The sequence below is a fragment of the Oncorhynchus nerka genome, linkage group LG27 (genome assembly GCF_034236695.1).
Source record: "Oncorhynchus nerka isolate Pitt River linkage group LG27, Oner_Uvic_2.0, whole genome shotgun sequence".
NCBI lineage: Eukaryota > Metazoa > Chordata > Actinopteri > Salmoniformes > Salmonidae > Oncorhynchus > Oncorhynchus nerka.
This window is the reverse complement of record NC_088422.1, coordinates 31,863,796-32,137,675: the sequence shown is the minus strand read 5'-3', so window position 1 is coordinate 32,137,675 and position 273,880 is coordinate 31,863,796. Positions and strand designations below refer to the sequence as shown.

At 42.4% G+C, this 273,880-nt stretch overlaps 9 protein-coding genes, 1 long non-coding RNA gene and 1 pseudogene across 28 annotated transcripts; 8 read left to right on the top strand and 3 right to left on the bottom strand.

Annotated features, from left to right (window-relative positions):
* Window positions 1–6,830: 6,830 nt before the first annotated feature.
* Window positions 6,831–57,673, bottom strand: LOC115111609 (transcription factor 7-like 1-B). 2 transcript variants are annotated; one of them, XM_029637844.2, is made up of 12 exons: window positions 56,753–57,673; window positions 56,501–56,573; window positions 56,257–56,384; window positions 28,614–28,697; window positions 13,490–13,625; window positions 13,189–13,291; window positions 11,177–11,260; window positions 9,381–9,527; window positions 8,967–9,129; window positions 8,735–8,842; window positions 8,452–8,503; window positions 6,831–7,756 (listed from the first exon to the last, which is right to left on the bottom strand). In XM_029637844.2, exons 1-12 carry the CDS (start codon window positions 56,936–56,938, stop codon window positions 7,269–7,271), a joined length of 1,752 nt encoding a protein of 583 aa, XP_029493704.1. In that variant the 5' UTR covers window positions 56,939–57,673; the 3' UTR covers window positions 6,831–7,268. The 2 variants fall into 2 exon arrangements, with proteins under 2 accessions (XP_029493704.1, XP_029493705.1); XM_029637845.2 differs by having other exon boundaries at window positions 8,967–9,126.
* A 21,336-nt stretch (window positions 57,674–79,009) lies between these two features.
* On the top strand, window positions 79,010–90,679 carry ube2d4 (ubiquitin-conjugating enzyme E2D 4 (putative)). 2 transcript variants are annotated; one of them, XM_029637842.2, is made up of 7 exons: window positions 79,010–79,087; window positions 85,630–85,693; window positions 85,918–85,949; window positions 86,060–86,137; window positions 86,236–86,341; window positions 87,500–87,593; window positions 87,821–90,679. In XM_029637842.2, the coding sequence occupies exons 1-7, from the start codon at window positions 79,025–79,027 to the stop codon at window positions 87,864–87,866; spliced, it is 483 nt and encodes a 160-aa protein (XP_029493702.1). In that variant the 5' UTR covers window positions 79,010–79,024; the 3' UTR covers window positions 87,867–90,679. The 2 variants fall into 2 exon arrangements, with proteins under 2 accessions (XP_029493702.1, XP_029493703.1); XM_029637843.2 differs by lacking the exon at window positions 79,010–79,087 and adding an exon at window positions 79,094–79,308.
* A 7,391-nt stretch (window positions 90,680–98,070) lies between these two features.
* LOC115111607 (drebrin-like protein B) lies at window positions 98,071–113,874 on the top strand. Of its 3 annotated transcripts, none has more exons than XM_029637838.2 (14): window positions 98,072–98,273; window positions 99,183–99,238; window positions 99,663–99,775; window positions 99,854–99,928; window positions 100,607–100,753; window positions 104,316–104,393; window positions 104,556–104,707; window positions 104,816–104,870; window positions 105,130–105,204; window positions 107,458–107,572; window positions 109,444–109,557; window positions 109,749–109,828; window positions 110,037–110,121; window positions 110,358–113,874. In XM_029637838.2, exons 1-14 carry the CDS (start codon window positions 98,191–98,193, stop codon window positions 110,492–110,494), a joined length of 1,365 nt encoding a protein of 454 aa, XP_029493698.1. In that variant the 5' UTR covers window positions 98,072–98,190; the 3' UTR covers window positions 110,495–113,874. The 3 variants fall into 3 exon arrangements, with proteins under 3 accessions (XP_029493701.1, XP_029493698.1, XP_029493697.1); XM_029637837.2 differs by having other exon boundaries at window positions 110,016–110,121; XM_029637841.2 differs by lacking the exons at window positions 109,749–109,828; window positions 110,037–110,121; window positions 110,358–113,874 and having other exon boundaries at window positions 98,071–98,273; window positions 107,930–109,533.
* Window positions 113,875–121,589: 7,715 nt separating this feature from the next.
* LOC115111605 (AT-rich interactive domain-containing protein 5A-like) lies at window positions 121,590–132,345 on the top strand. 5 transcript variants are annotated; one of them, XM_065011555.1, is made up of 8 exons: window positions 121,595–121,694; window positions 125,068–125,195; window positions 125,276–125,358; window positions 128,393–128,558; window positions 128,771–128,856; window positions 129,731–129,828; window positions 129,913–130,066; window positions 130,771–132,345. In XM_065011555.1, exons 2-8 carry the CDS (start codon window positions 125,168–125,170, stop codon window positions 131,986–131,988), a joined length of 1,833 nt encoding a protein of 610 aa, XP_064867627.1. In that variant the 5' UTR covers window positions 121,595–121,694; window positions 125,068–125,167; the 3' UTR covers window positions 131,989–132,345. The 5 variants fall into 5 exon arrangements, with proteins under 5 accessions (XP_064867628.1, XP_064867627.1, XP_064867629.1 ...); XM_065011557.1 differs by having other exon boundaries at window positions 121,596–121,694; window positions 125,068–125,116; XM_065011556.1 differs by lacking the exon at window positions 125,068–125,195 and having other exon boundaries at window positions 121,590–121,694.
* Window positions 132,346–132,646: 301 nt separating this feature from the next.
* Window positions 132,647–143,057, top strand: LOC115111042 (DNA replication complex GINS protein SLD5-like). Of its 2 annotated transcripts, none has more exons than XM_065011553.1 (8): window positions 132,647–132,897; window positions 133,059–133,145; window positions 133,257–133,370; window positions 133,479–133,576; window positions 133,729–133,817; window positions 133,965–134,055; window positions 134,385–134,489; window positions 142,314–143,057. In XM_065011553.1, the coding sequence occupies exons 1-7, from the start codon at window positions 132,805–132,807 to the stop codon at window positions 134,479–134,481; spliced, it is 669 nt and encodes a 222-aa protein (XP_064867625.1). In that variant the 5' UTR covers window positions 132,647–132,804; the 3' UTR covers window positions 134,482–134,489; window positions 142,314–143,057. The 2 variants fall into 2 exon arrangements, with proteins under 2 accessions (XP_064867625.1, XP_029492786.1); XM_029636926.2 differs by lacking the exon at window positions 142,314–143,057 and adding an exon at window positions 134,853–135,372 and having other exon boundaries at window positions 132,648–132,897.
* Window positions 143,058–143,161: 104 nt separating this feature from the next.
* LOC115111041 (protein phosphatase 1 regulatory subunit 3C-B-like) lies at window positions 143,162–144,371 on the top strand (annotated as a pseudogene).
* A 1,469-nt stretch (window positions 144,372–145,840) lies between these two features.
* Window positions 145,841–155,588, bottom strand: LOC115111604 (phytanoyl-CoA hydroxylase-interacting protein-like). The gene is given in 6 exon segments (XM_029637831.2): window positions 145,841–146,495; window positions 146,498–146,844; window positions 146,935–147,052; window positions 147,205–147,379; window positions 149,049–149,228; window positions 155,334–155,588. Coding segments are annotated over 5 exon segments (1,002 nt in total). The 5' UTR covers window positions 149,217–149,228; window positions 155,334–155,588; the 3' UTR covers window positions 145,841–146,301.
* Window positions 155,589–171,600: 16,012 nt separating this feature from the next.
* On the bottom strand, window positions 171,601–178,039 carry LOC135565296 (uncharacterized). The gene is made up of 2 exons (XR_010461500.1): window positions 177,455–178,039; window positions 171,601–177,361 (listed from the first exon to the last, which is right to left on the bottom strand). It is a non-coding gene; the product is annotated as an uncharacterized LOC135565296 (long non-coding RNA).
* An 802-nt stretch (window positions 178,040–178,841) lies between these two features.
* On the top strand, window positions 178,842–189,330 carry LOC115111603 (DNA-directed RNA polymerase III subunit RPC4-like). 2 transcript variants are annotated; one of them, XM_029637827.2, is made up of 9 exons: window positions 178,842–179,022; window positions 183,929–184,097; window positions 184,196–184,239; window positions 187,099–187,256; window positions 187,385–187,509; window positions 187,608–187,776; window positions 187,866–188,116; window positions 188,197–188,349; window positions 188,679–189,330. In XM_029637827.2, exons 2-9 carry the CDS (start codon window positions 183,930–183,932, stop codon window positions 188,796–188,798), a joined length of 1,188 nt encoding a protein of 395 aa, XP_029493687.1. In that variant the 5' UTR covers window positions 178,842–179,022; window position 183,929; the 3' UTR covers window positions 188,799–189,330. The 2 variants fall into 2 exon arrangements, with proteins under 2 accessions (XP_029493687.1, XP_029493688.1); XM_029637828.2 differs by having other exon boundaries at window positions 178,852–178,930.
* Window positions 189,331–192,588: 3,258 nt separating this feature from the next.
* On the top strand, window positions 192,589–236,020 carry LOC115111602 (glycerol-3-phosphate acyltransferase 4). Its single transcript, XM_029637826.2, has 13 exons — window positions 192,589–192,761; window positions 201,669–202,364; window positions 213,787–213,856; window positions 213,965–214,265; window positions 223,748–223,822; window positions 223,948–224,037; window positions 225,685–225,778; window positions 226,010–226,125; window positions 226,963–227,018; window positions 227,156–227,241; window positions 229,249–229,377; window positions 232,095–232,174; window positions 234,174–236,020. Exons 2-13 carry the CDS (start codon window positions 202,191–202,193, stop codon window positions 234,280–234,282), a joined length of 1,380 nt encoding a protein of 459 aa, XP_029493686.1. The 5' UTR covers window positions 192,589–192,761; window positions 201,669–202,190; the 3' UTR covers window positions 234,283–236,020.
* Window positions 236,021–239,855: 3,835 nt separating this feature from the next.
* On the top strand, window positions 239,856–265,912 carry inpp5l (inositol polyphosphate-5-phosphatase L). 9 transcript variants are annotated; one of them, XM_029637821.2, is made up of 16 exons: window positions 239,856–240,347; window positions 248,041–248,082; window positions 248,438–248,538; window positions 248,854–248,941; window positions 256,563–256,626; window positions 257,229–257,332; window positions 257,572–257,624; window positions 260,062–260,181; window positions 260,384–260,468; window positions 260,592–260,687; window positions 260,785–260,859; window positions 261,905–261,978; window positions 262,071–262,182; window positions 262,299–262,367; window positions 262,527–262,584; window positions 263,329–265,912. In XM_029637821.2, exons 1-15 carry the CDS (start codon window positions 240,288–240,290, stop codon window positions 262,566–262,568), a joined length of 1,185 nt encoding a protein of 394 aa, XP_029493681.1. In that variant the 5' UTR covers window positions 239,856–240,287; the 3' UTR covers window positions 262,569–262,584; window positions 263,329–265,912. The 9 variants fall into 9 exon arrangements, 7 of the variants coding, with proteins under 7 accessions (XP_029493681.1, XP_029493680.1, XP_029493684.1 ...); XM_029637820.2 differs by having other exon boundaries at window positions 263,325–265,912; XR_003860825.2 differs by having other exon boundaries at window positions 262,299–262,584.
* Window positions 265,913–273,880: the final 7,968 nt, after the last annotated feature.

Here is a 273,880-nt window from a genome sequence, read left to right as displayed (position 1 = left end):
TATTTTCTCTGACGGCCTAGGAACAGTGGGTTAACTGCCTTGTTCAGGGGTAGAACGACAAATGTCTTACATTGTCAGCTCAGGGATTTGAACTTTTCGGTTTTGAACCTTTCGGTTACTCTAACCACTAGGCTACCCTGCCGCCCCACATTGATTCTGTACCGGCACCCCCTGTATATAGCCCCGCTATTGTTATTTACTGCTGCTCTTTAATGATTTGTTATTCTTATCGCTTACTTTTTTTGTTGTTGTATTTTTTTTAAACTGCATTGTTGGTTTAAGGGCTTGTAAGTAAGCATTTCACTGTAATTTCACCTGTTGTATTCGGCGCATGTGACAAATACAATTTTATATATGAGCCATAATAACAGTCAGAATGAGTAAGTAATCCACATTCTACATGGGCTGTCTAGGAGGGGTAGGGCTGCAAAAAATAAATGGAGTGCTGCTTATCTCAAATTTCAATTATGTTATTGTCTACAGACAGAACGGAAAGAGTCTACCAGATTATCAACTAAAGTAATACATGCATACAGGGTTCAAATATAGGGTCAAATATGTCATTATTTCTGTACTTATACAATCACGCCTGCTTTTTCCTGTGCTATCATTATCTTGGTGTCCATATCGATAGATATCAGGATGTTGGAAGTGTCTGGAAGGTTCCAGTGTGTTTGCTTCTTCCCTGCTTTCTCAACGTGATATCAATTGATTGTTTCCCCCCCAGTTTGACAAGACTCAGCTGGCACCTCTATGAAGACAGGTATCACTTGCTGTGAGTTTAAGAACCCCATTCTTAATGTATTATTCATACCATTTGACCTTAAAGAAGGGAATGCAAATGTACCTCAAGAATGAGATAGATGATCCAACTTTCTAAATGTCAAACACCATAATGAAGACACATTCATGACAAGAATCCACAGGTCTCTCGTTTCCAGCTGAGATGTAAAATACCTCTCATTAACATTTGGATGATTACCACTCCCACAATCTCAGGTTGTGTGCTCAAACAAGTTACATTTTATTGATGATTCCGTAAGGAAGATTATCTCAAGGCTTTTGCACATATTGAATGTTTACTTTGAATGTTTACTTTGCTGCGCCTAGGAGGATCTAGAGCTTTTTATCGCACAAATTGACAAACAGCTCCATGGTAGTAGTCAGACCCCACTGAATCTCTCAGCATTTGCATATGAATGTGTTCACAGTAAGATCGGCATGGATCCCAATGTAATTTAATATGACACCATAAAATAATTATTATATTTGTCCTATTTCACGCAACTAGCAACTTTTCGTTCACTGGCCCAACACTCCAACCGCTAGGCTCTGCTGACAAAATACATAAGAAACCTTTACTTAATAAAAACAATGGATTTCTTAAACCAAACCACCTTGAAGGATCAAAAAATGCTCCTTATGGGATTTGAACCAACAACATTGTGAAACCTGGTCTCAGCACATTTCGTATTATTCTGTACGTAAATCCGGGACCCTCCATTTAGAATTATATTTACATTTCGTATGGTATGAATTAAATTGTATGATATGTTACGAACTACAATTTGTGTTATATGTTATGAATTTGCAAAACTTGATATACACTGAACAAAAATATAAAACGCAACATGTGAAATGTTGGTCCCATGTTTCATGAGCTGAATAAAATATCCCAGAAATGTTTAATACACACAAAAAGCTTCTCTCAAATTTTGTGCAGACATTTGTTTACATCCCTGTTAATGAGCATTTCTCCTTTGCCAAGATAATCCATCCACTTGACAGGTGTGGCATCTCAAGAAGCTGATTAAACAGCGTGATAATTACACAGGTGCACCTTGTGCTGGGGACATTAAAAGGCTACTCTAAAATGTGCAGTTTTGTCATACTATACAATGCCACAGATGTCTCAAGTTTTCAGGAAACGTTCAATTGGCATGCTGACTTAAGAAATGTCCACCAGAGCTGTTGTCAGATGATTGAATATTCATTTTTCTACCATAAGCCACCTCCAACATCATTTTATGGATTTTGGCAGTACGTCCAATCGGCCTCACAACTGCAGACCACGTGTATGGCATTGTGTGGGCAAACGGTTTGCTGATGTCAATGTTGTGAACAGGGTGACCCATGGTGGTGGTGGGGTTATCGTATGGGCAGGCAGGCATAAGCAATGGACATCGAACCCAATTGCATTTTATCAATGGCAATTTGAATGCACAGAGATACCGTGATGAGATCCTGAGGCCCATTGTTGTTCCATTCATCTGCTGCCATCACCTCATGTTTCAGCATGATAATCCAAGGCCCCATGTCACAAGGATCTGTACACAATTCCTGTAAGATGAAAATGTACCAGTTCTACCATGGCCTGCATATTCACCAAATATGTCAACCATTACACACGTTTGGGATGTTCAGGATAAACGTGTACAACAACGTGTTCCAGTTCCCACCAAAATCCAGCAACTAATGCACAGCCATTGAAGAGGAGTGGGACAACATTCCACAGGCCAAAATCAACAGCCTGATCAACTCTAAGAGAAGGAGATGTCGCGCTGCATGATTTCCTTATACGCATGTTGTGTTTATATTTTTGATCAGTATAGATTTGTACAATATGTTACGAATTTGTTAAATGTATGGTATGTTACGAATTCTAGCTAGGTGGCTAATGTTAGCTTGCTTGTTAACGTTAGCTAGGGTTTAGGGTTAGTGGTTAGGGTTAAGTTTAGGAGTTAGGTTAAAGGGCTAGGGCTAGATTTAGGTTTTGGGCTCCCGAGTGGCGCAGCAGTCTAAGGCACTGCATCTCAGTGGAAGAGGTGTCACTACAGTCCCTGGTTTGAATCCAGGCTGTATCACATCCGGCCGTGATTGGGAGTACTGTAGAACGCACAATTGGTCCAGCGTCGTTCAGGTTTGGCCGGGGTAGGCCGTCATTGTAAATAATAATTTGTTCTTAACAGACTTGCCTAGTTAAATAAAGGTTCAATGTGCTAGCCAGACCTGAATATTGTAGCCTATAAGCCACTACTAGGATTTTATGTCCATGCTACCTGCATATAATAACAGGATGTTACAGTGTCTCCTGAATTCCAATCTGAATGGATCCTTCTCTATAATCAAATAGTATTATTTATTGAATTCAAGAATTAACCACTGATATTCTAACCTGAGAGGAGTCATATTAACTCCTCTGTCTAATGGGGTACTTATTTGGGTCTCTACAGTGGAGACTTGTCGATGCAATGTCTCCATGTCATGCATTTGAAATATCAAAGGGTTAACCTGGAATGAATTTGAGATCAAAGGAGGGCCCAAAAAAGAACCTTGACAAGAGACTGCAAGAATTTAATGAGCAAAATTAACATGTATTAAATCTGACCTTGTGCACATGGCAGATATCTAGTAGAGGCAACCAAATACAATACTTATTATTCGATAAACAGTGACGAGTAAGGGCTAGGGATGCACACTTACAAGGGGTGACAATAACCCCCCCCTCTTTCAATAAATATACAGTACTAATATCTGTTATTTTCAAATGGGATCAGGAAAATGTTTATAGGTAGAACGCTATTACTACATTTTTAGTTCCATCATAAGATTTAATTGTCACTCTATTATAGTTCATCAACGAGGGGCTAAGGATTCAGACTCTACAATGTTGTGCAAATAAAAACCTAAAATACTAATATCAAGAAAAATACATTCAGTTTCTGGCCTGTATGGATGAAGCAACAAATAGGATAGCATTTGTTCAAATATTAATTTTATACATTGCAGCTACATGCACTACATGACCAAAAGTATGTGGACAGCTGCTCGTCGAACATCTCATTCCAAAATCATGGGCATTAATATGGAGTTGGTCCCCCCTTTGCTGCTATAACAGCCCCCACTCTTCTGGGAAGGCTTTCCGCTAAATGTTGGAATATTGCTTTGGGGATTCAGCCACGAGCATTAGTGAGGTTGGGCACTGATGTTGGGCAGTTAGGCCTGGCTCACAGTCAGTGTTCCAATTCATCCCAAAGGTTTTGGATGGGGTTGAGGTCAGGGCTCTGTGCAGGCCAGTCAAGTTCTTCCACACCAATCTCAACAAACCATTTCTGTATGGACCTTGCTTTGTGCATGGGGGCAATGTCATACTGAAACAGAAAAAGGCCTTCACCAAACTGTTCCCACAAAAATGGAAGCACAGAATCCGCTAGAATGTCATTGTAGACTGTAGCATTAAGATTTCTCTTCACTGAAACTAAGGGGCCTAGCCCGAACCATGGAAAACAGCCACAGACCATTATTCCTCCTCCACCAAACTTTACCGTTGGCACTAGGCATTTGGGCAGGTAGCGTTCTCCTGGCAACCGCCAAACCCAGATTTGCCTGTTGGAATGCCAAATAGTGACGCGTGATTCATCACTCCAGAGTCCAAAGGCGGTGAGCTTTACACCACTCTAGCAGACGCTGGGCATTGCTCATGGTGATCTTAGGCTAATGTGTGGCTGCTCGGTCAAGGAACCCATTTCATGAAGCTCCAGACAAACTGTTGTGTTGACGTTGCTTCCAGAGGCAGTATGGAACTCAGTAGTGAGTGCTGCAACTGGGGCACACGATTTTTACGCGCTACTCACTGGTCCCTTTCTGTGAGCTTGTGTGGCCTACCACTTCGCGGCTGAGCCGTTGTTGCACCTTGATGTTTCCACTTCACAATAACAGCACTTTCAGTTGACCTGGGCAGTTTTAGCAGGGCAGAAATATGATGAACTGACTTGTTGGAAAGGTGGCATCCTATGACGGTTCCACGTTGAAAGTCACTGAACTCTTCAGTAAGGCCATTCTACTATCAATGTTTGTCCATGGAGATTGCATGGCTGTGTGCTCGATTTTATACACCTGTCAGCAATGGGTGTGGCTGAAATAGCAGAATCCACAAATTTAAAGGGGTGTCCACATACCTTTGTATATATAGTGTATGAAACAAGGTATATCTAATACTATTGCCTCATCACAAATTCTGACAGGTGTATAAAATCTGTATTCCTATGATAATGTAGCAACAATAATGCAGTGATGGATATTGACTGAAATTAATTGACATTGCTTGAGCCATGTTTTGAAGCAGTATTACATGGCTTGAAGCCAGCCTGGAATAGCCAGCATATTTTAAGTCATTCACCTGGAGTCTCTCAGTTTTATGTGTTACTGACTATAGAGAATGCAACATTACAATAGATGTATAGCCTTGAGGAGACAGTTTCATCGGCTGTTTTTGACAACTCATTACCTGTCATTTCAGTGATGGATTGGAGAAGTAGCTGAGGGTAGGCAGGCATGGCACCAGAGGCCACAGCCTCTGCCTGTGGTGACATAAACAAGCAGAGACTAATAATTAGTTAAAACATTGCTGGGAGACTGACATCTCAGTATCTCACCGCAGGGCAAAAAATTGAAACAAATCCTCTGTGTGCACATGTCCGTCAGTCTGTCGTTCGCAGTTCAGGCCATAAAGAACTCCGTCTAAGAGAGAGCGAGACACCCTTGTCTGAGGGCATTGTCCTACAGCTGTGTTTAGGAAAGGGTTCAAGTTATCGATTATGGATAACACTAATGAATGACAGCTATTGGTATTGGTTGCATACATATAGAATTAGAATAAAACTCATAATTTTGTGTACAGAGCCATATTATTTTACTCTGCTCCATCAGAACTAGGCTAATCTGTATGTTCATAGCCTCTCAATCAGAGCTGATAAGGATGCTGAACATGGTAAGCAAATGAGTGTGCATGTTGTCAACCATCGTTAGTGTGACACAGGAGGGGATACCCTGGGGAAACCAAAGAGGAGTGGATTTGGGACAGGAAGGCTGGTCAGTCTCCTACCATCTGGATGTTGCAGGAATACAATGACTAATTGCTTACTTCTTCCATTTGATTTTTAGAATACCCAAACTACCAATTATCTCAATGGCAATCTAACTGTAGCTCTCCTCTCTCTCTTCTTTGTGGGAAGTGTGGTTAAGGACAAGGTAAGGTCTAAAACATAGAGTCACAGGGCGAAGGAACTTCAATGTGCTCTTTCAAGGCTAGTACCAGAGCTAGAGTCTAATTGGACCATCCCTGGCACTGGTCCTCATCTCCAAAGCCACCAAAAACTGTAACCTACCTTGTGTATTTTTGACTAACTGAATATCCTAATTAGGTCCCAGGAGCTACATCCCATTACCTCGGAGTTAATTAAGCCTCAGCACTGTGCCAAACGGTGAATAAAAATGCAGTAAAACTGTGCGAGGGAAAGGGCTTTGGTGTGCTGGGGAGGAGGCTGACCTGCTTGTTTGTCGTTGTTATGGAACTCTACATTCCAGGATGTCTTTTATTTTTTATTTGTTTTTATATTTGGCTTAAAATGTTGTTACCTTGGCACAGGTTCTCATTTTCCAGCATGGTTAGCCTAAATTCACCCTATTAAAGATGAACTAGTGATTCTTCCCCCACTATCGTCATGATATATTTATTATCCACAACTAAACTGCCCAAAATACAACATATCTGTCACTAACCGATGAATGACCACTTCCAATATTTATCTTGAAGAACTTCATAGTGCCTCCATCAGCTGTTAAGTTTTAAAACTCCCAGCAAATACGTTCATTCCAACTGTATTTACATCTACCGGTTTGAATCTGTAGGAAATATGTACATTGTTTCAAAATTCATATAAATGTAACAATGATGTTATTGATTCATATTCAAAGCAATGTGCATGATCAGAGAGTGATGAAAATAACACTCATCTTGCAGAGTGCATGGAAGAAAAGAGAAGCAGGCATTTCTAAGAAACAATCTCAAAGGTTTATTTAACATGTCAAAAGGAAGGTCACACACTTGGGAATTTAAAAGGGATCGTTGAAATTACTGAAATAATTGGCAAAAACTATGAATTAAACTCAATACTAACATTAAATCAGGTTTTGGTTAAAAGAAGGGTTTTTTCTTTTCCTTGTTTTTTCTTAAACATTTTATACATGGGTTATTTTATACAACTGGTTCATTGGATAAATGCATCAAAAAGAGAAACCAGTTCTGTAGTAAACTTTACAAAAAAATACACTTTGTTTCATTGAGAGTAGAAAAGGACGGGATCAAATATTGACCAATAATATTTCTTCCTTTTCATCATTTAAAAAAAGTTGTTCTAATATCTATTTTTTGAAATGTAAAAGCAATATACAGCACAATAAAAGAGAAAGGAATTGCTTTTGTAGATTTAGTCAGACGATTTGGTTACCAAGGAGAGGGGCTGTGACTGGAACAGGGCATGATGGGAATGCAGGGCTGCTTGATGGAAAGGAGAGGGCGGGGAGAGCATCGAGTGGTGTAGGGAGCTGAATGGGATTGGCCGAGAGAAAATTGGTGCGGAGTGGCTGGAGTGGCTGCCTGAAGTACCAATAGGGATAGAGATGCTTGGGTGGGACGAGGAGGAAGAGGAAGAAGATGAAGATGACGAAGAAGAAGCAGATCCAGAGGGCTTGCCAGTTAGGAAATGATGGTGCAGGCGTCCCTCTGGTTTGGTGGTGAGGGACAGTGGCTGGGCCTGCTCTGAGTGGGTGGCGGCGGGCGCAGCCGGGGAGGCCAGAGCTGCAGAGGGTGTGGCTGGAGAATCCAGCATGCTGCCGTGAGACGAGGCAGGGCTGTCACACATCTTCTCTGAGGGTAGGTACTGCACACACTGATTCTTGTTCCTGATTGAGAAGTCTGGGTAAACAAATGGAAGGGGCTTCGTCAATATTGCTGTTAAAAAAGCCGACAATCGTGTCCTTCAACAGTGCCCATTTTCTTGTACACATGATAGCTGGCTAAAAAATACAAAACATTCACAGACAATGTACAGAACATGGAAAACCAAAAGGTCTCGGACAAACAGATAAACTTGAATTAATTTATTTAAAAAAAGGTGAAAATACAGAAGTGAAATTAACAACAAAATGGCATATGATTTTATAAATAAAACAAATCATCCGGAAAAACATCTGTGACCATATAAACAAAGTCGATGACACGTTAAATGCCTGCATGTAAATGAGGTTTGAGTGTTGTGCTGCAACAGACCAAACCACTGCGGGTGGAGTGGAGAGCAGTGGCCTGCAGTTCAGCCACACTGGTTCATAACAGCAGACATACCTGCCACAACGTCACTATTAGCACTGAACCTCATATGCTGCTTGTTAAAGTATAGAGGGAATAGAGGAGTTAGTAAAGAAGGAAAAAACTGAAGTCAAAAACATAAAAAGGTGTTAATGCATGTTCTATTGGACCACTGCCAAGTCACATGACCAGCAAAGTGAAGCTTGAGGTACTATTTCACACAGGCCTATTTCACACAGGCCTCTTTCTGCCCTAAATCGAGAAGTACGGTCCAAGAGAAGGACAGAGAGAAAAGGGCCCCTTACCCTCTGGTGTTGAGTCTGGCTTATTATCTCTCTTCCTCTTTTTCCGCTTTCCCTGAGCAGATAAACAAAACAATGTGTTTAGAAAAAAAACTGGTCTCTATCCAAGTGACAGCAACATGCTTCAGCACTACCTCATACAACTTCAGTGTATGAGAACAACAGTACAGCTATTATTACAGATACAGTATTGAATCATTTTTAAACCAAGTGGAAATGAGGGGGCGCTTAAGCAACCCACATTTCCCTCATTGTTAAAAGATCCATGGAAAGATGTCCTACTCACATAGTTATCTCGTGCTGACCAGCCTGGGTAGAGTTGGGAGTGGAGTTGCCTCTCTTTCCTTGCCAGCTCATAGTATTTCGCTTGCTCTTCTCTCGAAAGTGAGTGCCACTGAACACAAACATGACAAAAGTCAGAGAACTAGTCGAAGCATGTGCAGAATTTACATCCACAAATACATTCCCAAACTGTTGTGTGTGTGTGTTTGTGTGGTCAGGCAGTGTGCTGTGCTCACCCTTCGACCCAGTATCTGGTTGATGGCAGCGCTCTCCTTCAGAGTGCACTCAGCCACCACCTTGGCCCTCATCTCCTTCATGTACAGCATGAAGGCATTCAGAGGCTTCTTGATATGAGGCTTCTTGTCCTCCTCCTTCTTCGCTGGGCCCGGAGACTTCCTGCTGAGACAACAAAACACACATTCAAATGTCACTTAAAATAGTCCTTTTGTGTGAGGTCTGATTCCCTTCCAGAAGACCTGGCTGACCCATTACAAAGGTCAGGATATTCTTGAATCCTGGCCCTTTAAATGGAACTATGAATAGTGACTGGATACTCAGTCAATCATCCATTTGAATAAGATCAGAGTATAAAGAGTTTATATGTTTGTCAATAAGTAAATGTGAAGAATCTGTTAGTTAATGGTCCTTACGAATGCATAGAGGGGCTCATGTGGTCATGACTGTTGGGCTCCTGCTTGATGGCTGGTGATACGATAGCAGGATGAGGGATACCAGTCTGGTGCATGCCGTGAGGGTGGTGGGGCATCATGTGGGGGGAGAAACGGCTAGACACCAAGCTGGAAAACAACAAAGACAAACACCTGTTAAACTTTTCACAGGCACTTTTTGTCTGGCCTGTCAAGTCAACTTTGACTGCTTTGACTGTCTGGAGTCTAGACTAAAGTCATGTCCAAAGTTAGCTACATATTTTTTTTTCTTCTTCAAATAAAGGCTCAAAAACCCCTTTATCCGACCATGCCTGGAGAAAAGTGGAGTGTGTGGTAACCATGGTGACCAAGGGGCCCTGACACCTGAAACCACTTTCCTCCCTGTGTTCCAAACCATGGAGGGACTTCCACAGCTACCAGAACAGAACATTCAGATAACTGTCGGAAAATGAGAGTGGTGCTAACACAACACAATGGTACATTGTACATGGACAAAGGGGGAAATTAAGGTCTGTGCTCCTCTGCCACGCATTCCTGTTAAATACATGATTGAATGGAAAATCCTTTAATGCTTCATAAAAATCTCATAACATTTAAGACAGATATGGTCCATGATTTACTATAGCCTTGTACCGTAAGTTTGTGAGTGTGCACAGACGCTTTCCTTGCTTTACTTCCCCAGAGTCAGGTGAACTTGTGGATACCATTTTTATGTCTCTGAGTCCAGTATGAAGGACGTTCGAGGTAGTTTTCCGTGCGGTTCCCATAGACTTCCAGTCATTGCGATAATGCTAGTTAGCAATTGCGCAAACGTTAGTTAGCAACTTCCATCAAACTGCACCCAGACAAATGGCATCCACAAGTTCATCTGTCTCCAGGGAAGTAGATAAAGGGCTTCATTGCCAAAATGCTGAAGTATCCCTACAACAGTAACAAGTCAAATTGAGGATAACCCCATAGGGTAAATTTTATGAAAATAATCTCTCCAATATTTTTTGACTTAAAACTATAATCTCATACGTAAGAGGGGCGGGCCTCTTTCAACCATTACCATCCCAGCAGCCCAAAAAAACAATGAGGAAAAGAAAATATAAAACATAAAAAGTCAAGCAGACATTTTGCTACATACTGTATGAGATACTGTACATAAAGTAATATACTTGTGACAAAACTGTCAAGTATTACCTGACACACGTATCAAGTCTTGTTCAAGGGGGGCGGATGGTAAGACAAACTTTGTAACAATGTGGCAGGAACTGAGAGTGCTATTGATCCCATTGAGACCCTGATGAATATTTCATCCCATACTAGCACCGGAAGGCTCGCTACAAATCTTTCACATTTTGACAGAGGGCAGAGAGTTAAATCAGATGGGAGTTGTCGGTTCAGATTAGCTTTGATTTGTCCTAATCGATTCTTAGCCCTTTCATCTTTGTGTGTGTGTGTAACAGAGCAACTCAGAACATTGGCCTGAGAGAGAAAAGACAGTGCTGTCTACCGGGTAAGGTTTTGAATGCCAATAGTCTGTTCTTTCTCTTTGGAAGGAAGGCTGATCTCATCTTTAGAAGACTTAGCCCCCACATTCCTTTGTAGTCCCTACCCCACTGGCTGTCCATGGTTGGATACCCCTGTCCTAATACTGTTATAAACTAATGAGCAATGACAAGATCAGAAACATGACTACAGAGTGTAATGTAACCACTAGATATTGAATATCTCAATTTTTAGGGAGGGTTAGGGGTGAGACTGGGTGACAAAAAGCAGAGAGATCCACTCACCTGGACATGGACGCATTCATTGCGAGGGCGGGATAGGGGTGCCGGAACCCCCCTGGGGGGATAGAGTACATGTGCTGGCCCTGCCTGAGAATGAGAGAACGAGAGGGAGGCAACAGTGAGAAGAGGATCCGACACAGCTGAGATAGAACGCAGCAGTACTAATCCAGACCTCATCAACTGCAATCCCCTGCGTGAGGAACAGCACCATTCAAATTGATTACAAGACCCATGGCAAAACCCATCGAGTGTGAAGTATTTATCGTAAATATCTCAAATATGACAGTGTTTTAATATTTTGAATATTAGAGTGTGCTTTAACGTTTAAGAAATGCATCAGATTGTAGTCAATGTTTCTCCTATACTATAGTTGAAATCGGAAGTTTACATACACCTTAGCCAAATACATTTAAAAACTTGGTTTTTCACAATTCCTGATATTTAATCCAAGTACAAATTCCCTGTCTTAGGTCAGTTAGGATCACCACTTTATTTTAAGAACGTCAAATGTCAGAATAATACTACAGAGAATGATTTATTTCAGCTTTTATTTATTTCATCACATTCCCAGTGGGTCAGAAGTTTACATACACTCAATTAGTATTTGGTAGCTTTGCCATTAAATTGTGTAACTTGGGTCAAACATTTTGGGTAGCCTTCCACAAGCTTCCCAAAATAAGTTGGGTGAATTGTGGCCCATTCCTCCTGACAGAGCTAGTGTAACTGAGTCAGGTTTGTATGCCTCCTTGCTCGCACACGCTTGTTCAGTTCTGCCCACACATTTTCTATAGGACTGAGGTCAGGGCTTTGTGATGGCCACTCCAATACCTTGACTTTGTTGTCCTTAAGCAATTTAGCCACAACTTTGGAAGTATGCTTGGGGTCATTGTCCATTTGGAAGACCCATTTGCGACCAAACTTTAACTTCCTGACTGATGTCTTGGGATGTTGCTTCAATATATCCACGTAATTTTCCTCCTCATGATGCCATTGATTTTGTGAAGTGCAGCAGCCCCTTCTGCAGCAAAGCACCCCCACAACATGATGCTGCCACCCTGTGCTTCACGGTTGGCATGGTGTTCTTCAGCTTGCAAGTCTCCCCCTTTTCCTCCAAACATAACGATGGTCACTATGGCCAAACAGTTGTTTCATTAGACCAGAGGACCTTTCTCCAAAAAGTACAATCGTTGTCCTCATGTGCAGTTGCAAAACGTAGTCTGGCTTTTTTATGGTGGTTTTTGAGCAGTGGCTTTTCCTTGTTAAGCGGCCTTTCAGGTTATGTCGATATAGGACTCATTTTACTGCGGATGTAGATACTTTTGTACCTGTTTCCTCCAGCATCTTCACAAGGTCCTTTGCTGCTGTTCTGGGATTGATTTGCACTTTTCGCACCAACGTACGTTCATCTCTAGGAGAAAGAACACGTCTCCTTCCTGAGCGGTATGACGGCTGCGTGGTCCCGTGGTGTTTATACTTGCATACTATTGTTTGTACAGATGAACGTGGTACCTTCAGGCATTTGGAAATTGCTCCCAAGGATGAACCAGACTTGTGGAGGCCTACATTTTTTTTCTGAGGTCTTGGCAGATTTCTTTTGATTTACCCATGATGTCAAGGTTTGAAGGTAGCCCTTGAAATACATCCACAGGCACACTCAAATTATGTCAATTAGCCTATCAGAAGCTTCTAAAGCCATGGCATCATTTTCTGGAATTTTCCAAGCGGTTTAAAGGCACAGTCAACTTAGTGTATGTAAACTTCTGACCCACTGGAATTGTGATACAATGAATTTTAAGTGAAATAGTCTGTCTGTAAACAATTGTTGGAAAAATGACTTGTGTCATGCACAAAGTAGATGTCCTAACCGCCTGGTAAAACTATAGTTTGTTAACAAGAAATTTGTGGAGTGGTTGAAAAACGAGTTTTAATGACGCCAACCTAAGTGCATGTAAACTTCCGACTTCAACTTCAATATGAGATTTGGACTATATGATTTAATGCTGTGTGTTACTCACTGTGGCACCAGCCAGCCCAGAGGATGAGGGATCTGTCCCACTGCACCTGGAGACAGGGGGTAGTATGGAGAGAGCTCTGATGGGTGGGGAGTCCGAGGAATGCCTGAAGGGAACACAAAAGGGGACAGTTTAAGCATTTAGGTCATTATACTAGTCACAGTCAAGGTTATTTTCTCTAAGAAATTAGCCAATGATTAAGTCAGACATACCTCAGTTAAAGTTGAATACAAGCCATGCAATGCTTTTGGATCAGAAGCGGTATTAGGCAGCAACATGATATTCCATGAGGTTGTGTGTGTACCTGTCTTTGGGTCAAGGATCTCCGGGGAAAGGTGTGAGGGAGGGGTTCCGGGGGAGAAGTGTTCGTTGCTGTAGGTGATGAGGGGGGTCAGCGGGTGGACGTGGTGAGCATGCTGCACCACTGGGACCTTGTTGGACTGTAGGGGAGACAAGAGGAACACACAGAGGGACTTTAGACATGGGAAAGAGAGGATAGGTTAGAGCAGGGGTTTACTGGTATTCCTGGGTCTCCAAACACTCTCACAGAAATGGTCTCATTCATAACTTACAGATAACACAGTCTGGCATTTGTGACACGTTGTGCATGATGTTTGACATATTCATCGACATACATGTATAGCCTTCTGCATCATAATGTTCCAAATCCATCATGGAGCCAGTGAGCATGAAGGTACAGTGCATTCGGAAAGTATTCAGACCCCTCAACTTTTTCCATATTATTTTACATTACAGCCTTATTCTAAAAATAATAATACAAAATCGTAAATATCACATTTACTTAAGTATTCAGACACTTTGTTGAAGCATCTCTGAATGCTATTACAGCCTCGAGTTATCTTGGCTATGACGTTACAAGCTTGGCACAACAGTATTTGGTAATTTCCCCCATTCCTCTCTATAGATCCTCTCAATATCTGTCAGTTTGGATGGGGAGCATTGCTGCACAGCGATTTTCAGGTCTCTCCAGAGATGTTCGATCAGGTTCAAGTCAGGGCTATGGCTGAGCCACTCAGGGACATTCAGAGACTTGTCCAGAAGCCACTCCTGCGTCTTGGTTGTGTGCTTAGGGTCGTTGTCCTGTTGGAAGGTGAACCTTCACCCCAGTCTGAGGTCCTGAGCACTCTGGAGCATGTTTTCACCAAGGATCTCTCCGTACTTTGCTCCGTTCATCTTTCCCTCGATCCTGACTAGTCTCCCATTCCCTACCGCTGATAAACATCCTCAGAGCATGATGCTGCCACCACCATGCTTCACCGTAGGAATGGTGCCAGGTTTCCTCCAGACGTGACGCTTGGCATTCAGGCCAAAGAGTTCAATCTTGGTTTCATCAGACCAGAGAACCTTGTTTCTAATGGTCTAAGAGTCCTTTAGGTGCGTTTTGGCAAACTCCAAGCGGGCTGTCATGTGCCTTTTACAGGGTTCAGTCTGACCACTCTTCCATAAAGGCCTGAATGGTGGAGTGCTGCTGAAATGGTTGTGCTTCTGGGATGTTCTCTTATCTCCACAGAGGAACTCTGGAGCTATGTCAGAGTGACCATCGGGTTCTTGGTCACCTCCATGACCAAGGTCCTTCTCCCCCGATTGCTCTGTTTGGATGGGCGCCCAGCTCTAGTAAGAGTCTTGGTAGTTCCGAACTTCTTACAATTAAGAATGACGGAGGTCGCTGTGTTCTTGGGGACCTTCAACTGCATTTTTTGGTACCCTTCCCCAAATCTATGCCTCGACATAATCCTGTCTTGGAGCACTGTGGGACCTTACATACAGTACCAGTCAAAAGTTTGGACACACCTACTCATTCAAGGGTTTCTCTTTATTTACTATTTTCTACATTGTAGAATAATAGAAGACATCAAAGCTATGAAATAACACATATGGAATGATGTAGTAACCAAAAAAGTGTTTTGTTAAAAGTTAATGCGTTTGAGCTAATCAGTTGTGTTCTGTCAAGGTAGGGGTGGTTTACAGAAGATAACCCTATTTGGTAAAAGACCATGTCCATATTATGGCAAGAACAGCTCAAATAAGCAAAGAGAAATAACAGTCCATCATTACCTTAAGACATGAAGGTCAGACAATCAGGAAAATGTCAAAAACTTTGAAAGTTTCATCAAGTGCTATGATGAAACTGACTCTCATGAGGACCGCCACAGGAAAGGAAGACTCAGAGTTAGCTCTGCTGAAGAGGATGAGGTCATTAGAGTTACCAGCATCAGAAATTGCAGCCCAAATAAATGCTTCAGAGTTCAAGTAACAGACACATCTCAACATCAACTGTTCAGAGGAGACTACATGAATAAGGCCTTCATGGTTGAATTTCTGCAAAGAAACCACTACTAAAGGACATTAATTAGAAGAAGAGACTTGCTTGGACCAAGAAACACGCACAATGGACATTAGACCGGTGGAAATCTTTCCTTTGGTCTGATGAGTCCAAATTTGTGATTTTTTTGGTTCCAACCACCATGTCTTTGTGAGACACAGAGTAGGTGAATGGATGATCTCTGAATGTGTGGTTTCCACTGTGAAGCATGGAGGAGGAGTGATGGTGCTTTGCTGGTGATCCCGCCTGTGATTTATTTAGAATTCAGGGCACACTTAACCAGCATGGCGACCACAGCATTCTGCAGCGATACACCGTCCCATCTAGTTTGCGCTTCGTGGGGCTATCATTTGTTTTTCAACAGGACAATGATCCAGCACACCTTCAGGCTGTGTAATGGCTATTTGACCAAGAAGGAGAGTGATGAGTGCTGCATCAGATGACCTGGCCTCCACAATCACCCAACCTCATCCCAATTTAGATAGTTTGGGATGAGTTGGACTGCAGAGTAAAGGAAAAGCAGCCTTCAAGACGGTTGGAAATTAATTCCAGGTGAAGCTGGTTGAGAGAATGTCAAGAGTGTGCAAAGCTGTCATCAAGGCAAACAGTGGCTACTTTGAAGAATCTCAAATAGAAAATATATTTAGATTTGTTTAACACTTTTTTAGTTACTACAAGATTCCATATGTGTTATTTCATAGCTTTGATGTCTTCACTATTAATCTACAATGTATAAAATAGTTTTAAAAAATAAAGAAAAACCCTTGAATGAGTATGTGTGTCCAAACTGACCGGTACTGTATATTTCCCGAGTTGTATAATATCTCCTAGATATAGGACAGACACTTGTGTTGTTTTCTCATTGTTATTATGGGGTATTGTGTGTAGATTGATGAGGAAAATAAATAATTTCATCGATTTTTAGAATAATGCTGTGACGTAACAAAATGTTGAAAAAGGGTCAATGGTTCTGAATACTTTCTGAATACCCTGTATGTTGTTGGTAGTCACGTGAGTCGTGTGTGTAAAGGTGATGGTGAGCCCCTATGTCTGTGTCTGCCTGTCGCTCTTCCTCCCTGGTAAACAAAACAGGCTGTGGCAGTGCGTGTGACGGGCCCTATGATGCAATCTGGATCCCCACCAAGGCACAGTGAAAGCCTGCGGATACATGCCAACACCATTACGGCCATTTAGTGGCGGAGAGAACTGTTTGTTCAGCCTAACAGGCAAAACAACAGGGCCCAATATCCAAAAGTCACACCTGTAAGTACTCTAGGTACCTCAATGCCCATACACATGACTGGATCCCTTATCTCACGCCGCTAACTCACCCACGTTACCCATATACACATTTTTAGGATCTCTCATTGATTTGGTCTGAGTACACTACACTGGTATTAGATCTATCTTTATGGTCTATGGGAATAAAATCCTATATACACTCAAAGCACTCACAATACAGCATAAATCACAATGGGAGTTGGGAAATACACTTCAAGAAGTTTTTTGGAGCAGACTCATTGTTATTTCAGCTTTTTTAATAGAGCTGTGTGGTGCCAGAGAAACTCCAGATCCCCATAGTCTGCTAGCTAACTGCACTAGAGCTGGCCAGGACAGCCAGGAGGATGATGATGATGATAATAATAACCAGCGTCTCTACTTTCATTAGGCAGCGTTCAGCCTCAGTCATTTCCCCTGGCTGCCCCGCTCAATGGAACGCTTGTTGGCCCAACTCGTCACATGGGAGGGTCAGCAGTGGGGGGGAGAAAGGAATCTTGTTCCTCCAGACCTAACCTTTCTTCAGTATCCCTCCCCAACTCCTTCTCAACCTCTCGTCTAACCAATGAGGTCCAGGAGGGAACAAGGTTTGCATTGAGACGGCTGTACGCTCTCTTACTTCACGCTGCTTAGAATTGTTCCAAATATCAGGCATGCTTTTTCTGCCCTTTTTTATATCAGTTCCAACCTTTCCCCTTTTTTAAGTCTCAGCAAACTTGTTTCTCCTGCTCCCAAAGCCTGCTTTGATTTCAGAAATGCCAGTTGTGATGAGGATAATATGCAAAGCGAAACAAGATCAAATTAACTTAAAATGTTTAACGCCTTGTAAAAGGTGAAGTATACATTTGTTCAAAGTGCACATTAGGTGTAAACAAACAAAGAACCCATGATACGGATAAAGCTTTCATATTATATGATGGTTGCATAAAGCATTATTGCATTATGTAGAAAACCCAGTGCTCAAATGTCATGTATACTTTAGGCAGGCTTTGTTGTTCTACTTCATGTACAATGTGATAAAATGTCTCCTATATTGTGGATGCTGTTTGAGACCTCTGGACCTGAGTGCCAACACATTTTGGGAAGCACTTCAGTGAGAATTGGAAATGATCGGCATTAATAATTTGTACTTTGGAATACACCAATCGCGTGTTCACTTCGAACGGATTTTTAAGTTTAACAGCGCCAGCTTCAACATGGATACCAGACTCTGCATTTTAGTAAAGCGTTGCCAAAAAATGCGTGGAACAGAAATATGTACTGTAGGTGTGGGCTGTTCACATGCAAAACCATTTTGGCCAGCAGCCTACCTGCTTAAACCATCTCCAGAGGAGAGGTCCCTCTTTGGTCTACCTTAAGGGACATAGATGGTTACCTCATCAACTTCTACTGGCTTATTAGGTACTGACTGAAAAGTAAGTAAGTCCCTCCCACTAGATCTGAATATTATGAGTGGCTACAATTAAATAAGAAAACTTTTAAAAATGAAGGCAATGGTATTATACTTCTTCAGTCTGTCACCTGAACGTTCAGCTGGAATGCAGTTCAACAGTAATTACCAGTTAGTAAATGTGAAATTCCCACAAGTCGTCTTAACATGTAAAAGTGATTTAAAAAAAATACTGATTAAGTTAGTTTAAGATGTTGGGGGGGGTTCTAAGCTGACATGGAATTGTTTTATGAAGGTCATACCATGGATCATTTAGCCATTTGATTTTGAATTTTAGGACCCCTTTAAGTAGGCCTCAAAAACATTAAATTTGTTCAAATATTGAATTTGGCCTTTACTACTATAGCCCATAGATTAATACATTAATGAATTGAAAAATAGTCAAAATAATACATCATAAAGAAAAAGGTTTTGAAGTGTCTGTCCTATATCTAGGAGATATTATAAAACTGAGGAAAAATACAGTACTAGTCAGAAGTTTGGACACACCTACTCATTAAAGGGTTTTTCTTTATTTTTTTACTATTTTGTACATTGTAGAATAATAGAAAACATCAAAGCTGTGAAATAACACATATGGATTCATGTAGTAACTGTCATGCCCTGGTCGAAGTATTTTGTGTTTTTCTTTATGTTTTGGTCAGGCCAGGGTGTGACATGGGTTTTTGTATGTGGTGTGTAGCTTAGTGGGATTGTAGCTTAGTGGGGTGTTCTGGGAGAGTCTATGGCTGTCTGAAGTGGTTCTCAATCAGAGGCAGGTGTTTACCGTTGTCTCTGATTGGGAACCATATTTAGGCAGCCATATTCTTTGGTTGTATTGTGGGTGATTGTCCTGATGTCCTTGTTAGAGGTTTGTAGACACATGTATAGGCTGTTTTCGGTTTTCGTTTCATTTATTGTTTTGTTGAGTTTGTGTGTTGATTCGTGTTAAGTTGTTTTATTAGACATGGATCGAAATCTACACGCTGCAGTTTGGTCCGACTCTCCTTCACCAGTAGAAAGCCGTTACAGTAACCAAAAAAAGTGTTAAACAAATCAAAAAATATTTTCTATTTGAGATTCTTCAAAGTAGCCACCCTTTGCCTTGATGACAGCTTTGCACACTCTTGGCATTCTCTCAACCAGCTTCATGGGGGATGCTTTTCCAACCGTCTTGAAGGAGTTCCCACATATGCTGAGCACTTGTTGGCTGCTTTTCCTTTCCTCTGCAGTCCAACTCATACCAAACCATCTCAATTGGGTTGAGGTCAGGTGATTGTGAAGGCCAGGGCATCTGATGCAGCACTCCATCACTCTCCTTCTTGAATCAAATAGTCCTTACACAGCCTGTTTTGGGTCATTGTACTGTTGCAAAACAAATGATTAGCCCCACGAAGTGCAAACCAGATGGGATGGCGTATCGCTGTAGAATGCTGTGGTAGCCATGCTGGTTAAGTGTGCCTTGAATTCTAAATAAATCACAGACAGTGTCACCAGCAAAGCACCCCCACATCATCACAAATCCTCATGAGAGCCAGTTTCATCATAGCACTTGGTGGTTTTTGCGACTGCACTTGAAGGAACTTTCAAAGTTCTTGACATTTTACATATTGACTGACCTTCATGTCTTAAGGTAATGATGGACTGTTATTTCTCTTTGCTTATTTGAGCTGTTCTTGCCATAATATGGACTTGGTCTTTTACCAAATAGGACTATCTTCTGTATACCACCCCTACCTTGTCACAACACAGCTGATTGGCTCAAACGCATTAACTTTTAACAGGGCACACCTGTTAATTGAAATGCATTCCAGGTGACTACCTCATGAAGCTGGTTGAAAGAATGCCAAGAGTGTGTAAAGCTGTCATCAAGGCAAAGGGTGGCTACTTTGAAGAATCTCAAATAGAAAATATATTTTGAATTGTTTAACACGGTTTTGGTTACTACACCATTGTGTCCAAGAGTGTCTCCCCTTTCTACAGTGGGGTCATATTAGTTTGTAGCCCAAACGGTTTGGAAGCAACAGACAAATGTTGGGACATCAACATTAGCATCTTCAGATTAGTCCCGTGGGGCTTGTAAGAGCAAAACAGAGAACACCACCGTGTTGGTGAGAGTCTTCCCTTTCGATAGAGTGATCATATCAGTTTGATGACCAAACCGTTTAGATGCTACAGTGCTTTTTGTGAGAAGACCAAGATGTCTCCTGGTCTGACAAACAGCGCTGTAGCTCTGCCACTTTCCACCGCAGGGCGACATGTGGGGATGCAGCTGATTGAGACGCAGCCCATTCAAAAAGCTAGACACTGTATTTCTAGCTTAAACGGACAGATTTTGATGGGGATTTTTTTTCTTCTTATGCTGCGTTTAGATGGTACGAGGTAGACAGCAAACCAGATGTCATTCTTTTCAATGAGACCCCGAATGTAAATGCTGTAGAGGATGGCGGCGGAAGACGAGACTTGCCGCCAGAGTTCAAATATTTAAAGCTTTGCCGTCTGCTGCAGCATTTGTTTTCTACCGGATGTTGATTTGCACTGTTTGTTTACTGAAATCTCCGTAGCAACACATACTGTCGTGCTGGCTTGCTTTTGCTTAAAACCCTCTTTCTTGCTTTCTTGTCCCGCTTTGCCAACAGGTAGTTTTTGCATCCCTCGTCTAAACGCAGCATTAGATTCCAGGTGTGTCAATAGACACTAGGTCAATAGACTCTAGCCCATCAATACCTCTATTCATCCTCTAATAACCCTCCTACCCATGACAGCTTCACATGCTTGGCTTCATGATCACACGGGCAAGGAACATAAGATATGTTTCAAATATAAACATCTACATGACGGCCGGGACAGAGAAAGTGCAATCTGGAGCCAGATGGGCTCTGCATTGACCTGCCTACATGTTGAAAACTGCCCAATCCACTGTACCAAAACACAATGCCTTCACAAATGGCGTGTGGCAACACTGACTAATGATATTAGATTTGAGTCGACACGGTAACAGGAAGAAAAGTTGCTGAGCCAGTGCAGAGACAAGGTCGCTGTCTGTTAAGCGGTATGAGGTGAAGTAGGCCGAGGTGGCAGTACCTCACTGGGCCATTAAACTTGGAACACTGCTAAGAAAACCACACTCCTTGGTCAATGTGGGTGTAGGGGTGGATTTCATTCAAGCAAACATGTTTTTGGATCCTGCACATCTGAATTGAATTACTACGCAAACAGCCGATGGGGAAAGAGAGCGCAGAACAAACTTTGTGTATGCCTTTCTACTACGCAATCCCTTCAGGGTGGGAAGCTCAGAGGCCTTTCAAAACTCCAGGAAAGAAAGAGTGAAAAGATTGCATGGCATGCTGAGAAATCCAAGCCTTGTTTGTCAATGACAAAAGGAAACAGACGTAAGAGTTGACTGACCGTGACACATGATTTTAGAATCAACCCACCAAAAACTATGCCATTAATCACAGAGGCGCTACGCCACTTTGTCTGACCAGTCATCCCCTCTGAAAGGGTCAATTGCAAGAATGTTTAAGGTTAAGAAAATGACTGTGTCACTTTTCAGTGGCACGACTCAGCACCATACTCTACAGACCAGTGATGCATAACCAAATCAGAGCTGCACTATCCTTATATGCAAATAGACCATTGCCATATATGAATGTGTGCAATTCACTTTTAACCGGACTGTCTTTACAGTATTAATGGTGGCGAGTAGATGCACTTGTTTTGAGATCAAAGCGAGAGCAGCATGTAGCCACGCATGCACATTTGTTCATATAATTTGCTAGTAAGTGAGTTATTAGCACAGTTATAGCTCATTTCTAAATCAGCAATGAGAGAGTGGTTGCTTCCTACAAGAGCACAAAAAGTATGCATTTCTATCCATCTTTGAAAAGCGAGTCAGGTAAAGATAATTTTTTCTGTCTTAAAGGGACAGTGTTGTACTTTGAGACTAAAGAAGCCAATAGGCAGAAGGTAGCATCATTTGTCTGATTTTCTGTAAAAATGGTATGGGAATAATAATTCACTTTATTTTGTAAAGTGGTTTCTTCTTGCATTAAACAGCACATTTTCAGTCACCTCCTTGTGTCACTTTCTGACCTTAGTTCCTTTGTTATGTCTTTGTTTTAGGTTGGTCAGGGCGTGAATTGGGGTGGGTAGTCTATGTTCTTTTTTCCATGTGTTTGGCCTAGTATGGTTCTCAATCAGAGGCAGGTGCTGTTCGTTGTCTCGGATTGAGAATCCGAGCCGGGAGGAGTGGTGCCAAGGCTGCGCACCAGGGCTCCAGTGCTCCCCCACAGCCCGGTCCATCCGGTGCCTCTTCTAAGCACCAGGACTCCTGTAGGTCTCCCCAGCCTGGTGGGTCCTGTGGCAGCCCCACGCACCAGGCTGTCTCTCCGTCTCCTCCCTCCAGGTTCTGCCGTCTGTTAGGAGCTGCCGGAGCCGCCCGTCAGTCCGGAGCTGCCAGAATCTCCTGTCCATTCGGGACCCACGGCTAGGGTCCCCAGTCCAAGGTCGGCGACGAGGGTCGCTGCTCCCAAGGCGCCACTTAAGTGGACCAAGACTATGGTGGAGTGGGGTCCACATCCCACGCCAGAGCTGCCACCACGGACAGACGCCCACCCAGACCCTCCCCTATAGGTTCAGGTTTTGCGGCCGGGGGGGGGGGTACTGTCACGTTCTGACCTTAGTTCCTTTGTTATGTATTTGTTTTAGATTGGTCAGGGCGTGAGTTGGGGTGGGTAGTCTATGTTATTTTTTCTATGTGTTTGGCCTAGTATGGTTCTCAATCAGAGGCAGGTGTCGTTCGTTGTCTCTGATTAAGAATCATACTTAGGTAGCCTGTTTTTCCCATTTTAGTTGTGGGTGGTTGTTTTCTGTTGGTCTCATTCCAACGACGATCGTTACACCTTGTCTGAAGGACAAGTGGATAAACAGGTTAATGTCAAGCCCTGCATATTTTTTTCCAAAAGTCTTAAGGAATGTTTGCCTACAATGAACACCCCACATTGGCTGATACTGTAGGCTGAATGATAGAACAGCTATTTCCATGTTAAAATGTTATGGGATGCATTTTCTCTATTGTTTTTGATGGTAGGCCACTTGATAGGCCTACATTATGATCACATAGCCACAGTAGTCTACTTGGCCACTGTTATAACTGTAACTTAAAGCAAGTACAGCCTCAGTGTTCACAATAAACGCATCCCAGAAGTTGCACAGAATTTTTACTATGTTCAAGTTTGCACTCAGCAGACCTGAAATTTGCTCAGTGCCCCCAACAATTGAGGGAACAAGTGCACTTTCTTGTTTATTAGTGGCTATGTACTTGGATATTAGGACCTGATTCCTATCAGTGTGTGTCTATAAAAGCAGTGTTTCTGCAGAGCCATGGAAGGACTGCAGCCTTTCCATCAGTATTCAGTTCAGGCTTCCCAAAGCCTTTGATTTCATGATGGACTCTGGTTGTTCAATGCGTAATGCAACACTGGCAAATCTCAGAGGATACCCAGTCAAAGGTCTTTCAAACTATTTTGGACTGCGAGCTAGCAGAAAGTATCTTTGGCAAACCCAACCTGTACCATTCTCTGTCGTCTTTACAAAAACTTCTACTCAGTCTAATGTGCTGAAAAATGCACGGGCACTTCATGGAGAAGCCATCTTTGGAATGGAAATCCATGTCAATGCTGAGGTCTTACCACTTCAATTCAATTAACAAGCAACCAGGTGACTGCCATACTCCACTAAGTGAATTATGACATGCTGCTGACACACGGGGAACCAAGACAGCGCTCCTGTCATCATGATTGCTCTGTAATGGGGTATTGAAACACAGAGAAAATAATTATTCTACCTTTGTCAAATTCAGAACAGGAGGCCATATTTGAGCTGAGAGTACTGATCATCTGATGACTGAACTGGGCAGATAGACACGGAAGTCAGGACTATAAGACCTCGTTAGGAAGTCACATTACTTCGTAAACTTGCTTAACAGTGAGTCACTTGTTACCAATGACATGTCTAACATGTCATCAGTAGGAATGGTAGAATGACTTGAATGAGCGGAAGTGTGTGCTATTGACACAGCTTGATCACCACGGTGATGATTAGGCAGAGTTAGTCTAGTCTGAGGAGTGTGTTATTGCTGCTGTGATCTGAGGAGGCAGAAGGCAGGCAGCTCTCTCCCTGTCCAGTCTAGTCCGGCTGGCATACCGCTACTGGTGACTGACAAGGCTGAGGCTGACACCCACAATGCATCACCTGGCCTTGCATCGCCTTTGATGTATAATACATGAATAGGCAGCTCTCTGAACACAGGGTGTGATATTGGGGCGGTGGGGTGGTATTCACAGACAAGCTTGTTCCCTTCTCCATATCCAGCCCCCCACCCCAACTCCAAACCCCACCCCCATACTACCAAAAGCAATACCAACTGAATGCTAAATAAACCTGTCGTCTCGTGAATAATTGAGGATCTCGGCCGGAGCAGGCTCTGATTAGCATACGGGCCTTATGGACCCAATCTGCACAGCAGCGACAGGACAGACAGCCTTCCCTGTTTCCGGGCTTCTCAAATGCACAGAAGGGTTTCATTTCTATTTCAGACTCCTCTCACTCCTGGTCCACTAACACAACGAGAGACCAGCTCCATCATTCATTACAATGCACATTGTCTGCTGCAGGCCAGGCACCGTGAGGGACAATTGGTGATCTGAGGCACCAGGAATATGATCATAACCAATGGCATCATCATCTCATCACTGCTGTAGTGCTGCAGCTAAATATTAAATCAGCAAAGACACTAAGGGGGAGAAGGGCTTTGAACAAACACATTTGAGGGCAGATAAGTCGTATCAATTAAGAGCCATATGTGCATGAACAGTGGAAGATACTTGACGGTCATCCCCAGAAGTCCCACATAATCAATACCAAACAAAAACTCGTCTCCACACCAGCCGTCATGAATATACAATTATAACATGTAATGAGTGCTTGCAGAAGAGAGCAGGAATACATAAAGATGCTGCTGTCCCCTGGCTCCCTCTCCTCAGGTCCCTCTGACTGGCTGGCCCTGGCCCCTGGGCAGTAATCCCTGGACCCCCACGGACCCCATCCGCTCCCCCTGCTCTCATTAGTGCAGTGCTGGGGCCCTGCAGGCCTGGGGAGCCTGCCGCCTGCTCCCCCTCTCTGCTGCTGGGGTAATGAGCACATAATCAGCCTGGCTCCCTGGCAGCAGCTCACCAGAGGGGCACGTGGGCATATGGCCATGGTGTGTGTGTGGGTGGGAGGTGGTGGATGGTGGGGGTAAGGGCACAGTGGGGTGTTTCAGTCTGAATGGGTATCAGAGGACACTTCTGCTCACACATCTGATGACCTTGTCTCTCAGATCACCTGATTTTCTCTTGGCTACATCCTCTTCTGGTTAACATGACCACTCTAAAATACTCTGTGGACCGAAGAGATTTAGCTGAAGGGCAAGAAAATATAAACGAGAAAGGAGACAGTGACTTGAAATGGGAACAAGCAAACTGTCCACTACAAAATTGAAAGTTAGGCAATTAAAATAAGTAAATATTCTCCTTCAAAATCAACTAAATCCTTCACATCTGAATGTCAAAGTCCTGGTCCTCATTCACTATAAGTCTCTCGCTATCAACCTTCCTGGTTCAATGGACATTCAATAAAGATGAAGGTCGCACAAATATAGAAGGCTCGTCACAGAGAAACATTAGTAGGTTTCTTTTATGCGAATGTTGAGTTCAGCCAAGGTAGGGCAGCATGGAACCAAGCCAAAGACCTCAGGTTCCTCGTCAAGTCTTCAATAGCCCCTTTCATTTCCTCCTAATTCAATTGCAATTACCCTGCTCCTTATTCACATTTTTTTGCTGCCCTAAAATACAGGCCCGTGCATTTCATAATGTCATATATTAAGTAAATAAAATAAAATCCATTGGCAGGAACAAAACAGGGCACAGCGAGCACTGTGTCCCGCAGACAAACGAGCCATACTCACAGCGAGTCACTGACAGGTCAGCACTGACAGGTCAGCACTCTAATAAAATATATTTAATTGGCTTCCAATTGAGAGGGAAGTCAGCCACAGAGAAGCTCTGGATTCCCCAGGGCAAGGCCTGCACTGCTCCCACTGACAACAGCTTCCCATTGACGCCACTCAATGAAGACTTTGTCAAGTGCATCATTGTGTTTATGCGATCCGACAAACACACCAAACTAAACAGACCCGTCTAGCCGGAATCACTAAGGTCACAGGCTGAGTCACTGTGATTATTTAACCACAGTGTGGTAACCATGGGTGGCTCGCTGAGCACAACTACCAGATCACTTCCCTAACCCCAGATCACCCAGATATGAGGTACAATACTGGGAGCCGTTACTAGACACAGTGAGTGGCTGGATGGATGGTGTGGTGTACTCACTTGGTGTCCTAGGGTGGGAGAGCGGGGGTGGCTGGATGGATGGTGTTGTGTACTCACTAGGTGTCCTGGGGTGGGGGGCGGGGGTGGCTGGATGGTGTACTCACTAGGTGTCCTGGGGTGGGGGAGCGGGGGTGGCTGGATGGATGGTATGGTGTACTCACTAGGTGTCCTGGGGTGGGGGGCGGGGGTGGCTGGATGGATGGTGTTGTGTACTCACTAGGTGTCCTGGGGTGGGGGAGCGGGGGTGGCTGGATGGTGTACTCACTAGGTGTCCTGGGGTGGGAGAGCGGGGGTGGCTGGATGGTGTACTCATTAGATGTCCTGGGGTGGGAGAGCGGGGTGGCTGGATGGTGTACTCATTAGGTGTCCTGGGGTGGGGGAGCGGGGGTGGCTGGATGGTGTACTCACTAGGTGTCCTGGGGTGGGGAAGCGGGGGTGGCTGGACAGTGTACTCACTAGGTGTCCTGGGGTGGGGAAGCGGGGGTGGCTGGATGGTGTACTCACTAGGTGTCCTGGGGTGGGGGAGCGGGGTGGCTGGATGGATGGTGTGGTGTACTCACTAAGGGTCCTGGGGTGGGGGAGCAGGGGTGGCTGGATGGATGGTGTGGTGTACTCACTAGGTTTCCTGGAGTGGGAGAGCGGGGGTGGCTGGATGGATGGTATGGTGATGGTGTACTCACGGGGGTCCTGGGGTGGGGGAGCAGGGGTGGCTAGATGGATGGTATGGTGTACTCACTAGGTGTCCTGGGTTGGGAGAGCGGGGTGGCTGTATGGTGTACTCATTAGGTGTCCTGGGGTGGGAGAGCGGGGGTGGCTGGATGGTGTACTCATTAGGTGTCCTGGGGTGGGAGAGCGGGGGTGGCTGGATGGTGTACTCATTAGGTGTCCTGGGGTGGGGAGCGGGGTGGCTGGACGGTGTACTCACTAGGTGTCCTGGGGTGGGGGAGCGGGGGTGGCTGGATGGTGTACTCATTAGGTGTCCTGGGGTGGGGGAGCGGGGTGGCTGGATGGATGGTATGGTGTACTCACTAGGTGTCCTGGGGTGGGAGAGCGGGGGTGGCTGTATGGTGTACTCACTAGGTGTCCTGGGGTGGGGGAGCGGGGGTGGCTGGATGGTGTACTCATTAGGTGTCCTGGGGTGGGGAAGCGGGGGTGGCTGGACGGTGTACTCACTAGGTGTCCTGGGGTGGGGGGAGCGGGGGTGGCTGGATGGATGGTGTGGTGTACTCACTAGGGGTCCTGGGGTGGGGGAGCAGGGGTGGCTGGATGGATGGTATGGTGTACTCACTAGTTTTCCTGGAGTGGGAGAGCGGGGGTGGCTGGATGGATGGTATGGTGATGGTGTACTCACGGGGGTCCTGGGGTGGGGGAGCAGGGGTGGCTGGATGGATGGTATGGTGTACTCACTAGGTGTCCTGGGGTGGGAGAGCGGGGGTGGCTGTATGGTGTACTCACTAGGTGTCCTGGGGTGGGGAGCGGGGGTGGCTGGATGGTGTACTCATTAGGTGTCCTGCGGTGGGGGAGCGGGGTGGCTGGATGGATGGTGTGGTGTACTCACTGGGGGTCCTGGGGTGGGGGAGCAGGGGTGGCTGGATGGATGGTGTTGTGTACTCACTAGGTGTCCTGGAGTGGGAGAGCGGGGTGGCTGGATGGATGGTATGGTGTACTCAATAGGGGCCCTGGGGTGGGGGAGCAGGGGTGGCTGGATGGATGGTATGGTGTACTCACTAGGTGTCCTGGGGTGGGAGAGCGGGGTGGCTGTATGGTGTACTCATTAGGTGTCCTGGGGTGGGGGAGCGGGGGTGGCTGGATGGATGGTATGGTGTACTCACTAGGTGTCCTGGGGTGGGGGAGCGGAGTGGCTGGATGGATGGTATGGTGTACTCACTAGGTGTCCTGGGGTGGGGGAGCGGGGGTGGCTGGATGGATGGTATGGTGTACTCACTAGGTGTCCTGGGGTGGGGGAGCGGGGGTCTTTGAGTCCGGCAGCTCCAGGAACATCCAGTAGAGGCCATTTCATCTGCAGGTACTGTGGGGTGAAGAATAGGTAACATGAAACACACATGTCTGGACACTGAAATAATACAGTAAGGACAAGCATATAAAAACATGTAGGGGGGGTGAAAACAGTGAAAAGGAATGTATTTCTTATACAATGATACCAAATCTGCTTGGTGCATACTCAAATGTACCACTCACACAATTTTACACCACATGCTATTATCGAACTTGCTATAATGTGTTTAGACCAGTCCTTCTCAAATAGTGGGGCGCGCCCGTGTGACCCCCGGGGAACTTTTTTTTTTGCCGCAGGGAGTCGGTTTTTTTTCTCCACCGAACAAGAGCACACAGCACAGAGCAGGAGGTATGAAGTGCAGATAACAAACCCTTAAGAGACACCATGGAAAAATATTTAACAGGGATGAAAAGAAAGGTGGAGAGAGACGGAGATAATGAGACAAACGTAAGTCTCCCGAAAGCTAAGACGAGGAAATATGACAAAGCGTATGTAAGCGCTTGGCTTCACTGTGACTACGGTGGGAGACGAGGAAAGACCGGTATGTTTACTGTGTCTAAAAATGTTGGCAGCGGACAACATGAAGCCAAATAAATGAAGGCGTCGCTTAAAAACATTACACCTCAATCCCGCTGAATACTGCCAACAATCGTCCCGCTTTGTGAACTCTACTTCAGTAAACCAGCACTGTTAGCATCATATTAGGTGAGGTACCAAATTGCTCAGTGCAACAACCCCACTCCATAGCAGAGGAGCGGATACTGCCTGCAGCATTAGACCTGGTCTCTGTCATGCTGGATGACGCAAGGGCTGCAAAAATAAAAGTACTTCCCTGAAACCAGTTCCCAATATGACTGGGTGAGAGATCCTTTCAATGCACCAACTCCAACTGGTTTCAGCTCTGCAGAGGAGGACCAGTTCCCAATATGACTGGGTGAGAGATCCTTTCAATGCACCAACTCCAACTGGTTTCAGCTCTGCAGAGGAGGACCAGTTCCCAATATGACTGGGTGAGAGATCCTTTCAATGCACCAACTCCAACTGGTTTCAGCTCTGCAGAGGAGGACCAGTTCCCAATATGACTGGGTGAGAGATCCTTTCAATGCACCAACTCCAACTGGTTTCAGCTCTGCAGAGGAGGACTAGTTCCCAATATGACTGGGTGAGAGATCCTTTCAATGCACCAGCTCCAACTGGTTTCAGCTCTGCAGAGGAGGACCGGTTCCCAATATGACTGGGTGAGAGATCCTTTCAATGCACCAGCTCCAACTGGTTTCAGCTCTGCAGAGGAGGACCAGTTCCCAATATGACTGGGTGAGAGATCCTTTCAATGCACCAGCTCCAACTAGTTTCAGCTCTGCAGAGGAGGACCAGTTCATTGATATGACGTCTGACTCCACATTGAGACTGAGGTTCACATCACAGACACTGAGTGAATTTTGGATGAGTGTAGAGAGGCAGTAGCCACTCTTAGGGCAGAGGGCCATGGGCATTCTTCTTCCTTTTGCAACATCTTATCTTTGTGAGACTGGCTTCTCTGCTGTTGCTGCACTGAAGACCAAGTACAGGTCCCAGCTAAACATTGAGCAGGAGCTGAGAGTTGCAGTATCATGCTTCAAACCCCACTTTGAAAAGCTGTGCCTTGCAAAACGTGCTCCTTGTAGCCATTAATCCTGACTTCCTCATTATGATTTTTTTTTAAAAATCAGCAAATTGTTTCATTCATTTTTGTTTTATAGGTCAAAGTGTTTCATATATTGTGCTCCTGAGTTAATGTTGCTGATCAATTTGAATGTATTATTTATTGATTATATTTCATTTTATTTATTTTTCAGTATCAAATACAATGGATACAATGTTATGCAGAGGTGTACTTATAACAATTTTATAGACAAATGATACTATTTACAGTCGCGGCGGAGAGTTGGGGGCGCAAAATGTTTACTTCTTCCTGGGGGGGTAACAGAAAATAATTAAGAAGCACTGATGTAGACCAACTCGCTAATACTTGTTGAGACTGAACTGCATGAAATATGGTCGAGCTATTCCAGAGCAGATGTCATAAATGGTGTGAGAGCCAGCAGAAAGACAGAACTCTGACAGACACCTGTATGAGACTCACATGTTGTTGGAGTCAGACACTGGCTTTTGGCAGAGCGGGGGAGAGGGAAGTGAACACAGCAGACTGGAGGGGGACTGTGAAATCTCCGTTTGTCAGAGAAAAAAAACAAGCGTCCAGCTGTGGGCGCCCATCGACTAGCGGGTGGGAAGGGACAGCTGGAAGGAAGCTCCATCAGAACGGGCGGGAAAGGCAGGGGTGGGGTCTCAACACTAAGCCTATGGCATCCTGGTGAATTGTTTTGGCCTTTTGACCCAAACCAAACTAATCCACTTTCCTTGTTAGCATTTTTCATCTTGTTATCATAGTCATCATTATATGGAGCATTAGTGTTTTCCTTTCATTTGGAGGGGGGGGGGGGGGCACTAATTGTTATTTTATGGCAGCCCAGCCCATGCATCCTCGCATTGGAACAGGATCATGTATACAGGAGTTGTTCTATCTCCTCCTGAAAGCAACACGTTTCAAATGTATTTTCCCTATCAGTCTTGGTGCTGTGTGGAGCTGGTGATCTGTTCCATGCAGAGCTCCACCATCTGCTTCGTGAATCTGTTTAAATACCGGATACAGCAGATTGTCATGCATGTGGATTTTCTCCATGGTATCCAACGACTTCAAATTCATTAAAAGGGTTTTCATTTCAGCTTATAATGCATTTGTGCGAGCACACATAGACATGTGGTATCAAAGTTCATCTGAATACCAACATGATTCCAACACCTCTGCATGTGTCATTAGTAATGTAACAGCATTGCTGTTTAGTAATGGATCCACTAGTTGCGAGAAGTTTAGCACATTACTCAGTAGTTTAATTTATGTTGAGTATGGCACTCCCCAAAATGGCTAGGTCAGAAGCAGGCTTTATAGAGAGAGAATGATGGTCCCTGTAACCAACCTCAGCCACCTATGCTTAGGCCTTATCAGTGGACCTTTGACTGTTTCACTGCACTGATCTAAAGGTTAAGACCATTTTAAAAGCTCAGCTGTTTCAGGGGCTAGTGCACTTAAACATACATGTGCCCACTCACTCACACACACACACACACAGACACACACACACAGACACACACACACACACATTTGACTCGTACCGTAATTGTGTCCTGCTGTTCAACTTCTCAAATCCACATCCCAGAATCAAACAAATGAAAGAGTATTTTGCATGGGAAAAGGCCATCTTGTACAATAAGACATGGCACGTTTCCTCATATTACATAAACCAAGGCTGTGGACTTTCATTAATAAATTATACTGTTGCACAAAGTGATGTATATATGGTGGGGAAAACTCACTGCACGCATGTGAAAGATGACAAAAGCCTATTCAAGGCGTAAAAGACTTATCAATCATCTGTGCAGGATTTGATTTTTAAAGCTTCATTCATCACTCCGAGTTTGTAGAGAGGAAGGAAACTTGGATGACTGCGGGTTAAAAATGGAAAAGACATTATAGCAGCAGGGGGAAAGGGAGAGAGGGGAAAAAAACATTCAGGAATGAGTTTGTCGGAGCAGGCAGAGGGTATTGTTTCCTGACAGCTGGGGTCCAATAGAGTACTGAGGGAGGAGGGAGGGGGGACCCTTATTCCCATCTAAAAGGGGGGAATTCTTGGAGTTGACATCAGCCCTTTTCATTTTCACCACACTGCTCAAGGCTGAATCGCAGGTTCCAACTAATGGGCCCAAGTCCATACAACTGTCAGAAGGCCCTTGCTTTTCGAGGCTGCTAGCTCCCCATTGAACATGTATTATGCGCTGTGCATACTGCCTAATGAATGTGGCTTTCTGGGGGGGACAAAACAATACAGTTTTCACTGTCTAATCTATGTCATTCACGAGTCCCTCCACAAATGAAACAAGCCCTATTGTGAGCGTTTGGTCTACCCTGACCATGCCTACCCCCAGCTCCCCCCCCCCCCCCCGTGTTCTCTTATTTGACAGCTTCTGGCAGGACTGGGGAACATGCCCTAGGGCACTTTTATATTCAGAAGAGTCAGCCTCCTTTAAATAATTGCCACTGTACACGATGGAGCGGCTGGTTAGAGAAAGAAACCCTCAAACTACCATCTTCCACTACCCTCCCTACAAATGTCTACTCAAGCTTACACACCCTACCTCACTGTAGTCAACTACACACAACTCACTCACTCACTCACTCACTCACTCACTCACTCACTCACTCACTCACAGGAGAGAGAGAACAGTCCAGTGGGCTGTGGTAGGGGAGACAAGGAGAGCAAGAGGGAGAAAAACAACTCAGGAATCAACTCAGGAGACTAAGTTATTCAAATGCTTCTTATAAATCTTTCCTGACACAGTCTTACACACACATACACATACACACACACACACACACAAATACAGCACATTCGGAAAGTATTCAGACCGCTGAACTTTTTCCACATTTTTACGTTACAGTCTTATTTGAAAATGGATTCAAATTTAAAAAAAAAAAATATCACATTTACATAAGTATTTAGACCCCCTGTACTTTGTTGAAGCACCTTTGCCAGTGATTACAGACTCGACTTCCTGGGTATGACGTTTCAAGCATGGCACATCTGTATTTGGGGAGTTTTTCCCATTCTCCTCTGCAGATCCTCTCAAGCTCTGTCAGGCTGGATGGGGAGCGTTAATACACAGCTATTTTCAGGTCTCTCCAGAGATGTTCGATCGGGTTCAAGTCAGGGCTATGGCTGGGCCACTCAAGGACATTCAGAGACTTGTTCAGAAGCTGCGTTGTCTTGGCTGTGTGCTTAGAGTCGTTATCATGTTGGAAGGTAAAACTTCGCCCCAGTCTGAGGTCCTGAGTACTCCATTGCTCCATTCATCTTTGCCTCGATCCGGACTAGTCTCCCAGTCCCTGCCGCTGAAAAACATCCCCACAGCATGATGCTGCCACCACCATAGGGATGGTGCCAGGTTTCCTCCAGACGTGACAAATGTGGAAAGGGGAAAGGGGTCTGAATACTTTCCAAATGAGCTGTATATTGGCAAAAGATCAGTGTTCCTCATGAAGAACTTTACTTTACTCTAAGTACGGGGAGGAAGCTTCAAATCCAAATGGGAATGACATGTTCTCTCTGCAAAATAACAGAACATTTAGGCCAGAGGTTGCTAAAATGTGTTTCATTTAGAAAATTGGTTCTCCAAGTATTCCCATGAGAGAAAATAAAAAAGAGACAAGTGATCATGTCTCAATGTAATCTAGTTATGAAATGATTCTAATGTTCAAAACAATCTATTTTTGGACTAAGACGTGGTCAATTTGCAGTGAACAAATTATTAGCATTATGTTCCTGCCCCCTGACCATCCACTCCGGGAAAAAATCAGCCCGCGGCTGAATCTAGTGTTCCCCCCCCCAAATCAATCAAAATCAAATCCAAATGGTGTTTTTGACTAGAACACAGAAACCTGGTTAGGAGACTTCATTAAATCCCCGCCAAATAAAAAAGGTACTTAAAACCCAGAAAGGATGGCATGGTAAATAGGAAGATACTATTGAAAAGGAGGTTCCCATGGCTGCAGTCTTATTGAATAGTCTGTAATAGATTGAAAACACTGCTAAACTAAAATCAGCAATTACATTTTACAGTAAACTTCAGGCAGTCCTGTAATGCTTGACAGATGTCCTTAATTTCATTAGAAACTATTTGAGCAGGCCTATGTTTGGCCTCCATCGAGATGCTGGTTTCACTGCAGAGACTGCTCTAGAGAAGAGTGTCAGTTAAAAAGCTGTGAGAGCTGTGCAAATAGTCAACTTCTGCAAATATCTGATCCATTTCCATGCCTCTCTGTCTTCCAGCCTCCAGAACTCAAAATAGACATCAGTAGAATACTGTGCTACATGTCAGAGACCCAGATGCAACAAAGGTGGCAAAGTGGCCACAGAAAATTTCCAAAAAGCCAAGATTAACTCTTTGGTTTTTCGAACAGAGAGAATACAGCATATGCTCTGGGGCATGCAGACTGCCAGAGTTGGGTTCTAATTGTTCAATGTCTCTCACAGAGCAGGGGGGGAAACATGGCCAAGTGTCTTTGTCATCTCTGAAGTGTGTGGTGCCATACTGCTGGCCAGGCAACATCAGAGCATGGAGGAGAGGAGAGGCAGATGTCTGGACATTTGTTGTCAAAGTAAATCAGACACTGCCAGAGAGAGAAATAAACAGGCCAAACTTTTCCACCAACTATCTGCAGACTTGTGTTTTAAAAAGTGTTATCAATCTGATGTCAATGGCATCCTCAGAGTCTTCTAGTCAAACAAAACTACAAAAATGTGTCTTTGGAGTGTCTACAATGTCTATTTTAAAGAGCAATCTTGTCTAAAAACCCTATTGTAGACCCATTTTTTATGGTTACAAATTACTAACCAAATGACTTTAAAATGTTAATACACTATTCTAAGATTCCAATGGCAACAGATTAATTGACAGTGACACTCCAGCTCAGACCTGCCCTAAAGCTGCCTTGCGCTGTGGCATCAAGCCCCCCCCACCCCTCTCCTCTCCAAACAGCAGGGCCAGAGGAATGCTTCCAGGGATTGCTCCAGTAGATAATGTCAATCACCTACTGTGTGGAGAGCCCCTCCCTATGGTTTTCTTTTGCCCTCCAACAGAAAACAAATGGGCCACACAGCTTGCTGTTAGAGTGAGGTGTTAATGATCCTCTACCCATATGAATAGCAGCTCCACACATTTGCCTTGTCAACCTTACACCATAGTCCACCCCGTTTATCTCCGCTCAAATCACCTGCTTATGCGAGCCATTGACACTTCCACTTGATCTATGCATGACTTTACAATTATAAGCTTGCAGAGCAAAGACAATTGCTTTAAGTAGTCCCACCTTGTCACCGAGTTTGAATTAAGACCCATTGTTTGCAGACATTGCGGGCAATTACATAGACATAGGCAAAGTCCAGCCCTCATTGTGCTAATTAGTGGTTAATTGATGGGGAAACGACAAGCAGTTCCGCTGGTCAGCTTGGCTGCTACTGGGCACGGAAATAGTTGTTAGTGGGTCGTTCCACCTCATAAAGCACAAAGAGGACCCACCATCTCAGATTGTTCTGAAATTGTTTCATTATTTTGTTGAAATATAATTTGATCTGAGAAGCTAATTTATTGCACCCAAATTGGCCATTTAAATGTATAGGATTCGTTTAATATTAATTAAATATAGTACCTAACATCTGATTTGGACTAAACATTTTTCTAACAATGAGTTAGACATGAGGAATCCAAAGAAAGGGACAAAAGCCACCCATGGACCCTCCGCACCCCACCCCAACAACGAGTATATAGTATCAATTCTGAGTTCTCTATGTCTCACATGTAGTATGGTGATGTTCATTTCCCCTGTTCAGAGAATTAGTAATTTAAGTTAGGTTTATGTCCCATCTTACATCCTGATATTACCAGGTTCTGGCCACTAGATGGTGCTGTTCTAGGTATTTTTCAAAGAATCCCCACACCTCAATGTTAAAGGGATAGTTCACCCAAATTCCAAAAAGACATTGGTTTCCATACCATGTACGCATCCTATGGACAAGGTATGACAGAAATCCATGCGTTGGTTTTGTTGCCCATTGTTTCAAATCCAATTAAGGTAAATTGTACCTAAATTACAATTTTCACGCTTCATGTCCAAATCACCCTGAAGTATCTAAAAATGTATTGTGTAACTCAAGAATTTTACTTATAGAGGATTTGGAAATGGAGCGCGCAAATGCCAATATAGGTACCATTGATTTTTTTGTGCCACAAATACTAAAGTATTAGCATTTGAAACAAAGGCCAGTTAAACAAAACCAAAGCATGGGTTGCTGTCATACCTTGTCCATAGACTGCACATAGAAACCAATATGTCATTTTAGAATTTGGGTGAAATATCCCTTTAACATTTGGACCAAACACTGGGGTGTGGGGGGATTTAAAAATGTTATAAAAATCACCTGGAACAAAACCATCTAGTGGTCAGAACCTGGTAACATCAGGATGAAGGATGGGACATAAACCTAAACTTAAATGAATAATTATCTGAACAGGGGAAAAAAACGAAATACATTACATAGGATAAATAAATAATACTCCGAGACGCATCTACACTGAACAAAAATATAAACGCAATTTGTAAAGTGTTGGTTCCATGTCATACGCACATAATGCTTATTCCTCTCACAAATTTGTTTACATCCCTGTTAGTGAGCATTTCTCCTTTGCCAAGATATTCCATCCACCTGACAGGTGTGGCATATCAAGAAGCTGATTAAACAGCATGATCATTACACAGGTGCACCTTGTACACAGGTGCAAAATAAAAGGCCACTAAAATGTGCAGTTGTCACACAACACAATGCCACAGATCATATCTCAAATTGAGGGAGCATGCAATTGGTATGCTGATGGCAGGAATGTCCACCAGCGCTATTGGCAGAGAATAGAATGTTCTGAAACAAAGCTGAAAATGTCCCAGTTCTTCCATGGCCTGCATACTCACCAGACATGTCACCCATTGAGCATGTTTGGAATGCTCTGGGTTGACATGTACGACAGCGTGTTCCAGTTCCCGCAAATATCCAGCAATTTCACACAGCCATTGAAGAGGAGTTGGACAACATTCCACAGCCTGATCAACTCTATGTGAAGGAGATGATTTGCATTACACGGTCACACCAGATACTGACTGGTTTTCTGATCCACACCCCTACCTTTTTTTAAAGTATCTGTGACCAACATATGCATATCTTTTTTCCCCAGTCGTGAAATCCATAGATTAGGGCCTAATGCATTTACTTAAATTGACTAATTTCCTTATATATAACTTATATGTAACTCAATACAATTTTGCATGTTGCGTTTAGATTTCTGTTCAGTAAACATACTACTTGTCAAACATAGAAAACTGATATTGTATACTTCTTGTTAGAGATAAAATTATACTTCAACAAAATAATGTTGTGGGAATGCTAATATCTGTTTCTAACTACAGAAATTATTTCAGAACAATCGGAGATGGTGGGTGTCATGGCTTGCTGAAATAACATGGAACCCCAGCCCATTATCCAGTCTGACTCTCTGCAGTAAAGTGGATTACCTTAGGAGGAAGTTGTCAATGAAAACAATCCTGAGGAAAACTAAGGAACTTACAAGGACAAAACACGGAGAAAATATTATGGTGCGTAGATAATTGATGGAAATAACAATTATTTACTGTGAATATATCCACACACTGTATTTATCATGTCATACCTAAACATAGATATACACTGGCCACCTTTATAGGGTTGTCAGTAAAACAAGATGCTCTTCACATTAAAGACAAATTTTGCCTTAAAACAGTTATATTCTTAAACTAAACAATGTAGTGTTTACATTTATCTTAGTGTCTCCTACAAATGTATGAACTACTCCAAGACAATACAAAGAGACATTATCAAATCACTTTCAATGTCCTTATCAGTGTTGGTACCATAATCCCCCCCCCCAAAAAAAAATCAGTAAAAACTGTGTTCCAAATGCACATGCCATAAAATGGATACAATATCAACTACGCCATTTGATTATGAGTTCATCAAAAACTATAGATGTGTGTGGTAGGATATGTGAATAACAGAATGATATTGCTCAATGCCCCCCAGCCCAGAGCAAACATCCAGTTTATGTGTGGGGCTAACCCCGAGAAGGTCGCTGTTTCCAGCAGTGTCACTAGCATCCTGCTAATGGCTAGCACATTTGAAGTATCCATTAGTAAGTAGAGGAGTGAAGTTAAGTGACTGTGACAGGGGCACTCCCTCCGCTCGTTGGGCCTCTATTGTGACCCGGTTGGTCGCCCTGCTCTCTTATTCACAGCCGAGGAAAATGGGTCAAAGGTCAGCCATCCAGAGTGCACTGGTTTCTATGGCAACATGGCCTATGAAGGCCAGGCTCATTTGCCTCTTAACATGCTCTTGTACACAAAATAACTATTAGTGCAAAGAGGGAGAGAGGAGAGTGAAGAGTGAAGAGGGAAGGCAGGCTGAGGGAGGTCTTAAAAACACAGTGGAGGGGCTTTTCGAAGATTCCCCAACAGACTGTGCCAAAGAGTCCCAGATAAATCCAACATAACATCCATCAATGCTTTCTCACAACTATCAGTCTTAGTCCAATACAGAGCTGACATCATTGCAGGTCGTCTACAAGCTACAAAGTAGAGGTTTAAGACACAGACAAATAACTTGCTAATTCATCCACACTTTTGGTATTGGTTTGATACTCAACAGGGAAAATCCTTCTAAATATTTCACAAACATACCAGAGATTCAATTTCCTTGAACTCAATGAGCTTTCGTGTCATATGACTAGCTCATGCATATTTTGAAAAATGCCAAACTGGTCTTCAAGCCCGGAGTTATTTAGGCTGCAAACATTAGGTTTTGTTTGTAAATTCCCACTAATGAATTTGGACTTCAGTCTCAATACACAATCTCTTTTTACATGAACATGAAGTGCAAGCCCAAGTTATGTGTTGGATTTAGCTTACTCTTATTTTGGCCATTCTGAATAGTGCCTTGGGGGATTTTACTAGAGAGGAAAATACTGTGGCTTTAGTGAGACTATGCATTTTTACAGCTCACGCAGTTATTTCAGGGTTAATTTTGGGGGGTTTTGATGTGATCCTGAATTATTGCTTCCTGTAGCCAGAGCTTAAAGTGTGTTGCTATGGCAGCAGAGTGAATGCCTTTTTTAAAGGAAGCACAGTATAGTTTTTATTCTATTTAATTGACTTTAAGGCAATTTCAATAAGGAAAATAAGCACTTTGTGAGGCCTTGTTGGGGCGAAAGTTTGGAATAAGTGAGCAATTGTATTACAGAACACAACAACAGGCAGGTCAAATAAAACTGAATGTATAATTAGAGCCACAAGAAAAGAATCATGCGTCTGGCATGAGAGGACAGGAGGCTGCCATGCTGTTGTAGTCAGTTATGTGCTTTTCCATACCTGCGGTATCTGGTTTAAATTGTGATAGGCTTCTCTGTTAAGCCTAGTGTTAATGCAGTCCAATATCAAACCATGCTACACCAATAACGAAGAAGACGTCGTCTGTCTTTCGCATCATTTCTACTGGCATTGTTTGTCCAGTTGTGCAGGAACACAACATTTTATTGTTTGGGGAACAGCCTACTTTCATTGAAATGCACGGCCGTAAACCTCTGTGTAATTAACTCCAGAACATGTGGTGGTTAACAGTGATTGGCTGGATGTTTACTGTAAAGCGCAACAGAGAAATCAAATTAACTCTATGTGCATGTGTGTGCATGTATGTGTGTATGTGCGTGTGTATGTGTGTATGTGTGTGTGTATGTGTGTGTGTATGTATGTATGTGTGTATGTGCGTGTGTATGTGTGTATGTGCATGTGTATGTGTGTATGTGTGTATGTGCATGTGTATGTGCGTGTGTATGTGTGTATGTGCATGTGTATGTGTGTATGTGCGAGTGCGTGTGCGAGGGATGGAAACAAAAGTGCAACATCTAAACAAATGGCACATCATTGAAACCTGCATTTTTCATGTTTAACCAAAACACAGACTAAAAGGGACAGCATGGGTTACCAATATAATGGGGAGTGTGGTGCCTGCCAAGCTGATTAAGACGCAATAATAAGTCCACCATACACCCTCACACACAACAGGGAAAATACCACTACACAGTAATCACTTCTAAACTGAGGGAGAAACATAGAAATACACTTTTTACAGAAAATGTAGATAAATATTTACACCTCAGAGTAAATTTGATCTTAAATCGATGATAAGTCTGCCTACTTTTCTATAAGTGCTTTCTGACAGAGCAAACCAGGCCGATTTTGTCTAGTCTTTTAAAACTTCCTTAGAGCAGCGGACATAGGTAGGAGACCATGAAGCATCTTTTAGAAAAAGCACGTTTGAAAAAGTGGGGTCAGTGGGTGGGGTGCTGGGGAGAAGGGGAGAGAGAAAAAGGGCCTAAATTAAACACATTTGTTTCTGCTCTCACATACCACAAGTCTTATGAAAACAGAGGGATGATTGTGTTCCCTCTGCAGCCACCCCCCAATGCCACCCAGCCTCCTCCACCAGCTCCACCCTCCCCACCACACACACACACACACACACACACACACACACACACACACACACACACACACACACACACACACACACACACACACACACACACACAGCTGCCTGCAGATGCCTCCAGTGTTTGCACTGCAAGCAGGCCCAAATCTCAGGGCCTGAAGTCTCAGCCCTGCCTCATCTCAGTTTTACTGCCTGACATCCCTCTCACCCCACTGCTAACTCTCTCTCTCACACACACACACACACACACACAGCGGGTATGTATGCCTGAACACTATGTTCCTCTTGCGGTACTTCAGCCCATACATCCATGTCACATTGTTCAAGTTTAATATGGCAGCATTTTGGACATCGTATTCATGTAAATATTATTAATCAAACAAAGTTAGACTGTGTTGCTGACTCACCTTTCAAGACGAAAATGTTAAAATGGGCCAAACAACAGTTACCATATAAAATCATTCAAATGTTCACTAGTACAAATGTAAATAAAATGACACTTTCTTAAGAAAGTAAATTTAAACCCAGAGCAAGCATCCAGCACATTCTCCTGCTTGCCAGTTCCCTAATTCCAGAAACATCCGCCGTTAGGAGGAACACAGAGCAAAACGAGCCTGGGTCATAAGGTCATTAAACCTCTTCGAGGATCACCAAGTCGCCTGACAGCTAAACAATGGAGTAGTAAACATGTGCAGGGGAATCTTCACCTTCCTAAGCACACATTAACCTCTCAGTCCCTGTCAATACTTAGGAAAAACCTCTTGAACAAATCATTTTGAGAGGGTTTGGAGGAAAAAGGCAGGCGGATGAAATTCAGTGATCTTAAAGAAATAAAATCTTTACAGATAATAAATGCCATGTCAAATGAAATAAAATGATCTGTATCTGAGAGGAATGACAGGAAGTCCCAAAGGCACAATGTTAGCCAGTAGTCTTGATGAATGCCAATGATATCATGGAGGCTTTTATCAGGGAGAATGGAGGGCCACTAAATGCCAATGGAAAGATATTGAAATCCATAAAGATGCTGTAACTACACCAACATCAACTAAAGGCTGAACTTGCCATTTTGCAAGAATATTCCAGTCGCTGCATATTACTATAATTCAGATCGGTATACATTCTTATGAGAGGGGCAAGGTGGTTATGTTCAGGGGCTGCATATTACTATAATTCAGATCGGTATACATTCTTATGAGAGGGGCAAGGTGGTTATGTTCAGGGGCTGCATATTACTATAATTCAGATCGGTATACATTCTTATGAGAGGGGCAAGGTGGTTATGTTCAGGGGCTGCATATTACTATAATTCAGATCGGTATACATTCTTATGAGAGGGGCAAGGTGGTTATGTTCAGGGGCTGCATATTACTATAATTCAGATCGGTATACATTCTTATGAGAGGGGCAAGGTGGTTATGTTCAGGGGCTGCATATTACTATAATTCAGATCGGTATACATTCTTATGAGAGGGGCAAGGTGGTTATGTTCAGGGGCTGCATATTACTATAATTCAGATCGGTATACATTCTTATGAGAGGGGCAAGGTGGTTATGTTCAGGGGCTGATCATATTACTGGTTATAATTCAGATCGGTATACATTCTTATGAGAGGGGCAAGGTGATTATGTTCAGGGGCTGCATATTACTATAATTCAGATCGGTATACATTCTTATGAGAGGGGCAAGGTGATTACGTTCAGGGGCTGCATATTACTAGGATCCATCAGATCCTCCTCTCCACCCTCTCCGAGTTGGGCATCTCCGGCGCGGCCCACGCTTGGATTGCGTCCTACCTGACAGGTCGCTCCTACCAGGTGGCGTGGCAAGAATCTGTCTCCTCACCACGCGCTCTCACCACTGGCGTCCCCCAGGGCTCTGTTCTAGGCCCTCTCCTATTCTCGCTATACACCAAGTCACTTGGCTCTGTCATAACCTCACATGGTCTCTCCTATCATTGCTATGCAGACGACACACAATTAATCTTCTCCTTTCCCCCTTCTGATGACCAGGTGGCGAATCGCATCTCTGCATGTCTGGCAGACATATCAGTGTGGATGACGGATCACCACCTCAAGCTGAACCTCGGCAAGACGGAGCTGCTCTTCCTCCCGGGAAGGACTGCCCGCTCCATGATCTCGCCATCACGGTTGACAACTCCATTGTGTCCTCCTCCCAGAGCGCTAAGAACCTTGGCGTGATCCTGGACAACACCCTGTCGTTCTCAACTAACATCAAGGCGGTGGCCCGTTCTTGTAGGTTCATGCTCTACAACATCCGCAGAGTACGACCCTGCCTCACACAGGAAGCGGCGCAGGTCCTAATCCAGGCACTTGTCATCTCCCGTCTTGATTACTGCAACTCGCTGTTGGCTGGGCTCCCTGCCTGTGCCATTAAACCCCTACAACTCATCCAGAACGCCGCAGCCCGTCTGGTGTTCAACCTTCCCAAGTTCTCTCACGTCACCCCGCTCCTCCGCTCTCCACTGGCTTCCAGTTGAAGCTCGCATCCGCTACAAGACCATGGTGCTTGCCTACGGAGCTGTGAGGGGAACGGCACCTCAGTACCTCCAGGCTCTGATCAGGCCCTACACCCAAACAAGGGCACTGCGTTCATCCACCTCTGGCCTGCTCGCCTCCCTACCACTGAGGAAGTACAGTTCCCGCCCAGCCCAGTCAAAACTGTTCGCTGCTCTGGCCCCCCAATGGTGGAACAAACTCCCTCACGACGCCAGGACCGCGGAGTCAATCACCACCTTCCGGAGACACCTGAAACCCCACCTCTTTCAGGAATACCTAGGATAGGATAAAGTAATCCTTCTCACCCCCCTTAAAAGATTTAGATGCACTATTGTAAAGTGGCTGTTCCACTGGATGTCTTAAGGTGAACGCACCAATTTGTAAGTCGCTCTGGATAAGAGCGTCTGCTAAATGACTTAAATGTAATGTAAATGTACTATAATTCAGATCGGTATACATTCTTATGAGAGGGGCAAGGTGATTACGTTCAGGGGCTGCAGCAAATATCAGATTCCCAGGCAGGAACAGGGCAGTGTACCAATTACACTGAGAGTGTTGGGGAATGTAGAGCCAAGACCACGCAGCCACAGACCTGAACACGGACCACTCTCCACAATCACCACTGGCCATAGCAATACCGCACATGCTGTTTAGCTCACGTAGTAGTTTTGTTGATGGAGAGTGGAAGAAAATATATTTATTTCCAGATATATTCTTTCCAAAAAAACTAAACCTATCCTACTTTACAGTGTAACAAACTTCTTCCAAATCCAAAGTGCTCACTCCTGCAAAAAAAAATGGAGATGACCCAAGCACTGTAAGCTGTGTCTCAGAGTGAGACAGAGACAGAAAGAGAGAGGGGGGGGGGGCTGATGGAGGCAAGAAGGGGGAGGGTGGAGAGAAGGAGAGGGGAGCTTGTGCACAATTACAGTAGGGATTTATGGCCTGAGAAACAATTTATAAATCACATCGCCTGAGATAATGTGATCCAGATTGCTCTCCATGCAGCTGCAATTTTGGTCTGCGTGAAACTGCATAATAAACCTGACTGGAGGACATTTTGGGGGTGAGGGAGGTGGGACGTAAAGAGGCTGGAGTTGTTGGTGGGGGCTGACGAGAGAGGTCTTTGGCTCACAAACTTTGGAGGTGTTATGGACAAAAAGGCTGAGAGTCTTTTATATGTGTGGTGTGAAATTTTGCTGAGGTGCAAAACAAGATTGTTGATCTTGAGACGGAGAGTCCTTGCGTAAACCTCACAATATGACTATTCACATGCAAATAATAAGTCAGACGTTTATGAAAAGCTCAATCAATCTAAATGCCATTATGTATGGAGGTGAAGGGTAATTATTGAGCGAGAACCACAAAGTAGGCCTCCAGCAAAAATACCAATAACAGTTATACAATGGCACTGGCGTAGCCTGCAATAAGACACCATATCCATATCTCAAGTTCTAAGCCAATGTCATTACATCCATGTGAAAGTATTTAACCACCATAATCACATCAATGGATTAGAGTGAAACCAAACATTTATTTGAGATAAATCATTGTGATATAATTGTTTTTTTTTAAAACAATAGAGTGGCCTTTTCCCTCTCTTTTCACAGCTTAGAGCTGGTCCGAAAAAGGGAACGGATGTGCTCGGTGGGGTTTGGTGCCCACTCAGCCAAGTGGCCCTGAACCTTGACCTCTCACCCTTCACCTTTGGGGGGCAAACAAAGCTCTGAGTGATATCTGAAACAGGAGACCCTATGGGGAGAGAGTGTCTGGACAGGGCTGAACTGACCCATTAACGCTGCTGATAAGATTGTGCCTTTTTCTTCTCATGAGCATCTTAAACCATGGGGTAGCAAGCACACTGCTCAATCAAAATAACGAAGCAAACAACTAATTTGAGGTCAAAGTCTTCATCTCATTTAATCTAATTTATTTGCCAACACCTCCGTATTAACCGAGAGCAAACAAAACTGTTCCCTAATGAACAACTTCACCCGCCTGACGCCAAGCAAAGCTGTGGTTACCAACAACAAGCGAGAGAGAGGTTCCATGGAGCTAGTTATACATGTTTAACGAGGGGCTTTGCTAAGCCAAAACTAATATGAGTTATAGCAAAGAAGGAGAAAAGAAATGGAATAACATGGCAAAACACATTATCGGAAAAATAGATGAAACAAACCAATAATAACCAGTCTGTTTATAAGGAATTCACTGAGGCATATGCACTGCTCTTCCAAAGATTCAACACAATAGCTCACGTAAATAGCCTCCAAGCAGTAGCATGTTGTCAACAAAAACACTGGAGAGTGTTGATAGCAAATGTGGCATATAGAAGTGAATGTAAGCCTTGGTCTCCAGAAAGCTTAAAGCCACTGTAGTATTTAAATCAGGCAAGGAGAGAGGAACATTGGGCGAAGGCAGCATTCTGTAGCTCAGCTGTGAGGCTCGAAGTAGTTGCCCTGGGGTCTTTGTCCTGCTTTTTAGGGCAAGTCTGAGGTAGTCAAAGACCCTATTCATGACCAGCGCTCTCGCTGCCAACACACCCATACAGCCCCAGTCAACTCAGCCCACAGCTATAGATCCTTCCCATTTCACACGAGAATCAGGCCTGCCCCCCAAAGCCTGCTTCAGGGATTTCCAATAGCAGGCCTTTCCAGCCCATGTACAAATCAAACAAAAGGACTCGTTGGCTTACTCCATGTCATATAGGCTTGATTAGAGATGTTTTAATGTAGCTAACTGGTCTAACTATGCAGCAAAAAAGTAATTCACGTTTGTAAGGATTTTGTATCAAACCATGTAAATGGATGAGAAATTATACCAATGGAAGGTGTGGAGGAGTTGGCATCTAATCATTCCAACTCGCCATATTGCAACTGCACTTATAAAGACCCCTCTCTTAAACATGTTTAATTCTGGACATTTTTCCAGAATAAATTTGAAGTCTTATCTTTTATTATACTATTGATCATGCTAGTGGACAACTGTTTCAAAGTTTTGAAAACATCTTTAAGCCAAATAAGGACAAGCGTCAAATGAACAAATCACAAGGATAATCTAAAGAATCAAAAACACAGAGAATCTCACTTCCGCTAGGTACTTATCACAGTAGGGGGCCATTTCTACTCTTGCTAGAACAAAAGTGGTACCTGCTGCGTGCCGACATGGTAGTGACGAATCTGCCGTTCCCACTTGTAGAATCGCAATGCTAGTCAGTGGCCAACAACTTGACTGAGTCAATCAGTGAGCACAACCCCCCATGTGGGGGAGCCAACAAAAAAAGAAGAGGGAATTCTCAGTACATTCACGGTTAAATGTCATGAGCCAGTCACACTTCATATTTTACATTTGAGTAATTTAGCAGACGCTCTTATCCAGAGCGACTTACAAGAGCATTTCGGGTTAAATGCTTTGCTCAAGGGCACAGACAGATCTTTCACCTTGTCGGCTCTGGGATTTGAACCAGTGACCGTTCGGTTACTGGCCAGCTAGGCTACCTGTCGCCCCATATGAAATGTAGGCTATGGGATGGTAGCTAGCTGAGTGCACAGACGCATTGCAAATAACACTAAATACTTCCTCCAAGCTAGATAACCACAGTAGCTAGTATTGCCATTATAATTAAATCACAGTGTATTAGTTTCCTGGAAACAACTGCATTTGTTAGCTGCCGAGTCAGTGCAATGTCCTTAGCTAGCTAACCAGCTATGTTGTGCTAACTAATGAATATGCTAACATTAGCTAGCTAAACATTTGGCTATGGGCTGGCACTGGCAGTATGTGATTATGGAAAGTGAATTAAATAGTTTCTTCGTCATCTTGGTAGGTAATTATCTAGCTAGTATCAACAAGGGCTTTCTACAAAATAGCAATATTAGTGCAGCTAGCAAACTAACATTCGAATCTAGACCATAAACTAAGCAACACAAACGGACAAGCATTGCCAAACAACGCTACAGCCACCTTCTGGTTCGGAGTACTTTAACCAGGCTGAGTGACTGACGACCAAGGTATTTGCTGTGTGAACACAAAAGAGAGTGAGTGCCGACATTGTTCAGAGGTGCTAATTATTCGCGGCGGGCGAACGTTAGACAATCCTATGTGCATGTCCCTGCTAAAAGGCAGGAGAAGGGGAAATCCCAAAATCACTTGAAACCAAAGCTTGACAAATCTCAGCTGGAATTCATCAGCGTGTATTATTCATGGTAATCAAGTACATTGCATAATGGTTTGAAATATTCCATGAAAGGCCATAAAAACTACAAATCAAACAATTAAAAGCTGTGACCATTTTACAACTCGTCTGACTAACTAGATCCACAAGTGGAGACAACGAAGCTACACATTTCCGGTGAATTGTGTCTTTGCTTTAATCAAATGTGATGCTCTGCAGAACATTGTGACTCCTTAACAAGTACAATTGGTTTACAGGGGATACATGGAGGCAGCTAAGGCAACCAGAGGCAAATGGGGAATTTAAATGTTAGGACAACATCCACATCAACAAGCTGAATGATAACTAAATAACCATTTCAGTTATGGCATTACACTCAAAGCCCTGTCACAGGTCCAAAAGTGATGTTCCACCTACATGCCTTATCCAAAGAACCTTGTTTGAAAGTCTTGCATCTTCCCCAGACATCCTCCACTGAACAAGATAATCCTTATCTCCAGAAGCTTAAAGTGATTTAACAAATGTTGACGTTCAGTCAAATGGGAAGCAGCTACTCTCTTCCAAGAAACATTCCAATACATCCATCTGCTGCTTGTAAATGTATGCAAGCTTACATTACACTAGTGTACTATAAACACTAGTGTTATTACACTGTCAATATGTATGAAATTGTAATAAGAGTTGAAATGGGAGTAGCACACCAGTTCACACTTTAGTGAACTTGTATGACATTGTATTGATTACATGGACTGCATGTTCATTAACACACGTTTCTCACAAATCTTTCAAAGTGTCATGTAATCACCAAGTACGTAGGTCTTATGACAGAGGGACACTATGTCCAATGTCCATGTATGTCCAAGAAAATATGTCCTCATTTTACGGTGGTATCTAGGACCTTTAGAATGCATGCAGGTGCAACGTGATGGCTCTACAGCCCTTCACCGGGAGACTTAAGCCGGGACCAGCAGTGCTGGAATGAGACACACTGATTTACAACTTCAACATGAACAACAGCTGCTCCGCTCACTGACAACTAAACTCCTGCTGGAAAGATACCCAACCATTTCTTTATATAGTATAGATTGGAGAGTCTAATCTGGCCATACTAGTATATTCACTTCACAATTAACCTATGGTAACCTACCAGTAGTTACTTTACTTACTTTATCCTGCGTTCCTGAGAGTAAAAATTGCAGAGTAAGCCGTAAAAAATTATTTCCATGGCCGTTATATGAATTTAAGTGAGATCAGATTAAGATCTAAGTACCAGTGAATCTAGATCTGTAGGATCTGACAGTGTCCTGCAGCTCTCTGATTGGCCTGTGAGGAAAGGGCAATGCATGCAGGTCCATAGCAGAGTAGTGCAGCTCTGTGGGGGAGAGAATCCCTCAAATGAGAGCCTCAAGGTCTGGAAGCTGGCCGACCTCGGGATAACAAGCAAAGGAATAGTGAGGCCTATATCTGCCCCAGTTTATGCTCCCACCACCACATCTCATCAACAATCTCTCCTCTTACCTTCTCTGCTCCCCTCTCCCTCTTCTGCTGCATGCACAACTTAAACTGAAAACAGCTGTTTGTAGTACCAGACTGATAAAACCTATTTAGATTAGATTTTGTTTGCTGTACAATCAGGTTTTATTAGCATGGAATGAAAACTTTAGTGTACACTTTGAGAGCTATCCTTAGTTAATGTAATATAAACAAGTCTCTGCAAAGTGCGGGGCCATGTACAAGGAACCCCAAAGCCGTGAGTAGTGGTGTCGTCACTGTGCCCCCTTCCCCATCAATCAGCCATTGGCCCAATCACCTGTGAGGCAGATTGATTACTCAGATCCCCTGATAAAACTAGGGAGAAAAACTCCCTCCTAAACGGAGGCTTACTCCTAATAACGGAGACCATAGACATTAGTGAGCATGAGACATGCTGGCATTCATATGATATATGATCCAACCCCCACAACCTCCTGCTCATGTCATGGCAACCTTTCTACTTTCAATACAGTTAACAGCTGTATGGCCTTGCTGGGAGCTCCGTTGTTTAGTGGGAGAATTCCACATATCACACATGGCTTAGCCCTTACCTTCATGCCAAAGATGACAGGTTTGTCAATGAGAATCATATTGCATTTCCACTACCTTGACTCCTCTGACTCTCTGAACCCCATCATGGCCTATCCTAAAGACACTAGAAAAATAGGAGAATCTGCTACAAGAGGGCTGCAAATATCAACACATCCATGTACATCAAACAGTGCTGTGCTGTCTTTCTTTTCAGGCATGGAGAGGGTCAGGAAACTGCCTACACAGTAACAATGTTGAAGATATGAGGTGACATGAGTGATAGACAGGTATATATGATCAACGTGTGGTTTCCTGAAACCTGCTGCTGGGGTTTGATGTTGCACAACATCACATTGACTCAAGCCATTGACTCATGGTCATAAAGACTTACTCAGATGCCTTCTAACCTGCTCCTAACGTAAACCTGGAAAACTAGGCCAGGTGACTTGTTTCACAAATAACATATACATTTCTACTTACTGTATCAAGTAAAACAGATGCTATAAAAGTGGATTTGAAAGGTATCCATGCTTTGGTTGGCAAAATAACTATCAGGTTTGACAAAAAGTAGTCCCAATTTTTTTTCATGAAGACAAGTACTGTACTACATCTCAAACTCTGCAGTAGTTCTGGTTAGACCAAAACACATATCTGGGATAAATTGATAAAAACACATTTGCACACATATTCATATGGGCACTTCAAAAGGATTCATTGATGTCACAGAACGTAGGGAGTCTGCGGCTGAGGGGGTGGTTATCCTTTCCTCAAAGGGTGCCGAGATGCTCCTGATGGGCCCTGCTCTTGAGAAGCCAGCGAGTGCTATAAACAGAATTTCTAATGGCAGGCAGGAGGGAGGGTGGTTAGGTGGTGAGCTAGTAGGCGAGGGATGGCGGTAGGATTTGACGCCAGCTCATGCTTTCCACAGAGACCAAAGAGGGAGGAATAGAGACCAGGACTGGCACCATTTCACACACTTCAATACAAGTGCTGTTATGAACCGAACATGAACAACCCTGAGTCCGAAAGATGAAATACGGAGAAATATCCATCCTCCCCGAGACACAGGAAGATATTTGGGCTGAGAATCCAGAGCAAAGAGCACCTTCACCACTGCATGAAGTAATCAGTAGAAAACCTAAATCTAAAAAAGTGTAAAACATAGTTTATACTCTATTCATTCAATTAATATGGGTGGGTACTAGAGAAATGTTTTCAAACCGTCTTTAAGACATATCAGAACTTAATCTGGGTTAGAGCTGTATATTCAAGGGTTAGTAGAACACAGTTCTTCAGATCTGTAGTTTACTTCAGTTTAGCCAAATAATAATGCTTTTTGAGCATTTCATTTCCCCCATTGCAAACAATAAGACCATTTATGACAAATAAATAATTTTAGTTGTTAGATGTTAGCTGGTCTTGATGTCCCTGAGGGCGCGTGCAATCTTTTTTTAATCAAAAAGCTGCTACTAAATTGATGTAGACTTGTTTGCCTTTGAAGAAAAAACACTTTTCCAAAACATAAACCTAGTAAAAAATGTTAGCTCTGTTTACACAGTCCTTGTAAAAAAATATTTGCCAGCTAACATTGAGATTACTTTCAGCAGTCGCACAGTATCGAGGCCTGTCAGAATGAGCGTCCTGGACACTGTCCCCTCTGTAGCAGAGCAGCCACAGAACCTTCCCTGATGCTCGTCTCCTCAACCGCCCCTCCACCATTGGGACTGCAAGGTTAGTGGAAAAGGCAGTGTCCTACCTGATGAAAAGACTGCTCCACACAAACACTGTTTGCTTATACAAGGAGAGGTCTGTTTATTCAATAGGACAATGCCACTGTTTACTTGTCTTTGTCTGCCCATTTTTAAACACCAAAACCATCAGCAAGGCTGGAAAAATGAAGACATCAGTGAAGCATGCAATTGTAGTAACTGACATGTTCAGACATAGTAACACCCCTATTTCAAAGCCCATGATTGACTAGCATACATGCATTTGATTTAGTTGTATTCAACTGACTTTAGCCGAAATGACAGACACCTCTCACACAAGAGGTAAATCACTGTTACTGACAACAGTGTACAAAGGGTCTCCCTTTAAAAAAGAAAACAATCTTGACTAAAATATAATAGGGCCGATGAACATCGTAATCTTGGAACACCTCCCCCAAGCACTCGTCATTGAGAGTTTTTAAGTACATCTACACTAGGCCTAAAAACAACACCGTCTGACATTCTACCTCACAGGGGACAGCCTCCTTGGCCCTCCACCCATGACAAAAGTCTAGTGAAACGGAATTCCAAAAGCAAAGTTCTTCCTGAACCCTCAGCGGATTACAGTGGAATGTCAGCTCAGAACAGCCACTAAATCAGTTATGCTTCTCCATCTAGGGATTTGTGTTGTGCTGAGCCAAAGTGTCTTACCATTGCTCGCGTTAGGGTTGTCATATCCACATTCTCAAGTTGTGCCTCAAAACAATTGACATACAATACTAGATTAAACCAGAAACACTAAAAGAAACCAGGCGGATTCTGAGAAATCATGGTGGTCTCTTGAGAAGCCTCTGTCCCTGCTCTCTTCGTCTGGACATTACACTGCTTATTCTACAACATGGCATATCAATTGACTGAAAATGCCCATGTATTATCATAGTATCTATATTACTGGGGGAGGCCAGAAGGGGGAGTTGTCGACAACATTGTCCCAGAGACAGAGAGAATGCACCTTGGGGAGAAAAAGCAAGACTTCCCAAACAATTCCACATAAAGGTTAGAGATATGAAGCATTCACTAATTACTACTAAAGTTATGATACATCCATTACGCTTGTTATCAATTGGTTGATTCAAAGCAAGGAAGACCGTGTTGTCAATGTACCTTTACTACTCCAATATCTGTGTTTACATTCCTTATTCTGAACTCTGTTTTAACTGAGCTCCAGAACAGAATATTTGCAACACCAAACTACTGTATGAAACTGATTTGAAATTGAAGACATGCTCCGGTACTTTGGCAACTAGTAAATATTTTTTTAAACCTCCCGATTTAGGCTGGGATGTGCCAATGTGTAGTTCATACATGCATAATCTATGTGCAGAATTACAGTTTTACCTCAATTAGCCACAAAATCCCTAGTTTGAAAGCAACATTTACTCCCACCAACGTGGGCCTGCCCCCTGGCAATTCGAGTTTCAGCCAATGAGCTTCAGCCCTCGCCATTTGAGTGACAGCTAATAAGATGCACACACAGTAGAGAGAGAGAGAAAAATTATGTGGTGCACATATCTGCACATTTGTGACGTAGTACGCAATTTCCGGGGATCACTTTTGGCTCGTGGGCGCTACTTTTAGAACTAATGGATAAAAAGTATACAAAAGTACTGTAGAATATCTTTCTGCCCTTGCTCCAGATTTGGGCAGAAATGAATTAATGCTGTCAAACTCAACAAGACTAATTATCTACTCTATGAGCCTGTATAGAGACCTCAGTCACACTCTCCAGCTAACTAACCAATTAGGAAACCTTGAAGGTATGTACAGAGCAAATGTTACTCTGGAACTCATTAGTTTAACAAACTTGTTAACCCAATGTTTGAGCGGAGACCAGTGACAAGTATTCTCTATTAAATGCAGCTGTATCCAACTTGGCATAACGGTTCAATATCTGTCATTGTAGGCTTAAAAGATGATAAATTATCAGATTATTCGAATTCAGAGCATTTTCTGTTAGATCCCAGGCAATGAGTTTTATTCAGCTCAATGGGGCAATACCAGTAAATGTGCAGTTTAGGACTACTTGTTCAGTAAATATCCTGAGTATTCCAGCCAGCCATTGTCTCACTGTAGTTTCTCTACCATGGTTGTGCTGATTGACAGAGTGGGCTCAATACATCCCATTGACCTGATTCTGTCCTCCCCATGTCATTAAGGGGATATAGCTCCAAATTGGAAAGGCTTAGAAGGAATGTGGATCCCTCCCTAAAGCGTATAACATTGAGAAAGAAAACTGACAGCTATCCTAACTAACTTTTTGTTTAAGAGTTTGTTTTTTCTAAACCAAATCAAAACCATGCGGAGGTGGAGCTCTAGGTCCCAGCATGCTTTGTGTGAGGGGTCATGGAGGAACAACGCGAGTTCAAGACAGGGTTAAGTAAAATGTACTTACTTATCATTTCGCTAACTAAACATAATAAATAGGCTATTTGATCACAAGTTCTGCTAAAATACCAAGTGCTGCAAGGAATACAACATGGAAGGTTATTAGTAAATAGGGCCTGGCACATTTGCAAAAAATAGCCATATTCTTTTCTGATATCACTGACCTTGGATAGGATTTACATTTTGGTCAACTCACACACAAAAACAAGGGGAAGTGATGAAAAACATCAATAAGGAAGCAGTGAGAAGGAAAATATTGTATATTTGTCCACACAATTAATATTTTTGTGACGTGAGAGAGCAGCATGGATTGCTTGCACAAACATGGACCATACAACATTTTGTAAAGAAAATTATCTTAATTTGAAAACCTTTTTTAATCTCATTGCCAAATTCAGGCAAGGAGTGTACATAAAAATGGTATGGTTCAAACCATAGATCGAAGGAACCGAAATTAAAGCAAGAATTGGAATAGATCTAGATAATGTCCATGAGAATGAAATTTAAACATGGAAAAAACACAGGCATGCTAATTAAATGCAACAATTATGCTAATTTCCTATCCCTACAAATGGCTTGAGGAACAAAAGAGGATCTCCACAGTGGTATGCAACTTGTGTGTAGAGAGTAGCCATTTAGTTAATGAGCCCCAATGGAGACCTCCAATGAAGCCATCAAGCGCCTGCTCAGAATAACAATGGTCAACAAACGCCTCCCTAATTGAATGGAAGGTACAGTGAGGCAGGGAGACTTGGTATGGAACAGTGAAAAGGAGGCAGGGAGAGTTGGTTTGGAACAGTGAAAAGGAGGCAGGGAGAGTTGGTTTGGAACAGTGAAAAGGAGGCAGGGAGAGTTGGTTTGGAACAGTGAAAAGGAGGCAGGGAGAGTTGGTTTGGAACAGTGAAAAGGAGGCAGGGAGAGTTGGTTTGGAACAGTGAAAAGGAGGCAGGGAGAGTTGGTTTGGAACAGTGAAAAGGAGGCAGGGAGAGTTGGTATGGAACAGTGAAAAGGAGGCAGGGAGAGTTGGTTTGGAACAGTGAAAAGGAGACAGGGAGAGTTGGTTTGGAACAGTGAAAAGGAGGCAGGGAGATTTCGTTTGGAACAGTGAAAAGGAGGCAGGGAGATTTGGTTTGGAACAGTGAAAAGGAGGCAGGGGGAGTTGGTTTGGAACAGTGAAAAGGAGGCAGGGAGATTTGATTTGGAACAGTGAAAAGGAGGCAGGGAGAGTTGGTTTGGAACAGTGAAAAGGAGGCAGGGAGAGTTGGTTTGGAACAGTGAAAAGGAGGCAGGGAGAGTTGGTTTGGAACAGTGAAAAGGAGGCAGGGAGAGTTGTTTTGGAACAGTGAAAAGGAGGCAGGGAAAAGCAGAGGGAGAAAGGGCATAATTGCTTTTCACCGAAATGCTTGACTGGTCCCATCCAAATCACTCACTTTTTAAGGTGAGAAGGACTGGGGGATGGAAATGCTCTTAACAACAACATTATTTCATTAGGTGGTATTTTAATGACGTTTGCACTATTATTTCATTGATAATGATGCACATTATTTAATTGTGAATTACACACACAATGGATAACATTATCTACATGAAATGCATGCAGATATCTAAGGTGATAAGTTATATTATTTCTTAAAAATATATATTTTATGCAGAAAACTATAATTTACCTGAACAAGCAGGTCTCAGTATTTTTACAGTGGGCATTATTTTAAAGAAGAAAATGACTTTCTAAGTCATGGGCATATGATTTTGGGTAAATAACTGGGCTAAAACTAATTTTGACAGGACAGTCTACTCCTGAAAATAAGCACATTCAGAATGACAGGTTATTGGACACTACTGTGGCCTACTACATCATGTTTTGCTCAGGTCTCTTTGACTGCAACATCTGATGATGCCCTGTGCATAAAGTGTCTGTTTGTAAGAGTACATGTTGGCTATCACCCACAAGTTATCATTATTGCAAAGTTTTCCTTCATACTTATTGTTGAATTTGGGCTCCATGGAACATTAGATGGGCTTTGGAATTCATGGTTCTCAATGTAGTATGTACTTAGTACCTAATAAGTTGTTAACCACCCGAATGCCACAGCTTCCGTTGAAGAATCACATTTACAAAACACTTAAATGCTCATATTTATCATAAACACTTCTGCCTCGAAATAAATAGACCAACACATAGATAATCATGGACTTCATCTGAATTAGAGATCGAGCCTAAAAATGTGAAGTTGGTACCCTACAGAAGACTGACAGGAGGAAAAAAATCCCAGAAGAACAAAGAACTAGTTAGCCTACTCCTTGAGAGGCCACTCGAAGGGAATATGGCGGTCTGGTTGTGCATAACCAATTTTTACACATGCCTTCAGTGGAAAGCAACGCGGATAACTGTCAACACTAAAGAGTAGCCTACATTGTAGATTAATTTTGTTATGGTCACTCACCGTTCTTGCGCTAGGGGAGAGGGCCCCATTGGATAGGTAGGGGTTGGTAAGATCTGGGATCATAAGAAACGGGTACCCAGGATAATGGGGACTCTTGAAAAAGCCACCATCTTGCTGTCTTCTGAGGGCTGCAAGGACAGAGCATGAATATCAGTAAATAGAAGGGACATCACATACATATGACATGCATTAAACAATAGTAAAGCAAATGTAACAATGTAGCATTGCAAGTGACAGATTTTACCTTCACTAAAGTAATCCCTGGTTTTCTCGTAACTGTCCAAGTCTGGTCTTGGTTGAGGGCGCCGCTCTGCTTGCTGACAAGGACAGAGGCGCACACAGAACAAAAAGGAGAAAACATGTAATAGTAGTCTACTTCAGCAATAGGTTATACCAAAAATAATCATTTTTAAATTGGCATGTAGTATAAAGCCTATAGGCTATAGACACGCGTTCGCAATAGATCAGACTTCAGATCCGCATACAACGGCCTTACCTCGGAGTCTGACGAGCTACTGTTGTTTTCCGATTCGTTCACTAACGAAGACTTCAGATCATCCAAATCCCTCTCCGCTGATACATTTTCGGATATTTTTTCCTCTTGCTCCCCTTCATCTTTGAATGATATCATTTCATCATTCGCCCCCAAATCATCACCACCACCTCCGTTAAGTTGTGGCATTTTGCTGATGAAAAAGTTTCTCCCTGATAAAGTTGACAAGAATGCACGATCGCTCCAACAAACCGAAATAAATCGACTATCTGCAAAGAGGAGGAACGTCCAGTTTATGCACTAGAATAAACCCAAAACTGACAGTGTGAAAACAAAGTGCCACGTTTTCACATCTCCATTTTAATATACTGAATAATCTCCAACTTTTCCATGATGATGAACTCCCCAATAATCCACCAAATGCAACTGTTTTAATTTCGGCGTCAATAGCCGGATAAAGCAACTTCCCAGAAGTGTCTCCTTCACTCTACCCAGTGGGCTAGTTGCAACCCACTCTCCCTCCGTATGGGTGCTGAAGAATGCAACTTCGATATTCTTCCCGAGACGCTCACAGGCAAACAAACTGGGCACGAACCAATTTAAATTCAAGGATGACGTCCCATTTCACTTCCTAATATAATATGTGAGTTTCAATTCGACAGGCAAAAGATGAGTCTTATTATAAGCATGGACATCGAACCACAGCTATTGCTTTCTTCACAGGACACTCGTTCAGTCAAGAGTTTCGTTCAAAACTATATTTACTTCGAGGAAGTTTACCTTTAATAACCGACCTTCGTATGTTCTTATATTAACTGTCAAGTGATATCCGGTGCCAAATCTATATTTTCGGGTAGGTAAAAAAAAAGAACCCTCTTTCCCTCCACATTAGCTAACGGGGAATGCGCTTAGAAACTACTTGGTTGTTCAAGTGTAAGAAACAGCGCAACTTGTTCAGAATGCAAAGGAGGAGTTAACGCTGAAAAACGACACTTCATTCACCATGTAGACGGGTATGCTTAAAGGAACAGTTTGACCAGGTTATACACTACAACGTTACCATTCATATGGTAATAGCATCCTGTTGTTTCAACATCAGCAAGATAGCAATGGTTATTATGTGACTAACAATGCTTCCAAGATCCATGACAATGTCAACTAATAGGTCTATACTTTCATTTAAATCTTTCAAATTCAACGTAGCCTGCCTGCCTGCAGTAGCTACTTTTTGTTGTATCTTATTTTTAGGTCAATTGTTCTACGAAATAGAGAAAGTAATATTCATAAACATTTGTTCCAGTGGGCACTTACTGTCATAATTTCACTTTCTGACAGAGAGAGAAGTCGGGTTTCTATCAAGCAGACCAAATATTATGATATAATAATACTATACAGTAATCTTTAGAAACACCTAATCCTCCAACAACACTGTATTTATTTCCTTAGTGCTGCTGTATCCAGCAGCAGCACTATCTCTCATGCTCATGTCATCCCATGCACCCGTCTCCTGTCCAAGCTGTGAACCCAGCAGCAGCACTATCTCTCATGCTCATGTCATCCCATGCACCCCTGTCTCCTGTCCAAGCTGTGAACCCAGCAGCAGCACTATCTCTCATGCTCATGTCATCCCATGCACCCCTGTCTCCTGTCCAAGCTGTGAACCCAGCAGCAGCACTATCTCTCATGCTCATGTCATCCCATGCACCCCTGTCTCCTGTCCAAGCTGTGAACCCAGCAGCAGCACTATCTCTCATGCTCATGTCATCCCATGCACCCGTCTCCTGTCCAAGCTGTAAACCCAACAGCAGCACTATCTCTCATGCTCATGTCATCCCATGCACCCCTGTCTCCTGTCCAAGCTGTGAACCCAGCAGCAGCACTATCTCTCATGCTCATGTCATCCCATGCACCCCTGTCTCCTGTCCAAGCTGTGAACCCAGCAGCAGCACTATCTCTCATGCTCATGTCATCCCATGCACCCCTGTCTCCTGTCCAAGCTGTAAACCCAACAGCAGCACTATCTCTCATGCTCATGTCATCCCATGCATCCCTGTCTCCTGTCCAAGCTGCGAACCCAGCAGCAGCACTATCTCTCATGCTCATGTCATCCCATGCACCCCTGTCTCCTGTCCAAGCTGTGAACCCAGCAGCAGCACTATCTCTCATGCTCATGTCATCCCATGCACCCCTGTCTCCTGTCCAAGCTGTAAACCCAACAGCAGCACTATCTCTCATGCTCATGTCATCCCATGCATCCCTGTCTCCTGTCCAAGCTGTGAACCCAGCAGCAGCACTATCTCTCATGCTCATGTCATCCCATGCACCCCTGTCTCCTGTCCAAGCTGTGAACCCAACAGCAGCACTATCTCTCATGCTCATGTCATCCCATGCACCCCTGTCTCCTGTCCAAGCTGTGAACCCAGCAGCAGCACTATCTCTCATGCTCATGTCATCCCATGCACCCCTGTCTCCTGTCCAAGCTGTAAACCCAGCAGCAGCACTATCTCTCATGCTCATGTCATCCCATGCATCCCTGTCTCCTGTCCAAGCTGTGAACCCAGCAGCAGCACTATCTCTCATGCTCATGTCATCCCATGCACCCCTGTCTCCTGTCCAAGCTGTGAACCCAACAGCAGCACTATCTCTCATGCTCATGTCATCCCATGCATCCCTGTCTCCTGTCCAAGCTGTGAACCCAGCAGCAGCATGCAGGAACCATGTTGGGCTAAAGCCATGTGATAATGACAGGCTCAGAGAAAAGAGTCTTAATTACACGCCGCCATGCTAATTGTGTGTTGGTGTGTTCTTGGAACAATACACTTGGAAAGGCAAGGCTCAGCAGCATGGGATAAGCATGGTCTGTTAGCAGAGCTTAGGTTTAGTTTGGTAATGAAATCCTCTTGTTATGAGGTTGGATCTCCAGCCCTCCCACCTAGACAGGACTGTCCTGGCCATTGCACTAACCCCAGCTGCATGATGCCCTCTGCAGTGAGTTGGGGCTTTTGGAGGTACCATCGAGGGGAATCTACATGTGTGATGTTGACTAATAAACAGGGACGACGCCAACACGTATACCCACTCCAGCTAAAATAAGGAGAAATAAATGATTAAATACATTTTTCTACGATACATATATTTCCAAAGAGGTGTGCTATATTCTCAAAGATAAATAGATTGCTTCTTTTAAATGCACCTCCCCCTCTGACCATCATCTATTACGAATCATGTCTATCGCTGTGACTATCAGATGAGTTCAGAAATGTGGCAAAAGAAGAACATTTGTCAAATGATACCTGTCACTGTGCATTAATATTCTAGTACCTGTCTGTCGCATGCAATCTTTTCCTAACCCTGGAAATTGTCAATTTTTCTATGCTCAGCATTATATACTGGTGTAGCCTAGTGCATTCAAGTGCACAGCTGTGAAGCTGAAGCTGACCAATGAAAACTTTATATATTGATTTCAACTCTATATAGTCATTTTTTCCCTGCATGGAATCTATGTACAGCATCTATTGATCTGTACTGAAAATAAAAATGGCGAAGTATCATTGAGGAAGGGCATAAATGATTATAACTGTCAGAAAGGGATCTGTCTGATCATCTAGTTGAAGTCAGAAGCAAGTTGCCCTCATCTGAGGCACATACTTCACTCTCTTGCACTGGCTCTATGCACACTCACTGGACTCTACCCACACACATACCCACACACATACTAGACTGACACTCCAACACACACACACTACATTCGCTTACACACACAAAACACAAAACACACACATGCATATTGACACCACACTCACATAAACACACTTTCACACGGTTTATTATCTCTCCTGATTGCCTAGTCACTTTTACCCCCACCTATATTGTATGTACTGTACAAATGACATCAATCACATCAATTACCTCGTACCCCTGCAGATTGACTAGGTACCGGTACTCCTTGTATGTTGGCTCCCGAGTGGCGCAGCGGTCTAAGGCACTGCATCACAGTGCTAGAGGTGTCACTACAGACCCTGGTTCGATTCCAGGCTGTATCACAATCGGCAGTGATTGGCAGTCCCATAGGGCAGCTCACAATTGGCCCAGCATCATCCGGGTTAGGGTTTGGCCTGGGTAGGCCGTCATTGTAAATAAGAAGTTGTTCTTACCTTACTTGCCTAGTTAAATAAATATAGCCTCGTTAATTTATTGTGATACTGTTTCCTTTTTTTATTTACCTACTTTTTCTTACTTTTTAACTGCTTAGTTGGTTAAGGGCTGGTAAGCATTTCACCGTTAAGTCTACACCTGTTGTGTTTGGCGCATGTGAGAAATACAATTAGATTTGACTTACTGAATGATTCATAGCAAACAGATCTACAATATTATTCTGGAGGATTGGCACAACAGAAAATACACTACATGACGAAAAGTAGTGGACACCTGCTTGTCGAACATCTCCTTCCAAAATCACGGGCATTAATATGGAGTTGATCCCCCTTTGCTGCTATAACAGCCTCCACTCTTCTGCGAAGGCTTTCCACTAGATGTTGGAACATTGCTGCAGGGACATGCTTCCATTCAGCCACAAGAGCATTAGTGAGGTCAGGCACTGATGTTGGGCGATTCGGCCTGGCTCGCAGTTGGCGTTTCAATTAATCCCAAAGGTGTTCAATGGGGTTGAGGTCAGAGCTCTGTGCAGGCCAGTCAAGTTCTTCCACACCGATCTCGACAAACCATTTCTGTATGGACTTCGCTTTGTGCATGGGGGCATTGTCATGCTGAAACAGGAAAGGGTATTCCCTAAACTATTGCCACAAAGTTGGAGGTACAGAATCCTCTAGAACAGGCCTGGGCAACTCCAGTCCCCGGGGGCCTGATTGGTGTCACACTTTTCACCCATCCCTAGCAAACACCCATCCCTGATTGAAACTAATTGCATTTTTAACTGAGGATCATGAATAGTTGATTATTTGAGTCAGGTGTGTTAGATGGGGCTGGGACAAAAGTATAACACCAATCAGGCCCCGAGGACTGGAGTTGCCCAGGCCTGCTCTAGAATGTCCTTGTACACTGTATTATTACGATTTCCTTTCACTGGAACTAAGGGGCCTAGCCCGAACCATGAAATACAGCCCCAGACCATTATGCTTCCTCCGCCAAACTTTACAGTTGGCATTATACATTGGGGCAGGTAGCGTTTTCCTGGAATCCACCAAACCCAGATTCGTCCGTCGAACTGCAAGATGATGAAGCGTGATTCATCACTCCAGAGAACGCATTTCTCCTGCTCCAGAGTCCAATGGCAGCAAGCTTTACACCACTCCAGCCAACGGTTGGCATTGCGCATGGTGATCTTAGGCTTTTGTGCTGCTGCTTGGCCATGGAAACCCATTTCATGAAGCTCTCGATGAACAGTTATTGTGCTGACATTGCTTCCAGAGGCAGTTTGTAACTCAGTAGTGAGTGTTACAACTGAGGACAGACGATTTTAACACGCTACACGCAGGACTCGGCGGTCTCGTTCTGTGATCTTGTATGGCCTAGCACTTCATAGCTGAGCCGTTGTTGCTCCTAGACGTTTCCACTTCACAATAACAGCACTTATAGTTGACCGGGGCAGCTCTACTGACTCGTTGGAAGGGTGGCATCCTATGACGGTGCCACGTTGATAGTCACTGAGCTCTTCAGTAAGGCCATTCTACTGCCAATGTTTGTCTATGGCGATTACATGGCTGTGTGGAGATTTTTTTTTTTTTTTTTTTTTTTTTTTTGAATTTTACCCCTTTTTCTCCCCAATTTCGTGGTATCCAATTGTTGTAGTAGCTACTATCTTGTCTCATCGCTACAACTCCCGTACGAGCTCGGGAGAGACGAAGGTTGAAAGTCATGCGTCCTCCGATACACAACCCAACCAAGCCGCACTGCTTCTTAACACAGTGCGCATCCAACCCGGAAGCCAGCCGCACCAATGCGCCGGAGGAAACACCGTGCACCCAGCCACCTTGGCTAGCGCACACTGCGCCCAGCCCGCCACAGGAGTCGCTGGTGCGCGATGAGATAAGGACACCCCTACCGACCAAGCCCTCCCTAACCCGGGCAACGCCAGGCCAATTGTGCGTCGCCCCACGGACCTCCCGGTCACGGCCGGTTACGACAGAGCCTGGGCGTGAACCCAGGGACTCTGATGGCACAGCTGGCGCTGCAGTACAGCGCCCTTAACCACTGCGTCACCCGGGAGGCCCCTGTGTGGAGATTTTATACACCAATCATCAATGGGTGTGACTGAAATAGCCGAATCCACTCATTTGAACGGGTGTCCACATACTTTCTGCTATACTGTATAGTGTACATTTGGAGGGAAGAAAAGTTTCACCATCATCTTCTCTTCCATGCCCACAATTTCTTTCTCTCTGGCTTTTCATTCATTTTCTTCTCTTCTTCTTTTTTTACTCTTGCCCTCTTTCCTTTTGCTTTTACTCTTCTTTCCTCATGTCCTCCCTCAGCCCTCCCTCTTCGTCTTTCTCACTGAAACTCCTATGGACTTCTGATCCCCTTCTCTTCTGATGCAATCTGACAGGCTTTTATCTGTTTGGGAAAAATATCATTGATGTTGTCGACCGCGTGTCAGCATGCAGAGGCTTGATTGACAATCCAGCAGTCTCCAAGGGCCTCATTAGAGCCCCACTCCCCCTGTGTGTGTGTGTGTGTGTGTGTGTGTGTGTGTGTGTGTGTGTGTGTGTGTGTGTGTGTGTGTGTGTGTGTGTGTGTGTGTGTGTGTGTGTGTGTGTGTGTGTGTGTGTGTGTGTGGTTCGCACATGCGTACCATATCACTATGAATTGCAGGTATGGTGATCATGAACAATAGACCCAGCTTAGAGTTCCACACATGCAGATTAATTTTTGCTCCAAGGGCTACATCCCAGTGTCTTCTTGCCCTACCGCATGCCCAGCACATAACACAAAACCCTTTCCCCATGATGCACAGGAAACTCTTGCTCTATTGTATGTCAAAATGGATAACCTAACCACAACCCCAATACTTACTCCTACCGATTGTTGGCGCTTACACAATTTTTCAGGCATAGATTATTTTAGACAAGTCAATTATCATGAGGAAAGGTACAAATGATTTTCTATGTTTTATCCAATTGTTTTCAAGGATTTCAATTTCTAATTGAAGGGCACCTTGCATCACATTACATAATAGTCCTTTGACTCCTTCCAGAGTGTGTGGTGTGTAGTGTGTGTGTGTGTGTGGTGGTTGAGCAAGCGTGAATGAATGTGTGTATGTGATTTTGATCCTGTGTCCCAGTAGACATAACCACACACTTATGAAGGATTTACCCAATCAAATATTGAATTAATTAATTACAACGACATAGATTTTAGGTCTTAGATGGTCCTGAACCAAAAATCTCCAACACACTAAAATTTTCATGGATGCATCAATGTCACTGAGCTATGAAGTACTACTGCTGAAAAACATGCTGTTATACACGTAAGAACCAAAAGCAACACACTGCGACATAGCACTTATACCTGAACGATGAAGTGAAAACTCAAGGGAGTATACAGCAATGTAATGATTAATACAGTAGTGCTTCATTAATACGTACTACATATTCTTGAATAAAATTGAAGGCTCTTTAACCCATTACAGCACTTCTACAGTTGATAATAGAATCCCTCTCTCTTCTAAATATCCACTCTTATCATGTTTTTCATCTCTCATTTTCTCCATGTCTTCCTTGTTTGTGAGGGATTCGTTTTAACTGGGAGCTCATGAGGGGTCAGGAGAGATGCGAACAGCCACAATCTTAGCCTGAGGGCAGATCGACTGGTGGCCAGAAAATGTATTCAGATGGTGCTGTCCCTGCATATGCCTTACTTTGAAGTTGTTCTCTAAACTCTGGCTTGTCTTACGTGACTTTATGCCCATTTTTCCTTTCTGAAGAGAGAGAGAGAGCAAAAAGAGAGAAATAGAATGAGTGTGTGTGTGTGTGTGAGAGAGGAAAAGAGAGAAGGGGTGGGATACTCTGTGCCTATCCATCATTGCTTAAGCAAATTCAAGGTCATTCTATTAGGTTTTGCCGATCTTCACTCAGTTTTCCATCAAAGTAATATTTAATTCAGAGCTAATTCCGGCCTCCTAGTCACGAATTTGCCTCACTGTTTTCTAGGTGCTCTTTTCTCTGCTCTGATCTGCAGTGTTATGTTGAGCACATTATGGCATGCAGAGCCCACCTAGTCACTGTGACATGTATGTATGGCTGGATAGAGACATGTCAGACTCCACACTGGCTGTCTCCTCTGTCTCAGTCCTTACAGGCTCAAGTCTCACTCCACTGTCCACAACTTCAAAGCTTTCCTAAATGTACATGTTGATCCACACATGAACATGACACATGTGTTATTAACCCTTAGGGCCATTCAGTGTGTCACAAATTGAACAATGAAGCCAGTTAGCAACTGTGAATATAAAGCAGGTTGAACTTATTCAACTGGTTTCACAGGTGGAAAAATGAATAAGTTGTTCTTTCTGTCATACTGATCTTTGATTTGATTTACTTCAGAACGTACAAATTCTCTCTTCAAGTGGGATTTTTCCATAACACCTTTATTGTTATTCAAAGATCTTGTTTATTAGAATTGTTGCTGGAAGTTCCTCAAGCATTTTCCCTTAGTTATTCAGAGGCAACCACATATTTTTTCCACTTCATTGAGAATGTTTTCTGATGTTTTGTTGATCGACAGGGCTACCCGCAACTCATACAGCCATGTCCCCATGTTTATTTATTTGTCTAACTCCCCCTCCTATCTCCTCCACAGACAGCACTCTGACTTTTAGTGGGAGTGCCTCATGCAATCATATGTTTTATTAAATAACTTCATATCCGTTTTCTCTAAAGAAAGGGCCCTTTTTCAAGCTGGTAGGGCGTACGTGGTAGTTAAGACTGTATGATGACACTATATTAGATGACAGTTTTTACTGCCAAGAGGGTGTAACTGAAACACTAAACTGTGCAGAGAAAATACAATAATGTTTCAGCGTTTTATTCATTCAGTTTCTCTTGTGTTGCCCTTAAAGTATTCATTTTCAAAAGCTATATTTTTCAAGATACAGTAAGGTGTTTATTTCTACATTGATTCAAACTATGTTTTGTTCACACGCAAGATTCACATTATGAATCTTAACACTGAATATAATCCCAATTTAGCCGGTTTTAAAGCTCACATGAGCACTTTGTTCATACTGATAATCCTGTCATACATTATACAGTTCTGCTTTATAAGACTCCCCAAAAACACAGTCAAAAGGAAAAAGAGGAAACATGTATCAGTGCATCTTCCATTGTGTGTTTACGGTTTACATGGCTCCCTAAAATTGTGCCCGGTCCTTTGATTGAAATACCTTTCTGTGTTCTCTGTAATGCAGAGGTTTCTTTTAAGGTGCATTATTGCCAAGAACTTCAAAGCCTGCCAAATGCACTCTCCTCTCCTCTTAAAAACATCCTTATATTTTCCAAATGGACAGGAAGAGGCACTCGCTGGTATTGAGGTGATGTTAATGCAGAGCAGCGCTTGTTTTCCACATAACCCTGTTTGTCCCCGGTGACTGAGCCAGTACTGTACTCTGCACTATTAAGATCTACCCTATTTTCACTCTAATGAAAACTGAAAAGGGAAGAGTGCCATACATGACAACAATTTTACTAAATTGCTTGAAGCAATTCAATATTTAAAAAATTCTGAAAAAAGCTCTGGTACACAATGTTAAGTTTTACAATCCAGTACAAAATGTAAAGTTACAGTAATATTAACTATACCCTCTGGCTAGTTTATTCCCAATTAGTGCAGTTGGCATCCCAACGCAAGATTACTGTAATTTACCTAAATCACTGTTAAAAATGTAATATACTTTACTGTCCCCTGTATTGAACTGTGCAAAATAAATGTAGTCTCTCTCCAGATATGGGACTCTCCCATTCTGCCATCACACATTTTATTGATCCAGTTAGCAAGGCAAGCACTTCTGAACTGTCTGGTGTTTTGTCAGCTGAGGATGCACAGCAGAGCTCCTTGGAGGACTGGAGGTCCTTTCCTGTGATGTAAACCCTATACAAGTGAAAGAATGTTGACTCCATTTAATATGTCCGCCAGATTTGAGGACTTTTACGTGTATGAGATGGTTTTCATTATGCATGAACCATACGTTGAGCAGAGGCATGCATAGCTGTAGACAGCTGGATGTAACTCGAGACTCTCAGTCACTTATCAGTACTGGCATCCCTGCCATTTCCCATAGCCATCCTCAACCACGAAGAATCCACCCATTGTTTTCATCTCTGTGGGCCCTGTGTTAACCCAGCAATGCCTTGCTGATTGTTGCAGAGATATTTAAGAAAATGGCTTTGTCCACATAAACCCGCATCTTGTGACATTCAAGCTGTGTGTGTGTCTGTGTGTGTGTGTGTGTGTGTGTGTGCGTGTATTGAGGGGGGTTAGTTGATAGGGTTTGAGGGAGCAGCTGCACCTGTCCTGTATGTCAACACAGTGGACTGGAGCAGACACTGAAGTAGAGAGATGGTTTTCACACCACTGCCCTCACTAAAGTTGCTTACTTTGCAAAGACAACAATAACCATGGTGCTCTGCTGTAGAATGGCCAAGGCCATACTACAACACCATTAACTGGGCGCCTGGTCTGTGTGGGCCACGGATTATTTCTTGACTGAGCCCTGCTATGTACAGGCTTACTGGCCTTCCTCATGTCCCCTGATTCTTTTGGGTTTAGAGTTTCCAGGATGCTTTTTGACTGTCTGTTTTACACATAGAGACAGGATCCCCCGTGGGGGTTGTTTAGAGGTTACAGGGGTAGTAAAGAGGTCAGGGAGAAACTGTCAGACTATTTCCTTTCTCTGTCCTTGGGAAACTGCACCACAAGTCTTTTGCATATTTTTAGTGTCCGAGCTGTTTTTCTCAGAATGAATCCACAGGAGAAGTTGCAGTTATTCCCAGTTTATAGGATCTTTCATTTCTCTCATGGATGACTTTTTATCGTTTTTTCTTTCTTTCCCTTTTTCACATAAGATCCTGTCCAATATAATGGACAGTCTGGAAGCCATCATTTTTATGTGTTAGTGTGTAAAACTCTGGACCATAAAATTACTACACAACCTTCTACAGGCATTTGCCTCGTGCTCCTGGGTACAAACCGTGTGTCTACAGCTGTGATTTGGGTGTGGAAGGAATGAATGTTGTGGAAAAATAGGCCTGTGTTATTTCTAGGCTTTTCTCTCCACCTTCGGTGAGACTATACTAATGGGCACAGGAAAAATCTCTGTATGCTGATCTACGATAATACAGTATCTTTATTTATTAGCTCCGAGAGAAAACACTCTAGGTGAAAAATAGATACAGGGGTTATTTTCTGGTGATGTGGAATTATACTGAAGGCTCTCTTCAAATGTCGAGGTCATCATGTTTGAATGGACAACTTGTTTTTATTTTTCAGCGTTTAAAGGCTGGCATAGATATTATGTTTTGGTAAAGAGCAAACCAGGATATTCAGTGAAAGGCTGACCCCCTTTCCCTCTGTGACGGATCCGTCCTTCCCAAGGCCTTGCCAAGTATGGAGAGGGTGCATTCAGATGTGAAGGTACTCATAAACCTGCTGAGCGGTCATGCTCATTCACATTCAACCTGTCTGAACCGTCTGACCAATCGCATGGAAGATAGTCCTACCTGCTGCTCCACATTCCTTCTTTGTGTTTAGGAATCACACATTCATCACAATACCTCCCACTACTTCATCACGTTCTGTCTTTATCTGATGAAGGACACACTGACCAATCACCCCACAGTAATAGTTGATAGTGTTAAAAAGAGTAGTTGATTGTGTTAAAAAGAGCTACTGTAAAAAAAACACACCATTTTTTTTTTAATGTATATATTTATTTACTAACAGCATAAAATACTCCAAAACGCCCCAAAACAGAAGACATATTTGCGCACATTAAAATTGTCTTAGCCAGACTGTTGTTCTTTTCTCCACTAATTTTGCAACACAATTATCACTTAGTGAAAGGGATCGTACATGCCAATAAAAACAAGTAATTTCTGCTTAGCACTGGCCTACTTACTTTTAAATGCTTGGCTGTGCAGCTGCACCGTGCTCTGAAAAACAAACAGCGCCGTGCAGCTGGGCTCTTCAAGACACAGCAAAAGGGGAATTTTAATCCCATGTTTTTTTTGTTCTTTGGCACTGGTCAGATTTATTTGGTCATAAAGAGAGTAAAAGCACCCCACCATCTGAAGGGGCTGGGGAAGTGGGAAACCAAGTCATGCCAGACCCAGTTGTAGACAAAGAAACACAACGGGCCAGGAAATGTATTCTGAGGGGTCAAAGTGCACCCAGAATATTCAAACCATACATAGACTAATCAACTCAGATAGTGGCACATTACTAGCATACCTGGAGATTTTAGGCAGATAGCCCAGACCACTCATGATGATGAATACTACTCTGGGTTTGTTATCAGTGTAGAACAGATAACATGCAGAAATACAGGTTTTATAATAGTGACATCAATGACAGTGTTGTTTGTCTCATTAAACATTTGACAAAGTACTGAAACCAATAGTTACATGTCTCTAAGATCCATTTCCTGCAGCCTGATATGAAAATAAACTATCCATGGATCCCCCCCAAAAGAAAAAAAGCAGGGTGAGGGCAAGAAGGAGTGAGAGTTGGAGACTCGAGGAAAATACAAAATATGTAACTCAAACTACAAGTACTATGCTCCGAATCGCTGTTGGATGAAAAACAAGCCAAGTGTAACACATACACTGAATCATATTTCAGTTGCATATAACTTTAAGCCTTCACACAGATACAACTACAAAGCACTCATAATCATTTTCTGTATGCAAAAAGTTTGAATGCTTGTTCAAAGTAGCATTTCAATCTATTGAGTAGCAATTAGTTCATAGCAGTCAGAGCTTTAAGGACTTTGAGAGCTGCAGTATTATTACACAAATACTGTTAACAAACTATTTTGCATCTTTATAATTGACTGTAATGTACCATAACAACCTGTGTGTTGATGACACAACAGATAACATGTCAAGATAAACATGCAGTAACCTGACAATATCCTGACCAAAGAGCATCTGGAATATCACAGAAAGCTCAAGTCCTAGTACCATAAAAAAATATGGATGTGTCTCTGAGAATGTCCAGAGACCGCACATAGACTCATCCAAATCCCTCAAGACAAGGTTGGAGAACAGACTGGAGGTCTTAAATCTCTCTTTGGTTAAAGTGCACTAAGCTCAAGGGCAAGAGCATGTGTACACTGAGCAATAGAGAAATAATTCACCTATTCCCCTGTAAAGCAAGCAGGGCATTTGAATCCCACATCAAGCTAATTTTAGATTAGGATATGCACAACAATTTATGATAAATAATTTAAACATTGTACTCTACTGATTTAGATGTATTCTTAAACCTCTGCACCACAACCACTCTGGCTGTCATACACTTCTGCCACTTCTGTCTCTTTTTAGAAAATGACTCTTACCCTTGTATATTTGGCTTCCATTATTCTGATTTTACCTGAGGTACCCACAGGTACCCACTGTGGCTAAAAAAGCGCCTATGCACTTCTATCCCCCTGTACACTTCAGTTGAGTGCAAGCATAATAGCGTTGGCATACGCCTCAGCTTGAAGAAAGGTCTGGGAGGATGATGTGTTATTGTTTAGATAAATGCAAATTATTGGGAGAGATCATTACATTATCATACTGTATATAGGTATGCATGACCGCAAGCAGTTACAGTCAGCTGCTGTGCATCAACCTTAATTTTGCAAAGCATAGCAGTTTCAAGAGAGAGCAAGTCTGAGACATTTCTCCGATTTTTGTAATGGTTGTCGGCTTCTTCTTTGTATGTACAATTCCAAGTCGTACTACGAGATTCAAAAACGAGCTTTGTATACACAATGTCACACATTGTATTTAATATTCTGTTGATAAAGCTGTTAATTTTTCAACTATTCAGCATGATTTTCAGACAGGACCTTCCAGTATAGACTTTGCCAGGCCTGTCGTTCTGTAGTTGAGGTATAAGCAGCATTGTATGCTAGAGAACCCAAGACACAAGCAGTCCTTTCTTAGTTGTTTTTTCTATTTAATGATCTGCATTACCTCCAATTTGGTCAAAATGTAATTCCCATACTTTTGTGGGAAAGCATGTATACTATGTTCCCCTTTGAAGGAAATCACTATATTGAAGTACCTAATTAAGACATACATAGAACGCGAAGAGGGAAGAGTGGTCTACTCAGATGAGAAAATAACTAAAGGCAGTAAAGTCAGGAAGTTTATTAAGAAATGGTCGGACATTCTATTCTAGCCAGAAACTCTACTTTAGTTCGAACAAAACTCTTGAAATAACGGTGTTTCAGAATAAAAGAGAGAAAGACAAGAGAGCAAGAAGAGTACATTTTAATGTTTTCTTTTCTCTAGAGGGGAAGGCTCTTTATCATGCTTCACATCCAACCTCTCACCTCCCCCTTTGGGCCTTTAGAAGCATCCTGTGACCCCTGACCCCTGGACAATAGAGGCCAGGACGTTTCCCAGTGATCAGCGACGTAGCCAACAACAGGAACATGAGGGGTGCTCCTGGGAAACAAACTGTTTATTGTGCGACAGGATGGACAGGGCCCTCACTTACTTTCACACAAACCCGTACACATACACACACACACACTCACAAATGCCTCCTGTTGATTCATAAAATGCAAGAACAGCTCCACACGTCTTGTCAGCTGATGTATGCACCGTCCAAACCTGCTGCTCTGAAATTAGCTATAGATTACTTCATGTTTGGATGTGCTATTGTTACACTAAATAGGGACACACCCGTCACTTATCTGTGGGCCTCAGTGTCTGCTCATGTGGGGGATGGTCCCTGGTAAGGAGTGTGTGGGGGGTAGGGGTTAGGGGGACAGAGAGAGAGAGAGAAGAGAAAGAGAGAGAGAGAGTAATAGATGAGGACATGGCTAGGGAAGACATGTTGTCTCTAATCACAAAAGATTGCATCCGTCAGAGTGCATCATCTAAACAAGTTTAAGGATTTTAGTTATTTTCTTTTTTGTTTGCCTTTTGCCTTTCTTTTTGTATAGGTTGACTGTGCCCTTTTTTTTAAGGTTGACTCATGAAGTAATTGGACTTTCTATCTTTTGTTGTTTTTATTCAACAAGACATAAAAAGCCCTCTGTCATGGACACAGTCAATAGAGAGGGTACTTCTTTTGTGGAGAAATAAAGCGCCTTTTCTTACCACCCCCCCTGGTTCATATAGAATATATCCAGTTGAGAACTACATTTGTCCAAGCACTACATTTGAATAAGTTGACGAATACGACGGCCAATACATATATAAAAAATTCTGTTCACCCTTTTGAAAAAATATAAACATCATCAATAGGAAATACAAGTAAAGAAGTAAATCAAATCTTCCAAATTCCACACTTGTGTGGTGGTAGTATTCAGAAACAGATCTTCTTCTCAGAATGGAAGGCGAGAGCGGCAGCATGGTGTCATTAAGCACACGGAAAAGTGTACTAGTACTGCCTTCTTTCTGTCTAGCACCAAAACATGCCTGAGAAAACGAAGATGAGATGTACTCTGGTCTCATGTTACTGATTTTGTTATTATCACGTGGCTGGGTTGGCTCAGGTAGTCAACCGTTTACATCTCTGACTGATGTTTTTTCTGATTAGACTAGTACCAGGAGTACTTGGTACTGCCACCGTCTGTCTGTTTGAGAGGAAATCCCTTCTTTGTTTCTCAAGGAAGCTTAGCGAAATGAAAACCTGAATAAGACATCAGAAGTCAAACAGCTGGAAAGTATTTACTAATGCTGAGGCTGTGATGGTTCCAGATACAGCAACAACTGTGTTAGTTAATGCAAAGGACTATACCTTACCTAAGGCTCTGGAGACTACTCATAGCAATGGCAGTGTAGTAAAACAACTTTTCCAGCAGGCACGTTGTCAGCTTTGCAGTTAAAGACAGACAGAAAGACAGACACAGGGGGTACAAGGCTCCTCCCTAAAATGCTTACCCCCCAAGGATCACTGGCTATGGTTGAGTGTGTTTAAAGTTTTCCTCCTTTCTCAACATGCTCAAAGTCTGCATGTGGTGGGTTGAATATCAACATTAACTACCGTTCAAAAGTTTGGGGTCACTTAGAAATGTCCTTGTTTAAAAAAAATAAAAACACATTTATATCCATTAAAATAACATAAAATTGATCAGAAATACAGTGTAGACATTGTTAATGTTGTAAATTACTATTGTAGCTATAAATGGCAGATTTTTTAATGGAATATCTACATAGCCGTACAGAGGCCCATTATCAGCAACTGTCACTCCTGTGTTCCAATAGCACGTTGTGTTAGCCAATCCAGGTTAATACAGACGCCTCACAAGTCCTCAACTGGCAGCTTCATTAAATAGTAGCCGCAAAACACCAATCTCAGCATCAACAGTGAAGAGGCAAGCATCCCGGAGTCGCCTCTCCACTGTTGACGTTGCCAGTTGAGGACTTGTGAGGAGTCTGTTCCTCAAACTAGACATTCTAATGTACTTGTCCTCTTGCTCAGTTGTTCACCGGGGCCTCCCACTCCTCTTTCTATTCTGGTTAGTGCCATTTTGCGCCTGTTCTGTGAAGGGAGTAGTACACTGCGTTGTACGAGATCTTCAGTTTCTTGGCAATTTTTTGCATGGAATAGCCTTAATTTCTCAGATACTCAGATAGTCTTCTTTAATCACCACACAGTTTTCAGCTGTGCTAACATACTTGCTAAATGGTTTTCTAATGATCAATTAGCCTTTTAAAATTATAAACTTGGATTAGCTAACACAACGTGCCATTGGAACACAGGAGTGAAGGTTGCTGATAATGGGCCTCTGTACGTCTATGTAGATATTCCATAAAAAATCAGCCGTTTCCAGCTACAATAGTCATTTACAACATTAACAATGTCTACACTGTATTTCTGATCAATTTTATGTTATTTTAATGGACATTAAATTAGTTTTTCTTCAAAAAACAAGGACATTTGTAAGTGACCCCAAACTTTTCAACTGTAGTGTATATAGAGAGGATTTGGCTCCCTCTCTCCTCATCCAGTGTCTAGGAGGTCTGTGTAGGGCCGTAATGTGCATAGCTCCTTGGGGGGGATGGGTACTCATGTCTGTCTGAGACTATGAGGGTCTGTCAAATAATCTTCGGGGAGGGTGGGGCGGCTGACTGCTCTTATTGTTGCTACAATGGTCTCCCTGATGAACATGCTGATGTAATCCTGTAGAGGACAATGGGCTCTTATTTAACAAAAAGGTGCTAAAATTGTTTCTGATGGCCTTGTTTGACTTGGCCCACCTCCTCTTTTGCACATCCCCTTCTTCACTTTGTATTAGTCAGTTACGGTGTTATAGATTATACCTTTCAAGCAAACAGTGTGTAGGCTAGTTGTTTTTTGCATAACATATTTGTAACAGTTTGAACTACCAATGTGTAATGCATTGCCATATTATAAAAGCCCATGAGTTGTTATGATTTGTTATAAGAAGTCTTACATTGTAGTGCAATATGGGTGCAGTAGAACACAATATAGATTCATTAAACAAAGGCGGTTGGAAGAAAGTGTTACTTTAAAAAGTTATCGGAATGCTTTTGATTGATCCAATTATGAACTTGTAAGCACAATAATTAATGAAAAGCCTTCTTACGAAATGTCCATATTGGAATCTCCAAAGTAAATAATATACCCCCACTCCTACAGGGGGGAGCGGTCCCGCTGAAACTATGAAAATACCAGGGGCAGATAGTGGGTCTCACCCCTGAGTTATGTCTATAAATGGCATGTCTGGGATCATGGGCTTTTAACTATGTTAATAAGGTAAACAAATAAATGAGGCGTTATTGGGCAAGGACCCCTGCTTCTAAATGAGACACCCCCTCAACTGTTCACCAATTAATCCAATTAAACACTGCAGAGTTCACTCTGGTAACTGTTAAAGCAAATAATGCCATTTAATGAGTACATCCCTGAGGCCATAAATGTTTACACCACTGTATCATAACAAGATTTGAGCATGCCCCTCACACAACAAACCAATGCAGGCTAATGCTTAGTCCTGCACCAGCTGGTTTGAATTTCCATTGTCTAAGATAGGGAGTAACTTCTGTAGACGTTTATATTGCACCATTAAAATGGATATATGAAAATATATACAGTGCCACAAAAGTTGTCATATATGCCTTGGAAATATTTGTTCTATTGTTTTGTAATTTCCATACTTCACAGTAATGTGTGGTATGATGTCCCATGGTCTTTCTTAATATATCTGCTTAGTCAAAAAAAAACTATTGTGTGGATTGCTGGTCTGAGTCCATGTGGTTTATTGAGGTCAGAACCAGGCTCAATAAAGACCCGTCCTATTCATTATATTTCTATGCATTTAATCCTATCCGATAGATGAAATTTGGATAGGTAACTTTTGATAAACTGTGCCCATGGAACTCTTGCTAGTCAGTCTGGTCTACCTGTCAGAACCTTTATAGATCAGGGAGGTTTAGTCAATCTAAGAAGGATTTGGTGTGTCGGATTGGTAGGTTGTGGCAAACATCATCCACACGAGTACTTACACTGTCATGAGGAATAGTTGTGGGCTGATTCAGACCTCCTTTAGACTGGGTCAATGGGCCATCATCTGCCACCTAAACGTTGACAAACCAAATAAAATCAGAGTCAAGGAAATTGACCATGAATCAGTGATTGCACTGCACATAATTCCCTTTTCAATAGCCTAGTCAAAGAAGGATGGGATTGTGCCCAGAGATGCTGACTTTGCTGCAAACATGAGAATTGACTGCACACAATTGAGTGTATAATCAAATCAAGAACATTAATACAGGGAGTGTACAAATATCTCTCTGTAAGTAGGAATTATGGATCTTTGTTCCATATAAGAACCTCTGAGAACAGCCATGGACTTGGTTAAGGTAGAGTACCTCGAGGGGCTCTCAGAGGCTGAGCTCAACTTTAATTGGTTGAGCGTTTATTGGATAATTCAGACATAAGCAGGACCTATTTGGAATTATTGTGAAAATTATTGTGAACCTATGTGCATTGTTACAGCAGATTTAGCTTGGGGTTCTGGCGGAGACTAACTCAATAAAGGAACATGTTAGAATATAGCTTGGGTATGAGAAATTAAATGACAAGAACCCTTCGTTCCTGATAGTGGGACAATCCTCTGATGAATCCTCTGACTCTTGGTCCGAGAGAGACATGTCATAAGAAACAGACACCGCCATGCTCTCAAATTACACCACTTTATTACATTGTCTTCAGTTGAGAGAGTTCAGCCATCCCGCCACCCTACCCATATCATACCTGTCCCTGGGCATCCACACCAAGACACATACATAACTTTAGGTCTGGGGGCACCAACGTTGTAACTAAAAACTCCCCACTACAAGGGATAGGTGGGGATTTCCCTAACCCCTTGGTAATGGGTTACCCAAGAAACAAGCAAACTGTACTTGCTCTCTGCCAAGAAAGTTATTTTTTTAATCCATATCACCTTGACAGACCGTCCTAGACTCTTAGAAAAAAGGGATCCAAAAGGGTTCTTCAGCTGTCCACATAGGAAAACCCTTTTTGGTTCCAAGTACAACCCTTTTTTTGGTTCCAGGTAGAACCCTTTTGAGTTAAATGCAAATCAATTATTTCAAAATCATGCAATGTGATTTTCTGGATTTTTGTTTTAGATTCCGTCTCTCACAGTTGAAGTGTACCTATGATAAAAAGTACAGACCTCTACATACTTTGGAAAACCTGCAAAATCGGCAGTGTATCAAATACTTGTTCTCCCCACTGTAAATGTAAAACCCTTTGTGGGAAGGGTTCTACCTGGAACAAAAAATAGTTATTCAAATGGTTTCCCCTATGGGGACAGTCAGAGAAACCTTTTAGGTTCTAGATACTGTAGGAATGCTTTTTTAAAGAATGTAGATCTGCTATTGGTGCAGGATGTATGATGGGTTATGACTCTCTAGTGGTAGTCACCCAGATGATCTAAGTTTAAAGCCCACAGTAGCCAAACAGTGCACATTTACATTTCTAAGAGGGAGACAGTGGTGGAATGACTGTGGGAAGTTTTTCGAGCTCAGGCTTGAGGCCAACAGAGAGTGTGGGGGGAAACAACTCCATGATGAATGTTCTTAGCAAGTAGGCAGAGTCAGCACACAAGGCCCCTGCTGCACAAGGCCTGACCTGCTACCTCTACTGCTGGGCTGGCTGAATCTGATTATAGGCAGGCCCTGAGGACAGGCAGGTCATTGAGAGCGCAGAGATGAGCAAACAATAGATATTATCTTAAGGAATCGCTAGCTTTCCAAAGGAAAATGGTCCTCAGTGTCACATTGACGATGGGATCATCAACCTGACATTGAATCAGCCATTTAAGAAGGATGAACACTGCCACCCATTCATAGATACTCACTAAAATAATGAGAGCTCTTTTTTCACCTTTGTTTAAGACATATAAAGGGAAACTCATAGAGCTTTGCAAGACAAGGCTGTGCAGAAATTGGAGGATGCAGCTGACTCACAGATGAATACGCCTTTACAATGATTGGATATTGACTGAACAATCCCTTGGTCTATCACCATTGTACTTGACAAAGCTATATAGAAAAATCCATTTTAAAGCAAATGTATACATTTAAAAGTTTCTGCTAATGAATGTGCGGGACTATGTAGTGTAGCCTATTGTTGGCTAAATGTTTCATACATTTCTTTAGAACCTAACAACTTGCATAACTGTTGTTTTGTATCATGCTGAAGAAATATAATAGAATACATCTAGAATATAGATGCACCGAAAAATAAGAAATTGAGATATATTCTACTACATGTTTATAAATGGCAAAAAAAATATCAATCCAAGGTGTTTATGCAAACTCTGCAGAAAAATTACCTGCACAAATTTGGGATCCAAACATATTTTTCTCATCCCAGTCAAACTGTGTGAGAGTGCACCCCTATACTTTTGAAATATACACAAATATTTTTGACAAACTGATATAGCTGCTATGGAGCTTCTTAATAGCACTATCAGTATACTTCTGATAATGGTGGGCATGATTCATCAGCTGAGTGAGTTTACTGCAGGGCCCTTAGATCAGTGGGCCCTGCTTATCCTTTAAGTCAAACAGGGACATCTTGTGGTCAGAGGCTCACATGTGGTTTATGAAGTTTTGTATGTGCTGCTGTGTGCTAAATGGTTGCAGATTGCCCCTGTAAATGTATGCTTAATATGGTAATTTTGTTTGAGCTCTCCATTAAAATGAATTGTAATGTCTTGTACCTACCACATCTTGGCAGGATAAGACTCTTTTTGGAATAACTGTAAATCATGTTGAAAATCTTTGTGGTCCAAACAGGATACCCACTTAGAAACCAAAAAATGTTGGTTCTTCTCATCCAGCTAAAACACAATGATAATCTGCACCACACCTGATCTAAATCAAATATGAATAAATATTAACCAAAATATGAGGAGCATATAGATTTTCATTACTTACAAAAGGGCAGTCAATAAATCGATGCTCATGTCTATAAAATAACTGCCTTCATTGTCAGATAGGTAGCTAGGCCAAAAAGCGTAGGCCTAATAGATTGTAAATGGCTATAAGGCCACATCTTACGCCCCAAGCCGATATTTCATTTCAGAATGTATAAAAATCTATTTACGACACAAATGTCTTTTAAATTGATCAGATACTTTAGTGGCCACTCTAAGCATGAAAATAAAAGTCTTCAAAAATGGAACGGCAGTCGGGAGAATGTAAGACCGAAAGGTACCTAAGTTTTTGTATGGAGGTCAATGAGTGTTTAATTTGGTTAACAAAACAATGAATAGCTTATTTGATCAAATAGACGTTTTGTAATGATTAGGTTGTAAAGAGTGTACCTATATAAGTATTTATCCCGCCAACCTTGAGAAAAAAACACTATATCGGCGTTGTGCCTGGTCGTCACTAGTTATTACAGCCACAAAGTCATAAAACCCGCATATTTCTACAATGTATCTTCTTAAAATGTGATTTTAAACATAAACCTAACCACACTGCTAACATTATGCTATCTGGGCCCTGTTATCCCTCTCGCTTCGCCTCTTCCTGTCTGGTTAGGGTCAGCTGTCCAATGCATTTCTCGTCTCGCGATATTCCGGAACTCCTCTCCAGCAGCAGTGGAAGGAGAGAGGGGGTGAGAACGTTCTTATATTATACCTCAGTGGATGAGAAAGCTAGCCAACCTTCTACCGTGGAAACTAGTTATATTCGAAAGATCCCACGATAGTTACATTATTTATATACACAAAGTAACTGGTTTGAAAAACATCGTAATTTAACCCACATTATCTGTGCCAGTGTATTAGAGAGACATATCTAATTAAACGAGCAATGGCGTTGAAAAGAATTCAAAAGGTGAGTGTTTGTTATTGTTTGCTTATTTCTTCCTGTCGTCCTGCGTTGCAACTAACGGAAACGTTAGTCAACTAAATAGTTATGCTTACAATCAGAAACGTTATAGTTCTCCACATTTCATGTAACACACACTTATTTGTGCTCCCCTTGAATACTTCGCATATAGACAAAGACGAGTAACCAATGGTGGCCCTTTGCAATTGACGCATTGCATGCTAGTGAGCTGTTAGCTAGCTAACGTTAGCTTAGCAGGACAGTATTATTTTTTTTTGCTAGTTAGCGGTCCTCCCATCTAGTTAACGTAAGATAATACAAAGGGGCCTGTACCAATTGCATTTGGTTGGGATACAAGTAATTTGACTACATTTTGCGTGTATTTGTTATTTTTTTAATCACTAGTTAGCTAGTAATTTATTTGTCAGACGAACCCGGTAAGAGTACAACTTGGGGCTAGGTTGCTAATGCTAGCTAGCGGTAGCTATCTTTTGCCATCTTTGCTCCATCATGAATGAGTGTGCTGGAAACTAATGCGCACGCGTGACATATGACAGCTGTTTGCAGGTTGCCAAATACTGAACCCCAATGTCAATGTTGCCATATATGGAATGGCAAATGGGGCACTGGGGCAAGCAAGTGTATTTATAACAGAATGGACAGCGTTTGCATAAATAGTTAACTAACTAGTGTACTGATTGCTGTACAACAATAACAGTGATGTCATTCCATATAAACTCAAATGGTACACTGCTAGTAAACACCATAACTGCTAACATATGTGACTTCGGTGAACAATTGAAACAGCAGTGGGCTGTTTTTATTTTGTTTGTATTCTCACTGTAATAAAAGTAATACCATTTGTAGGGTGTAACATTATCATCACTTCACATTATGGTACAGACTGGGCCTGTATAGTAATTGGTCATGTTAGCCTAAATTTCAAATTTGAGAAGAGGCTTTGAGAGTTAATTTGGCTGTTACATCTTTCACCCCCCCCCCCCCCAACTCAGTGCTCAACCAGACAACCGTTGTCAAACGATGTGGTGTAGCCTATTTCACAATATCTGAATAATTTTCCACATCAATTTCCTCAGTCAGTGTGTGACTGTGTCTGAATCAGGGTCGTATTCACTAGAAAACAAACAGAAGAGAACAGACTGAAACGGGTATGGACTACCAGTCCAATAATATGACCCAGTGAACTCAACCCAGATGTGACTACCTATGCCAAGTTTTTTCCAAGATATGCAGAATTGCAGAGACAACAGCAGCCTGTTTAGAAAAAATATACGGTACTTGTCAATAGTTTGGACAACTACTCATTCCAGGGTTTTTCTTTATTCTTACTATTTTCTACATTGTAGAATAATAGTGAAGACATCAAAACTATGAAATAACACATGGGAGAAAAAGTGTTAAACAAATAAAAAAATATCAATAAAATCATGTAGTAACAAAAAAAGTGTTAACTTCTTATGGCCAGTCCGCTGAAAAGGCAGCGCGCGAAATTCAAAAATATTTTTTAGAAATATGTAACTTTCACACATTAACAAGTGCAATACACCAAATGAAATAAACTTCTTGTTAATCTACCCATCGTGTCCGATTTCAAAAAGGCTTTACAGTGAAAGCACAACATATGATTGTTAGGTCAGAGCGAAGTCACAAAACACAGCCATTTTTCCAGCCAAAGGTAGGAGTCACGAAAAGCACAAATATAGATAAAATGAATCACTAACCTTTGATGATCTTCATCAGATGACACTCATAGGACATCATGTTACACAATACATGTATGTTTTGTTAGTAAAAGTGCATATTTCTATCCAAAAATCTCAGTTTACATTGGCGCGTTACGTTCAGTAATGTTTTGCTTCCAAAGCATCCAGTGATTTTTGCAGCGCCACATCAATTTCCAGAAATACTCATAATAAACATTGATAAAAGATACAAGTGTTATTCACAGAGTTAAAGATATTCTTCTCCTTAATGCAACCGCTGTGTCAGATTTTTTTTTTTACTTTACAGAAAAAGCACACCATGCAATAATCTGAGTACGGCGCTCAGACGACAAATCAAGCCAAAGAGATATCCGCCATGTTGGAGTCAACAGATGTCAGAAATAGCATTAAATATTAACTTACCTTTGATCTTCATCAGAATGCACTCCCAGGAATCCCAGTTCCACAATAAATGTTTGATTTGTTCGATAAAGTTAATAATTTATTTCCAAATTCCTCCTTGTTGTTTGCGCATTCCGCCCAGTAATCCATCTTCATGAGGTGCGAGCACTAGGTCAGAACAAAGTCCAAAAACGAAGTATAGAATCAAGCTTTAGGATGTTTTTAACATAAATCTTTAATAATGTTCCAACCGGAGAATTCCTTTGTCTGTAGAAAAGCAATGGAATGAGAGCTACCTCTCACATGACCGCGCGTCATGAGCTCGTGGCACTCTGCCAAACCACCGACTCAAAGAGCCCTCCTTTACAGTAGAAGCCTCAAACAAGTTTCTAAAGACAGTTGACATCTAGTGGAAGCCTTAGGAAGTGCAATTTGACCCCATATAGACTGTTTTCGATAGGCCAAAGCTTTGAAAAACGACAAACCTCAGATTTCCCACTTCCTGATTGTATTTTTCTCAGGTTTTCACCTGCCATATGAGTTCTGTTATACTCACAGACCTCATTCAAACAGTTTTAGAAACTTCAGAGTTTTCTATCCAAATCTACTAATAATATGCATATATTAGCCACTGGGACTGAATAGCAGGCAGTTTACGCTGGGCACGCTTTTCATCCAAACGTGAAAATGCCGCCCCCCCATCCCAAACAGGTTTTAAACAAATAAAAAATATATTTTATATTTGAGATTCTTCCAGGTACCCACCCTTTCCTTGATGACAGCTTTGCACACTCTTGGCATTCTCTCAACCACCTTCATGAGGTAGTCACCTGGAATGCATTTCAATTAACAGGTGTGCCTTGTTAATTTGTGGAATTTCTTTCCTTAATGTGTTTGAGCCAGTCAGTTGTGTTGTGACAAGGTAGGGGTGGTATACAGAAGATAGCCCTATTTGGTAAAATACCAAGTCCATATTATGGCAAGAACAGCTCAAATGAGCAAAGAGAAATGACAGTACATCATTACTTTAAGACATGAAGGTCAGTCAATCTGGAACATTTAAAGAACTTTGCATGTTTATTCAAGTGCAGTGGCAAAAACCATCAAGCACTATGATGAAACTGTCTCTCATGAGGACTGCCACAGGAAAGGAAGACCCATAGTTACCTCTGCTGCAGAGGATAAGTTCATTAGATTTACCAGCCTCAGAAATTGCAGCCCAAATAAATGCTTCAGAGTTCAAGTTAGACACATCAACGTCAACTGTTCAGAGGAGACTGTGTGAATCAGGCCTTCATGGTCATATTGCTGCAAAGAAACCACTACACTACATCCTTTGCACCCCAGTATCTCTACTTGCACGTACATCTTCTGCACATGTATCACTCCAGTGTTTAATTGTGAAATTGTAATTACTTCACCACTACAGCCTATTTATTGCCTTACCTCCCTAATCTTACCTCATTTGCACACACTGTATATAGATCTTTTCTATTGTGTTATTGACTGTTGGTTTGTGTAACTCTGTGTTGTTGTTTTTGTCGCACTGCTTTACATTATTTTGGCCGGGTTGCAGTTGTAAATGAGAACTTGTTCTCTACTGGCCTACCTGGTTAAATAAAGGTGAAATATAAAAAATAAACTACTAAAGGACACCAATAAGAATAGACTTGCTTGGGCCAAGAAACACGAGCAAATCAAATCACATTTTATTGGTCACATACACATGGTTAGCAGCTGTTAATGCGGGTGCAGCAAAATGCTTATGCTTCTAGTTCCGACAGTGCAGTAATATCTAACAAGTAATCTAACAATTTCACAACAGCTTCCTTATACACACAAATATAAAGGGATGAATATGTACATAATATATGGATGAGCGATGGCCATGCGACATAGGCAAGATGCAGTAGATGGTATAGAATATAGTATATACGTATGAGATGAGTAATCTAGGATATGTAAACATTATTGAAGTGGCGTTATTTAAAGTGACTAGTGATACCTTTATTAAATCAATTTATTAAAGTGGCCAGAGATGAGTCTATGTTGCAGCAGCCTCTATGTTAGTGATGGCTGTTTTACAGTCTGATGGCCTTGATATAATCTGTTTTTCAGTTTCTCGGTTCCAGCTTTGATGCACCTGTACTGACCTCGCCTTCTGGATGATAGCGGGGTGACTAGGCAGTGGCTCGGGTGGTTGTTGACCTTGATCTTTTTGACCTTCCTGTGACATCGAGTGCTGTAGGTGTCCTGGAGGGCAGGTAGTTTGCCCCGGTGATGCGTTGTGCAGACCACACTACCCTCTGGAGAGCCTTGCGGTTGAGGGCGGTGCAGTTGCCGTACCAGGCGGTGATGCAGCCCGACAGGATGCTCTTGATTGTGCATCTGTTGAAGTTTGAGTGTTTTAGGTGACAAGCCAAACTTGGGGCTGAGAACGCACCCTTGTGGGGCCCCGGTGTTGAGGATCTGCAGGGTGGAGTTGTTGTTTCCTACCTTCACCACCTGGAGGCGGCCCATCACAAAGTCCAGGATCCACTTGCACAGGGCGGGGTCGAAACCCGGGGTCTCAAGCTTAATGACACGTTTGGAGGGTACTATATGGTGTTAAATGCTGAGCTTTAGTCAATGAACAGCATTTTAACATAGGTATTCCTCTTGTCCAGTGTGATTGCGATTGCATTGTCTGTGGACCTATTGGGGTGGTAAGCAAATTTGGATTGGGCCTTAGGGTATCAGGTAGGGTGGGCGTGATATGATCCTTGACTAGTCTATCAAAGCACTTCATGATAACAGAAGTGAGTGCTACGGGGCAATAGTCATTTAGTAAAGTTACCATAGCTTTCTTGGGAACAGGAACAATGGTTGGCCACAGAGGTGCAGATTCAATACATGAGCAGCACAGCCAATGGGTGTGATGTGAGGGTAGGACTCTTCCGCTTTAGACCAAGCAGCCTTCATGTTCCTCCTGGATGATGTATTTGGGGAAAGAGTGGTAAGCAGCCTGAAACTCCTGAAACCAAAAGCAGTAGCCATTGCATGGATTGAGGGAGACAATGCCATCCTATCTGATGTTCAGACTCTGCTTGCAGATGTAAGAGAAGAAATCCATACGGCCCTGCCCACTTCACTGTTACTCCAAGCAGAGGAAACGGCAGTTCCGAAATACATCAAAAAGCGTGAAGACCTCTGCCTGAAGCCCATACACGCCTCCGCGTACATGTTGGATCCCAAGTATGCTGGCAAGAGCATCCTGTCTGGTGCAGAGATCAACAAGGCCTATGGTGTCATCACTACCGTGTCTCGCCTGAATGAGGGCAAGGTTCTTGGCAGTCTGGCGCCAACCCAGACAGGAAGATCACATCAGTGACTCAACCCACTCAAGTGACGCACCCCTCCCAGGGACAGTATGAAAGAGCCCCAGTAAGCCAGTGACTCAGCCCCTGTAATAGGTTAGAGGCAGTGGAAAGGGGAACCGGTCAGGCAGAGACAGCACAACAAAGCACGCAACAGGCTGACCAATACAAGGCTTGATAAATTGGTGGCCATCCGGGCAAATTTGAGGCTTTTTGAGCCTGACTGCGCCATCCTCAACAAGGTTGGAAAGTGACAGTGAAGATGAGGCCTCAGACTCTGGTGGACATTGAGGAGGTCCAGGGAGAAGACATGGAAGCCTGAGAGGAAGACAACCAAAGCTTTAGTTTCTATACTATAATTTTACAGATGTGTTGAAAACATTTTTGGGAGATGCGCTGGATCATTGGGGATCATTCAATATTCCCTTTCTTTTGTTCAGTGAAATCATCCCATGTGAAGAGTCAACTCAACTCAAAGTCCAATTCATAACTAAATAGTTTTTTTTTCTATTGGAAGGATTCAATCATTTGCAATTGTCTCCATATGATATGGTAAATGTATCCAATGCAAAAAAATCTACATTTAAATGGTATTAATTTGCATATATTTCTGTTAATTCCCATGTATTCCTGTTAAATCCCACAAAGTTTCCACCTCTGAATATTCCCCAAAATGTGCAACCCTAAACCCTAGAATGAGTATGTGTGTCCATACTTTGACTGGTACTGTATATCTGTAACATATGACACAGGTATATCCATGACAGAATTGTTTTCCTTATCTGCCACATCAGCTAGAAGTGGACTCAAAAATGTAATTGATCTATTATTGTTCATCTCTTTAGGAACTGACAGATTTGCAGAGGGATCCGCCTGCACAGTGCTCAGCGGGACCAGTTGGAGATGATTGTAAGTAACTATGGGATAAATCCTATATATTGATCACATTAAGGACATATTTGTCATGTTTTTAAAAACAGTCTGTGCCAGTCTGTTAGACATTCAGTAGTGTGAAATGCACACCTACACTATACATACATTTAGGTAACTTTTGAGTGGGACCCATGCAATGGGCTAGGCTATGACATTGCATTGTTCTGTATTAATTGTAACCCATTTGAAATTGTATTTAGTGTTTCACTGGCAGGCGACAATAATGGGTCCGGTATGTGATTTAATTTCCCTTTTCTCTTATTAACATATAGCTTAGCAACAATTAAGCTTTTACAGGTGTTCTTCTCCTTCTAAACATGTTTTTCTTCTCTTTTTTTTTAGAATGACAGTCCTTATCAGGGAGGGGTGTTCTTTTTGACTATACACTTCCCTACAGATTACCCCTTCAAACCACCAAAGGTGAGTTTTAAAAGCACATAAGATCTGTTTACATTAGGAAACAATTCATAGCGCTAGCAGTATGTGCTGGTTGATAAAATGTTTCAATTCAATTGCAGGTTGCGTTCACGACAAAGATCTACCACCCCAATATCAACAGTAATGGAAGCATTTGTCTGGATATATTGAGATCTCAATGGTCGCCTGCACTCACTGTATCAAAAGGTAAGCCCCTATGAATGTTTGTCTATAGTAGAGCTGGGATGATGAATAGAAAATTGATACCGATCAAACCAATTATTTCAGACATTTTACTGATATCGATCGTTATTGTGAAAATTCTGTCAATTTATCATGGACTTCTGTCCATATCGCCCAGCTCTAGTCTATAGGATCTGACATGAGGTTGGAATTAAATATTTCCAGGGATTACTTCAATATAACTTATTATGATGAGGGAAAATATATTTAAATATAATGCTTAGGACCTTTTCAAATGTTAGCATTGATTTAAGGACAGAGACAGCATATCTCTTCAAACATGCTTATTTTAGAACTGTAGGCTTACACATTTAGTTGGTTTGTTTACAAGGTTTACCATTCTAAGAAACAATTGTTTGACCTAGTCAATGTCTCTCCAGGTATTTAAGTTTTATTATTTGAATGTAAAGGATACACATGGTATACACCATCCAATAAAATGTTTACTTGCAGGTTCCTTCTCGACAATGCAACAATAAGAAATAATAAAAGATAAGAATACGAATATAAATATATATAAATATGGCTCAGTAGAATATCACTTTTTTTTTTGCATAAGTATAGTACAGGAAGGCACAATTTATAATCTAATATTTATATGTGTTTTGGGAAGGAGGTTTTGGAGGGCCAGTGTTTAAATTGTGCCATATTTAGTAATAATAATAAGTCTGGCAGCAGCAGTTGTGATGTGTGTATCATGAATGTACCGTACATGGGTGTGTGTGGTATAATGTACAAGACAATTAGTTCAAATTCAGCAATCCATTGTTATTTTCTACTTCAAATGGTTGTCAGAATAGTCAATATATTATTCTTAGACTTGAAGGGAAATCGTTATCATGTGCCACTTTGTCTCTCCGGTGAAGAGGTGGTCAGGTCAACACAACAGCTGTCATAGCAATATGGATGAAAGCTGTGTGTAGATGTATTAAAGGCTCTTAGTTCCACTAAAGAAAATGCATGGTTTAAAGGCCGTTACAGAAGCATTTGGCCTCCTTTTTGCATAATAAAATATTTAAAATAAACATTTTATTGACGTGTGTGTGTGTGGGGGTGTGCAGGGTGAGGGGTTTCAGATGTAGTTATTGAATTTTGATGATTTTCTTGTCAATTTTTTTGTAGTTCTCTTGTCAATCTGCTCTCTGCTTTGCGATCCGAACCCAGATGACCCTCTTGTACCAGAGATTGCGCACACCTACAAAGCTGACAGGGAAAAGTGAGTGTGCCATAGTGTTTGATTCCTTTGTTTTGAAACTCCAGCATACTGGTATTCCTGAATAGGGCCTACACCTCAAACAGTTAAATGTATCTTTTAATGCCAACATTTTGGTCAAATGACCTTCATTTGATACCAATGTTTGTCAACCCTGGTGAAGGTCTAGAATACCAGTGTGCTAGTTCTGTTTTTCAGGTATAGCGCAAACCTTCCATTTTGTTTTACAGGTACAACAGACTAGCAAGAGAATGGACACAGAAGTATGCAATGTGAGAATGCCTGTGAAATGAAAACACTAAAAGAAGAAACACATGTTTAATATTAACACAAGGCAAACGAACAAGAGGGGAAACATAACTACACACTCTGGTTGGAGAAGGAAGCGATAAAATAAGGGACAGTGCAACCTGGCTGCTAAGTGCCGAGCTGCTGCCATGTGCCATTCTTCATGACTTGTATGGATCAGCTGAGCAAGGCCTAAGGGACTCCTGAAAGCACTCCCTTATGGAATACTGGAACCTCCCCATAGTCCAGACCACACCCTGACTTTAACTATTACTACTTCTATTGTGACTATTATTATCAGTGTTACTATTCATATTCTTATGATCACTTGTTATTATAATGATATCATTGTGTTATTCTACTGAATGCTGAAACCTTGGGTTTTGAATTTGGAGGGGACTAGTTAGCAGCTTGGTTCGCACTCCTTTCAAAGGTACTTTCTTTGCCCCTCTGAATGTCTTGTATTACTGTATGTTTATGTATTCCGTGGCCTTGCTGTATTATTGTAACAACCTCCTCTCAGACGTTAGAAGTGCAATTGAGTTGGAGTGCTCAGCACATAAAGGTGCATGGCTATATGCAGCAGCGTGGCTCACTAAGACCCTGGAGATGGTTCTACCCAAACTCTCACACCCGGACATAATGTGAGACGATTCAGACAGTCATTCTGTATCCCCCTGAGCCAATTAATTTTATCCGTCAATGTATTTGGAAATGTCCCAAATGCAGTGACAGGTGGTCCTTGGAGAGCCTGGGGAGAGGTGCTATCAAGGTGAGCTGCCCTGGGTTGGACTGGCATCTGTGCTCATGGGCAAGAGACCAGGGAGAAAGTTCTGGAACCTCCACCACGTTTCTCACCTGTGTCGTCTATGTCCCTGCTTCTTGTCCTAGATCCATCCAGGGCTAGCATCTTACTTCATAAAATCCTACTGTAAGGTAGCACTTAAACCCTGGTAAAGCTCATCTATTGAGTTTAACTACTCCCAGCCATACAGTTGAGTACACGCATAGCGTAACAGAATGTAAACTTGTGAGATTGGGATGGTTCATGAGGCTGGCGTTAGTGCAACCCTGTAAATACAGTAGCTCAGGTATATATTGAACTCACCTGTCTGAAAGGGCACTGTAGTGACCTGTGATGTGATGAAAATGACCAGATCTGTGTTGCACACTGACATGCTGCTTTAATCCAGAAGTTGTCTTTGGAGACTTTATCTGACATGGGTCATTCATTAGCTTTCCCTACTCAACTTCTCACCGTTATCACAGATTGTTTTACTGTACAACACAATGATGTGAATGTTTTCAAACAGTTTTTGTTCATACATGCTATTGCTTTGAATATGCCATTGGTTAAAACTGGAACTAATTTTTAATTTAGATGGGAGCTTGAAAGTACGTTCTTTAATGACAACTGTTGCAGATCTATGAATGAACATGTTTTTTTGTTTTTTTTGTTCAAGTGAGTAACTTAAACATCTTTTGTTTATTGTGAAGTTTCATTAGGTGTTTCACATGTTTCCCATGCCTTTTACATCTTAACATGAGCTGTAACCTGGGTCATGCCAGCTGCATATTTGTTTTAGCACATGTCTTGAGATTTTGTTCTTATCATTGGAACTTTACTTTCTCTTTATTTTTAGAGGGTCCACAATAGTGCACATAGGCAATACATTTGTAACCTAGTATTCTGCAAGCTTGATTGTAGTTTTTTTTGTCACTAAAATGACCACCGTTGTGATGAATCTTGCATTAGTAATATCACATTTGAAGTAAACATAATCCAGTGGAGGTGCTGGACTAGTTAGACTGCATCTGTCTTGAGCTATAAATTGTCTGTTGCCATGGAAAGGGAATAAAAAGTATGGGGGGGGGATATGAGAAATTTGGTCATCGAAACGCTTAATGGATTTAGTGAAAGATCATTTAGGTTGATTGGGGTGGAAAAGAGGTTGTACACTAGTCTACACTATACTGTAGCCTGGTTTGATTTAGGAGCCCGATGCATACTGTCATTATGAATTACATTTAGAATTGGTCATGAGGCTATGATTTTGACACACTGCTTTTTCACAATTGTTCTACAATTTAGCAGCAACGAATTGAATATCCACTGACTACAGTCAATCATCTGGCAGTCAAACAATTTCTTAAAAAGACTGAGGCAGTGAATAATGCCACTGGACAAAACTTCTCTTCAGCTTGCTTGATTTTGCGCCATATATTGCTTTGTTTGGTTATTTAGTTTTGTAATCTGTCTTCCAGTTGTCCGTTTTGTATGCAGTCAGCCTCAATCCATCAAATGCTTATTTCAGGTTTGATCCAAAGAGATACAAACTGAATGATCTCATTGGTCCAATGGGTTCTCAATGGAGGTCATGATAGGCAGCTTGGCATGCTTTGCACTCTGGAGAACATTTTCACAACCATTTGTCAGATATCAGGGATTTCTTTACATTTCATTTGCCTGACACCTCTGACAAAATCTTAGCCTTAACCATCATTTTGTGTATAGATACTGTAAATTGCTATCAGGGCTAGTTTCCCTTAAAGGGAAATCAATTTCATTTTATCACTAGAGACTTGCAATTAATATGTAAATGGGACAACTAATTTTTTTAATGTACAGCCTTGCTAACTTGAAATTCAGGACCAGCCTTCATAAATAAATGCATCTCAATTTTATAGGTATGTCATTAAGACTTCCCATCCCCATAACAAATTATCTCCCCTTGCATACACATGACAGAAAATAACAATTGGGTTGTCAATTAAAAAAAATAAAACTCCTTTTTGTTTTATGTTTCTGAAATTAATTCCATACTCATTTCTTGACTCATCTAAAACTATAGTAAAATATACATTACCTCATCTGTGTAGTTTTCAGTGTATATTTTTTTTTATCCATGTCTGGTCTGATGGGCTGTTATCAGGGTTTTATCAACTTTGTGGTTGCCTATACTGTGCAGACAAGATGGTTAAGAAAGAGTATGGCCAAAGAGACAACCAGCTGAAGGCCATGTTGAATTGTCAATTTTTTGTCAAAGTCAGTGGATTTCACGAAACACAAACAGTATGAAGACTTAGAAAATGTGCTTTGTGTTCTATGGAAAACAATGAATGATGTAGAACTGACCTTCCATGGAGTTGCATTTTCCAGAGAATGCAGAGTTGATTATGCCTTTTTTACGATGCCTATAATTTAACACATTTGCCACTAGAAATGTGTTAAACATCCACTGAATTAGTTAGCAAGTTTACTAGATACCTACAGTAGTTGTTCATTTAGCTAACCATACCATCAGTCCTTTCTTTCCATTATGAAAATCAAATTCAACAATGTGAATCTTTTCAATATGACTTTCTTTCAAAACCATGTAATTCTACCGCGCAAATATACCATGCATTATAGGGAAAGAATGCACTCTAGCATGCCATTCAAGCCAATCAGAAACAAGTATTCAACAATGCCGTGGTATTAAGTTAATTGAGCTAGCTGACCTGTGGCATGGCAGCAGCAGGCGATACTGAGTTTCCAGAAGTCCCACTCAAGAGATAGAATTCATGTTGTAGGAACGAGTGAGAAGGATGGCGAGAAGAAGCAAGACAGGAAAAACGGCACGAGGTGCGAACCCAAACCAACTGATAGACAAGCTAAGTACGTTCTCCTTGCTGAGACAAGTGCAGGATAGAACTGAATGCTCTGAGCAGTCGATGGATAGTGATCTTGAAATTGATCCTGACAAAAGTGAGGAGAAAATCTCACCCCAATGATCAGGAAAATGCCAGAGAGGACTCTGACCCAGTGGGAGTAAGATTCATGGAGAAAGTGGATCCATCCCTTTTGGCCGATCTGTTAGTTGTATCAGGCTGGGTAAAGAAGGAGTTGGGTTCTGTCAATTCAGTCAAAGTATCCAGAGATGGATTTGTGTAGAGTTTTTGCGTATCTGCTGCTCAGTTTGAGAGGACGCTGCATGTTTTGAGACTCGGGATGAAAGTGGTGTTATGCTTTGAGAGCCTGTCTGTTCTTTTAAGTTTTGATGCAGTGTTTTGATGTGCTTGCTGGATAAAGTCATGGTAGGGTATATAACATTGGAGGCTGCTGGGAGGACGGCTCATAATAATGTCTGGAATGGAGTCAATGGAATGGTATCAAACACATGGAAACCTCATCTTTGACGTGTTTGATACCATTCCATTGACTCCATTCCAGACCTTATGAGCCATCCTCCCCTCAGCAGCCTCCACTGTATTTAAGTTATCCCGTGAGAGCTTTTGTTCCAAACCCACCATGGTGTTTCATGTGCCGAGTTCGTAGTTATGTTGCAGCAGTATGTAGGAGGGAGATTGCGAGGTGTGAGAAGTGTGTTGTTTTGTTGGAAAAGGTGGAGCTTTTCAATTGTAGGAGTGACCATGTTGCTGGGGATCAGAAATGTCCTGTGCAAGAAAGACCGATTTACATTTCCAGGGTGAGGGCATTGCAGAAGGTGTCATATGCTGAAGCAGTAAGGAAAGTATAGGATGGTGGGCAAAGGTTGAGGGAGCCTGAGAAGATCTCTGTGAGAAGTAGCCAAGTACAGAGTGACCTGAACAGTTTGTGTAAGGTTGGCTTGTTGCCGTTTATTGCTATGGTTATTAATTGTACAGCACAGATGGAAAGGAAATCCCAGAAGATTGAATTGGTTGCAGCAGCAGATACGTTTTTGGGTATCAGAGATTTTAGTGCAGAAGAACTACAGGTGGTTTGGTTTTGAGAGAAGGGGTTTCAGCCTACTAGGCTGATGGCCTGGAGTAGGTTCTGCTGGGGCCAAAGTAGTGGGAAGGTATGGTGGGATGTATTGGGGATAGTGGAATATACACTGAGTGTACAAAACATTAGGAGAACCTGCTCTTTCCATGACATCAACTGACCAGGTGAAATCTATGATCCCTTATTGATGTCACCTGTTAAATCCACTTCAATCAGTGTAGTTGGAGGGGAGGAGACAGGTTAAAGAATGATTTTTAAGCCTTAAAACAATTGCGACATGAATTGTGTATGTGTGCCATTCAGAGGATGAATGGGCAAGATAAAAGATGTAAGTGCCTTTGAACGGGGTATGGTAGTAGGTGCCAGGCGCACCGGTTTGAGTGTGTCAAGAACTGCAACGCTGCTGTTTTTTTTCACTCAACAGTTTCCCGTGTGTATCAAGAATGGTCCACCACCCAACTTGACACAACTGTGGGAAGCATTGAAGTCTCCATGGGCCAGCATCCCTGTGGAACGCTTTCGACACTTTGTAGTCCATGCCTGATGAATTGAGGCTGTTCTGAGGACAAAAGTGGGTGCAACACAATATGAGGAAGGAGTTGCTAATGTTTTCTACATTCAGTGTAGATGGAGGTGCAGTATCCTTATTTCCCCATTTCCCTTTTGCCTTTTTTTTTGTGAACAAATATGTTATGCACTTTCCAAACTGAAAGGCAGCAATACGCAACATAGCATCTAGTCTGCCGGAAAGCTACACGAAGAAGATGTCCAGTCTGCCTTGGTCCCTATGGCCACATTCACTTCAATCCTCCAGAAGAGGGCGCATAGTCATTGTATTTTTTCTTCATCCCTAATGGGAAGAGTGGAGGATTGGAATGTTCTCTTCATGATGTGGCAAATCGATTACCGTTCTCTCAGCAGTAGGATCTTATGCTGGCTGCTCGATCGGAGATTAAAAAAATAATAGAGTCCCCCTACATGCTAAACTTGCTAAACTTTGGGAATATACTTTTTTTTGCGCTCTATTGCAGTACAACTTTTTCACAGCATTGCAATCACATTTGAAAAAAAATATGGAAAGTTTGACGTATTTTAATATTGTATTATTTATACAGCATTTATTTTTAACTTTTTAACAAAGACGTGTGTTGAAAGCTATTGTGTACGCTATATTTAAAGAAATACACTTTTAAGTCTTCAAAACATAAATGGGTCTCTTGTGCTGGGCAATGGGTTTAATACAGAGTACTGGTTACTCCACCCACTCCTTTCAATCAAACGCAATACATGGTATATGGGATACTTATTGGCTTGTAGAGAACTTTTCTACCTGTCTCAGCTAAAGTGGGGTGGGAAATACTCAGTAGGGTCTCTACTGTGACTGTGTTGTACATACCCAGCAACACTTCACCCTCCCCCCCCCCCACCTCCCCTCTATAGCGCCCAATGCAAAACACTGTAATAGACTGAACATGGGATACATATTGGCTTGTAGAGTCTAACCACTGCCTGACCCTACCCTACCCTGCTGCCTGCCCCCTCCAGTCCCTCCACCAACACCAGACCTCAGTGACCAATTCCCTTCTCCTACTCTCAGCTTTCTGGTATGTGTTAGAAAATTGATTAAATAAATAACAGTTCTCATCAATCTACACACAATCTACACACAATACCCCATAATGACAAAGTGAAACAGTTTTTTTAATACATTTTTGGAATTACAGAAATACCTTATGTAAATAAGTATTCAGACCCTTTGCTATGAGACTCAGTTTCCATTGATTATCTTTGATATGTTGCTGCAACTTGATTGAAGTCCACCTGTGGTAAATTCAATTGATTGAACATTATTTGGAAAGGCACACACCTGTCTATAGAAGGTCCCACAGTTGACAGTGCATGTCAGAGCAAAAACCAAGTCATGATGTCGATAGAATTGTCCATAGAGCTCCAAGACAGGATTGTGTCGAAGCACAGATCTGGGAAAGGGCACCAAAACATTTCTGCAGCATTGAAGGACCCCAAGAACACACATCATTCTTAAATGGAAGAAGTTTGGAACCACTAAGACTCTTCCTAGAGCTGGCTGCCTGGCCAAACTGAGCAATTGGGGGAGAAGGACCTTGGTAGGGGGTGACCAAGAACCCGATGATCACTCAGGCAGAGCTCAGAAGTTTTTCCCATCTCTGCAGCACTCCACCGATCAGGCCTTTATTGTTGAGTGGCCAGACGGAAGCCACTACTCAGTTAAAGGCACATGACAGCCCGCTTGGAGTTTGCCAAAATGCACCATAAGGACTCTCAGACCATGAGAAACAAGAATCAATCAATCAAATGTATTTATAAAGCCCTTTTTACATCAGTAGATGTCACAAAGTGCTACACAGAAACCTAGCCTAAAACCCCAAACAGCAAGCAATGTAGATGTAGAAGCACAGTGGCTAGGAAAAACTCCCTAGAAAGGCAGGAACCTATGAAGAAACCCAGAGAGGAACCAGGCTCTGAGGGGTGACCAGTCCTCTTCTGGCTGTGCCAGGTGGAGATTTTAAGAGTATGTGGCCATTAAGGCTCGATTGTTCTTAAAAATTTTAAAACGTTCAAAGATGTCCAGCAGGGTTGTAGATTCTGCAACAGGTCAGTACCTCAGGAGTAAATGTCAGTTGGCTTTTCATAGCCAAGCATTCAGAGGTCGAGACAGCAGGTGCAGTATGGAGAGAGAGGGGAGTTGAAAACAGCAGGTCAGGGACCTGGTAGCACGTCCGGTGAACAGATCAGGGTTCCATAGCCGCAGGCAGAACAGTTGAAAATGGAGCAGCAGCACTACCAGGTGGACTGGGGACAGCCAGGATTCATCAGACCAGGTAGTCCTGAGGCATTGTCCCAGGGTTCAGATCCTCTGGGAGGGGAGGGAGAGAAGGAGGGAGGAGGAGGAGAATAGAGAGAGAGAGAGAATTAGAGGGAGCATACTTAAATTCACACAGGACACCAGATATAACAGACTGACTGCAGCACATAGACTATTGCAGCATAGATACTGGAGGCTGAGACGGGGGGTCGGGGGACACTGTGGCCCCTTCTGACGATACCCCTGGACAGGGCCGACCAGGCAGGATGTAACCCCACCTACTTTGCCAAAGCACAGCCCCCACACAACTAGAGTGATATCAACAGACCACCAACTTACTACCCTGAAACAAGGCTGAGTATAGCCCACAATGATCTCCTCCACAGCACAAGCCCGAGGGACCGCAAAACCAGACAGGAAGATCACGTCTGTGACTCAACTTTGATGAATCCCTCTTAGGGATGGCATGGAAGAGCACTAGTAAGCCAGTGACTCAGCCCCCATTATTGGGTCAGAGGCAGAGATTCACAGTGGAGAGGAGCTGGCCAGGCAGAGACAGCCAGGGCGGGTTGTCACTCCAGCGCCTTGCTGTTCACCTTCGCACCCCTGGGCCAGACTACACTCAATCATAGGACCTACTGAAGAGATGAGTCTTCAATAAAGACTAGAGACCGAGTTTGCGTCTCTCACATGGATAGGCAGACCATTCCATAAAATGTAGCTCTATAGGAGAAAGCCCTGACTCCAGCTGTTTGCGTAGAAATTCAAAGGACAATAAGGAGGCCTGCGTCTTGTTACCGTAGCGTACGTGTAGGTATGCACGGCAGGACCAAATCGGAGCGATAGGTAGGGGAAAGCCCATGTAATGCTTTGTAGTTTAGCAATAAAACCTTGAAATAAGCCCTAGCCTTAACAGCTATGTTTAGCACTAACTGAAGTTTATTTAGTGCTTTATCTGGCTAGCCAGAGAGTACAGCATTGCAGTAGTCTAATCTAGAAGTGATACAAGCATGAATGAGCTTTTCTGTATAATTTTTGGACAATAAGTTTCCGGTCTGATGACCTGAATGCCAAGCGTCACATCTGGAGGAAACCTGGCAGCATCCCTAAGGTGAAGCATGGTGGTGGCAGCATCATGCTGTGGGGATGTTTTTCAGCGGCAGGGACTGGCAGACTAGTCAGGATTGTGGGAAAGATGAACGGAGAAAAGTACAGAGAGATCCTTGATGAAAACCTGCTCCAGAGCGCACAAGACCTCAGACTGCGGCTAAGGTTAATCTTCCAGGGTGAACAGGAGTGGCTTTGGGACCCGTCTCTGAATGTCCATGAGTGGCCCAGTCAGAGCCGAGACTTGAACCCGATCGAACATCTCTGGAGAGACCTGAAATAGCTGTGCAGCAACGCTCCCCATCCAACCTGACAGAGCTTGAGAGGATCTGCAGAGAAGAATGGGAGAAACTCCTCAAATACAGGTGTGCGAAGCTTGTAGTGTCATACCCAAGAAGACTCGAGGCTTTAATTGCTGTCAGTGATTCAACAAAGTACTAAGTAAAGGATCTGAATACTTATGTAAATGTAATATTTCAGTTTTTATTTTGTATAAATTTGCAAAAATTTCTAAACCAGTTTTTGCTTTGTCATTATGGAGTATTGTGTTAAGTTTGATGACGGGGGGACAATTTAATCAATTTTAGAATAAGGCTGTAACGTAAACAAAATGTAGAAAAAGTCAAGGGGTCTGAATACTTTCCAAATGCACTGTATAAACCAATAGCAACATAATTTGACTAGATTACTGCCTAAAAATGACTTTTTGTCAGGCTAAGCGATTGACCTGATGCATTTTTTTGAATGTGTAAACATGCACCCATTACCATCACCATTAGGTTAATCTAGGTGGTTGAAAGGTATGCCAGTCCATCATTGTGTCTGTCTTTGTGTACATTTCATTTCACACTGGAAGCAAACAGGGTAAGCAAAAAAATATTAGTGTTTTGTCTTTACAACTGATATTAAACACAACAGTACATTAATGTATTGTTTTGGAATGACTATAATGTATAGGACTAAATGCATATGTCTATAACACAGTCCCCCTCCAAAACTACACATATTTGGTAAGTAGAGACCCTACTGAGTATTTCCCACCCCACTTTAGCTGAGACAGGTAGAACAGTTTGTTCTCTACAAGCCAATATGTATCCCATGTACAGTCTATTACAGTATATTGCATTGGGCGCTATAGAGTGGGCTTAGGAAGTGCTGCTGTGTATGTAGGACACAGTCCGCCTCTAAAACCACACATATTTGGTTAGTAGAGACCCTACTGAGTATTTCCGAACTCACTTTAGCTGAACCAGGAATAATAGTTTTCTCTCTACAACCAAATATTCTCAACATATCAGTGTTAACATTGCATTAATTCATTACTGGGGGTAGAAAAAAATGTTTTTTTAAACCATATTTTTTATTACATGTTTTATTTTAATATATTTGAATGAGTTATCTACATTGCAATGTTTTGAAATGTGTGGGCTTTTATTTGGAAGCTTTCTTCATTACCGTACGAGTGACGTCATCGTTTGTGCTGCTGGAAGGCGAGCTTCCTGTGTGGTGAGATCTCAATCAGAAGTCAATTCGATTCGGTTTTACCGCCTCTCCTCCGCGAGTAGGACGGGCTTATCACGGCAATACACAACTGTTTCAGTGACTGAACGATGGCAGTGAACCTAAGCAAAAACGGCATTGCCCTGACAAATGCCTACAAGGAGGTGGTAGATGAGAAATCCAACACCAATTGGTAAGGACGGTAGCATCGCAGGAAAGCTCGCTAACGTTATCTAGCTATCTAATTGCATCGCCATAAAATGGTGCATCCGCTATTTGTAGTTAGCTAGCTACGTTAGCTCCTTGGTTAACAGCATTTAATTTCTCTTGCCTATCATGTAAGTTAGTTAGCTGGCTTGCTTGTTGTGCAATAACGTATTTTGTATCAACGAAACAGTATAATTATTATTGCCATGTTCGTACAGTAACCAATTATACAAATCGGATGACCATGTCATGTTGTCTGCCAATTTCCTTAGCGTTTTAGCTTGCTAGTTAGCTAAGTAAGGAGGATGCTAGATAACATTAGTAGCTACGTTAGCGGTTTGTGGTTTTTATTTTGTTGATTTCTTAGGTTATTACAATGCCTAACGTTAACGTTAATCAGCTCATTTTAGCTAAAGAAAAGTACTTGGAGGAAATGATTTCCCTCGTCATTTGAGGTTCAAATGAAACCTGTTGGTGGAAGTGTTTAAAGATCAAGATGACCTGAATGAATTAATTAACCTGGTTTACCTCTCAAGAGGTTTATCAAACCCAGAGGGTTTCATTCTTAGCACACTTCCTATTGCTGAATGGGGACCAGACTCTGTGTTTTTTTTTAACCATATAATTACACAGTTCACTATTACAGGATCTCAGTTGCTCACGTTAATGGTCTGCTCCAAAATTATGCAGTTAAACCCAGTGTCATGTTTTTGTTTGATCAGGGCACATCACCTAACCAGGATGCTATTCTGCAATAACTTGTTAAGCAGTGGCTAAGTGTTACATGGATGTGAACAATGATGTTGACAGTATGGTAGCCTAATAAGCAGTGTAAACAACGATCTACTATTTGCAATGCTAGCGTGATCCTGTAACCTGGCATTCTTCTCTGCAGGGCATTGTACACCTACGAGGGGAACACTAATGATATCCGATTGGCAGAGAAGGGAGGTGAGTGTGGTACACAGGAACCTAGAAAGGCTCCAACATTTAAATGTTTTCCGTTTGGAATCGAGTCTGCAATGTTGTCTAAGATCATCATCACCTTAACTTATGGTGTGCCACTGAATTGCTCTCAAATCACAGTAAGGCAATTTAAAAGATGAAAGCAAAGGTAGTAGGTGCGTCTTTTATTGTTTCAATAAGAACAACTTTTATATGTGAAAAGATAGGTAGCAACCAAAGCATGTATAATGCAGGAAGAATCTTACAGCACATACCCTGTCAAAAACGGAACATGTTGAAAGTGCCTACGGGCATTATTGTCTGTCATGTAGCCATATTGTATACAAAATGTAAGCTTTACACAGTAATGTACATTACTTTGCATAGAACATACATTCTACAATGTGACAACATTATGATACTGTTTCAGATGGTGGACTGGAGGAACTGGTGGAGGAACTTAGCAGCGGGAAAATTATGTACGCGTTCTGTCGTGTCCAGGACCCAAACTCTGGCCTGTGCAAATACGTCCTCATCAACTGGGTGAGTGCTGTGCTACACTCCCTTTCTCTGTATTTTGACATTTAAATTAAATGATGCTCATGACTATTTGTGTTTCAGACTGGAGAAGGTGTGAAAGATGCCCGCAAAGGACTATGTGCCAATCATGTCAGCTCCATGGCAAATTTTCTCAAGGTATTTCATTTGGCATGCTATAGACATTTTCTCCACGCAGACAACTTGTGTTTAGCTAAGGAAGAAAATCCATTGGATGCAACTTTTTGTGTGTACACTTGTAACACTGGCCTCAACAGGATATGAAATGTATAGCTATTGCAGGAAAGGAATAGACACCTCTGTAAGTGCCTGTAATAGCATGTTGGTGTTTAAGATAGGTCGGTCAAAGTTAATGCGTGACATGTTTATTGGCACATTTTTTGACTGCGTTAAGCTATTAAAACATTCTGATGTAGATAATTTTGTGTTTCTGTCTCTGACAATTAAAGCGTAGTATGCACTGTTTTTTAAATGGATAAAGGCCCAAATCGCTATGGCCGAAATTGAGCAAATCCAAACATTTTGATTAATGCCATTAAACTCAATTATTTTAAACGTTTGACAGCCCTAGTTTTAGTTAAGCAGCAGCAGTTGGAGGCTGCTTTGGGTGAAGTTGTGGTTTCTAAATCGGCGCTTGAAGTAGTCCCAGTTATCGGTTGTTATCATGAAAGTCACCTTGCTATCTGCATGTCAACAAAATCTATGGGTGGTGGCTGTCAGATATCAAATATCCCTCATACGTACAGCCCTTTCATGGCCTTATCTGGAATTTGTGATGCGTGTTATTTGTAGCTAAAATGTCTGCTGTAATTCCAGGGTGCCCATGTCACAATAAATGCCCGTGCAGAGGAGGATGTGGAACCTGAGGCTATTATGCAAAAGGTGGGCAAGGCCTCGGGGGCCAACTATAGCTTCCACAAAGAGTCCAACAAGTTCCGAGACGCTGGTCCCCAGGGACCTGTGGTATGTACCAAATACAGCATCTTATCCTTTTTAGAGATTAAAACATTTTAGTTGTGCATTATGAGCTTGTTTCTTCATTTTATCAGGATCTGTGCATACATTATGTTGGAAAGTGAGGCAAGTTGTGTTGTGGTCGAATGATATGCTCTCATATAGCTAATTTGTTTCGGTAATAACTTCTCTGCCTGTGGACGTTTTGGTTAGATTTACTGCACAAGCCTGCGGATGAACAGCCTCTGGTAAGACACGTGGCGGGGGCCTATGTGTATATGTAAACAACAGCTGGTGCACGATATCTAAGGAAGTCTCTAGGTTTTGCTCGCCTGAGATAGTGTGGTCTACAGGTTATCATGAGATACTCTATCTACCTAGAGTTTTCATCTGTATTTTTCGTAGCTGTCTACATACCACCACAGACCGATGCTGGCACAAAAACCGTGCTCAATGAGCGGTATACCGCCATAAGCAAACAGGAAAACGCTCATCCAGAGGCGGTGCTCCTAGTGGCCGGGGACTTCAATGCAGGGAAACTTAAATAAGTTTTTACCAAATTTCTATCAGCGTGTTAAATGTGCAACCCAGAGGGGAAAAAATTCTAGACCACCTTTACTCCACACACAGAGATGTGTACAAAGCTCTCCCTCGCCCTCTATTTGGCAAATCTGACCATAATTCTATCCTCCTGATTCCTACTTACAAGCAAAAATGTAATCCGCAAGCACCAGTGACTCGGTCTATAAAAAATAAATTTAAAAAAGTGGTCAGATGAAGCAGATGCTAAACTACAGGACTGTTTTGCTAGCACAGACTGGAATATGTTCCGGGATTCTTCCGATGGCATTGTAGTACACCACATCGGTCACTGGCTTTATCAATAAGTGCATCGAGGACGTCGTCCCCACAGTGATTGTACGTACATACCCCAACCATGGCCATGAATTACAGGCAACATTCGCACTGAGCTAAAGGGTAGAGCTGATGCTTTCAAGGAGTGAGACTTTAACCTGGAAGCTTATAAGAAAACCTGCTATGCCCTCCTCCGAACCATCAAACAAGCAATAACGTCGTCAATATAAAAGGTAACAAGAAAGGCACTCTCTCTGGTCGTGCGCTTGAAAAGGCTCTGTGACACTGCAGGGTCCACTCATTCAGACTTCTCTTACTCCCTAATTTTTCAGAATACAAGCCTGAAACAATTTCTAAAGACTGACATCTAGTGGAATGCATAGGAACTGCAATTTGTGTCTTAAGTCAATGGATACTGTAATGGCATTGAATAGAAAACTACAACAACAACAAAAAAGTCCTACTTCCCGAATGGATTTTTCTCAGGTTTTCGCCTGCCAAATCAGTACTGTTATACTCACAGACATTATTTTAACAGTTTTGGAAACTTTAGTGTTTTCTATCCAAATCTACTAATTATATGCATATCCTATCTTCTGGGCCTGAGTAGAAGGCAGTTTAATTTCGGCATGCTTTTCATCCAAAATTCCAAATGCTGCCCCCTACCCTAGAGAAGTTAAAGCTTGGTCGTAAATGGGTCTTCCAAATGGACAATTACCCTAAGCATACTTTCAAAGTTGTGGCAAAATGGCTTAAGGACAACAAAGTATTGGAGTGGCCTTCACAAAGCCCTGACCTCAATCCTATATAAAATGTATTGGCACAACTGAAAAAGCGTGTGTGAGCAAGGAGGCCTAAAAACCTGACTCAGTTACACCAGCTCTGTCAGGAGGAATGGGACAAAATTCACCCAACTTATTGTGGGAAGTTGTTGGAAGGCTACTCAAAATATTTGACCCAAGTTAAACAATTTAAGGCAATGCTACCAAATACAAATTGAGTGTATGTAAACTTCTGACCCACTGGGAATGTGATGAAATAAATAAATAATTCTTTCTACTATTATTCTGACATTTCACATTCTTAAAATAAAGTGGTGATCCTGACTGACCTAAGACAGGGAACTTTTACTAGCTTTAAATGTCAGGCATTGTGAACAACGGAGTTTAAATGTATTTGCCTATGGTGTATGTAAACTTCCGACTTCAACTGTATTTGAGAATGCTATTCACTGACTACAACTCAGCGTTCAACACCATAGTGCCCTCAAAGCTCATCACTAAGCTTAGGACCCTGGGTCTAAACACCTCCGTCTGCAACTGGATCCTGGACTTTCTGACGGACTGCCCCCAGGTGGTAAGGGTAGGTAACAGCACAACCACCATGCTGATCCTCAACACTGGGGCCCCTCAGGGGTGTGTGCTCAGCCCCCTCCTGTACTCCCTGTTCACTCATGACTGCACAGCCAGGCCCGACTCCAACACCGTCATTAAGTTTGCTGATGACAACAGTGGTAGGCCTGATCACCGACAATGATAAGACTGCCTACAGGGAGGTCAGAGACCTGACCATGTTGTGCAAGGACAACAACCTCTCCCTCAACGTGATCAAGACAAAGGAGATGATTGTGGACTACAGGAATAGGAGGACTGAGCACGCCTCCATTCTCATCGACGGGGTTGTAGTGGAGCAGGTTGAGAGCTTCAAGTTCCTTGGCGTCCACATCGCCAACAAACTAACATGATCCAAGTACACCAAGACAGTCGTGAAGAGGGCATGTCAAAACTTATTCCCCCTCAGGAGACTGAAAAGATTTGGCGCAGGTCCTCAGATCCTCAAAAGGTTCTACAGCTGCACCATCAAGAGCATCCTGGCGGGTTGCATCACTGCCTGGTATGGCAACTGCTCGGCCTCCGACCGCACTACGGAGGGTAGTGCATACAGCTCAGTATACCACCGGGGCCAACCCTCCTGCCATCCAGGACCTCTATACCAGGCGGTGTCAGAGGAAGGACCTAAAAATTCAGACTCCAGGCACCCTAGTCATACTGTTCTCTAATACCGCATGGCAAGCTGTACCTTGAGCGCCAAGTCTAGGTCCAAGAGGCATCTAAACAGCTTCTACCCTCCTCCCCCTTCTACGATGTTGCTACTCTCTTATTATCTATGCATAGTCGTTTTAATAACTCTACCTACATGTACATATTACCTAAATTACAACAACACCGGTGCCCCTGCACATTGGCTCTGTACTGGTACCCCCTGTATATAGCCCCTCTTGTTATTTACTGCTGTTCCTTTATTTGTTATTCTTATCTTACTTTTACTTTTTTTATTTTCTTTACTGCATTGTTGGTTAATGGCTTGTAAAGTATGCATTTCACTGTTGTAATCAGCGCATGTGACAAATAAAATCTGATTTGATGAGATTTTCAGTGTGAGTTAGTTTCCAATCTGTTGGTTGTTGTGATGGTGCAGCTGGTTGTTTACAATGACTCGTCTGCAGTAGAATTCAGACGTTTAGTTGGGGCTCATGATTGGTGGCCAGGGCTGGAGCCAGAGAAACCAGGCCAGACAAGGCAGGTTGTTTAAAGCCTGTTAACTCCCCTCATGCTGCGTCAGTATTTGATCTGGGTAAGGGTTGGTGTCCAGGAGTGACAACTTGTTTGGAGCATAGGAGATTTTTGTTGTTCTCTAACACGTTTTGTTATGACAGGGCTCTGTCTATCAGAAGACCAACGCTATGTCTGAAATCAAACGCACCAATAAAGACAACTTCTGGGCGCAGGCAGAGGTAAGCTTCAACACCTTTCTCCCACTACAGGGACACACTGATCCTCTACAGACTGGTTATATTTGTTTGATCATAGCTCAGCGTGTTCTGGTATCATGTGGCCGTTATGACACGTTTTACATTACCCTAACCTGGTGCTCATGGCCCGTGTGTCTGTCTCAGAAAGATGAGGAGAAGCGGCGACAGGAGGAGCGCTGTAAGGCAGACGAGGAGCGCCAGAAGCTGGAGAAAGACAGGAAGGATCGAGAGGCCAAGGAGGCAACTCTCAGAGAGAAGAGAGACAAGGAAAGGGCCTCTATGATCGACCAGCAGAAGTGAGTAAAACGGTGGTTAGTTCACTTAGCTGTTGGTTATCTAGCTGACCTTATTGACACAGGTTTGCATTGTCTACTTCCTTCTTTTAACAACCATTTGTTTAACAGGAAGTACCAGCAGCAGCAGGAAGCTGAGAGCAGAGAAGATGAGAAACAACAATGGGTGAGTTTTCTGCTAGCTTACAGCAGGACAGGCCTGCAGTCTGAGGAGAATCAGTTAAAATCAGTCCTGCTATGTTTAACTGGTAGTTTATCCTCATGTGGGAGGCAGTAGGTCAGTCTGCAACATGCACCCCACCTCAATTATGTTTTTAAATGTCAAAGCACAAATTTAGGACATAAGATTAGCACAAGAACAAACTATCAGAACCATTAGGTGTAGCCTCTGAGGTAGTGTTCAATTATGTGTGATGCACCATCAGGAGGAGCAGGAGAAGGACTTCCAGGCAACTCAGAAGAAAGGGATGAAGCGTGGTGAATCTGTGGAGAAAGCCAATGTGAGTTAAATGTGATTGTCCAAATTCTCCCTATACACTGACTCAGAACTGTTTCCCTTTTCAATGACTCAATCAAACCTGTTCTTTGCTTGAATCCAAAGTCTCCACAGTTGAACTTTCCCTGTCTGTACATTCTTTGTATCTTCTACATTTTCTTTAGACATAATAAAGAAATTGTACATGTTTTTTCATACTGTAGATCAGGGGTAAGCAACTAGTTTCAGCCGGGGGCTGATTTTTGTTTGAGGGAATGATTTGGGGGATGGAAAATAATTTGTATAAGAATTTGGACACTGCACATTGATCACAACTAAGACCAACAAGATTGTATTTCAAATCAATGTTTATTTGTCACGTGCACCGAATACAACGGGTGTACAGTGAAATGCTTACTTACAGGCTCTAACCAACAGTGCAAGAAAGGTATTGGGTGAACAATGGTAAAAAAAAGAACAGTAAAAAGACAGTGAAAAATAAGTTGCAAGGCTATATACAGTAGCGAGGCTACATACAGGCACCAGTTAGTCGGGCTGATTGAGGGAGTATGTACATGTAGATATGGTTAAGGTGACTATGCATATATGATCAAGAGAGAGTAGCAGCTTCATCTGACCACTTTTTTATAGAACGAGTGCTTCCTGGTGCTTCCTGCTTTTTTTATTTGAAAATAACATTTTCATACCATGATTACATTGAGATACGATCACATACACTGCATGACCAGAAGTGTGTGGACACCTGCTCGTCGAACATCTCATTCCAAAATCATGGGCATTAATATGGAGTTGGTCCACCACTTTGCTGCTATAACAGCCTCCACTCTTCTGGGAAAACTTTCCACTAGATTTTAGAACATTGCTGCAGGGATTTAGTGAGGTCAGGCACTTATGCTTTATATACCTGTCAGCAACGGGTGTGGCTGAAATAACCGAATCCACTTATTTGAACTGGTGTCCACATACTTTTGTGTGTGTGTATATATCACACACACAAATCAGATTACTTTGAGGTAGAAAGGAGTTGGAGCACTCAACAACAAAAAAAAGCAGGATTTGATTTCATTTAGCTCCCTCTAATCCATTGTACAGGATGTGAACAGGTGACTGACGTTTTAAGGTCAAGCTGACGTCGTCCTCCGAGTAATCTAACCTTTGCGCTTAGCTCCTATTTATAGCCTAGTTGCCCATTGAGACACAACAATGTAAGAAAATAATGATGAAGCTTTGGATTTACCACCTGTTCCCATGTGGTAAACTTTTTATTATTGGCAGACCAATACTTACGTTTTTTTACCACCCGAGAACAGGGAAAGAATATAAAATCCAAAGCGTCATTAATTGTAGCACAACAAATGTTATATACATGCTCAAATGCATCTGCCGTGCTGCTTATATTGGTCAAATTATACGAGCATTAAAACTCTGCATTGCAGAACACAAGGCTGACAATAGGCCGGCCCTCCATGTACTGAGTCTTACACCCCTGGGCTTAACAATGAGTTTTCACTGTCCTCGTTTCTATAATGTTCTTGCTTAGATTTTTGGTGTCGCTGTGTTTTCCGGATTCACAAACCAATATAAATGTATATTTTGACATGGCCTATTTATTAACGAGACACACTATTTCTCTTATTATTTGTATTTTTTTGTGCTACAATTTGCCATTTACCTTATGTTTCAATTATAATTTTCTGACATTGTTGTGTCTCAATGGGCCACCAGGCTATAAATGGTCAGGCCACTCTGATGAAGACTTCAGCTTGACCTCTGTCAGTCACCTGTTTGTGTCCTGTACAATGGATTAAAGATAGCTCAAATATATAAATCTTGTGCTCCAACTAATTTCTACCTAGAATTTCTGAAGTTTTTCTTGGTAAGAACGTCTCATGATTTTTGTTGTTGAGCACCCCTCCTTTCCTTTGTTTGCTGAAGCGTGAAATCCCACCTGAACTCATTTTTTGCCAGAATTCCGGGCCACGTTTTGCTGGCCCCTGTTGTAGATTATGACATTTTGCTTATCAGCAGTGAATTTCACTGGGGTGTTAAACTACTAAGAATTCTGAGCTGAGAAGGTAAAAATCTGTCTTTCTGCCCCTGAGCAATGCAATTAACCCTGGGGTTGGGTTAAATGCGAGAGACACATTTCAGTTGAATGCATTCAGTTGTACAACTGACTAGGTATCCCCCATTCCCTTCCCTTTCTATAGCTCTACAGTGGCCAGTGTGCATGTCTGACTCTCACTGTGTGTTTCAGGAGGCAGCCAATCTGATCTCACAGCGCTCTATGAACCCCAGAGAGATGTTCAAGCAGAGAGAGAAGGGCATGGACACCCCTGCTGCTACCCACGCCACTGCCAGCCCCCAGCCAGGTAGGCTACTAATTCAATACAACTGTTTGCTATTAATATGCCAAGTGTAGTTCCTAATGAGGATTTTAGATTATTCTGTAAAATGTTTCTGCCATGGGTGTTTTCATAAATGTACCTGCTAGCTATCTGTCAGGTTTGGGTGAGATCAGGGGATTGTCTGGGCCATGTTGAAACATGCAGGAGGAGATTTTTATTGCATTACTCTGCCTTCATCAGCTTTAACTCATTGTCAGACACAGACTGTCTCGTATCACATCTTGTCTCTAGACCGCATCTGCTTTGTGTTGTCTACTCTGCTGGGTAACCTCTCCGGCCAATGTGTATGTCTGTCTGTCTGCTCTGGTGTGTGTTTCTCAGGGCGTTTGCAAAGCCCTTTTCTCTCTAAGCAACCATGTGAGCCTGAGCCGTCCCGCTCGCCCCTGCGCCAAGCCTCGCCACTTTCTGCAGGCTCTGCCTCTCCTGTCCCTGCTGCAGGTCTGAGCTCACTCATACCACTGACACAAACTGACCCTGCCCTATCTCACACACACACAGATAGAGAGAAATACTTCACACATGGGTGATTGTGTGACATACGAGATGTTTCGGTCCAATCTTTACCTGATGCTGCTCCCTTTCAATCAATCAGTCCAAATTATTGACCTAATGCTACTCCATTTGCTCTCTTGTTACTGCAATTTAACGTCACCCTGAGGCTCATGCCCATGATTAGACCACTGTACATCATCATAGATCACTGTAGCCAAGGCCTCCCGAGTGGCGCAGTGGTCTAAGGCACTGCATCGTATTGCTAGCTGTGTCACTAGAGATTCTGGGTTCAAGTCCAGGCTCTGTCCCAGCCGGCCGCGACCGGGAGACCCATGGGGTGGCGCACAATTGGCCCAGCATCATCCGGGTGAGGGTTTGGCAGGCAGGGATGTCCTTGTCCCATCGCGCTAGCGACTCCTGTGGTGGCCCGTGCGCAGTGCACGGGCCAAAAGGTATATCCCACTGGTCATCCCCAAAGCCAACACCTCCTTTGGCCGCCTCTCCTTCCAGTTATCTGCTGCCAATGATTGGAACGAATTGCAAAAATTGCTGAAGCTGGATACTTATATTTCCCTCACTAACTTTGAACATCAGCTAACCGATTGCTGCAGCTGTACGTATCCCATCTGTAAATAGCCCACCCAATCTACCTACCTCATCCCCATATTGTTTTTATTTACTTTTCTGATATTTTGCACACCAGTATTTCTACTTCCACATCATCTGCACAGCTATCACTCCAGTGTTAATTTGCTAAATTGTAATTACTTCGCTACTATTTATTGCCTTACCACCTTATGCCATTTGCACACACTGTATATAGGCTTTCTTTTTTTCCCCATTGTGTTACTGACTGTACGCTTGTTCATTCCATGTGTAACTGTTGTTGTTCGTGTCGCACTGCTTTGCTTTATCTTGGCCAGGTTGCAGTTGTAGATGAACTTGTTCTCAACTAGCCTACCTGGTTAAATAAAGGTGAAATAAATTAAAATGAACACCGAATGGTTAAGGTTTAGAATAGGCTTAGAACAAAAATCTTAAACAACTTTCTATCACTGGATTCAAACATACAACCAATGGAATCAGAGGCAGATGCACCCTAGCAAAACCGAAACCTACTTGAAGGTAACAGTGCTCACTGTTGCCCACAGTGGCTGGTTTCCACGTCATCCTGACGTCCTCAGCCATGGATGAATGTTGACTTCTGACTTGTATCACGGGTGACCTGGCTGATATATTCAGTTTCTGAATATTTCTGAGTGCATGCCTTAGTATATGTGTACATGTGTGGCCATCTGTGTGTATCTGTGCTCCTATATCATGTGTGTGTATATCTTAATAAGAACCCAGTGTGGATGAGCTCGTTGTGGATGAGTCATCCCAGTCTGAGTGCTTGGATGAGCAGGATGCAACCCCTGTTCAGGATGCAGTCCCTGAGGAACAGTGGCAAGATGAAGGTGGGCCCTACTCCAAATGCACCTCAGTCTGAACACAGAACAGTCATTCATCTCATCTGTGAATCATCATGACCTTTTCTCTGGACACATTTCTAAGTTACTTTGTATTCTGGATCCCTGCTGCTGCTGCCACCTGTTGGTGGAGGGAGATGGTCTTTTAAAAAATACAATTGACCTTTTCCCTTTTTCAGTGAAGGCACCAGCTCCTCCCACTCAGCACAACCATCCCACAGAGCCAGCCCAAAATGATCTCTATGAGGAGCCCCCACAGGTGAATATTTGTCATTGCACATGTGAGAATCATTCCGCAAGGGTGAGGATTTCATTATAAATGGCGACAACATACATTTTGTAATCTGAAAATACCTTCTCATTATTCAAATGCCATTCATGTCAAAAGAAGATGTAACGGGTAATATTTGCAGTTGAACGTAACACTTGAAGGGCATTCTGTACAGCACCCCTTGTTGTTCCCTCAGGTGGAAGAGAACACATTTGAGGTGCCTGCAGGGGAGAAGACGGACCGAGGTGTCTGTGCCAGGGCTCTATACGACTACCAGGCTGGTAAGCATCATCACAGCCTACACAAAAATGTCAGCTGACACTCGGCCCACTGAACTGGTTCTGTATGTGACAAATGTGTAACCGTGACGTTTTGCCCCAAAACGGAGAATCGATATGGGTGGAACTGCTAGTAGGAAACTGGCAGTCTGTGAGGGAATAGACACCGTCAAATAATACATAAGTATATCTGAATGGGCATAGTGACCTGAGGTATTGCTCCTCTTTTCATTCCACAGCTGATGACACAGAGATCTCCTTCGATCCTGATGACATCATCACTGGCATCGAGATGATTGACGAGGGCTGGTGGCGGGGCTACAGCCCAGACGGGCATTTTGGAATGTTCCCAGCCAATTACGTGGAGGTTATTTAGGTCCATACCTCGCCCACTCACTAGATCAGCATATTGGAGGCAGAATAGAAAAGACCCCCCCCAGAAGAATTTGTCAGTAGGAAAACTGCTTGGTCCAGAACACAGCAGGTCAGAAGTAACTCAACAGTGGACCCTTTAGAATTATTTGCTGAACTGAATCTGCCACATTATGGACCAATATATGAACAATAACCATGGGACCAGGGGTCGCGCAAATCTATCCCTGTTGAAGGAAGCAATTCAATTATGTTGTTGATGTTGTGAGGCGTTAGATGGCATAGTTTAGGTTTTGATGAAAACCCATATACTGGCCAACCCCAAACTGAATCTCTCACCTTTTAATGTGATGTAGTAAATTGTCAGGCTTTTTAGATTTTTCAATTCAAGTTTCCATTGCGAACATTAATAGCACTTGTAGATCACATTCCTTAAAAAGTGAATCCAGTTTTGTTCCAGATATACTATTTTTGTTATTTGTAGCATTCACTCCGGTTGGGTTCAGGATAATATTTCATAGCTCACATAATGGTACCAACTATGATCTTTGGCCTTTTTTTGCCTTTTCCTCAGACTAATATTTTATGTGAGTATTTCTTTGTCAGAAATCATGTTGCTTGAAAGGAATCCTGTGTGAATTTCCAACAGTAGTTTGGTATTGCAGTGGAATTGATTATTAGAAAACCAAAAGGTTCTATATTTGCTATGCTCTCTGGGTGGCTGAACTTGAGGGAAAATAGGGGTGTAAATAATGACAATCATATTCTTGTGAAATACTTGTATTTAAAAAAAATTAATACCGCTGAAGTCCGTAAGTTTACATACACTTAGGTTGGACTCATTAAAACACAGTTTTGGCAAGTCGGTTAGGACATCTATTTTGTGCATGACACAAGTCATTTTTCCAACAATTGTTTACAGACAGATTATTTCACTTATAATTCACTGTATCACAATTCCAGTGGGTCAGAAGTTTACATACACTATGTTGACTGCCTTTAATCGGCTTGGGAAATTCCAGAAAATTATGTCATGGCTTTAGAAGCTTCTGATAGGCTAATTGACATCATTTGAGTCAATTGGAGGTGTACCTGTGGATGTATTTCAAGACCTTTCTTCAAACTCTGTGCCTCTTTGATTGACATCATGGGAAAATCAAAAGAAATCAGCCAAGAACTCAAACTTGTAGACCTCCAAGTCTGGTTCATCCTTGGGAGCAATTTCCAAATGCCTGAAGGTACCACGTTCATCTGTACAAACAATAGTATGCAAGTATAAACACCATGGGACCATGCAGCCGTCATACCGCTCAGGAAGGAGACGTGTGCTTTCTCTTAGAGATGAACGCACTTTGGTGCAAAACGTGCAAATCAATCCCAGAACAACAGCAAAGGACCTTGTGAAGATGCTGGAGGAAACGGGTACAAACGTATCTATATCCACAGTCAAATGAGTCCTATATCGACATAACCTGAAAGGCCGCTCAGCAAGGAAGAAGCCACTGCTCCAAAACCGCCATAAAAAAGCCAGACTACGGTTTGCAACTGCACATGGGGACAAATATTACTTTTTGTCATCTGGTCTGGTCAGATGCTCTGGCCCCCCAATGGTGGAACAAACTCCCTCACGACGCCAGGACAGCGGAGTCAATCACCACCTTCCGGAGACACCTGAAACCCCACCTCTTTCAGGAATATCTAGGATAGGATAAAGTAATCCTTCTCACCCCCCCCTTAAAAGATTTAGATGCACTATTGTAAAGTGGCTGTTCCACTGGATGTCTTAAGGTGAACGCACCAATTTGTAAGTCGCTCTGGATAAGAGCGTCTGCTAAATGACTTAAATGTAATGTAAATGGTCTGATGAAACATAAATAGAACAGTTTGGCCATAATGACCATCGTTATGTTTGGAGGAAAAAGGGGGATGCTTGCAAGCCGAAGAACACCATCCCAACTGTGAAGCACGGGGGTGGCAGCATCATGTTGTGGGGGTGCTTTGCTGCAGGAGGGACTGGTGCACTTCACAAAATAGATGGCATCATGAGAAAGAAAAATTATGTGGATATATTAAAGCAACATCTCAAGACATCAGTAAGGAAGTTAAAGCTTGGTCGCAAATGGGTCTTCCAAATGGACAATGACCCCCAGCATACTTCCAAAGTTTTTTGCAAAATGGCTTAAGGACAAGAAAGTCAAGGTATTGGAGTAGCCATCAGAAAGCCCTGATCTCAATCCTATAGAAAATTTGTGGGCAGAACTGGAAAAAGTGTGTGCGAGCAAGGAAGCCAACAAACCTGACTCTGTTACACCAGCTCTGTCAGGAGGAATGGGCCAAAGTTCACCCAACTTATTGTGGGAAGCTTGTGGAAGGCTACCCAAAACATTTGACCCAAGTTAAACAATTTAATGGCAATGCTACCAAATATTGAATATCTGACCCCCTGGGAATGTGATGAAAGAAATAATTCTCTACTATTATTCTGACATTTCACAATCTTAAAATAAAGTGGTGATCCTAACTGACCTAAGATAGGGAATTCTAACTACGATTAAATGTCAGGAATTGTAAAAAACTGAGTTACACCTTATCCAAATACATTTTATGTAAACTTCTGACTTCAACTGTATATGATGGTTATGCTAAAGAGCTCATCCCCATATCCTCCCTGCTCTCTTCAGCCCCTGGAGAATTTGTATAATGGACTATTTCAGGGACCAGTTACACAAAACAAAGCAGAAGTCATATTTCCTCTCGTGCTGTTGCCGTTTTCATATGTATCCTGGGTAGGGTTGCAGAATTCTGGGAACTTTCAATAAATTCCCTGGTTTTCCTGAAATCGTGGTTGGAGGAATCCTGGAATCAGGAAGGGCATAAACAGGAAATCTGGAATCTTCCAAACAGGATTTCTGGAAAACCTGGGAATTCATTGAAAGTTCCCAGAATGTTGCAACCCTGGTCCTGTGTACAACTAGTCTCTGCTTAACCAGTGTTTCACAACCAGGTCCAACTTCCATCAAAATACAGGTCTGTGATTGGCTTAACCTAGCAGAAGAGCCTAGATCAGATGCTGTTATCTTGTGACAGTGCCAAAGGAGGGGAACAGGATGACGTCGTCCTCTGGAAAGTGCTTTCTCTCATTTTTAATCTGTTGAAACTCCATAACCATTAGGCTATGCAACGTCACTGCTTTTTAATTTATAATGAAATTGTTGTGGAAGAAAAAGTTTAAGACATTGTCACTTTAATGATAAAGGAATTAAAGAATGATTTAAAACCGGTCATGGTCATTTCAAGGTGTGATGTATTCATGTTTTTGTTTTTCAAGAGTATATTGTAATGCAAATATGTTCGTCATAATTAAAAGAGTTAAAGTAAAATGTGTTCCTGTCTTATAGCATCTTTTGTAAATGTTGGTTGTTGTGGCAGCAGTAAGTCGATTTAAACATACGAGGGCGGTATGAGCTAGCTGATAGAATAGGAACAGAATTGTTTAGAGTGAAAGCTTTGGAGACTTTCAAAGAGCAGTAACTGTTTGATATTGATGGCACAGTTAGGAGTACCCCTTTGTCTCGTACAGTGCATTTGGAGAGTATTCAGCCCCCTTCACTTTTTCCACACTGTTACGTTAGACTTATTCTAAAATTGATCAAATTGTCCCCCCACCCCCCTCAATCTACACACAATACATTTTACATTTAAGTCATTTAGCAGACGCTCTTATCCAGAGCGACTTACAAATTGGTGCATTCACCTTATGACATCCAGTGGAGCAGCCACTTTACAATAGTGCATCTAAATCTTTTAAGGGGGGTGAGAAGGATTACTTTATCCTGTCCTAGGTATTCCTTAAAGAGGTGGGGTTTCAGGTGTCTCCGGAAGGTGGTGATTGACTCCGCTGTCCTGGCGTCGTGAGGGAGTTTGTTCCACCATTGGGGGGCCAGAGCAGCGAACAGTTTTGACTGGGCTGAGCGGGAACTGTACTTCCTCAGTGGTAGGGAGGCGAGCAGGCCAGAGGTGGATGAACGCAGTGCCCTTGTTTGGGTGTAGGGCCTGATCAGAGCCTGGAGGTACTGAGGTGCCATTCCCCTCACAGCTCCGTAGGCAAGCACCATGGTCTTGTAGCGGATGCAAGCTTCAACTGGAAGCCAGTGGAGAGAGCGGAGGAGCGGGGTGACGTGAGAGAACTTGGGAAGGTTGAACACCAGACGGGCTGCGGCGTTCTGGATGAGTTGTAGGGGTTTAATGGCACAGGCAGGGAGCCCAGCCAACAGCGAGTTGCAGTAATCCAGACGGGAGATGACAAGTGCCTGGATTAGGACCTGCGCCGCTTCCTGTGTGAGGCAGCCACCGCCTTGATGTTAGTTGAGAACGACAGGGTGTTGTCCAGGATCACGCCAAGGTTCTTAGCGCTCTGGGAGGAGGACACAGTGGAGTTGTCAACCGTGATGGCGAGATCATGGAACGGGCAGTCCTTCCCCGGGAGAAAGAGCAGCTCCGTCTTGCCGAGGTTCAGCTTGAGGTGGTGATCCGTCATCCACACTGATATGTCTGCCAGACATGCAGAGATGCGATTCGCCACCTGGTCATCAGAAGGGGGAAAGGAGAAGATTAATTGTGTGTCGTCTGCATAGCAATGATAGGAGAGACCATGTGAGGTTATGACAGAGCCAAGTGACTTGGTGTATAGCGAGAATAGGAGAGGGCCTAGAACAGAGCCCTGGGGGACACCAGTGGTGAGAGCACGTGTTGAGGAGACGGATTCTCGCCACGCCACCTGGTAGGAGCGACCTGTCAGGTAGGACGCAATCCAAGCGTGGGCCGCGCCGGAGATGCCCAACTCGGAGAGGGTGGAGAGGAGGATCTGATGGTTCACAGTAATCGAAGGCAGCCGATTAGGTCTAGAAGGATGAGAGCAGAGGAGAGAGAGTTAGCTTTAGCAGTGCGGAGCGCCTCCGTGATACAGAGAAGAGCAGTCTCAGTTGAATGACTAGTCTTGAAACCTGACTGATTTGGATCAAGAAGGTCATTCTGAGAGAGATAGCGGGAGAGCTGGCCAAGGACGGCACGTTCAAGAGTTTTGGAGAGAAAAGAAAGAAGGGATACTGGTCTGTAGTTGTTGACATCGGAGGGATCGAGTGTAGGTTTTTTCAGAAGGGGTGCAACTCTCGCTCTCTTGAAGACGGAAGGGACGTAGCCAGCGGTCAGGGATGAGTTGATGAGCGAGGTGAGGTAAGGGAGAAGGTCTCCGGAAATGGTCTGGAGAAGAGAGGAGGGATAGGGTCAAGCGGGCAGGTTGTTGGGCGGCCGGCCGTCACAAGACGCGAGATTTCATCTGGAGAGAGAGGGAGAAAGAGGTCAGAGCACAGGGTAGGGCAGTGTGAGCAGAACCAGCGGTGTCGTTTGACTTAGCAAACGAGGATCGGATGTCGTCGACCTTCTTTTCAAAATGGTTGACGAAGTCATCTGCAGAGAGGGAGGAGGGGGAGGGGGATTCAGGAGGGAGGAGAAGGTGGCAAAGAGCTTCCTAGGGTTAGAGGCAGATGCTTGGAATTTAGAGTGGTAGAAAGTGGCTTTAGCAGCAGCGACAGAAGAGGAAAATGTAGAGAGGAGGGAGTGAAAGGATGCCAGGTCCGCAGGGAGGCGAGTTTTCCTCCATTTCCGCTCGGCTGCCCGGAGCCCTGTTCTGTGAGCTCGCAATGAGTCGTCGAGCCACGGAGCGGGAGGGGAGGACCGAGCCGGCCTGGAGGATAGGGGACATAGAGAGTCAAAGGATGCAGAAAGGGAGGAGAGGAGGGTTGAGGAGGCAGAATCAGGAGATAGGTTGGAGAAGGTTTGAGCAGAGGAAGAGATGATAGGATGGAAGAGGAGAGAGTAGCGGGGGAGAGAGAGCGAAGGTTGGGACGGCGCGATACCATCCGAGTAGGGGCAGTGTGGGAAGTGTTGGATGAGAGCGAGAGGAAAAGGATACAAGGTAGTGGTCGGAGACTTGGAGGGGAGTTGCAATGAGGTTAGTGGAAGAACAGCATCTAGTAAAGATGAGGTCGAGCGTATTGCCTGCCTTGTGAGTAGGGGGAAGGTGAGAGGGAGAGGTCAAAAGAGGAGAGGAGTGGAAAGAAGGAGGCAGAGAGGAAAGAGTCAAAGGTAGACGTGGGGAGGTTAAAGTCGCCCAGAACTGTGAGAGGTGAGCCGTCCTCAGGAAAGGAGCTTATCAAGGCATCAAGCTCATTGATGAACTCTCCGAGGAACCTGGAGGGCGATAAATGATAAGGATGTTAAGCTTGAAAGGGCTGGTAACTGTGACAGCATGGAATTCAAAGGAGGCGATAGACAGATGGGTAAGGGGAGAAAGAGAGAATGACCACTTGGGAGAGATGAGGATCCCGGTGCCACCACCCCGCTGACCAGAAGCTCTCGGGGTGTGCGAGAACACGTGGGCGGACGAAGAGAGAGCAGTAGGAGTAGCAGTGTTATCTGTGGTGATCCATGTTTCCGTCAGTGCCAAGAAGTCGAGGGACTGGAGGGAGGCATAGGCTGAGATGAACTCTGCCTTGTTGGCCGCAGATCGGCAGTTCCAGAGGCTACCGGAGACCTGGAACTCCACGTGGGTCGTGCGCGCTGGGACCACCAGATTCGGGTGGCCGCGGTATGGTCTGTGCAGAGAGGCGAGAACAGGGATAGACAGACACATAGTTGACAGGCTACAGAAGAGGCTACGCTAATGCAAAGGAGATTGGAATGACAAGTGGACTACACGTCTCGAATGTTCAGAAAGTTGAGCTTACGTAGCAAGAATCTTATTGACTAAAATGATTAAAAATGATACAGTACTGCTGAAGTAGGCTGGCTGGCAGTGGCTGCGTTGTTGACTTTGAAATTACTTAAATTAAATTATCAAATTACTTTTCAGACATTTTGGGGGAAAAAACAGATTTAGCTAAGTATTCAGACCCTTTAATCTGTACTTTGTTGAAGCACCTTTGGCAGCAATTACAGCCTTGAATCTTATTGGGTGATGCTACAAGCTTTGGGGACTTTCTCCCATTCTTCTCTGCAGATCCTCTCAAGCTCTCTCAGGTTGGATGGGGAGTGTCGCTGCACATCTATTGTCAGGTCTCTTCTGAGATGTTTGATCGGGTTCAAATCCAGGCTGGGCCACTCAAGGACATTCAGAGACTTGTCCCGAAGCCACTCCTTCGTTGTCTTGGCTGTGTGCTTAGGGTTGTTTTGCTATTGGAAGTTGAACATTCGCCTCAGTCTGAGGTTCTGAGCACTCTGGAGCAGGTTTTCATCAAGGATCCCTGTACTTTGCTCTGTTCATCTTTCCTTCATTCCTGACTAGTCTCCCAGTCCCTGCCGCTGAAAAACATCCCCACGGCATAATGTTGCCACAACCATGCTTCACTGTAGGGATGCTGCCAGGTTTCCTCCAGATGTGACGCTTGGCATTCAGGCCAAAGAGTTGAATCTTGGTTTCACCAGATCAGAGAATCTTGTTGTGCATGGTCAGTCCTTTAAGTGCCTTTTGGCAAACTCTAAGCGGGATGTCATGTATTTTACTAAGGAGTGACTTCTGTCTGACCACTCTACCGTAAAGGCCTAATTGGTGGAGTGCTACAGAGATTGTTGTCCATCTGGGAGGTTCTCTCATCTCCACAAAGGAACTCTGGAGCTCAGCCAGAGTGACCATCGAGTTCTTGATGACCTCCCTAACCAAGGCCCTTCACCCCCGATTGCTCAGTTTAGCTGGGTGGCCAGCTCTAGGAAGAGTCTTGGTGGTTCCAAACTTATTCTATTTAAGAATAATCGAGGCCACTGTGTTCTTGGGGACCTTCAATGCTGCAGACATTTTTTTGGTACCATTCTCCAGATCCATGCCTCGACCCAATCCCGTCTTGGAGATCTACGGACAATTTCTTCGAACTCGTGGATTTTGTTCTGCCATGTGACCTTGTATAGACAGGTGGGTGCCTTTCCAAATCATCTCCAATCAATAGAATTTACCACAGGTGGACTCTAATCAAGTTGTAGAAACCGCTCAAGGATGATCAAACAGGATGCACCTGAGCTCAATTTCGAGTCTCATAGCAAAGGGTCTGAATACTTATGTCAATAAGGTATTTAAAAAATAAATAAAATAAAACAAATATTTAGAAATTGGTCTAAAAACCTAGATATTTTAGATTAAGGCTAACGTAACAATGTGGAAAAAATGAAGGGGTCTGAATACTTTCCGAATGCGCTGTACATGAACCTCAGCTGTGATGTGTTCTATAAGCAGTTTCCTGGAATGAGAGCATAAAGGTAACGGCTGGGGATTTTTATTGTTATTACCTCTGTTTCAGTTTCACAAGAACAGCAAGATTTAACATTTCCCCATCCTGTAAGATAAGATCTCACTTAATTTTCCCTCAACTAAAAAAACATGCCTAAAAGCCTTCCATAGTCTCCTTTTTAAAAAGTAATTTAATTGTGTTACTGAAAATGGTTGAAACTTACAAGAAACCCAAAGTCACAAAAAATGACAAAGAAATAAAGATGTAGGCCTATAGTGGTTTTCTAATGGTATATGCAAACTGTGACTAGAAGGCCATTAGATGATACGTTCCCAGGATTGTGAGTCAAACCTGTTCTGATTGGAATGACAACATTTCTTTTGAACTGGTTCAGTTTACAGTCTGCTGACCTCATCACAACCCCCTCTGTCACTGGAAGACTGAGATGAATAGCAGGGGGTTTTCTTTACATCGCATTTCTCATCTATTCTCAATGCACAGTTTATCTGGGTATTAACTTAAAGGTGTCATGAATTATAGATCTTTGATATTTACGTATACCTATTTGAATTACAATTCCATAAGTTTCCAATTTCAGGGATAGATTGACAAATACAATGTTTGTATATGTTTTGTAAAGAAACAGTTAATCTGGTGGTTTGTAGAATAATTTTGCATTCTGTAAAGATTCACTATGACTCAGTGTGAACAGAACCCTCCTGCGAGGTCCAATGTATACTGAACAAAAATATAAACGCAACATGTAAAGTGTTGGTCCTGTCTTTCATGAGCAGAAATCAAAGTTCCCAGACATTTTCCATATGAACAATAAGTTTATTTATTTCAAATGTTGTGCACAAATTTGTTTACATCCCTGTTAGTGAACATTTCACTTTTGCCAAGGTAATCCATCCACCTGACAGGTGTGGCATATCAAGAAGCTGAATAAACAGCATGTACATAACTCAGGTGCACCTTGTGCTGGGGACAATAAAAGGCCACTAAAATGTGCAGTTTTGTCACACAACACAATGCCACAGATATCTCAAGTTTTGAGGGAGCATGCACTTGGCATGTGGACTGCAGGAATGTCCACCAGAGCTGTTGCCAGATAATTTTATATTCATTTCTTTACAATATGCCTCCCAACGTCATTTTAGAGAATTTGGCAGTACGTCCAACCGGCCTCAGAACCGCAGTCCACGTGTATGGCGTGGTTTGGGCTAGGGGTTTGCTGATGTCAACGTTGAGAACAGAGTGCCCCATGGTGGTGGGGGGGTTATGGTATCGACAATGAACACAATTGCATTTTATCGATGGCAATTTGAATGTACAGAGATACCGTGACGAGATCCTGAGACCCATTAGGTCATTCATCTGCCGCCATCACCTCATGTTTCAGCAAATGTTTCATGTCGAAAAGATCTGTATACAATTCCTGGAAGCTGAAAATGTCCCAGTAATGTTATGACTTGCATACTCACCAGACATGTCACCCATTGAGCATGTTTGGGATCCTCTGGATTGACGTTTATGTTCCAGTTCCTGCCAATATCAACCAACTTCGTACAGCCATTGAAGAGAAGTGGGACAACATTTCACAGGCCGCAATCAAAAGCCTGATCAACTCTATGTGAAGGAGATGTGTCGCCCCGCATGAGGCAAATGTTGGTCACACCAGATACTGACTGCTTTTCTGATCCACGCCCCTACCTTTTTTTAAAGGCATCTGACCAACAAATGTGTATATCTATTCCCAGTCATGTGAAATCCATAGACTAGGGCCTAATTCATTTATTTCAATTGACTGATTTCCTTATCTGAACTGTCACTCAGTAAGATTGTTGCGTTTATATTTTTGTTCAGTATATATTCCTGATCTAACAACCACTTTTACATCGAGCTAAAAGTGCATGTTTTCATCAGTTTAATACAAGTAAATTGTGAATTCAAGTTGTGATCACAATCTGAGTCAAATTAAATATTTTATCAACTCATATCAATATCACAATTGCACGAACCAAGAAGAACAGTAATATAGTTTTTAACCAATGCATGTGACAAACTGTAAGTTCTGTGAAATTGCTCAACACCTGCCCAAGTCATTAGTATATCAAATGTAATTCTATTTCACCAATCCTTATTTCAAACAGCAGTGAAACGGGTGTTTTGTCTTTAAAAAAAAAATCCCTCTGAGATCCGGCCAGCCAACTGATAGTTTTGTTATTTTGACATTTAAAGGTTAAACATATATCTAAATGTCATACTCTATCTGCAACAAGTGGAAGAATTTCACTGACTTTTGAAACTTCTAAAGCAAAGCTGGATAAAATAGTTTGCTGCACCAATATTGACAGTTGCATTTGATTTGATAGGTTTTTGTTAAATACATCCTTATTTTCCAAATTCAAAGTTTATGTATAGATTATGATTGGCTAAATTATTCCCATGGATGAAATGCAAATGTGTGGTTTTGTTGAAAAGATCAGAATGTCAGATAATCATATTTTGATGACTATCCAGACAATATGTTTCTATTGCTATTAGTTCAACGTGTGCACTTATATAAAGATAAAATATATAATTAGTTTTTGTTTTTACATCTTTGTAGCCTAGTCTAGTGAACTCATTACAAATTGCCTCAGGTCATAAATTTGAGAAAGGCTACATGAAAGTAAACAATTATTAAAACTGATTCAATGTGCCTTGAGACTACTACTGGGTGTTCAGAGAGCTGCAATTCCCAGAGTCAAAAACTTCAACTCCCAGACTCACTTGCTGTATTGTAGACATGATCAACCAATAATAATCCATTGACAACGTCTTATTTCGAGGTGTGCTAAATTAGAGAAGCTTCTTCAGTAAAGTGGTGCTGAAACAAAGTAAACCTTTTTCAAGTCGCGAGTCAAGGGATTATTTTGCAAATGGGTAAGTTGTTTTTCTTAACATTTTGGAAGTTTATGAATCATGTTAAGCACCATCAGCTTTTATTATTTTAGCTGGAGAGGAATCAACATGTCTTGTCAAAAGCACACACTTAGTTATAATGGTGACGTAGGCTGCAAATTGTGGCACTGTTTAATCATTTATTTCAACGTTTGCAGTTAGACAACAGCCTACTGTTTTTTGTAACCTCGATCACACATTTATGTTTTCATTATACGAAATAAACTGTGATGGGAAGTTGTGAAATGGCACTTACATTGGGTAGGCTATTGTAATTCATGCATGATGCAAGTTAACTGACAGAACGTTTTTAATAGAGGCATAAAAACATACATATACATATAAACATGACATAGTTTTCTATGCAAAGGGTACGATTCTTAATGTTATTTGTATTTTAAATAAATGTTATAAAACTTAAAATATTTACAGTACCAGTCAAAAGTTTGGACACACCTACTCATTCAAGGGTTTTTCTTTATTTGTACTATTTTCTACATTGTAGAATAATAGTGAAGACCTCTTTGGTAGGCCGTCTTTGTTCCTGAGTGGCGCAGCGGTCTAAAACACTGCATCTCAGCGCTTGAGGCGACACTACAGACACCCTGGTTCGAATCCAGGCTGTATCACAATTGGCCGTGATTGGGAGTCCCATAGGGCAGCGCACAATTGGCCCAGCGTTGTCCGGGTTTGGTCGGTGTTGACCTACCTAGTTAAAAAAAAAAAAAAACCTAAACTATGAAATAACACATGGAATCATGTAGTAACCAAAAAAGCGTTAAACAAATCAAAATATATGTTATATTTGAGATTCTTCAAAGTAGCCACCCTTTGCACACTCTTGGCATACCCTCAACCAGCTTCATGAGGTAGTCACCTGGAATGCATTTCAATTAACAGGTGTGCTTTTTTAATTTGTGGAATTTCTTTCCTCCTTAATGCTTTTGAGCCAATCAGTTGTGTTGTGACAAGGTATGGGTGGTATACAGAAGATAGCCCTATTTGGTAAAGACCAAGTCCATTTATGGCAAGAACAGCTCAAATAAGCAAAGAGAAATGACAGTCCATCATTACTTTAAGACATGAAGGTCAGTCAATCCGGAACATTTCAAGAACTTTGAATGTTTCTTCAAGTGCAGTCACAAAAACCATTAAGCGCGATGATGAAATTGGCTCTCATGAGGACCACCACAGGAAGGAAGACCCAAAGTTACCTCTGCTGCAGAGGATAAGTTCATTAGAGTTAACTGCACCTCAGATTGCAGCCCAAATAAATGCTTCACAGAGTTCAAGTAACAGACACATCTCAACATCAACTGTTCAGAGGAGACTGCGTGAATCAGGCCTTCAGGGTCCAATTGCTGCAAAGAAACCACTACTAAAGGACACCAATAAGAAGAAGAGACTTGCTTGGGGCAAGAAATACGAGCAATGGACATTAGACCGGTGGAAATCTGTTCTTTAGTCTGATGAGTCCACATTTGAGATTTTTGGTCCCAACCATCGTGTCATTGTGAGATGCAGAGTAGGTGGGCGGATGATCTCCGCATGTGTGGTTCCCACCGTGAAGCATGGAGGAGGAGGTGTGGTGGTGCTTTTCTGGTGACACTGTCAGTGATTTATTTAGAATTCAAGGCACACTTAACCAGCATGGCTACCACAGCATTCTGCAGCAATATGCCATCCCATCTGGTTTGAGCTTAGTGGGGCTATCATTTTTTTTTCTCACCAGGACAATATCTCAACACACCTCCAGGCTGTGTAAGGACTATTTGACTAAGAAGGAGAGTGATGGGGTGCTGCATCAGATGACCTGGCCTCCACAATCACCTGACCTCAACCCAATTGAGATAGTTTGGTATGAGTTGGACCTCAGAGTGAAGGAACAGCAGCCAACAAGTGCTCTGCATATGTGGGAACTCCTTCAAGACTGTTGGAAAAGCATTCCAGGTGAAGCTAGTTGAGAGAATGCCAAGAGTGTGTAAAGCTGTCATCAAGGCAAAGGGTGGCTACTTTGAAGAATCTCAAATATAAAATATTTTTTGATTTGTTTAACACTTTTTCTCCCATGTGTTATTTCATAGTTTTGATGTCTTCACTATTATTCTACAATGTAGAAAATAGTACAAACAAAGACAAGCCCTTGAATGATTAGGTGTGTCCAAACTTTTGACTTGTACTTTAATTCGTCACTAAGCAGAAACACTTGACATACATATTTCAAGCCAATATAGAAATATAAGGACATTCCTAATTACTGGCTTGGAGAGAGTAAGTAATTAAATAACTGATGGGCTGATAAAACTGGAACGCTGGTTAATTGCAATGTATCATGACTTAAAGCTGGAATCCTTAGTTGCTACACCATTTTTGGACGTATACATGAATGATATATACCCATTGATTCTTGAAGAGTATAAACTTCTAAATTACTCATGATCTTAGTTCAACCTTTGCACCACATCAGAATCAGAACCCAAAATTCAAGTTATGCCCCAATATTTGTAAACAATGTAAATATAAACTCACACTGTATAGCCTCAAAACATGATTAAAACTAAGGTTGATATCATGGATGTCAGTCCTTGCATCCATAGCTCTGCTTATGAATTTGAGTGGCTATATTTCTCCAAGGCCATCCCACAGCTTTTTACCAAAACGTAGATGGAGTGACCACTGTTATTGTTTCAATTAAGGATTCTAGCTTTAAGCAGGTTAGTATAAACTGTAGATTATAGTCCAAGGTCTCAAAGTTCTATGGAAAGCATGATTCAAGCTGATTTCGAAAGAAAATTATATATTGGGTTCGCAGACAAGTGATATCAATTATGTTTGATGGGCTATTGAAGAGACTGCTACTCTCCTTGAGGAAGAATATAATGTTAAAAGGTTAGAATGTGGGTGTTCAATGACACATACATTTGACTTTCAGTTGTCATGGCTGTACATGGATCCATTCGCTTTCAACTTCAGCCTTTAAGTCTTTTAAATTTGTATCAGTACTAATGCTATTCTCAGGCACTTAACATGTTATGCCTGAAAATGATGTGTGTTGGGGGTCATTTGTATTGCCTTGAGTTTGATGGATGATCATTTGATTATCAAAGTATGCAAATTAAATACTGAAAATAAAACTGCCTTTTACATTACATTTTGCATTTTCATTCACATGTTGTAATGCTTTCATATCAGGCAGCGTACCACATAACTGCGGTTAGACTCATAAGCAGGAAGTGGTGTTGTAACCATGTGGCTTTATATTAAAACTGCGTTTTCTTTCGTTGTTACTGGAGTGTGTGTTAGCTTACAGAATATTCAGTGATAGATCACACGTATACTTGTTCTTGCTGCACAGGTCTGGAAATGCAATCATAGGTGAACCAAGGCATCAGCTTTTCACATAGGTAGGGTTTCATTGCATCTTGTTCTGGATTAAATGACCTGACTGAAGATGCATGGGACATACACCATTCTTTGCTTATGGTAAACAAATTGCCCATATGGAGTGGAGGGTGTGTGCTCTGGCCTAGTTGTCACTGTCTTTTCTCTGTGCCTTGTGGCAGTATTTGATCCTGAAGGGGGGCGAGACACCAGTCAGAGACCAGTCATGGAGGAGGGCAGAGGTGTGGAGGGGACACTGAACCAGGTAAGATAGGACAGGTCATTTATGACTCATATTGTCTCCAGGCAGCTTGAGATACTTGGCTGTCTTTTTCTGCATGAATTTAGAATTTACATCCACATTGGAAAGAGAGAGTTCAATTTTGATGTGCGTCTGCAAGAACACATTCACTTCCAGTATGTTTACATTCTTCATTTCTTGTGTTGTGTGTTTCATTTCCCCCTGCTTTCAGTTCTCTATTTCTTCAAATGTCAAATTAGCATGTCAAGTATTAGGCTCCTATAAAGGGATTCATTTTCGTAGAAGAATTGTGTGTTTCTTCATTACATACAGTAAGTTGTAAAAGAACAAAACCACATGTAACCTTAAGTCACATTCTTTACATGTCTCTGATATGTCTGACTTCATGTGTGGGCATACAATATGATAACAGAACTATATGGAAAAGGGAACGAGTTACATTATACAAATAACACATTTAATTGAAGTTGTTGTTATTGAAGAGTGTATTCCTATGTTTACCCTTTGCACATGTTCATTGTTGCATACACTTCTCAAAAAATCCTCATCATATGAAATAATATTACTAACCCCCTGGGCACACACTGGTTGAATAAACATTGTTTCCACGTAATTTCAATGAAATTACATCGAACCAACGTGGAATAGATGTTGAATTAACGTTTGTACCCATTGGGAAGTGACGCCATGCAATATCACATCTGATCGTTTTATCTTATTTCTCAGATCAGTAATCAGCAAAGTGATTATTTAATGTTATAATAAGTAGGCGGTGTCTCATAGAGCGTGAAAGAATATACATTTCTCTCTATTTGCACTATCTACACAAACAGAAACTGGAGTTCCACTAGACACAGTTCTGGTAATTGAAGATGAGAAAATAAAAGTTAGTGCAGAGATGCATCAAATTTCCAAGACATTGCTGTGAGATGAAAGCCCAGTGGTTTCTGTGGTGACAAGTGGCCTGTCGATAGCATCAACCCGGCACGCCACCAACAATCATAGTGAGAGTCTTATCGACACATTGACGACAACATTTCCTATGCCCTTTTCCAAAATGTGAATGTGGTGGAAATTTAGATGCTGTTTACTGACAGTCTTTCACAACGATATTCATGCCTTATTTTTGCGTGGTTAACTATGATGAATATTGTATGGTGGGCTTTATGACTCGGACTGCAGTCGTTTCCTGTATGAAACCTATGTCGCGTAGAGCTGACTGACATCTCTCTGTTTTGTGGTCCAGCCATGAATACATTTATTCAGTATAGTATACAAATAAAACAGTAGGCTTATCTTCTAATATGTACTGCTTACTGTAAAAGTGGTTTCATCACATTGTTCAGTAGTCATATGCAACACATGGATTAAGTTTTCAGAAAAATACTATTTCTGCTTTTCTGGAAATATGTTGCCCTCTATGACTAATCCATATTCCAGTCATACATGCTTTTGCTTTGTCCATAAGAACTTTGCATTGTATCTTTCATCTCCTTGATTAGATATGAAGATGGCTGTGTGTGGAACGATTATTCTACAAATTTGTAAAGCACCTACTATAACCTAGTAAGTCATGGAAATGTATCCATAGCAAGAAAGAGAGAGAGCTGGCGAGAGAGTAAGCAGCTGGCCAGTCAAGGCAGGAAGAAGACGAAAGCGAGAGAACATTGTATGGTACTGGAGGAGGCCCATTGATAAAAGATAGGGTGTTATAGCTGGGAACCGTGTCTATGGGACAGCTGTATAGAGCTGTGAGTCAGTCAGGGCTATCCCAAATAGGGGCCCACATCTTCACTATTACTCACCACTGGGTCCTGCTTCTCGGAACCAGTAACCACAGAGAGGAACCTGATTCAATATGAAACTCTGCTTGACAGTTGCCTACAGCTCAGCATACGCCACAGAAACAAACTAGTCTCTGTATTCAGTCATTTGGATTGGGATATTGTATTGACATACAGTATTTCATTTGAGAGCAGAAATTGTAATATAAATTGGAATAAAAAATATCAAACTTCTACACTATCAGTCCATAGCTCTGTGCAAATTCAACCTGTATGCTTGTGCACAAAACTGATATAATCAGACATTGTCCCTTTGTGAATTTAGCCAAAAATATTTATAGTACAAATTATGATGACACGGTGTCTGCAGTTTTGTGAACATCAGCTTCCTATACTTTGGTTCATTTTAGTGTCAGTTTGACCAGTTTGAAGTATCATAGATACTTCTCATCCAAATGAATGCATTGAATGTAAGGACAGTAATCTGTTCAGGCCTCAATTTCTGCATGCCTCTACTGTTTCATTTCTCATTTGGTATTCACCGCATTTTCCCTTTTCCCTTTTCTACTCGTTTGTGTTTGATTTGTGTTTGCTGAAACAACGTTCTTACAGAGTAAGCTCCAAGTTCAACATAATAATCAAATCCCGAAATATGCCTCTGAAAACTACTGGACCAAGAGCTCTACTGATCATTTCAAACAGATAATTGCAATTGAATTTGAACCTCACTCTTTTTGCATTCTCATGGAACATGTTCTAATCGCGTGAACTACTTGCTAGGCTACTCAGCCTTTTGTCATTTCTAAATGACATTCATGACGTTCACTTTCATGTCAGTGGAAAATAAATGAATAACAAAGGGCTTGTGAGTAAAGGCTTTGGTGGGAAAGAGACCTTTTCATACTGTATAAAGAGCTCGATATCTTCATATTTATTATTCAAATAGACATCCTTGTCACCAGGCTGATAATCAGGTGTAGACCGAAAACCCCATATGTCTGTTGGTTTCCCTTTTATACAGGATGTATGGTTACTTATTGAAAGTGGTGAAGCCAACTCTGTCATGTTCTGAATGTTTCACTTGAAATTCTAGTTGCTCAAGAAAAGACATTGAGATCATTAAAAAAAAAAGTTTCCTAATGTATGATTGGTTTATTTTCTTCTTGCAGTTCTGTTTTGAAGACTTATATGTTCAGTAATAGTATGCATCCATATAATTTGGATTTACATCAATCTGATGGTCTCTACCGTAGAATTCTGCAGCGATGGAGATTGCTGACTCAGCCAGTGAATGTGAGGAGCCTCCCAGGTCTAGCCCAATGGAGACAGAGGAGAGGTCCTTCATAGCCAATTTGCACTGTTTCATGAAGGACAGAGGCACACCCATAGAGAGGATACCACACCTGGGCTTTAAGCAGAGTGAGTCCATGTTCAAAGGATTTAGCCGTAGCTTTATTACTCAATCTCTATTACATAGAGACGTATTCCTTGCACCCCAGATCACCTCGATCTTTGGGGTAGTTTGTAAATGCATGTGTTAAGACAATTCATAGGTAAGGATACAATATAATAGTAATTATAGAACTGTGCAATGTCCCCAATGTTTAAATGCATATGGTTTCTGCTCACAGTTAACCTGTGGAAAATCTACAAAACTGTTGAGAAGCTTGGCAGTTACGACTCTGTGAGTACACCCATATCGTACAGTTACGACTCTGTGAGTACACCCATATCGTACAGTTGTATATTTTTTACACTTGACCTGGTTGTTGATCACACAGAGATGGCAGTGGCAGCTACTCACATTTTTTATGTTGCGAAAGACACCATGCAGCTTAGCTTCTTGTGTGGAACATTATCTTTAGTTGACAGGATGTAAACATGACCATACCCACCACATTAAGAGCAGAGTCCACACTGACTGCTGAATGAAGTTTCCACTCTGTGGCATGTGTACACGCTCAATGCGCTGAGAGAGGAAGGGTTTCTATGAAATGCCCATTCAGTTCACAGGAGCTTAGCCTATAGTAAGACGTTGTTCTCTATTTTAGTAATGGGCCAATTATCTCCCTCCATATAATCTATTCTTTTTTTTGTGGTACTTATTTCCCCATTTTCTCCCCAATTATGTAATATCTAATTGGTAGTTAGTCTTGTCCCATCGCTGCAACTCCCGTACGGACTCAGGAGAGGCGACGGTCAAGAGCCGTGCGTCCTCAGAAACACAACCCTTCCAAGCCGCATTGCTTCTTGATACACTGCTCGCTTAACCCGGAAGCCAGCCGCACCAATGTGTCGGAGGAAACACTGTACAACTGACAACTGAAGTCAGCATGCATGCGCCCGGCCCGCCACAATGAGTCGCTAGAGCACAATGGGACAAGTACATCCCTGCCGACCCGGGTTGTGGTGACGCCTCTAGCAATGCAGTGCCTTAGACCGCTGAGCCATTCGGGAGGCCCCCTCCATATATTCTTAATATAAAAAGACAGATTAGACAGTCGTATACTTTACCTCAAATTAATGCATAATGGTTCTGGATGAGGGATTTAGAGGGGTGTGTTTGCTCACTATGGTGTGTTTTCCAACAGGTGACAGCACGACGGCTGTGGAAGAATGTGTATGATGAGCTGGGGGGCAGCCCAGGCAGCACCAGCGCTGCTACCTGTACCCGCAGACACTATGAGAGGTGAACACTCCTCCAATTAATCTGTCTTCAACTCACTCCATCTCTGCTTGTTTTCATTGTGTAATTTCTTTGTCTTCAATACAGGCTTGTTTTACCCTTTGAGAGACAGTTAAGGGGAGAGGAGGACAAACCTCTGCCTCCAAGCAAACCACGCAAACAGTACAAGAGGAGCCCTGAGGGAAGCAAGTCTGAGGGCAAGAGGAAGAGGCCCCATCTGGAAAAGGAGACTGACTCTGAGGTACTTCACTTTTCACCTGTTTGTGACTATTGTCATAAAAGTCACTGGCTGTTTTCTATTACTCAAATCAAATCAAATCTAATTTATTTATATAGCCCTTCGTACATCAGCTGATATCTCAAAGTGCTGTACAGAAACCCAGCCTAAAACCCCAAACAGCAAACAATGCAGGTGTAAAAGCACGGTGGCTAGGAAAAACTCCCTAGAAAGGCCAAAACCTAGGAAGAAACCTAGAGAGGAACCAGGCTATGTGGGGTGGCCAGTCCTCTTCTGGCTGTGCCGGGTAGAGATTATAACAGAACATGACCAAGATGTTCAAATGTTCATAAATGACCAGCATGGTCGAATAATAATAAGGCAGAACAGTTGAAACTGGAGCAGCAGCACAGTCAGGTGGACTGGGGACAGCAAGGAGTCATCATGTCAGGTAGTCCTGGGGCACGGTCCTAGGGCTCAGGTCCTCCGAGAGAGAGAAAGAAAGAGAGAATTAGAGAGAGCATATGTGGGGTGGCCAGTCCTCTTCTGGCTGTGCCTGGTGGAGATTATAACAGAACGTGGCCAAGATGTTCAAATGTTCATAAATGACCAGCATGGTTGAATAATAGTATACTCCAATAATATTACTCCAGCCTATGATTGTCATACAGTTACTGTACCCCAAACTGTACGACTGGAAATTAACTCTCCATGTTGTATTATTTCAGGGCCAGCTACACTCTACTCCATCGTCTCCATGGACCACTCCAGCTGAAAGGCTCCACCCAGACCGTCCTCCACCAAACAATGAGACTACCGTCAGTGACGACCTCTCTTCCTCAGCGTACTCCCTATCCCAGCCAGGTCAGGTCCAGTCTTCTGCTTCAGACATCATCTCCCCTCTGGAGAAGAAGAAGCGTATGGCCCAGGCCAGCCTGAGTCAGTCCCAGGACTGTCAGAGCCCCAGACAGGAGGACCGTAAGGGCAGGCCCTCTGTGATCCACTGCTCCCAGTCTCCAGGGCTGGTCCGTTCTAGCCGGACACGCACTACCTCGGAGGGCTCTCCTCTCCCTCCGTCGTCCTCCTCTTCCCGTAGCCCATCCCCCTACTCCATCTCCTCTGAGGACTGTCCAGCACTAACTGAAGAGAGGCCCCCAATTCCAAAACCAGAAGTACCTTTTCCTTTTTCCAGCAACCCAATATCTGCCTGCAGTGGGGTCCCCAAGCCTCAGAGCTGCAGCCCTGATGTCAAGAAATACGTTGTCTTCCCTGGAGGACAAAGAGATTTCCCTCAGGTCAGCCCTCTACCGGGTGACACAGTTTCTATCAAAGGTCAGAGTAAAAACTCTGTATGGAGCCCTGTCTGCAATGGGAGTAACAGACGTCCAGCTCACCAAATATCCCCACCAACGTCCTGCACGTATACTGTTAGGTCTTGCTTGGTTCCATCCACCTCCAGTTTCACTAAGGTTTATCCCAAATCTATGGAGCCTTTGCGGCCTATACCCTTTCGACCAGGTTACACATTCCATCAGAACCCAAATAGGCCCATGTTACATGATAATGATCTGATCTATACTAAGAAACTACATATGGTGCCTCGACATTATCAGACAGAGAAAAAGGAGAAGTCCACGGCAATGTTGCCCAAGCAACAACCTGTATTCCACTCTAATGTCAGCATACCAGTGTCCTACCTCGTCCCAGCCTATGACCGGACAAGGGGAGACTCTGGACAGAAGCCACCTGTACACCCATTCTTTCTATCCACCAACAGACTGCCTCAGTCCCAGATCAACCCTATGTACCGTCATGCCCCAACGGGACACACCCATGCTTCCCCTTATGAGCCTGCTCTCTACTCCTATCCCTATTCCATTCCTATGTTAAATCCCCATACTGGATACAGCATCACTGGCGTGCATTATCCTCAAACTAGGCAGTGATAGCCCAGCCTACCTCTCTCAGAGCTTATAGACAATGTGACAAGTCAAATGGAGATAATGACAGTACCTGCTTCGTTCTAGACATTTTCTAAACTTGACTCGAACACAGCTGCATTCTATGTGAGTGATCAACAGAGAAGCGTTGTGTTGTGATTATTATCCCGAGATGGGCTCCCCACTGTGGCAACTGATAGAATTGCACTAATACAAAGGACTCATCTTTCTGTATTTGTAACAATAGCCCTCTGGTTTACTGCTATGTACGTTTTTTTATTGTATGATAAAATAATTTTATATGGAAATATATATGAAACAACACATGCAATTGTTTATTTCTGAATAAAATCTAAAATAATTCCTGTTTGATCCAAGTCTGCATTCTTTGGAAAGTAAATAACCATGGTCATTTGTAATTTTCGACATTTATTTTAATTAGTTGAGGGGACATGCAGCACTTAATCCATGGAAAGTAGACCACTGTATTTCATTAATGCCAATAAACACATGCCTTTTTGCAAATAACAATAATAAAACATTATTTTGTAAACCAAACACTAGCGCAGAGATTACGGAGGGATTTGTTTACCGTCTCTGACTGCGCATTTTTTGCGCATGTTTGAACCTCTACAGACGTCATCACGCACTGCTTTCGGTTGGCGCGAACTTTAACCGGAAGTGTGCGACTCTTGTTTCGGAGGAGGTTAATGAGCTGTCGATGTCATTTACAGTGTTGTCTAGATATAATGTAAAAAAGTAACATTCTGCGTAGCTAGTTTAATAGAGTACCACATTTTGTGTAGGCTAAGCAAGTATAGGATGTCGGATACGTTGTCTGATGATGCCAGCGGAGGAGATGATGGCCAAGAAGATGTGATGACTCCAGCGGAGCTGATTGGGAAATTGGAAGAGGTAACGTTAGCTAGCTAGCTAATTAGCCATGTTCACTAAAATACTGTAGCCAGACCGATACGTTTTGCAATACACGGATCCTGTCAAAACAAAAAAAAACGTATTTAGCACTGCTGCTGCTCCTATGTAAAGTGGACTTTGTGTATTCCTCTGCCCCCCAGGCCTGGCTGAATGAGAGGTTCTCTCCTGAGCTCCTGGAGAACAAGTCGGAGATGGGAGAGTGTGTGATGGAGCAGCTGACTCACATGGTAAATGGTGGTGGGGTTCCTCAAATAACTGAGGAGTGCAGCAGCTGTCTCGGTAAGCAGTGAGGTACCAGTAATAACAGGACTTCTATGTTGTGTTGTCTCCATTGACAGGAGGCCAACCTGCAGCGGGTTAGGAGGGGTGATGTGAAGGCAAGTGTCCACCGCATGGAGATTGACAGGATCCGCTTTGTCCTCAGCAGCTACCTCCGCTCTCGCCTCCAAAAGGTAATGCCAACAACAACCCAGCATGATATGATCATCTTCTAGTGAGAGGGACTATAAATCAGTGCTCAGACTGACACCTTTCTCTCTGGTCCTCTGTTGCCTGTGTAGATTGAGAAGTTTTTCCCACATGTGTTGGAGAAAGAGAAGTCTCGAGTGGAGGGAGATCCTTCGTTCCTGTCTCCAGAGGAGTTTGCTTTCGCCAAAGAGTGAGTGTTATAGTGACGTGTTGTGGCTTGCAGTTACAATGACCATCCCTGGAGGAAGGTCATTGAGTTGCTTTTGATGTCATATTTACTTCTATTATTATAATAATAATATGTTTGCAACATTAGTGATGTGTTCCCTCTCTTCCATTTAGATATCTGGCCAACACAGAGACCTATCTGAAGGCTGTAGCTCTGAAACACATGCCCCCCAATCTACAGACAGTGGATATGCTGAAAGCAGGTGAGTCCTAGCACGATGTTTAGATGAGCTATTCCAATATTCAAATGACTGCTTGTAAAAACTAATCAGTAGCATAATGTTCATGGATGGAAGCATTGCATTCTCTTGTCATGTGATTAACTTCAATGTCAAATGAAATGTTCCCAGTACCAGAGCCTTGTCTGGACTCCTTTGTGTTCCTACGTGTGAGGGAGAGACAGGAAAACATCTTGGTGGAACCTGAGACAGATGACCAGAGGTACAGTGTCACATGATCATTGGACTGATTGATTGGTGCTACAGCTTGGAATAGGCTTACTACCTATCTCACTTTGATGATAATGTGTCAAGAATAGAAGTTTTGATTCCTGTTGTGAAGAGGAGCACATTGGAAGTTATTTTGCAGTATTCTGTAGATCCAGAAGGTGGCAGCATGTGTCTGTATATAACATGTTTTTTATTGACTGTTACTATCCTCAAGAATATTATACAAGCTTACTCCACGGACAGTGTATTCTTATTGATTGAAATGCCCGGTCGTTTTGCTAAGAACTGCATTGAATTTTCTGGTCCAATATTTTCTTTCAGAGAGTATGTTGTGGATCTTGATGTGGATTCTCAGCATCTGATGCGGTATCGCTCCATAGCACCCCTGGTTTCAAGTGGAGCAGTACAGCTAATTTAGCTGTCAAGGTACTCAATTTATAGGCCACACCAATTTCCCTCATATCTTTATCCATGACACACACACTAATCCATACTATGTTTTTGAATATGTTGAGGTGTGCATGATTCAAATCCAAATCTTTCATAAGACTGTTTTGTACTGTCATCATTTTTTTTGTTTTTTGCCATCAACATGGTCTCTTGGGAACTAACTAAGCTGGAAATTCTCTCTTGGAAAGTTTGATTGAACAGCATATTACCTGTTCAACAATGAGGCAATTTGCCAGTGAACTGCAAGAAAATCGTCACTTAGGCCGTATATTATGTTAACACGTTTGCACAGATCGGTCTCTGTAATAATATACCTACTCTATTTGGGCTATGTTTTAGGAGCCTCCTGTCCTTGGTTCAGATGGGGTTATTAGTCTCCAAATGTGATGGTGGATGACCGGAGGAACACTGACTCCCTTCATTGAACATTAACTACACTGTTTGCAGTACATTGAGGAAGGAGTTATGGACATTATTTGTGGACTACCAACTCGCCAAGGGCGGGGCATTAACTAGAATGTCTGCAAATATATTACTGACTTGTTGAAATGTTGTGTACCTGAGGACATATCTCTCTCACACGAAGCCTGCTTATAATTGCAATGATGATCATTGGATCACTAAGGCTACAAGTGAGAGATACCTTTGGTGTGAGGATGACACAGGAATACATGAATGGCACTTCATGGTGTCTACATGTATGTAATAAGGTTGAGGGATACATGCATGTCATTGCCAAGCATACATTTGTATTTTGCATGCTGTTGCTGCCTTGACCATATATGATTTAAATTCTGTGTTTGTAAACCATATCAATTGTTGATACCAAAGGAAATAAATGTGTAGATTTATGTTTAAAGACTGGTATTAAAAACTTCTTAGGGCTGAGATCCCGCTAACGGGATCGATATGACAACAGCCAGTGAAAGTGCAGGGCGCCAAATTCAAAACCACAGAAATCCCATAATTAAAATTCCTCAATCGTAGAAGTATTTCACACCATTTTAAAGATACACTTCTTTTTAATCCCACCACAGTGTCCAATTTCAAATAGGCTTTACGGCGAAAGCACCACAAACGATTATGTTAGGTCAGAGCCAAGTCACAGAAAAACACAGCCATTTTTTTTCAGCCAAAGAGAGGAGTCACGAAAATCAGAAATAGAGAAAATTAATCACTAACCTTTGATCTTCATCAGATGACACTCCTAGGACTTCATGTTACACAATACATATGTTTTGTTCGATAAAGTTCATATTTATTTAAAAAGATCTCTGTATACATTGGCGTGTTGTGTTCAGTAGTTCCATTTTGCAGAGAGCCACATCAATTTACAGGAATACTCATAATAAATGTTGATGAAAATACAAGTGTTATGTATGGACTTTAGATATACTTCTCCTTAATGCAACCGCTGTGTCAGATTTCAAAAAAGCTTTACGAAAAAAGCAAACCATGCAATAATCTGAGTACGGCGCTCAGAGACCAAACAAGCCAAAAAGATATCCGCCATATTGTGCAGTCAACAGAAGTCAGAATTAACATTATAAATATTCACTTACCTTTGATGATCTTCATCAGAATGCACTCTCAGGAATCCCAGTTCCACAATAAATGTTTGTTTTGTTCGATAATGTCCATCATTTATGTCCAAATAGCTACTTTTGTTGGTGCGTTTTGTAAACAAATCCAAGCTCACGAAGCGTGTTCACTAGGAGCAGATGAAATGTCAAAAAGTTCCGTTACAGTCCGTAGAAACATGTCAAAGGATGTATAGAATCAATCTTTAGGATGTTTTTAACATACATCTTCAATAATGTTCCAACCGGAGAATTCCTTTGTCTTCCGAAATGCAATGGAATGCGAGCTAACTCTCACGTGAACGAGCGTCACGAGCTTGTGGCACTCTGCCAGACTACTGACTCAAAGAGCCCTTATGAGCCCCTCCTTTACAGTAGAAGCCTCAAACAAGGTTCTAAAGACTGTTGACATCTCGTGAAAGCCTTAGGAAGTGCAACATGACCAATATCCCACTGTATCTTCAATAGGGAATGAGTTGAAAAATGACCAACCTCAGATTTCCCACTTCCTGGTTGGATTTTTTTCTCAGGTTTTTGCCTGCCATATGAGTTCTGTTATACTCACAGACATCATTCAAATAGTTTTAGAAACTTCAGAGTGTTTTCTATCCAAATATAATATTCATATATTAGCAACTGGGACTGAGTAGCAGGCAGTTTACTCTGGGCACCTTATTCATCCAAGCTACTCAATACTGCTCCCAGCCATAAGAAGTTAATATTTTTGACACCATGGTATTTAAGTCTAAGAAATAGGACCGTGTCCCACATTGCCCCTAGTTAAGTTATGGTTAATCAGCCATAAACTGTGCACCAATCGTCCACAAAGACACCAGCTGTTCAGGAACACGCCTGCATCATTACATGTATTACTTTTACACACATCCAATGACCCCCCCCAGTATACCTCTTTCTTTTCAAGTACATCAGTAAAAACATAGTGACCATTCATGATAAGACATACATTTTTATAGTTTAACCAATTATGATGGAAGTATGTTGAATCATAAGTTGTCATTGTTGCTGATAATGAAGGGCTTGTGATTGAGAACTGTACTTGATGCAAGATAGAATGGATTTAATAGCCCCTTTTTTAGTAGTTATGGTTCTTTCCCTTATTAGGCTACATCCGGTTGAGTCAATGTCAGGTCAGGGTTGGTTCTTTATGGCTCGTTGAAAACAAACAACCCCGGGTAGTAATTGCATCAGGGTCACGGTATGGGGAATTGCAGCTCATCCTCTTCTAAATAACTAGGTCATTGAGTCATACTGTGTACGTGAGAGAGTGCATTCATTGTCGTGGGAAAATTTGCTGCATCACTTTGTTTTTCTCTGAAGCAATTCAAAAGTGAAAGCTGTACATCACATCCTTAGTTGAACTATTCACCTTACTATATGCCATAGCTGGCGAGAATGGTTATGGCATGGTCTGAATGATTCCATCTGATCTGTGCCCTTGTGTTTATATACTGAACAAAGATAAAACACAGCATGTAACAATTTCAAAGATTTTCCTTTTCATATAAAGAAAATCAGTCAATTGAAATACATTCATTAGGTCCTAATCTATGGATTTTACATGACTGGGAATACAGATATGAATGTGTTGGATCAGAAAACCAGTCACTATCTGGTGTGACCACCATTTGCCTCATGCAGAGCAACATCTTCGCATAGACTTATCTGGCTGTTGATTGTGGCCCGTGGAATGTTGTCCCACCCATCTTCAATGGCAGTGTGAAGTTGCTGGAAATTGGCGGGAACTGGAACATGCTATCGTACACGTCGATCCAGAGCATACCAAACATGCTCAATGGGTGACATGTCTGGTGAGTTTGCAGGCCATGGAAGAACTGGGGAATTTTCAGGTTTTTAGGAATTGTGAACACATTTGTGCTTCTACATTTGCATTGCTTGCTGTTTGGGGTTTTAGGCTGGGTTTCTGTACAGCACTTTGTGACATCAGCTGATGTAAAAAGGGCTTTATAAATACATTTGATTGATTGACTTGCGTCATGGGGCTGTGCATTATCATGCTGAAACGTGATGGCAGCGGATGAATGGCATGACAATGGGCCTCAGGATCTCGTCACGGTATCTGTGCGTTCAAATTTCCATCAATAAAATGCAATTGTGTTCGATGTCTGTAGCTTATGCCAGCGCAACCATGGGCACCATGTTGACATCAGCAAACTGCTTGCTCACACTACGCCATACATGTGGTCTGCGGTTATGTTGGCCGGTTAGACAGACTTCCAAATCCTCTAAAACGACGTTGGAGACAGTTTATGGTAGATAAATGAATATTCCGTATTCTAGCAACATCTGGTGCCAGAATTCCTGCGCTCCCTCAAAACTTGAGACAACTGTGGCATTGTGTTGTGTGACAAAACTGCACATTTTTATTATCCCCAGCACAATGTGCACCTGTGTAATGATCATGCTGTTTAAGCAACGCTAATGATAGGCCTAACCATACTCTAGTACTGTAGATGGAAAGGCTTTCCCAAAAACCTTCTCAATTAAATGTTAACTAGCTACAAAGAAGCCTATGCCTACCTGGCAGAATGAAATCATGATAATTTGCATCGATCCAGTGGCCATTTGTTTGGCAAACTCCATCTCATGTGCTACAGAAACACCTCTAACCAAACAACAGTGCTAGGTGCCTGTGCACTTTAATTAAAGGTTAATAACTACACAAAACAAATTCCCAGTGGTCTCCTGATGTGGTTTAAGCATTGTTATGGACTTAAAACATCCAATTTTGTTGTTGTACTATCAACAAAGTATGACTTCGAGCAAAAACCTGAGGTAAAAAAAGGAACCAATCAGAAGCTTGTGAATTTCTGACCCAGTTGACACCCTTATTTATCGGTTTCAATAGTAGACCTACTAAACTCGGCAAAAAAAGAAAAGCCCTCTCATTGCTGAAAATAAACGCAGTCGACAAACTTAACGTGTAAATATTTGTAGGAACATAAGATTCAACAACTGAGAAACAAACTGAACAAGTTCCAGACATGTGACTTAACAGAAATGGAATAATGTGTCCCTGAAGAAATGGGGGGGTCAAAATCTAAAGTAACAGTCAGTATCTGGTGTGGCCAGCTGCATTAAGTACTGCAGTGCATATCCTCCTCATGGACTGCACCTGATTTGCTTGTTATTGCTGTGAGATGTTACCCCACACTTCCACCAAGGCACCTGCAAGTTCCCTGGACATTTCTAGGGGGGAATGGCCCTAGCCCTCACCCTCCGATCCAACAGGTCCCAGATGTGCTCAATGGGATTGAGATTCCAGGCTCTTCGCTGGCAATGGCAGAACACTGACATTCCTGTCTTGCAGGACATCACACACAGAACGAGCAGAGTGGCATTGTCATGCTGGAGGGTCATGTCAGGATGAGCCTGCAGCAAGGGTACCACGTGAGGGAGGAGGATGTCTTCCCTGTAATGCACAGCATCGAGATTAACGCACAGCGTTGAGCCTGCAGTGACAACAAGCTCAGTCCAATGATGCTGTGACACCTCCCCAGACCATGATGGACCTCCAAATTGATCCCACTCCAGAGTACAGGCCTCAGTGTAGCGCTCATTCTTTCAACGATAAACGCGAATCCGATCATCACTCCTGTTGAGACAAAACCGTGACTCGTCAGTGAAGAGCACTTTTTGCCAGTCCTGTCTGGTCCAGTGACGGTGGGTTTTTTTTTTAAACACAACAACACGGTAGCAACACAACATGGCAGCAGCACAAAATATGGTAAAAGAAAAACATTGGGCACAGACAACAGCACAAAGGGCAAGAAGGTAGAGACAACAATACATCATGCGTGTCAGCCACAAGTGTTAGTGCGTCCATGATTGAGTCTTTGAATGAAGAGATGAAGATAAAACTGTGTTTTTTGCAGCTCGCTCCAGTAGCTAGCTGAAACGAACTGAAAAGAGGTGCGACCCAGGGATGTGTGTGCTTTGGGGACCTTTAACAATGTGACTGGCAGAATGGGTGTTGTATGTAAAATATATCACTAGTCACTTTAAACAATGCTACTTAATATAATGTTTACATACCCTACATTATTAATCTCATATGTATATGTATATACTGTACTCTATATCATCTACTGCATCTTTATGTAATACATGTATCACTAGCCACTTTAAACTATGCCACTTTGTTTACATACCCTACATTACTCATCTCATATGTATATACTGTACTCGATACCATCTACTGCATCTTGCCTATGCTGTTCTGTACCATCACTCATTCATATCTTTATGTACATATTCTTTATCCCTTTACACTTGTGTGTATAAGGTAGTAGTTTTGGACAAGCACAAGCATTTCGCTACACTCGCATTAACATCTGCTAACCATGTGTATGTGACAAATACATTTGATTTGATGTGGAGGATGAGGGCTGCAGTAGGCATCTCAGATAGGGGGGAGTTATGCCTTAATCGTTTTTTTTTCTTCTTCAAAATTAGCATCAACCAGTAGGTCTGGTTGATACACCCAGACCCACTTGTGGTCAGGTATACAGAAATGACCAATTTACAGAGGAGTATAGAGTGCAGTGATGTGTCCTATAAGGAGCATTGGTGGCAAATCTGATGGCCAAATGGTAAAGAACATCTAGCCGCTCTAGAGCACCTTTACCTGCCGATCTATAAATTACATTTCCGTAATCTAGCATGGGTAGGATGGTCATCTGATTCAGGGTTTGTTTGGCAGCTGGGGTGAAAGAGGAGCGATTACAATAGAGGAAACCAAGTCTAGATGAACCTTAGCATGAATAGAATGACAGTGTACCGTCTAGCCATACTCCCAGGTACTTGTGTGAGGTGGCTACCTCAAGCTCTAAACCCTCAGAGGTAGTAATCACACTGATGGGGAGAGGGTTAATTATTCTTACCGAACCACAAGATCTTTGTTTTGGAAGTGTTCAGAACAGGGTTAAGGGCAGAGAAAGCTTGTTCGACACCAAGAAAGCTTTGTTGTAGTCATTTAACACAACATCTGGGGAGGGGCCAGCTGAGTATAAGACTATCATCTGCATATAAATGGATGAGAGAGCTTCCTACTGCCTGAGCAATGTTGTTGACGTAAATTGAGAAGAGCGTAGGGCCTAAGATCGATCCTTGTGGTACTCCGTGGGTTTCAGGCAGTGGCTGAGACAGCAGATGTTCTGACTTTATACGCTGCACTCTTTGAGAGAGAGAGAGTTAGCTAAATTAATGTATACTAAATTAATTAGTATACTCACTTCTCCAGGCACCACTACATCACTGGGTCGAAGTCCAGGTACGGCCCAAAAAAATGGGGTGTTGTCCAGCATTTCTGTGTGGTAATAAGGCATTTTAGCACAGGATATTTTTCAGGCTTATTGTATTTTTCTTTCATGTAATTGGGAGAACCAGGAATAGACGATTGGAGAAAGTTTAGCCTATACACATCTCCTTTAACATTCAATCATCTTTATAGTGCAGTGTAGTTGCACTACACACAGAGTACAAAACATTAGAAACAACATCCTAATATTGAGTTGCACTCCCCTTTTCTCTTAGAACAGCCTCAATTCTTCGAGGCGTGGACTCTACAAGGTGCCGAAAGCTGGCCCTTGTTGACTCCAATTCTTCCCACAGTTGTGTCAAGTTGGCTGGATGACCTTTGGGTGGAGGACCATTTGTGATACACTCGGGAAACTGTTCAGCGTGGAAAAACCCAGCAGCGTTGCAGTTCTTAAGCCTTTTGTCTTGCCCATTTACACTCTGAATGATAAATAATGTCATCAAGACATACTGATCCTTCTGTAACCTGATCCTCCTCTTCATCTACACTGATTGAAGTGGACTCAACAGGTGACATCAATAATGGATCATAGCTTTCACCTGGATTTACCTGTTCAGTCTGTCATGGAAAGAGCAGGTGTTCCTAATGTTTTGTACACTCAGTGTAGTTCACCACTGATAGCATTTACATTCATACTTTGTTTCCCAGTCAATAACAGATCTAGAACAGTACCCTGTGGATAGTGGAACACTAGTATGTTATGAATGTGCAGTAAATTAGAAAAACATACAATGTTATCTCGTCAACATATTGTTGTCTGTTGAACAGAGAAACTGTAGGTGACCTAGTTTTCTTTGACATGTAAATATATTCTGAAAATCAGGTGTGGAAAGTGTTATGTGACATGATATGTCTCTGCAGGTCCCTGCTGACTACTGGCATCCTAGAGGAGGAGGGACTGGGGGGAGAGTTAGTCTGGAGAGTTCACTGGCAGAGGAAAGCTTGGACCTGGGCCCAGGTCTTGGTGGAACCATGGGTCGATCACCATGGCCAGGAGTAGAGGCCAGGATTATTGGAATTGTTTCCACAATATCAGTGAAGGTTTGAATTTCTGAAAGCTGCTCGAGCTTCAACACCACATCAGCAACAATCAATATCTCTCTGCAGCCTCATAACCGACTGACTTTTATTCATGACTCATAGTCTGTGCTTGACCATTTTTGTATTTGTATGCTTTTATGTGTTTTTATTGTTAGGTTTTGGGCTGAGTAATGACTCCTATGACTTGTTCCAATTTAGGTCTGAATAGAAAAGGTGATTGGTGTTAATAACGTCCAGTATTATGAATAGTAGTAAGGACCAAATTAAGTAACTCCTCACACAAAATAAAATGTGTCCATTATTGACAGGCCTAGAGTGCTACCATGTAGAAATTGTAGGCTACCACTATTGGCTAAGAATGATGAGTAAAGGTTAACTTCATTGGTCAGGAGAGTAGGGAAGGCGGGATACACCAGATATCATGATAATTAAGGAGGTATATAAACGCAGACACTACTGATACTAGGCGCGTACTAGTTCAGCACCAGTAAATAGAGAAGGAAAAGATAACAACAACAGGATGATTTCAACTTTTTCGAATAAACTGTAAGTTAGTGTTTTTAAGTTGATTGTTGCAATTACTGGTCAAATGTTCTTTTGATAGCGAGACAAGTATTGTTGTAACTCACCATATAGAGGTCCAAGGCTGTTCCATAAAACAGTTTTTCTAATTGCATTGTAGTCTTGACATACTGTATATGTTAGCAAATACTAGAACCGATATGTCCATGCAGATCAATGTCTTAGGCAATGTATCTCTGAGACTCAATGCAGTGTTTACCCTATTTTCAAGAGTGTCCTTCAAGCTGAAGTCTATGCCTTTATGATCTTCTTACTACAGAAGATATCCCCAAACAACAGATGATGGCCTGTACAACGTAAGAATGGTTATATGATCATGATGCATATGATTTATCAGTAAGCTGTAGAAGATTGTTCTTTGCTTATTGACCTTCATCTTTATCCTTCAAAGGGTATTACAGATGTTGGGTCCTCTGGACATGGCCGTAAGGCTGTGCTGGAGCCAGTGTCCACCACTGTGCCAGCTGTTCTGTGCATCCTCTCTGAGACCCTGCATCAGAACCCCCGTGCCAGAGCAGCTCTCCCAGAGCAGGCTAAGTCCTACAGCACTTACCCCAGACAGACATGTGCCTCTGAATGAGAGTGGTGAGGATGAAGTCAAGGCTAAGAGAAAGCATGTAATTTTCACTGACTCTAAGGTTTGTCGCTAACTGCAGCCAACATATACTATTAAATGGTGGAGTGGATGTACCCACGGTCATCACGCCCAGAGAGGCGGCGCAACACGACAGAGGATGGTTCTAGCTGCACTGTCAGCAAATCTATTGAGGAGAGCAGGCTGCGGCTGGGCTTCCCACAGCCCTCTGCAGACTTCCAGTGTTTCCGTGCCAGGTTGAGGGAGGGTATGGTTCTCCTGGGGAACTGCAGTGTGAAGAACCAGACCTTCCAGAAGGCTGTGTGAATCCGCATCACCTTTGACTCTTAGCACAGCCAACAAGACGTGCCCTGTGCTTTCCTGAAAGAGCGCTATGGTGGAGCTGACACAGACATCTTTGAATTTGACATCACCCTGCCCATGCTCGATGAGAGGATTCAATTCTTTGTTTTATCTACCTGATGAGTACAGCACCCCATTCTGGGATAATAGCAATGGACAGAACTACAGCATGTTTGTCTTTGACAAGCCTGGGGCATAACGCTGTGGGGCATAATCTGGACAACAGAAAGACTGCACTAGGCTACACTGAACTTCACCGTAACATTTTATGCTTCGACCCTCATCTTCACTAAGTTCATCTGAGGTGAACTGTAATATGCTAAAATGTCAGCTAAAATAAACTATTGTTCTGTTTTTCATATTTTCCATTGCTTGCTCTGTAAATTGCATTCTGGAAGAAGAGTCAGTAGGATAGAATAGTCATTAGGAAATTGAAGATGGGTCTGGTTATTCAGTTTCAAACGTGCTCACCGAAAGCTAAAATGATTTGTAATATTTACAATATGGCTGGAGGGAAAACCTGAGATTCTCTACAGTCTTCTATAATTCTGTCAGTGTGCAGTGCACTTCCTCTTTGACCAAGTGTTAAGTAACAGTGTTGAGTAACTGCCAGGTTTTAACCAAGAAATAGTGCCTCATAAACACTTACGGTTGTCTGACTGCTAATTTCAGTGTCCATGTGACTGCTGTAGACAGGATATCCCAGAAATCTTTGATATCCTGAGTACATCATGGAATACTGAAGTGAAAAAATTATACCGAACAAAAATATAAACGCAACATGTAAAGTGTTGGTCCAATGTTTCATGAAGGGAAATAAAAGATCTCAGAAATTAGTTTACGTCACTGTTAGTGAGCATTTCTCCTTTGCCAAGATAATCCATCCACCTGACAGGTGAGGCATATCAAGAAGCTGATTAAACAGCGTGCTCATTATTACACAGGTGCACCTTGTGCTGGGGACAATAAAAGGCCACTCTAAAATGTGCAGTTTTGTCACATAACACAATGCCACAGATGTCTCAAGTTTTCAGGGAGTGTGCAATTGGTATGCTGACTGCAGAGCTGTTGCCAGAGAAGTAAATGTTCATTTCTCTACCATAAACCACCTCCAAAGTCATTTTAGAGAATTTGGCATTACGTCCAATCGGCCTCAGAACTGCAGTCCACGTGTAACCACGCCAGCATAGGACCTCCACATCCAGCTTCTTCACCTGCGGATCGTTTGAGACCAGCCACCCTGACAGCTGATGAAATGTGAGGAATATTTATATCTGTAATAAAGTCAAACTCATTCTGATTGGCTGGGCCTTGCTCCCCAGTAGGTAGGCCAGTCTCCCAAGTGGGTGGGCCTATGCCCATGGCTGCGCCCCTGCCCAGTCATGTGAAATCCATAGATTAGGGCCTAATGAATTTATTTCAGTTGACTGATTTTCTTGTATGAACTGTAACTCAATAAAATCGTTGAAATTGTTGCATGTTGTGTCTATATTTTTGTTCAGTGTAGATCCCTCAAAGGAGAGTGAGTGTGAGCTAATCTTATCCTAGTATTGTGTTCTCTGGTGCCCACATGACTAAAGCCTGTTATCAGACACTATAGGGAGCAGGCATTGTTTCTATTGAATTATGCTTCCATTGATCTCGACAGCCAGAGACATATCATTACTTATTGACTAAAAGACAAAAGGAAAGATGACAGAGGCAAGCTGTGACTGGACATCCTGACCACTGAGAATGGCTCCCTGTGTACATGATTCACAGCTACTGTGTGACTTTCACAGGAATCATGACACATTCGTTGAGGGCATTGGTATACCAAATGACATCCTACAGTCAAATAAAATCTTTATTATTCACTTACGAGATTTAACGGAATAACATCATGTTTGAAAGTTTTCAAATAGAAATGAAATTGACTGTGTTTTTAGGTATAAGACATCTTGGAATCCTCTTAAGACCAACAGGTACTGTAAGGAGAAGACAGAAATGTATATCTTACGTAATGTTATTTGACAAACACAACGTGTACATCTCAGCTTTGTCCAGCAGTGGAGGCTAATACAGAGGCTAATGGAGATTTGCAATTCTAGGAAGTGATGGGGAGGGATGGGGGAAGCAGCATGCACATACTCCAAGAGATGAGCTGTCCCGGTTGTGTTACTGTCCCTTACACTACTAGATGGATTAAATCACTCAGCCCATTTATCAAGTTATTTTTTTGTTGTTGTTGCAACGATGGCGATATACATCCTCACTGTTCTCTAAACCCTGTCAGTCCAGTCAGTTCTCTCAGCGGCCCACACTGATGTTGCACACCTTGCAGCTGGGGTCCTTCTTGGCGTTGGCCGTGGTCTGGCTCATCTGGTGGTGGCCACTGATCTCCAGCACACTGCCCTGCTCCAGATACAGCGGCTCTGTGTAGAGCACCTCCAGGATGACATCACTGGCGTGGCAGAACAGGGGGTCTTCTCCCTGCCTCTGGGGGGGATGTATGTCAAGAAGGGGTTGGCAGTCAGGTCCAGCAGTGGGAGACTACTACGGCAGAAGTTATCCCCCTCTGAGCCAGCAGGGGCCAGTACCAACACCACATAGTGATAGGCTGTGTACATACAGTAGAAGTCAGCAAAGTACAGATTGGTGTTGGGATTCAGCAGGTTCCCGGCCGGGATCTGGAAACGCAGGGGGCCGTAGGGGGAGTCGTTTGGAGGAAGACCTGTGTCAAACTCAGTGTTGCAGCTGAGGAAGACTCCCTGCAGTTTGCTGTTGATAGGGGAGCCGTGACTTCCACTATTGTCTTTCAGGGCTGGGCGCATCAGCCCCCCGCACTCAGTTCTAACAGAAAAGGAGAAACATTTTGTTATTGAACTTCACAAGTACATCCCTATACGTGTGTGTATTTACAGAGTATGGTATAGTACTGACCTGACATAGTGGAAGTAGTCAGGGTGCTGGTTGCGATAGAACACAGAGAACCGCAGCAGTCTTCCAGCAGAACCCTGTGCTTTACCAAGGAGCTGTTTGAGGTGGTCCATGGCATAATCTGTTTCATACAAAAACAGTCAATTATGAAGTTCCTTGTTCAAATCCTTTGTAGGCATATTCAATTGAATCAATACGCTACAGCAGGTCATAAGGCCTGCATTACATTGGTAAATGTCCTGCTATAGAAATCGATGTACTTCTATGACATACCCCCTGTGCAGAACTCGACCACCTGGCTCCAGTCAGACACCAGGTACTCTCCGTCTGCCTGTCTCACTGCAGTCTGCACAGCAACACAGTACTCTGTCCGTGGGCTCAGGAACCAATGACCTCTCACTGCCATGGGTAAAGGCACTGCCTTGGCCACCAGTTTGGTGGGCACATCCTGATGGGTGAAACAGGGATACATGTTCATTCAAGTGACTCATCAGTTGAATTACTACAATACAGCGTTTCATAGGTAAAAAATGGGATTGGCAGTAGGTCTAAATGTTTTATGTAAACACACTCATGGATTATACATTTCTTTAGCATATTCTGGTACAAACTGGTCTAGTTAAGCTACTGTATATCTAATCAAATTAGTGGCTTTGTTTTGGCCAGGGCCTCTAAGAAGCACAGCTAATTAAAACAAGCTCACAGGGCCCACATAACCATGGCAACAACCCTGGTGCAAGTTTGTTTGTGTTGCTTTGATTTCCGAGTGATAGAAACACACTTCCAATCAAGCGCAGCACAACCCTGAACAGCTCTGTACAACATAAATCAGGGGCTTTTGTAAAGGCATTGGAAGATTATATTAAATAGAGAACTGTACCAAAGTAGGTATTCAAGTATCTCATGTGTGGCTAGAGTAGGGTTGATGTAAGAAAGGCTCAGAAACCCATCAGGAATGACTGAGCATGACATCTTTCATTTCAATTATTCAAATTCTCCCTCTGTCATAACTTTCTATTTCATGGGTATTACGATAAGAGCTAACCTCAAGTAATAGCCTAAAGTCCTTCCAACAGTAAACAGAATGAATCTGTTTTAGTAGCAGATTGAATCTGTTGTAGTCCCATGTAGCTCAGTTGGTAGAGTATGGTGCCAGGGTTGTGGGTTCGATTCTCACAGGGGACCAGTACGAAAAAAGTATTAAAATGTATGCTCTCACTATTGTAAGTCACTCTGGATAAGAGCGTCTGCTAAATGACTAAAGAGAAAATGTTATAGTGCATAATTTCAGTCTCTTTGGAAGGATCCCATTGTACATAACAAATGGCCACTTAATTTTCTATTTCAATCGTTCTTGTATTTCAAATACTGATTGCAATTAGCTAGGTCTATATTTTTTAACATGATGCTGAAGAGATAGAAAATGAAGAAACAAATGGGTAGTATACAGAAAATCAGTTCAGTGACTGGTCTGGAATAAAATCGCACTTCATAGTAAAGAGAACAGAGCTGTAGTTTTTAGGCTTTGTCTGTTTTCTGGCCATTCAAAGGGAAACGAATGTGCCCATGAGTCACTTGCCCAAAGCTATTTTGCAGCACAAGATTCTCATTCTCCTCCACTGGAAGTGACTTAAAGGGCACTGCTCTCTGGGTTGTAACTGCTGCAGAGTCAGATACACTCATTACCAGGCTTTTATCTATTGTTCTGCATAGACACTGTCTCATGCTAGGCTATCTTGGGTTATATCAAAACATATTACATCACGTTGCAGTGAAATGTCTATTATTGGAGAACAGGACATGGAGGGATTAGAACAAGCGGTTTGGTGGCACCTTAATTGGGGAGGACAGCCTCATAGTAATGGCTTGAATGGTAACAAAAACATCACACACATGGTTACCATGTGTTTGATACCATTCCATTCACTCCATTCCAGCCATCACTATGAGCCGTTCTCCCCAGCCTACTGTGATGAGAAGTAAAGAACATGAATCTAGACAGCGGGAGTCAGAGTCACTATCGGTGGAAAGAGTAATAGTCATTGAGTCAAGGGGGAAGCCTGGGGGGCCTGGGGAGGTTTATGAGGGGGGAAGCAGTGACAGTCTGTCAGACACACCCTGTGTTTGAAGCGGTTGGGATCCCTGCCCTCTTTGCGGCTCAGGTCTATGAAGAAGTGTGTGGCCCTGGCAGTATCCTCAGGGGTCATGTCCCAGGCGATGCGGAAGGAATCGCAGGTCACCTCACATATCTGGATATTATTGGGGGTGGAAAGGGCTGTCTCCATTGTTGTTAGCTGCTGAACAAGAAGAGAAAGGAGGGTCATATGATGGGATCAGATTTGATTTTTTTTTTCAATTGAATTTATTTGGGGCAACAGACATACAGTGGGCCAAAAAAGTATTTAGTCAGCCACCAATTGTGCAAGTTATCCCACTTAAAAAGATGAGAGAGGCCTGTAATTTTAATCATAGGTACACTTCAACTATGACAGACAAAATGAGAAAAGAAAATCACATTGTAGGATTTTTTTTTTTTACCCCTTTTTCGTGGTATCCAATTGTTGTAGAAGCTACTATCTTGTCTCATCCCTACAACTCCCGTAAGGGCTCGGGAGAGACGAAGGTTGAAAGTCATGCGTCCTCCGATACACAACCCAACTGCTTCTTAACACAGTGCGCATCCAACCCGGAAGCCAGCCACACCATGGCTAGCGCACACTGCGTCCAGCCCGCCACAGGAGTCGCTGGTGCGCGATGAGACAAGGACACCCCTACCGACCAAACCCTCCCTAACCCGGGCGACGCTAGGCAAATTGTGCGTCGCCCCACAGACCTCCCGGTCGGTTACGACAGAGCCTGGGCGCGAACCCAGGGACTCTGATGGCACAGCTGGCGCTGCAGTACAGCACCCTTAACCACTGCGAGACCCGGGAGGCCCCATTGTAGGATTTTTAATGAATTTATTTGCAAATTATGGTGGAAAATAAGTATTTGGTCACCTACAAACAAGCAAGATTTCTGGCTCTCACAGACCTGTAACTTCTTCTTTAAGAGGCTCCTCTGTCCTCCACTCGTTACCTGTATGAATGGCACCTGTTTGAACTTGTTATCAGTATTAAAGACACCTGTCCACAACCTCAAACAGACACTCCAAACTCCACTATGGCCAAGACCAAAGAGCTGTCAAAGGACACCAGAAACAAAATTGTAGACCTGCACCAGGCTGGGAAGACTGAATATGCAATAGGTAAGCAGCTTGGTTTGAAGAAATCAACTGTGGGAGCAATTATTAGGAAATGGAAGACATACAAGACCACTGATAATCTCCCTCGATCTGGGGCTCCACGCAAGATCTCATCCCGTGGGGTCAAAGTGATCACAAGGACGGTGAGCAAAAACCCCAGAACCACACGGGGGGACCTAGTGAATGACCTGCAGAGAGCTGGGACCAAAGTAACAAAGCCTACCATCAGTAACACACTACGCCGCCAGGGACTCAAATCCTGCAGTGCCAGGCGTGTCCCCCTGCTTAAGCCAGTACATGTCCAGGCCCGTCTGAAGTTTGCTAGAGAGCATTTGGATGATCCAGAAGAAGATTGGGAGAATGTCATATGGTCAGATGAAACCAAAATAGAACTTTTTGGTAAAAACTCAACTCGTCGTGTTTGGAGGACAAAGAATGCTGAGTTGCATCCAAAAAACACCATACCTACTGTGAAGCATGGGGGTGGAAACATCATGCTTTGGGGCTGTTTTTCTGCAAAGGGACCAGGACGACTGATCCGTGTAAAGGAAAGAATGAATGGGGCCATGTATCGTGAGATTTTGAGTGAAAACCTCCTTCCATCAGCAAGGGCATTGAAGATGAAACGTGGCTGGGTCTTTCAGCATGACAATGATCCCAAACACACCGCCCAGGCAACGAAGGAGTGGCTTCGTAAGAAGCATTTCAAGGTCCTGGAGTGGCCTAGCCAGTCTCCAGATCTCAACCCCATAGAAAATCTTTGGAGGGAGTTGAAAGTCCGTGTTGCCCAGCAACAGCCCCAAACCATCACTGCTCTAGAGGAGATCTGCATGGAGGAATGGGCCAAAATACCAGCAACAGTGTGTGAAAACCTTGTGAAGACTTACAGAAAATGTTTGACCTCTGTCATTGCCAACAAAGGGCATATAACAAAGTATTGAGATAAACTTTTGTTATTGACCAAATACTTATTTTCAACCATAATTTGCAAATAAATGAATTAAAAATTCTACAATGATGTTTTTTCTTCCAATTTTGTCTGTCATAGTTGAAGTGTACCTATGATGAAAATTACAGGCCTCTCATCTTTTTAAGTGGGAGAATTTGCACAATTGGTGGCTGACTAAATACTTTTTTGCCCCACTGTATACAACAAAATGTACAATGTGGACCCAGAGGATATCACTTAAAATATTTAATTAAATTGCTTATTTCCAAAGTGGTCCTCAGTGGTATAACCAATAACACACATAATGATTAAAAGGTAAGACAAAATTACAAACAACTTTAAATACATTAATTTATATTAGACATCCTAAAAAGTGGCACTATTCACTGCACTTTCCCCAAAACCTTAAAAATCACCCATATTTATTTGGTATTTCGATCTAAAAAACAATCTATTCATTGCACATTATACCTATCATTCAAATGAATACATCTGACCAGCAGTAGGGGAGGCACAAGGGGCGATGCAGTGGTTTCTCTTACTTAGACAACCTTGTCCAAATGAAAACCTTTGCCTTTTTCTTTCCTTGATCACCAAGAGGAGGATATGCCATAGACCTGTATAGTAAATCCCTCTGGGTACAGGACTGGCAACATTTTACATCATAAAATAACCTACCGGTAAATAGCTACATTGCAATATTGTCCCATGTCCAATCTCAATTCCTTCCTTTTGAATCATTCTAAATCCATTGTGACTTTTAGTACTAATGGATGAAACAAGATGTCACACAGCTTGGCTGTATCGACTGTTGGATTAGTTACAATTTGTCAAGTCCCTGTTCATACCTGGGAAAGTGTAAAGCATTGAGATTTATTTCATAATCCACCAACGGCAGTCTCCTGGCAACCAGGCAGATTTGACTCCTGTGTTCACTATATGCTCTAGCATCACATCACCTAATTTTCCTAATCTGAAATCTGAGGAAATGGTCCTACAGTCATTGAGTTTTCCTTAAGGAAAGTTAAATTAAATCTGACTCATAAATTATGTTAATCACCTTTGATGTAATTTATTTCCAATGGTCTTCAGAGCACAATGAAATCTGAGTAAGCAGGAAGAGTGCAGCTCAGGGAAAATCTCAAAATGTTTCATGGCCTCTGAAGTGTTGGGATAAATAGAAAAAGTGAGACGTAACACCATACGGTTATCTATGGTCTTATTTATTTGCCAATAACAGCCAGGGGATCCAGGCTGGTGCACATAGCCTTGAAGACTGGACTGTGTGTAATCTGTAGGTCAGCCTATTGTGTTTGATTAGCTGTCACCTTCCCTTTGCTGAATTGATGATGCCATGGATGTGCCTTCCAGGGGGGAAAATGCATCTTCCTCTCCATTCCTACCTGCTGTGAGTATGAAAGACAGGCATGGGAGGCATCAACTTGTCTACTCTTGCTGTTTTTACTCTCTGTCATTCCTGAGAGGAATTATCATTGTATATATACATTTTTTTAAGTGCCAATATTGCTTATAATATAATATAGCTCTTTTTAATAACCCTCTCATCCTTCATTACCTTCCATGTACTATTTTTCTCCCATTTCATAATGCCAACAGCTTTGTACCAACAACATTTACATTTACATTTAAGTCATTTAGCAGACGCTCTTATCCAGAGCGACTTACAAATTGGTGCTTTCACCTTACAAATGGCCCATTCCCCGATTATAAACCCAAACACACATAACATATGGCCCATTCCCCGAATATAAGCCCAAACACACATAACATATGGCCCATTCCCCGATTATAAGCCCAAACACACATAACATATGGCCCATTCCCCGAATATAAGCCCAAACACACATAACATATGGCCCATTCCCCAAATATAAGCCCAAACACACATAACATATGGCCCATTCCCCGATTACAAGCCCAAACACACATAACATATGGCCCATTCCCCGATTACAAGCCCAAACACACATAACATATGCTGTAACAGTAAGATGCTCAGCAGTATGCTGCTAGCAATAAACAGTAAGTTGTACAGCCAGTATCTCTGCTATATTGTGTGCTGCTTGTGTATTAGTGGGAGTGGATGTTACAGCGAGTGGATGGTGGAGAGACGGAGTGTGTGGTTTGTGTTAGGTTGGCTGTGTCACACATGGGTGAACATGATGGGTGGTGCTGTACTGCATCTGCGCACTGTATGTGGCCTGGAGAGGTGTTATGTTCTGGTCCACCTCATGATGGACATGCTGCAGCGCGGCAGCCCATTAAAGCCGCAGAGCTGTGAAACGTCTGAGCTATCTCTTTTACACAGGGCTGGGGAAGCTGGTTGTGGCACCACGCACATTCCCTCCCTGGGTCTCCTGTGTTACCCAGCTGCTGCCTGCTCCTCTCCCTCTCCTTCCACACACAGCATTTATGGCAAAAAGAGATTCTCATAGGACAACCATCAAAGCCTCATATTCCCTAGTCGTGCTTGTACCACTTTCTGACTGAATATGTCTGAACACAGTTCAAACGCAAGTTCCCCACATCGTTTAAATAGTCCTGCTTGCACTCTTAATTATTTATCAGTATGCAAACAGTGAGAGATAATTCATGGCACTGTGAGTCCACTCCAAATCTAATTGGCCATAAATTAGCTAATTAGATTTGTAAGAAGAAAACAGACTATTGAGCTTTACATAGATCAATTGCATTATGGGGTAAAGCAATTGAATGTGAAAATTCCTATTTTGGCCTCTGATCTTTGACCACATTTGAGAGTTTTGCTCACTTTGTTATGTAAAGCTGTAATGTGTTCACAGAGGGAATGGCACATGGCCTACTACTCATTCTCCATTGATGTAGAACCCTGATACATACATTACACTCAGAAAAAAGGGTTCCAAAAGGGTTCTTTGACTGTCCCCATTGGAGAACCCTTTTTGGTTCCAGGTAGAACTCTTTAGGGTTCCATGTAGAACTCTCCGGGGAAAGGGTTCTTTCTGCATGGATCCAAAAAGGGTTCTCTTTTGGGGACAGCCAAAGACCCCTTTTACCACTGTGCTGTGACAGTGTTGTGATGAATGCTGCTGCATACAGGGGAGGCAGGTAGCGTGGTGGTTAGAGCGTTGGGCCAGTAACCGAAAGGTTGGTGGATCGAATCCCCGAACTGACAAGGTAGAAATCTGTTGTTCTGCCTCCTGAACAAGGCAGTTAACCCACTGTTCCTAAGCCGTCATTGTAAATAAGAATTTGTTCCTAACTAGTTAAATAAAGGATAAATACACTGAATAGTGTATGCACAGAAAGCAGCTCCATGCCTGCGAGACATTTTTCTACTAGTGCAGTGGTTATCAGATAAGACCAGATAAAAGTCAGATACTGCATCCTAAGGGGGAGTGTCATACATAAGTGACAGTCAGTTGACTGAGGTTGAGGAAGTGAAGCGATGGAGAGGCAAGTGGAGCGTGCGTTCTGCTCTGGATCAGATCATATGGAAGAGGGAATGTTTGATCTCAATTGAATTGTATCCTCCTATGATCTACTCTACACTGAATCACTGTGTGGTAATCATTATCCTATCAACAAAAATAATCGTATTTATGCAGTGGTTCTTGTAATCTCTCAAAGCTTGTTCGTGATTATGATTGACTGTTTAATCCTAATTTCAGGCAGGTTATTAATGACACTGGCAGTTATAGTCAGATCTCCACTAATGGGCTGATGATAATCACACCTGCATTGCGAACGGAACAACATTTTCTTACATTCTAAATACCTGTACCACAGCTGAGTTCATTGACTAGACATAACCCTGACAAATAGCCATTTCCAAGATATGCCTTATCGCATAATATGAAGATTCCTTATACCTCAATAATAAGAAACTCAAACAAGCATTCTAGTATTAACCTCACTCACATTATCCGTGGATCAATGGATCTACATAGTGTCAAACAGTACCTGGCGAATGCCCTGGTAATAAGCATGGAAAAATAGACTATGCCATTTCAAGCATATAAACAAACATACTGTAATTCTTCTTACGGTGGCTCAACAATAGCTGTTGTTTAACTTCTGAACACTTCATGCACGAGGAGACTGACTAAATATATAGCCTTACCTCTGTGTGGTTAATAAGTGTCTTTGTAAAAAGTGCAATAGGTCCTTAACCAGAGAAGATAAGAGCAGAAATATATTCTATCATACCTCTTTCTTTTCTTCTGCAGTCGATGATAGATCCCCAGGAAAACCGATTAGGAAGTGAAATGAACACTCTCACTCTCTTTCCTTCTCTCTCTCTCACTTGCTCTTTCTCTCCTCGTGCTCGCTCTTCCTCTCTGTCTCCTTTCTCTACCTCACTCTCTCTCTACCTCACATGCTCCCCTTCTCTCTCTATTCTCCTCCTCCCCTAGCTGGGTTCTGAGGAGGATGTTTACTTGCCTGCTGTACAGCTGCATCGCCTAAAGTGGAGCAACTGCTGATGCTGAGAACACAAACAAGAGATTTGTAACTGAGGTGCTTGAGCAATTGTTACTCACCCACATTAGCAGGAACTTGCTGACAAATGGTAACAAAATTACACATCACTGACCAGCATGCTCCTAATCATGGGACAGCAGCATTATGTAGCAGACAGTATTAGCTGACATTCGGAGAAATCATCCTACATCCTACTACACTGACTCATGAGAAACACTCTTTTCACGTCACTTCGATACAGCTACGACCGGAAGTCACTTTTTTGTAGCAGGTTAGGAGAATTTATGCAGCAGGTTAGGGGAATTAACGTAGCAGGTTAGGATAATTAGGTTAAGGTTAGGAAAAGGTTTAGGGTTAGCGAAAATGCTCTCTTAAAACCTGCTGCGAAAATGCTCTCTGAACCTGCTACGAAAATCACGTCCGGTCGTAGCTGTATCAAAGTGCTGTGAAAAGAGTGCGTCTCCTGACTCGTTCTGGATATCAGAGGACTCCAATGCTCCCATTGCCACACTTTCAGGAGATCTGCTGAGGATGCATGTAGCTCACAATATGCTACACCATATGGGCATCCTCCACAGGACATCCACCCTTGTCCATCGATGGGACAGGAAGAGACTGGTACTGGATGCCTGCAAATCAAATGCTTGTTGATGATGTGTGCCTGCGCACAATAACAAATGTTTGTCGGTCCTGATGTAAGTGAAAATAGCAACCTAATTGTTTGATTAAATCAAATTAAAAGACTCATATTGCTGCAGGTGTAGGCCTATATTTTGGTCATCTAAGGCTTAAATAACGCATGTGGTCATTGAATCATAAAGACAACATAGGACAAAAGGGCGTGGAAAAAGCTGTGTAGACAGCCTTGGGTGAGGTGATCTGGTGCATGTTGTACATTCATAAAAGCTGTTCATCCTCTCTAGGGCATTGGTGACTGAATACTCTGTTTTCTGGAGCATTGTCTTTAGAGATACCCCCTGAGTTATTACCTAGCACCAGAGTTTTTTATAGGGCTAGCCAGCCACAGTTCACTGATTCCATCAAAATGTAATTAAAATACAATCATCCATCATTAGACATGCCAGGCAGCCATGCAAGGGCAAGATGGAGGTGGCGGAGACAGCAGGGACACCTAACAACTAATTCAGCTGAACCAAGAACATTTTATTTGTTCATTTTGTAGCTACATCCCAGCTAAGAATTATAGGGAGAGAAAACGTTACCTGGAATATTCCCTTAATGTTTGAGTGTCCAGTAGATTTTTTTGTACATGTTTTGGTGTTAAAGTTAGGAGAACATTTCTTTAATGTCAAGCAGAACTTATCTAGAACATGGTTACAGTGTTCTTAGAATATACACCATTGATGTTCTAGATGTGTTTTATGGGATTGCAAGAACATTAACGTGTCCAGTTTTCTGAGGGTTATGAGAATATTCCATCAACGTCCCACCAAACATAAACAGAACATGGTTGCCATGTTCTCAGAAAATAAGATATTGTTCTAGATAAGTTTTTTATGTGAACGTTGCAAGAATATTTCTGTGTATCAGTTGTCAGGACGTTGCCTGATGGTCCCAAAGAAACGTTCTCTCCTCCCCAAAAATGACATTACACATCATGCCTTGTTAATGTTGCCAAGCCTATCAAGGCCCTGAATGGTGATCCACTGATCCATTCACAACTCTTTTTGTCTGTTTGCAATGTTGGGGATACTCACACACACAGTGCTTTTAATACGCCACACCAACATTAGACAAATAAAGAAAGCCCTTCATTTACTGAAATAAGTCAATATAATCAATGATGAGAATAGTCAGATTAACTGATACCTGATATGGCCTTGGTGGCATAGCAGGAAGATCGGCGGACAGTAAACCAAGAAATTTGTGAGTTCAAATCCCAGGTGATGATATGCAGAATAATAATTACTGTATACATGCACAATGTAATCATCTATGTCAAATACAGTGTATATAGGTTGACAACACTATGTTAAAAGCACTGTATGTGTATCCCTAACCTTGCCAACAGACAAAGAGCTTTGAATGGATCAGTGGTTCACCAATCAGAGCCTTGCTTGGCAACAGTAATAAGACCTGATGTGTAATGAATTTTTCTTTGGACATATAAACGTTCTCGCAGTGTTCCCATGAAATGTGTCTAGAATGTTAATATGTTCTGTGTACGTTTGGTGATACGTTGATGGAATATTCTCTTAACCCACAAAAAACTGGACACATGAATGTTCTCTAAAGTTGTGAGAATGTTTGTTGTCAGCTGGGAAAAGCCAACTGCAAATTTAGTAGTATGCTTGTCAGGCTATTATTATGTTTTCATGCAATTCATAAACAATATAAAAATAACACACCAAATAAAAAACAAATAGTTTGTTTATAAATAGTATATTGACCTATGGCTGTGTTGTGTCCATTTAATTAGGCTCACCAGAGGATTGTACAGTAGGCTACACACACCTCTATGCAAAACACGAGAGGTGCAGCACGAGGTAATCCAGCGCACGCCCTGATCCTGTTGATCTAACCCATGTGAAATAAAAAAAGACTGCTCAGAAGTGAGTGATATACTGTAGGGGGACTGGTTGACAATTACATTGGTACAGTCGTGGCCAAAAGTTTTGAGAATGACACAAATATTAATTTCCACAAAGTTGGCTGCTTCAGTTTTTTTGATATTTTTGTCAGATGTTACTATGGAATACTGAAGTATAATCACAATAAGTGTCAAAGGCTTTTATTGACAATTACATGAAGTTGATGCAAAGAGTCAATATTTGCAGTGTTGACCCTTCTTTTTCAAGACCTCTGCAATCTGCCCTGGCATGCTGTCAATTAACTTCTGGGCCACATCCTGACTGATGGCAGCCCATTCTTGCATAATCAATGCTTGGAGTTTGTCAGAATTTGTGCGTTTTTGTTTGTCCACCCGTCTCTTGAGGATTGACCACAACTTCTCAATAGGATTAAGGTCTGGGGAGTTTCCTGGCCATGAACCCAAAATATCGATGTTTTGTTCCCCAAGCCACTTAGTTATCACTTTTGCCTTATGGAAAGGTGCTCCATCATGCTGGAAAAAGCATTATTCGTCACCAAACTATTCCTGGATGGTTGGGAGAAGTTGCTCTCTGAGGATGTGTTGGTACCATTCTTTATTCATGGCTGTGTTCTTAGGAAAATTGTGAGTGAACCCTCTCCCTTGGCTGAGAAGCAACCCCACACACGAATGGTCTCAGGATGCTTTACTGTTGGCATGACATAGGACTGACGGTAGCGATCACCTGGTCTTCACCAGACAAGCTTTTTTCTGGATGCCCCAAACAATCGGAAAGGGGATTCATCAGAGAAAATGACTTTACCCCAGTCCTCAGCAGTCCAATCCCTGTACCTTCTGCAGAATATCAGTCTGTCCCTGATGTTTTTCCTGGAGAGAAGTGGCTTCTTTGCTGCCCTTCTTGACACCAGACCATCCTCCAAAAGTCTTCACCTCACTGTGCGTGCAGATGCACTCACACCTGCCTGCTGCCATTCCTGAGCAAGCTCTGCACTGGTGGTGCCCCGATCCCGCAGCTGAATCAATTTTAGGAGACGGTCCTGCCGCTTGCTGGACTTTCTTGGGTGCCCTGAAGCCTTCTTCACAACACTTGAACCACTCTCCTTGAAGTTCTTCATGGTCCGATAAATGGTTGATTTAGGTGCAATCTTACTGGCAGCAATATCCTTGCCTGTGAAGCCCTTTTTGTGAAACACAATGATGACGGCACGTGTTTCCTTGCAGGTAACCATAGTTGACAGAGGAAGAACAATTATTCCAAGCGCCGCCCTCCTTTTGAAGCTTCCAGTCTGTTATTCGAACTCAATCAGCACGACAGAGTGATCTCCAGCCTTGTCCTCGTCAACACTCACACCCGTGTTAACGAGAGAATCACTGGCATGATGTCAGCTGGTCCTTTTGTAGCAAGGCTGAAATGCAGTGGAAATGTTTTTGGGATTCAGTTCATTTGCATGGCAAAGAGGGACTTTGCAATTAATTGCAATTCATCTTATCTTTTTTCATAACATTCTGGAGTATATGCAATTTGTCATCATACAAACTGAGGCAGTAGACTTTGTGGAAATTAATATTTGTGTCATTATCAAAACTTTTGGCCACGACTGTAGAAGCGTTGATCGTTTTTTTTTAAACAGATTTTTACAGATGGCTCCAAGCACCCAGATAGTTGACGTACAGGAGCGAGCGTTTAGATTCCTGAACTTGATGTGGAGATAGATAGGCCTATGTTGAAGACTAACAGATTAACTGTCTGTATACTCAGTTCAACTGTTGACAATAGTAGCTGCCCTCCAGTGAGTGGAGGACGCTCAACCTGTCAGAATAGTAGGATGCACAGATTCCCTGTCTGTATTGAATAGAATCTAATAGAAGTGAGATTCTGCTGGGTCCCAGCCCACTTGGGAGTGGGTGTAACAGATGTCCAGCGAAGACTGGTCTCGGCACCAGCGTAACAGATGTGATCGTACTTCACACGATCACGAAATAACTGAATGAGCAGGGAGTTAATGTGACCTTTACAATAAGAGCATGCTAGCTCACTCCATCTTACAGCAATAACATGCAAAAGCACATCCCACAAAGCCCAATATCTAACAGCTATCATACACAACATACTGTATATTTATCAAATCAATTCAAATTGTAGTGGCCACATGCGCCGAATAGAACAGGTGTAGACCTTACAGTGAAATGCTTAGTTACAAGCCTTTAACCAACAATGCGGTTTAACGAAAAATACGTGTTAAGAAAGTATTTACAAAAATAAACTGAAGTAAAAAATAAATAACAGAGCAACAGTAACATAACTGTTACGAGGCTATATACAGGGGGTGCCGGTAGAGAGTTGATGTGTGGGTGCACAGGTTAGTCGAGGTAATTTATGTAATATGTACATGTAGGTAAAGTGACTATGCATAGCTAATAAACAGGGGGGGTCAAATTCACCTCTTCACTGCTGACGTTGAGACTGGTGTTTTGCGGGTACTATTTAATGAAGTTGCCAGTTGAGGAATTGTGAGGTGTCTGTTTCTCAAACTAGACACTCTAATGTACTTGTCCTCTTGTTCAGTTGTGCACTGGGGCCTCCCACTCCTCTTTCTATTCTGCTTAGAGCCAGTTTGCGCTGTTCTGTGAAGGGAGTAGTACACAGTGTTGTATGACTTCTTCAGTTTCTTGGCAATTTCTCACATGGAATAGCCTTCATTTCTCAGAACAAGAATAGACTAACGTGTTTCAGAAGAAAGTTATTTGTTTCTAGCCATTTTGAGCCTTTAATCGAACCCACACCCACACGAGGTAAAATGGCGCCGGAAGAAATGGCAGCAGTTTTACGGGCGCCCAACCATTTATGCTATTATGTGTTTTTTTTTGCGTTATTTGTAACTTATTTTGTACATAATGTTTCTGCAAACGTATTTTACGGCAACAAAGAGCTACTAGATATCAGGACAGCGATCACTCACCTCGGATTAGACTAAGAATTTTTCTTCAACAAGCAAGACGCACAGGATATTCTTCAAACGTCCGACAGGGCCAACATCCCCGTTATTTGCAAGAGGAAGAAACGCAGGTACAGGGGACACAGAGCGGGATGCCTCGTGAGGCCCCACAGAAGGCGAGAGGGAAAGCTGTTGTTACCGTCAATATTACTCTCCAACGTGCAATCATTGGACAATAAATTAGACGAGGTACGATCACGAATATCCTACCAACGGGACATCAAAAACTGAAATATCCTATGTTTCACGGAATCGTGGCTGAATGACGACATGGATATTCAGCTAGCGGGATATACGCTGCACCGGCAAGATAGACGAGGTGGGGCGGACTGTGCATATTTGTAAACAACAGCTGATGCACAAAATCTGAGGATGTCTCTAGATTTTTCCAATCAGAGGGTTAAAAATTCTAGATCACCTGTACTCCATACACAGAGGCACGTACAAAGCTCTCTCTCGCCCTCCATTTGGTAAATCCAACCACAACTCTATCCTCCTGATTCCTGCTTACAAGCAAAAATTAAAGCAGGAAGTACCAGTGTCTCAGTCTATAAAAAAGTGGTCAGATGAAGCAGATGCTAAACTACAGGACTGTTTTGCTATCACAGACTGGAATATGTTCCGGGATTCTTCCGATGGCATTTAGGAGTACACCACATCAGTCACTGGCTTTATCAATAAGTGAATCAAGGATATCGTCCCCACAGTGACTGTACGTACATACCCCAACCAGAAGCCATGGATTACAGGCAACATTCACACTGAGCTAATGGGCAGAGCTGCCGCTTTCAAGGTGCAGGACTCTAACCAGGAAGCTTACAAGAAATCCTGCTATGCCCTGCGACGAACCATCAAACAGGCAAAGCGTCAATACAGGGCTAAGATTGAATCATACTACTCCGGCTCCGACACTCGTCTTATGTGGCAGGGCTTGCAAACAATTACAGACTACAAAGGGAAGCACAGTTCCGTACTGCATGGTGACACGAGACTACCAGACAAGCTAAATCACTTCTATGCTCCCTTCGAGGCAAGCACACTGAGGCATGCATGAACATCAGATTTTCCGGACGACTGTGTGATCACGCTCTCCGTAGCCAATGTGAGTAAGACCTTTAAACAGGTCAACATATACAAGGCTGCAGGGCCAGTTGGATTCCCAGGACTTGGTCAGCACATGCCCGGAGCACAACTGGCAGGTGTCTTCACTGACATTTTCAACATGTTCCTCTAAACAGATTCATGTCCGTAGCCATGAAGTGCTTTGAAAGGCTGGTAATGGCTCACATCAACACCATTATCCCAGAAACCCTGGACCCACTCCAATTTGCATACTGCCCAAACAGATCCATAGATGATGCAATCTATATTGCACTCCACACTACCCTTTCCCACCTGGACAAAAGGAACACTTATGTGAGAATGCTATTCATTGACTACAGCTCAGCGTTCAACACCATAGTACCCTCAAAGGTCATCACTAAGCTAAGGATCCTGGGACTAAACACCTCCCTCTGCAACTGTATCCTGGACTTTCTGACGGGCCGCCGCCAGGTGGTGAAGGTAGGTAGCAACACATCTGCCACACTGATCCTGAACACTGGAGCCCCCCCAGGGGTGCGTGCTCAGGCCCCTCCTGTACTCCCTGTTAACCCACGACTACATGGCCAGACACGACTCCAACACCATCATTAAGTTTGCAGACAACACAACAGTGGTAGGTCTGATCACCGACAACGACGAGACAGCCTATAGGAGGAGGTCAGAGACCTGGCCGTGTGGTGCCAGAATAACAACCTATCACTCAACGTAACCAAGACTAAGGAGATGATTGTGGACTACAGGGAAAGGAGGACCGAGTATGCCCCCATTCTCATCGACAGTGCTGTAGTGGAGCAGGTTGAGAGTGTCAAATTCCTTGGTGTCCACATCACCAACAAACTAGAATGGTCCAAACACACCAAGACAGTCATGAAGAGGGCACGACAAAGCCTATTCCCCCTCAGGAAATGAAAAAGATTTGGCATGGGTCCTCAGATCCTCAAAAGGTTCTACAGCTGCAACATCGAGAGCATCCTGACTGGTTGCATCACTGCCTGGTACGGCAATTGTAACCGCAAGGCACTACAGAGGTTAGTGCGTACGGCCCAGTACATCACTGGGGCTAAGCTGCCAGCCATCCAGGACCTCTACACCAGGCGGTGTCATACCCTGATGAAGACAGCTTGGCTGTCGAAACGTTGGATATTACATGCTCCTAGAGTGTGCGGCTGTATTTTATTTTCAAGGTGTCAGAGGAAGGCCCTAAAAATGGTCAAAGACCCCAGCCACCCCATTCATAGACTGTTCTCTCTACTACCGCATGGCAAATGGTACCGGAGTGCCAAGTCTCGGACAAAAAGGCTTCTCAACAGTTTTTACCCCCAAGCCATAAGACTCCTGAATAGGTAATCAAATGGTGACCCAGACTATTTGCATTTGATTAGCTAACACAACGTGCCATTGGAACACAGCAGTGACGGTTGCTTATAATGGGCCTCTGTAGATATTCAATTAATAATTAGCCGTTTCCAGCTACAATAGTCATTAACAAGATGAACAATGTCTACACTGTATTTCTGATCAATTTGATGTGGTTTTAATGGACAAAAAACTTGCTTTTCTTTCAAAAACAAGGACATTTCTAAGTGACCCCAAACTATTGAACGGTAGTGTGTGGATACAGTTAAAGTCAGAAGTTTACATACACTTAGGTTGGAGTCATTAAAACTCATTTTTCAACCACTCCACAAATTTCTTGTTAACAAACTATAGTTTTGGCAAGTCGGTTAGGACATCTACTTTGTTCATGACACAAGTAATTTTTCCATCAATTGTTTACAGACATATTATTTCACTTATAATTCACTGTATCACAATTCCAGTGGGTCAGAAGTTTACATACACTAAGTCGACTGTGCTTTAAACAGCTTGGAACATATTATGTCATGGCTTTAGAAGCTTCTGATAGGCTAATTGACATAATTTGAGTCAATTGGAGTTGTACCTGTGGATGTATTTCAAGGCCTACCTTCAAACTCTGTGCCTCTTTGCTTGATATCACCGGAAAATGTAAAGAAATCAGCCAAGAACTCTGGTTCATTCTTAGGAGCAATTTCCAAACGCCTGAAGGTACCACGCTCATCTGTACAAACAATAGTACGCAAGTATAAACACCATGGGACCATGCAGCCATCATACTGCTAAGGAAGGAGACGCGTTCTGTCTCCTAGAGATGAATGTATTTTGGTGCGAAAAGTGCAAATCAATCCCAGAACAACAGCAAAGGACCTTGTGAAGATGCTGGAGGAAACAGGTACAAAATATCTATATCCACAGTTAAACGAGTCCTATATCGACATACCCTGAATGTCCGATCAGCAAGGAAGAAGCAACTGCTCCAAAACCGGCATAAAAAAAGCCAGACTACGGTTTGCAACTGCACATGGGGACAAAGATCGTACATTTTGGAGAAATGTCCTCTGGTCTGATGAACAAAAATAGAACTGTTTGGCCATAATGACCATCGTTATGTTTGGAGGAAAAAGGGGGATGCTTGCAAGCCGAAGAACACCATCATAACCGTGAAGCATGGGGGTGGCAGCATCATGTTGTGGGGGTGATTTGCTGCAGGAGGGACTGGTGCACTTCACAAAATAGATGGCATCGTGAGGGAGGGAAATATTGAAGCAACATCTCAAGACATCAGTCAGGAAGTTAAAGTTTGGTCGCAAATGGGTCTTCCAAAATGGACAATGACCCCAAGCATTTTTTCCAAAGTTGTGGCAAAATGGCTTAAGGACAACAAAGTCAAGGTATTGGAGTGGCCATCACAAAGCCCTGACCTCAATCCAATTGAACATTTGTGGGCAGAACTGAAAAAGCATGTGCGAGCAAGGAGGCCTAAAAACCTGACTCAGGAGGAATTGTAGAAATGTCAGGAGGAATGGGCCAAAATTCACCCAACTTATTGTGGGAAGCTTGTGGAAGGCTACCCGAAACGTTTGACCGAAGTTAAACAATTTAAAGGCAATGCTACCAAATACTAATTGAGTGTATGTAAACTTCTGACCCACTGGGAAAGTGATGAAATAAATAAAAGTTGAAATAAATAACTCTCTACTATTATTCTGACATTTCACATTCTGAAAATAAAGTGGTGATCCTAACTGGATTTTTACTTGGATTAAATGTCAGGAAGGTGTATGTAAACTTCAGACTTGAACTGTATATATATATATATACATACATACATACATACATACATACATACATACATACCTTATTTAGAGAAGTGTTCAGACACTTTGCTATGAGATTCAAAGTTTCCAGTGATCATCCTTGAGGTGTTGCTACAACTTGATTGGAGTCCACCTATGGTAAATTCAATTGATTGAACATGATTTGAAAAGGCACTCACCTGTCTATAGAAGGTCCCACAGAGCAAAAACCAAGCCGTGAGGTCGAAGAAATTGTCCATAGAGCTCCAAGACAGGATTGTGTCAATGCACAGATCTGGGGAAGGGTACCAAAACATTTCCGCAGCTTTGAAGGTCTCCAAGAACACAGTGACCTTCATCATTCGTAAATGGATGAAGTTTGGAACCACCAAGACTCTTCCTAGAGCTGGCCGCCAGGCCAAACTGAGCAATCGGGGGAGAAGGGTCTTGGTCAGGGAGGTGAAGATGGGAGAACCTTCCAGAAGGACAACCCTCTCTGCAGCACTCCACCAATCAGGTCTTTATGGTAGAGTGGCAAGAAGGAAGCCACTCCTCAGTAAAAGGCACATGACAGCCCGCTTGGACTTTGCTAAAAGGCACCTAAAGACTCTCAAACCATGATAAATAAGATTCTCCGGACCAGTCTTGAACTCTTCGGACTGAATGCCAAGCATCAAGTCTGGAGGAAACCTAGCACCATCTGCATGGTGAAGCATTGGGGTAGTAACATCAGGCTGTGGGGATGTTTTTCAGTGGCAGGGACTGGGAGACTAGTGAGGATCGAGGGAAAGATGAATGGAGCAAAGTACAGAGAGATCCTTGATGAAACCCTGCTCCAGAGCACTCAGGACCTCGGATTCGGGGGAAAGGCAATGCTACCATTCCTTCCGCAGGCAATCAAACAAGCTAAGCGTCAGTATAGAGACAAGTAGAGTCGCAATCCAACTGCTTAGACACGAGAAGTATGTGGCAGAGTCTACAGTCAATCACGGACTACAAGAAGAACACCAGCCCCGTCGCAGACCCCGATGTCTTGCTCCCAGACAAACTAAACAACATCTTTGCTCGCTTTGAGGACAATACAGTGCCACCAACACGGACCTCCTGCGGGCTCTCTTTCACTGCAGCCAATGTGAGTAAAACATTTAAACGTGTTAACCCTCGCAAGGCTGCCGGCCCAGATGGCATCCCTAGCCGCGTCCTCAGAGTGCAGACCAGCGGTCTGGTGTGTTTACGGACATATTCAATCAAACCTTATCCCAATCTGCTGTTCCCACATGAGGGCCACCATTGTTCCTGTTCCCAAGAAAGCTAAGGTATCTGAGCAAAATGACTATCGCCCCATAGCACTCACTTCTGTCATCATGAAGTGCTTTGAGAGACTAGTCAAGGATCATATCACCTCCACCCTACCTGATACCCTAGACCCACTCCAATTTGCTTACCGCCCTAATAGGCACTAGTGAGTGGTTGCTGCCAACATACTGACTCAAATCTCTAGCCACTTTAATAATAAAAAATTGGACGTAATAAATGTATCACTAGCCACTTTAAACAATGACACTTTATATATTGTTTACATACCCTACATTACTTATCTCATACTTACAGTGGGGAGAACAAGTATTTGATAACCTGCAAAATCGGCAGTGTTTCCTACTTACAAAGCATGTAGAGGTCTGTCATTTTTATCATAGGTACACTTCAACTGTGAGAGACGGAATCTAAAACAAAAATCCAGAAAATCACATTGTATGATTTTTAAGTAATTAATTTGCATTTTATTGCATGACATAAGTATTTGATCACCTACCAGCCAGTAAGAATTCTGGCTCTCACAGACCTGTTAGTTTTTCTGCCAAACCGGTCATGCTGTAGGATGTTGCAGGCAGCAGATCGTTCTCCACGGCATCTCCAGACTGTCACGTCTGTCACATGTGCTCAGTGTAAACCTGCTTTCATCTGTGAAGAGCACAGGGCGCCAGTGGCGAATTTGCCAATCTTGGTGTTCTCAGGCAAATGCCAAACGTCCTGCACAGTGTTGGGCTGTAAGCACAACCCCCACCTGTGGACGTCGGGCCCTCATGGAGTCTGTTTCTGACCGTTTGAGCAGACACATGCACATTTGTGGCCTGCTGGAGGTCATTTTGCAGGGCTCTGGCAGTGCTCCTCCTGCTCCTCCTTGCACAAAGGCGGAGGTAGCGGTCCTGCTGCTGGGTTGTTGCCCTCCTACGGCCTCCTCCATGTCTCCTGACGTACTGGCCTGTCTCCTGGTAGCGCCTTCATGCTCTGGACACTACGCTGACAGACACAGCAAACCTTCTTGCCACAGCTCACATTGATGTCCCATCCTGGATGAGCTGCACTACCTGAGCCACTTGTGTGGGTTGTAGACTCCGTGACTCTCTACCTTTGACTCATTCCTCTCTGCCTCCTTCTTTCCACTCCTCTCCTCTTTTGACCTCACCCTCTCACCTTCCCCCTCTACTCACAAGGCAGGCAATACGCTCGACCTCATCTTTACTAGATGCTGTTCTTCCATTAACCTCACTGCAACTCCCCTCCAAGTCTCCGACCACTACCTTGTATCCTTTTCCCTCTTGCTCTCATCCAACACTTCCCACACTGCCCCTACTCGGATGGTATTGCGCCGTCCCAATCTTCGCTCTCTCTCCCCCGCTACTCTCTCCTCTTCCATCCTATCATCTCTTCCCTCTGCTCAAACCTTCTCCAACCTATCTCCTGATTCTGCCTCCTCAACCCTCCTCTCCTCCCTTTCTGCATCCCTTGATTCTCTATGTCCCCTATCCTCCAGGCCGGCTCGGTCCTCCCCTCCTGCTCCGTGGCTCGACGACTCATTGCGAGCTCACAGAACAGGGCTCCGGGCAGCCGAGCGGAAATGGAGGAAAACTCGCCTCCCTGCGGACCTGGCATCCTTTCACTCCCTCCTCTCTACATTTTCCTCTTCTGTCTCTGCTGCTAAAGCCACTTTCTACCACTCTAAAGTCCAAGCATCTGCCTCTAACCCTAGGAAGCTCTTTGCCACCTTCTCCTCCCTCCTGAATCCTCCTCCCCCTCCCCCTCCTCCTCTCTGCAGATGACTTCGTCAACCATTTTGAAAAGAAGGTCGACGACATCCGATCCTCGTTTGCTAAGTCAAACGACACCGCTGGTTCTGCTCACACTGCCCTACCCTGTGCTCTGACCTCTTTCTCCCCTCTCTCTCCAGATGAAATCTCGCGTCTTGTGACGGCTGGCCGCCCAACAACCTGCCCGCTTGACCCTATTCCCTCCTCTCTTCTCCAGACCATTTCCGGAGACCTTCTCCCTTACCTCACCTCGCTCATCAACTCATCCCTGACCGCTGGCTACGTCCCTTCTGTCTTCAAGAGAGCGAGAGTTGCACCCCTTCTGAAAAAACCTACACTCGATCCCTCCGATGTCAACAACTACAGACCAGTATCCCTTCTTTCTTTTCTCTCCAAAACTCTTGAACGTGCCGTCCTTGGCCAGCTCTCCCGCTATCTCTCTCAGAATGACCTTCTTGATCCAAATCAGTCAGGTTTCAAGACTAGTCATTCAACTGAGACTGCTCTTCTCTGTATCACGGAGGCCCTCCGCACTGCTAAAGCTAACTCTCTCTCCTCTGCTCTCATCCTTCTAGACCTATCGGCTGCCTTTGATACTGTGAACCATCAGATCCTCCTCTCCACCCTCTCCGAGTTGGGCATCTCCGGCGCGGCCCACGCTTGATTGCGTCCTACCTGACAGGTCGCTCCTACCAGGTGGCGTGGCGAGAATCTGTCTCCTCACCACGCGCTCTCACCACTGGCGTCCCCAGGGCTCTGTTCTAGGCCCTCTCCTATTCTCACTATACACCAAGTCACTTGGCTCTGTCATAACCTCACATGGTCTCTCCTATCATTGCTATGCAGACGACACACAATTAATCTTCTCCTTTCCCCCTTCTGATGACCAGGTGGCGAATCGCATCTCTGCATGTCTGGCAGACATATCAGTGTGGATGACGGATCACCACCTCAAGCTGAACCTCGGCAAGACGGAGCTGCTCTTCCTCCCGGGGAAGGACTGCCCGTTCCATGATCTCGCCATCACGGTTGACAACTCCATTGTGTCCTCCTCCCAGAGCGCTAAGAACCTTGGCGTGATCCTGACAACACCCTGTTGTTCTCAACTAACATCAAGGCGGTGGCCCGTTCTTGTAGGTTCATGCTCTACAACATCCGCAGAGTACGACCCTGCCTCACACAGGAAGCAGCGCAGGTCCTAATCCAGGCACTTGTCATCTCCCGTCTGGATTACTGCAACTCGCTGTTGGCTGGGCTCCCTGCCTGTGCCATTAAACCCCTACAACTCATCCAGAACGCCGCAGCCCGTCTGGTGTTCAACCTTCCCAAGTTCTCTCACGTCACCCCGCTCCTCCGCTCTCTCCACTGGCTTCCAGTTGAAGCTCGCATCCGCTACAAGACCATGGTGCTTGCCTACGGAGCTGTGAGGGGAACGGCACCTCAGTACCTCCAGGCTCTGATCAGGCCCTACACCCAAACAAGGGCACTGCGTTCATCCACCTCTGGCCTGCTCGCCTCCCTACCACTGAGGAAGTACAGTTCCCGCGCAGCCCAGTCAAAACTGTTCGCTGCTCTGGCCCCCCAATGGTGGAACAAACTCCCTCACGACGCCAGGACAGCGGTGTCAATCACCACCTTCCGGAGACACCTGAAACCCCACCTCTTTCAGGAATACCTAGGATAGGATAAAGTAATCCTTCTCACCCCCTCCCCCTTAAAAGATTTAGATGCACTATTGTAAAGTGGCTGTTCCACTGGATGTCTTAAGGTGAACGCACCAATTTGTAAGTCGCTCTGGATAAGAGCGTCTGCTAAATGACTTAAATGTAAATGTAAATGTGTCATACTACCACTAGAGTGAAAGCACCGCCAGCATTCAAAAGTGACCAAAACATCAGCCAGGAAGCATAGGAACTGAGAAGTGGTCTTTGGTCACCACCTGCAGAACCACTCCTTTATTGGGGGTGTCTTGCTAATTGCCTATAATTTCCACCTGTTGTCTATTCCATTTGCACAACAGCATGTGAAATGTATTGTCAATCAGTGTTGCTTCCTAAGTGGACAGTTTGATTTCACAGAAGTGTGATTGACTTGGAGTTACATTGTGTTGTGTAAGTGTTCCCTTTATTTTTTTGAGCAGTGTATAAAACGAAGCAAGATTCAATACTTTTCAGCTAACATTATTATATTGAATTCTTGCCATCAACAAAATGTTGAATATTTGGGCCATAAAATCATCGAAGCTCTGCAGATTTTGTTGTGAGGATACATAATCAATAGACCATTTATTTTTGTATTGCTCTCAGGTAGCCTGTTTCTGGTCTCAAATTCAGGAAAGGCTGAAAATGCATAACATTGATCTAAAATTGACCCTAGAAATAGGGGAGTCTGCGGTTTGGGTAATGGAATCATTTTTATTTTTTTAATAAAAACATTCCTTTGGGGGGGGGGACTGTGGGATGGGTCTCGGATGGTTGAGGGACAGCTCTTGGGGAACTGTGGGGGATCTTGGAGGGTTCGAGTCTCCGTTTTGGCCTTGTGGGAGATCTTTCGAAGTGCCCTTGAGCAGGGTGTGATTACAAAGTTATGTCCTGAATGTGACCAGTTTATTTTCGATGCAATGTTCAGACATTCACAGAAGTAGCGACAGCATACACAATCATCCAAACGGAAAAAGTAGGCTACATTAGTCCTAGCGTTAACTGAGGAAAGATAGACGTAACAGAAGCGGTCATATTTAGATAACTCTCGGCTGGCAGAAACCACAATATGAATTAGCTAATAGCAATTACTGTTTATAATTATTCACATCTCGGGTGAGCTCAACATTGATCTCAATAATTGAGTAAAACACTTTCTAGAAATCGAAAGTAATCCGACGAGGGGTACTTTCTACGCACCACCATGTTTGTTTTTTGTATCAACCAAAGATAAGAGTAGACAAGATGAATCTGGTCTGTTCGCAGTATTAATGTTAAAAGGGGTGTGTCATCTACAATCATTCACTTCCGGAAGTTTACTCGAAATATGAGTGAACCAATCTTTCACCTTATTAGAACATCTTTGGTCTGACAGCCGTTTACGTGACACCCAGAATGCGTTGTTTATTATCAACAAACATGGCGCAACACATAGCTGGAAAATAGCTCGACATTAACTTATTATAATCAGTACAACCTTCAAATAAGTATTTTACGCACATCATAGCTGTCCATTACAATCTTTTTTTTCCCACCTTTATTTAACCAGGTAGGCTAGTTGAGAACAAGTTCTCATTTGCAACTGCGACCTGGCCAAGATAAAGCATAGCAGTGTGAACAGACAACACAGAGTTACACATGGAGTAAACAATTAACAAATCAATAACACAGTAGAAAAAAAGGGAGTCTATATACATTGTGTGCAAAAGGCATGAGGAGGTGGGCGATTAATTACAATTTTGCAGATTAACACTGGAGTGATAAATGATCAGATGGTCATGTACAGGTAGAGATATTGGTGTGCAAAAGAGCAGAAATGTAAATAAATAAAAACAGTATGGGGATGAGGTAGGTAAAAATGGGTGGGCTATTTACCGATAGACTATGTACAGCTGCAGCGATCGGTTAGCTGCTCAGATAGCAGATGTTTGAAGTTGGTGAGGGAGATAAAAGTCTCCAACTTCAGCGATTTTTGCAATTCGTTCCAGTCACAGGCAGCAGAGAACTGGAACGAAAGGCGGCCAAATGAGGTGTTGGCTTTAGGGATGATCAGTGAGATACACCTGCTGGAGCGCGTGCTATGGATGGGTGTTGCCATCGTGACCAGTGAACTGAGATAAGGCGGAGCTTTACCTAGCATGGACTATGCAGTAATCGGAATGAATTATTTGTCACCAGTACTTGAAAACATTTAAAAAACAAAAAATAAATGTGACAAATTAAATTGGATTTGACATCAGATTTCAAATAGTCTAATTACGCCAGCAAAATTGGTATTAATTTCACTTACCAATTTTGCTGGCGTAATTAGGCTATTTGAAATCAAATCAAATGTAAGGCGAGTCAGTTACGAACAAAATCTTATTTACAATGACGCCCTAGGAACAGTGGGTTAACTGCCTTGTTCAGGAGGCAGAACAACAGATCTTTACATTGTCAGCTCGGGGATTCGATCCGGCAACCTTTACAGTTACTGGCCCAACGCTCTAACCACTATACTACCTGTCACCCCACATGCACCGAATACAACCTTACTGTGAAATGCTTACATACAAGCTCTTAACCAACAATGCAGTTCAAGAAATAGAGTTAATCAAATATTTACTAAATAAACTAAAGTAAAAACACGTAGTCAATCAATACGTAACACAAGAAATGTACATAACAATAACGAGGCTATATACAGGGGGTACCAGTACCGAGTCAATGTGCGGGGGTACAGGTTAATCAAGGTCATTTGTAAAGTGACTGTGCATAGATAATAAACAGCGAGTAGCAGCAGTGGGGGGGTTGAACCTGTTAAGGAGCCTTTTGGTACTAGACTTGGCGCTCCGGTACCGCTTGCCATGCGGTAGCAGATTGAACAGTCCATGAGTCTTTGACAATTTTTTGAGTCAATTTTTTGACCGAGTATATAGGTCCTGGATGTCAGGAAGCTTGGCCCCAGTGATGTACTGGGCCGTACGCACTATCCTCTGCGCCTTCCGGTCAGATGCTGAGCAGTTGCCATACCAGGCGGTAATGCAACCGGTCATGATGCTCTCGATGGTGCAGCTGTAGAACTTTTGAAGTATCTGGGGATCCATCACAATTCTTTTCAGTTTCCTGAGTGGAAAAGGTGTTGTCGTGCCCTCTTCACATCGATCTTGGTGTGTTTGGACCATGATAGTCAGTTGGTGATGTGGACACCAAGGAACTTGAAACTCTCGACCCACTCCACTTCAGCCTCGTTGATGTTAATGGGGGTGTTACAGATACAGGTATCCTGTGTGTATTTCTTTACTCTCCTTCTCCCCTACTCACAGGTGGCAATCATCATTCCCTAATCGGTCGCCAATCAGTCGCTAATCAGAAGAGACACCTGCTCCTTTTCCCTTACACTATCACATCCCCTTTCCCTTGGTTTAAAAGTATCCCAATCAGTTCTTTCTGGAGATCTCTCTTTTGTTTATGCACCTACATGTCACATTGTCTGTGATCATTGTATTGTTATGGTGTATGGCTGTTTGTTGGTGGGAAAAGGGGATAACCAGACAAGTTGCCCATGGGCCTACATTACCCGTAGGAAAACAGTGTCTAAATACCCTAGTTAGAACTGGGCGGACCACCCACTGTATTTTTAGGCCTGCGTCTTGTGACCGTAGCATACGTGTAGGTATGTACGGCAGGACCAAATCAGAGAGATAGGTAGGAGCAAGCCCATGTAATGCTTTGTAGGTTAGCAGTAAAACCTTGAAATCAGCCCTTGCTTTGACAGGAAGCCAGTGTAGAGAGGCTAGCACTGGAGTAATATGATCAAATTTTTTGGTTCTAGTCAGGATTCTAGCAGCCGTATTTAGCACTAACTGAAGTTTATTTAGTGCTTTATCCGGGTAGCCGGAAAGTAGAGCATTGCAGTAGTCTAACCTAGAAGTGACAAAAGCATGGATTAATTTTTCTGCATCATTTTTGGACAGAAAGTTTCTGATTTTTGCAATGTTACGTAGATGGAAAAAAGCTGTCCTTGAAATGGTCTTGATATGTTCTTCAAAAGAGAGATCAGGGTCCAGAGTAACGCAGAGGTCCTTCACAGTTTTATTTGAGACGACTGTACAACCATTAAGATTAATTGTCAGATTCAACAGAAGATCTCTTTGTTTCTTGGGACCTAGAACAAGCATCTCTATTTTGTCCGAGTTTAAAAGTAGAAAGTTTGCAGCCATCCACTTCCTTATGTCTGAAACACATGCTTCTAGCAAGGGCAATTTTGGGGCTTCACCATGTTTCATTGAAATGTACAGCTGTGTGTCATCCGCATAGCAGTGAAAGTTAACATTATGTTTCCGAATGACATCACCGAGAGGTAAAATATATAGTGAAAACAATAGTGGTCCTAAAACGGAACCTTGAGGAACACCAGAATTTACAGTTGATTTGTCAGAGGACAAACCATTCACAGAGACAAACTGATATCTTTCCGACAGATAAGATCTAAACCAGGCCAGAACTTGTCCATGTAGACCAATTTGGGTTTCCAATCTCTCCAAAAGAATGTGGTGATCGATGGTATCAAAAGCAGCACTAAGGTCTAGGAGCACGAGGACAGATGCAGAGCCTCGGTCCGATGCCATTAAAATGTAATTTACCACCTTCACAAGTGCCGTCTCAGTGCTATGATGGGGTCTAAAACCAGACTGAAGCATTTCGTATACATGGTTTGTCTTCAGGAAGGCAGTGAGTTGCTGCGCAACAGCCTTTTCTAAAATATTTGAGAGGAATGGAAGATTCGATATAGGCCGATAGTTTTTTATATTTTCTGGGTCAAGGTTTGGCTTTTTCAAGAGAGGCTTTATTACTGCCACTTTTAGTGAGTTTGGTACACATCCGGTGGATAGAGAGCCGTTTATTATGTTCAACATAGGAGGGCCAAGCACAGGAAGCAGCTCTTTCAGTAGTTTAGTTGGAATAGGGTCCAGTATGCAGCTTGAAGGTTTAGAGGCCATGATTATTTTCATCATTGTGTCAAGAGATATAGTACTAAAACACTTGAGCGTCTCTCTTGATCCTAGGTCCTGGCAGAGTTGTGCAGACTCAGGACAACTGAGCTTTAAAGGAATACGCAGATTTAAAGAGGAGTCCGTAATTTGCTTTCTAATAATCATAATCTTTTCCTCAAAGAAGTTCATGAATTTATCACTGCTAAAGTGAAAGTCATCCTCTCTTGGGGAATGCTGCTTTTTAGTTAGCTTTGCGACAGTATCAAAAAGGAATTTCGGATTGTTCTTATTTTCCTCAATTAAGTTAGAAAAATAGGATGATCGAGCAGCAGTAAGGGCTCTTCGGTACTGCACGGTACTGTCTTTCCAAGCTAGTCGGAAGACTTCCAGTTTGGTGTGGCGCCATTTCCGTTCCAATTTTCTGGAAGCTTGCTTCAGAGCTCGGGTATTTTCTGTGTACCAGGGAGCTAGTTTCTTATGAGAAATGTTTTTAGTTTTTAGGGGTGCAACTGCATCTAGGGTATTGCGCAAGGTTAAATTGAGTTCCTCAGTTAGGTGGTTAACTGATTTTTGTCCTCTGGCGTCCTTGGGTAGACAGAGGGAATCTGGAAGGACATCAAGGAATCTTTGTGTTGTCTGTGAATTTATAGCACGACTTTTGATGTTCCTTGGTTGGGGTCGGAGCAGATTATTTGTTGCAATTGCAAACGTAATAAAATAGTGGTCCGATAGTCCAGGATTATGAGGAAAAACATTAAGATCCACAACATTTATTCCATAGGACAAAACTAGGTCCAGCGTATGACTGTGACAGTGAGTGGGTCCAGAGACATGTTGGACAAAACCCACTGAGTCGATGATGGCTCCGAAAGCCTTTTGGAGTGGGTCTGTGGACTTTTCCATGTGAATATTAAAGTCACCAAAGATTCGAATATTATCTGCTATGACTACAAGGTCCAATAGGAATTCAGGGAACTCAGTGAGGAACGCTGTATATGGCCCAGGAGGCCTGTAAACAGTAGCTATAAAAAGTGATTGAGTAGGCTGCATAGATTTCATGACTAGAAGCTCAAAAGACGAAAACTTCATTTTTTTTTGTTGTAAATTGAAATTTGCTATCGTAAATGTTAGCAACACCTCCGCCTTTGCGGGATGCACGGGGGATATGGTCACTAGTGTAGCCAGGAGGTGAGGCCTCATTTAACACAGTAAATTCATCAGGCTTAAGCCATGTTTCAGTCAGGCCAATCACATCAAGATTATGATCAGTGATTAGTTCAGTGACTATAATTGCCTTTGAAGTAAGGGATCTAACATTAAGTAGCCCTATTTTGAGATGTGAGGTATCTTTCAATAATGACAGGAATGGAGGTGGTCTTTATCCTAGTGAGATTGCTAAGGCGAACACCGCCATGTTTAGTTTTGCCCAACCTAGGTCGAGGCACAGACACGGTCTCAATGGTGATAGCTGAGCTGACTACACGGACTGTGCTAGTGGCAGACTCCACTATGCTGGCAGGCTGGCTAACAGCCTGCTGGCTGGCCTGCACCCTATTTCATTGTGGAGCTAGAGGAGTTAGAGCCCTGTCTATGTTGGTAGATAAGATGAGAGCACCCCTCCAGCTAGGATGGAGTCCGTCACTCCTCAACAGGTCAGGCTTGGTCCTGTTTGTGGGTGAGTCCCAGAAAGAGGGCCAATTATCTACAAATTCTATATTTTGGGAGGGGCAGAAAACAGTTTTCAACCAGCGATTGAGTTGTGAGACTCTGCTGTAGAGCTCATCACTGCCCCTAACTGGGAGGGGGCCAGAGACAATTACTCGATGCCGACACATCTTTCTAGCTGATTTACACGCAGAAGCTATGTTCATCCTGATGTCTTTGCTTCCTGGTTCAGTAGGGGCCCACAGAGACAACTGCAGGTCTTGACAGCTGGTCTTGCAGTCAGCAACCACCTTCTGGTAGACAGACCGCTCACTCTGAACAAGCAGGAGATGCTGCTCTTGCTTCTTCAGCTTGGCTGACTTAACAGCTTCTGGCAGATCTGATAGTTGTTCCTCTGGCACTGCCAGCACAGGTCGGCCCTCGGCTTAGTGCTTGAGATGTGGGGCAGCAATTTTCTCCACAGATTCCTGAAGGAAGACAGCCCGACTACACATACCTCTGGAAAACAGACAAAATGTGAGATCAATAAAAGTAGTGCTAATCATGTTGGAGGTCAATTAAATAATCGAAATGTGTTTATGCTTTACATACCAAGTGTTGTCATCGATTCCTTGTAGAGACGCCACACCACTGCTTCTGTCACATGGGATGGCAGCAGCTTTCCACCAAAGTGTTTGTGTCCTGGGTGGCATCCTGGTAATACAATTGCATTACCCTCTGCATAGTTGTTGATGAAGTTAACCACTCGCAGCAAGTCCTCATGCTTCAGGTGTAACCAGCAAGCTTTACCTTGGAGTCTTTTGTTTAGACATGTAATATTAGCTAGCTAAAAAAATGAACAAAAATCCCAATCCATAGAGTAACGTTAGCAAGCCAGCCATCTAACCTCCGCTAACGTTAGCAAGTTTACAACATGCTTTAACTTGGACTCTTTTGTTAAGACATGTAACGTTTTTACCTAAATCAGGGATTTCCTCATCGTCTGATTCATTTTCAGAGTCAGATAGAGTTAGCATGGCACGATCGTCCTCCAGAAAGTAGTCCATCACAACTTTTCCCCACTGACCTTTGTTGATAGCGCCTGATAGATTCAGGGCAGAAATGTTATTGAGAGCAGTAGTAACACATTTGCAGTTCTCCATGGCTAATGTTACACAGTATCTTTCGAGAGACACAAGTGCAACACCGCAGACCAATCCAAACTCCTCTCTCGGCATGTCCAGCCCACTCATTATCTCAGCCAATCATGGCTAGCTGGAAGGTTCCTGCTTTCATTGTGGCTAAACCAACCAGGCTCGCAATTTAGCCATTTTATTTGTATTTACAGAATATATACACATTTGATATTAAGGCACATGAAAATTCACATGTTCGAGAAGGCATTTCTGATAAAAAACGCATTTTGATAAAAAACTTTTTTTGTTATGTCCAAAAGGCTATCCTGTGAAGTCGTGACTTGCGACATATGCCTAGTTTCCTGAATTGGGTCACATTTTAGAGGGATAGTTCAGCCAAATTAGTAATATGTTGGTTTCTTGGAGACAAGGAGAGACTGAAATCCATCCTATGGCTACAGTATCATTAATATTAGCATGTTCTAATGAAAGAACAATCTAATTCAATGTCCCCCAGTTAGCATACAATAAAGCCCATGCCGAAATAATCTCAAGGTAACTTCAAACCAAATCATCGGGTTTTGAGTGTGTATTCAATTTGAAAAGAATCGTGACTACAACTGACGTGTGATTTAAAAAAAATCTATCACCTAGGTCATGGGCCTAAGCCATATGACAATATGTAGAATTGCACGAAATTATCTTCACAATAGAAAATATCACTCCAAACTACCGGATCTTCAAAAGTTAGCAGCACTGGTGATTGATTTACCCACTCCTTGATTTACCCACTCCAGTACAGTAGGTGGCGACATGCACCCCCAACCAACCGCCATATTGAAGTAGGAGAAGAATTTCGCGCACGTGATCCGCGAATAACACAAATCTGCCAGGATTAGCAGTCATGGCGCTGTACTGCAGATAATGCCGACTTTTCTTGTTGACCAATAACGTAAGAAATCGCCACGGATTTGTTTATTGAAGGGGTGCAGTCAATTTAAACGCAATTCTCTTGGTTTGGTGAACATCTAAAGAAGCAATCAGGTAATTTGAATAAGGCAACAATATCGAAAACGCATTGTCAGAGTCATAGCTAGCTAGATAATGTAAACAGCAGGCATTGCTGACATGTGTTGAAAGTAACTCATTGATTAGCTGTTATACCAATGGCCTAACAAAAAGGTCCTGTAAAACTTGAAGAATTTGGTATCAAAGACAAACATTAAAGGCGCGCTCTGTATTAGCGCAATATATACTTTTTATGTAGCCTAACTTTACCCTTACTCTTAAGGTCCAAAGACCTTGTACGTTAGACGTGGACTGGCTCTGGCAGCCAAATACTTCATATAAACGTAAATCGATTCTTTCAATTGCGATACGGTTCTAGAAACAACGCCATAGGCGGTGCATGAGTCAAGTTTGGGGGAGTACATTTTCACCATAAAAATAAAGCATTCATAGCATAAAGCATATCATCGCATTTGCTGACTAATGTAAAAGAGCCTACTATTCGTAATGTGATGAATAGATTTGGATCGTCATGATTTAGGCTAATAATATAACTCAATCACTGTTAGTTCTGTTGGTTCCTACAAGAGCACAAAACATGTACATTCTAGCCATCTTTGAAAAGAAAGTCAGGTAAAGAGCTTTATTGTCTTAAAGGGGCAGTGTTAAAATCGCATTGTATTTGTCATTTGCACCGAATACAACAGCTTTAATAGACCTTACCGTGAAATGCTTACTTACAAGCCCTTAAACAACAATGTACTTCAAGAAATAGAGTTAATAAAATATTTACTAAATAAACTAAAGTAAAAAATTAAATCGATAGGTAACACAAGAAATGTACATAACAATAACGAGGCTATATATACCTATATACTGGTACGAGTCAATTTGTAAAGTGACATAGATAATAAACAGCAAGTAGCAGCAGTGGGGGCGGGGGAATAAAATAACAATAACAAGGCTATTAACAGGGGATACCTGTTCTCCTGCCATAACTGATTTGACAGAGAAATATCAGGTAGATAACCAATAACCAAGCTATGCTAGATAGCTTCTGTCAGCTTGGCTAAACACAAGGTCAGCGCAGGCTTTAGCCTAAGCATAGAACTGAATCACACCATACCCAAACTGGACGCGTGCCAACGTGCGCAAATTGATTTAGTCCCCCACACCAAACATGATCACGACACGCAGGTTGAGATGTCAAAACAAACTCTGAACCAATTATATAAATTTGGGGACAGGTCGAAAAGCATTAAACATTTATGCCAATTTTGCTAGCTAGCTTGCAGTTGTTAGCTAATTTGTACAGGGATATAAACGTTGAGTTATTTTACCTGAAACTCCGACAATTAATCCACACATAAAACAGTCAACCAAATCGTTTCTAGTCATCTCTTCTCCTTCAGGCTCTTTCTTCTTTGGACTTTATATGGCGATTGGCGTCTAACTTTCATAAAGGTGTATTACCACGATCGACCGACCGACCGACCTCCGTTCATCTTCAAATCATCCACGTGCCATCTCCTCATTGGTTATCTGCTTCTATAAACCAATGAGGAGATGGGAGAGGCAGGACTTGCACCGCGTTCAGCGTCACAAATAGAACTGACTTCTATTTTAGCACTTGGAAACGCAGACGCTCGTTGGCGAGCGCGAGCAGTGTAGGTGCAATGATTGACTAACATGTATGTGTACATTTATTTTGCAACGCTCACGCACGCGACGTGAGCGGTGTGGTCAGCATCTCAGGGTCCTGAGCGGTGTGGTCAGCATCTCAGGGTACTCAGCTTCTAAACTTGTTTCTTTCCATTGCAAAGCTAACTTCGCTTACCTTGCTGTACTCACTACTGCCCTTGTGTGTATCTTTGCCATTCAATCACAAACATCAAACCACACCCCCAAGACAACTCTTGTTTGCCTGCAGTCTTGGCCTTTCTTAATGAACATGGATGAAAAATGAGGCCAAATCAGGAAGTGCAGTCGCCCTTTAACAAAACTTGCCAGAAGAGATACTATGGTCTATAGGCGCTAAAGATAGTAGCGTCGATAAATGGGTTACATGCATATACACTCCCCGTCATATTTATACTCCAACATTTTGGATGTCAGATATAATGTTTAATATGAGGGAACAGTATAGAACAGTGTTTCCCAACCCTGGTCCTCGAGTTGCCCCAACAGTACACATTTATATTGTAACCCTGGACAAGCACACCTGATTCAACTTGTCAACTAATTGTCAAGCCCTCAATGAGTTGAAGTTCTTTTTTTTTTATATAAGTATTTGGACAAATTCACTTTGTGTATTAAAAGTTTAGTATTTTGTCTCCTATTCTTAGCATGCAATGACGATATCTAGCTTGTGACTCTACAAACTTGTTGGATGCATTTGCAGTTTGTTTTAATTGCTTTGGATTATGTTTTGCTCAATGAGAACTGAATGGTAAATAATGTATTATCATTTTGGAGTCACTTTTATTGTAAATAAGAATAGAAGATGCTTCGGAACACTTCTACATGAATTTGGATGCTACCACAGTGGTAACCTTAGGATTTTCTTCAGCAGCAGTGTCAAAGTTGGCGTGGGGGGTGGTGGGCATAGCTAATGGCATAGTCTCCGACCAAAATTCGAGGCCCCCTCTTGGCCGCAGAGGCAGAAATGTTGCTGTTTTAAAGTTAATTTCCTTGAATTCAACACGTTTTCCATGCTTTCAAATTGTCAGCAAAATATATATATATTTATATATACAGTGCATTTGTAAAGTATTCAGACCCCTTCACTTGTTTCACCTTTTATGTAACAGCCTTACTCTAAAATGGATTAAATATTTTTTTCCCCCCTCATCAATCTACACACATTTTTGCAAATGTATTAGAAATAAACATATCACATTTACATAAGTATTCAGACTAGGGATGCACTGTATATCGGTGAACATATCGGAAGCTTCCGATATTAGCTAAAAATGCGTGTCCCGAAGCCACTCCTGCGTTGTCTTTGCTGTATGCTTAGGGTCATTCGCCCCAGTCTGAGGTCCTGAGCGCTCTGGAGCAGGTTTTCATCAAGGATCTCTGTACTTTGCTCCGTTCATCTTTCTCTCGATCCTGACTAGTCTCTCAGTCCATGCCTCTGAAAAACAACCCCACAGCATGATGCTGCCACCACTATGCTTCACTGTAGGGTTGGTGCCAGGTTTCCTCCAGACGTGACACTTGGCATTCAGGCCAAATAGTTTAATCTTGGTTTCATCGGACCAGAGAATCTTGTTTCTCATGGTCTGAAAGTCCTTTTGGTGCCTTTTGGCAAACTCCAAGTGGGCTGTCAGGTGCCTTTTTACTGAAGAGTGGCTTCTGTCTGGTCACTCTACCATAAAGGCCTGATTTGGTGGAGTGTGCAGAGATGGTTGCCTTTCTGGTAGGTTCTCCCATCTCCACAGAGAAACTCTGGAGCTCTGTCAGAGTGACCATCAGGTTCTTGTTCACCTCCCTGACCAAGGCCCTTCTCTCCCGATTGCTCAGTTTGGCTGGGTGGTTCCAAACTTCTTCCACTTACAAATTATGGCGGCCACTGTGTTCTTGGTGACCTTCAATGCTGCAGAAGTTTTTTTTATACCCTTCCCCTGATTTGTGCCTCGACACAATCCTGTCTCGGAGCTCTACGGACAATTCCTTCGACCTCAGATGTTGCTCCACTTTTATCAAGGGGCCCAATGTGTGCCATGAAAACGCACCCTACACCACCACCACCAGCCTGCAACGTTGACACACAACATGATGGATGCATGTATTGTGGTTTCTGCCATGCCCTTGTCCTCCCATCAGCGTAAAACAGCAGGATCCAGGCTTCTTCAGTCCAGGCAATGTTTTGGTTTTCATTCCTTAGCCCACTGCAACCGCAGTTTCAGCAAAAAAAAAGAAAGAAGTGTAACTCTTTGGCTGCCATACCCCATTTGTGTCAAGGTACGATGAGTTGTGCATTCTTTTATGGGTCTTTGGGCACCAATGTTGTACTGGACTGTCAGTTGACTAACTAGCCGGTCTGTTGCTCTGCACAAGTCAGCCTCCTTTGTCCTTTTTCATCAGTGAACTGTTTTTCGACCACTGGTCTTGATTGATTTTACAGGTGACATCAATAATGGATCATAGCTTTATCCCGCATCAGTCTGTCACGGAAAGTGTTTTGTTTTGTACACTGTGTACATCATTGGTTTTGCCAAGGGCCGAGAAGATTCTTAGTTTGAGCTAGTTTCCTGCAATCCTACACATTTGCCATGAGGTTGAGAGAAAATGTGCAGTTTCTTTAGAGCCAAATTACCTGAAATTCTATATCTGAGTGACTAAAATATAATAACAAAATCAATGAGGCCTCATGCCATGACTTTTTGGGAATTTTAGATTCTCCCTGACAGTCTCTAGTTTTTTTTATTTTGGTGATTGTAGGTTCTCAAAGATATTATTGAAAAATAATTAGCTCCAATATATTTTCTACTTTATATTTGGTTTGAGTTGTTTAAGTTTACACAATGTGTTGCCATCCGAGTGGCCTGCCACTGCTAAATGAATATAGGGGAAACAATGTACCATGATTATGGATAATTATGAATGAATCCAGAATAATGATGAATGACAAAGTAAAAGGAACAATGATCATACCCCCTAAAACATTGTGACCTCCACTCTTTTTGGCAATGGTGAGAGGATAGGAGTTTTGGGGGCGCATGATCTTCAGATAAAATCGCCTGATATGAAACATTTGATCTCAAATCCAAAATGCTGGAGTATAGAGCCACATCGACACATTTTTAGCTTAACTATCCACATAAATACAGAGGAGTATAGGTGTTCTTATGAAGACTTCTTGTGAAGACTTCTTGTGTGGATAGTTGTCATCTGTTTTTAGCTTTTCAAATAAATTATTTCTAATTGCTTTGTCCAGGATGGCTGAGCCAGGCTCAAGCAACCCCGGTGGCCCTTCTCACACTCCGGCAACTCCCGGAGGGAGTGGCAGGGGTTTGGTGATGGGACGCCGGCTACCAGCTACTATCTCCCCTGGCCGTCTCCCTTCCATGCGCTCCAGAGACCTCACCCTGGGAGGTGTGAAAAAGGTAGGCTCAGTGAATTGTATACAGTGTTTAATGGTCTCACCAGAACTTTTGTATTTGTTTAACAAAGTAAATATTGACTCCCATGTTTTATCTTTCAGAAAACTTTCACCCCTAACATTATTGGCCGCAAAGCTAAAGAAGAGTAAGTTCAGTTGTTCAATCTGTGACGATATATGAAGCTCTTCCTTTGTCCTTGGTGGAACAAGAAATTGCCAATAAACTGAAGATGTCGTACAACGCTGTGTACTACTCCCTTCACAAAACAGTGCAAACTGGCCCTAACCAGAATAGAAAGAGGATTGGGAGGCCCCGGTGCACAACTGAGCAAAAGGACATGTACATTATGACTCTGGGATGCTGGCCTTTTAGGGCAGAATTCCTTTGCACAGTGTCTGTTATTTTGCCCATCTGAATCTTTTCTTTTTATTGGCTAGTCAGAGAGATGGCTTTTTCTTTGCAACTCTGCCTTGAAGGCCAGAATCCCGGAGTCGCCTCTTCAATGTTGACGTTGAGACTGGTGTTTTGCGGGTACTATTTAATGATGCTGCCAGTTGAGAACTTAAGGCGTCTTTCTCAAACTACACACTCTAATGTACTTGTCCTCTTGCTCAGTTGGGCACCGGGGCCTCCCACTCTTTCTATTCTGGTTAGGGCCAGTTTGCGCTGTTCTGTGAAGGGAGTCGTACACAGTGTTGTACGACATCTTCAATTTCTTGGCAATTTCGCATGGAATAGCCTTAATTTCTCATAACAAGAATAGCCTGACCAGTTTCAGAAGAAAGTTCTTTGTTTCTGGCCATTTTGAGCCTGTAATCGTACCCACAAATGCTGATGTTCCTGATACTCAACTAGTCTAAAAAAGGCCAGTTTTATTGCTTTAATCAGAACAACAGATTTCAGCTGTGCTAACATAATTGCAAAAGGGTTTTCTAATGATCAGTTAGCCTTTTTAAAATTATAAACTTGGATTAGGTAGCACAACGTGCCATTTGAACACAGGAGTGATGGTTGCTGATAATGGGCCTCTGTACACCTATGTAGATATTCCATATAAAAATCAGGCGTTTACAGCTGCAATAGTAATTTAAAACATGAACAATGTCTACACTGTCAATTTGATGTTACTTTAATGGAATTTGTTATAGCTTTTCTTTCAAAAACAAGGACTTTTCTAAGTGAACCCAAACTTCTGAACGGTAGTATGTGTGTATATATACAGTTGAAGTCAGAAGTTTACATACACCTTAGCCAAATACATTTAAACTCAGTTTTTCACAATTCCTGACATTTAATCCTAGTAAAAATTCCCTGTCTTAGGTCAGTTAGGATCACCACTTTATTTTAATAATATGAAATGTCAGAATAATAGTTGAGAAAATGTATTTATTTCAGCTTTTATTTCTAACATCACATTCCCAGTGGGTCAGAAGTTTACATACACTCAATTAGTATTTGGTAGCATTGCGTTTAAATTGTGTAACTTGTGTCAAACATTTTGGGTAGCCTTCCACAAGCTTCCCACAATAAGTTGGGTGAATTTTGGTTCATTCCTCCTGACAGAGCTGGTGTAACTGAGTCAGGTTTGTAGGCCTCCCTGCTTGCACACGCTTTTTCAGTTCTGCCCACAAATTTTCTATAGGATTGAGGTCAGGGCTTTGTGCTGGCCACTCCAATGCCTTGACTTTGTTGTCCTTAAGCCATTTTGCCACAACTTTGGAAGTATGCTTGGGGTCATTGTCCATTTGGAAGACCAAATTGCTTCAATATATCCACATAATTGTTCTTCCACATGATGTCATCTATTTTGTGAAGTGCACCAGTCCCTCCGGCAGCAAAGAACCCCAAAAACATGATGCTGCCACCACCGTGCTTCATGGTTGGAATGGTGTTCTTCGGCTTGCAAGCCTCCCCCTTTTTCCTCCAAACATAATGGTCATTATGGCCAAACAGTTCTATTTTTGTTTCATCAGACCAGAGGACATTTCTCCAAAAAGTACGATCTTTGTCCCCATGTGCAGTTGCAAACCGCAGTCTGGCTTTTTTATGGCAGTTTTGGAGCAGTGGCTTCTTCCTTGCTGAGCGGCCTTTCAGGTTATGTCAATATAGGACTAGTTTTACTGTGGATATAGATACTTTTGTACCTGTTTCCTCCAGCATCTTCACAAGGGCCTTTGCTGTTGTTCTGGGATTGATTTGTACTTTTCGCACCAAATTACCTTCATCTCTAGAAGACAGAACGTGTCTCCATACCTGAGCGGTATGACGGCTGCGTGGACCCATGGTGTTTATACTTGCGTACTATTGTTTGTACAGATGAATGTGCTACCTTCAGGTGTTTGGAAAATGCTCCCAACCATGAACCAGACTTGTGGAGGTCTACAAGTTTGAGTTCTTTGCTGATTTCTTTTGATTTTCCCATGATGTCAAGCAAAGAGGCACTGCATTTGAAGGTAGGCCTTGAAATGCATCCACAGGTACACCTACAATTGTCTCAAATGATGTCAATTAGCCTATCAGAAGCTTCTAAAGCAATGACATAATTTTCTGGACTTTTCCAAGCTGTTTAAAGACGCACTCAACTTAGTGTATTTTAACTTCAGACCCACTTGCAATTGTGATACAGTGAAATAATCTGTCTGTAAACAAATGTTGGAAAAATTACTTGTCATGCACAAAGTGGATGTCCTATCCGACTTGCCAAAACTAGTTTGTTAACAAGAAATGTGTGGAGTGGTTGAAAAACGAGTTTTAATGACACCAACCTAAGTGTATGTAAACTTCCGACTTCAAGTGTGTATGTTTGTGTGTGTATGTGTGTGTATGTATGTATATATATATATATATATACACACACACACACCGACCTCAAGATGAGTGCGCTAGCTGTAGGTCTGCTAAGTGACAAAAATTGAAATACAGTGCATGATTCTGAAAGTTTTCCAGCACATACTGGATCTTAGGAATGACCATATGTTGAGAGTTTGACTTTCGTCTACCATAGGCAGAAGGTTGAGGGTGGACAAAGGAGGGAGAGGAGGGAGAACGATCGGGGTCGTGAGCGAGGTGGTAGGGGCGGTCGGGGCCGGGGACGTCCAGAGGTCATCCAGTCCCACTCTATCTTTGAGCAGGGGCCTGCAGAGATGATGATTAAGAAAAGAGGTATGGCCAGGTCATTCATTCAGCTGGGATTCCATTACATGTTATATGGTGTAATATTTTGTGTAGACCATATTGATGTATTGTAATTTGTGTTTTAACCCATGAGTTTCTTCCTGTGCTCCAATCAGGTGGCTATGAAGGTGAGAGAGATGCACCAAGTGTGGGTCCCTCACCCATCATCAACATCAAGAAGGAGAAGAGGGAGACCGAGGAAGAGACCAAAGAAATTTTGCGCGCTCTGGAACGAGACAATGTGAGTCCTCCATGTACCTATGTCTCATCATGCTGTCTGCCTGTGCATTTATTCCTTGCCCACTTACTTAAAAGTAATTTTCAACTAATTTCCACCAGTTCCTGGATGACCCTCACCTAAGGAGTGATGTAAGGAGCTGTCCTGTCCAGCTGCCCCTGGCTGTGTCAGGGTGGGGATTCAAGGAGGAAAGTGATGTGACAGCCTCCTCCAAACCAGACAAGACTGAAGAGGATAGTGAGGCCATGGACGGCACAAATGCAGTCAAAGGTAACAATAATCCATGTCAGTTAAAATGAAACAATATGGCAAAACAATGGGCTCCAACTGTCTAGCCATGTGTCTCCCTCCCTCTTCAGTGAAACAGGAGCCAGAAGATGCGCTAGAGGTAAAGAAGATGGAACCCACTTTCAGACCACCACCTCTCCCTGAGCCTGAAGTTTTATCTGAGCTGCTGGAGAGCTGGAGTCAGACCAAAGAAGAGGAGCTGTTCTTCATTCAGCTTCCTGACTCCCTACCAGGGCAGCCGCCCACCCAAGAGGTCAGGCCAGTGAAGACAGAGATGCAGTCAGAGGATGGACAGTCCATGCTTTTGAAAACGGAATCTCAAGTAGGTATTTAAATATGTGGTTCAGAGAGCAAGACTACTGTGTATACGATCAGTTTCCATGTCTGTCCTCTGTGGAATAGGAGGAGCAGCAGGAGGAAAACAGTTGTCATCTGAGGGACCTGCAGGAGGGTCTGGTTGGACGGCTGTTGGTGCGGAAGTCTGGTCGGGTTCAGCTCATACTGGGGCATGTCACACTAGATGTGGCCCTGGGAACCTCGTGTGCTTTCCTCCAGGTCAGAGAGAACAACCTTTGGCTTCTCATAGTTGGTTAAAATCATATGATGCACACCAGATGATCAGTATCAGGATGATGTCACTGGAAATACTTATCTTCCATGTTTTTTACTACAAAACATAGAAACCTGCCGTTTTTATGTTGATGTTGGGGGTGGTGCTGATGTTCTTTCAACTTGATGTTGAAAGAAGTTGAATTTCCCTTTTAAATCTTCACTTCTCTGTAGTTTTATAGTTGTACAGTATGTAAACATATACATATTATTTTATGTTTGCCTTGTATGTCATTGTCTGACAAGCCCCCCCCCCCTCCCTCTAATTCCATTAGGAGCTGGTGTCAGTTGGAACAGGAGAGGGCCGGACTGGTGACTTGTCAGTGCTGGGACACATCAAACACAAATTGGTCTGCTCGCCAGACTTTGAATCCCTGTTGGAGAACAGAGTGTGACGTACCATTAGGCAATTTCTACACTACAGTGGGGACCTAATCCAGAAAGACACACAGACCATGCAGTGCTGTATCAGGTCTATAAGGACAGTAGTACCACAAGCAGACAACACCCAGATTTTTTCAGGTGTCCATTGTGGTTAATTGGTCCTGGAAAGTCGCAGAATGTGTAATAGAAAGTCAGAGCTCCTACCACTATTTTGTAAGAATAGACAGCTTGTTTACGGAACATTGTATTTATTTTTCTCTCTGCAGAAAGTGATAGGAGAATATATTTTGAGATGTGTTCTAAAAAAGATGTGCTAAGTGACTCTAATAAATGGAAGGTACAGTATTCTCTTCATGAATGTGCCAAATTCCAAATGTCCTATTCCAGTGTTATAAGCAGATCATACTATCAGGTCTATGCTCGTGAGGGATAAGTTGGAAAAGTAATATTGCCCCTGTAGTATCCTGTAAACGCATACCGAAATTACTGGATGTAAGATGACATTTTACTTGGCTGTAAGATGAATAAAAAGAACAAAGAAAAGTTCCTGTGTGCTTTATGTGTTCTTCAGACCCCTTGACTTTTTCCATATTTTACGTTACAGCCTTATACTAAAATGGATTAAATCCAAAATGTGCATCAATCAACACACAATACCCCATAATAAAAATAGCAAATGTATTAAAAAGATAAATAAAAAATAAACATAAGTATTCAGACCCTTTGCTATGAGACTTGAAATTGAGCTCAGGTTCATCCTGTTTCCATTGATCATCCTTGATGTTTCTACAACTTGATTGGAGTCCACCTGCGGTAAATTCAATTGATTGGACATGATTTGGAAAGACACACCTGTCTATAAGATCCCACAGTTGACAGTGCATGTCAGAACAAAAACCAAGCCATGAGGTCGAAGGAATTGTCCGTAGAGCTCAGAGACAGGATTGTGTCGAGGCACAAATCTGGGGAAGGGTACCTGCAGCATGGAAGGTCCCCAAGAACACAGTGGCCTCTATCATTCTTAAATGGAAGAAGCCACCAAGACTCTTCCTAGAGCTGGCCGCCCGGCCAAACTGAGCATTCGGGGGAGAAGGGCCTTGGTCAGGGAGGTGACCAAGAACCTGGAGTTCCTCTGTGGAGATGAAAGAACCTTCCAGAAGGACAACCATCTCTGCAGTACTCCACCAATCAGGCCTTTATGGTGGAGTGGCCAGACGGAAGCCACTACTCAGTAAAAGGCACATGACGGCCTGCTTGGAGTTTGCCAAAACACACCTAAAGGACTCGATGAGAAACAAGATTCTGTGGTCTGAAACCAAGATTGAACTCTTTGGCCTGAATGCCAAGCGTCACATCTGGAGGAAACCAGGCACTGCTCATCACCTGGCAATACTATACCTACAGTGAAGCAGGGTGGTGGCAGCATCATGTTGTGCGAATATTTTTCAGGGACTGGGAGACTAGACAGGATCGAGGGAAAGATGAACGGAGCAAAGTACAGAGAGATCCTTGATGAAAACCTCCTCCAGAGGACTCAGGACCTCAGACTGGCTACACTCGCATTAACATCTGCTAACCATGTGTATGTGACAAATACAATTTGATTTGAGGATCACCTTCCAATAGGACAACGGCCGTAAGCACACAGCCAAGACAACGCAGTAGTGTCTTCGGGACAAATCTCAATGTCCTTGAGTGGCCCAGCCAGAGCCCGGACTTGAACCCGATCAAACATCTCTGGAGAGACCTGAAAATAGCTGTGCAGAAACACTCCCCATCCAACCTGACAGAGCTTGCGAGGATCTGCAGAGAAGAATGGGAGAAATTCCCCATATACAGGTGTGCCAAGCTTGTAGTGTCATACCCAAGAAGACTCGAAGTTGTAATCACTGGCAAAGGTGCTTCAACAAAGTACTGAGTAAAGGGTCTGAATACTTATGTAAATGTGATATATCCGTTTGATTTTTTTATACTTTTGCAAAAATGTTTTAAAAAACTGTTTACTTTGGCATTATGGGGTATTGTGTGTAGATTGAGAGAGAGGGAAAAAAACATTTAATCAATTTTAAAGTAAGGCTGTAATGTAACAAAGTGAAAAAAGTCAAGGGGTCTGAATACTTTCTGAATGCACTGTAGGTTGGTCATCTAGGTTTGTACCTGTAGACTTTCCATCACCATGGAGAAAAACGATGCACGATATAGTAATTGAGTACATTGAGACATCAGAACAATTTATATAGCCCTTCTTACATCAGCTGATATCTCAAAGTCCTGTCCAGAAACCCAGCCTAAAAGCCCAAACAGCAAGCAATGCAGGTGTAGAAGCACGTGGCTAGGAAAAACTCCCTAGAAAGGCCAAAACCTAGGAAGAAACCTGGAGAGGAGCCAGGCTATGAGGGGTGGCCAGTCCTCTTCTGGCTGTGCCGTGCCGGGTGGCACAAAAATGACCAGCATGGTCAAATAATAATAATCACAGTAGTTGTCGAGGGTGCAGCAAGTCAGCACCTCAGGAGTAAATGTCAGTTGGCTTTTCATAGCCGATCATTAAGAGTATCTCTACCGCTCCTGCTGTCTAGAGAGTTGAAAACAGCAGGTCTGGGACAGGTAGCACGTCCGGTGAACAGGTCAGGGTTCCATAGCTGCAGGCAGAACAGTTGAAACTGGAGCAGCAGCACGGCCAGGTGGACTGAGTCATCATGCCAGGTAGTCCTGAGGCATGGTTCTAGGGCTCAGGTCCTCCGAGAAAGAAAGAGAGAATTAGAGAGAGCATACATTCACACAGGACACTGGATAAGACAGAAGTACTCCAGATATAACAGAATGACCCTAGACACATAAACTACTGCAGGTTCAGGAGACACCGTGGCCCCATCCGATGATACCCAGGGACAGGGCCAAACAGGAAGGATATAAACCCACCCATTTTGCCAAAGCACAGCCCCCACACCACTAGAGGGATATTTATTTATTTTTCCTTTATTTTACTAGGCAAGTCAGTTAAGAACAAATTCTTATTTTCAATGAGAACAGCCTGTTCTGGGGCAGAACGACAGCTCAGGGATTCGAACTTGCAACCTTTCGGTTACTAGTCCAACGCTCTAACCACTAGGCTACCCTGCCGCCCCAAGTGCCTTGTGAAGTAGCTCAGTTAGTAGAGCATGGTGCTTGCAATACTAGGGTTGTGTTTTTCAATTCCCATGGGGGACCATACGAATAAGAGTGACTACTAAAATGAAACAGGAATTAATAGACCATTTCAGTTTCACATAGAAATAAGTTGCATTTGCAAAGTATTTCAAGAAACTGGAAAACATATTAATCAAGCAAGTATTTATATATTCCACAAGTATTATCAGACTCAAATTTCAAATCCTGGTAGGTAAACACTCAAATACATTTAGTTTAAATATTTTTTTTCAGAAAAGTTGTGCACTGGGCCCAGACCAATATAGGCATCATCGGCATTGCAAAGAAGTTGCAGCACTCCCACCCCCAAACTACTTCCCGCGGCTATTTGGTTAACATTTTTAGTGTAAACCATATATTTTCAACTGTAAACCATGATGTGATATTATGATTTATATTTAGTCTAGCGTGGATTGCTTTAACTAACTAAATCAGATGTATGATTGCCCTCAATATTGGACCTACTGTTACGCGTTGCAAATGTGTCTTGTGGTCAGTACCCAGCCATGCTTCAGTGTTTCCACGTCCCACCACCAGGTGTCAGTTTAGAGACACGGAGGGAGAGTGTTTTTGTTCTTGCTGATAAACACGAGACACCAAAACCAACGAGATTATCGCAGGAACATCTGATGCGCAGCATCATAGTTCGTCCAGAAATACTTTCATCACGTTGCTTCCACGCAACTATCCGATAGCCACCGGGTGGAGACAACAATGTGAGAGGTCCGACACAAAACCCGATACAAAGACGGCTAACGTCGTTGCTGATCGGACAACCTTGGGTACCAGTGAGTACATTCATGTAACTAAACACGTTTCAGTTAATTGTTCGTATCGTGTCAACGTCGTCTTCCATGATAGAAAGCTAACGTTAGCTAGCTAGCACTCAAAACCCGACAGTTTAATATTAGCCTAGCTTGCCAGCTAGTAGTGTGATGGTTGATATATGGGGATGGATGCATGAATCGTGACACATTACTGTAGCTAGCAACTCTGTAAAATCTTAAAGCCTATCTGTTACTAATGACATCACTTTTTTGTTAAATGTATCTGCATCATTTGATCGATTATCATACGGTACAATAGCAGCCCCCTCTATTTCTACACCCCAAATAATGTAATTATACTGTAAATAGCCAGCCAGCCTAGCTAGCTATATAGCTTTCATGGCTAGCTATAACACCAGAAACGTCTGGTTAGCTGTACGTTAGTCTGATTTGATATGGCTGTGTAATACACAATTAATTGGTATGTAACTACACCCTGAAACGAATACCTGTAAAATCGTGTAAATATTCATACAAGCCATAATGTTAAATACAATTACATTTAAACGTACTATATCGGTTGTCTGTGCGGTCTGTCCGAAAGTTCAAACAATATCCAAAGGAAAGTCAACTTTTAGAGGGCATATAGATAGGTATATGGTTCGGTTAGGCACTGAGGTAAAATTTGTTTTATATTTGGATATTCGGTAACTTTACTCTCTCTTCGACAGCTATTGAACCAAGCATGACAATGAACATTTTATATTCGGAATCGGGGGAGGATGGAGAACAATCAACACATTTTTTATGTCAATAAAAAAAAAACGATTTCAAACTTTATTAAAGGTGCACTATGCAGAAATAGCTCCGCCATACCTGGTTGCTAGAATTCTAATAGTTTGCCCAATTTCAGTTTGTGACGAAACAAGCAAGTATAGTGTAGATAATCACTGTACCATTTAAACTACTGTGAAATATATTTTCCATAAACAAAAATATTTTATTTTCAGCTGTTTGAATCTAGTGTATAAAACTGGAAGTAGAAGAGCAAAAACAAAACTTAAGATCAGGAATCATAGAACAGCGCACATAGAACAGATCTACCACTTATTATTCTTGCTTTCAATGATTGACTGATCTACAACACATTCCTATATGAATTTGGTCATGTTGCCCAAAGATGTACATATGGCAGTTTTCATTATTATAATAAAATTTTAAAAAAGTGTAGATAATTCTCCATCCTCCCCTGATTTAAAATATACTATTTTCATTGTTATGGAATGCTTGGTTCAATTGTCATTGAGGAGATAACCAAATATACAATATAAAACAAATTTTACCTAGGTGCATAATCAAACTGTATAGATAGATAGAGTGCCTTCAGAAAGTATTCACACTTAGTTACTGTGTTTTGCATTTCTAGGGCATTACACACGATACCCCATAGTGTGGTGGAATTTTGTTTTTCGAAATTTGTACAAATTAAGCTGAAATGTATTGAGTCAATAACCTTTTAACCCCTTTGTTTATGGCAAGCCTAAATATGTTCAGGATTAAAAATTTGCTTAACAATTCACATAATACACTATATATACAAAAGTATGTGGATTCGGCTATTTCAGCCACACCTGTTGCTGACAGGTGTATAAAATCGAGCACACAGCCCTGCAATCTCCATAGAGAAACATTGGCAGTAGAATGTCCTTACTGAAGAGCTCAGTGACTTTCAACATGATACTGCAAGTGCTGTTATTGTGACAAGGAAACGTATAGGAGCAACAACGGCACAGCTGCGAAGTGGTAGGCCACACAAGCTCACAGAATGGGACCACCGGGTATTGAAGTGCATAGCATGTAAAAATAGTCTGTCCTTGGTTGCAACACTCACTACTGAGTTCCAAACTGCCTTTGGAAGCAACATCAAGAACAGTTCGTCGGGAGCATCATGAAATGGGTTTCCATGGCCAAGCAGCCGCACACAAGCCTAAAATCACCATGTGCAATAACAAGCATCAGCCGGAGTGGTGTAAAGCTTTCCGCCATTGGACTCTGGAGCAGTGGAAACTTGTTGTCTGGAGTGATGAATCACGCTTCACCATCTAGCAGTCTGACAGACAAATCTGGGTTTGGTGGATGCTAAGAGAACGCTTCCTGCTCCAATGCATAGTGCCAACTGTAAAGTTTGGTGGAGGAGAAATAATGGTCTGTGGCTGTTTTTCATCATTCAGGCTAGGCCCTTTAGTTCCAGTGAAGGGAAATGTTAATGCTACAGCATACGCTGGCATTCTCGACTATTCTGTGCTTCCAACTTTGTGGAAACAGTTTGGGGAAAGCCCTTTTCTGTTTCAGCATGACAATGCCCTAGTGCACAAAGTGAGTTCCATACAGAAATTATTTGTCGAGATCGGTGTGGAAGAACTTGACTGGCCTGCACAGAGCCCTGACCTCAACCCCATCAAACACCTTTGGGATGAATTGGGACGCCGACTGCGAGCCAGGCCTAATCGCCCAACATCAGTGCCCCACCTCATTAATGCTCTTGTGGCTGAATGATAGCAAGTCCCTGCAGCAATGTTCCAACATCTAGTGGAAAGCCTTTCCCAGAAGAGTGGAGGCTGTTATAGCAGCAAAGGGGGACCAACTCAATATTAATGACCATGATTTTGGAATGAGATGTTCAATGACCAGGTGTCCACATACTTTTGGTCATGTAGTGTATGTTGGATGGACTCACTCTGTGTGCATTAATAGTGTTTAACATGATTTTTGAATGACTACCTCTTCTCTGCAGCCCACACATACAATTATTAAGGTCCCTCAGTCGAGCAGTGAATTTCAAACACAGATTCAACCACAAAAATCATGGACGTTTTCCAAGGCCTCACAAATAAGAGCACCTGTTGGTAGATGGGTCAAAAACAAATACACATTGACTATCCTTTTGAGCATGGTGAAGTTATTAATTATAATTTGGATGGTGTATCAATACACCCAGTAATACAAAGAAACAGGGGACCTTCCTAACAGTTGCTGGAGAGGAAGGAAACCGCTCAGGGTTTTCACCACGAGGTCAATGGTGACTTTAAAACAGTTACAGAGTTGAATGGCTATGATAGGAGAAAACTGCAGATGGTTACCCCACAATACTGACCTAAATGACAGAATGAAAAGAAAAAAGCCTGTACAGCAGGGGTTCCCAAACGTTTTTGGCTCATGATCCAATTTTGATATCTGAAAATTCTTGAGACCCCAACTATGTGAAAAAAATGATGTAGCCTAATTATCAGCCAATGTTTAAAAAATGTATTTGGGGCTATGGCAATCAATTAAAAAACATTCTAACCATATTTCTGATTGCAAATTAGTCAGACATAAGATACATTATCTCACCAACACTAATGAGATGGGTGTGCTTGATGCATGTCGAGTCGGAGATTCTGAAAGTCAGGGGGCGTGGTTGACAGTGCGCACCTTATCTCTGCTGTCAAATCCAACTTGGATCGATATTTGGTTTTAATGCAGACAAGAGCACTGAATCTAGCTTCCCACAGATATGAGCTGGCGAAGGGTACTAAGAGTTTTATGGTGCTTTCAAAACAAATGGCAACTTGGAAAAATACAAGGTGAAATCATGACGTCAGTGATCTTCAGGTCAGAAAGTCTGAGCTCTAAAGTCGTATCCAAAAGTTTTGAGAATGACACAAATATTAATTTTCACAAAGTCTGCTGCTTCAGTGTCTAGATATTTTTGTCAGATGTTACTATGGAATACTGAAGTATAATTACAAGCATTTCATAAGTGTTAAAGGCTTTTATGCAAAGAGTCAATATTTGCAGTGTTGACCTCTGCAATCCGCCCTGGCATGCTGTCAATTAACTTCTGGGGCAGCCCATTCTTGCATAATCAATGCTTGGAGTTTGTCAGAATTTGTGGTTTTTTGTTCCCCCGCCTCTTGAGGATTGACCACAAGTTCTCAATGGGATTAAGGTCTGGGGAGTTTCCTGGCGATGGACCCAAAATATCAATGTTTTGTTCCCCGAGCCACTTAGTTATCACTTTTGCCTTATGGCAAGGTGCTCCATCATGCTGGAAAAGGCATTGTTCTTCACCAAATTCTTCCTGGATGGTTGGGAGAAGTTGCTCTCGGAGGATGTGTGTTGGTACCATTCCTTATTCATTAGGCAAAATTGTGAGTGAGCCCACTCCCTTGGCTGAGAAGCAACCCCACACGTGAATGGTCTCAGGATGCTCTACTGTTGGCATGACACAGGACTGACGGTAGCGCTCACTAGAGGTTGACCGATTATGATTTTTCAACGGCGATACCGATTATTGGAGGACCAAAAAAGCCGATACCAATTAATCAGCCAATTTTTTTGTATTTATTTATTTGTAATAATGACAATTACAACAATACTGAATGAACACTTATTTTAACTTAATATAATACATCAATAAAATCAATTTAGCCTCAAAAATGTGAAACGTGTTCAATTTGGTTTAAATAATGCAAAAACAAAGTGTTGGAGAAGAAAGTAAAAGTGCAATATGTGCTGTGTAAAAAAGCTAACGTTTAATTTCCTTGCTCAGAACATGAGAACATATGAAAGCTGGTGGTTCCTTTTAACACGAGTCTTCAATATTCCCAGGTAAGACGTTTTAGGTTGTAGTTATTATTGGAATTAAAGGACTATTTCTCTCTATAAGATTTGTATTTCATATTCTCATAGGCACTTTACTATTGCCAGTGTAACGGTATAGCGTCCATCCCTCTCCTCGCCCCTACCTGGGCTCGAACCAGGAACACATCGACAACAGCCACCCTCGAAGCAGCGTTACCCATGCAGAGCAAGGGGAACAACTACTCCAAGTCTCAGAACGAGTGACGTTTGAAACGCTATTAGTGCGCACCCCGCTAACTAGCTAGCCATTTCACATCGGTTACACCAACCTAATCTTCAGGAGTTCATAGGCTTGAAGTCATAAACAGCTCAATGCTTGAAGCACAGCAAAGAGCTGCTGGCAAAACTCATGAAAGTGCTGTTTGAATGAATGCTTACAAGCCTGCTGGTGCCTACCATCGCTCAGTCAGAAGTCAGACTGCTCTATCAAATCATACACTTAATTATAACATAATAACACAGAAATACGAGCCTTTGGTCATTAAAATGGTAGAATCCGGAAACGATCATTTCGAAAACAAAACGTTTATTCTTTCAGTGAAATACGGAACTGTTCCGTATTTTATCTAACGGATGGCATCCCTAAGTCTAAATATTGCTGTTACATTGTACAACCATCAATGTTATGTCATAATTATGTACAATTCTGGCAAATTAACTACGTTCTTTGTTAGGAATAAATGGACTTCACACAGTTCGCAATGAGCCAGGAGACCCAAACTGCTGCATATACCCTGACTGCTTGCACGGAACACAAGAGAAATGACACAATTTTCCTAGTTATAAGAAATTCATTTTAGAAGACAATATTAACTAAATATGCAGGTTTAAAAATATATACTTGTCTATTGATTTTAAAGAAAGGCATTGATGTTTATGGTTAGGTACATTGGTGCAACGACAGTGCTTTTTTTGCAAATGCGCTTGTTAAATCACCCGTTTGTCGAAGTAGGCTGTGATTCAATGAGAAATTAACAGGCACCACATCAAATATATGCAACGCAGGATACGCTAGATAAACTAGTAATATCATCAACCATGTGTAGTTAACTAGGGATTATGTTAAGATTGATTGTTTTTTATAAGATAAGTTTAATGCTAGCTAGCAACTTACCTTGGCTTCTTGCTGCCCTCGCATAACAGGTAGTCAGCCTGCCATACAGGCTCCTTGTGGAGTGCAATGTAAGGCAGGTGGTTAGAACGTTGGACTAGTAACTGGAAGGTTGAAAAAACTAATCCCCGAGCTGACAAGGTGAAAATCTGTCGTTCTGCCCCTGAACAAGGCAGTTAACCCACCGTTCCTAGGCCGTCATTGAAAATAAGAATGTGTTCTTAACTGACTTGCCTAGTTAAATAAAGGTGTAAAAAATCTGCAAATCGGTGTCCAAAAATACAGTTTACCGATTGTTATGAAAACTTGAAATCGGCCCTAATTAATCGGCCATGCCGATTATTCTGTCGACCTCTAGCGCTCACCTTGTCTTCTCCGGACAAGCTTTTTTCCGGATGCCCCAAACAATTGGAAAGTGGATTCATCAGAGAAAATGACTACCCCAGTCCTCAACAGTCCAATCCCTGTACCTTTTTGCAGAATATCAGTCTGTTCCTGATGTTTTTCCTGGAAAGAAGTGCCCTTCTTGACTCCAGGCCATCCTCCAAACCATCCTCCTCATTGTGCGTGCTGATGCACTCACACCTGCCTGCTGCCATTCCTGAGCAAGCTCTGTACTGTTGGTGCCCCGATCCCGCAGCTGAATCAACTTTAGGAGACGATCTTGGCGTTTTCTGGACTTTCTTGGGCGCCCTGAAGCCTTCTTCACAACAATTGAACCACTCTCCTTGAAGCTCTTGATGATCCGATAAATGGTTGATTTAGGTGCAATCTTACTGGCAGCAATATCCTTGCCTGTGAAGCCCTTTTTGTGCAAAGCAATGATGACGGCATGTGTTTCCTTGCAGGTAACCATGGTTGACAGAGGAATAACAATGATTCCAAGCAGCACCCTCCTTTTGAAGCTTCCAGTCTGTTATTCGAACTCAATCAGCATGACAGAGTGATCTCCAGCCTTGTCCTTGTCAACACTCACACCTGTGTTAACCTGTTAGTACTCTAGGGGCAGTATTTCATTTTTGGATAAAAAGACGTGCCCGTTTTAAGCGCAATATTTTGTCACGAAAAGATGCTCGAATATGCTTGGAATTGATAGTTTTGGAAAGAAGAGAGTCTTACGTTTCCAGAACTGCAAAGATTTTCACTGTGAGTCCCTTAGAACAAATGCTTCGGGCAAAACCAAGATGTATGACCGACCAGGAAATGAACAGGATTTTTGAGGCTACGTTTTCCATGATCGCCTTATATGGCTGTGAATGCGACAGGAATCAACGGACACTTTATCTTGTTTCCCCAAGGTCTCTGCAGCATTGTGACGTATTTGTAGGCATATCATTGGAAGATTGACCATAAGAGACTACAATTGCCAAGTGTCCCGCTTGGGGTCTGCGTGGCATTTGGTGCGCAAAAGTCAGCTCCCAGTGTTTTTCCATTCGAATCAGACAACAAAGCAGGCTTCAAGGACGGTGCTTTCAATGGAGAGAAATATGAGAAACCACCTTCAGGATTGATTCAAACAACGTTTTCCATGTTTCAGTCGATATTATGGAGTTAATTCGGAAAAAAGTTTGACGTGTAGGTGACTGAATTTTCGGTTAGTTTTGGTAGCCAAATGCATAGTAACAAAAGGGAACGATGTGTCCTACACAAGAATCTTTCAGGAAACACTGGACATCTGCTATGTAACTGAGAGTCTCATCATTGAAACATCTGAAGTTCTTCAAAGGTAAATTATTTTATTTGATTCCTTGGCTGGTTTTTGTGAATATGTTGCGTGCTAAATGCTAACGCTAAATGCTAAGCTAGCTATCACCACTCTTACACAAATTATTGATTTTCTCTGGTTCTAAAGCATATTTTGAAAATCTGAGACGACAGGATTGTTAAGAAAAGGATAAGCTTGAGAGCAGGCATATTTATTTCATTTCATTTGCGATTTTTAGAAATCGCTAACGTTGCGTTATGAGCTTGAGGCTGTAGTAACGATACCGCATGCGGGATGGGGCGGACTATGAGGTTAACGAGAGACTCACTGACATGATGTCAGCTGGTCCTTTTGTGGCAGGGCTGAAATGCAGTGGAAATGTTTTTTGGGATTCAGTTCATTTGCATGGCAAATAGGGACTTTGCAATTAATTGCAATTCATCTGATCACTCTTCATAACATTCTGGACTATATGCAATTTGCCATCATTCAAACTGAGGCAGCAGACTTTGTGGAAATTAATATTTGTGTCATTCTCAAAACTTTTGGCCACGACTGTAGAATGAGGCCTGTGTTTCCAAGTTGGAATTCCGAGTTTGATGACTGTTCAAAAATAACCCATTACTTATGTAAATAAGTTTCTTCTGTTTTTTAAATTTTTAATACATTTGCAAAAATTTCTAAAATACTTTTTGCTTTGTCATTATGGGGTATTGTGTGTAGATTGATGAGGAAAACAAATAATTTAATACATTTTATAATACGGCTGTATTGTAACAAAATGTGGAAAACGTCAAGGGGTCTGAATACTTTCCTTATGCACTGTTTTAAGAAGCAGAAGAAGTGAAAACAGCATCATTGTCATCAACATTGTTGCTTGTGCTGCATTGACCATGCAGACTGAATGCAAGTGTCTCATGGTCAAGCATCAACAAATGCGCTCCTTGAGTGACGAGGCGCGGCTAGGTCTGTGTGGAAAGCGGCATGAAGAGGGAGAGCGGAGAGAGACGACTCATATAGCTGAGTAAACTATAGAAACAGACGTTACACACGGCGTATCACATTTAACAATCCAAACACTCAAATACCGTTATAGAAGGTAAAGTAAAAACCCCAACCGTTCTGTGCATCAATACCGGTTTACCGTAAAATACGGTATACCACCTAACCCTAGGCCAAGGTCCGGAGCCTGCTGGTTTTCTGTTCTACCTAATAATTACTTGCACACACCTGGTGTCCCAGGTCTAAATCAGTCACTGATTACAGGGGAACGATGGAATGGAACTGGCTTTGAAGTGCAGAGTTGAGTTGAAGGCCTAATACCTTTGGGACACCTGGGAGTTTTCAATGGTTGCAACCAGAGTCCTTTGCCTTTGTTAACAAACAGAGTAGACTAACCTTCTGTTTTTGTTTAAATTTCTTTCAGGTGCATGGGATGCTCAACTGAAGAGGCTTGCTACTTTTGGGTCATTTCAACACAATATTCTCAATCCCTTTCAGGCTCCAAAAACAAAGGCTTATGTTCTATTGTTGACACATTTGAAACAATTATTTTTATTTTTTGTAATTTTTTTTAGAGTAGTGCAGGATGGAATTATTATTTTTTGTTGAGTTCTTCTCAGTTTTTCATTGTCGACCAATGCACCACATTAAGTTTGAATGATAGGAAGCTAAAGAAAATAACTTGACTGGAAGGCCCAGTTGCTTTAACATATTTCTAAAGCTGGGAGAGGCAGTAACAAGATGCTGTCCTCTACAGCCATGGATTCACTGGCCAGTTGGAGGAGGAGTCTGGTCCCTCAGACGTCTTAATGAAGGCCGTGTTCTGGCTGAGAACTGAGACCAAGGTCCTAAAAGGCTAACAAGTGAGGCACTGTCCTCTCCTGCTGTTGACTTGCCTTTATATTCTGTGTAGTAGGATCCCCACACTTCCCCCTAAAGCCTCAAGATGGGCCTGTTCTTAGACTTCAACCCCTTTGATAACCTGCTGTGCATTCTCCTGGGCATCTCCTTCACGGTGTGGTTCACCTTACTGCTGGTCTTCATCATCGTGCCTGCCATCTTTGGAGTGTCCTTTGGCATTCGACAGCTCTACATGAAAACACTACTGAAGATCTTTGAGGTGAGTGTGAACCACTTGAGTGTTTGCAGGGGTTCATTGATGTTATCAGTTTCTGGTCAGAGAGGACATCACATCTGACATTTGCACATGTATGATTAATATGAATGATCACTAATGGATGCTAGGCATATACATTTCACACAACATTTATGACTGAATTAGACTTGAGTGGAGTGCATGGATTATGCTCACCGTGCAGTGATGTGGCAGTTCCCCGTGTGAACGTGCACTTGACCTAAACTGGGGCTTAGGAATGGGAATGCAGTTTTGTGTAGGTCATGCGCTTCCTCCCCATCTCCAATCCCTCACCTCCTACATCAAAGCTCCATTGTGTTAGTTCAGTTCAGGTCTGTATTTTCACTGTGCTCCATTTCCTTCCCATGAAGTCTTGCCAAACCCTTATGTTGTCACAGGGAGGTTGAGGCAGAACATGTGGTGTACACTTTATATAATGAGTGTGTAATAGCACACAAGAATAATCAATGACTCAACAATGTCATGCTTGTCAATATAATGGGCTACTGCCAAAAGAGTAAGCTTTTGATATCGATTTGTACGAAACCTTCCGCACATATTTTCCCATTGTAAAAGTGTTCAGAAAGTGACTTTTTGGACCTGAATGCCAAAACATTTGAGAGATAAAGATGCTCAAAGTTTACCATGAGACGTGTCTAAATCACTGGAAAATATTAACTATTTAGATTTATATGAGAGGTCGACCGATTAATCGGAATGGCCGATTAATTAGGGCCGATTTAAAGTTTTCATAACAATCGGAAATCGGTATTTTTGGGCACCGATTTGCCGATTTAATTTATTTTCTTTTTTTTATATACCTTTATTTAACTAGGCAAGTCAGTTAAGAACACATTCTTATTTTCAATGACGGCCTAGGAATGGTGGGTTAACTGCGTTGTTCAGGGGCAGAACGACAGATTTTCACCGTGTCAGCTCGGGGGATCCAATCTTGCAACATTACAGTTAACTAGTCTAACGCAATTAACAACCTGGCTTTCTCTCGTTGCACTCCACAAGGAGACTGACTGCCTGTTACACAAATGCAGTAAGCCAAGGTAAGTTGCTAGCTAGCATTAAACTTATCTTATAAAAAACAATCAATCATAATCACTAGTTAACTACACATGGTTGATGATATTACTAGATATTATCTAGCGTGTCCTGTGTTGCATATAATCTGACTGAGCATACAGGTATCTAAGTATCTGACTGAGCGGTGGTAGGCAGAAGCAGGCGCGTAAACAATCATTCAAACAGCACTTTCGTGCGTTTTGCAAGCAGCTCTTCTTTGTGTGTCAAGCATTGCGCTTTTTATGACTTCAAGCCTATCAACTACCGAGATGAGGCTTGTGTAACCGAAGTGAAATGGCCAGCTAGTTAGCGCGCGCTAATTGTCGTTGTGTTGCTGGTTCGAGCCCAGGGAGGAGCGAGGAGAGGGACGGAAGCTATACTGTTACACTGGCAATAGTAAAGTGCCTATAAGGACATCCAATAGTCAAAGGTTAATGAAATACAAATGGTATAGAGGGAAATAGTCCTATAATTCCTATAATAACCACAACCTAAAACTTCTTACCTGGGAATATTGAAGACTCATGTTAAAAGGAACCACCAGCTTTCATATGTTCTCATGTTCTGAGCAATGAACTCAAACGTTAGCTTTCTTACATAGCACATATTGCACTTTTTCTTTCTTCTCCAACACTTATTATTTAAACCAAATTGAAAAATTTTCATTATTTACTTGAGGCTAAATTGATTTTATTGATGTATTATATCAAGTTAAAATAAGTGTTAATTCAGTATCGTTGTAAATGTCATTATTACAAAAAACAAAAAAACAATCGTCCGATTAATCGGTATCTGCTTTTTTGGTCCTCCAATAATCGGTATCGGCGTTGAAAAATCATAATCGGTCGACCTCTAATTTATATAAATTAAAAGTTTATAAACAGGGTTGTCGAACTACTTTATAATTTCTTTCAAGAGTTTAAAATAAAAATGGCGCAAAAATAAACGTTTAAACTCAAATTCATATTGACATATGTTGTAGCTTAGACACTATTTTACATCATCTGTTTTTCTGTTGTGCCAACCATTTCTTTAGACACAACATGCTCTTGAATACAGGGTGGGCGTCATGTTTTGGCTGATAAATGTACTAAAATGGAATTCAATTGAAAGTTCAACTTTCAAATGGTAACACTAAGATGGTTAGAGGTCCACACATCAGAGAATGTTGACTTGAATGCCCTGGCAGTTTTGTATCCAAATATTGTTTGATTTGCTTGCCATCTACAGTGGTGATGACTGTAGTCTGACTGACCACTTTACCCGGACGAGGACTCGCCGATGTCAAGCTCTTTCCAAAAGCCTAATCTCTGACTAAGTAAGCTAAATGACACATGTTGTTTGCTTAGCTAGCTAGCTACATGCCAAATGGATAGAATACCCAGCCTCATGTATCTGAAATTACATTGATGTTTACTGATCATGAAAAGCAGGCAGTTACTTGCTGTACAAGAATTTCGCTACAACCGCAATAACATGTGCTAAAAATGTATGTGACCAATAAAATTTGATTTGTATAACTCTGATAGAACTTAATGTTGACTAATCGTTCTGACTATCCTTTTCAAGAGGTGATGATATTAAAAAACAAATATGTATAATATTTAACAATCCCTTAAATGTCACGTAGTTGTCAATGGTTTTAGCGGAGCTGGGGGTCTCCTTGCCCTCCCCAGCAGCTTAATTGAACGCTCTGTTTTTTTATATCAACCTATTCAAGAGCATGTTTTGTCTCAACCTATGGCGGCGGGCACAACACAAAAACCTTAGAAGATGTAAGGTCTAAGCTACAACATATGTGAATCTGATAATTGATTGTAAAGGGATAGAGTCAAAAAGTGATTGAATTCAAATGGATTTACCCGTTTTAAATTCTTATGTCAATCTCAATGTGACTCATATTTAAAAAGAATAGTGCCGAGACTGGAGCAAAAAATATGGTCATAGGAAACCTTCTCTAGCCCATGTTTACATAAATCCAATTATTTTTAACTTTAGCAGTACATCTAAGAAGAATCTTGAATTTCCGGCGCCGACAGAGATGGCCGCCTCGCTTCGCGTTCTAGGAAACTATGCAGTTTTTTGTTTTTTTACGTGTTATTTCTTACATTAGTACCCCAGGTCATCTTAGGTTTCATTACATACAGTCGAGAAGAACTACTGAATATAAGATCAGCGTCAACTCACCATCAGTACGACCAAGAATATGTTTTCCGCGACGCGGATCCTGTGTTCTGCCTTACAAACAGGACAACGGAATGGATCGCATGCAGCGACCCAAGAAAACGACTCCGAAAAAGAGGGAAACGTAGCGGTCTTCTGGTCAGACTCCGGACAAGGGCACATCACGCACCACTCCCGAGCATTCTTCTTGCCAATGTCCAGTCTCTTGACAACAAGGTTGATGAAATCCGAGCAAGGGTAGCATTCCAGAGGGACATCAGAGACTGCAATGTTCTCTGCTTCACGGAAACATGGCTTACTGGGAAGACGCTATCCGATGCGGTGCAGCCAACGGGTTTCTCCACGCATCGCGCCGACAGAAACAAACATCTTTCTGGTAAGAAGAGCGGCGGGGGCGTATGCCTCATGACTAACAAGACATGGTGTGATGAAGGAAACATACAGGAACTCAAATCCTTCTGTTCACCTGATTTAGAATTCCTCACAATCAAATGTAGACCGCATTATCTTCCAAGAGAATTCTCTTCGATTATAATCACAGCCGTATATATCCCCCAAGCAGACACATCGATGGCTCTGAACGAACTTTATTTAACTCTTTGCAAACTGGAAACCATTTATCCGGAGGCTGCATTCATTGTAGCTGGGGATTTTAACAAAGCTAATCTGAAAACAAGACTCCTAAATTTTATCAGCATATCGATTGCGCAACCAGGGGTGGTAAAACCTTGGATCATTGTTACTCTAACTTCCGCGACGCATATAAGGCCCTGCCCCGCCCCCTTTCGGAAAAGCTGACCACGACTCCATTTTGTTGATCCCTGCCTACAGGCAGAAACTTAAACAAGAGGCTCCCACGCTGAGGTCTGTCCAACGCTGGTCAGACCAAGCTGACTCCACACTCCAAGACTGCTTCCATCGTGTGGACTGGGACATGTTTCGTATTGCGTCAGATGAAAATATTGACGAATACGCTGATTCGGTGTGCGAGTTCATTAGAACGTCGTCGAAGATGTCGTTCCCATAGCAACGATAAAAACATTCCCAAACCAGAAACCGTGGATTGATGGCAGCATTCGCGTGAAACTGAAAGCGCGAACCACTGCTTTTAATCAGGGCAAGGTGTCTGGTAACATGTCCGAATATAAACAATGCAGCTATTCCTCCGCAAGGCTATTAAACAAGCTAAGCGTCAGTACAGGGACAAAGTGGAATCTCAATTCAATGGCTCAGACACAAGAGGCATGTGGCAGGGTCTACAGTCAATCACGGACTACAAGAAGAAACCCAGCCCAGTCACGGACCAGGATGTCTTGCTCCCAGGCAGACTAAATAACTTTTTGCCCGCTTTGAGGACAATACAGTGCCACTGACACGGCCTGCAACGAAAACATGCGGTCTCTCCTTCACTGCAGCCGAGGTGAGTAAGACATTTAAACGTGTTAACCCTCGCAAGGCTGCAGGCCCAGACGGCATCCCCAGCCGCGCCCTCAGAGCATGCGCAGACCAGCTGGCCGGTGTGTTTACGGACATATTCAATCAATCCCTATACCAGTCTGCTGTTCCCACATGCTTCAAGAGGGCCACCATTGTTCCTGTTCCCAAGAAAGCTAAGGTAACTGAGCTAAACGACTACCGCCCCGTAGCACTCACTTCCGTCATCATGAAGTGCTTTGAGAGACTAGTCAAGGACCATATCACTTCCACCCTACCTGACACCCTAGACCCACTCCAATTTGCTTACCGCCCAAATAGGTCCACAGACGATGCAATCTCAACCACACTGCACACTGCCCTAACCCACCTGGACAAGAGGAATACCTATGTGAGAATGCTGTTCATCGACTACAGCTCGGCATTCAACACCATAGTACCCTCCAAGCTCGTCATCAAGCTCGAGACCCTGGGTCTCGACCCCGCCCTGTGCAACTGGGTACTGGACTTCCTGACGGGCCGCCCCCAGGTGGTGAGGGTAGGCAACAACATCTCCTCCCCGCTGATCCTCAACACGGGGGCCCCACAAGGGTGCGTTCTGAGCCCTCTCCTGTACTCCCTGTTCACCCACGACTGCGTGGCCACGCACGCCTCCAACTCAATCATCAAGTTTGCGGACGACACAACAGTGGTAGGCTTGATTACCAACAACGACGAGACGGCCTACAGGGAGGAGGTGAGGGCCCTCGGAGTGTGGTGTCAGGAAAATAACCTCACACTCAACGTCAACAAAACTAAGGAGATGATTGTGGACTTCAGGAAACAGCAGAGGGAACACCCCCTATCCACATCGATGGAACAGTAGTGGAGAGGGTAGCAAGTTTTAAGTTCCTCGGCATACACATCACAGACAAACTGAATTGGTCCACTCACACTGACAGCGTCGTGAAGAAGGCGCAGCAGCGCCTCTTCAACCTCAGGAGGCTGAAGAAATTCGGCTTGTCACCAAAAGCACTCACGAACTTCTACAGATGCACAATCGAGAGCATCCTGGCGGGCTGTATCACCGCCTGGTACGGCAACTGCTCCGCCCTCAACCGTAAGGCTCTCCAGAGGGTAGTGAGGTCTGCACAACGCATCACCGGGGGCAAACTACCTGCCCTCCAGGACACCTACACCACCCGATGTTACAGGAAGGCCATAAAGATCATCAAGGACATCAACCACCCGAACCACTGCCTGTTCACCCCGCTATCATCCAGAAGGCGAGGTCAGTACAGGTGCATCAAAGCTGGGACTGAGAGACTGAAAAACAGCTTCTATCTCAAGGCTATCAGACTGTTAAACAGCCACCATTGAGTGGCTGCTGCCAACACACTGTCATTGACACTGACCCAACTCCAGCCACTTTAATAATGGGAATTGATGGGAAATGATGTAAATATATCACTAGCCACTTTAAACAATGCTACCTTATATAATGTTACTTACCCTACATTATTCATCTCATATGCATACGTATATACTGTACTCTACATCATCGACTGCATCCTTATGTAATACATGTATCACTAGCCACTTTAACTATGCCACTTTGTTTACTTTGTCTACATACTCATCTCATATGTATATACTGTACTCGATACCATCTACTGTATGCTGCTCTGTACCATCACTCACTCATATATCCTTATGTACATATTCTTTATCCCCTAACACTGTGTATAAGACAGTAGTTTTAGAATTGTTAGTTAGATTACTTGTTGGTTATCACTGCATTGTCGGAACTAGAAGCACAAGCATTTCGCTACACTCGCATTAACATCTGCTAACCATGTGTATGTGACAAATAAAATTTGATTTGATTTGAATCAAGTTAGCTACCTAGATAATGTTTAGCTAGTGATAGTGATCAAAATGATCTATATGCTGACAATATACTGACCACTCTAACAATGGGAATAAATGTCCACAAAAGCGGAAGGCAGGCGGGATCAGGCGAGACATTCTAGATGTTCGATCGGGTTCAAGTCCGGGCTCTGGTGAGCAGTACACTTGTAAAAAAGATTATAGAAAACACTGTTATATACATACAGTATGTACAACAGCTAGCAATATCTATACCACAATGCAATTGTGAGCATACTAGGAATTCTATATTATACTACAACGTCAGTGTAACTGAATATGGATATTGTGTTGGTTGAATGTTCAAGGCAGATTCTAGAATGTTCTTCAGCTGGTGAATTTTTGTGTGTGTTTGGTAATAATGGCAGCTGGTTTAGCAGGCTTTGGCACTGTGGCGATGTTGGCAGAGATGTTGGGTTTTGGGGGTAGTGACTCTGGCTTCTTGTAGACAACAGACTTGTCCTTTCTGCGCTCCACAGCCAGGTGGACAATCCTCTCATACACTTTTTTCATCACCCACTGCTTCGAACTCTTGCAGATGATTTATTTGTACACGCATTAGCTAAATGTAGCTTGCAAGACAATAACACAGCTAGCTAAACAGTCTAACACGTAACGTTAGCATATCAAACATGAACGTTTACACCTCTCATACGAATATAAAAGTATAGTTTCAGCTTATTAAAATGACCTTAACCTGTTGCGACGAGCAATCCCGTATCCGGGAGCGTAATTATAGCCTCAAGCTCATTACCATAACGCAACGTTAACTATTCATGAAAATCGCAAATGAAATGAAATAAATATATTGGCTCACAAGCTTAGCCTTTTGTTAACAACACTGTCATCTCAGATTTTCAAAAAATGCTTTTCAACCATAGCTACACAAGCATTTGTGTAAGAGTATTGAAAGCTAGCATAGCATTAAGCCTAGCATTCAGCAGGAAACATTTTCACAAAAACAAGAAAAGCATTCAAATAAAATCATTTACCTTTGAAGAACTTCGGATGTTTTCAATGAGGAGACTCTCAGTTAGATAGCAAATGTTCAGTTTTTCCAAAAAGATTATTTGTGTAGGAGAAATCGCTCCGTTTTGGCAATCACGTTTGGCTAAGAAAAAAACCCTGTCATTACAACGCAAACATTTTTCCAAATGAACTCCATAATATCGACAGAAACATGGCAAACGTTGTTTAGAATCAATCCTCAAGGTGTTTTTCACATATCTATTCGATGATAAATCACTCGTGGCAGTTTGGTTTCTCCTCTGTTCAAAATGGAAAAATGCACGCACCTGGAGATTACGCAATAATTTCGACGGAGGACACCGAGCGGACACCTGGTAAATATAGTCTCTTATGGTCAATTTTCCAATGATATGCCTACAAATACGTCACAATGCTGCAAACACCTTGGGGAAACGACAGAAAGTGTAGGCTCATTCCTTGCGCATTCACAGCCATATAAGGAGACATTGGAACACAGCGCATTCAAAATCTGGCTCACTTCCTGTATGAAATTTCATCTTGGTTTCGCCTGTAGCATTAGTTCTGTGGCACTCACAGACAATATCTTTGCAGTTTTGGAAACGTGTTTTCTTTCCAAAGCTGTCAATTATATGCATAGTCGAGCATCTTTTCGTGACAAAATATCTTGTTTAAAACGGGAACGTTTTTCATCCAAAAATGAAATACTGCCCCCAGAGGTTCAAGAGGTTAAAACAAATTACTGTATGAATGTTGGGCTCAACGAAACAACTGTTTACACTGCCCTGCTTTGAGGCGGGCAACTGTCGGGTGATTGTTGTGTGCAACCTCCGGAGGTAGCGTTCAAGATGTGAGAAATACGCACGTTAACATTGCAGTAATGTCTCTCGACAATCGATACCTCTCGAGAATCTCTAAAAAATTATCCTTAATTCTTGTTAATGAAAATAGACCCTTAGGCATGAAGTTTACTTTGTAGGATCTGTGCTTCTGACCCTACTTGATCAACTATTCTGGCCTTGTTTAGCCTACTGATGGGTTAAAAAGCGTCTCTCAATATGATGAATCTGAAGTTTCAATGGTTGGTGGGAGCCTAGCTGCCTGGTCACATCTCACTAGTGAGCCCTTGCTAAAACTGAACTAGAGCTGAAACCAGAGAAGGTTATCACCCTCTTTCTTCCTTTCCTTTCTTAAGTGTCGAAAGTAAGCCTGTCAGCAGTTTCCAGCGAACCCCTTTGAGAGTGAATTCTAGTGCCAAAAATAAATGGTCCGGGGGGAGATGGCAGGGGCTTGATATATGAGAGCTTTTCAGCTCGCAGTAGTGCCTAGTCTAGTCAACCAGCATTTGTATGGTAGAAGTAAAGGGTTCAAATGACAGATTGTTGGAAACTATGTGATTGTATGACAGGTTATATTTCACTTGGTTTCTGCAAATACAAGACCTTGGTATTGCTTCAATGATTAAAGTCTCCAACATGTGGAAATCACATATTGTGCTGCTGGTAACTTGAGTCACGAATGTAACCTCATAACTGGTATATGTGCATGTAGCAGCCTATGTGTGAGCTGGGCTCTGGGAATCGTCTTGCTATCCAGGGAAGGATCTCCCAACTGGCAGCCAGCGAGTGGTTTTATTTGTCCCCCCCCAAAAAACTTTTATTTTATTATTATAATTTTTGGGGGGCATAAAATACTTTTAAACACCAGGAAATCAGCTCCAAATGATTTTAATTTAAGAAATCTATTCCCAAGTATTCCCACACATAATAGAGAGACACATGATCGTATACAAATGTAAGCAAGGTTTGAAAATATTATTTATGTTTGGGCTTCTTGCGGTCAATTTGTAGTCTACAAATGATTTATAATGAAGTTCCGGCCCCTCGACCATCCTCTCCAGAAAAAATTGTCCCGCGGCTGAAATCCAGTTGATGATCTCTGATCAAGGGTATGGACAGGAACTTTCTCTCCATGCTTAGTATATCAGATCTCATGCAGAGAAGGGTAATATTGCAAAGATATATCAAATCAAATCGAATTTTATTTGTCACATACACATGGTTAGCAGATGTTAGTGCGAGTGTAGCGAAATGCTTGTGCTTCTAGTTCCGACAATGCAGTAATAACCAACAAGTAATCTAGCTAACAATTCCAAAACTACTACCTTATAGACACAAGTGTAAGGGGATAAAGAATATGTACATAAGATATATGAATGAGTGATGGTACAGAGCGGCATAGGCAAGATACAGTAGATGGTATTGAGTGCAGTATATACATATGAGATGAGTATGTAAACAAAGTGGCATAGTTAATGTGGCTAGTGATACATGTGTTACATAAGGATGCAGTAGATGATATAGAGTACAGTATATACGTATACATATGAGATGAATAATGTAGGGTATGTAAACATTACCACACCCCTCTGTCGTAATTGATGTGTTGGCCTTGCTTTTCCTTGTTCCAGTTTACTGACTCAACAGGATTGCTATGCTCCTCCTTTACTAGCCTACACCCAAACATACACATTGGTGTCCCTATAAGCTGCCCTTTAGTCTTATGATTCACATGTCATGGTATTTTGTTGTAAACAACTGTAAGATCTCCCGTCGGTGAACAGTGTTCTTTCAAAAGGCATAACGGTCCGTTTCAGTTTCTAAAGAGAACTGTGTCCGTCTGTAGCGCTGTTGACATTGGCCTCGCACCACGTAGTAGCAAAGATGCTTCGCCTCTACCTCTGTTGAAATGATCTTCTCCACAGGTGGTCAGTCTAGTAAATGTCCAGTCCTGTCAGAGGAATGTTGTGCAGCAGTTGATCAGATGAACCGCACCAACTGGCAAGGCCAGTTTCCTGGTAAAGCATTTTTAGAATGTGAACACCTTCTTTTCTTAGCATTTTTGTTAGCTAGGTGCTCTGAGCTACTTCCATGAGCCATTTGGCTCTCAGAACTGTATTGGAGTATCGTGGATGTATAAGATGGATGCTTGAGCAGATTGGAATGTTCTGGCAGCAGAATTCTGCTCTTTTGTCTGTCTGTCTTTGTGAACATCAGGATCTTATAATGATGTAATGTGTTGTGTGAACTTGCTCAGTGCCTGGGGTTGAGTGAAGGTTGAGAACAGCAGATCCCCTCCCACTTCATCCTTCCTGTTCTGCCTGTTATTGCCAAGGCATGGGGAACACTCAGTTCTTTTCCAGCCTCTTACTAGATTAGTATTTGTCTAAGTGTGCACATACAGATATGATACAGATACAATTTTCACATCTGCAGTGCGTTCAGCTTAGGTGACTGTTCTTTGAGGCCTACATAAAACAAACAACTACTTATGTGAATGCATTTAGAAATGGAAAATAAAATATTACAATCTAATCATTCTAATGATTTCTGTGGAGACAGACTTCCCTCACAATATCTGTCTGCCTTGGAATTGTAACACCAGCTAATATCAATAACTTATCATCATAGTAGCGTTAACAGATTTGATGTTCTACTGTTTCGGTTTCTGAAATATAGGCCTATTGAAAATGGCACTTGTTGAGATAATGTCTGCAATTTATTGCAAGTCTTTATGAACTCAAGTGTTGTGGATAAAAGACAATGGACATATCTATATAGACCTAGCTGTCATTTTAATATCTAATCTGACAAACCGACACCATTTCTGTAATAAGGCATGAAGCTGTTTGTCATTTTATGACATTTTATTTGGTCAGTCTATTGTTTAGAATTTGATTATTGTCTGAATGAGCCAGAATGTTTTTTTCTCTGCAAAATGTAAGCTAACATCTGTCTACTTTAAATGACTCTCCTTGTAGTGGGCCACACATAGGATTGAAAGAGGAGCCAAGGACAACAACCATCTCTTGTACAAGCCTTACTCTAATGGTGAGTGACGGGCTCTGTGTATGAGTGTGTTGTTGTTGTTAATGAGTGTGTCTGATGGGTAAATTGGTAGTGGTTAACCATTTCCCATGTCTCCCCGGTGCATTTCAGCCATCATCGCTAAGGAGCCCACCTCCCTGGAGGAGGAGATAAAGGAGATCCGGCGCAGTGGCAGTAACCGGGACCTGGACCATGCCTCCGAGTTTGAGATGTCCGACATCTTCTACTTCTGCCGGCAAGGAGTTGAGAGCATCATGGACGACGAGGTGACCAAGAGGTTTTCTGCTGAGGAGCTGGAGTCATGGAACCTGCTGACCCGTAGCAACTACAACTTCCAGCACATCAGTCTGAGGCTGACGGTCCTGTGGGGGCTGGGGGTGGTGATCCGCTACGGCTTCCTTCTGCCTCTCAGGTAAGACCGGATCAAGGTTAGGGGAAGGGATCAGATGTGGCGCTGGTTGGTTCAGTAATAACACTCTCTGTTTTCTGACATGTGTAAACAAAGATGGACAGGCTGACCTCAGACACCTCTCCTTGTTTCTCCTAGAGAACATATGACACACTCTTATTATATCATGGGAATTCATTGTAATCTGTGTACAGTGCATTCGGAAAGTATTCAGACCCCTTGACCTTTTCCACATTTTGTTACGTTAAATTCTTGGTTAAATTTTTTTCCCCCCTCATCAATCTACACACAATATCCCATAATGACAAAGCAAAAACAGGTTTTTAGAAATGTTTTTAAAACAGAAATACCATATTTGTGACTGACCTGCTCGATTCAGTTTTATTCAGCTAAATTTGAAATTGTGTTTTTTACATTGGATAAAAGTAGAGACTCAAAACTAGAAAATGGTATGTCATATACTACAGTTGAGGAACAATGGGAAAGTAATTTTGCTTTGAAAGTTGATAAACTTGTAACCTCACTTTTGAGAAAATGGCCCTTGAATATTTTGGTACCTACAGGAGAGCTCTTCTTTGTCTACACCCATTCAGCATCGTTCACACCCTCTTAAACGCTTTAGCCCCACCCATCTTTTTAAGGATTCACATATGAGGCTATGTACTAAACAACCAAAGACTTCAAGACACCTAGGTTGGTTTATACTATGGGTGTGTTCATAAATTTAATCTGGAGTGCCAGTGTGCTCTGGGCTTTCGTAAACTCAAAGTGTTGTCGGATTCGCTGTTCGTAAATTCCGAGCATTTCGCTCTTGGAGCGTCCAGAGCGCACACTGGATGATCTTGCTGAAAAGTAGGGTTGATCCGAGTGTTCTGACCTAACAGCAACAGTCAGGCATCCAAGCTAACTGGCTAACATTGGCTAGCTTGCTAGAAACTTCTAAACACAAATGAGAGAACAGCTCACTCTGACCATTTTACTCGCCCTAGCAGAGCTGTTTAGGCTGTTTTTATGTTATTCAGAGCGTTGGTGACTGCAACTGTGCTGCTAGCAACAATTTAATTAATTAATTAATTTAAAAAAGTACCCCCTTTTCTCCACAATTTCGTGGTATCGAGTTGGTAGTTAAAGTCTTGTCTCATCGACAATCGTACAGACTCGGGAGAGGCGAAGGTTGAGAGCCGTGCTTTCCCTGAAACACAACCCAACCACGCCACACTGCTTCTTGACACAATGCCCACTTAACCCGGAAGCCAGCTGCACCAATGTGTCAGATGAAACACCGTACACCTGGTGACCGTGTCAGCGTGCACTGCGCCTGGCCCGCCACAGGAGTTGCACGTGCGCGATGGGACAAGGACATCCATGCTGGCCAAACCCTCCCCCAACTCGGACGACACTGGGCCAATTTCGCACCGCCTCATGGGTCTCCCGGTCGCGACACAACCCGGGATCGAACCCGTAGACCGCTGCGCCACTCGGGAGGCTTGCCTGGTGGTTTTAATTAAAGATATTGATTGGGGAGAGTCCTACCTGCCATCCCATGGGTCTCCCGGTCGGGACAGAGCCTGGACTCGAACCCAGAATCTCTAGTGGCACAGCCTTAGACCACTGCGACAATCGGGAGGCCCCCTAATTACGCTTTTTTGCCAAGGTTTACTGACACAGGCCATATTCAACCGGTATTGAGTGTTTGTAAATGTGTCAGATATTCTGCGCTCTGGCACACTCAGACTATAGTGCTCTGAAATCGGAGTAGATAGCTAGATCAAATTTACCAGCTACGTCTATCGACAGTTGTTGCAGTGACATCATAAACATTCTATTGAAATAGTTACTTGCATAGTGGAGTCTTTTTAGCTGACTAGCTAAACAATGAACCATAATTCCAACTCATAACGTTACTACCCTGCATGAATATGCAGGTAGCTAACCAACCAGGTTCTAGCTAACATTAGACTATAACTAGCAATGCAATTGGCTCTGCGATAAGAATGATATTACTAAATAGATCATACAAGTAACGTTAGCTAGCTAAATAGCCAGCTAACATTAGCTAGCTAGCTAACAGTACACTTTCACTTGAAATGAAAACGACTCTCTGACAAACTTAGAAACGTGTAATATCAGAAAATGGAGCTAGCTAGACTCTCTTACCCCGTATACATGGATGGACGCTTCTCCCTCTGTCGCGGATGCCTTGGTTGCCCTTAGTTTGAAGATGTAATCCGGAGACAGGTGTTTTATACAACAGCCTTCTGGGTGTTCTCTTTTCGACTCTGTCTGCATATTTGCAATCAAACGCCAGAATTTTCTCAATTTCCTTAGCTATCATACTCTAATTCCATTGATTTCCAAACTCGGTCTTCCAGAAAGTGGAGAGCAAAACTTATGCAGTTCTACTATCTTTCAAAAAAGCCGTGTAAGAAAGGATTATCTACACATACTGACCAGCTCATATTATAAACAGAAGCGCACTACATGGGAGACCAATCCAAACCAATCTCTCGGCATGACCAGACCACTCATTATCTCAGCCAATCATGGCTAGCGGTAATGTTGCTGTCTTTTTCCATGGCTAAACAAGCTAGGCTCGTAATTGAACTATTTTATTATTATTTACAGATGGCATACAAGTTTGCTATTAAGGCACATGAAAGGTCACATGTTCCAGAAGGCATTTCTGCCATTACGTTCAAATGGTGCTCCTGTGATGTAGTGACGCGCGACATGCCTAGTTTCCTGAAACTAGTCACATTTGCCTAAATTTTCAGACCCTTTGCTATGAGATTTGAAATTGAGCTCACGTGCATCCTGTTGCCATTTATCATCCTTGAGATGTTTCTACAACTTGATTAGGGCCCACCTGTGGTAAATTCAATTGATTGGACATGATTTGGAAAGGCTGACACCTATCTATGTCAGGTCCCACAGTTGGCAGTGCATGTCAGAGCAAAAACAAAGCCATGAGGTTGAATGAATTGTATGTAGAGCTCCGAGACAGGATTGTGTCGAGACACAAATCTGGGGAAGGGTACCAAAACATTTCTGCAGCATTGAAGGTCCCCAAAAACACAGTGGCCATCATTCTTAAATTAAAAAAGTTTGGAACCACCAAGACTCTTCCTAGAGCTGGCCGCTCGGCCAAACTGCGCAATCGGGGGAGTAGGGAGTTGACCAAGAACCCGATGGTCACTCTGACAGAGCTCCAGAGTTCCTCTGTGGAGATGGGAGAGCCTTCCAGAAGAACAACCATCTCTGCAGCACTCCACAATTCAGGTGGGGGAAAGATGAATGGCGCAAAGTACAGAGAGATCCTTGATGAAAACCGTCTCCAGAGGACTCAGGACCTCAGACTGGGGGGGAAGGTTCACCTTCCAACAGGACAACGACCCTAAGCACACAGCCAAGACAATGCAGGAATGGCTTTGGGACAAGTCTCTGAATGACCATGAGTGGCCCAGCCAGAGCCCGGACTTGAACCCGATCAGACATCTCTGGAGAGACCTGAAAATAGCTGTGCAGAGCTTGCGAGGATCTGCAGAGAGGAATGGGAGAAACACCCCAAATACAGGTGTGCCAAGCTTGTAGCGTCAACAAGACTCAAGGCTGTAATCACTGCTAAAGGTGATTCAACAAAGTACTGAGTAAAATGTCTGAATACTTATGTAAATGTGAACGTTCAGGTTTTTTTTCTGTGTTAAATTGTCTAAACCAGTTTTTGCTTTGTCATCATGGGATGTGTAGATTGATGAGGGGGAAAAAAACAATTTAATCCATTTCAGAATAAGGCTGTAACGTAACAAAATGTGCAAGAAGTCAAGGGGAATGAATACTTTCTGAATGCACTGTATGTACGTTTTCACTGCGTTCAGCTGAGAGGAAGCCATCACTTTCCATTAAGTATGGAGATATCCCCCCCAGGGCCAGGAGTGAGAGAGTTTGCTGGGCAGACAAAAGGGCAGTGACCCAGGACTAAACCAGTCTGGCCTGAGTCCAATCACCCATGAGCCAGCCAGGCCACCATTGTAGACCCAGACACACAGTCTCCCTCTCTATAGGCTACTAATAAGCCCCTGCTGCACACAGAGACTGAGCTGATGCACTTGGCCTCGCTGTCCCATGATTGCAGTTGCAAGAAGTGAACATAGAGAGAAAAATCACTTTCCCATAAACAGCTGTTTTATATGAAAAACAATAAGCAACTTTCATTCTGATTGTATACAGCCACTTAGGGTTTGTTCTCATTGATGAGAATTAAGAAGAATTTTGATAGGTAGCGATTCTCAAGAGACATGTAAACTTCGGTATTTCTCACATCTCTAACACTACTTCTAGAGGTCTCATCCTACAGTTGACCCGCTGTAAGCAGGGAAGTGTTAACAGAATTGTCTCGTTAAGACCAACATTTATACAGCACAAATACTAATAGCAGAGCAATGTTTTTGAAACAGCAGAAATGTATAGACATTTTCATTATATTTGAGACTTGTTTTTATTGAGTTTTCACCTGAATCTGCACTAACAGCCTCTTACATTCTAAAAATGTTGCTGTATCTGTAAGAAATGGGAAGCACAACTGTGTTTTTCCCCACTTGGCTGCTCCAGGAAAGAAGTAGGCAGCAAGACGCTGATCACCAGGGGAATTGTCACCGTTTTCAAATCAAAATCAACGTTTATTTGTCGCGTACACAGATTTGCGGATTTTATCACACGTACAGCGAAATGCTTATGTTTCTAGCTCCAACAGTGCAGTAATATCTAGCAATACAATAGCAATACACACATTCTCCAAAAATAAAAAAATAAAAATTATTATGAAATATCAGAACAAGCAATGTCAGAGTCCGGAATATAAATGTATACATATAGACAGTATATGAATAGAAAAGGTGTGTACAGCAATAGTTATATAAGATGAGACATGAGACTAGAATAAAGTATATACATATAAAGTGGGCAAAACAGTAGGTAAACATTGCCAAAGTGATCCGTGTTCAATGTCTCTATACGTACAGGGGGCAGCAGTCTCTTAAGGTGCAGGGCAGAGTACCGGGTGGTATCTGGCTAGTGATGGCTTTTCAACAGTCTGATTGCCTGGATATAGAAGCTGTTTTTCAGTCTCTCTGGCCCTTTGTTGTACCTGCCCTGTCTCCATCTGCTAGATAGTAGCATGGTGAACAGGCCATTGCTCGGGTGGCTGAGGTCCTTGGTGATCTTCTTGGACGTCCTATGACACTGGGTGCTGTAGATGTCCTGAAGGCAGCGTGCCCCCAATGATGTGTTGGGAGAGCCATGCGGTTGCGGGTGGTGGAGTTGCTCTGCAAGGCAGTGATGTAGCCCCTGGCACCACTCTGCCAAGGCACTAACCTCCTCCCTGTAGGCTGTCTCATCATTGTTGGCTATTAGACCTACCACTGTTGTGTCGTCAGCAAACTTGATGATGGAGTTGGAGTCGTGCGTTGTCACCCAGTCATCAGTGAACAGGGAGTACAGGAGGGAGCTGAGCGCACACTCCTGGGGGGAACCCGTGTTGGTATTCCTCTTGTCAAGGGTGGGATAGGGCAATTTTGCATTTACCCTATGGAATTACTTTCATATTGATAGCATTAAGCCTGGTTTGTTCGAATGTAACTTTAATACACTGAAACTGTACTTTTATATTCATATGAGAGGGGTAGATTTTCAACATGCTAAAGTTACTTGCTAGCATAGCTAGCTAGCAGTGTTATTGTCTTGCAAGCTACATTTAGCTAATGCGTGTATAAACGAGAAAATAAACCCTTTAATTGTCTGCATATGCTTGTGAATTGTTGCATTATTCAAGAGCGTAATATGGTTTGGTTGCATTATTCAAGAGTGTAGCTAATATGTTTTAGAGCAGTTGCTCACGTAGTTTAATAATTTGCAAGCTTAGTGGCTACCGTAAATCTGATAATTACGGTACATTTGGAGCTGCAGAGCAAGAATGTCACATTACCAGACAATGAAAGGTAAGGCAAAATGTAATGTAAGATATAGATGTAAATGTACGTCAATGAGAATAGCCTCTAACTATAGCCTAGTAGGCTACAGTTTGTCCCATATGAAAAGTGTTCAGATTGCATTGCAAAGTATCTGATCATAGTATCAAGTATTTTATGGCTTGACCATTGCCATGGAATTCCTGGTGATATCTCATAGGTGCCTCTTGTTGTTCCCACGGTAGTTTGTAAGTTTAGTCACTTTCATCTCACTGTCGTCATTTTGTGGTGAATCTCTAGAAAAATTTAGCTTTAGGCTAAGTAGCTTTGTCCTATGACTAATTACATGGCAATGGCTTTTCATTTAAGCCCCCTAAAAGCATGCCCAACAGCTGTCATCTGGCTGTGGAGTAGGAAGAGGTAAAGGTGTCCTTTTACTTCTTTAGGACATCAGGGGTGAGTTCAGATTGTAATCTGGTTTATGCGTGGGGGGCAGGTAGGACTCTCCCTAATCAGTGACTTTAATTAAAACCACCAGGCAAGCCTCCCGAGTGGCGCAACGGTCTAAGGCACTGTATCGCAGTGCTTGAGGCGTCAATACAGACACGGGTTCGATCCTGGGCTGTGTCGCGACCAGGAGACCCATGAGGCGGTGCACAATTGTCCCAGTGTTGTCCGGGTTAGGGGAGGATTTGGCCGGCCGGGATGTCCTTGTTTCATCACGCTCTAGCGACTCCTGTGGCGGGCTGGGCACATGCATGCTGACACAATGGCCAGTTGTACGGTGTTTCCTCCGACACATTGGTGGGTTAAGCGAGCTGTGTGTCAAAAAGCAGTGCAGCTTGGCAGGGTCGTGTTTCAGAGGACGCATGGCTCTCAATCATCTCCTCTCCCAAGTCTGTACAGGAGTTGAGGCGATGGGACAAGACTGTAGCTACCAATTGGGGAGAAAAAGGGGTAAAGAAAATAAATCAACACCAGGCAGTGAGCCCCTACAACCACTTTAGGTCAGTGTTCTGAGTCTGTTAACCTCGATCACCTCCTGCTTACACACTCACCTTTCCTCACATGCGATATGGAGCTAATGAGCTCTGCTAAATCCATATCTGCACCTTCTCCTCCAGCCCAGCCGTGTGTAGTTGGGATTCACCTGGATTAGACTTGCTGCCTGCCAGCTTTACCACACATGATAACATGGTTCTTATTAATGAGAGTAGGCTTCACTTGGGTAATCAATACATTTATGTGTATCCAGAGAGAAAATCCGTGTCCAATTGACAGCTACCGTTAGTAAGAGGGTAAATCCATTTGAATTCAATCACTTTTTGACAGCACCCTTTTTGATATGAACGAACCCTTCAATACATATTTTTACATTGTATAAGTGCTCAGAATGTGACCTTTTGGACCTGAATGTCAGACTATTCAATAAATACAGGTGCTCAAAGTTGACCTATTTTGCATTCCCTATTTTGCATTCCCCAAATAATATGCATATCTAATATTCTTGGCATGAGTAGCAGGAAGTTGAAATTGGGCACACTATTTATCCAAAAGTGAAAATGCTGCCCCCTATACCTTAAGAAGTTAAACAACATGGTCATTACTAGGGATGCACGATATATCGGTGAACATATCGGAATCTGGTTTAACGGCGATGTTAAAAAACGATGTCAAAGCTACTGTGCTGTGCATACCTATATAACATAGGTATGTGACGTAATGACGCCACGTAAAATTTTGCGCTGCACGTACAGCACAGCATTCCTAACCTAGCCCACACAATGTCTGCTATGTGGATCGAGCAGTCAACAAGTCGAGCAGTCATTTGAAAGAGTAAGAACATTTCATCGAGACAACTCAAAGGAGAAATCCATTAAAGCCAAGATAATGGAATTCATTGCCCTTGATAATCAACCATCCTCTGTCGTGGGTGATGTTGGCTTTTGCCGACAGGTCGAACACCGGTACACACTACCAAGTGCGCTATTTTTCAGATGTTGCCCTACCGGAGTTGCACAGTAATACTGTCACTGCTATTAGCTTCATGACATACATACTATGGAACGCTGTTTGGGTCTTTGCGTGCCAAAGAAGATACAGTAGCACTGTCAAAGCTGTTCAAAACAGTCTGCAAACACTGGCCACGAACGATGTGTTTACAATACGGCTTTGGTAATAAAGCATCATTTGTTCGACCGCAACTTCTGGGGTAGCTAGATTTAGCTCGGTACCTAGCTAGCACCATTACAACCAGCCTGAAAGCAATGACCTGCAATGAAACTGCAGTCATTTTCATTATTCTTAGCAATGATTTAGGAATCCTTGTAAGTATTAGCTAGGTTGCCACTTGTTGTTCGCCTATTTAAATTGAACTTCAGTTCCTGAAAATAAATAGCTAGCCAGCTACTTAACCCTGTTGCCCAGAGCTAACATTATAAGCAGCCAGCTAGCTTCATCTGGCTTGTGAGGCTCGACCGGACCGGGTTATGTGTTCAGTAGCTATAGTTGACTTTGCAGTTAGCCTTCAAAATTAAAGTATGTCATTGACAGTGATGCAAATGAATACAAATAGTAGAATTATGCCATACTTTTATTTTGAAGGCTAACCGCAAAGTCAACTATGGTGGCTAATCCTTATTGTAGCTAGCTTCACATAGATGGGGCCGACCACCATTAATCAAGTAAGAACTGTCTTATAAATTAGGGTTATTTTAGATGACACCTAGCTATATAGCTAGCTAGCTAACTATAGCTACTGAAACCTATTGAAATAATATAAATATAGATAATAGAATAAACATGACCATTTTAAGTTGGCATTTGACATTGGGGTGACCAGCGGCCATCTTTGTGGTAGTATTTAGAAGTTACAATTTCAATTCAATTTACATTTCAATGGTATACCAGCCAAATTGCAGTGGTCTGAAGGGATAGGTCCATTCTATGAATTATATTTCTATGATTTGAAATGACATCCACTGTATTCAAGAGCATGAACAAAAACCAAAGATGATGTAAAGTAGGGTTTAAGCTACAACACATGCGAATCTGGAAAAACAGTTTTAGATAACTGACGTTGATGGTTAAAACGTTTCATAGTTTGTATTTAATTTAAAAAAATAAATTATAAGATAGTTTGACAAACCTGTTGTAAGCTTTTAAATGATATAAAACTCAACCGTTTGTATTTTCCAGTGATGAAGACATGGATGGTGGGGTATTCAAAATGGACCCACTTTGAGCATCTTTATCTCCTGAATGTTTTGGCATTGTGGTCCAAAAAGTCACTTTCTGAACACTTCTTCCATGGACAAACTTGTATGGAAAGTTTTGTTTAAATCAAAAGGGATGCAGTCAAAACGTGATTGCATTCAAGAGTGAAAGCACTGCCAGCTGTCGGTTTAGAAACCTTGAATAGGCCTATACTCTGTATGTTCTCTGATATGCACAGACGTCTATGATTAGACTGGGTTGTAATGGGCTGTGTTTGACTGGGGCTCTGTGTGTGTTCTCTGACAGGGTAACTCTTGCCTTCACCGGGGTGGGTCTTCTGGTCGTACTCACCTCCATCATCGGGTTTCTTCCAAATGGGAGGTAAGACAGGATTTCTCATAATTGTAACACTTTCCTTATTACCTGAGTAGTAACATTGTAATTAGGGTAGGAACAACATAGTAAGTGTTGAGACTCAGGCCCTGTTTTCTGTGTTTTTCCTGAAGGATGAAGAACTTCCTCAGTGAGCAGGTGCATCTGATGTGTTACCGGATCTGTGTAAGAGCTCTCACTGCCATCATCACCTACCACGACAGGTAAGCAGCAGAAACGCCACTCAACACACAGAATATTCATGCAAAACACGTAGAAAGCATTATTAGGAACGACATGCACTATATACCTTTGTTGAAAGATGAACACTACTGGTCTGTGTACTAGAGCCCACATCAATAAATCAGTTTGAATTCTTGAGCAATGAGTGGAGTAGTCGCTGAGAGCCAGTAGCAATCTACATTCATGTCCACTGTGCTGAGCAGAGTCCGCTTAGATGGAGTTCAAAAGCCTGTAGCCACGACCGCCTGGCGCCCACACACACAAAGCAAGGGCTGCTCCAACAAGGCCATCTCATTCCATTTAGGTCTGGGGTAGAGTACCCTTAGGGGCATCCAGCACAAACTGCTGCCCTGGACATTACCAGGCTAGGTGTCACCAAAGGGACAGGGGCAGAGAAACATGCAAATCTATCATTCTTCAGGCATTAACACCCACAGTGTGATAGTCTGTGCCGTGGGAGAACAGTCCAGGCACAGCTAAGCAGGAAGTAGTACTGGAAGTTAATTGGACTAATTATATTTACCCAGACTACACTACACCACTCTACCCTAGACAGTTTATGCTACAGTGGACATTTCCTTTGACATGATGCAGGCAGTTTTCTGTCAGGTTCAAATGTCATCTGATGATGAATTTGTATTGATCCTCAGTTGTTGTGGTGCGAGACAATGCCATACACTGCCCCCTGACCTGTCTTGATGTGTTGATTTGAATAACTGCCGTAGAGCACCGCCTTTACAAAACCACTAGTCACATGTTTGTTTGACAAAGCCCTTACTAGCCAATGCTGATTCAAACGAGATAAGTTAAAGAAGAATATTTGAGGAAATGTTGCAAAAAGGGAAACGTCTCTATCGAATTGAAAAAACACAGTCCTTCTCATCCCCAACTCTAGGTCAGAGAGGGAACTTGTCATATGAACTTGTCAAGATACCCTTTGTTTTGCAGTTTAAAAAAATAAAAAAAGAATATGAGCCGTGATAGTCGGGGAGTGTAATTAAACAATAGGCCTAGTCATTCAAATAAACCGTTAAGTCCAAGACCAGAAGGGTTAATATAATCTCTGTCTGAAATTGTCCTTCAGAGCAAATGTTTTGAAAGACTTATCCATTAAGATGAAAATAACTGATCATAAACTAAAGACGTTTACTACTAATAATAATAGACGTTTCTTTATAGGAATGTGGTGTATTCAGTATGAATTATGTCCTGTCTTGCTCTGCCTGTTTGCCCTGAAGAAATCTACATGTAGTGCTGGGCCTGTTACACCATGTGTCTCTAGTCTGGGTGGGGCTAAAAATACAGAAGTGGTGTAAGATGGGCTCTCTCTTTTGGTAACACGATCAGCAACATTATCTCTTCGGAATTTGGGCTCCTACCAGAGTCCAGCATGCTCAGGGGGTCTGGCTTTGAACTCCAACATCATTAGCCTCCTCCCACTTTCATGTTAATTAGGGAGAGGTGAAGGAGAGGGCGCTGAGTTTCTCCCTCAAACCCATTAGGACTATATTTTCCATCATCTACTGAGTTGTTAGGCTCTAACTTACACTGGAATAGTAATTTCCTGATACTCACTTGTCCCCTGACACTCATCCTGTCCCTCTCTGTCTCTCTCTCGATCCTCCCAGTGAAAACAAGCCCAAGAATGGAGGGATCTGTGTGGCCAACCACACCTCACCCATTGATGTCATCATCCTGGCAAGCGATGGCTGCTATGCAATGGTAAGGCCCAATACCCATGATAAATGGCACACCAGTCAAACACAAGGCTACCTACTACAGCACTGAATTACAGAATGATATGTGTCATATTTAGAAAGTTATTGGTGTGCTACTACCATAAAACAAACTTTTAGACAGCTGAAGCAAGCACTCCAATTCTGTGAGATCTGAGACCTATATCATCAGATGTTTGTTAAACCACACCTGTATGTGTGTCTGTTTGTGTTCCAGGTTGGGCAAATCCATGGTGGTTTGATGGGCGTGATCCAGAAGTCTATGGTGAAAGCCTGCCCACATATTTGGTTTGAACGCTCTGAAGTCAAAGACCGACATCTAGTGGCCAAAAGGTAGTAATGCATATGTGCACTTTGTTTAATGCTTTTTAGCTGGAAGTCTCTCAGCTGTAGTCTGGCTGATACTAAACTCAAAGTCCTTTTGACTTCAGAGTCTGGGGAGGCTGTTTAAAGTTGACGGCACGATGCGTTGATAATGAAGCTGTGCTTTTACTGGTTGGTTCTCCTTTGTGTCTTTTTCACTTAAACACAAACATGTACAACCACACACAACTGTTGGATTTTCAAATCCAAATAACCCCCCAGGAAATAATTGTTTTGTTGAAAGAACCAATCAAAGCTTGCTTTATTTCTAAGTGAATATTGCACCAACAAACCAATCTCCTGACCAGACAAGTGGGGCACAACACTCCCACTCCACATGGGTCGTGTCAGCCAGACTAACATTTACATTTAAGTCATTTAGCAGACGCTCTTATCCAGAGCGACTTACAAATTGGTGCGTTCACCTTAAGACATCCAGTGGAACAGCCACTTTACAATAGTGCATCTAAATCTTTTAAGGGGGGGGGGGGGGGTGAGAAGGATTACTTTATCCTATCCTAGGTATTCCTGAAAGAGGTGGGGTTTCAGGTGTCTCCGGAAGGTGGTGATTGACTCCGCTGTCCTGGCGTCGTGAGGGAGTTTGTTCCACCATGACTAACTCAGCTATACCTTAGCAGAGACATTTAAAGAACTTAAATGGATAATTGACAACTTTCAATTAAAGGTTACTGTGACCAAGATGTTTTGATTAGACTTCATATGGGGATTAGTGTTTGTGTATTGATAATGCTAGTCAAACTGGATTGAATCAATATACTGTAAACGTACAAAAATATATTGTTGCAGATTGAGTGATCATGTAGAAGACAAAACTAAACTGCCTATTCTCATTTTCCCTGAAGGTGAGTAGTTTTAGTTTTTTTCCTTAGTTACTGCTTTGAACATTACTACAGTAGTTTCTATTACTGGGTTTTTACTGTTACGCTTCCTTAATAGAATTTCCTATCCCCATTTGTAAACACTAACCTTTTCCCCATAGGCACCTGCATCAACAACACTTCAGTAATGATGTTCAAAAAGGGCAGCTTTGAGATTGGCTCCACAGTCTACCCTGTGGCCATCAAGGTGAGTGTGTGTGTGTGTGTGTGTGTGTGTGTGTGTGTGTGTCAGTAGGGCTGTGGCGGTCACAACATTTTGTCAGACGGTTATTGTCAAGCAAATAACTGTTGGTCGCACTGTAATTGATCGTTAATTAACATAAACACATTTAGCATCTCCTGGCTTCCACACAAGCCACTGATGCAGACCTATGGAACATCTATGTTTTTAATAAATCCATGTAACATAGCCTTCACCTTCACAATAAATCCATTATTTATTTTAGACAGGTCTAAAGAAACATGATATGAAGAAAATGTAGTCTATTTCATAACAGAATAGCATACCATGAGTTGTCCTTCTGTTAGGTCCTGATTTGGCTATGTCAAATGGCTGTGGGCTCGTGTTAAGCGGTTAACAAAGAAATACGTACTCCTATCTGCTTAATTTAGAGTTATAAATGTAATGTTAGTTGTTCTACAAACGTTGGCCTATATGTTTAGATGTTTAATACATTTTAAGGCTGCATGATGTATGACTCTAATGATGATTTGAAAAAAATTGCTTGAAAAGAATGAGCTCTGCTTTGTTTTTTGCACCGGCTGTACACACTACATAAATCACTCATTCCCAATTTGACAAGCACTTGATAATGCCCAGAATTTTAGGGTGGCATCCCCTTTGTGTGGCCGTAATGCATCCTAAAAACATCCATGCCTTTTGCGGCCAGCGGCCGTTGTGCGCTTCTCCCTGACTGCTGAGCTCTCTGAATCACCTCTAACTCACATGGCTCTCCATCACATGATCGGGTCTTTCTCACAGGCTACAAGTGAAGACAGACACATCGGGGATGCAAATGCGCGCGTCCTTATCCAATTCCAAGGTGCATATTGAAGATATTGGAAGAACTATCCACATTTACTTTTCGTCAGCAAACAAGATGAGTAGGCCTAACGAACAGCAAAAGCACTAGCCTATGTCAATATACTATCCCCCATAGTACAAAAATCGATGCAACAGATCAGAATATTTAGCTTAAAATGTTGATAAACTATTAGGCTATTTCTTCACATTATAAGCGCAGCAATACGCACACAGCAGTAGGCTAAAAGCGCAAATGTCCCATTAGCGGAAAACATTATCAAAGTGACCACAAATGCAATTATTCATGTAATGCTTTTATTATAAAGGTGAATTTTTATGGTGAAAATTATCTTTCCCAAACTTGAAACTCACGTGCTGCTTATGCATGCCAGTTAGACTCTATGCCCGTTGTAAAGCAGATTAATGTGCTCAATTTGAAGAAGTTATTTGGCCACTTTAGTTGTGATACAAACCGTATCAAAACATATAGGCCTATGGGCTAGGCTACATGAGGTGTGCGACTATGATTCGAAAAAGTCACACACAAAAAGGCATTGTTTCATAATAATTCACGAGTGAGAAAATATAATTCACAAGTGATAGGCTAATATTGTCACTCATCAGACTATTCTTGATTTAGTCTTGTCTTTACATATACTAAATAATATACAGTATGTGAAATTTGTTGTGATTTAGAATAGACCATTATCATATATCAAAACAGGGGTGTCGGGAAAAAATACATGTCATCTATGCACTCAAATAGCGAATGGAGGACGCTTTTCCCTTGGTTCATTTTCATGCCAGCCAGGTAGGCTATACTCCTGTTGTAAATATAAGCAATGTGCTTAATATTAGGAAAGTTGAGAAATAGATATAGTAGGCCTAGCCTATACAAAGCTAATGAGTGATGAGTACCAGGCAGTTAGCAAGTTTGGTAGGCTACTAATGACCAGCAGCAGCATCAGAGCTTGGAGAAGCCTAATTACCTTGGCTAAACGGTCACATGGAATTTGACTGCCTTCATGAGTCGTAACCGCCGGTGTGGCGGTAATACGGTCACCGCAACAGCCTTATGTATGTGTGTGCGCATGTGTGCGTGTACGTGTGCGGTGTGTTTTCCCCTCTGTCTTCCAGTATTAATCAGTATTACGTTCCTGTCCCCAACAGTACGACCCCCGCTTTGGAGATGCCTTCTGGAACAGCAGCCAGTTTGGGATGGTCAACTACCTGCTGAGGATGATGAGCAGCTGGGCCATTGTGTGCAGCGTGTGGTACCTGCCACCCATGACCAGAGAGGTTAGTTTGGGAAAAAACTCACCTTTTTATTTTAAATTCTATTTTTCTCAGAAATATCACTGACAGGTTGGAGGATAGCTGTGACATTGATTAAACACCCTAACAGGCTGACCACACCACTCGTGTCGTAAATTTAGGAATCTATGTTTTTCAATTATTGCACCCACACTGCTCGCGCGCATCAACGAGCATCTGCGTTGCCAAGTCCTGCCTCTCCCATCTCCTCATTGGTTTATAGAAGCAGGTACCCACGTGCCATCTCCTCATTGGTTATACCCACGTGGGTGATTGAATGACGAACTGTGTTGCCGGTCAGTGTAGTAATACTATGAAAGTTTAGATGCCAATCACCAGATAAGTTCAAAGATGAAAAAGCCTGGAAGGAGGAGAGATGACTATAAACGATTCGGTTGACCGTTTTATGTGTGGATTAACTGTCGGAGTAGAGGACCTTGTGCATTTCAGGTAAAATAACAACTCAATGTTTATATCCCAGAACAAATTAGCTAGCAACAGCAAGCTAGCTAAATATGACAAATTAGCTAGCAAGTGCAAGTTAACTAGCTAAATTGCCATAAATGTTTAATGCTTTTCGACCTGTCCCCAAATTAATGTAATTGGTTCAGAGTTCGTTTTGATATTTTAACCTGCGTGTCGTGATCGCGTTTGGTGTAGGGGGACAAAATAAATTGATGCACGATGGCGCAACGCGCAGCCGGTTTGGGTTCTGTGTAAGAGCTTATGTTTTTTTCTGGCCGTTGTGCATTGTTTGATGGCAGTTAAATGACATTTTATTAGCACGTCTAGCCCCGGTGAAGTTAATACTGTCAACATTTTAGAAGGTGTAGTCAAGCTAACCTCCCTGAAGTTACCTGTTTTGTGTGGTTAATATTAGTACCATTGCACAGCCTCTCATTTCAATCCACCAGTGTTACTAATATTGAATGGATGCATATGATGCACTCCTTTCTTTGACCTCATCTTGGCATGATTTACCTAGGACATGCTCAAGTCACCCAGAGTTTGCATTTCTGATGCAAATAAATCCTGGTTTGAGTCGGTTTTCAAATCAGCATTCACCTCCTTTAATATTTAAGGTTGAGATGGCCTCTCCCAGCTCCCACCCCTGATTTAAGGAAATGTGATTCAAAGCAGTATTTCGAGAGGCTAGTATAAAAGGCTGCCTCCTTTAGACATGCAGGCTTATACACTTGCTGGTTTGTCTCATGTTGGGTTGTCTTTCAATGTTATTTGTCACATGCACCTAATACAACAGGTTTAGACCTTACCTTGAAATGCTAACTTTACAAGCCCTTAACCAATAATGCAGTTCAGGAAATAGAGTTAAGATAATAATGTAAATATTACAGGTGGCCATTTGATTAATTGTTCAGCAGTCTTATGGTTTGGGGGTAGAAGCTAATAAGGAGCCTTTTGGACCTAGACTTGGTGCTTCGGTACCACTTGCCGTGCGGTAGCAGAGAGAGCACTCTGACTTAGGTGACTGTCTTTTTGGGCCTTCCTCTGACACTGCCTAGTATATAGGTCCTGGGTGGCAGGGAGCTTGGCCCCAGTGATGTACTGGGCCGTACGCACTATCCTCTGCAGTACCTTACGGTCAGATGCCGAGCAGTTGCCATACCAGGAAGTGATGCAAACAATCAGGATGCTCTTGATGGTGCAGCTGTAGAACATTTTGAGGATCTGGGGACCCATCTTTTCAGTCTCCTGAGGGGGAAAAAGTGTTGTTGCGCCCTCTTCAGGACTGTCTTGGTGTGTTTGGACCATGATAGTTTGTTGGTGATGTGGACACCAAAGAACTTGAAACTCTCGACCCGCTCCACTACAGCCCTGTCAATGTGAATGGGTGTGTGTTCGGTTCTCCTTTTCCTGTAGTCCACGATCAGCTCCTTTGTCTTGCTCACTTTGAGGTAAAGGTTGTACATTAAGGCTGATTGCACAACCAGAGCTTTACAAAGCCATTTGTGCCAGGATTGTGGATGTGCACTTAATGTATGTGACTTGGTGTAAGGAATTTAGATAATGATTTTAGAGTCTTTTGAGCCGGGTGTGGATATGAACTTGGTCAGGCCTCGCTCATGAAAAACAGGAAAGGGTCGTGTACAACCACCCACTTCTAAAACATGGTGTTCAGAGGCAGGGGTTGGCCAGCTTTGGGGCTCTGGCCATTGACTGATCGACCATCCCATCTTGATGTAGAAAGCAGGAGGGAAGTTTGGGAAGTTTTCCTTTCTCTAAATGTCAGAGTGGAAGGAACTCAGTGGGCTAGGATCCAACTGGTCCTCAGAGGTGTCCTGCCCTTTGATCAAATGTTCCACCTGCTGTTTGAACTAGTACTTAGAGCAGGCTTTTGGAGCAGCCTCCAGTCTCTCTGTCACCAGGGGATCCTAGTTACACAGCATCACACAGAATCAGATCAATCCATATTTAGAGATGATTCTCTTTCCTCTGATGCATGGCCCATGAAATGCATTGTGCTTTATTCAATATCCCAGTTTATCAAACTGTACTTGATACTGCACTACATGCCAATTTAGCCCATTAGTGGCTGTAGCCAATAGAAAGGATAACTGTTGGTCATTTATACAATAAGACATGTCTTATTTTCCAGGACATGTTTGATGCGCAGATGGGCAAGCCCCCTTTGTGTGTCGAACTGGTCTTCATCTATGATCTTTGTTTTCCTTTCTGAACAGGAAGGAGAGGATGCAGTCCAGTTTGCCAATCGGGTTAAAGCAGCTATCGCCAGGCAAGGAGGGCTGGTGGACTTGCTATGGTGAGTAACCCATAGCAAACATCTGAGAACATATGTTCACAGTGCCTTTATGAAGGTATTCACCCCCTTGGCATTTTTCCTATTTTGTTGCCTTACAACCTGGAATTAAAATAGATTTGGGGGGGGGGGGGGTTTGTATCATTTGATTTACATAACATGCCTACCACTGAAAATGCAAAATATGTTTTTTTTTGTGAAACAAAAAAACTGAAAACTTGACCTCGCTTAACTATTCACCCTCCCAAAGTCAATACTTTGTAGAGCCACCTTTTGCAGCAATTACAGCTGCAAGTCTCTTGGGATATGTCTCTATAAGCTTGGCACATCTAGCCACTGAGATTTTTGCCCATTCTTCAAGGCAAAACTGCTCCAGCTCCTTCAAGTTGGATGGGTTCCTACTGGTGTACAGCAATCTTTAAGTCATACCACAGCTTCTCAATTGGATTGAAGTCTGGGCTTTGACTAGGCCATTCCAAGACATTTAAATGCTTAAACCACTCAAGTGTTTCTTTAGCAGTATGCTTAGGGTCATTGTCCTGCTGGAAGGTGAACCTTCATCCCAGTCTCAAATCTCTGGAAGACTGAGACAGGTTTCCCTCAAGAATTTTCCTCTATTTAGCGCCATCCATCATTCCTTCAATTCTGACCACTTTTCCAGTCCCTGCCGGGGAATTTTTTCGGGGTATTGAGAGGTGTTGGGGTTTATGCCAGACATAGCGTTTTCCTTGATGGCCAAAAAGCTTAATTTTAGTCTCATCTGACCAGAGTACTTCCATATGATTGGGGAGTCTCCCATATGCATTTTGATGAACACAAAACATGTTTGCTTATTTTCTTCTTTAAGCAATGGCTTTTTTCTGGCCACTCTTCTGTAAAGCCCAGCTCTGTGGAGTGTACGGCTTAAAGTGGTCCTATGGACAGATACTCCAATCTCCGCTGTGGAGCTTTGTAGCTCCTTCAGGGTTATCTTTGGTCTCTTTGTTGCCTCGCTGATTAATGCCCTCCTTGCCTGGTCCGTGAGTTTTGGTGGGCAGCCCTGTCTTGGCAGGTTTGTTGTGGTGTCATATCCTTTCAATGTTTTAATAATGGATTTAATGGTGATCCGTGGGATGTTCAAAGTTTCGGATATTTTTTTATAACCCAACCCTGATCTTCATGGTACCGCTTGCTTGGTGGTGCCGCTTGCTTGGTGGTGCCGCTTGCTTGGTGGTTCCCCTTGCTTAGTGGTGTTGCAGACTCTGTGGCCTTTCAGAACAGGTGTATATATACTGAGATCATGTGACAGATCATGTGATACTTAGATTGCACACAGGTGGACTTTATTTAATTAATTATGTGACTTCTGAAGGTAATTGGTTGCACCAGATCTTATTTAGGGGCTTCATAGCAAAGGGGGTGAATACATATGCACGCACCACTTTTCCATAAAAAAATATATATATATAATATAATAATATATAAAGTTTTTTTTTTCATTTCACTTCACCAATTTGGACTATTTTGTGTATGTCCATTACATGAAATCCAAATAAAAATCCATTTAAATTACAGGCTGTAATGCAACAAAATAGGAAAAACGCCAAGGGCGGTGAATACTTTTGCAAGGCACTGTACATATCAGGTCTGTATCATTGTTAAACCCAGCTCAGTTTTGCTCTAATGTATCACCTTGTGGGCATCACAGAATACTGTGTAATGCAGGGTTCCCCAAAATAAGACTGTAAAAACACCAGCAAATCACCCTAGTGATTTGAATTTTGGAAATCTTTTCCAAATTATTCCCACATATAATGGAGAGATTTGAAATGAAATTATTATGTTTTTGTCAAATATTATTTCTGTTTTGGCTTCTTGTGGTCAATTTGCAGTCTACAAATTATTTGTAATTATGTTCCAGATCCCTTTACCCCTTACTCAAGAAACAATCGTCCCTTGGCTAAATCTAGTGGATGATCCCTGGTGTAATGGATTTGTGAATTATGTTGTTGTTTCTTTGTAGGGATGGAGGTTTAAAGCGAGGGAAGGTAAAAGACACCTTCAAAGAGGAGCAACAAAAGTTATACAGCAAAATGCTAGTGGGAACCCAAGAGGACCGCAGTCGTTCTTGAAGACAAATGCAAGGAGTTTAAGATGATCAAGACCCACTTGGGGACCACCGAATGGACAGTAAAGGAGTTTTTGACTTGGAATACTCCCACCCTCATGTCAGGAATATTTCACTTGGCTTTCTCGGTCACTGCCTCAGCTTGGCATTTCAAGTTCTCATTGCTGTTACAGCCCATTCTGGGCCTTGTCTCTGTTTCTAATGAACTGGCCTCTACTGTACCAGTGTGACATGAAACTGCTCACTAAGATGGTTTGTTGTCTTCCCTGATGGTGACAAAACTGTCTTTTGAGTGACTAATGTATGTATGTCCTTCATTGAGTTAATGTATATGTCTTGTTCTTATCATTTCTCTTTTTTTGTTTTATTATTGTTAATAGTAATTATGACAGTTATTATCATAATTGTTCTTTAAGTTACAAGAGATATGTGTGGAGATGTACTGTAGCAATGCAACATAGAGAAGTACTGTCAAGTTTGTACTGAAGGGGAAAACTGTGACCATGTTGGGAAATGCATGAATGGCTTGTTCCCAACACGACCAAGATGGTGAGGTGCCACGTAAATATGTTTCTTAATACTTTTTTATTGTTTGTTTTTTTTAGATGAAAAAAAGCCTTTTGTTTTAAAGGTCCAATGCAGCTGTTTTAATCTCAATATCAAATCATTTCTGGGTAGCAATTAAGTACCTTACTGTGATTGTTTTCAATTAAAATGGTCAAAAAGAAACCAGGAAAGCTTCTTAGCAAAGAGCAATTTCTCAAGCAAGAATTTTGCTAGGACTGCCTGGGAGTGGTGAGTGAAAAACAGAAAACTGCCTGTTATTGGCAGAGAGGGCTAGAACTCTTATTTATTGGTCTATTAACTGATTTACCTCCTAGTGATGTCACCAGGCAGGCCAAGACTCCATCCTACCGAAACGTCAGGCGGTCTTTTGAAACAGCTTACACTAAAAGGGCATTATTATCATTGTCACAATTGCACAGTATTATTCCCACCTCATAATGTGGAAATATATATAAAACACAGGAAAATCACATTTGACTGCACTGGGCCTTTAAGCATTGTATTCATGTGTAAAATATGGGAGTTGTGTTAAAGTGGAGCTTGTTTTTGTTTTCTTTGTTTCTGTTGTGAAGAATTTACATTCTCAGTGACTGGTGGGGGTTGTTGAAATGTAGTAGATACTCAACTTTTGTCACATCTAAACTAGCCTACCTTATCTCAATTAACACTTACTTCTGCCTCCCACCCTTATCTACCGTGAAGCTACTTTCTGAGCTGTGTAAAGACTGAGGCCTCTGCCATCGACACCTCACGATAGCTGTAGTTTAAGTAGCATTGTGTGCTTTTAATTTGTTTACTTACTAATTATTTGTTATAACATGGTTAAAACGTGATATCATACTGGGCCATGGATGTGAAAAGTATGCCTTGTTCCCTAGCTGCTCTATTAATACTTCCATGAAGGCTTCTCATCATCTACTGTGGGAATTCTCATGCCAAATGCACTCCAGAAAGTGAGGGGGCCTGAAGGAGAAAATGAAAGTACAGCTGCAGAGTTAGACTGATTCCCTGCGCGGCTGCAGTGCAAGCCTAGTGGAAATCCCTGGCCATCGCCTTCCTCAAACTCCTGTTTGGTTCTCTCATCCCTTTATACATTGCTGTACCAAGGGTATAGACGTTTAGATCAAAATCTGTCCAATGTTGACCAATAAAAACCCAAGGATGAAGATATCAAAGTTGTGCAAGTTTCATTGATGTAAAATTAGATGCTAAGAGCTCTGTCAATGCTAGCCATTCTTTTCAGTACTCCTCATTAGTATACAAAACACACTTGGCTTGTTGAAAAGAGTGGCCTTAGTGACCTCTGGAACTCATAAGAAGAAGGATTCCATCAGCATTCAAAGCATGAAGCTTGCATTCGGGTAAGGAAGGTTGCCAGTTGTTGCTTAGTTGACCTTACCTTTTATCCTGTACCAGGTTCCTTTCAATATTTTGTTGGCTACTTGACCACATTTGCTTGGTGTGTTATTGATGGGATATTTGGTGTTCCTTCATACAGTATGTTCAACGAGACCCTTTCCAGAACATGTCTAATACTCAGGGAGCCAAGTCCCCTTTTGTGTGTGGTCTTCATCTATGATCCGTGTCTTCCTTTCTAAGCAGGAAGGAGGTGATGCAGTCCAATTTGGCAATCATGTGTTACATGAAAACACACTTGGATAGGCATGTTGAAAAGAGTGGCCTTTGTGACATCTGGAACCCCTAAGAATCAGCATTCCATCAGCATTCAAACCATGAAGTTGGCATTCCATTATGAAACTTTGCCAGCATTGTGCCTGCTGGCCGGGTGAAGCTGTGCTGCTTTAATAATGGTTGATTGGGTTGAATAAATACTTTTTTGGGGGGAAATCTGAATGGTTGATAGGGTTGTGTTAATCCTTGGCTTACTGAACAATATTCTGTGCCCAGTTGTCCACTGCGGGAAGCGTGCCTACCTACTGTTAATTAACCTTCCTTTTGAGGGTGATATATTCTATATCAATCCAATATCTGACCATGCACTTAGGGACGTGTTGTCCAGCCAGGACTCCTTTCTGCCAGGGTAAATTATTGCCAGCCTGCATCCCAACAGTGAGGAACTGCCTCAGTAGCCTTTCAGGGGGAATTTCCCTTTTAGGTGGCTTTGTTTACAGTGCTGATGGACAGGGCAACATAATGCTCTGCCAGGCTTCAAATGGATTAATTGACACGGCTGGACAAAGCACACAATATGCAGAGGAGCAATAGGAAGCAGTGTGCAAACCTCAAAGGTTGGTTGTGTAAACCATGACATGGTTTAGCAACTCGCGACAAGCACTATTAAGGGTCCTGGGCCTCTGCCCCTTTCTGTGCTTTGCTCGGAACTATCTTTACTCTTTCTATGCAGATTCAGACCGAGGCTAGTTCAAGACCAAAATAATGCAACCCCCCTTGGAAACAAATTACATGGTAAGGACAGTGGCGGGCATATCATTAGGCAGAAGAGGCCATTGTCTCAGACCTTGCATCATCATGGGAACTGGGCATAATAAAAATATACTAGGAATTTTTTCCTAATATCTCAGCAGCAGCTAAATATGCAAGAAGCTTCAAAGTTGCAAAGGAAATGGGGAGGGAGATTTCTTTTCCCTGGCCGCTGTACCCAGGTTAATGAGACCACATGGTTGACACAAAAGGCCCCCAAAAAGTAAATGAATCCATACAGCTGAATAATAATTCATAATAGATCAATTTTTTTTTCATATTAATATTAATATAATCCAAGTTTTTCTCATAACAGTAGAAACAAGTAGTAATAAATGTATATTTAATTTTAACAGAAAAATTACCTAATGCATTTAGTAAAAAGAACAGTGCTGCTGATAATACTGCCATCGTCATCGGGGCAGAGGACATGTACAGTGGGTATAGAAAGTCACCACCCTCTTTCAAAGTGTTCACATTTTGATGCCTTTTGATGACTGACATGAAGGCCTTTATGGCAAAGATTGGTCAATGTGTTCATGTGACAACAATATCACAAGCTCTCCACAAATCTGGCCTCTATGTGAGGGTGGTAAGAAAAAAAACACTCCTCAAAAAAAGCCACTTCAAGTCTCATTTGAGCTTTGCCAAAAAGCACATTGTAAATTCTGAGGCTAAGTGGCAAAAAGGTGCTGTGGTCAGATGAGAACAAAATGTAACGTTTTGGCGTGAATGCAAAACGATATGTCTGGCAAAAACCCAATACATCTTTCCAGTCAAAGAACACAATTCCTACAGTAAAGCACGGCAGTGGCAGCATCCTGTTGTGGGGGTGTTTCTCTTCAGCAGGGACTGGAGCACTTGTCAGGATAGAAGGGAAAATGGACAGTGCAAAATAATGACAGATTTTTAAGGAGAACCTGCAGCCCTCTACAAGGAATTTGAAAATGGTTCTCGTTTCAACATGACAAGGACCCAAAGCACACCGCCAAAGCAACCGTACAGTGGCTGACGGACAAGAAGGTGAATGTCCTTGAGTGGCCTAGTTCGAGCCCCGACCTAAATCTCATCGAGAATCTGTGGAATGACTTGAAGAGTGCAGTCCATGAGCTGTCAACGTGCAATTTGACTGAGCTTGAACAATTCTGCAAGAAAGAATGGGCCAATATTGCATGTCTGTAATTCAAGCAAAAGGTGGTTCCAACAAGTATTAACTCAGGGGGGTGTTCACTTATCCAAATAGGGTATTTTACTGTTTTAATATGAAGTTTTTTTTTTTAACTGTAAAAGAATTCACTAGGATATTGTGGGTTACTGTGTGTAAATAAAGCTGAGAAAAGTCTGATTTGATGTGTTTTCATTTCTGGCTGTAAGGCAACAGAAGGTGAACATTTTGAAAGGGGGTGGAGACTTTCTATACCCACTGTACATGTAGCCCATGTTTCCGATGCTGTCTGGCACAGCAACCGATACATTGGCTACATATATGTAGTGAGACAGAGGTTTGCTGTTTCGCTCGCTCGGATGCTTTCTCTGGTGAGATAGTTTCAGCCACGTTGGGATGCTGGAATTATTTTGAATGAATGTGTGAAGATAACCTACTGTTTGAAGTAATTTGTTTGACACAAGTGAAAACATCATGACTGTCATTGAAAGGTATTACATTTTTTTACAGTTAAATTGCATCTTTACTATAAAATAAGGTCTGACCTGATTGTTCAACAGCTCACCATAATAAGTGGTCTGTAGTTTGTCCTGTTATCAAGTAACAGAGTAGGCTGTGAGGTCAGTGAAAAGCTGAATGTGGAGTCAGAATTATGATCTTCACAATATCAGTGTATCTCTAAAAATGTGGATGTTCTAGTGCAGCACTGTCAATGTAGTGTCTGCTCAAAGATCATAGCATAAGTGTAAAACCATCATATTTCTATCTTGTCAAGCATGGTGACAGACAGTGGTGGGCACACATCCAAATGGTGCAGGTTACGAATAAAGGATGGTGAGATGGGGTCAATCCAATTAAATCACACAGCTCTGCTCTTTTGTTTCCAAATGAGTCAACCAGTTATGTTTTACAACAGCAGTGTCAGAGCTTGATGGAGTAGTTAATCAGAACTGTGCTTGGTCTTTTATCTTGTGGTCTTTGAACATTTTGCGTAGAGCAAACTGTTGCCAGCCCACTGACAATAAGAGATTGAACATGATACACAATCTTTATAAATGAATAGGCTACGTGTTTTTTTTATGTAGTTTGTTTTATTATTTGTGAAGTAGCCTAATATCTGGTATTTGACAGGCTAACAGCTTTCAGGCCCAACCATTCATAATCATTCCCCCCAGTCTCAGACGAGTCACAGACGTGGGCTATAATTAGAAGGTATAACCTCTAGTTGGTTACACTAGCCATAGATTGTATATAAATGCTACTAGCCTATATATTTCGGTGTTTGGGTGTTTTTAGGTCTGGATTAGGCGTCTGTGGTTTTTCATAGTAAAAGGTAGGCTTATTTGTCAAATAGAAATACCGGTATAAAAGAAACTGAGCGCCGTGGGCGGAGCTCCGGAGTTCATGACACAACATTGACAACAAGATCTGGTCGCGCGGGGCAGGACGAACTGTTCTGGCGCAAGCAGCACATGCACCGTTCCAGGTTTAAATCGGTTAAGAACCTAGTCCAGTTACCATGAAGAGATATACAAATCCTTTCCTGCCTGCTCTGCCATTTCTTAGCAGACATGGGAGATAACTCCTTCCCAAGGATACAGAATCAAGACAGCGAACGACACCAGCCATCAACAAAAAGCGGGCAAGAGAAGAGCAGAAATAAATGATCAGGATTAATTAATTATACGACCGACTCCTTAAAGGCAGATTATAGCGACCTATACAATACACCACCATAATCAGTAAACTGTTTGTAGCTAACACACGTACAACATTTTACCATCGCGTGTACAAGAGTTCTTCCTGCAGACTATTTCTGGAATTCGATCGTAATCATGGAAACGTACACTGACGTTCTACTTGTCACCGCAAATGTTGGGTCATTATTCGACAATGTAAGTACTAACACCATTTCACCTAACGATATCATATTTTAAGTCACGTTGAATGGTGATTCAAAATGTCCAAGTGGAACAGCGAGAGTCCTATGTAAGCAGTTACTACACCTGCCAGAGAACACCAGAACCGTTGCAAGACCAAACTCTACTACCTGTAACATTGTAGTTAACTACATTCGAATAGAGACCAGTTCAACTCCCACCGGCTGGCATCGGGCACGCAATCCAATATTTAATTGGATTATTATAGACCCTATAAAATAATATATATTTTTTTACATTAAGCTACTTATTTAGACTATTAAATGTAATCATGACAACCATGATTTCTGTAGCCTAAATGCTTTCTTCTAAAACTTTGAAGTAAATTGTTTAATGTTATTGTGGCTTCTGACGACACATTTTCACTTCGATGGGCCTATACAACTGAAAGTCCTCTGCCTATAGTTATACTCACCCCGTATTTATCGTGAGCTGTTGCGGCATGATTTTTGATGCGCGTGCGTGTTCTCACATCATATTGACAGATTCGCGGAGAGAATCTACCTATCAAGCAACAACGGGTCCCAGTTCAAATCAAACAGGAAATTGATGGCGTGCATCAATGACACGTTTGAAGTTATTGCCGCGAAAGTGCGGTGCGCAACTTTTTATCATTCACTGAGCTCCCGCTCGGCTACTGCAGAAACAAGTGATTTGACATCATTTGTATCCTAGGCTACATTGTTGGCAATTTGATGTGTATGCCTATATTGTTTCAATACTGTGGGCCTAACACCTGTTATTAGTTACTACGGGTTAACAACATATATCAATACAATGCTGGTACCACAGTAGGCCTTACTACATAAGTATTTTACACATGATGACTGAAATAGGCCATGCTCATGGTCAGCATGGAATTGTCCATATTTGGGTGTAATTTTAAATAGGCTGCACAATAAAAACGTACATTATGCACAATAGCCTAAAGCAGGGTTTCCCAAACTCTGTCCTGGGGCTGGCCCGCTTGTTTACATGGTCGGACAGCGTTCCTGTATAGATGAAATTACAGCAGAGCCAGCACAAGATATGGCTTGGAAAATGTACCTCAATCCATGGATCAGAAATGCGTTGTACTCAGAATTGTCCCCATGATTCATTTACATTTACATTTAAGTCATTTAGCAGACGCTCTTATCCAGAGCGACTTACAAATTGGTGCGTTCACCTTAAGACATCCAGTGGAACAGCCACTTTACAATAGTGCATCTAAATCTTTTAAGGGGGGTGAGAAGGATTACTTTATCCTATCCTAGGTATTCCTGAAAGAGGTGGGGTTTCAGGTGTCTCCGGAAGGTGGTGATTGACTCCGCTGTCCTGGCGTCGTGAGGGAGTTTGTTCCACCATTGGGGGGCCAGAGCAGCGAACAGTTTTGACTGGGCTGCGCGGGAACTGTACTTCCTCAGTGGTAGGGAGGCGAGCAGGCCAGAGGTGGATGAACGCAGTGATTCCAGTTGAAGATTAAACAACTGGTAGTTTTTCCAGGAAACTGGCATTTTGGTCCTCATGCTAGGTAGCAGAAGCCACAGCAGGCATTTTGGAATGCATTTGTCATCCCTGGATTGAGATACGTTTTCCGAGCTACATCTCGCGCCTGCTCCTTGGTGTGTTAATCTACACAGGAATGCTTGTTGGATCTGCTGGCTACCTAAAGCAACTACCTCATGGCCCTAGACAACATTTATTTATTTCATTTCATTCCGAGGAAGTCCTTGTCTGGCTGTGAGGCTGAAACGTTTGCACAAAATACAAGTCAGCTTGTTTTCTTTTAACTAATTGTCATTTTCCATGAAATCTGGTAAAATATTTGAAGAGGCAAGTATTGTGAGTTGAGATCATGGAGACGGTTGCCTTGATATAGTAATTTGTGTATGTGGTAATAACAGGACGAAATCAATAACATATGAGTAGACCTACTTTAAGTGGTTGTGATGTGATGAGAAATGCAAACACCAGTGCATTAGTTTTGTACTGTGGTGTCTGGGAAATCGGGGCTTAGCTGTCATTGTGACTGAGGGGGAGGGGGGTTACACTAATGGAAATTTGGCTCAGGACCATGTTTCCGGATGCCCTATCTGGCCCAGTTGAAAACATGTCAGATCCCATTGTGGGTTCAAGAGATCTGTAAACAGATGATTATCTTCCCAGGGTTTCTTCATGCTTTTCTTATATGGCTGCCGAATACGTTTAAAAAACCCTTCCAAACATGGAGAAAAGGTTATGCCTCACATTTTATGGCCTTTAGTCTCACCAGAGACTAGTAATCTTGGAGGCATATTTACACAAGAAAGATGGAAATCCAGGTTTTTTATTAAAAGCCTATACTTCTAGATAAAATCAAATCAAATTCTATTGGTCAGATGTTATTGTGGGTGTAGCGAAATGCTTGTGCTTCTAGTTATGACAGTGCAGCAATATCTAACAAGTAAAGTCTAACAACTTCACAACATATACCCAATACACACACATCTAAGTAAGGAATTGAATTAAGAATATATACATATATAGACCAGCAATGTCAGAGTGACATAGACCAATCTACAGTAGAATAGTATAGAATACAGTATATACAGTTTAAGTCTGAAGTTTACATACACTTAGGTTGGAGTCATTAAAACTAGTTTTTCAACCACTCCACAAATGTCTTGTTAACAAACTATAGTTTTGGCACGTCGGTTAGGACATCTACTTTGTGCATGACACAAGTAATTTTTTCCAACAATTGTTTTCAGACAGAATATTATAATTCACTGTATTCCACAATTCCAGTGGGTCAGAAGTTTACATACACTAAGTTGACTGTGCCTTTTAAACAGCTTGGAAAATTTCTGAAAATTATGTCATGGCTTTAGAAGCTTCTGATAGGCTAATTGATATAATTTGAATCAATTGGAGGTGTACCTGTGGATGTATTTCAAGGCCTGCCTTCAAACCCAGTGCCTCTTTGCTTGACATCATGGGAAAATCAAAAGAAATCAGCCAAGACCTCAGAAAACAAATCGTAGACCTCCACAAGTCTGGTTCATCCTTGGGAGCAATTTCCAAATGCCTGAATGTACCACTTTCATCTGTACAAACAATAGTACAAAAGGATAAACACCATGAGACCACGCAGCCGCCATACCGCTCAGGAAGGAGACGTGGTGTGTCTCCTAGAGATGATCGTGCTTTGGTGCGAAAAGTGCAAATCAATCCCAGAACAACAGCAAAGGACATTGTGAAGATGCTGGAGGAAACGGGTACAAACGTATCTATATCCACAGTAAAACGAGTCCAATATCGACATAACCTGAAAGGCCGCTCAGCAAGGAAGAAGCCACTGCTCCAAAACCGCCATAAAAAAAGCCAGACTATGGTTTGCAACTGCACATGCGGGACAAAGATCGTACTTTTTGGAGAAATGTCCTCTGGTCTGATAAAACAAAAATGGAACTGTTTGGCCATAATGACCATCGTTATGTTTGGAGGAAAAAGGGGGAGGCTTGCAAGCCGAAGAACACCATCCCAACTGTGAAGCACGGGGGTGGCAGCATCATGTTATGGGGGTGCTTTGCTGCAGGAGGGTGGTGCACTTCACAAAATAGATGACATCATGAGGCAGGAAAATTATGTGGATATATTGAAGCAACATCTCAAGACGTCAGCCAGGAAGTTAAAGCTTGGTCGCAAATGGGTCTTCTAAATGGACAATGACCCAAAGCATTCTTCCAAAGTTGTGGCAAAATGGCTTGAGGCAGCCTACAAACCTGACTCCGTTACACCAGCTCTGTCAGGAGGAAGGGGCCAAAATTCACCCAACTTATTGTGGGAAGCTTTTGGAAGGCTACCAAAACGTTTGACCCAAGTTAATCAATTTAAAGGCAATGCTACCAAATGCTAATTGAGTGTAAGTGAACTTCTGACCCACTAGGAATGTGATGAAAGAAATCAAATCTGAAATATATCATTCTCTCTGCTATTATTCTGACATTTGACATTCTTAAAATAAAGTGGTGATCCTAACTGACCTAAGACAGGGAATTTCTACTATGATTAAATATCAGGAACTGTGAAAAACTGAGTTTAAATGTATTTGGCTAAGGTGTATGTGAACTTCAGACTTCAACTGTACATATGTGATGAGTAATGCAAGATATGTAAACATTATTGAAGTGACTGGTGTTCCATTTATTAAAGTGGCCAATGGTTTCAAGTCTGTGCATATAGGCTGCAGCCTCTCTGTGCTAGTGATGGCTATTTAACAGTCTAATGGCCTTGAGATAGAAGCTGTTTTTCAGTCTCTCTGTCCCAGCTTTGATGCACCTGTACTGACCTCTCCTTCTGGATGATAGCGGGGTGAACTGGCAGTGGCTCGAGTGGTTGTTGTCCCTGATGATCTTTTTGGCCTTGCTGTGACATCGGGTGGTTTAGGAGTCCTGGAAGGCAGGTAGTTTGCATTGTGCAGACCGCACCACCTTCTTGTGGGCGGTGAAGTTGCGTACCAGGCAGTGGTACAGCCCAACAGAATGCTCTCAATTGTGTATCTGTAAAAGTTCATGAGGGTTTTAGATGACAATCCAAATTTCTTCAGCTTTCTTCACCACACTGTCTGTGTTGGTGGACCATTTCAGTTTGTCAGTGATGTGTACGCCAAGGAACTTAACTTTCCACCTACTCCTCTGCTGTCTTGTGGATGGGGGGTGCTCCCTCTGCTGTTTCCTGAAGTCCACGATCATCTCCTTTGTTTTGTTGACGTAGAGTGAGCAGTTATTTTTCTGGCACCACACTCCCAGAGCCCTCACCTCCTTCCTGTAAGCTGTCTCATCATTGTTGGTAATCAAGCCTACTACTGTTGTGTCGTCTGCAAACTTGATGATTGAGTTGGAGGTGTCCTTGGCCACGCAGTCATGGGTGAACGGGGAGTACAGGAGGGGTCTGAGTACGCACCCTTGTGGGGCCCCAGTGTTGAGGATCAGCGAACTGAAGGTGTTGTTTCCTACCTTTACCACCTGGGGGATGGCCCGTCAGGAAGTCCAGAACCCAATTGCACAGGGCGGGGTTCAGACCCAGGGCCTCCAGCTTAATGATGAGCTTGGAGGGTACTATGGTGTTGAATGCTGAGGTCACAAAAAGGTCACCAGGCCATTAAATTAAAGGAACTTTACTTGTCAAGGAGAGAACAGTGCAAATCACCTCTAGGATTAGAAATGTTAGGCCTACCTTTCTTTAGAGGTTATGATGGAACAGAGAGTGATGGTGCTACAGGACATGTACAGTGCATTCGGAAAGTACTCAGACCCCTTGACTTGTTCCACATTTTGTTACATTACAACCTTATTCTAAAATTGATGAAATTCATGTTTACTCATCAATCTACACACAATACCCCAAATGACAAAGTGAAAAAAAGTTTTTTAGAAATTTGATCAAATGCATAAAAAAAATAAAAAGCAGATACCTTATTTACATAACTATTCAGACCCTTTGCTTTGAGACTCGAAATTGAGCTCAAGTGCGTACTGTTTCCATTGTTCATCCTTGAGATGTTTCTACAACTTGATTGGAGTCCACCTTTGGTAAATTCAATTGATTTGACATGATTTGGAAAGTCACACACCTGTCTATATTAGGTCCCACAATTGACAGTGCATGTCTAAGAAAAAAGCCATGAGGTCGAAGGAATTGTGAGTAGAGCTCCGAGACAGGATGGTGTGGATGCACTAAGCAATCAGGGGAGAAGGGCCTGGGTCAGGGAGGTGATTCTCTGGTCTGATGAAACCAAGATTGAACTCTTTGGCCTGAATGCCAAGTCACGTCTGGAGGAATCCTGGGATCATGCCTACGGTGAAGCATGGTGGTGGCAGCATCATGCGGTGGGGATGTTTTTCAGTGGCAGGGACTGGGAGACTAGTCAGTCGAGGGAAAGATTAATGGAGAAAACTACAGAGATCCTTGATGAAACCCTGCTCCAGAGCGCTCAGGACCTCAGACTGGGGTGAAGGTTCACCTTCCTACAGGACAATGACCCTAAGCACACAGCCAAGACAACGCTGGAGTGGCTTCGGTACACGTCTCTGGTGTTTCAACAAAGTACTGAGAAAAGGGTCTGAATACTTATGTAAATGTGATATTTAAGTTTTTTATTTTGAAGAAATCAACAGTTTTTGCTCTGTCATTGTGTGTAATTTGGTGAGGGAATAAGGCTGTAACATAACACATTTTGGAAAAGTCAAGGGGTCTGAATACTTTCTGAATGCACTGTATGAAATGTTTCAGTCTCAGTTCCAGACTTCTGCTATTAAACATGCCCACATTACCCCTGGCAACAAACATCACCTGTGGTGCAGTATAAAGTTAAGGTCAAAATTGTTACAGGCTTTGGTTTTTCCATTTATTTTTTGAGGTTGGACTTTGGCACGTACTGTAGGGGGCACCGATTGTTGTCACCTCTTCAGTACGCATGTGTTATACCTGTGCCATGTCGTTAGTGGGAAGGTGATTCACCTGTGCTGGACCAGGTGCTATTTAAGAGTGGCTGGCCGGTGCTCCGGTTGTCTTGAGAGATGTGGAGGGTCAACAAACACTTTCTCTTACTTGGAAAGGATGGACTTACAAGGGTGCCTTAGGCTGGAGTTACCCAAAGCAACTTTCACGCAACTTTGTCTGCTTGCACCCCAAGAAACTGAAAGGAATGGACACAAGGCACTGTAATGAAATATTTCAGACAAGCCCTTCAAAACCTTTGCAAATAAAATGTAATCTCAGCATCTGTTTTAGGCCTAATCATGCTTTTTTATGGATAAGATTAATTGGGAAAAGACGGTTCATGACACATGCAGTTGGGTTTCTTCAGTCAGGCACCTGTATTATGGATGAGCTGCTCTCCCGTCAGGCCATGGTGCCTGGGCAGCCGGGCATGGTGGGCAGCAGCAGTCATGTGGCCATGCAAATGCACTATGCAAAGCCAGCTACAGCTCTGGCAGATTGGCCTGCATCCGGCTGGCCCTGGAGAATACAGCACAGTCTGTATTCTGGCCAGGCACTGGGGGAAACACAAACACACACTGTACTCTGGATACTTAGTAGCTCACAGAGGTTCCCTGGAAATATTTAGTTGAAGAACAGACATTAAACAAAATGGAAGGATACATGTTAATTCAATCTCACATTGTTACAGTGTATACATCAACAGGCAGGCTTGCTAATAATGTTACAGTTTAGAGTCTGATTCTTTATGCCACTTACGTAATAAACATATTACAACCGTTCCAGAGGGACATTTGTTTTTTAATTGCATAGGTTAAGCGTTTAACATATAGTTGTACCTGTTGGTGTGTGGGTGTTTATCCGTGTAAATCTTACTGTATGTCCCAACAAAACATTTGACAAGACTGTCATGTTGTGCTTATCCGCCTGCCTACCTCATGCATGTTTTATATCTTCCACTGTCAAGTGCTAATATATAATTAAACATGGCCTTTGGTCAGTGTATAGGAAAGGTGCCTGGCAGGGTTGATTGGTAAACCTGGGTTGACAAGATAGCACCCTAGGATCTCATTTAAACCATTCTGTTTATGCCCTTTGTTTTCAATATCTCAACTGTTCGGTTATTATTTTTGGTAGAAACCATGTGTGAACTGAATTATTATTTGTTTTCTTCAACCCACAGGTGGGTGAGATTGAGAGTGACTGGCTTCGAGAATTATTTGGGGTGAGTTTGGGATCCCTCTCAGGTGTGCACTATGGATTCTCACATTTTTACTGTTGACATGCAAACACCTTAAGCCATCCTCTCATGTTGAGATTGAATCATGAACCCTCCTGGATGGCGGACTTATAAATCGATTAGATACTGTCTCCATTCCCAAAGAGGTGAAGAAGACACATTCCACTATTTAGCCAACACATTATGCATACCGGTAGTCAAATTCCAAAGTTGTATGTCATCTTAAGAAATAACATTTACTTGACATTAGATTTCAGTAGGATGCCCCACATTTGACCACCATTACGGCACATGGTTGTGGTAGTTTAATGGCTTGCCTGATGTCTATGTCTTGTCACAGACTGTCCAGAGTCACAAACCACGCTTCATCGCCCTGCACTTCCAGGAGGTTGGAGGCAAGGACTACATGGTTAATATGGGCCATGCGGAGAACTTCTTCTGGTAAGACATCACTGTGCCAAACTCTCAATGGGACACTTTCAAATGTATCCACAAATGCTGCCCAGACTCCTTACAGTTTTATGACCAACAGATACAGTATAACTTCATGATTCATCTGGCAGGTAATGTGGTAGAAGGGTTTTTAGCTGTGGTCATGAAATCTGTGTCAAAGACTATAATGTTATCATAACCTCAGGACATCAACTGCCATTATCTATATAAGAGAGGGTCCAAATACAAGTGTACAGTGTTAGAGACAGTTACTTCAGTGTTTCAGATTTTGAGTTGTTCAGTTTATCCTCTTCTGGGCTTTAGGAACATTGAGTCCAGTGAGGAGATGAGGGACTTTGACAGGGTCTGCATCTATGTGGACAACCACTTTAAGAACGTGGACAGCTTCACGGTGAGTACTACAGGACTGCACTGATCAACTGACAGAAGTTGAATTGAAAGACTCTATAACCAGCATGTCTGGTTACACAAGCTCAGTCAATAACATCGATATAGTGGAGCTTGATGTACAGGAGGCTTAGGTAAAGCAATAACATGTTGTGAAAGCCCTTACTAGGGTTACCATTGGTGTCTTTGCCTTTAGAATACCTAGTGTATCGCCTACAGCAGGGATTCACAAACTTCTTTGCATAGGCGACCCCTTTTATGATAGCAAATTCATCAGGGACCCCCTCATAATATCAGAACACAACTCCTACTTTAGAGTGCGATTAAAAATATAATTTCTTGCAGTTTTACTATGATTTCCGCAGTGCATGGTTGAACTAATCAAGTTTCGGGCCTTAGGAAATATTAAAGCTCCCGCACTTGGCATCAGAGAGAACATTTATAAGTGCATTAATATTTTGAGATCTAGCCATGGACCTTGCAGTACCTCCGCAGACCCCACTTTCTTTTAGACAGCAATATATCTCTGTGACCACAAGGTGGGGCCCTGCTCCACACTAGAGCTCTAATGAGGGCCAGGGCTTCTCATCAATGCTATGTTGGGTATTTTTAGACTGAGAAACAGGGATTCTTTGGTAAATATAGCATAATAGAACATTACAAATACATGGTACTGTACATACACATGATACATTTACATGTTCTGCTTTCCAATGCAAAATGCTATGTTCAGGAGGACATCCATTCTGTACAAGTTATGGTCTAATGCTTTTTGGTTTTATTGAAATATATGACATTTAAGTATACCCAATACAATGTGTTTAACATGACCATAGGGTGATCACAAAGACAGGGTAGTGAACAATTTGGCCTGAAAAAGTGCAGGTATCCATGTTGTGACATGCTTTTCTCAATAGTACAGTACAAAGGAGGACCAAACTCCTACAACATGAATGAAGTGCATGGTGGACCTTAACCCACTGGACAGTTCACATTTATCATTGACTTAGGAGATCATAGTATATTTGACCATTGGAACTAGGGTGATATTAGTTTGACCTCAGTGTGAATGTCACAGGGCAAGACTTTAGGTTACGTGCTGAGTTTGTTTCACCTGTGAAAGGACACTGTTGTATCCTCCCATGTAGTTAATTACAACATGACAATGTGTGGGCGGTATCTCAGAGAGTATAATGTACAGTACACTCTGAAAGTTATAAAGTGTGAGTACGGACAGAGGTGCTGTGTTTAAAGGCTGGTTTATACACTTGCTCTTGGCTCTCCCCTAGTCTTATATCCTCATCTATCCTCTGGCCCCCCAACTCTCTCTTTATGTGACTACAATATATACGGCTGTGTGTCTGTGCAGCGCTAAACTATCATTATAGAGTTGTCAGGAGGCTGTCTGGGTCCTGGACAGTGTCTCAATCTCCACACCTGTCCAGACCAGCTCCATCTTCAGCCTCCCTCGAATGGCCTCTGTACCTGGAATAAAGACTGTTTCCAGTGTTGCTTGTTCTGAGCCACCTTAGTTCTAAATGAGCCAAGTCATATCGAGCCTGGTTCATAAATGGGCTGGTCAACACAACACACAGGTCTAGTTGTTGCTTAAATCCAATCTTGGGAGGGTCCATCCCCATCATGTGCAGAGTTTCACAGGATTAAACCCACCCAAGCTAGACCCCAACACTGGAGCCATGACAGTGGGGTCAATGGATCTGTCTACACTCGGAGGTGTGTGAAGTGGAGGGGAAAGTCAATGTCCAGGTGTGGGGAGACAGGCCAAAGTCAATAAATGTAACTCTAGATTAAAACTATTGATCCCAGCCCATTTGTAAACAATAAATAAGGGCTGAGGGGAGTGGCGGACATCTGGGACTATGTTTCCCTTGTGCTTGGTTGTCTGTGCCCCTCCCCCACCTGCCCTAAGAGGGCTGCAGCCCCCAATGCCACATTCTCATTTCGTCTGTGCCACCAGCATTGATTTTCAATTTGTTTCCCCTCGGCTGTGGATCAGCAGCTCCCTGGTCAGAGGGAGGGGGGGTCTATGTTCAGAGGGGCTGTGAGGAGGGGGGCAGTCATGCATGCATTCCCTGTATAAATGGTGTTTTGATAAAAAATCACTTGTAAGTCAATCGCTTTTTATTAAACTGTGCACAAACCTGATTGATGAAGATGGGTCCTTGGCAGAGTATGTGGAGGAGAACCTTTCTGTGTGTGTTTCAATTTTTAAAAAGGCACAGCAGACTTCTACAGTCATAAAATTGTTTTACAGTTTTAAGAATATCCCCCCAAAATGTCATTGCTATTGATAACATCACTATATAGACATTAGACAATGTTTATTAGTTGGTAAACACTCAAACCTGCCTACCATGTTTTCTTTCAAACTAATGCATTCGACTTGATTTAATAACTGCTGTAACTCATGTTAGTGATTCAGCTGAAGTCAGCCGATGTTAGATTTAACTTGCAAAACCGTCACTTTAGTCCGAACCTCCTCTAACCCCCGTCCCCTCCTTCTCCAACTTGGACAGGTCTGTCCCTAATCGCTGGTCACCCTGACTGGTCGTAATAGGGACAGCTCCGTCCCATTAAATGAGGATCGCTCTGGCAGTGAAGATGAATGGTATCTTCAGGGAGCGATCTGTCATGCCGGAGGGGAATAGAGCGGCCCGTCACACCTAGGGTTGCACGTTTTGGGGAATATTTATAGAGGTGGAAACTTTCTGTGGGAATATATGGGAAATATATGCAAATTAATATGATTTAAATATAGATGTTTTTTGCATTGGATATATTTACCATATCATATGGAGACAGAAACATAAACCTTTCCCTTATCATAAGTAGACATAATTGCAAATGATTGAATCCTTCCAATATAAATAAAACAAAACAATTTAGTTGCGAATTGGACTTTAATTAAATGAGTTGACTATTCACACGGGATGATTTCCCTGAACAAAACAAAAAGGGAATATTGAATGATCTCCAATGATCCATCGCATCTCCCAAAAGTGTTTTCAAAATACATCTGTAAAATGATAGTCTAGAAACTAAAGCTTTGGTTGTCTTCCTCTCAGGCTTCCATGTCTTCTCCCTGGACCTCCTCAATGTCCACCTCTTGAACATCAGAGTCTGAGGCCTCATCTTCACTGTCACTTTCCAACCTTGTTGAGGATGGCTCGTTGTCAGGCTCAAAAAGCCTCAAATTTGCACAGAGGGTCACCAATTTTTCAAGCCTTGCATTGGTCAGCCTGTTGCGTGCTTTGTTGTGTGTGTGTTCCCAAACAAGGACCAGTTGAGCTCTGAGGCGGCTGATGTTAGTTGGATTTGGAGGATGATGGAGGAATCAGGGGAAAGAGCCTCAGATCCACAAAGTCCCTTCCACCAGGTGGCTGATGAGGTATGTTGGCACGACTGCCATATTGCATCTCAATCCCAAAGCCCTTGCTTGGAAGTGTACTTCGCCAGACTGCCAAGAACCTTGCCCTCATCCAGGCCAAGGAGGCGAGACACGGTAGTGATGACACCATAGGCCATGTTGATCTCTGCACCAGACAGGATGCTCTTGCCAGCATACTTGGGGTCCAACATGTATGCTGTGGCGTGTTTTGGCTTCATGCAGAAGTCTTCATGCTTTTTGATGTTTCAGAACTGCAGTTCTCTGCTTGGAGTAACAGTGAAGTGGGCAGGGCAATATGGATTTCTTCTCTTACATCTGCAAGCGGAGTCTGAACATCAGACAGGATTGCATTGTCTCCCTCAATCCGTGCAATGGCTACTGCTATAGGTTTCAGGAGTTTCAGGGTGCTTGCCACCCTCTCCCAAAATACATCATCCAGGAGGATCCTCTTGATGAGGCTGTCCATATCGGCAGACTGTGATATGGCCACTTCTTGGAGATACTCCTTCCTCTCCAGGAGACTGTCAAACATGATGACAACACCACCCCAACGGGTGTTGCTGGGCAGCTTCAATGTGGTGCTCTTATTCTCCTCACTTTGCTTGGGGATGTAGATTGCTGCTATAACTTAATGACCCTTTGCATACCTAACAATTTCCTTGGCTCTCTTGTAGAGTGTGTCCATTGTTTTCAGTGCTATGATGTCCTTGAGGAGCAGATTCAATGCATGAGCAGCACAGCCAATGGGTGTGATGTGAGGGTAGGACTCCTCCACTTTAGACCAAGCAGCCTTCATGTTCGCTGCATTGTCTGTCACCAGTGCAAATACTTTATGTGGTTCAAGGTCATTCATGATTGCCTTCAGCTCATCTGCAATGTAGAGACCGGTGTGTCTGTTGTCCCTTGTGTCTGTGCTCTTGTAGAATACTGGTTGAGAGGTGCAGATGATTTAGTTAATTATTCCTTGCCCACGAACATTCGACCACCAATCAGAGATGATTGCAATACAGTCTGATTTCTCTATGGTTTGCTTGACCTTCACTTGAACTTTGTTGAACTCTGCATCCAGCAAATAAGTATAAGTATGTCTGGTTGTAAGGGGTGTATGCTGGGCAAAGAACATTCAGAAATCTCTTCCAATACACATTTCCTGTGTGCATCAGAGGTGAACCAGTTGCATACACAGCTCGAGCAAGACATCCATCAGCATTTCTCTGACTACGTTCCTCCATTGAGCCAAAAAAACTTCTGATTCCAGGAGGATCATGAGCTGTTGCTATCGATAAGGTGTCTGATTCATAATTTTCACCTCGAATAGAAGTAGAGGGACTTTTGTCAGAGGTTGCTTGTTGTGAGCACTGAGGGAACTTTATGCATTTGGCTAGATAATTCTGCATCTTTGTTGCATTCTTCACATATGATTTGGCACAGTATTTGCAAATGTACACAGCTTTTCCTTCTACATTAGCTGCAGTGAAATGTTTCCACACATCAGATAGTGCCGTTGCATTTTCCTGTAAAGATTAGGGGAAAACATTGTAAAAAATAAAATACAAACTCCAAATACAATTCCATGTGCAGACATATAGTTAAGCAGCTAGGTTAAACAACTCCTTTGTAATATAAGTGTTTTAAAATGAAACATGGCAACAGTTGAACTAACACTCCTCAGTTAGCAGGCTCAATCAAGCTAAAATACACATGGTAGCAAAAACTAACTAGCAGAAATTGTTAACAAGTTAGAAATGATTTAAACACATTTTGATGTAGGCTACTATTTACTAGTTGACAAAAAAATATATCCACCCCACCCAATATTGTAATCAAAACTTAACAGAAAGCATGTAGTCCTTGGCTCACAGTGTAGTAGTGTGCAAGATCTTGAGAATCATCTGCACATGTGATGGAATAATGCACTGTGCATGCAATTCCATTGAATTGGGGTTAGTTTAAACAAAATATGCCACAAGACCTAGAATTGCCTTATGTGTATCCCACAAAAAAAATGTTTACTGTTATAAGCTAATTCCAAGGCTTAACTTCCCATGGAAAATTTCTGGGAAAATTCCTGAAATTTACCGGAAAGTTTCCAACACTTGGCAAACCTAATCACGCCCGAGACCCTCTGGGTGCCGCCAAATTTTTCTTCGGCCCGCAGCCAGCACGGCAGCCCTACTGTTTAATACATTTTCAATTGTTTTCATTTTCTGTCTTTATTGAACTCAGAAGGCATGATTAATCAGAGCAGGCAGTTAGTACATTAAAAATGGTCACATCAGGATGATTGGGTGCTAAAGTGTGTGTGTGTGTGGTGGGTGCACGTTTGATTGTGTACTGTGTACATGTTATTGCAGTAAAGCTATGTGTTTCTGTGGACAAGAGTGAGTTGAGCATAATATAATTGCTTGAAAGAGGGAAGGTTTGAGATACTGGGTGGGTGTGTGGCTGTGTGTGAAAGGAGACTAGAACTACTGAAGATGATAATGATGTAAATATTATGGAATCAGATCATGTTGCATGATTCTCCTTGATGAATCAGAAATTAAGTTCTTTCTTTAAGTCATTATGACCGAGGGTTTACAGTAAAGCCTAAATGTGCTATATCGGACCAGCATGCCCAAGAATGTCGCGTGAGCATGTTGCAGTTAGTCAAGCTGTTTCGCAAGAATTGATGACGTTGATATTTTAAACCGAAACAAACTTTGAGGGAAGTTTGTGCAAGGTACAGATGAAGTTGGAAGTTTACATCCACTTAGGTTGGAGTCATTAAAACTAGTTTACATCCACTTAGGTTGGAGTCATTAAAACTAGTTTACATCCACTTAGGTTGGAGTCATTAAAACTCGTTTACATCCACTTAGGTTGGAGTCATTAAAACTAGTTTACATACACTTAGGTTGGAGTCATTAAAACTAGTTTACATACACTTAGGTTGGAGTCATTAAAACTCGTTTACATCCACTTAGGTTGGAGTCATTAAAACTCGTTTACATCCACTTAGGTTGGAGTCATTAAAACTCGTTTACATCCACTTAGGTTGGAGTCATTAAAACTAGTTTACATACACTTAGGTTGGAGTCATTAAAACTAGTTTACATACACTTAGGTTGGAGTCATTTAAAACTCGTTTACATCCACTTAGGTTGGAGTCATTTAAAACTCGTTTACATCCACTTAGGTTGGAGTCATTTAAAACTCGTTTACATCCACTTAGGTTGGAGTCATTTAAAACTCGTTTACATCCACTTAGGTTGGAGTCATTAAAACTCGTTTACATCCACTTAGGTTGGAGTCATTAAAACTTGTTTACATCCACTTAGGTTGGAGTCATTAAAACTCGTTTACATCCACTTAGGTTGGAGTCATTAAAACTCGTTTACATCCACTTAGGTTGGAGTCATTAAAACTCGTTTACATCCACTTAGGTTGGAGTCATTAAAACTCGTTTACATCCACTTAGGTTGGAGTCATTAAAACTAGTTTACATCCACTTAGGTTGGAGTCATTATAACTAGTTTACATCCACTTAGGTTGGAGTCATTAAAACTCGTTTTTCAACCACCACACATTTCTTGTTAACAAACTAGTTTTGGCAAGTCATTAGGACATCTATTTTGTGCATGACACAAGTAATTTTTCCAACAATTGTTTACAGACAGATTATTTCACTTATATTTCACTATATCACAATTCCAGTGGGTCAGAAGTTTACATACACCAAGTTGACTGTGCCTTTAAACAGCATGGAAAATTCCAGAAAATGATGTCATGTCTTTAGAAGCTTCTGATAGGCTAACTGACATCATTTGAGTCAATTGGAGGTGTACCTGTGGATGTATTTCAAGACCTACCTTCAAACTCAGTGCCTCTTTGCTTGACATCATGGGAAAATCAAAAGAAATCAGCCAAGACCTCCGACATTTTTTTGTAGACCTCCATAAGTCTGGTTCATCCTTGGGAGCAATTTCCAAATACCATGTTCATCTGTACAAACAATAGTACAAAAGGATAAACACAATGAGACCATGCAGCCGCCGTACCGCTCAGGAAGGAGACACGTTGTGTCTAGAGATGACTTCAACTGTATTTCTGGAAGAATGCAATATTGGAACATGAGAGAACTTGATAATGTCTCTATACTTTATCATCACTGCAGCAAACTGACATTCTCAGCAATTGTTTAAAGGAGCTTGTATTGTATTCCTTGTCCTTACAGGCCCTGGGAAGCATGTACTTCATCCACAAGTCATTGAAAAACATCTACCAATATGATTTTAATGGTAAGAACATTACAATCATATCTATATCAAGTCACTATTGACTTTGAATAACAAAAGATGAATGACATTTTGTTATCACTTTATGATTTATCACATCCATTCGGGCCATGCACGTGGCGATCATTTCAGAACATCTGTATCAGTCCTGGTGTGCAAACTTGGCCCTTTGTAATGGATCATTATTATAATATAGAGTTTGGCACAAAACAGTTTAGGAGGTAAGAGCAATTTGCTATGTCAGTCTGGAGATTCCCATCTGTGTATTTTGATAACAAGTCGGAACATCTTTTAAACACTGCAGTGTGATGGCCACCTCTTCTGGCTAAACCTATCAGGGAATCTGTTCTTGTTGCATAGTCCAGTCACGTTAGGCATGACAAATATCTTAAGAAAAGGCTTATGGAAAAGCCATAAAAATCCCAGGTCTGCCATGTTCTGTGTCGCCAGTCAGATTGGTGCACAGCGAACAAACAATGCCTAATGGCCTTATTATAGATCCTCTGGTCACATATGCTGCTGTGATCAGCTTAACATCACTTTATTGATTGGTGTTTGCATGTTTTCTCACTCTTTTACTCTTCCTACCTCTCTCCCCCTCACAGTTAAAGATTTTAAAGCAGTGTCTGGACAAAACAAGTATGTGGGATCCCTGGATGGGGTAACCACAATGGAGAAAGAAAAATTCCCGAAGAATTTCTGGCCTGATGTGAGTGTGTGTAGGGTGGGGTGGGGTGGGTGTTCAGGGTGACCCAGGAGGTGTTGGAACAAATATGTGAGTGGGGGCTAAAGGGGGAGTCTATCTGACAGGGATATGAGACAAATTGTATGGATAATTACCAGCATGGCCCTCCAATTAGTTAGCTAAATGGTGGTACAGTATTTGGTGAACATTTAACATACAAAACATTCATCTGTATACATTTTTGTTTGTGATGTGTTTTGCAGTTCAAATGGTCTAGGAAGGGCTTCATGAGGACCCGGTGGATCATTCACAACCAGTACGTACTCTAGTCTAGTGGTTCCCAAACGGTGGGTCGGGTTGACATGTTTTTGTGCGTAGAATTGATATATATTACATTTTTTACATAATGTTCAGAATGGAAAAACGCTTTCCGTGTGAACTTAAATGACTTAAACCAAATAGAAAGTATGTAGAAAAGATAAAGGACCTATATACAGTGCATTCACAAAATATTCAGACCCCTTGACTTTTTCCACATTTTGTTACATTACAGCCTTATTCTGAAATGGATTAAATAAAATCATCCTCATCGGTCTACACACAATACCCAATAATGACAAAGAGAAAACAGGTTTTTAGAAATTTTAGCTAATTTATTACAAATAAAAAACAGAAAACACAAATGTACATAAGTATTCAGACCCTTTGCTATGAGACTTGAAATTGAGCTCAGGTGCATCCTGTTTACATTGATCATCCTTGAGATGTTTTTACAACTTGATTGGAGTCTACCTGTGGTAAATTGAATTGATTGGACATGATTTGTAAAGGCACACCACTGTCTTTATAAGGTCCCACATTTTACAATGCATGTCAGAGAAAAAAACAAGCAAAAAGGTTGATGGAATTGTCAATAGAGACAGGATTGTGTCGAGCCACAGATACCAAAAAATGTCTGCAGCATTGAAGGTCCCCAAGAACACAGTGACCTCCATCATTCTTAAATGGGAGAAGTATAGAATCACCAAGACTCTTCCTATAGTTAGCTTCCTGGACAAACGGAGCAATCGGGGGAGAAGAGCCTTGGTCAGGGATTTCCTCTCTGGAGATGGGAGAAACTTACAGAAGGACAATGATCTCTGCAGCACTCCACCAATTAGGCGTTTGTGGTAGAGTGGCCAGACCGAAGCCACTCCTCAGTAAAAAGCATATGACAGTGTGCTTGGAGTTTGCCAAAGGGCACCTAAAGGCTGTCAGACCATGAGAAACAAGATTCTCTAGTCTGATGAATGCCAAGTGTCACGTCCAGAGGAAACCTGTGAAGCATGGTGCCTTTTTCAGCAGCAGGAACTGGGAGACTAGTCAGGATTGAGGGAAAGATGAATGGAGCAAAGTACAGATAGATCCTTGATGAAAACCTTCTCCAGCGCGCTCAAGACCTCAGACTGGGGTGAAGGTTCACCTTCCAACAAGACAACGACCCTAAGTACACAGCCAAGACAACACAGGAGTGGCTTCAGGACAGGGTTCTGAATGTCCTTAAGTGGCCCATCCAGAGCCTGGTCTTGAACCTGATCAAACATCTCTGGAGAGACCTGAAAATGGCTGTGCAGCGATACTCCCCATCCAACCTGACAGAACTTGAGAGGATCTGCAACGAAGAATTTGAGAAATTCCCCAAATACGGGTGTGCCAAGCTTGTAGCGTCATACCCAAGAAGACTCGAGGCTGCAGTTGTTGCCAAATGTTCTTCAACAAAGTACTGAGTAAAGGGTCTGGATACTTATTTAAATGTGATATTTCCATTTTATAATGGGGTATGGTGTGTAAATGAGGGGAAACAACTATTTTATAAATTTTAAAATAAGGCTGTAACGTAACAAAATATGGATAATGTCAAGGGGTTTGAATACTTTCCGAATGCAGTGTATTTAAAAATAATAGCCTATAATCTTTGAGAATTTACATCAACAAAATAAAAGCTAGACAATCAGGCCCCCATTGATTTTGTTTTAATGCTTAAGCATAAGAACACAGCATTAGCCATGGCAAAATGTAGGAAAGTAGTTGTAAAACTGCACAATTTTCTCCTCAAACAAGATGATCTTTATTTATTTATTTTTGTCTGTGTATGTTTTTTCACCGCTCAACCCTCACAGTGGGTCACGACTCAAGACACCTCAATTGATGGGTCACGAAGCGAAAAGTTTGGGAACCCCTGCTCTAGTCTACTGACCTACTGCTCTACTCTTCTCGATTCTACGTACTCTACTGTCTACTGTCACAGCTCATTAATAGATAGAGAGCCGGCTGTCATCCCGTTACTCAATGAATGCAGTGGTTAAAGCTGAGGCTCAGCAAACACCCTCTGTGTCCTCTGCACAATAGTTACTGCTTGCTCTCCTGTGTCACTACCACCAGTTCTTAGACAAAAGGAGTCTATGGGCAGAGTGCTACAAGGTCACCCTGTGAGTCAACATAGCCCGCCTGTTGGATGCACATTCATTGTTTTCAGGTGGCAGCAGCAGAAAAGGAGTGAATGCTCGGCACAGAAGACTAATGTGTTTGTTTGTGGACTAGCATTACCTCAAGTGCTTTCACTAATAACTAAACTCTTCATAACTGGCATCACTGAACAGCACACACACAGACACGCTTCTAAATGGAATAGGAGGACAAATATCTTCCCAATGCTCCCTTTTTTCATAGATATGTCTGCCAATTCTCATTTTGTGTGTGTGTGCTCTCTGCAGGGGTCTGGACCTAGTCAACGTACACCTTTTCCATGATGCCTCCAACCTCATTGCCTGTAATGCCAGTCCCTCCATCTACTCAGCCAACCGCCAGAAGGCCCTCAGATATGTCATCAATAGGTTAGCCTGCCCATTCTCAGCTTTGAAGAACAACTCAAGTGCACCTACTTGAGAGATATACTGTAAGCCCACATGGGAATCTAGATAAAGAAAATAGTTGGTTTGCAAGTGTATGTAGATCTGCGTTTACAATCATTTTAAAAAAGAGGACTCAATTTATAGGCTAAAACATTTGACTCATACCCATGTCATTTCCTTCCAGGATATCAGAGAGCAGCTACACTCCACTCCCCTTCTTCCTGTTTGGGGATTTCAACTTCCGCCTGGACACCCTTAGCCTGGTCCAGGTATTATATGACACGCTTCCTCAAGACTTTTATTAGAATCAGAAAATCAGGAAACCTTACTAATGGTCAGCTGATTGACTTTTTTTTTAACCTAACTGTGTGTGGTGTGTTTGTGTGTTCTAGAACTTGTCCACTTCAGCAGAGGTGCAGACAGTGAAGAAGGACAGCAGTAACGAGGTGGAGAAAATAATCTGCGAGGAAAAGGACAATGACCACAAGGTGAGCCTCCCCATCCATCCACGTCTTCCATCCTACTGCCTCCTTGTTGTTATTCAGATTCAGACGTTTACTGTATCCCCAATTCCTTCATCTCAAGATTCTTCTCCATATTGAGACCAAGTTGTTTGCCTACCTGCACCAGGCAGTGTTCAGAGAGGACAACGGCAGGGCGGTGAGAACATTTTCTACTGTACACATCAACTCATTTACACCCCACCCATATTAATATCATGATCTTACTGCTCACTGCCTTGACAACAATCATAACTAAGCGAAGGACCCAGGGACTGAACACCTCCGTCTGCAACTGGACTTCCTGACGGGACGCCCCCAGGTAGTGAGGGTAGGCAACAACGCAGCCGCCATACTGACCCTCAACACAGAGGCCCCTCAGTGGTGCGTGCTTAGTCACCTCCTGTAATCCCCGTTCACCCTCGACTGTGTGGCCGTGCACAACACCATCATTAAGTTTACAGACAACACGACGTTAGTAGGCCTGACCACCAACGACGATGAGACAGCCTATAGGGAGGAGGTCAGAGACCTTGTCAAAGACTCCAGCCACCCAAGTTATAGACGGTTCTCTCTGCTACCGCATGGCAAGTGGATGCACCTTCTGGAACCAACAGGACCCTGAACAGCTTCTACCCCCAAGTCATAAGATTGCTAAATAGTTAGTTAAATAGTTAACCAAATAGCTTCCCGGACTATCTGCATTGACCATTTTTTGCACTAACTTCTTTTGACTCATCGCATAGCTGCTACTACTGTTTACTGTCTGCCACTTTATTCCTATTTGCTGTATATGCACATATCTACCTCAATTACCTCATACCCCTGCACATCAACTCGGTACTGGTACCGCGTGTATCATTGTGTATCTATTATTATGTGTTTTATTACGTGTTCTGTTATTTCTCTATTTTCTTTCTCTCTGCATTGTTGGGAAGGGCCCGTAAGTAAGCATCTCACTGTTAGTCTACACCTGTTTACGACGCACGTGACGTGTAGCATTTGATTTGATTACTGCCTTGGCTACCAGTTCCTAAACAGAAAACAACCACAGAAGATGCTTCATTAAATTCATTAATTCAATTACATCCTACCACAGAGGTAGTTATGAAATTGAATTTTCACATTATGCATATGTTTATGGTTTGCAGATTACTACATGTTTTGGGTCCTCCAGTAATTGTTAATCCTTCTATATCGCTCAGATTTTGAAATATGACAAGGAGATTGCAGCCTTTCAAGATGTCATTGCCGAGGAAGAAATCCTGTTTCCACCCAGGTAAGCCTCATCCCTGACAGCCCTGTTACTATTACTGTCACTATTACTACTACCTGACGATGTCATGTTGTCGGTCGGTCTGTCTCTGTCAGTTACCCCTACAGTGAAGACTACACTAAACCCACCCAGTACATGAACACTCGCTGCCCCTCCTGGTGCGACCGTATCCTCATGTCTCACACTGCCCAAGACATCATCCACAGGGTGAGTAAGCTGGCAAACGCTCTGCCATCCACACTTACTGACTAGTTGATTCGTTTATTTATTTACTATGGAGGCACTTTCTGTAGGCCTATTAAAAAAAAATTGTTTCATTTCAGAGGGATGAGGGAGAGAGCAGTGTGGTTTACAACATACTGGGCCCTAATGTCTGCATGGGCGACCACAAAGTAACCTTTATTTATACATGCATACATACATACATGCATACATACATACATACATACATACATACATACGTACAAATGTAACATGTCTGCTCTTGAAAATGGCCCTTGATAAACAGGACTTAACTGATGAACCATTGTGTATTCTTCCTTTTTCCCCAGCCTGTTTTCTTGTCCTTTGCACTGAAGACAAATGGCCATTGACAAGGATCCCTCTGTGGTAAGAGTATATGTGCTAGTGAGTGTATGTTCTTCTGTAGGTTTACAGGATTATATCCAGGGGGTTTCTGAAATAGCGATCACAGGCCGTAATCTTGTCCAGCTCCCGGGCCTTATTCTCCAGAGAGCCATAGACCAGGCTGGCCCAGTGGAGTGCTGTTGGGATATGAACTAAGATGAAGTGCCTCTGTGGACAAACTGCATCCTTTGTCCATAATGTAGCTGGACCATCTATGTCTATAGAATCCTCTCCACTGTCACTGTGTGTGGCTACACTAAGCCCAATGTGGGCCCTGTTTTCATTCATTACCAGACAGATCGCCGCCCAGAGAGACATTCATTGTGCAGGGCAGTGTATTGGCATTTTTACGGCTATTCTATGACTTTTTCATATGATGTTTTTTTCCTTAAAGAGGTTTTCTCGTCAGAAGTTTCTAACAGTGACAAAAGCCATGGTTCAGAAAGACTTACGGCTGTCAATTAGCTTTTCAATGAGGGGACAGCATACCAAAGCATATAATATGTGATTCTCTGGTCTGCCATGGCTATCCTGGTCCCATCTATGAATCCAGCAGTATTTCACCCAATTTGGACTTGTATCTTTAGTTTTTTTAGGAACTCCTTTAGCAATCCTATATCATTAATTTACACATTGAAACAATTTATAGATGATTTTCAGATGTTACTGTATGTTTTCCTTGTGGATGGTAAATAGAGTTAACTTTTTTCCCATTATCTAAGCCAGTGTCTATCCAACATTGGTCATCACCATCACACACTCCCACTCCGCTATCCGTACCAGAGGATAAACAGAGCAGCTCCTACCCAGTCATGGCACCCAGCCTCTCACTGAAGTGCATGCAGTCAGTCAGTTTCCACCCAACCAAGTCTCTCATTCTATTCTCCTCTCACTCCAAGTTATTGATTGCCATGACTTGGGTGACATCATCACAGATTTGATCATCAGCATTATGGATTTTTTTGACAGACAATTTGCTCTGTCCTGTGCTTGGCCATACGTCTCGCCATCCATACCCCAAAATGTACACCGAGACAGGGTATTTTCTGGGAGTCCTCTCTTCAGTGATGGATCGTTGGAATAGGACCAACGTAAAGACAATCGACTATGTGACCGTGGGACTGCTGATGTTTAGGCCATGGTCTTGTCAGGGAGGGACCAGCTCTCACCCAATGGGAGGAAGGAAACATGTGAGGACACACACATATACACACTCTGGCACTCTGCCAAGTAAATACCCTGACTTTAGCTGGTCAAACGGTTTTAAAGTGTCAAGGGATTATAATGAAGTATTGACCATTCCTTCTGACATTCCTGAATGGAATATGCATGCATGCTTTTAATTTGTATGTTAGTAGTCTTTTATTTTACTTATTTATTTTCTTACTGTTTTAACTGTTTACCATCAACATAAGCATACTAAAAGCAAACACTCACAAACACATTAAACAAAAGCTGCTACAGTATTTCAATGCACCATCAGCATGTTTGTCAGAATAGAGCAGTAGTGTAATACACATTTCTCCGTGCATTATTATGTTGTGCAGTCTTTTGTTGGAAACATACATTTTTACCAGTATGTACATACTATCCCAGCTCATCCTTGGAACTGAACTCCAACAAAACGCTCCATTTGCCTCCTAATGCCACGCTGAGGTCATTTTTCCTAACCTACTATCTCAATGGTGTTATAAACTCAGCTTAAATCAATAAAATGATGTAAAAGACCAGTGGGCCAGATTCAGGCTGGGAGCCCATAAGGTCAGTATGAAATGTGGAATGGGCGCCTTCCTTTCCCATCAGACCTCTGCCTTGGATTCCCTCCGCCTCTAAAGTGTAGCATCTACATGCTGCTGAATACTGATGATCACAGCTCTGCCTGCCTGCTACCACACTCTGCTGGGTATACTCTCTGGTGGCTTGTACGTTGACATATTATGGGGTGGGCCTATGTAATGTACAACCATGGTTCAACTGTAAGGTTAGTCTACTCTATCGGACATCAGAGCAGACATGGGTGGCTAAATGTTGTCAGCTTCTGTGTATATTCAATTAAATGGAAATGTTCCACATTCAGACAATATCAGCACAAAAAGACACCAAGCTTGCTACATCAGTCACTGATAGGAGTTGATTTTGCTGCTCCCTTATAAGGACATCACGATTTATGTAGTCTATTTTAATTAATGATGCGTATTGCGGTGGTACAGTAGGTAGCTACATTCTTGTTACCACGAAGTGCTTTATTCCACAAACTATGACTGGGTCCTTTAAAGTAGCTCCTAAGAGATTCATAAATATGTTTTCATTTGTTTTTAGAGAATTGAAGAGTGTGCTGATAGAGATTTCTCTTGTTCAGGGGAGCTGACATGATGTTATTCTGTTTTTAATAATGTATCCATTGTTTTACAAGGCAGCATCTTCTGGACTGTTTCAGTTACTGTGATCAGTTTGACTGTTTTACCAAACAATAACTTGTTTACCATCCCACTCTTTAATTTGAATGTGGATGTGTCTGGAATGGATGTTTGATACCACCTTCACACATGCACATCCATGCACACGTTCACACAGGCGAAGTTTGAACAATTTGAAGCTTGACACCTACGTATTATTTTGGTTACAGTTATTTTATTGAGTATATCTCTCTTTCTATGTTTTATGTTTATTTGTGCTGTAGCAACCTCTTCAGATCTTTGTTCATTGTCCATGTTCTGTTTTGTATGAAATTGAGGGATAGTTTGCATCATTTTGCTTTGATAAGGACTATTTCAAAGACTTAAAATATAATCATGGATTTCTTATTGATTAATAGTTTTATCAAATATTCAGAATGCACTTAAATGTTAAATGCCTATTAATGAAGTTATTCAAATGTTGTACTCTTATTTTAAGGTAGAAAATGCATAATTTGTCATCAATCTTCCTCTGTAGTATGTGGTGATTGACTGACACTCAATCTGCTGTGAAGTAATTATAGACTGATATGACAAGGATTCATCAGTTCAAATGTATAGATAGATTATCCTTGTAATCTGGACCCTGTCAAATGTCCTTAATTAGTTTACAATCAATAATGTATGGGTCTGCGTGGAAAGTGCAAGGCCCACTCAATAATATACTTATACTAGTTGATTCATGGTATTGTCAACATATTGTAATGCCCTTAGAGTTCAACATGAGGCCAGTAGTATTGCTAGATGGAGTGGACTAATGCCGTTTGTCGAATTTAATGGTTGAACACAAAAAAAACACTATACTCATGTAATGCTTCCAGTTTTGTAAATAAATGTTGACCACTGCAATTACATTACCGTATTATTCTCCCTTAATGAGATTCTACTCACTGGACACACTGGTTGAATCAACTCTGTTTCTATGTCATTTCAATGCAATTCTGCTAAAGCAACATGTAATATATGTTGAATTGACTTCTGTGCCCAGTGGGTACCTTGTAAAACCAATGTCATTGTTATTGCTGCTAGCTTGATTCTTCTCAGCTGGCATTCTACTTGCACCTCTCGCAGGGTCATGCAAGTGTTTTTCTTTGGGTAGGTATCTATGATCGCTATTTGTCTTTCTAGTTCTGCTACACCAGTAATGGCATGACCCGCATGACACAAACATTTCCATGTGATTTCAGATTAAGTTCTTAAGGAACTGCTTCACTCCAATGTTTACAGCCAGAACTGGATGCACCTGAAATGTAACATACAATACCATAGTCGACACAACACAAGTTCACCTTTAATGTAGAAAACAAATTGGTCTGCATATTTATAGGACTTTGTGTGAAATATATGTGATATTAAAGCGCCCTCTCAAGGTGGAATGGGCTGGCTACTTTGGACCGTCAAAACTGGCCAAGTTTTTCGATTGATACCCTTTAAGGCTCCAGAAAGAAGAAGTCAACTGAAATTGTGAGTTGCATTAAAGAAGACAAATGTTGATCCAATACCGTTGTCTCAGATTTATCTTCAATGCAAAGGAAAAAGCATCAGCAGAAACAGTACAGTCTGCAGTGAGCAGCTGAAATCTATAATGTTCACCAAAAACAATGGAAATGGCCTTTCCTTGCTTGGATGATAAAAATGTCTATGAATATGCATGTCTCATTTCTGAACCGCTTCTGCATTTATCACAGAACTGGGCTACTCTTAAATAGACTGCATGTAAGTAAAGTGTGAATCCAATTGGTGCAATATCCACTGATGTGATCAGCTGATGCCACCACTCGGGTTTCTCTTTTGAACTGCTTTCGCTTGATATAAAAGTCCAAGTGAAAAAGTAGATTTCTAAGTTGACCAGTTCTACACATGCTTCCTTGATGCACACATGCACTGGTGTCTCTTGCTGCCATTGCCATTACTGGTGTAACTAGCTGTTACTATTTCTGCTTGCTGTTTTCTGATATCCAATTACCATTCCAGCCTTCAACTGTCTTTGTTCTGTTTCTTCCTTCAGGGGATTTGGTATAGCATATCGTACTGATCTGTAGTTGTTTTATCATCTGTGTATGATGCTTTGCTCTGGCAGTGAGCTACCCTGAAGGAGCAGAGCCTAACGCCTAGACTATGCATTGCAATTCTATCTAATACATGGCTAAACGTGGCATTTCCTTTCTGAAATGAAGTTGCACCAGAACGGCCTAATGTGTTCTGAGACTTTCCTAGATTCAGTGACAGTTGAAGTACCAGCATTCTGTTTAACACTTTTTTGGTTACTACATGGTTCCGTATGTGTTATTTTATTGTTTTGATGTCTTCACTATTATTTTACAATGTAAAAATAAAGAAAAACCCTTGAATGAGTAGATATGTCCAAACTTTTGATGGGTACTGTATATACAGTGGGGCAAAAAAGTATTTAGTCAGCAACCAATTGTGCAAGTTCTCCCACTTAAAAAGATGAGAGAGGCCCGTAATTTTCATCATAGGTACACTTCAACTATGACAAACAAAATGAGGGAAAAAAATCCTGAAAATCACATTGTAGGATTTTTAAATTAATTTATTTGCAAATTATGGTGGAAAATAAGTATTTGGTCACCTACAAACAAGCAAGATTTCTGGCTCTCACAGACATGTAACTTCTTCTTTAAGAGGCTCCTCTGTCCTCCACTCGTTACCTGTATTAATGGCACCTGTTTGAAATTGTTATCAGTATAAAAGACACCTGTCCACAACCTCAAACCTATGTTTGCAATTACAGAGATCATACGTTTCCCGTAGTTCTTGACCAGGTTTGCACACACTGCAGCAGGGATTTTGGCCCACTCCTCCATACAGACCTTCTCCAGATCCTTCAGGGCTGTCGCTGGGCAATACTTACTTTCAGCTCCCTCCAAAGATTTTCTATTGGGTTCAGGTCTGGAAACTGGCTAGGCCACTCCAGGACCTTGAGATGCTTCTTACGGAGCCACTCCTTAGTTGCCCTGGCTGTGTGTTTCGGGTCGTTGTCATGCTGGAAGACCCAGCCACGACCCCTCTTCAATGCTCTTACTGAGGGAAGGAGGTTGTTGGCCAAGATCTCGCGATACATGGCCCCATCCATCCTCCCCTCAATACGATGCAGTCGTCCTGTCCCCTTTGCAGAAAAGCATCCCCAAAGAATGATATTTCCACCTCCATGCTTCACGGTTGGGATGGTGTTCTTGGGGTTGTACTCACCTTCTTCCTCCAAACACGGCGAGTGGAGTTTAGACCAAAAAGCTCTATTTTTGTCTCATCAGATCACATGACCTTCTCCCATTCCTCCTCTGGATCATCCAGATGGTCATTGGCAAACTTCAGACGGGCCTGGACATGCACTGGCTTGAGCAGGGGGACCTTGCGTGCACTGCAGGATTTTAATCCATGATGGCGTAGTGTGTTACTAATGGTTTTCTTTGAGACTGTGGTCCCAGCTCTCTTCAGGTCATTGACCAGGTCCTGCCGTGTAGTTCTGAGCTGATCCCTCACCTTCCTCATGATCATTGATGCCCCACGAGGTGAGATCTTGCATGGAGCCCCAGACCGAGGGTGATTGACCGTCATCTTGAACTTCTTCCATTTTCTAATAAGTGTGCCAACAGTTGTTGCCTTCTCACCAAGCTGCTTGCCTATTGTCCTGTAGCCCATCCCAGCCTTGTGCAGGTCTACAATCTTAACCCTGATGTCCTTACACAACTCTCTGGTCTTGGCCATTGTGGAGAGGTTGGAGTCTGTTTGATTGAGTGTGTGGACAGGTGTCTTATACGGGTAACAAGTTCAAACAGGTACAGTTAATACAGATAATGAGTGGAGAACAGGATGGCTTCTTGAAGAAAAACTAACAGGTCTGTGAGAGCTGGAATTCTTACTGGTTGGTTGGTGATCAAATACTTATGTCATGCAATAAAATGCAAATTAATTACTTAAAAGTCATACAATGTGATTTTCTGGATTTTTGTTTTAGATTCCGTCTCTCACAGTTGAAGTGTACCTAAAAAGTATAGACCTCTACATGCTTTGTAAGTAGGAAAACCTGCAAAATCGGCAGTGTATCAAATACTTGTTCTCCCCACTGTATGTGCTAGTGAGTGTGTAGTGTATGTTCTGTAGATTTACAGGATTATATCCAGGGGGTCTCTGAAATAGCGATCACAGGCTGTAATTTTGTCCAGCTCCCGGGCCTTATTCTCCAGAGAGCCATAGACCAGGCTGGCCCAGTGGAGTGCTGTTGGGATATGAACTAAGATGAAGTGCCTCTGTGGACAAACTGCATCCTTTGTACATAATGTAGCTGGACCATCTATGTCTATAGAATCCTCTCCACTGTCACTGTGTGTGGCTACACTAAGCCCAATGTGGGCCCTGTTTTCATTCATTACCAGACAGATCGCCGCCCAGAGAGACATTCATTGTGCAGGGCAGTGTATTGGCATTTTTACGGCTGTGATTTTGTTTTGCTGCCATTTCTATGACTTTTTCATATGATGTTTTTTTCATTAAAGAGGTTTTCTCGTCAGAAGTTTCTAACAGTGACCAAAGCCATGGTTCAGAAAGACTTACGGCTGTCAATTAGCTTTTCAATGAGGGGACAGCATACCAAAGCATATAATATGTGATTCTCTGGTCTGCCATGGCTATCCTGGTCCCATCTATGAATCCAGCAGGATTTCACCCAATTTGGACTTGTATCTTCTTTTGTTTTTTAGGAACTCCTTTTGCAATCCTATATCATTAATTTACACATTGAAACAATTTATAGATGATTTTCAGATGTTACTGTATGTTTTCCCTGTGTTTATGTTAAAGAGAGTATTATCTTTTCTCCCATTATCTAAGCCAGTGTCTATCCAACATTGGTCATCACCATCACACACTCCCACTCCGCTATCCGTACCAGAGGATAAACAGAGCAGCTCCTACCCAGTCATGGCACCCAGCCTCTCACTGAATTGCATGCAGTCAGTCAGTTTCCACCCAACCAAGCCTCTCATTCTCCTCTCACTCCAAGTTATTGATTGCCATGACTTGGGTGACTTCATCACAGATTTGATCATCAGCCTTATGGATTTTTTTGACAGACAATTTGCTCTATCCTGTGCTTGGCCATATGTCTTGCCAAGCAGACCCCAAAACGTACACGAGATGGTATTTTCTGGGAGTCCTCTCTTCAGTGATGGATCATTGGAATAGGATTTGCTGGATGGAATAGGACCAACGTAAAGACAAACTGTGGGACTGATATGGAATTTTGTTATCAATGTTCATAAATTTCAATGAATCTAATCGGTCTGCAACCCAGAGTTTGTAAAGTTCTGGTTTAAATGAAACAGACAGAATTCCCAGCTTATAAAAGTCAAATCAATGTTTATTCTTGAGAGCTCTCCAGTTCATATACAAAGACATTCATTTTATACCGTGCTCCTTACTTACGCACACACATGCACACTAACATGAGGAGAGCTATCTTCTTCTCCAGAATTCTCACCACGGTTTATCACTACCCAGCCTACAGTTCCATTCCCCTGAGATTAGGGGAACCTGGAAGGGTACTCCCTGTCCTATCGTATGTTTCTCAGAGTTCTAGCCGTGTCGGTTCAAACACAGTTTAATTGTTCTCTGTGTTTTCTTTAGGCACACACACACATTCCTCTCTTCCCCAGTCCAACCTAGTTGGATTTATGTTTAATATTTTAATTATTCCTTATATATGCTACAGAACCTATAATCCCTAATGGTTAAATTTCCTGGTATAATTATTTAATCATCTTTAACCTTGTAAATTATTTTATCATTCCACCCTTAATGACTAAATAACACACACTGATATATCAAACACTATATGGAGACATAAATGTTATACAAGAATAAACCAAACAAATACATGTATTTACATTTAATTACTCATCAATGACTGTTCTAAGCCTATATCCAATTATAACTCTTCCGGTTTAGGATTTTCATCATAATCTTCATGAAAGGAACAGCCTCTACCTAAACATTGAAAACAGTCTCATCTAACATTGGCTCCTCATAGTTAAAAGAAACTGAGCCCTCTCCTAGGCCTGGAAGTCTGTATTCGTCATCCCACTGGTTGGAGCTCGGAATCGGTCAATATCTCACCATCTGTTGCGTCATTGACCTCTACAGATGGATGTATCCTGGTGATAAAACCTCTCACACATGGGACCAAACCACTCATACAGGTGAAAGTTGCCCACAACACAGTGATAATGAAATGTTTCCATTTCCCAAACATATCCATCCCTGAGTTCTCTGCTAATTCGTGAGCTAATGTGGTTAAACCAGCCAGGGCCTTGGTCACTGATCCGTCTGGAGCTGTGTTATCGGGGTTGAAGGTACAAAAGTCCGCTCCAAATATCACCCCCCCCCCCCCCCCCTCTCTCAGCCAGTAGCATATCCAATGCTATTCTATTCTGCCATACCATCAAACTAGTTGCAGCTGTTTGTTCTGCTAACCCTTTTATCGCATCTCTAGTATAGTTGTTGAAACGCTGTTGGTTAAAGTAGATATAATTAATCCAATCTACATTTTTATTGAGAGTTGACCACCAGAAAATGCTTGATTCCAATCCAGCCAATATCTGATTCCTAGCTTTGAATTCATCAGGCACCCCCCTTGGAACCCCAATGCTATCAATGTAAACTCTATTATCAAAGGACCCCGACAGAGCACTCCTTCTTTCTCTTCTACCTGGCCCTAGGTCTTTGTGTTGGATAAGGGTGAAGGGCATGCCCAACGGTACTAATGCACAAATACCGTTCCAATTGGTAGGCAGGTTAGGCCACATCTTTATATCTCCACATAACCACCAGATATACGCTCTAGGCCTTTTTATCTTACTAAAGTCCTCGGAACTCAACCACCCAGTCAGGTCCCTCATTGTCTTGTCAGTTGTAACATTTTCTGTCCTATTGCATGTCCTTACTTCCCCTACGTCCCATCCGTGTGTGTTGTATCGAGCCATACAATAATAGTTTCCTTCTGCTACTGTGAAAGGGGGAAGTCTGGATGTAATAGGCACATGGGGATACAGATAATGCAGATCAGTGCAACTGTCATTGTCTGGCTTCCCTGCCCTCATGAACAGCTTTACCATACAGGCCATTCCCCTGGGTGAATCAATTCCATCTAGTGGAAAGGGGATGGTTGTCAACTGAGGTTTGGCTGTGGCGCAGGCAAAACATTCAATCACTTCCTTAAGATCTTTCGCCTGAACTATCCGCAACGGTCCTTGGCTCTGGACAACACTGGTAATGTCCATTTTGTCAGGGGTACTGCTTGTATTCTGGCTGGCTGTAGAACTATCACTGGCTCTAACCTCTATTACCCGGAATGGTACCGTAGCGTCGACCGAAACCTGGTCAAAACCAACATACCATAACCCGAGATCCTCTTTACGTCTTTAATGGTAATTCTTACCTTGATCCAATTCTTCCCTTGCTCCGAATTATAGTCAAAAACCCTCACCTTTACTATACTCCATCTTCCATACTGGGTATGTGGATTTATATAGCCCTCTCTCTTTGTGTATGACCTGATTCCATGAACTACACAGGGACCTGCACAGATATCTTCCATAAAGGCTCATATTTCTAGACTTCCATGGGGTCAGAGACCCCATTTGGTCTACATAGAACTCAACTGAGACATCCTTCCCTTGCTCTACTCTCACTTCCGTTTTACCCAGATTAACTGACCTTTTGTACTTTAGTAATATAAAATCTCCATCTTCTATACTATGGGTCAAGTTACCCCCTTCTGCCTTCTTGGGTAGGTCATGGTGTATTAGGAATATGGCTCCCCCAATCAGACAGCTCAGACCGAACAGCACTCCTGTAAAGCCCCATCCCTTCCCGGAGAACATATCATCAGCTAGAGGCCAATCCATACTTTCACTTCTATGAACGCGCACAGGGAGGATCGGGCGGGTTAGGGAATCTTCGTTAGAGAGGTAACTGCCAAACCTTATTGGTATTAGGTTCTTCTCCTAACTCTGTGGTTGTTCGACAGTGTCAGGGTGTCTTACCCTCTCGCAATGTGTGATAGGAACCCAGGTAGCTCTTTTAGCTATTCTCACCGCGAAGGCTGTCACCAGAAGCACTTGGTATGGCCCCTCCCACCGTGGCTGCTTCCAGTCCTTTTTCTTTAGTGATTGGACCCAGACCCAGTCTCCTGGCCAGATCTTATGTGTAACCTCCTTCTGCAGTTTTCCTGTTGGGCATAAAATCTTTGACATACGGGTTTGATTAATGAACAACCTTCTCGTGTGTTCAACCATACTATTCTCTACCTCTATATCTGCGTGTTCCAATCGTCCTAATTCGGGCATTCTGTAGGGTCTGCTTAAAACCTCAAACGGAGACAGTCCCTCCTTATCAGGGGTTATTCTAATCGCCATTAACACTATGGGCAAGCATTATACCCAATTCATTCCGGTACTTAAATGTGTTTTCCTTAATCGATTCTTTATCGTGGCATTCATGCGTTCAATCAAACCTGCAATCTGCGGATGATAGGAACAGTGTTTCTTAATGTTTATCTTTAATCTCTGACCTACATGATCTATTACCTGATTGGAAAAATGGGAACCATTGTCGCTATAAATAGTCTCAGGCAGTCCAAATCGTGGGATGATCTCCTGACATAATGCCCTAGCCACTGTCTCTGCATAGAGATGTAGGGAACACCTCTATCCATTTCATATATTTATCAATGATTGTCAAACACCACTTCTTGCCTTTGCTTTTAGTTAATTCAATAAAGTCCATTTCCAACTGTTGGAATG

What these genes read in the sequence shown, in the direction of transcription:
- LOC115111603 (XM_029637827.2), top strand. Translation starts at nt 183,930, where the DNA reads ATGGCTGAGCCAGGCTCAAGCAACCCCGGTGGCCCTTCTCACACTCCG. An exon ending in CCCTGGGAGGTGTGAAAAAG is followed by an intron (nt 184,098 to 184,195) that starts GTAGGCTCAGTG and finishes TTTATCTTTCAG; the next exon opens with AAAACTTTCACCCCTAACAT. An exon ending in GCGCTCTGGAACGAGACAAT is followed by an intron (nt 187,510 to 187,607) that starts GTGAGTCCTCCA and finishes AATTTCCACCAG; the next exon opens with TTCCTGGATGACCCTCACCT.
- LOC115111605 (XM_065011555.1), top strand. Translation starts at nt 125,168, where the DNA reads ATGGGACATACACCATTCTTTGCTTATG. An exon ending in TACACCATTCTTTGCTTATG is followed by an intron (nt 125,196 to 125,275) that starts GTAAACAAATTG and finishes GCCTTGTGGCAG; the next exon opens with TATTTGATCCTGAAGGGGGG. An exon ending in ACACCTGGGCTTTAAGCAGA is followed by an intron (nt 128,559 to 128,770) that starts GTGAGTCCATGT and finishes TTCTGCTCACAG; the next exon opens with TTAACCTGTGGAAAATCTAC.
- LOC115111609 (XM_029637844.2), bottom strand. Translation starts at nt 56,938, where the DNA reads ATGCCACAACTTAACGGAGGTGGTGGTGATGATTTGGGGGCGAATGAT. An exon ending in CAGGGATTACTTTAGTGAAG is followed by an intron (nt 56,385 to 56,500) that starts GTAAAATCTGTC and finishes CTGTCCTTGCAG; the next exon opens with CCCTCAGAAGACAGCAAGAT. An exon ending in ATGAATGCGTCCATGTCCAG is followed by an intron (nt 9,528 to 11,176) that starts GTGAGTGGATCT and finishes GTTGTTTTCCAG; the next exon opens with CTTGGTGTCTAGCCGTTTCT.
- LOC115111607 (XM_029637837.2), top strand. Translation starts at nt 98,191, where the DNA reads ATGGCAGTGAACCTAAGCAAAAACGGCATTGCCCTGACAAATGCCTAC. An exon ending in CACTGCCAGCCCCCAGCCAG is followed by an intron (nt 107,573 to 109,443) that starts GTAGGCTACTAA and finishes TATCTTAATAAG; the next exon opens with AACCCAGTGTGGATGAGCTC. An exon ending in GGAACAGTGGCAAGATGAAG is followed by an intron (nt 109,558 to 109,748) that starts GTGGGCCCTACT and finishes TCCCTTTTTCAG; the next exon opens with TGAAGGCACCAGCTCCTCCC.
- LOC115111042 (XM_065011553.1), top strand. Translation starts at nt 132,805, where the DNA reads ATGTCGGATACGTTGTCTGATGATGCCAGCGGAGGAGATGATGGCCAA. An exon ending in TGGAGCAGCTGACTCACATG is followed by an intron (nt 133,146 to 133,256) that starts GTAAATGGTGGT and finishes CTCCATTGACAG; the next exon opens with GAGGCCAACCTGCAGCGGGT. An exon ending in GAGTTTGCTTTCGCCAAAGA is followed by an intron (nt 133,577 to 133,728) that starts GTGAGTGTTATA and finishes TCTTCCATTTAG; the next exon opens with ATATCTGGCCAACACAGAGA.
- inpp5l (XM_029637818.2), top strand. Translation starts at nt 240,288, where the DNA reads ATGGAAACGTACACTGACGTTCTACTTGTCACCGCAAATGTTGGGTCA. An exon ending in AGAACGTGGACAGCTTCACG is followed by an intron (nt 248,942 to 256,562) that starts GTGAGTACTACA and finishes TTGTCCTTACAG; the next exon opens with GCCCTGGGAAGCATGTACTT. An exon ending in CGGTGGATCATTCACAACCA is followed by an intron (nt 257,625 to 260,061) that starts GTACGTACTCTA and finishes TGCTCTCTGCAG; the next exon opens with GGGTCTGGACCTAGTCAACG.
- ube2d4 (XM_029637842.2), top strand. Translation starts at nt 79,025, where the DNA reads ATGCATTTCTCGTCTCGCGATATTCCGGAACTCCTCTCCAGCAGCAGT. An exon ending in GGGACCAGTTGGAGATGATT is followed by an intron (nt 85,694 to 85,917) that starts GTAAGTAACTAT and finishes AATTGTATTTAG; the next exon opens with TGTTTCACTGGCAGGCGACA. An exon ending in ACCCCTTCAAACCACCAAAG is followed by an intron (nt 86,138 to 86,235) that starts GTGAGTTTTAAA and finishes ATTCAATTGCAG; the next exon opens with GTTGCGTTCACGACAAAGAT.
- LOC115111602 (XM_029637826.2), top strand. Translation starts at nt 202,191, where the DNA reads ATGGGCCTGTTCTTAGACTTCAACCCCTTTGATAACCTGCTGTGCATT. An exon ending in ATCATCACCTACCACGACAG is followed by an intron (nt 224,038 to 225,684) that starts GTAAGCAGCAGA and finishes CGATCCTCCCAG; the next exon opens with TGAAAACAAGCCCAAGAATG. An exon ending in CGACATCTAGTGGCCAAAAG is followed by an intron (nt 226,126 to 226,962) that starts GTAGTAATGCAT and finishes ATATTGTTGCAG; the next exon opens with ATTGAGTGATCATGTAGAAG.